General features: G+C 39.4%; 2 protein-coding genes and 1 long non-coding RNA gene across 8 annotated transcripts; 2 read left to right on the top strand and 1 right to left on the bottom strand.

Annotated features, from left to right (window-relative positions):
• The first annotated feature begins 49,568 nt into the window (after positions 1-49,568).
• Positions 49,569-268,073, top strand: CNKSR2 (connector enhancer of kinase suppressor of Ras 2). 6 transcript variants are annotated; one of them, XM_074814668.1, is made up of 22 exons: positions 49,569-49,822; positions 85,689-85,852; positions 97,504-97,706; positions 109,612-109,699; positions 124,449-124,490; positions 135,569-135,688; positions 142,315-142,374; positions 147,161-147,229; positions 163,769-163,915; positions 173,968-174,101; positions 177,890-178,101; positions 181,077-181,166; positions 182,792-183,006; positions 204,999-205,047; positions 205,894-206,066; positions 209,911-209,984; positions 212,315-212,386; positions 218,251-218,318; positions 223,567-223,667; positions 224,857-225,397; positions 262,235-262,431; positions 265,532-268,073. In XM_074814668.1, the coding sequence occupies exons 1-22, from the start codon at positions 49,759-49,761 to the stop codon at positions 265,745-265,747; spliced, it is 3,099 nt and encodes a 1,032-aa protein (XP_074670769.1). In that variant the 5' UTR covers positions 49,569-49,758; the 3' UTR covers positions 265,748-268,073. The 6 variants fall into 6 exon arrangements, with proteins under 6 accessions (XP_074670769.1, XP_074670770.1, XP_074670772.1 ...); XM_074814669.1 differs by lacking the exon at positions 181,077-181,166; XM_074814670.1 differs by lacking the exon at positions 163,769-163,915 and having other exon boundaries at positions 49,570-49,822.
• Positions 268,074-268,787: 714 nt separating this feature from the next.
• KLHL34 (kelch like family member 34) lies at positions 268,788-271,020 on the bottom strand. The gene has a single exon (XM_074814674.1). The coding sequence runs from the start codon at positions 271,018-271,020 to the stop codon at positions 269,233-269,235; it is 1,788 nt and encodes a 595-aa protein (XP_074670775.1). The 3' UTR covers positions 268,788-269,232.
• A 1,276-nt stretch (positions 271,021-272,296) lies between these two features.
• On the top strand, positions 272,297-283,090 carry LOC141920188 (uncharacterized). Its single transcript, XR_012622246.1, has 4 exons — positions 272,297-272,456; positions 276,938-277,120; positions 280,127-280,237; positions 282,945-283,090. It is a non-coding gene; the product is annotated as an uncharacterized LOC141920188 (long non-coding RNA).
• The last annotated feature ends 5,268 nt before the right edge of the window (positions 283,091-288,358 follow it).

Here is a 288,358-nt window from a genome sequence, read left to right as displayed (position 1 = left end):
CTTAGTCAGGAGTTTGGTTCTGAGCCATTATGAGAGATGCAAGCTCACAAGTCAGCCTTCTTTTCAATTTTTAGGAAAGTCCTTCTGTTCCCAGACATTAGATGCTCTTGTACTTGGCAATTAAGCACACTGCTGAGCTTTCACAGAAGTCACTTCCTGATTATTTCTTGGCTTTTGTTGAGAGAGTTGTTCATGCAGAAGAGTTCTTCGTAGGAGGCTACAACGAACTGTCCATTTAAGAGAGACAAATGGAAAATGTGCAGGTAAACAACATTAATAAGAGACAAGCCTGTTATGCAAATAAGTTTTAATTAAAAAGTTTACATTTCTTTCAAAATTGATTAAAACTTCAGAATTATTTTTAATATTTATTTTTTTAATTTTTGTCTCAGTGAAATAACTGGACTGTAAGTGGATTTTTTCCTTTTAATTTACTTTTATTCTCTCTTTCCCCACTGTGAGACAAAGTAAGAAAAATTTGGTGTAAGATAATTCAATCACAATTTAAAATTAAAACATGAAACATTTTTTCAAATTCTAATGCTGAAGATCTTCAATATAAAAAAACCCCAACCCATACTCTTCCAGCAAAACATGTTGTCAAAACCTAGTTTTTCAACAAATTCTTTATCTTGGCAAAATCAGTGAGCTCTAATCAATCTCCACAATCCAGAATATGAAGTGCCAGGCTCACCTGATGAACAGTGGTGTTGGGAAGACTTACACAACAGCCTATGTCAATAGATATAGTTAAAGAAGAATCAGACAAGGAGCTGCAGTGGCAAGGGCAGGACCTTGGGATGTTTGTAATCCACACCAGAGCTGGCTTCTAATATGAATTCCTGTGCTCACTTCTTGAGGCCTCTAACACAGAAAAATGTGTGGCGATCATAAAAACAATCAGCTGGAGTCCCAAAGTGCTCCCTTTGATCCCATACCCAATACAGATTAATTAGACTCAAGGTCTGACACCTCGATTTTCAGAGAACATTCAGGATAAAATCTTCAGCTAGTGGAAGTCATCACAGCTCCACTAATTTGTTTGATTCATGCCTGCAAAGGGTCTGGCTCTTAAGTTTTAGGAAAGGTAGTCTAAGAATCTAATACTCATAATTTTTATTGACAGGCTTTTAAATGACAATACTCAAAGCAAGAGCACATGTGGTTACCACAAAATAGTCGTTTTTGATGTCTCAGTGCTAACAGAGGAAACTGCGTTATTGCCAATGCACAGACCCTTCGTAATGCATCACACAATTCACGGGGGAACACCATTCCTGAGCTACTGCACCTCAAGCTGATATAATTTTCTCAGTCCACGGAAGATTGTTCTCTACATCCCAGGATTTTCATTGCTAGATGGATACCCTCTCTTTTTATCTGTGAAAATACTATCTATGATTTGTAAGCTGCTGTTCAGTTTCCAAGAAATCCATACTGTAATACATGTGCAGAGTTTCACAGTGGCAGTGGCATTATCCTGATGATCTCAGGCTCCAATAGGGAGCTCATATCTCTTGTGAGACGGACTGATATCTGGCAAGAGCTGTGACAAACTTTCCTACCTCTTGTCCTCATGAAAGGATCCTTGGCCCCAAAGCTTCCTTCCATCTTTCCACTGGTATTAGCTATATATTACATAGCTTCCTACAATCCCCACCACATTGCATATATTTTCAGGTCCAAGGCATGCCCTGGAAGGAAAAATTATGCTTTCCCTTCCTGCAAAACTCCCTCTCCATTCTTTTATTGAAGGCTTCTGACTGAGCTGGCTGAAACGGTATCAAACCAGCCATTCAAACACAGGGACTGAGAGCGCTGGTCATCATCCCGCCTTACTGAGTAGCATCCTGGGCTCTCCGGTTTCAGTCCTTTGTTCCCTCCATGCTGAAAAGGCTTCCCTGGAAAGAAGAGGGCATTGAGGGTTAATGTTTGAGGAATGCAGGACCTGGATTAATGCTTATGGCAATTAGTTACTCAGTGGAGCTGCCTGTGCACACCAATTTTCCTGAGGCTTGACACAACCAGTATTTAGGCATACTGGGAATTTTACTTACCTGAAAATTCTCCTTTTTACCTGAATAAGACTCAAAACTTCAATAAAGTCCATCACATATATAAGGACTTGATGTTTCTAACCCTAAAGAGGTAAAATCAACTGCATTTACAAAACCTTACTTTGAAATATAACCCTGAAATGTAACAGAAATAAACCAAGTAGAGAACAACCTCACTCTGAGCTCAAGAGAAGTCAAAACCCCTAAACCCTCACTATTGACCTAATTGTCATGCAGTGGTAGGTCCCTCATGACGTGTGTAATCTGCTACAAGTGATGATCTTGCAACACATACAAAGAGCATTTCTGGAATGTTAACATACATAGAACTCATAATATCCATTTTATGCCTTCTTCATGCAAAAGTAAACTGTATTTAAAGGCATTATACATGCTTGCTATGTAATTACATTAATCAGAGAGAGCTGCTTCTCTGCGTTCCCCTGCTGTTGCCATGGCAGCATCCCCATGTTTGCAAAGTGCAGGGCACCCATTCTTAATTATACTTACAAAGCAGCTACATTTCAAAGGAATACAATAAATAGAAAGTTAAAGTGAGGATGCTGCACAGGAGTGATACAAACAAACACGTTTTTATCACGTCTCCATCTCATGCACACCTTGCACCCGTTACTAGAGCATTCTGTCTAGTTCCCGGATTTCTTTTGTGGGTTTATGGAAAACTCCAGATTTTTGTCTGCCAGAATATGCAGTCTCTGTTGCTGGCCCTGGAGTTTTCTCTGCTTCTAACCTGAGAGCTGATCATTATAAAACCAAAGCAGTTTAGAAAGATCTTTTAGTTTGCCCTGATCAAAATATGGCAGCTGGGAATGTCTTCTTGTTCTTCACTAACCAATATAAATGCATTGCTGCTCTCCATTCCCACTGGTGCCCAAGTCACCCACCTAGCAGATGCCCAGTGACCTGCGTCCCTGCTGCAGTCACCTGTCTCAGTGCCACCAGTTTTTGGTGACAGTGAAAGCCTCACCACAATCAGTCTGAGATGCCAACATGACATTGATCAGAACATATTTCCTATAGCACACATGAACCACCAGCTTGGTGCAGCACACACCACCAGCACAGTCCTTGCTTCCTTGTGGATGAATAACGTGGAAATTGCAGTCGACATGGAAATTTACATTTTTTTACCCCTATAAAGAAATAAGGGATTCCCTCATTCTGAAATTAATGTTCTCCCTGAAGTTGAAAAGAGCTTATACAGATGCTGGATTGCAGATATGAATTATGTATTTTCTGGGGGTGGAATGTCATGCAATTTTAGTGTTATTCAAGCCACAAAGATCCATCGGGGGAGAAGTAATTAGAATATTTCAGAGCCCCAGATTTACATTTCTTAAGCTAGTGAGTGAAATGAAATTGGCTGCCTCCAATTTACATGTCTGCAATCACACCATGAAAAACCTGTCAGATCTCAGCTTTTGGATTTGAAACCTCTGGGGGAAAACCAGGTGTTCTGGCAAATGGTGGTGTTGCTTTGGTGTCACTTGCCCACAGCTAATTCTGAAATAAATCTGTGCTGAGGTGTAGGGGGCACTGTGTTACTGCACGTATATGAGCAGGGGTGGTAAAAGCCATTGGATCTGACTTAAAAGGCAGAAGCCCTATTTTCCAGCTTATTTATTTCTATTCTTAGTTTATTTTCTCGTGCATATTTATTTTTCACCTTGTGCATGGGAAATTGTAGTGTTTTCACCTGGGTGCATGCACTCAGCCATAGAAAAGGGAAGCAATACTGCCTTCTTAATGAACCATGTTCTGACTTAATTATCTGGGTAAGCAATGTGGCCTGGACATGCCTGGCACATAAGGACATGTGGGCAGTAATGTTTGTTTTACTTTAAAAGGGAAAATCATTCTACAATTTGGCCTGTGAGCTGTAGCCAGATACTGTATTCTTTCTGTCTCTCCCTATTTGTCCTGTACAGGTAGCTGCCATAGCGCCCTTAAAATTGCAGTGACTTCTAGATACACTTCCAGTCTCATTTAACTCTAGCCTGCCAAGACAGGTTGCAGAAGCCTTTGGGTTGCCCTGGCAGGAGCTGTGCATTGGACAGGAGGCCACAAGATCTTTGCTAGGCAGGAGTTAGTTGTTTCTTGCACCACATGCTGGTTCTCAGCACTGAGCTCTGCAGATGCATTTGCTTTGCTTACTCTGCCAGTAGAATAAGAATAATGCCATAGTGATTTGGACTACTAACACGAGCGATTTTCTTTTGCTCTACCTTGTGCAGGCTCACATTTCCAGAGCTTTTGGTCTGTGATAGTCTCCCCACAGATTTGAGAAAGTGGAAGAAGAAACTATGTGATTAAGACTGATTTAAATATATATAACTCTATAATATATATACACTCTATAAATTTTTGAGAATACACACACATACATATGTGTATATGTATAGATGTATATGTACGTGTATATGTGAAGCCTCTCCCTCCACCGCCCTTATGTAGAGCACAGATGTTACGTAATGCTTCCAAGCTGGGAACAGAGAAGCGGGGATATGACTAAGCAACAGAGCGTGACTTATGAATAACAAATTGAGCATATTCCCAAAGATATTTCTCTAGCTGATCTCCAAGGAAAGAAATCTTCAAAATGAATACATATGAGAAATCTCCCATCTCCTAGAGGACTATGAGGAGATACTGGAGGACAATGAGCAAACAGAAAAGTAGACAGAATTTATTCCATATATTTACATTGCTCCTCGTAGTTTACTCACTTGCCTCTGACAATGACTTCATGTGTTGATTCAGATGATTAATATGTGGGTCAAGAGTTTTCACCCACTGTGCAGCAACGAATGCAGTGCGATTGAACTCCATTTTGCAGCTTAAGGCAGAAAGCAAACCCCTCGCAGGCACTGGAGAGCAGTTTGAGGCAGATTAAAACTCAGCAGGGTGAGATCTAGGGAATTCACTCTCCTCCTTCCACATGACCAGAAACCTGCATACAGACACCTACAGTTTTGTCACTTTGTGGTGTTAAAAACCCTCTCACCTTGCCTCTTTAGGTTGTCAGTACCTCCTGTATGAATGAGCATCTGAAGAGGCCTCTAAAGATACCAATTTGCACAGCAAGGGCCCTGTAAAGTGGCAACATCAGCAAGGCAGGCACTTCTAAAATCTTTGAGACAGATCCTTGTCTGGAAGAAATCGGCAGAGCTCCAGTGCCACCAATAAAGCTGTGCCAACTGACTCCTGCTGGGGCTCTCGGCCTCAAATTTCTCAGAGAAAAAAAATCTAATTGATGATAAAATAAGAGAGGAGGAGGGAAAGCTTTTAAATGCCTGGAAGATGATTTGGAGACAGAAAAGGAAGGGCCAGGGGCGAAGAAATAAGAGCGCGTTTGAAATGATTCAATAAGCAAACGGGGGAAAAGATGAAAGAAATATCACAGATAATGAGAGGAGGGTGATTATTTTCTATCTCCTCTCTGAATCCACATTTTGTCAAAGCAATCATGGCTTTCCCAAGGAGACAATATGACCGTCTGATCCAAGGAACTGCGATTTAGATAACACATCTGCTTGCAATAGCATCCTCTCAGCACTGGGATCCTTGCTTGTTTTAGAGCTGATCTGGTGATTATACAACACTGTTATCTGCTAAATTTCTAAAATGCTCCCCTTGGAGCGGGTGTGCCTACACAAGCACTGCAGGACAAAAAGCAGAGCTGAGCTCCAGCTCTCCCTTGCTGGTCAGACAGAGCTGAGTCAGTACAAAGCACTCTGCAGTTTGTTGCTGGCCTCACTCAGAAAGGGGGAGCACCCAGGGAAGGATGACATGAAAGGCTGGCTCCAGAGCACAGCATCTCTTTGGACTGAGCTCTTAAAATCCTGTTCTTCTCAAAGACACAATGAGGTCAAGCCTTTCTGCTGACCCTTTTAGATGCTCACCAGTAGTGCTGCTCTTTATTTCCACTCAGATCAGTCCCCTCATCTGTACTGGCTCACTCTGCCATTCCTCTTGCTTGTTCCCCAGGATGACACCGTGTGATCTCATTTAGGTTTGTTAACAAGGTCTCACTCTTTATCTTTCCCCATTCCCTTTTGCTTTCTTCTTCTCTCTTCTTTTAATCACAAGGCTTGCTTCATTCTGCCCATTTCATAGCTTGACATGATCTTATTTCCCCATATGCAGGGGAGCACCCCTTGATGTGGATGGGCTCTTGCTTCCTGGGGGCAGGAATTTGGATCCCTGAGTGACAGAAAGCTCAGCACAGTTAAAGGCTCCGTCCAGTCCAGTATGATGCTGATCTAGACAGTGAGGGCAGGGTAACTGTTGCTGATGATTTTGTGGCTGATTGCAATCTACACTGGACAGGTTTTCACCAAACCAATTGGCTGTCTGTAACAGATGCTAGTAATTTTTATGATGTGGATACAACTATGATCTTCATGTTAAGCCTGAATGTAAAAAAAAGCTAATAAACTACCCCAAGGAAATTAAATGAACACCTGTAGTTTGCCCAGGAACAGTTCAAAGGTGTACCAAGGCTAAAGTATTTGAGGTCCACCATTGAGGGGGAAGGGATGCATGTTTGGGCACGCTACTGAAATCTTTAGTTCCAAAAGAGCTACTATCTAATTTGGAAGGACTTCAAATATCTGGAAGATGATCTCTGTGTGTATTTAGAGTCCAATTATCCAAAGAACTAAAATGAGTGCACACCATAAATCTTTCCTCAATGATATTTGTGTCAGAACTGATGATAAGGCAGCAGCATAGAGATGACAATTTGGACAACTCTCTTTTTTTATGCCTCATTTCATACCTTAGACCAACTCTCCGAGCTTCCCTGCAGCTGTCAGCTCTGGTGAGATTTATTCACTGGCAATAAAGATTCCAGGCATTCCCAGGAACTCGTCTAAACATTTACACCAACATGTTTCCCTCTTCCCATTAATCCTCATCCATGCCCATGTCCTCTCTTCCTAGCTTCATTTCTCTGCAATTTCTCCCTTCCTTAGGTGGGGTAGTGACTCCTCTTTCCTCTCATCAGACATTTCTGAACATGGCCACTCTGAAAGTCAGCAGTGCTGAAAATGTGCCATAGCAGGCAGCAGTGTTTTTTCCTTGGAATTGATTTATTTCTCTCAAGGCATATTTATACTGTGTAGCAGATAACACAGATAACATAGCTAAGACCAAGTATAGCTGATACCAACTGAACAAGCTCCAGAAGTAGCACAGCAGTGTTAGACTAGCTCTGCTCACAAGAAATAAACCTTAAGCACTGAGCTGGTTCCTCTGTGCTGCTCTGTGTCATATTTATTGACTTCAGGGGCTCTGAACACACTTCTCCTGCATGGCACAGGGAAGGGCTTCCCACCTCGAGAGGGATTTCAAGTACCTCATCATAATTTGAACTGAGAAATGGGAGGGAATTTTTATGCAGCCATACATGGGAGCTCTACTAAGGAAACACAGGCTGCAGCATGCCAGTTTCTTTCCTATATGGAATCTGCTTCCACTTGCTTCCTTCTAACATCTAAGCGTACATGAAGATATCCTCTCACAGCCTAGTGCTTCTTTGGTCACTGTTAATAAAAAAACATAAAGAGGTCATCATCAAACACTCCAATTAGCTGTTCACATAGCAAACAGTCCCATTTATTGCAATCTATGTCAATGAGTTTTAGCAAGGACAGTTGGCCTTTTGGCAACTAAAAAGAGTTGTAGCTTTTCTTCTACTGAATTTTTGCCTCTTTGGTGAAAAAAAAAGAACATTTTCCAGATCTTGTACATTCTACTGAATGCACTAATATTTTATGACCTTTCTGTGCATGAACATTCCTGTTTAGCCTATGTCTTATACTTTGAAAAGTCATTTTAATGAACTACACATGTGAATATTTTTCTTTAGTGTCATGACAGCAAGCACTGTAACACATTGCTAGTTTTAAGTCAGGTTGTACAACTTAAGATGTTTGCTTTCTTAGAGTAAACAGGCACTTCTGGTTCTGCTGTTTAGTTTGGTCCCAAAGTATTACCAGCCATCCCCAGCATGATATTTGCACAGAAGGAATGCAAACTCTCATCTAGCTCATGTGATTTTTATGGTCCAGTGAGTAACAAGATATTAGTCACCAGAAGGTCTTTTGACCTCATTAATTTTTACCTTCTTTTCTGCTAATAAATATATTCTTCTGGTTATGAAGAAATTTTTATGCAGAAAAAGTCACCTTCCTGGAAAAATCTGACAAATTCAAGTCTCTTTCAGATTGTTACCTTGGAAGTTAAGACAAATTAATTGTGTGTCAACTCAGACACAAGGTTTTCAAAACAACAAGCAACAACCACCCTAAAGCCATTCTTCTGACCTTTCAGCAGGTAGAGGAATACGGAAGCAATGGGCTCTGTACACACTGGCTACAGGAAACACTTGAACTCCTGCATTCCTAATCTCCTGATTTGGGATCTCCCAAAAGGCTCTTTATAGGAATCACCTCAGACCTTTTCCAGCTCAGCAACAGAGGGTCATCTGGCCCAGAGGAACGGCGCAAAGGTTTAGTCATATGAACAGAGCGTAAAGAGAGGTTGAAAATTCCTCAGAGCTGGCACAGGGGAAGACCTTTTCACTTGTGAGACAGTGTTAAATGGACTACTACTGGCATAACCCTAACTTCTCCCAGGACCACTGCTGGAGCAAGCATCGAATCTGGAAGCAGCATCCTGCCATGTTAGCAGAATGGCATGAGTCAGACAACCAAAAGACCAGAGAAAAATGGATGCTTATCAGGAAGACACAGAAAGGGAACTCATCACAACTGAAGGATGTAGACAGCTGTTAACAAGTTCGTAGACCGCACTGAATTATATACATAATTATAACATGACTGCACACAAACAGGGAACTGGGATTAAGACCTCAGCAACAGAAAAGCAGGTTTCTATAGTGTGAATCACCAACAGACATCTACTGTTGTTTGGGAAAGCAGGTTCATTACCCTCTGTGGACAACACCATCACAAGAAGAGGCTGGGATGAGATACCTTACTGCCCAAGCTGGTGTATTATCCTTGCTGAGACCATATGCAGTTCTGTTGCTGCTACTCAGCATGAACATAGCCATCAAAATCTTCCTCAAAACCAGCAGAAAAATGCCTGAAACTTCTCAGCTCCAAAAGCTCAGCTCTGCAGTCTCTGCAGTACAACAGAATACTGTTGAGGGCTTCTAACTACGAGCTGTAAGAAAAATGGGAGAATTAGTCTGTTTGCCGATGGGTAGCATCCAATCTGCCAATTTCACAGTCAGCTGCTATCTATGGAAAATATAAGCTGCTCTCCTGCTGCAGTAATAGTACATTCTAATAAAATTGTAACCTTTGCCACTGAAACACACCTTTGTGTATTTTTATGTGTTTATTAGGAACTGTGAGATTTAATTAGATATAGTGCAAGTATTTTATCTTGTCAGCTTTGCTGACAGAGATCTGAGAAGTGTAACTTCATTGGCACAGATGCTCTTCCTAGACAATCTCTGTTCTGCCCTAACTGTTAGTGCTGCCAATTTTCCTCTGTTTTTTGACATATGTATGTTTAGTTGCATATGGGGATTTTTACAACAGTGACCGTTAGGATAGTTTGTAGTGTAGGTCATGTCAATACCCAGTATATTCTGAAGCCCTCTTGTATATGTATGGCAAGAGAGCCCCTGCCAGAAGCAGCTAATGAAGGAGACAAAAACTTTTATTTGAGTGCAAGTTTAACAGTATTTCAGAGACCAATGCAGAAAGGTTACATGGAATTGTTATCTGCAGCTCTCTTCAAGGAGGGGATGTCGGGTACGACTTGAAGGACTCAGAACAGCCTGTACTGCTCCGTTGTTAGAGGGGGACGTACTGGAACTTGTAGGCTACAAACCTCTCAATTGCGGCAAGGGGATATGAAAATTTTCAGAAATGTCTGCAGATTAAAGATGCTCCATTTGAATGCCTGGAAAGAACTCAGTTTCTTAAGGGTTGTTGACTTTCAATTTGTGAGAATCCAGACTTATCAAGATGTTCAAAATGGGTCCCAACAAGCAAGAAGAATCCAAGCACTAACGTCTCCTTTGTCAGTTCAAGCTATATATGTTATCTTGCTATTACCCACTCTTTGAGCCTTTTCTGGCTCCTACTGCTAAGTAGACTACAACAAGCATTTCCCACTCTGATTTCATTAAACAGAATCCATCATTTTCAAAAAGAAAGAGATTTAATCTAACAAAGTGCTTAAGCTTGCGCATACCTGTGAACATATAAGCAATGCTGTTGAAGTCAAGTAGGAATGGCACAGACTTAAAGTCAATACAGAGTGAAATCTTTCGCTAGATCAGGCCTCACAAGGGCTGCTGATGAGATGGGTTTGCTGATGACTGGTATTGCTCAGAGACATCCTGAAACTGTCTGTGCATTAGGAAGGTGCAACTGGAGCTGCTGTTGCTGGGGCAGTTCTCTCTAAATGGAGTTTAAGCACGTAAAGTTAAGGCAACGAAGGGTTTGTGTCAATGTGCAGTCTGACTTGGAGGATGATATAACCTTAAAGATGCCTAGCTTTAATATACAGAAACTCATGCTTATTTATGCCTTAGACTGGCTCCATGGAAGCGATAAGACACATCAGGACTGATGCTGCAATATTGTCCTTAGCCTGAAAGCAGGGATCCCTCTGTGGCACCTTTGTTTGCTCCATGGTGCAGGACAAGGAAAGTGTGTCCAGAGGGCTTGCTGTGAAGGTGCTGAGGGTCTTGACACCTAAAATAGAGCTCAGAAGACACTAGAGACACCAGAGGTTCCAAAATTACATGCTTCAGTGCCTACACACTTTATGAATGAATCCAGCCCTAATGTAACTGCCTGTTGGCTTTTTGCTACAAATCCATGCGTGTGCTTCAGCCCTCACCTGGAATGACCACTGCCAAAACAAGGCAGTAATTCAGTCTCTGTGTTAAGTGCCTCACTGCTGAGCCCAAGAGGGTGGCAGCTGTGATTTTTGTAGTTTATGCTCTGCTAGAAACTGAGCTTGCCGGCTGACAGATAACAACTAACTTTGTTTGCGGTGAACCTGAGTTAAAGAGATGACTAATTCATAAAAGATTCTATTATCCACTACCTCATCCTCTTAGATACTCAGTTATCTCGTAACTATGTAGTTAGTTACTTTTCCCTTCCCAAAACAGCTCAGACCACACTTCTAAGCAGCAGTGTCACTTATTAAATGATGAAAAAACCCACCCTTAATGGGTGATAGCCTAGAAAAAAGCAACCTTACTGATAGCAGTACACTGAGATCTTTCTTTAGTTTTTGTTGTGAAAGCTGCTGTCTGGGGAGTCCGGCATGCCTCACTGAAGACCCAGAGGAGTTAGATCTTACTCACCAGGTCTGGGACTGCAGAGGAGCCCTGGGAATGTGCTGTTGATGTGTGGGTGGAGCAGTCCCCAGACTGGTGGTAAAGTAGTATGATTTTAGTCACTGGCAAAGGGGAGGGCAAACAAACAAGAAGAAATTCAAAGGAATACATCAAAACACTGTAAATAACCTGAATTATGCAGGAGTCATAGAGGGAAGACCAAGAGACCTGGATAGGAAAATTACTGAAAAATATATAGCAACATCTGTCTTGTGTCTGTATCAGACTTGAGGCAGAGCTGGGAAACCTGTTTTGATGACATGCCAGGCAAAACAAAACCTTTCCCTATCTCTCAAAGAAAATAAATACAGAAAAATGCCACTCTTTCTTCTGTTCTGCTGCAGTAACCCTTTCAGACTTGCCTATACATTTTTGCAGGTCTTACAAACTCAGAGGAGGCAGCCCCAGCCCCACCAGCAGTGCTGATTCAGCTGGACCGGGAGGTGAGACAGCCAGCACGTAGTTGCCAAGGACCAGGCAGTCTGGTGCCGAAAAGAGGGAAGCCATTCTCCGGTCACCATGAAATATTTCTGACCCAAGGCGAGCACCAAACCCCTGTGCTGAAACAGTAGCTGGTGAGCATGGGAACGGATGGAATATACTGTGAGGGCCGGAAACTGTGTGCCTGCAAGGATGCTGCCATCCCAGCTCCAGGGTCAGAAGAGCTTGGTTAGAAAATGTCCCAGTTTGGTCCACTTGTTGCAGCCCAGAGCAGAGAAATTGTTCTGGAAGAGCAGAGGGGTGGTGCCTGCTCTGCCTCTCCCATTTTTTCTTGTAAAATTCATGAAGGAAAGGCTGTATCAGTGCCTCCTCCTCAACTTGCTCTGCTTTTCTCTTTAGCAACAAACCCCTCTTAAGCTGAAGTGTGAGGTTTGGCCCCCTGAAGGGAGCTATGTCAGGCCCTCAAAGAACATGTGTGGGGCACACAGGCACCTCTGCACTGTGCTCAGTAGCATCTGTAAGGATGCCAGGAAGCAAAACACTGTCCGAATTACATTATTTGAGACAGAGATACAGAGAAAAATACAAAGCTAACAGTCTACTTGTCCAGGACAGTGTCATTGCCATTAATCAATTATGATTTTTAAAAGATACTTTATAAAGGGTTAGATTGAATATCTTTTGAGCATTTTGACAAAAAAAAAGAGAAGTTTTGGTGTCCTTCCTTATGTTTTTAACCTTCTGCATTTTTTAAAATAAATTTTATAAATCTCATTCCATTTTTCTGCCTGAAGTACATTAGTTTCTATGGAAACATTGTAGTCATTTATGTGCATGGTGTTTTCTGACATCCATATGTAGAGTATAAAGACAAGTTATGTCACTGCTGTGAAATGTAGGCATTTATGTGATGCTCATCATGCCTCTATGTGAAAGAGAGAGGATACCTTTAGACTGTTATATAATAGATGCCAAAGTCCAGATACAGGGAGGCAGCAATGAGCTGAGATGTGGAATTTAACATGATACATTGATAGCCCCACTGAACAAAAATGTGGGTTTCACTTAATATTTTGGGTTTGTATATTTGGTGTAACTACGCCTGTCCTTACTGTGTAGAGCAACACTGAAACCTCAGTGAATTAAATACCACAGAAAGTCTAATGATGTAACTCATCCTTCCTGTGACAACATCCAATGCCACTGAAGGAAAGATAAAGAAAACAATCATGCTGTTTCTTCCTTCATGAAAAAGAGAAAATTATATTGTGACACAATGTGTAAATAACAGAACCAAAGCCATTAACTCTCTAAGTATCTTATTCAGTAACATAAAACAAGCTTCCAGCGAGTGATATTTGTTTCTTATGTTTTAATCAGGCTTTTATGAATCGACATTTCATATCTTCTGAAGGGTTAGTGAAATCCTCCTTATTTGAAGTATGTGTCAAAAAGCAGTGCTATGGCAGTCTAGGATACTTACAGAATAAAATTATTACTGCACTTTGGGCATGCTATAGAGCTAGAGTGCACCCACACAAATCCTTTGGCTGCTATGTGTGAAATCTGCAGTTTAGGAGGTAGCACTCTGCTCATTGAAATTACCATAATGTTGCTTCTTACGCATCTTTTACTTTTGATTCTTAATATTCAGAACCATAATTTGACAATTTGTTACCGTTTCTACCATTAATTTCCTCTATCAAGACATGGAAATCAGCTTCTTTGAATATACCTCTGCAATTCAAATTAAACTGCACAGGAATATTAACCTTTGATGTACAAATCAGGTGGTGTTACCCATATTATCACAACACTAACAACCAGCAAAAAGCTATAACAATATGACAGGTAGGATGAAATAAACCTAGCAAGCAACTGAAATCAGTTATTTGCTAAGAAGATATAACAATATCAGTAATGTTATCATTTATTATGGACAACACAAAAGAAAAAATGCTTTCTCAGACTCCTCAAGTTGATGCATGGGATTCTGTGTACTCTCTCTTTTTGAAAAATATGTAGATTTTTCAATGTATTTGATGAATGCTGCCTCACAGGAAGAAGACGAGTTTTCTCTAAGAACACCATTAGGAGTGACATAAGTTTCTCTGTTATCCACATTTCCCTGTCAGACCACCTTCAAGTGCCCTTTTAGAAGATTTAGTAAGGGTTGCCAGCTCTGGCAGGAGCTTGAGATGAGGAGAGACAATTGTCCTGATGGTGCACGGCAGGACAGCTCAGTGGCTCCTGGAACATTCGTGCCCCCGCCCCGCCCCGCCCAGCAGAGCAGAGTGGAATGGAGCTGAGGTCCTGTTTAGCCACATTAGAGAATATGGGTAGGGCTGGGTTCCCAGATGATTTGACACCATTAGAACCACTTGAATTGAATGGATATTTTGCCATATAGTAACACCTTTCTGTAGTCTGCAGCTCCAGCTTACTTTTTGCCATGTCTGAATTGGGCATGCTTTAATCCTCAAATTCTCAGCATAAGACCAAGAAAGCCCACTGTACACACAGGCTCTTGTTATTTCAGGTCAAAGTTAATGTAAAATAAAAATCTATTGGCATGGTGGCAAATGAATCCAAATGGTTCGAAATGTGGGATCACAGCACTAACAGGAACAAGACTGTTATCTTTCCCAGCTCTTGACTTCATTAGGAAACCTAAGGTAGGCCATGCTGGTTTTTGTAAGTGGTGAAAGAGCATTTTTACCTGATGTGATCTGGCATTACCAGCTAGTCTTGGTTCTTATGCACATGAGAGCACCAACACTTGAGCTATGGTCCCCTTGCTGGCAGCCCAGAGGGTCCTGTTCCCTCCCTATTCAGAGTCTGAGAATAGCCCAATGTGGCTTGTGATGGAGATAAACACATGAGCCACTGGGAAGAACAGTACTGCAAATCCCTCCAAGGCATTGGTGAGTTTAGGTTGCCTTCGCTTTGCCCTGAATCTAACCATTAAGCCAGTCCTCAGTGACATGTCAGACTTAACATCACTCTTCTGTAAGCTGTTGCTGTTGCTGGGGGTCTGACTTGCCATGGCAGCAGGGAAGAATATGGTGAAGAAGCCTTTATATTGTATCTATATTGCCTAACAATGCATCTACAGTGGGGTGATCCCACTCTAAATTAACTTTAAGTTGAGAAGCTATTTTTGAAGGGAAATGCTAAAATACCTGTTCTGACACAGGGAAATCTGGCCTTGACGTATGGGACTGACAGTACTATTGCTGAGTGTAGGGTTTATTTTGGCAATGCTTGGTACACTAAGCCCTGTATCACAGCTTCGACCTCACCTTTGTTTTGTTTTCTTTCTCTTGTCTTTCCAAGGAGAGCTGTCTGTCTTTGGCAGGAATATCAGATGGGTCAACTGGGAAGCAAAGAGCCTGGTAAAAGAGGAACAAGAAAAGTGGAGCAAAGGGTAATACTGAACATTTATAGTGGTGTTGACTCTGGGAACAGTTCCAGACCTCAGCTACATGGTGCTGTGTCAGTGATGGAGACAGCAGACTCACTCTGAGCAGCTCCTCGCAGGGTTGCTTTCCATTTCCAGTCCAGCAGATCGATAGCTTTGAAATTTCCTAGGAAAGGGTGTGGGTTTCTCAACATATTTTCTGAATGAATTTCAAGAAATGCCACAGGTAACATTATCAGGTGTTTCTTAATATTCCCATGGGAATAAGGTGGAGTGGATCTGTGTGTGTAACATAGTGAGTTATCCCTCAAGATGCTTCTGTTAATACTCAATGCTTATGGCTATTGAAAATGAACCATGTCTCTGTCAGACTTGAGGAAAGTTGATCCTATTTAGCTTACATTTATTCAACTATCTGTAAATTGGTCCTTTTCACTTTATTATCCTTTAAAGATAGCTATTAATTTCTCCTCTCTTAGAGCTTTCTTCTGTCACTTACTGCTATAACATATGAAAGTGCTGCATGCAAAACCAATAGCAACAGCAAATTCCCTGGTGGACTTCAGGGAATTATAAAATCAGATCTCTGCCTGAGAAAGCTACTTTGACTGGTGATTTTGCTCTGTTTCATCCTGAGAGAAGTGAAAGGAGCTGAGGACTAAAAGGGGCATTTTACTTGTTAGCACCATAACTGGAGCAGGGGCTTTCCCTTGGAAGACAGCTTCCTAATGTCAGGCTCAGCTCCCAGCACTGAGACATTGCTCCAGCAGCAAATACCCTTCCACAAGACTCGGGCTTTTCCCATATTACCTCTCTGGCCCTCTCATCTCCACCATCCCCCAGGGTTGGAGCTGTCATCACAAATTTTGACATAGCTGGGGTTTGATACATTCATTAACATATTTGAAAACTGAAGCCAAGAACTCTTCCTGGTGCTGGATGCTGACCAAGACTGGAGCCAGGTTGGGGAGCTCACAGCCCCCACAGCACAAGGAGAGGGGCCAGCCAGGGTCTCAGCGGAAGGCAGCCTGTTACTCTCTGCGAGCATGGAGGAGACAAATGTCATGGCCAAGTGCTTGCTAAGATTACCAGCAAAGAGGATATTCTAGAAGGCATTTTTCCAAACTTGTTCAACCTCATTGCCCACTTTCTGTGGGGAACCAGAAAGGAACTGAGGGCCTTGCACCAGCTGGCCAAGTGAGGACCCAATGCCCTTGGCAGAAACTGGGAACAAAGTTTTGATCTTTAAAGACACATCTTTCTGACTAGCATCACCTGAATCTTGTCTAGGCTCAGCTTCAGCCAATTGCTCTTTTGCCATTTTAATAGCTTTAGTGGCATCAGATGATATCTCTATATTTCTATGTATCTATATAAACACCAGCTTTTTAAAAATATATATATACACACACACATATATATCATCACCATCATCCCTAAGTGCTACAGCATGTTGTCATTTCCTAAGGGGTTCCTGTAGCTTCTGATGAGAAGACAGGATACTATGAATATTTTTAGGACTTTAACTCTGAGTACAGCTCTTTTTCACTGGCTTTTTTGCCCCAAAGGATCTGTTCCAGAGGGTATAGCTCAAATGTTTTTCTCAGAGTTTTGCAGGTGTGCTAGAAGCAATCTCAAACAGAGCCAGCATAGTACAGGATAAAATTGGAGATCTTCCTTTCTCACTCCTTATATATTATGTTAATATTTAACAATAATTTATCAACAAGCTTGCACAGACTGACATTTTCTTGGATATGTGACTGTTTTACAATATCCTTTCAGAGTTGGGAATGATCATCATACGCCAACAACTGGGGAGCACCAGTAGCTCGAAGAAGGCAAGTGTCATTCCCATCACACCAGAAGAGGCCGCAGACAGCAGTGGTGGAAGGTTGTGCCCCAACCATCACAAACCGCTTTTTCTTCCAAATGCGTAAGGCTTGCAGGGTCACATTCTAAGAAATGCCCAAGCTGCTGTGCAAGCAGATGGGCATAAATGAGAAACTCTCTGCTCTAACTGTGCCTCTCACAACAGAGCTTCTCCAAGAACAGTCCTTAACAGCCTGTGCTGCAAAAGGGGGAAAGAAGGTAAGAGCAATGCAGCATCCAGGAGTCTCCAGCTGCAAATGACATTTAGTACTGATTCAGGCAAATAACATCAACAGGATTTCAGCTACGGGATGAGATACCTTACTAAAATGTAAGGTAGAATTTAGGTTATAGAAATAATATTTATGCAAGCAGTTATTTATTGCTTTCAAAAGGCAGGAATCCATGCTTTTTCTGTGTTGGACAACTCAATTTTAGTTTTAAAAAAATGCAAAATATTATGAAAGCATCAATTTCTAGTGCTTTGTGGTATATGGGAATTGTTGTCAATCTGTTAGCATGAACCTGAACACTTTTCTCAAGAAATTTGAAAAATCAGGGACTGGACTTTACCAGCACATGCTATAGGAATATGATGACTGATTTCTAGCAAGTGTATTCCTTCCGTTGACTTTATTTTCAACTTCTTTTATTTTCAATTATTTATTTTCCATCTTGTGTTAAGGCCAAAATATATGAGAATAAAAGTTTCAGGCTACATGTCTAGAATTTCTTCTAGTCATGTAAAAACCCAGATGTAAAAACCTAGCATCTCTAACAGAGAGTCGATAAAAAATACTCAAAGATGTCCAAAACCCAGAACCCACCTAAAGAGAAAATAGCAGCTAAATCAGTATTTTCATCAAAATAGCATTGACTTTTCTCCAGTTCTACTTGACTACACTTCAAACCAAAAATGCTAGCTGTTAAGATTACTCTATATGCCACAATCCTTGTGCAGGAATTGAACCCTTTTGCAGTCTCCAGCATGAACCTCTTTCAAGTGAGATGTCAATGTTTCCACTTTGTTTTGCATGGGCTGTCCACTAACACTTTCACATATCAGTGGCCGTTGTGATACAGAATGATCCAAACATCTGCTTATGGTTTGGTTGGTTAGAAATCAATTTACTACATTAAGCACATCTAGCCATGCAGTCTTGCCTATGCTTGTTATCCTTCTGAAGCCCCTCAGTGGCTGCAACTTCTCCCTTTCCCGCTTTGAGGAAACAAGTCAGGGCATGAGGGCTATGCACACTGGCTTTCCACCAGCCTGTGGCAGCCTGTAGCCTCTGGTAAATTCCTCCCTGTCCCACTTTCTGCAGGGCAAATATTTTGGCTCACTGCTGCCTTTTGATCTCCATCTTGGAAAAGGATTCTGCACAGTTCTAGCCTAAGCTACTAGGTCTGAGCATTTTTAGGGAAGCTCCTTACCAAGATGTGCTTCTTGCTTGCACAGTGACCTTACGTTCATCCTACTCTAAATGTGAGTAACACCAAATAAACATCCACACATCCACACTGCACTCATTATTGTCCTGTAGATTTATTTCAGATTATAAATTATGTGTGCTGTGCTAGGAGACGAATTCCAAATATGGAGCACGTACACAGTCACTAGCCCTATAAACTGATTTTTACCATGGCCTAGGAAGCATCTTAATAAGACAATAGAGCAGGGTAAAGAAAAAAGGGCAACATCATGAAAAGGATACCTTTATATGGGAAAACAAATGCTGTGCATCACAGTGCATATGAAATATTGAGGAAATACTCGAATAACTCCATTTAATATAGTGCTCTTTAGACAAACACAGTGGTCCAGGTACTGAAAACACAAAAATGCTCTCAAGACCCTGTTCTAATGCTATACATGTCAGACCTGAGCAAGACAGTCCGAGCAGGCAGCTGAGATCCAGGACTGAGGGGACTACAGGGCACGGTTGTGAAAGTGTATGAACATGTCGTTAAAACTTAACACCTTAATCCATGTAACGTTTCCTCTAAAAATCATCTCATTTTCCAATGCAGCTAGGCCAGTGCGATGGACAGTAGGATTAGGTGGGCATATTCCAACAAATGAGCAGAGCCTTATAAAAATGCATTACGGCAAAGAGACTTTAAATAGGGGAAATCCTCCCCTTGACTACACCAGACCTTGGCGTTCCATCCTTGCTCTGATCTCACCATAGCTGGTCTGCCAAGGCCTCTGGGAGCCTCCTGGACAGGCCCCCCCAGGCGTGGCTGTGCAGCCCTGTGGTCTGGGTGCCCATGACCTTGGGGGTCACACAGTCCCAGGAGCTACTTATTGCCATCACCCATCCCCTGCAATAATGTCAGGTAGGAAGCGGAAAGTATCTTGGGGAAAATTTGTTAGGTACAAGTAATTACTCACACTGAAATTAGGCCAGAAAACTTAGCCTAATTGCACTTGCCATGAATTGCATGTGAAGTGCATGGTATTTCAAATACCTGACTATTTAAAATGTCTTGAGATTTGTGCTGACCAGAGCTAGCTAGAAATTAAATTTTACATTTTTACTGATTCTTGCATTATTGTTCTTAATTACTTGCAGTTAAAAAACACTTGAAGATCAGCATTTTATTATTTAAATGTATATGGCTTGTTGTTCCAAGGGCCTGTGGCCACCAAATATCCAGCGTCCCTCTGTCTCTGGTGGCAGAGGACAGGGTATCAGGGGCAGTCACAAAGCTGTGGAGAGGATTTACTTGCTGATGCCTCAGCACCTTCTGGCCACAGAGCACCTTACCTTCACCTGTGGGGTGGAATCCATCTCATCCAACTCTGTCTGGCTGTGTCAGTTGGGCACCAAGCCCAAGCCTGTCTCTCTGTGGTCAGTGAAGAAAGAGGGACATTCAGAGGATAATTTACTTCATCTGTCTTAAATCCTATTTCCAGACAATAAGTCATTCCCCAAAGGACCATTTCTTTCCCTGCTGACCACAGGAGGAGGCTAAGGGGCCACCCATCCACCCTTTGTGCCTTTAGAAGTACTAAAAAACCTGCAGGCCATCAGAGAAAAAGAAAATAACTAGTTCTCTTACTTCAAATCAAGCTGAGATCTTACAAACTTGATTCACACATGAAGCCAGAGCCTGTATTCAGCCAATAGCTTTTGGATCCTTGATTAAAATACAGTAAGATTGCAAGAGAAGGGAACTGAAGGATAGCATTTTGTAATGTTAAAGGGACATATCAAACACTGTAGAAATGTTGGCATAGTCTGGTAATGTAATTTTCTATATGTTAAGTAACTACATAAGTGGATCTTTTTGTAACTTACACCTGCTGAGACATATAAATGTACCTGTGTGGAATTGGGGTTGTCTGTAATTTTTTTTCATGTCCTTTGGTTTCCTGGTACCTTGCAGACATTACACTGATAATATGCCTCATTAGACTCATATCATATTCTGCATTCTAAATCATACTCATTGTATTTACACAGAATAATCAGGTTATAATATTTTTGTCTGAATAAATAAATAACAAATGCATGCACAGCACACAGTTTTGATGAATAAGACCCTAAAGAGCTGTGTTACTGACTGTAACACTTCAGTTGTAGTTTCTTTATTTTCCATATTAAATGTTCCAAAAAGGACATCCTAATAAGAGGATATACCTCCTGCAGAGATTCCCTGAGTAAGCTGTGACACACACATTTGCACAATACTGTACATGTACATCTGAAGAATCAGAGATGCTCCCTGTGCCCAGATTAGCAAACAAACTACTGAAAAATGTGTCCTCTTAATCTTTCACAAATCACCACTAGTCTTCCTCCCACTGTTTTTGAATACTCTCTCCTTTGGATTCCTCCATACCTTGTTGTTAACTATTTGATCAAGCAAATGTAATTCATAGAATCATAGAATCATAGAATGGTTTGGGTTGGCAGACACCTTAAAGGCCACCTAGTTCCAACCCCCCTGCTGTGGGCAGGGACACCTTCCACCAGACCAGGTTGCTCAAAGCCCCATCCAACCTGGTCTAGAACACTTCTAATGATGGGGCATCCACAACCTCTCTGGGCAACCTGTTCCAGTGCCTCACCAACCTCACAGTGAAGAACTTCTTCTTTATATCTAATCTAAACATACCGTCTTTCAGTTTAAAACCATTACCCCTTGTCCTATCACTACACTCCCTGATAAAGAGTCCCTTCCTCATCTTTCCTGAAGGCCCCTTTCAGTACTGGAAGGCTGCTATAAGGTCTCCTTCTCTTCTCCAGGCTGAACAACCCCAACTCTCACAGCCTGTCCTCATAAGGGAGGATATAATAATAATAATAATAATTCTGTCTGGTTATCACAGATACCTCTTCGTACTTCAAAGAAATGCCTGTGTATTCTTCAGGAAAATTATTTTCCACTATTTCATAGAGTGCTTTATTTTTCTTTAATGAGTGGGTGAATAGAACATTCTGTACCAGCATGTAAAAGCCATAGACTGCAGAGGTTTGCTTGCTGTTTTATCAAAGAATAAAAATGTTTATTAAGTGGTTTGTTTTTCACATTTTCCTGAGATAAGATTGTCAAACTGTAGCTTTAGCATAGGTATATTAAAAGCTAGTCTTTATCTTTTTTTTCTTTCTAAGAGTGTACAAAAATAGTACATGGTCACATCTAAAATATTCCAGTACCTGAAACTTCCTTAAAAGTGCTATTTCTTGTTCCTTAAAGAAATCTGGTATTATTTTTGGTTATGAGACAGTATACTATGGATGTTTAAGAAATGGAAACTAGTCTGTGTGTGATGCTTGAGAGAATGCACTTCTTCTGCATAGCACTCAGTGACAGGGAAACAAATTGCAAACACGCCTATAGCTTCTGAATTACCTCTTGGGTTACACAAAGGAAAAATACTGTAAGATGAAGTATCACTGTCTTACAATATGAGTAAGTATCAGAACATAAAGTATGTCGTCTATTCTTAAAAACAGTGGCAGCAATCCAGCAGTACAGCTATGCATGTGCTCAAAGTTATATATGCGAATATTTCTCATGATTTACAATAAAAGTATGTTTAAGTGTTTTTCCAGATCGGGGCCATAACCTCAGCTCATTCCTATTGCAAGAGAGTTGCTACCACTCCCTGTCCTGTGCTTCCATGCAAGAATTTGTGCCAGGTGTTGCACATTCATGTCTTTCAAGTTCTGAAGACAAAAGGTTAACCAAAATTAAATTGTGCAAATTAAGTCAGATCGAAAGGAGAGAAAATTGTTATTTGAAGCTGACAGACAATGTGGCTGCACTTTGGGAATGAAATGCAAGTTTAAATAGGAAGCAGTGAGAGGAGATAAGAGAACACAGGTGTGCTGTATGTTACCTAGCAATGAAAGCCCTCCGTGATACGAGGATAGAGAATTCATTTGGAAAGGGTGAAAATATCTAGATAGGCATGTACTGAACAGTAGCAAAAAATTCATAACTTTTCATCACAAATAATCCTGAAGTTTCTTGTAATTTAACTGATGAAAATTGGACATCTCAGAATTGGAATCTGTCCATGACAGTTTAATACAAGTCTGTGCAAAATAACATTACATCTTTGGAAAGATAGAAGCTTGGGGTGACATCCAGCTTCTACTGAAAACGGGTCTTTCAGCATTGCCTTCCTCTGGGCCAAAACCTCTCCTTGGATTTGATGTTACATTTGAAGGCCTGTAGCCATAGGCAGGCAGCAGACCCTGAACCTGCAGGAGTGTGCTGAGCAGCAGGGATCCATGCAGTTGGGACTACACTGTCACCCCTTTCAAACAACATCCTCAGCAAAGGAGGGCCCATCCTGGGTGAGACTACCCTAAATGAGATTCTATCCCCTTGGTAGACAAATAGGTGGATGTACCCCTGGGCATGCTGTGCCTGCAGCAACAGTGTATGGTTTGTTTTGCAGGTTTCTGTTTCCTCTGGTAGTCTCCTCCCAGGAAAGATATTAAAGTGAACTACACGTGGAGACTCTGGGGAAGGAACAACATGAAGCTAACAAAATGGAAATGCTGATTGCATTATCCCCAAATTTACCAACATTAAATTCCCTTTGACTTCTTTGGGGCATCTGGGGAAGGACAGCTACAGACTGTCTTTGGAGATTTCATTACCATGAGCGGAATGGTTCATTAATCATACCGTGGAGTCTTTTTAGCAAATCTGAGACATGTAAAGTGGTACTGAAAAGGTCATGCTGTTTAATGTAGGATAAGTAAATATGACCTTATTTTCGTAAGAGTCAATCATATTTCAGTGTTGGCAAAGACTGTGTCAAATGCCAGCATCTTTAGTAAACAGGTTTGTTTATTGTTTTATATATCTCACAGAGAGTAGAGAATGACTTTTCTTGGAAGAAAAGTACCAATACTATGTCAAAATAATATCAACGTCTTTCTCACATTTACCAGGTTTTCCTATTCCAAGTGACTGAGTTTATAAAAACCAAAACAAAGAAATCAGTAAGAGGGAGCTTGATGATATGAAGTCTAAGACAGAAGAAAAGTACTTAAACAACAGAAGCAGCAATACAGCTTGGCAACAAGGTAAATATATATTTATTTACAGAGATCCATTATGATATATATTATGATATTATACAGTGAGTTGAAATGTGCATAATAGGTAACCAAAAAGGGAGAATTTGTTAATAAATTTATGAATCCATTCCTTATTCTCTTTCAAGAATCTAACTGTATGACTGAATATTTAAGGCAGAATATTCAAGGTGCATGTGGTACAAACCTTTTAATGAGGCATTAAAATACTTTATTCAGAATGTCCAGCCTAATTATCAGACCGGTCAGCTCAATATACCAGTTACAAATTGCTTTTGTTAGTAAGTTGCCAAACTAAACAACTCCAGAAGACCAGAACAGATGCTCCCTGGGATAAACAATCTGGGTCATTTTTGTGATTACGCATTTGCATGAGAACCAAATCACTCTGTAGAATAAAATATTTTTTGGACTGTGTTCTTTGTTAGTCATTAAGCCAAGTGACCTGAGTGGCTCTGATGATGGGCTTTTTGGCCTTCCTGTTCTACAATATTCACTTCAGTGAACTCCTTAATCATTCAGTTAGCCTGTAAAAGATAAAAAGGGCAAACAAAGCCTATGTGGTTAGCCTGTATGTAACATGAATAATGGGAATTATTTTTAAGAAACCAGGAAGCTTAATGCTCACCTTAACAGGTTAGAAAATGTCATCTAAAAATTTTATGAGCTAGTTTCTCTCAAAATCCACCAAAGGAAAGTAAATAATGTATGTGAAAAATTAAGCTGTCCAACAAACAAAAGCACATTAAAAAAAAGACTCTACTACTTTGACTATTTTTCCTTCCACAAGCATGCAAATAACACGGGTAACCACAAATTTCCGAGATCTGCTATGCATAAATCTGTCCATATTTTTGTCCATATGGGTAAACCCCACCATAATATAGATAAGTAAGGTATCAGTGGGCCTTGTACTAATCAGCAGTAACTTTACTTTCCCATAAAGTATCTCTGATATTCTGAAATCTAATGGGTAGGGGCAGGAGGGTGGTGGAGAGAGAATGAAAAGGAGACAGGTAAAGAGAAAATATACAGCTGTGGGAGATACCTAAACCTAGTGAGGCTTGATATTCACACAAATTTCTCCTTGTGATTACAATCTAAGAAAATATTTTCCAAATGTTAAAATTTAGGGCCATTCCTACAGTAACATATTATTTAATTGCTGAAAGGGTGTAATGTTCTGCTGCTTTCTAACAAAAACATGTTATGTGCTTTGCCCCCATGAGACACACTCAGACACTCATTTTCTTACTGAAATGCTTACTTTCATGTTTAGTCAATATGACATTAAAAAATATATTCAGTTGTTGTAGGTGTTTATTTTGAGATAGTTCTCAAATAGGGCAGTATTCAGAAAGTGTCAACAGTATGCACTGTTTCATCTGGAAATACTGGGAAATGTGGATACTCTAAAATTTGGCCATTTCCAGAAAAGTAAGTTTCCTGACAGGAAACTTAAATAGAAAAACTTCAAAGAGTTTGTTTTGTGGAAGTTATAACAACTTGAGAGTTCAAAGAAATAAAATATTTTAAATTCTATATATTATCTTTAAGCAAAATTTCAAAATTAACAGAAATGTACAGTCAATGTTTCATTATACAAAATGTCTCATTTTTTTCTTTGTCTCACACTGCTTTCTCTCCTTGTCACTGGAGTAAGTGAAAGAATCAAAAGTGAAAGAGGAGGAGGAAGACGACTTCTCTTCCTCACTGGAAAAAAGTTAACTGCTATTTTAGGTTTTTAGAGTATTCTTGTTAGTGATAGAAAAATAATATATTTCAAGATTTTAAATGTTGATTTTATTTATGCAAAGAGTTCTACTTTTCACTCACATTTCCAGCTGGGGAGGGGAGGTGGGGAGAGTGAGGGAACATAAGTGTTTGCCATTACTTCAACATAAAAATGTCAAACATTATAAAAATATTTTCCTGATAGTTTCTAGAAGCAATATTTTCCCACAGAATGCTGATATCACAATCTTTTTGAAATATTCTCATTTAAGATGCCAGATCTTTCAGCTAACACTTTTAACAAGTTTAAAGGCATTAGCTTTCATGCATAACATTCACTGAATTGCCACACTTCAGAATTATATCCACTGAAGACTTCAGGGACTTGAAATGAGATTAAAATTCAAGTTAAACACTTAAAAGCAGTAGTGGGTCCTGAAGCTCCCAGACAGCCACTGCCCAGCCCAGGGGACACCCACTGCTGGGACCTTTTCCCCAGCAGCTTTTTGGCAGAGCAGCTCCGCCGGCAGGTGTTGCGTGTTGGGGACCTTCCCAGGCTCAAACTGCTTCAGGTTGGTTTAGTTCATGGCTCCTGCCTGCAGAGAGGTCCATGCCACCCTGTATTTCTGGTCAAAAAAAAAGCCTGAAGTCAGATGTATCCCGGGGGCCTGGTTTTCAAGTGATTAATGGTGGAGTTTAAACTGGGCTCATGCTGAAGGGGAAGTGGGGTCTCTCCCCAGGTGAGCGCTGAAGCATTCATGCTGGAAAGCCCTTCCCTTTCTCCTGCCTGAGCTTCAGAGGAAGCAAAAAACCGCAAACCAAATATGTAATCAATTAATAAAATTCACCCCCACTAACCTGATGACCTCTGCATGCTCAAGGTGAGCATCCTCAGCAGTGAAAGAAATGGGCTCTATGTCCGCACAACCTGAAATGCAGGCTGTCACCGTGGGAGCCTGCAGTCTCTTGTTGGGCCCTCCTTGGCTAATTCAGCATCTCACATAGCAAGAAATCCCCCTGCATCCCCCTGTGCCCAGAGCATGGCCAGGCTGTGAACCCCATCCAGACCGACGTGTGGGGCCGTCCTGCAGACTGAGCTGGCCCTTCAGCAAGCAGCCCTTACAGCAGGACAGCCCTCCTGCTAATTCAATTTCTTTTAATAAAGCAACTCCAGTCATCTTTCCTCATTCTGTTTATTATTTAAGTAATTTGTCAGACTCAGTGGCAGAAGCAAGGCCTGATAGGAAACGAGTCTCTGTCAGCATGCTTCTGTTAGTTTAGTCCTAAAACAAATTCAAATAAGATTTTTAATGATGTAAAAGGCCTCTGTTAGACATACATTAAAAAGTATGAAGAACTGCTTTCACCACAAACACAAATCAGAATGTGAAGTATTTTATGAGCTCGGTCAGTTTTAGGTCTGTGTGAAAATACAGCTTTATTCTTGGTGAACTGAGCAGCGTAAATAACCAAACTAATTCTTCAGGGAGAAGTCTGAAGGTGCAAGTGAAAGAGCCTGAGAAAAGAAAAGCCACACAAATATGGGGTACATCTTTTTAACATAATCTGTATCTACAGTATCTAGAATACAGAAATAAATATAGATGTGGTACATCAGGCAAAAAGATTCTTTGAAGAAGCTTTCTGCATGAAAATATTGAAAGATTAGTGAACATATATTAGAGGGGATATTTCAGTATTAACCCTTACCCTTACAGAAATGAAATCTTTCCAACAACTATCCTCAACAGCTTTCCATAAATTTGATATAAACATCCCACCTCCATCTAGATTGGACATTGGAGAACTTGCTCCTTGTTTCTCTAGTGCTAAAAAATGTCATTTCCAAGATGTGCTGGAAATTAATTCCTGACACAGATTTCCTTTTCACATGATGCATTCAGTATACCGAGCTAGCAACCTGCTTCAACAGCAAGACTTGAACTGTGTGCCCGTACAGCCCTGCAACACAGCATCACTGTTGCCAGTACCTGGCCATGGGTTTTGTGCTGGGTTTGCCAAGCCTTGATGCTGAAGCCTGTCCCACTTGTGCTGTCTGACCTGCCCACAGCTTCACTTTAACTTGATTTAGCTGAAACTGCAGTTTTTCTTCTGACCAGGTGCCTGTGGTTATTTTGGTTTCTTTTGCTTATCGCTGTATGGTACCACTGTAGTTTTGTGGCCGCACAGTAGCGATGCAGCAGGAGAAACACATCCTCGGTGGGACAGCAGGGGCTCTGGGATGTGCAAATGTGGGGTGCAGCATCAGAGAGTCCCAGCACCAGATGACAGGTGATGGGGCACAGGTTTGGCACTGAAGACCCCACAGCTATAAACAACTCACCAGTGTCAGCTAAAGAAATGCAGACCTGGAGCCGGACAAAACTGGTTTTAGGGGCAACAAGAACAAAGAAACAGTATCTAGTATATGCAAAAGGCTCTATACTTAGCAAATTCATATCTGATGGGGAGCTCAGACCAATGAAGAAAGAGCAAAGAGCAAAGCATGTTAGCTAACATCTAAAACTGAACACAAATAGATCCTAGACTGAGGAAAAATAAAACCCCGTCAATCTGAACATCAAATCCCTCCTGGTGAAGGACTACAGATGCCAACATCTCCCCATAACCCTGCCAATGCCAACACCCGAGCAAAAGCAGCAGCCCTCAGACTCAGAGGAGCCAGCGAAGGGGGAGCATTACACCAGGAGAAGGGGTAGGAACTGAGGGGTGTGCATGTCACAGTTTTAGCTGTGATATTACTACTACTACTACTGAAACTTCTCTGCATAGACATATTCTTCATTTTTCTGAAATAATTATATCTGGAGTAAGAATTACTCTTGGATTAGACTGCTAAGGTTTCAATTATACTAACAATAAATTCCTGTCTTATATATAAGTTGTTTCCTCTTTGCTTGTAAAACAAGATATAGAGTTTAACAACTAGCTTCACCAACTTTACCTTAAGCGGTAAAAATGTTACTTGTTAGAAATACTGAAACAGTATCTCTTCCTTGTTAGTTCAATATGAAAGACTAAACACTCCTACAACTTTTAACCTAAAACTGGTATCAGCTGAAGTTTCACCTGCATTTCACAAAACTGAAAGGAAATTGAAAGGTCAAATTTTCAGGTGGTGTAAGCAGGCTTTGCTTTTTACTTGTGTGGAAAAAGTGGAGCCCTGATTTCAGGCTCTGGTTCTGGGACACGTGGCTTCCTTGAAAACCTGAGGTCTGACAGATAATAACACATACTCTAAGGGTAAAATCTTACTCCCTCTGAAGTTAGCAGGAATTTTGCTACTCACTCACCTAAGAAAATTTTACCCAAAACAAACCCTTCACCCAAAGAAGATCAGGAGGAGGTCAGAATGGGCCACATCCATCTGCTCAAGCTTGAGCCCCCTGTTGGGACTGGGCATTGCTACTGTCCCCTGTGCACTGCTGGAAGTGAAAGTATGGACACAGTCCATGGAAGTATTGTGGCAACACACAGTAAGCTAGAGCTGTGGTCTGTGGGATTTTCCAGCTGCAGTATGGAGACACATATGGATGCATTAGATCAGCTGATGCTATAAAGCACATTATAAATAGAAAAGCAAAAAAACCCCAAATAAACAAAATCCCCAGCCACCAACCAGGGAACCAGAAAAACTCCAAACCAAGAGAAACATATCACATGCAGCTGTGATTAAGGAAAATTAGTTTTGATGCTCCAAAATAACATTATTAGAGTTATGACTAAGTGGAATGCCTGGAAGAGAAAGTGTGGATAGCTGTACCACAGCAGAAAAAAATCCACTAGGCATGTATGTATGTGTACCTATACAACTCACTAATCTCCTTTATGTTTTGTGATATGCAGGAGTGACTTTGATTTAAGCTTCAGTTTATAACATGTATACATGAGTACATATACATGAGCACTTCATAACTGTTGACCATAAACATAATATTTCAGTTTCTATATAAAATATATAGGGAAGGGTTTTGGCCTATTTCAGTTGAGTTATATCATGTAAAGATGTAAGTCTATAAACCAAGAACAAAGGGAATAATGGATAACCTCCTCAAACTAGGTACACTTCATACACCCAGGAAAGTTCTCATGTTGTTCTGGGGATAACTGGTGATTTTGGATGCTCAAAGTACGCAGTTCCATACAATGTTCTCCTGACTTATGCTCAAGCACACATGTGCCTAACGTCACTTTTTGCTTTGTCACATTAGCCCCTGGGTTTGTGTGCTTATGCACATAGAATGTGGACTGCATCTACCCAACCTTAGCTTTTCTGAGAAATTAAACATCTGAGTCCGAATTATTCACTATTGGATCATTTTACAGTCTGTTGAAAGACACAGTTATTTCCGGAGGGCGATTGCTCTTCCTCTAAGATAGATCTTTAAGACAAATCATCTTCTACAAATGTCTGCTTCTCTTAACCGGGCTTTGAAGGTGACCAGCTCAAACTGAGACATCTAAAACTTTGCTTACTTAAGCCTAAGCAGGCTGAATCCCTCTCAGAGTCTGTACCTGGAGGCACACAATGTTTGCTTGTCAGTTCTTGCCTGTATCTAATCAGGAGGTCATAAAACACTATCATGTGCTGTGTACAACTGTAAAAATTGCTGTGAATTAGACTGTTTGGCATTAAGCTTTGAATTTTTTAGACTGATTGCTGAAATCAGATAATGATTTTGGAAACTGAATTATTTTTTTTCTCCACAGAAGGCTCATGTTCTGAATGGTTTTTCAGTACAAATCTTCCAATTTTCTGTGAAAATTTTCTAACTTATTCAAAAATATTTGTGTGATATTTACAAGAAAAACAATCCTAAATAAGGTATGTGATATGTTAGAGCTGGAATAATATTAACATTAAAAAACTCTCCAATATCTGGATCTTTCAGTGCAAAATAGCTCCCTGTGATCAATAGGGAAAATAGATCCCTATGATCAATCAGAATTTTTAATTATGATTTTAGTTTCCATTGATGTTTTTAATTGCCTTTTATTTTTTAAATTAACATATGAATGCTTCCATTATTAAAAAAACATCTAATTAGCTGTGCTATGAAAAGCATAGAAGAGACTCAAACCTTTGCAAATGGTCATTCTAATAATGTTTATTAGCATGTTTTTAACACCCATTTATATTTGACAAATTTACTATGAAGTCTGTGTTATACCATTGCATCAGCCACGAGATGATTCCCATCACTAAGCTAAATGCTATAAAACCATCTTTAAATGCAACAGTAAGCTTAACATAGTAGGCAAACATCATAATCTCTAATTGGGAAGCTCATTTTATGGAGTAATTTGGGACAGGAGAGCTGAGCTCAGGAATAACCTCAGGACTACTGCTTCCCTGCCACATGGAAAACGTCAGGAGCAACAAGTTTAGTCCCTGGGGAGGAAGGATGCCCTGGAGGAGATTACAGCTCCCGCCCTCCTGCCAGAGGAAAGGTTGTTGCAGCAGTAAATGGAGGAAGAAAAATCAGGGCCGTGTTTGTGCGCAACGAGAAGGCAATGAGCAACGTTAGGAGCTGCTGCAGGTGACAGCCTAACAGAGGCGAGGTTGCCACAGCTCCACGCAGCTCACAGGGCCAGCCAGCAGCCAGGCAGAGCGGGTGATCCCAGCAGGCACATGCATATGCATATATAACACATATATACATCCAAACACAGACAGACACACAGATCAGCATGGACTGAAGCGCTCTGCACTTGCACAAACACAAAGAGCACCAATGGCCTCATCCTGTTCCTCTCTTTGCCTAGTCAGGATGAAAGCCCATCAGGAGAATATTTATATATATAGGGATCCCTCCAGTACTCAGACCTACACAAACACACAGGCACGCAAAGATACAGATATGCACTATGGATCCCCCCAGTAACAGGCCTTAGACACCCAGTGCACCCAGCAGCTGCTCCCTGGTTGCTCTGTTGCCTCATGCCCAGATACACACACACACATGCAAACTGGTCTTTCTGGTAGCTGGTCCAGATTTAGCGCTTAGCAATGGTCAACTCCCAGACCCACTGTCTCTCCAGCAACCAACTTGGACCCCGTGGCTCCTCCAGTAGCCAACGCACAGACCCTCTGGTCTCTCCAGTATCCAACTCAGACCTATGGCTGCTCCTATACTTGACTCTCAAGTCTTTATCTGGCCCACTGGCTAGTCCATCTTGATGTTCACTAGCAATCACACAGTGAGATACTCAGCCTCATGTGCTCTACTTGTGGCAGCACAGACATGATCCCTCTGTCCCATGATCCTGCTCCATTTGCTGGGACACAGACCCCCCATACATGCACTTGCACACAGAATAGAGTATCCCTACCCAGGACAATAGTCAGAACTGGAGTTTAATAAGGAGAAAGGATAGACTGCACTGACCAGCCCCTGATGAACTCCAGTTGGCTCCATTTATTCCTTTTCCTTCTACTTTCCCATGTTTGTTCCTCCCTAAACCATGACCCTTCCCTTTCCTGCCTTTGGTTCCTCCCCTGAACATCCCATAATAAATCTTGCACAATCCCCACCATCCTACCACAGGCAGTGCCTACCTCAGGCTGTAAGAGGCTCTGGAGAGCCTCTGCCTGGCCCCATAGTGATGGATGTCCCCCAGGTCATCTCCTGTGACAGCCTGGGGAGGGATGGGGACTAGAGCACCTTTCTCTGGCGAGGCTACTGCCCCTACCCCCCACCTGCCCAAGTGCCTCTGTGCTCCTTCATGTTTGGGGAGATGAGCCTTTAATCAGATAAGCCAACAGACGCATACCACATTGATACAAGATAAATGAAACCATTGGGAACAACTCTTCAAAGAAGCAGGAAGCACTGACACTGTGACACGCTACCTGCTTAACTAAGCAGAGAGACATTGGGTTAATGCAGACACATACACTAGAGTAAGGACGGTGGAGAAGTTCCTTCCCCTCTTTTTCCTTGTTTATATCTTCTTATTATTTCCTCATTTTTAATTCTGCTTTTGCATGTCCAAAAGCTGCATTTTTTCCTTTCCTGTTACTGCTGCCCTTCCAAACCAGTGTAACCAAGGCTAGTTCTTGGACTTCAGTCCTTCCTGAACCTGTTAGCAGGGGTCAACGTGACCAAATGCAGACACTGCAAGTCCAAGTGTCACGTGTACCTTGGGGTCACACAGTTTCTTTTGCTATCCAGTCATGTCTACAAAATTACTTGACAGTAGTGGAAAGCTAAGTATTTAAAAAGATGCAATACCTGGTACCAAACATGAAGCTTAATTCTGGAAGTGGACATAGGAATTTGTGGGTTTCATTAGCTCAAAGTATCTCTGGTCTGGTCCCTGGGCTGCAAACTCACCTGCAGTTGGAGGGCATTAGTTGTGCCATGGAGCCTGTCTTCTGCTGTATTGTTGTCTAAAAGGAATCGAGCTTTTGTGCTGAAAGACCCGTCTCCAATAGGAGTCAAAGTAGGTAACAGTCAAAAAAGAGTCAAAGCCTCAGGACAATTGAGAAGCTCACTTCAACAGTGATAGAAACTTGACTGTAGCTGTACCTTCAATCAGATGAAATGAAACCAGAAGTTGGTCTCTGATTTTAAATAGGAAAAAAAAAAAAAGAAAAAAAAGAGATAGCATGGCATTTGGCACACAGGAGCACATTTAATGCTTTCCTAATGTTAGAGTTAGTCCAAAGAAAATATAAATTGTGTATAGTGTGTGAGACTTACCCCGTGGCTGCAAAGGGCTCCCTCTGTGGTGAACACACCAAGACTCTGCACTACCCGCTGACAGACCTGTCCTGTGTGAGGCAGAGGCAGCCAAACCTGGTCCAGACTCACCTGCACTGTCTTCCCGATGAGGGCCCCGGAGCCAAGCATCCTCTGAAGTATACACACACTTTGTTTTAGGGAGATCTTGTAGGTTCATGCCAAATGAGTCTGAGACTGGACTAATATGGATGACTAAAGGACAGAACCTGGAAATGAACAGGGGTGTTAATCTATTTGACAGCATAGGTGTACCTGATGGAGTTAGTACTCTCTGGGAAAAAAAATTACTTATTCACCTACATACAAAAGCTCATTTCTGTGGGAGAGCTAGTCCTAGTATAGTATGTCTTTTTTTTTTTCTCCCCACTTTGAAAGTAGAAGTATTTAATCTTATGTATTTATTAAGCAACTGTTACAGCAGTTTTAGTGCAATTACAGTTAGCAATGGATTCCATATTAGTTTATAAACAAGGAAGGGTATTTGTAAAAGTAGTGTACTTTACGCTCCCTGAACTAACTGAAAAGTTGTAGACCATGCCTACTATGAAGGCAGGCAGGAAAGTTAATCAAATAAAGGTGGAATGTGAGTATGCCTAAACTGCAGGTTGATAAACACCATATGGGTGCTCTTATGCAGGAATAAAATGGCTTTCATTTTCTGTAGCTTAATTCTGTTTAAATTGCTGCAAACTCCAGCCTCTTTATTCTGAGTGAAAACACATGTCTGAGGAGTTTAACATGCTTGAACTTATGCCTATTAACTTCACCACTTGATTATCCATAACTTTCCCAAGTCTCCCCACCCAAATTTGCCATTAAAACAAGTTATTTTTCCTACTTATATGCAAAGTATCTAAGCAAGCATAGCAGTGTGCTCCATGCCAGCTGCACGTCAGCCATGTGGAGCTCTTCTAATGGGCACTTTCCCCAATGTTTGCACATGTTTTAAGAAGTTAAACTCCCAAAGACAGAAAGGGAACTAAATGAAAATGTTCAAAGAAATCTGGCTCCTTTCTATGCACCTTTTCTGATTTTGTCCCAAGGGCACTGAACTCACTTCTTTCTCTGACATGAAAAAGATACAAGAATGGCAATGTACATCAAAAAACACCGTCACAGACTAAAACTGATGTCAGGCTTTAGTAAGAGTGATGCTTTCCACCCCTTTGGTAGAGGTTCACCTCTACCAAATTCCTCGTGAAGACAAGCTACAAGTTGTTCTGTTGAAACTTACCTACAAAATGCCCTTCAACATTCAGAGGAGAAATACTTCTTGATATACTGCTTCTGATTTAATTTTAATGTTTAGCATTGTGTCATATTTCTTACCATTTGAAAATATAGGAAGTAATAAAAAGAAAAAAGAAAAAAAAAAAAGGAATAGCAATAAACAGAAACTGATTCATAGCTGAGGTACCAACCTATTGCCCAAACTGTCTGGCATGCGTTTAATGTACGGGATGATGAGAAAAATCTCATAACAGCTATTTCATTTGTGCACTCCTAAATAAGGGAAGAATATTCAGAGGATGTGCATCACCACTAAATAATTCACTCATAGCAGGCAGGTCTTGTTCTACAGAGCATGAAGGTAATACTGCCTTGATCTATTTTGGTGCAGACTGACATTAGCTGTGGTTCCCCACCTGTGGCAGGAGTGCCACTGGCATCACATAAACCACTTCCAAGGCCATAGCTAGGTGGCCTCCCTCTTCCTATATGGATGCCAATTTGAATTGCCCAGGAACTGCCAGCTCAAAGGCTATTACTAGTGGCTGTTTATGCAGGCATCCACCCCGTGGATCAGGTTAGGCCATTACTGCTGCATGCCCTGACAAATCCCAGTCACCGCCACTGCTGATCCTATTTGCAGACCCCTGGGCTTTGAGAAATAGAGGTGGTGGGAGGGTGGGCTGTGAAGCTGATGCCCCAGTGTGAGAGTACGTGGTAGGAGAAGATGTGGAGCAGGGGTAGAGCCAATATTTGGTGTCACCTCCAGTGACGCCTGTCCAATCTGGATGTGAGCAGCCCTACCATACAGCAATGATTTCAGAGCGCCTTTCAGTGACTGCTTAGAAAATAATTTAGAGGTGAATGATAAAATCTATAGCTCTGTATGACTGGTTGCCTCACAGCTTCATATTTTCATTGTCTTTAAGGAAGTTTTACATTTGCTGTGTAACCTAGAGGGGAAAAAACCCAAACCTGTCTCCTTGGGATGGAAAAGTCTAAGCTCCATGGATACTGTTGCTATAATATATCTTCATAACTCTGTGGCTGGACTCTAAGTTTCCTATGCAAACTGACTTCTGATGAGAAAATCTGACTTTTTTGGAAGCTCTAAAATTATATCAAGAATTATAGAATATTAGAATTCTATCAAGAAAAGAGCAGAGTGGCTTCACTTTTGCTAAATAATACCCTAGGTTTCATTACTAAACTTTGCATCTCATTGTAAGTTTAGGTTATTTAATATGGACATACAAAGCATCTTAAACTGTGCCAAGGTGTTGTGGATGACCTCAAACTCAACTTCTAAGGAAAAGCAAATATGCAGTGAACTTATGCAAGAAAGCAAGTACCCACTTTCTGAATATTTTATAATCAAGAGCCTGGGAGAGAAGGCAAAAATGTGAAAAAGAGGGGGGAGATGGGACAGGGCATGAAGAGTTAAAAATATTTGCCATGATACCAGATATTTGGAAAAAGTAAAAACTTGTGAGAGCTCAGAAGTGTTGCATATCTTACTTCTTTATTTTTAGATTTCTTTACACTTCTGAGGATCTCAAAAACTTATAAAAGCTAAGACTACTTGAAAACATACTTGCTAGCTACTTAATGTATACTTGCTGCATACTCTAACTGATATACTACTTGAATGCATACACTTAATTTGTGAGGAAATCAAAATTTTAGGGGGGCCCTAAGTGACTACATCTGAATTTCACCCTGAGTAGAGGCAACTGCATGCACCTCCCTCCCAACTCCTGGTTCCCCTCGCAGCACAGAGACATTGATGGGGCAGCAGGCCTGTGAAAGCACGGAGCAGTCAGGCTGCAGAGAGCTTCCCAATAGCTGCAGAGACCAGACAGCCAATGATACAGCTGAATAATTTACAGTCGTGCTCTCCCCACCAGCCCCACGCGCAGGAGGGGTGGGTTGCAAAGACCTCCTTCACCAGAGCGGTGGGGGCTGGGTGCTCCTGCGTGGTATCCCCTGTTGATGCAAGCTGGCCGCCTGGGTGCCACACGGGGTCCAGCTTCAAAGATAGGGGCAGCAGTGGGCGGCTGCCCAGTGGGTGCTTGCTCCTGCATCCCATGCTGTGGGGGCTTTCTGCCCTGAGCATGCTGGGGGCGGCAGCCTCACCCCGCTGCTCGCCTTCTCTGTCCTCCAGTAAGTCAAGGCATCCTCTTGGGGGATACCAGTGTTTTGTTGGGTTTCTCATTGTACCAGATCCCACGAGATACAAATCTCGGGAGTGTTGTGGGACAGCCTTTTGGGAATGTCTCTGGGAGTTACAGGCTTTCTTTCTGAAATGTCCAAAAGGGAAAAGAGCTTTGTGGTTATGAGTCTGGGAGCCAGGACTTTGGGACTGCCAGCTGTGTGTGCCACACAGGTTGCTTAGCCTTTGTGTGCTGCCTTTTCCACCTCCACAAGAAGATTATAAATATTTCAGAGGAACATTATACATTTTCTTGTATTAATACTCGTACTGCCTGAGACCCCTGAATGAGAGATGCTATATAAATATGAAGGCAGTGACAGGTGGTTATGTCAAGCACCAGGACAAGTAGAGTGGAAAAGCTTTTAAAGGCTAATCCTAAACATGCACATGTGCATGCATGCAGGAAAAGAAAATCTCAACTTGCTCAAGACAACAATGTAATTCTCAAGAGTTAGTGGGAATTAATGGAGTTACCCGTATGAATACCATGAAGCAATAAAGACTGGAAACAGTTAAATGAGTCTGCCTGCTCCATTCTGTGGCAGAAACATAAACTACATGCTCTCTGCATTCAAATGTCACTTTAAAAGATTTGGTGCATAAATTTGGATACATAGTTAGGGAGAAATACTTCTGGAGTACAGGAATGTTAATCACTGGTCAATCCTTGCCCAACATAGCATTTTAAAAAAATTAACCTTTCCCCAGTACCAACTTCCTATTGAATATATGATTGACAGATGCTAATTTTATGGATTTTTTAACTCTTGTAAACTACTATGAGTGCCTTGAATTGGGTGCAAATATACACAATCCTTTTTTACAGTCTGACATAATTTTCTCTGATGTTTTGAGCTCCTCTAAGTAGCCACTTGACTACAAATTATAACACACTTGACTTTTCATATATAATAAATAGCTTGAGATATTTTGAAGCTTTATTCAAGGTGTGAGCAGTGCACACACTGGGGTAATATCAGTGGAAAACTAATCTTTGAAAAAATCCAGTGTTTTCTTAGCATAAATGTTCTTCCTCTTTTTACTCTCTGAAAACAAAATCAGATAATAATACAAAACACTATGGTTATACCACTGTATTTGGTATTTGCATGGTGTTTCGACATGTGTTTTTCTGTTGCAGTTGTTACTTTAGAAAGAGCTAATGTGACTGACAGAGACTTCTGACGCATTATGACGAAACAAACTAATTGACTTTTAGGAGAAAAAGAGCAGAACAATTTATCCTAGTAGTATATATCTTTTTCTGGACAGAAAGGTCATGGTGACAAAGTAGCAAAACTGAAAAATGATACAACTTTCAAAAACATGAAAAAAACCCATTGCTTTTCTCTTTGACAAGCTTGTGACAAAGATGAGACTAAAACAAACCTCGAGATACTCGATATTTATAGGCAGTGATGAATGATGAGGTTCCTGCTCTCTCCTCACGTGCAAGGGTGTTCTGGGGAAAGCAGTGCTACTGAAGTTGATACGCTAAATTCCATCTTCCGTACACTTAATACTCCCTTGCTTGGTGCTTTGAAGTTAATGGAGTTATTCTGGAGTTAATTGGGTTTAACTCAAAGGAAAATTGGACCCACTAGAATGAGCACTAACACAAAAGGCTTTGGAATCAGGCCTGAATTGCCGGTCAGAGAGATTAACAGTGCAGAGGAAAAGGACCTCTTAGAAAGAAAGGACAGAGGGTGATGCAGAGGTAACTTGCCCACTCTTTTTAATTGGCAGCTGTATCACACGGTATGATGAGGAGGCATTCAGCATCACTCTCCACTGGTTCCAATCAAATATCTCCTTGGTTCTTCATCACAAAAGTGATGTGTATGAGGTAGGATGAACAAAAGAGAACTGTCTAAGTGGTTAGCACAGGTCTGAGCAGATGTGGAATAATGGTTACAGAGATTAGAATTAGTTAGTTATATCTGATGCCTCAAATTTATACATGCAACTGTGCTAAAAAAAATAGAACCAGAAAATGCATTTTATTTCAGGTTTAAAAAATCTCTCTCCAAGTTAAAAGATGACATCAATTCTAGTTTCTCACAGTAACATTGGATCAGTTGGTCAAAATAATTTTTATGATCTCAAACCAAGAGTGATGGCACCAGCTATACCCTAAATTCCTCCATGGTTACCGTGTGTATTCAAATAGTAATTGCATTTACAGTACAGTATGCAAGCCCATAAAGTGCCCCAAATAAAATTCATCCCTAAGACTTATATACTTCAAATACATGCATATTAATCAGCAAGGTTTTGTCTTTCACATACTGACTCATTTCCTTCTTCAGTAAATGATCACTGTGCAACCCATTGAGTTTCTCCATGACTATTGGCAGCTATAAGAAAGATTTCTTGCACTAACAATAAGACAGGTGCCATGGAAATTGGGATACATTCATGTCGCTTTATACATTTGTGAAGAATTTAGCCTGTAATTACTGAAGATGGTGATGGAAATTTTCTGTAGAGTGCAGAAGGACGCATCAGATGTAAAACCTACTCAACATTTTCCCCTGTTGAGCTGTTACTTTTTATTTACTGGACTGAAAGGAAAATCAGGTGATAGGTAATATTTCAAATACCTCACACTGAGTTCATCTTAGATTCATTGCTAGCATTGCCAGCAGGGAGTACATTTCCTCTTGATATGAACTATGGACAAAGGCTATACTTTTGGTTGTCTAAGGTACATTGCATGCTCTTGCTCAGCAAATACTGCTGCCAAAGCTCTTTCATCAAAAGAAAGATGCACCATGGTCATTCAGGCCATGCTAAAATTATCTCTGAAGGCTGGAGAAGCACTTGCGCCTCATCCTCTACAGGCTTTGCCTATGAAATTACACAGGCAGCTTTCCTCTTCTGTTTGACACCCGAGTATAACTGCTAGTGTGCTACAGCCACAGGCTGGGTCTAAGTACCTGCAGTGTGAAGGTGACACATAGTGGATGGATATAAAACAAGGGGGTTTTAGTGGGCAGGCAAGGACTACAAAGGCTTTTGTCCCTCTCAGCATCACCAGCTGGCACAGCGTGTCACCCGTGTCAAATGATCAGATCTGGTCAGGTGGCCATAGAGCTTCTGTAGCTAGGCTGCACATGGTCCTGAAATGTTATCTTCAGATAAGGGTTTCAGGGAGGGGTTTTAGCCATGGAATTATCATGGACTTTTCATTGCTATTGGGTTTTCCAGTAGTCAAGATTGATAGAAAAATATTTTTCATGTGGGGATGGTAGGAGGCCCAGTCCATGGCTGCCATATGCTGACTGGGTTCTGAGCATTGCTGACTTCCAGACCGGACAGATGCAATCCAGTCAACTTAGAAATAACCTCAGCTCTGGAGAGGAATATGTAAAATTCAGGCTGGTTCAAGAGACAGCAGCTGATCAGCAAAGAAAGGGAAAGCGTACAAATAAATCACCATGGTGCCTCCAGACTCTGACCTGACCTTCAGCAGTCCCAACAGACTCATTCCAGACAATTTGCAAGATGATTTATTTCTAAAAAGCCATATGACCACATTCACGCAAGAGGAATTCACATCAGTGTAATGCATTATGCAAGCTCCGATACAAACCTGCACACAGATGCAAGCGAGTCTTAAATTTGACACAGTTCCATTTTGGGTACGCAACCATGCACACTGCAACAGTGCAAACGATATGCACTTATGCTACATACCTGCAGCTGAAAAGCTGTTTGAACAAATCTGGATATGCTAGTGAAAAGTTCTCCACTGTTGTTCAAAATCATGAGAGGAAAGTTCTCTCTGAGACTCCCTCCTTCGAGAGACTGGAAGAGCCACAAACATTGATGCCCTCTGGCTAAAATGCAGGACTCCTCTCTATCATTGCTTTCCCACTGTAATAACTTTAATAATAATAATTAAACTAGATGAATTATGTGCTTTCTCCTTGTGCCCATGTTGAACAAGAAGAGAACCAAAGATCAATATTAATTAGATTATGTAGTAGACTCATTTAATTCTCTAAAATGCTCAGAATACTACAGAGAAGAGCACAATGGAAATGCCTTGGAAGATTAGATTAGATAGATGTGATACCTGGCTGTCATTGGGATTAATAGAGTTTTTAAAATTGAGATGGTTAGAAGAATCTGAAATGAGTCTATGGCTTGCATTTTTGCTGAGCAATTATTCAAACAGCAATTGAGAGCTTTGCCAAAGTTTCTGATCTGTGACTTCTGTTTCCTGACTTCCCAATGCTCATCTTTGCCAACTACAGAAGCAAAAAAGCTTCAGGAGATTGCAGGGCTAGGGCAGCATTCCTGGTTAACATTAGACTGTCTGGGTAGGAGGGTGGCCAACTTTCAGGTGGGACTTTGATGCTGTGAAGGTAGAGGGAGCTCAAATAAGAGAAAACGGTTTTATCTGTAGTGTGGTATTGACTGTTTGTCCTCATACTCCTACTTTGTCAAGCACAGGTGTGTAGGGGTACCTTCAGAGAAAGTAAGCTGTTGCGATACTTCCAGCTGATTATAAACGATTTCCTGGAGACTGTACTTAGATCACTTCCTCAGGTCACTTCCAGGGCACCCCAAGGTTCTCCTTTGGGATTTATGACACCTCCAGGACATCCTTGATTGTTGGTTGCCAAAGTATAGGGATTGGACGACCAGCTAGAGACTGTCCAGGCCCTTGTCCAGCCCTGGCTTCGCTGCTGTGGGGAACGGGTGCTGCCTGCTCCAGTCTGATGTTGACACTCAAGTCCGAGTGCAGGAGAGCATGAACCTAGACCTGGAAAGCAATGCCAGAGCCTGTGGCATGAATGCAGGCTCTGTCCTTATGTCTCCAGCAGTAAATCTATTAAGATCGTGGCATACTTCCAGGCATGAGAATGTTTGGGCTATGCCAGCTAACACCTCCCAAACAAGTCCCAAGCACTGTTTGGGTGTTAGCATGGCCAGCAACCATTCAAAATATGCAGGCTGCATGCAGCCACTTGGTTTTGGAGGTAAATGCTATTTAATGCCATGGACATGAGCCATTCTGTAGTAGCTGAGACCAGTGCTAGAGAATAGGCCAGACACATTTAATTCAGAAGAGTTCAATTCATTAGTTCTAGTCCACTAAAGAACAAGAAAAATAACAACAAAAAAGCTTTTGTTTAGCACTTGATCTGGGTATGTTTTGTGAGAAGCTTTCTTGCTTCTCTGATTAATTAAAGTTATTTTGACTTCTTCTCCATGGCTTAATTCCTGCTGAGTCACTTTAGGTATTTCAAATCCACCCTGTTGAATCTACCTGCCGCCTTAAAATCCTTTTCTTCTAAAACTGTGTTTTGGATCTCCTGGCTTTCATATATTTCATAATATACATACATTTTTTCCTTTGTTTCCTCCAAATTTCAATACTCTCCCATGTCTTCCCCCTTCACTGCTTTCTCACTCTTTTTAACCCTTCCCATGCTTAATTTCAACTGTACCTACAGATTGACCCATACTTACATTTGCTTTTGTTTCCTCTTACACTCCTTGTTTTCCCCAGTTTTTTGTAATATTTTCTTCTGATTATTGTATTTCTTCCTGTAACATATTTCCTGTCATTCCACTTCATTCCTTTTATAATGTTACCTTTTCACCTTGATCCATCATTTCTTTCTATACTGATACTTTTCATTCATTATTACAATTCTTTGACACTGGAAAAGTTCCTTCCCTTGCAAAAATTCTCCTCATATTTCCCTTTCATAAAACAATATTCCTTTGCCTTGTCCTTGTTTCCTGTGCTTTAACCAGGTCCGCCTGTAAACAGCAGTACAAAAAGAACATTAATGACACGGTGGTACAGAAAAGTTCAAACCATGGCACTGCTGTGATATCTGAACACTTTGCATACTTAAGGAAGTCCAACATGTACTCTGGTTAACATTGATTTGCAGGCATCCTTTTGATTCGACCATCAGCCTCCCTAAATTCCCTTTGATTTCATGTGACACCATACGGAGGGACCTTTAGGTCTATTCACAGTCCCAACACAGCTCCAGGAAGAACGTGGGGACTGGGAAGGACAACTCATAGGATTAGGACCTTAAGACATAAATTTCTCAAGCTGTAAACATGAAGCTTCATGTAAATGTATGAAATCTCCAATAACTTACAATCATAGCAATATCAGGGCTCATCAGGGCATATTTAACTGTAACATAGATATGCTGCTGTACACCAGGAATATTTGAAAATATGTGTCTTTTTTTCCTTTTCCCATGCAATATGTTTGAAAGTAGAAAATGCTTCTTAAGGCTGGAAAATTCGGGACTATTTCCATAACAATAGCTTTTCAAGAAAGTTGTCAGGTCTAAGAAATATAGCAAATCTGTCAAATTTTCCTGGTCATTAGGAGTCAAATTGCTCCAGCCCACTTCATCCACAAAAGATGGCTGATACAAAGTCTTGTGCCACTGGAAGATTTATACTGTCTTTAATTTATTCAGAATAAATACTGTCCAAGCAGGATGGAGCCTGCACAGCGCAAACAAAGAACATGCTACATTTAAGAGGCCATGTCTGACTTTGAAGACATATGGCAATGCTTCCTGAAGTCAGAAATAAAATGTAATACTTGTAATATGGCATATAATACTTTTTGTACTACACCAAATTACCAGGGAAACAGATTGTGCTTTTCTGAGTATACTGACAAATGTCCCTTCTCATCATGGTTTTGCCCTTTTTATATTACCGTATCATTATTCTTTTTCTTTTGTACTCCAGTGTGCAATTTAGACGACTACATTCTTCGGCAATTCTAAATGTTGTTTTATTTTCAGGATTGCTTAGAAAATGATCAGATATTTATTATTCTTTTGCTAATATGAATTCATCAGTAAAAATACATACCTCGAGGGGAGCCACCCATTGCATTTAGCCAAGCCACCCGACCATTCCAAAGGTAATAAAATAGCATTTATAACCAGGAATAAAGGGTGACATTTCTTTCTAATGAGATTTCTGAGCTGACTCTTGTTGGCAGCCATTTTACATTTGTGATGCTAATAATGAGTGGGAACCTGATGTTAATAATTACTAGCTGTTTTCTTTTATAATCTTTTTCTAATAATTTTAGCACAGAAGCACACTTCCCTCAGGTTTCTTACTGTTTCAAGCAGGGCATTTGTGTCGCAGTAGCATAAATGCAGTCTTAGCCTAGCATGGTAGCTGAATAAACAAACAGCCTCCTCGAGCTTGTGCCTAAAAAAAGAAAATGAGAAGGCCCACATAATACCACCTATGTGTATTTATTTTCACGAAGGAACAGAAAACTGTTCTTTCGAGAAGGCAGCTCCCCCCACACCCCCAACTGGGTGGCTAACGCTCCTGAAAAGCCCTCCGCATCTGCAGGGGCACATCCACTGCCCCTCTGCTGCTGGCTTGCACCTTCCCTGTGGCAGCATTGCTCTTTCCCCATGGTGGCATCGCATCGCCGTGAAGCTGCACCGAGACCCTCAGCTGGGAGCAACCGTGGGATGTGGAAAGACAAGAGCCCATCACAGTGCCAGGGATTCCTTTTCTTTTCAGCGACAAAATGAACCAGCCACTTGACTCCATACTGAAGGAAATGAGAAATGGATACAATTTGGTGCAGAGAAGAGATATGATCAGAGGCAAGGTAATTCCCCTCACCGTGGGAAAGGCTGGGAGAAATTTTTTGGCAGGCATCAATGCAAGAGGACACATCAGATGGTCGGGGTGGTCCCTCCTGATCTTGAAAATCTATTAAGCCTTTGCACATCCCCCCAAATGTGAGGAAGGAGGAGGTCTCAGCAGGCAATTACTTGAGTCCACTGCTTAAGAGAGGCAGTGGGACCCAAATTGTGTATGGAGCGGTTTCTTTTTTTATTTTAAATGAAGAAACCTAATTAAAATGATAGGAATTTCCTGGGGAAATTCTCAGCCTGTTCATTTTTTAAGAGCCTTTGTATTACAAAAGGTGTTTGAAGTCCTTGAATTTTTACCCTTTAGCCACCTTTAATCTAATTTCTAATCTCCTAATAGCCTTAATTGAGTTCTGAATACTTTAAATTATTAAACATCTTTGGGGCATTATGATTTCTATTTCTGATTATACAAAAACAATATCAATTGCACCCCTGCCCCCCCCCCCCCCCCCCCATATTTATGTCAAATGAAAGCATCATGGATGTAAGGTATACACACATACACTTTAAGGGCAAGATACTTGCTTTTGAAATACTGTATTAGAAGACTTATGCTCTCAGGCAGGTTGAAGGAGGTAAGTGGTGAGAAATGAGGAAACAGCAAGATCTCAACGTAGGCTCCAAATTAATTGTCATTGTCTTTTTGGCCTCTTTGTCCTACGGGTAGAGGCTGCCCGTGGTCGTGGAGTAAGCAACAGGCATCTGCTGGTGGGGTGGGGGGGCCATGCAGACCCCTGAAGCACAGGCGGGAAAGCTGCTTGCTCTTCTCGGCCAGGATGGACCTCCTTCCCACCCCAGGGCCTTCACACCTCCCCACTGCTCCAGTGCCAGGGACAACTGCTCAGCATGGTGTGTCCCTCTGAATTAGCTTAGGTCTCCAACTCCACCCTTGACCCTTTGCTCCTCTAAACTTTCCTGATCTGCCCTGCCTCTACTCTCCTCAGAGGCTTATCACCTCACTGCACATCTGCTCTGCCATGCACCTTCCTCCTCCTTCTTTACTTGCCCATGGTCCCCTGGCATCAAGGCTATTCATTATTTCCCCTCTCACTCCCCATCATTCCCACTTCCCCTTGGAAGACGCCTGCCCTGGAAGGGACAGCAATCCTTGCATTGACGAGGCATCAGCTCAGACACCACTCTGAAGGCAAAAAGACTCCGGGGAGCAGAGGACAGATGGCAGCCCTACCAAGCAAGGAACGAACCCAGTGTCTTTACTCAAGAAGAGTAGCAATCTGCTTTACACATTGTCCCAAGCTGTGGAATAAAATACTCTCCAGTAATGTGGATACAGCATCCAAAGCAGATATTTGTAGCATGAGCTAATACCAATGGAAGAGCTTGATTCTTATCAAATAAAGCCTCCCTTGTAAAAATCAGGAATTTCTTACTTACCAAAACACAAGCAAGCTTTCTCAACTTGAAGAAAGTATTAGCTTTTTCACTTTGTTTGTTGGGGTTTTTTAATCCAGCTGGGTTTGTTAGACCTCAGTGTTAGTTACTGTAAGTTTACCTCAACTTGTTTTCATCTTCCTTCCTCTTGAAGAATCTGCTTTAATATCCAGCACCAGAAACGACATCTTTTGAGAACTTAATTCCTTTCCCTAACTTCAGGGCAAGATTTCAACTTGTCATTGCTGAGCATCTTGTATGTTTTCTAGAGACCCTAGCAGAAAGTCCATGAAGTTTCTGGGGAACTCACAGTTATGCTTGTACCCATCACTGGTACTGTAGAGTCTGGCTTCATACACATAAAACAAATGCCCACTCAATGTACTAGTGTTAGAACTTGGATCTAATCCTGCCCATTATCCAGGCTGAGCAGTGCTCTACTTCTACTGTCATCCTATTGATTAAACAGGCACAAAACCCATATTATTAGACATACTTGAACTATTTTCTGGTATCATTTACAATTTATATTGCTGTAGCAGCTACGATTGTCAGTCAAACTCTAGGGAGGCTTGTTTTTTGACAATGTACCATGACAGAGAGGCAACATCTTTTGTGAGCTTACAGGTTGAGGTGCTGATCCAGGAGGTGTGCGTGCCCAGACTTATCTGCTGGGGCTGTCCGTCTATGTCCATGGATGTTCAGAGAATGGATATTTAAACAGATATATAGTCTATACTGCTGGGTTCAGGCTTGTACTTCAGTTGTAAACGCATTCCCATTCTTTTTATTTTTCTTTCAATATTGAATTTTATTGTGTACTTACTTTTACATTTACTACCTAATAAATTGAGACTTACCTAACAAGGACATGTATAGATGTATTTTTTTAAACACAGTAATTTCTAGTGCACTATATGGACCAGAGTAATTATAAAAGATGAGTTAGGACATAATTCTGCAGTTCAGCATCTCTGCAGAAGCCTGTCCCACAAGCTTCACATAAAAGGCCTGACTCATGAAGGTGTGACGGCAAGATGATGGCCACTAAACTGAAAGACGAAAACAGTCAAAAGACTTTGGTAAAGGTATTTTGGCTGAGACACTTCAGTTTAAGAAGGTCAGCATGAAAAGTCATTCAGCTCTCCTTTTGCCTTCTTACCCTAGAAAGAGAGAACAATAATAAAATCAGGCAGCAATAAATTTAGAGCAAATTAAAAAAAAATACTTTTATGTAGCACATGTCCTGACTATAGAATTCAATGCTGTAATGGGTCATCAAGTTAAATACCATGGCTGGATAATTTTATCATCACTCATAATGAGCCAAATCCTCCCCACCATAGTCAAGTGAGTGCTCTTCAGTAAAACTGAAACAAGAATCGAGTAAAACAGCGTGATTTACCACAGTATTTATGAGATGGCTATGCTCTATGAGAAGAACAATAAAGGTAATTAGATCTCATGCTCAACACATCATCTGTTTACCGAAGCAGGGGAGTAAGCTCCCTTTTACCATTCCACAACTTGCTAAATCACTATAAAGGGGCTTTAAAAGTAATAGATACTGACCACTGGGACAGTACTGGGTCACAGATGCTTTACTGAAAAACTCGCTTTAGCTACAAATTAACCTGGTGAGCTATAGAGATCCCAGTGCATGCTATAATTATGAACTATAGGACTTCATACATATGTACTGAGAACTTACTTCCCCTCTCCTCACCCATGAAGAACTTTTCAGCACAATGAGAATTACACAATGGTGTTATAAATTATATGCCAGGTTTCAGTCTGATCTTGGGTATTTACTTCTAAACCTTTCAAACTACTGGTTTCTAATTAAAATTATGACACGCTCTTTCAACAACAATAACCCAGTATGTAAGGATCCTGCATACCTTTCAAACCTTTCACAAGGGAAAAAGTCAGCCTTAATTTGCAAGTGAGGTTTACTGTTTCAGTGGCTTTGGGTAACGCAACCTCTTTAGAAGCAGACTGCCTCATCAGTGTGCTGGCAGGAATGTGACACAGGAGACACATGTCTAGAGCCAAATTCGAGGAAAGTTAGAGTGTGTAAGCCCCAGTTTTCAGTGAAAAGAAATTTCTTCTCAAGAATTACAACCTTGAAAGTGAGGGTCAAGTTTAACGAATACTGCTAGGGAGACTCTTCCTCGGTCTCCAAGGAGAGGTGTTACCAACCCCTATGAGTGCTTTACTGGCCCTCATCGCTGGTACTTCAGCCCCATGTACCACACTGGGAAAGCTTCTGTCGCTGCCCATGCCATGCAAAGGGATTCCTTTGCTGTAGCCACTTCAGGGCTGAGGGAATCCTCTTTTTTCCTCGCGTAGATATTAAATGTCAGTGTCAGCAGCTGGCGTTCAGCAGCCGACACTGTCAGAGGGAACATCTCGATGGCCGTCGCCTCAGCCTTGGCAAGAGAAGCAAGGCGAATGCAAATGCAGGCAAAGCTGTGCACTGGCCAACTCACCAGCAGGAAAACACCCTTTAGCGGTATTTATCCTCCGCCTGCAGCTCCGGGGCGGGGGGTCAACACCTCCTCAGAGCAGAGGCTCCTACGAAGGGTGCCTGAAAAGCACCCACGGCCATCCTAGGAGGAATCGCTCTGCGCTTGGGAGGGACTCCTACAGACACTGTGGCACAGGAATTGCCCCCTCGGGGTAGCCTCCAGGACGATCCACCCTGGGGGGACGCAACGAGGGAAGCAGGAACAGCTCCAGCAACGCCGGCCCGCCGCAGGGACACTGGGTTTTCACACCTGCAGCTACCATACCTTGGCGGTGCACTCAAGGGACAGCGCGGGCAGAGGAGCCCCCTGCGGTGCCCTCTCCCTGCAGAGCTCGCCTGAATCCTACCTACCCCGATTCTGCTGATTGACCTCACTCCAGCTTGCCCCATTACTGCACCCTCGGGGTGAGGCAGGCGAAATAAGGAGATGCAGCTCCCCTCCTCTCCGGGCCGCCAGCAGACCCCGGCCAAAGGCGGCTGCCGCCTCCCCACCTCCGCTGCCCGCCAGCACGGCTCCCTCGAGGCGTTCGGCGACACCGTCCCTCGCAGCCGTTCTGCAGTCGGGCTTCACTAAAAATTAAAAAAAAAAAAAAAAAATTTAAAAAAACCCCAAACCTTTCCCGCCCACGCAGCGATGCTTTTTTCGAGGGAGAAAACCCCCAACAAACCCAAACCCCAAGCGCCAGCTCTGTGCCGCTGGCTGCGCTCCCCTGCAGCCCCCCCCCCACTGCCCCCCGGCTCGGCGGGAGCAGGTGCCCGCCGCTGCCGCCGCCGCCGCCGCCCCAGGCCCGGCCCGGCCCCCCCCGCCCGCCGGCGGCACCTTGCGAGTCATCCCGGCCCACCCCCCCCGCTCCTCCGCCCCGGGCGGCCCTCGGGTGCCGCTTCCCATTTCACTTGGAGATATTTTCGGGTGGCAGGAGCCGCCTCGTCATTTCCGCTAGGAGAAAAAGACACCGGCGCGGCGGCCGCCGCCGCGGAGAACCGCAGGAGCCGGCGGGCAGAGCCGGGCAGAGCCGGGCAGAGCCGAGCCAGCCCCCCCTCCCCGCTCGCCGCTCCCCCTCCGCCACCCGGGGACCGACCTCTCGGCGGGGCCGGCAGCCGCCGCTGCCCGCGAGTCCGCGGGGGCGGGAAACGTCGGAGCGTGCCGCCGCCTCCTCCCCCTTCCTCCCCCTCCTCCCCCTCCTCGCCGAGCCGGCAACATGAACTGAAATCCCCAGAGAGGCACAGAGGCGGCGAGCGAGCGAGCGGAGCAGAGGCTAAGCGGGGATTTAGCGGCTCTCTCCTCCTCCTCCTCCTCCTCCTCCTCCTCCCCCCGCCGCCGCCGATCGGGCTGCGGGCAGCGCGGTCCCGCCGCTCCTCACAGCCTCGCCCCTCGCCCGGAGAGCGGCGGCCGCCCGCGCCCCTGAGCCCCCCATGGCCCTCATCATGGAGCCCGTCAGTAAGTGGTCGCCGAGCCAAGTCGTCGACTGGATGAAAGGTGAGGAGCGGCGCCGGGGCTACGCGGTGACCCTCTTCCATCCCCCCCCCCACCCCCCCAAGTCCCCGCAGGTGCGGAGAGCTCCGCGGCTTCCCCCGCGCCGGCTCCCCCGGCCTTTCGGCTGGGGGGCGGGAAGGGAGGAGGGGGCCGTCGGGGCCGCGCCGCTGGGGCGAGGGAGCAGCGTGGGGGCCCCGGGCTGCCCCGGGGTGTGGGGCCGCGCACCCCCCTCCGCCCCCGGGCGCAGAGGGGGGACGGCTGGGGACCCCCGGCGGCCCATGAAGCCGGGGGGGGGGCTGTGCCCGGGGAAACCGGGATGCTCCCGGGTGGCGATCGCGGTGTGGCTGCCCACCCCCACCCCCCCGCGGCACCGGCCCCGGCCCCAGCAGCGCGGGGATGAGAGGAGCGCGGCCGGCTGCTCCCGGCAGATGCGGTGCAAAATGACTCGCGAAATAAAAGTTTAACCTAACGTGGGGCGCTCGCCCGCGCGGGGGGGCAGGGATGCAGCCGCGCCCCGCGGGGGGGGGGAACGGGGGGTCTCCGCAGGCGGCGGGGTCGGGGGGTCGGTACGCGCCCACGGGAGCTCCGGGGCTGTCCCCCCGCCCCTCCGGCTGGGCCGAGGGCACACACACATGGGGGGGGGTCGCGATCCCCGTCCCCAGGGGCGGCATTTAAACATCCGTGATTTACATCAGCCTGGAAGAGTCCGCCGGGCTGACGTGTGTTTGTACTGCTGCCCTCCTCCTCCTCCTCCCGCTCCTCACCTGTCCTCCCCAAAATAAAGTCTAATGAGAATAAAATTTGGACTTTCTGGAAATGCTTTTCTGTTATTCTGTGTGCACCGACATGGCTTTAACACTGCAATTTAAAAAGGTCTTTTTGTGGTGTGGGTTTTTTTCTGTTGTTACCTTTAAGTTAGGCTGCAGCTGTGTTTTGAATAAATCACCATCTAGTATTATATATCTTTTTATAAAGATGGAATGACCGGATGGGTACAACTTTTGAACAACTGCTACATTGTGGGAGTTCTTTATAACATGCTGCGTGCTACTAATGTGACAGTTTCATCATCCTTAAAATTTCAGGCATATAGCATATGTTTTCAGTTATTCAATCCTGGCATTTATAGCTGTCGAGTTATAATTATATTCAGTAACATACATAGTTTTGCTGTTTCTGAAGCGTTCTCAATCCATAGAAGAATAATAATAAAAAAAAATAATGTGATACTTCATATCCTAAGAAATTAGTAAATATTAATAAAAAACTTGAAGGAGCTACAGATGATCAGTATTAAAAGCAAACCCTTTTCAGCTTCAAAATGTTTTATTACAGCTATTTAGATTTTAACATTTTTACTTCTGAAAAAAAAAATTGTGTAGGAGTTTTTTTTTCAAATCAGTATCTGCGATAGCTCCCCCATATTTTGGGAATGCAGAAAAAAAAAATTGCAGACAGTGCATTTTTAAAACACTTCAAAAATGTAATACATCAAATGCTTTTCATAAATGACAGGTGAAGTACGTTGCATACTCTACTTTTGTATTGCATCAATATAAAGTCAGTTATTTAAAAACAACAGGCTGACTAAATGATAACATTAAAAATTGTGAGGCTGGATAAAGGTTAGAAACCTGTGACTAACGCACAGAGCTGTAGATCTGTTTTTAAAACTAATTATGTGAACTTTACAAAAAAAGCAGTTACTGCAATTGTGCCTACTTTTTGGATTATGAAGCTTGCTTTTTAGTGTGTAACCTGTTTATTTTGGTGCAACTGCTTGATTGTTTCTCTGGAGTACTTTAATTTTTACTGAGCAAACACATATATGTTGCTTCAAGCTTTTGTTTCTTCATTTTGTATTCTGAGTTGCAGATGAAGCTTCATTTAGAGTGAGGTGCAAAGAGATAAAAGCACCTGCCTTTGACTAGCAGTGTTTGAGGAAAACCACCTAGTTAGTCCCTGTGGTTTCAGAAGTTGAACCTGGAAATGAGTATGACCAGCAGACATGGGCAGGTCTGATCCTGTCTGATGGATCACACCTTGTCGAGTTCGGAGGAGGGACGGTAGTAGATAAGGGCAAGCGGTCTTGGCTGCAACAACTTCGTTTTCCTCACTTATCATTGTAGTGTTGCAAACATTGTCACTGAAATCTGGCTGAAAAAATGTTATTCTGCTGCTTTAAACATATTGTCTCCAACTAATTACATTTCTGAAATTCTCAAAAATAGCTTATTTGTGTTTTAAGAGATATCGAAGACAGTTCGATGAGTAAAACATGAACGTGTCTTTGTCAGGAGAACTTTGGGGCGAGTGCATTTGTCGTCTTTGCATTAGCAGCAAAGTCTGGTGTGCATAAATTACATTAAACTTCAAGATGCGACAATATTTTGCTGACTTACTGGGGTTATTTTACAGAATTATAAACATTGAACTCGGTTTTAACCTCCTCCTTGAAGTAAGTGCCCTGCTATGTAATATGCCTGCTCAGAGCAGCTCTGTAAAGAGCATTCTTCAAAATAGATTTCAATGTTCAAAGCAAAATCTTTCCTGAAAAAGGAAAATCCTACTGTTTAACATTGTTTACAGTTATCTGAAAGTAAGGGGAAATGAAACACTTCAGATTTTATTGCTCTCAGTGTTTTTGTGATGGTCTTGCTGGTATGACCTGAACATTTTCAATAAAAGGCCCCGGCTGGAATTCTTTATTTAGGCAAAAGAGCTATTACCTCAGTGGCATTTTGTTCAGGCCCGGTGCTTTATCACTGCCCTAGTATTAAAGGATGTGAAAAATGAAGACGGGGAGAGTATTCCTGCTCAAAAGTGTTAGATAAACGTGCTGAGCTCTGGTATGGATGGCTGGATAGGAAGCAGGCTCAAGACCGTCGGTCTTCACGGAATAAATACAGTCTCTCCAATGTCTTCTCATTTTTTAATTCCTTGATATACGTGGTTGGCTTATGGATCCTTTAATTGCCTATGGACTCTAATGCTGCTGAGATACAGAATTGTACCTGGAATCGGTTATGCAAATAAGCGACTACCTAAATTTCGACCTATGAAAATGTGTCCAATGAGAAGTTGTGGACCAAAGTACCAGTTAAAACTTTGCAAATGAAAAGGACAAAAGGAGCGGAGCCTGTGTCAGCATATGAGTTTTTGTATGGTTTCAAATGAACCCACTGACAGAAGATTAACTGTCATAGAACTAGAAAAAGAGCAGATCAATTAGCTCATCTCTCCCACAGGATGGCATATTGTATGTGGAGGATAAAATGAATATTTAAATTGATTCAAACTGTGTATTATTTTGCTTTTCATATATTTAGTACTCATTTTAAAGGCCCTGCATGGATCAGTGAGCTGAAACTGTGTCAATCACCTCCTCTGCCTCCCCTTTGGAAGACATGTGTGGATTCCACTGCTGCGTTACAAGACGTTGACATGTTGCATAGGCGAGTGCCGTCAAACGTCATGGCTTTCACTGACTCAGGAAGGGAACGTGTCAGATGTGTTTTTGATTTCTGAGGTGCTGAGAAAACTCACAGACATGCAATTACTTTCCAAACATCAGGATGTTTTTAACAGAGTCTTTTAATTTAACTTCTTTTGTCTGAGGTTATTTATAATGGCTGTACTTTGATAGGGACTTGCTGCTTTTAACAATATTCTAGTTTTAATTCAGTACCAGTGTCTCAATGGCAAAATCTGTTAAAAAAGACAACCCACCTGGAAAAAGCGGTATTAGTTTATCTAACAAAGCTTAAATATTTATTTTTTGCTTGCTGAATGACAGCTCATAGAGCTTATGCTAAGCTCATACAGCTTAAACTGTTGTAATGGTAGTCATATTCAAGAAGCTGATGTCTGAGGCATGGACTTGCTCTAAAGGATTCCAATGCTAAGGGATGGGGGCTTTTTGCCTCTATAAAGTCTACTCTACCAGCGTTTAGAAGGATGTAACTATTTCGAAGGACTGGGGGAAGAGAAGGAGAAACATGAACGTGCTAGCAAAGTGAAAGCAGAGTGCAGAAGTTCCCCATTTGGATGAATGAATATTATGTGGATTTAAGAACGAGTTTCTGTCTGCTCCTCACATACAGAAGTTCATGTCCATTTTCAGTAGAGTGTGTCTTTGCATGGAGTTGTCACGGGATGCTGACAAATGTGCTTCACTTTCTGTAACAGGAATTATGTGTCATTCTTCAAGAAAACTCAAGAGTTTGTGGGAATGGTCTGAAATGAAACACTCTAATGCTTAATAATGATTTTAAAAAAATGTTGCCATGGGGATTCTTTTGCTCCTTTTCCTGCATGTGCAGAACCCTAGGACTTCTGTGGCAACACCCAGGTCCTGCTGCAGTTCCTGAACCATTAGGTAGCAGCAGGGAAGTTCATCAGTGAAGGCACAAACCTTCTCCCAGCACTAGGATCTAGCAGATGGATTTAGGTCTTAGAAACAGTAAGGATGACTCCTGTATTCAAGGTCACTATCAGACCTACCTCATTTGTTGCATTAGCTTTCTCTGAAGAAGACTGTGTTATGGACAGGGTTTAGGAGAGAGCTTTTTCTGGAGTGTAGGCTGGACTGTAGTGCTGCAAAGGCCTGTGAGCATCTACTTCATGGTAGAGAGGAGGCGTGCTTGCACGTATGTGCCTCATTTCGGGCTTTCATTTTTGTCAGTCTTTTTGTTTTTTTTCAATGGTTTATTGAGTTAAAGTTGCTTTCTTACGCTACTTCCCTTCATATTGCTTTTGGTAGGGCCCTTAACAAATGTGACTATTAGAAATAATATGGAAAAGGCTGAGCTGTCTCAGGGAAACAAAAGCTGTATATTTAAGAGTGTGAAAAATGCTTGGATTCTGAAACTAGTTCCTTGTGAAGTTTGTGTAGATGACTGATGAGCTGCAGAATAGTCATCAACTCGAATAGTCATTGCTAAGTGCCATATGTGGAATAGATCAGGTGTTTTACAATTAGCATTAAAACTTCTTTTTTCTCACAAGAAAAGCAAACTGAAATTTTGCAGTATCAGAGGGTACATGTAGTACTCCATTAGCTTTGAAGTGATGCTATTAAAAGGAGTTATGACTTTTACTGTAAAGTCTATCAAGAAAAGCTGTGGCAAAGCTGTAGAAAAATATGAAATAGTGCCATAGTTGGAGCTTAATTTCAATGAACTCCCAAACTTTTAAATTAATAGATATTACATTCTTACAAATGAAGTAACTAAGAATTTCAGTAGGACAAGTTGGGGGTCTTTCTGGAGAGGGTAGTTTGCTCAAAGATGGATAGTCAAGAGTCAAACTGTGCTATTCCAAACTTTAGTTTTAAGACTCTGACTTTAAAACTGTAGTGAAAGCAGTTCTTGGAAGATCTCTCTCATTAGCTTGTTTATTTTTCCTGTGGATCTCTCACTTTTTGCTTGCCCTTCTGACATCAGGAGTTTTAGCAGTATCAATGGCCACCACATCAGTCACGGTGATGTGTTTTAGGGCATCTTGGTTTGGGATTAGCAAACCTCTCCTGCCATTGTTTATCAGCAGAAAATGAAACTGCAGTTGAAACGGGGATGTGACAAAGCCTAACAGCCCTGGTGTTGCCATAGCAAATGCAATGTTACATAAGCAGTCACTCTGCAAATAATTCACGCAGCCAAATTTTGAGCATTATATGAGAATTCATTTCTAAATTAGTGATCTTTTTGGGAGGGAGCTTTCCTAGATGAGCTGATCTCACTTGCTACCAAAATTAATGTGCTAGTTGTGAAGCTCTTTTAACACTGCCCGTTTACACCTTTATTTTGTTTGAACATATTGTTCTGTTTCTGAAACATCTGTTAGTTTAAATATGTCCTCACAATATGTTTTCTCAAGTGTTTTTTTGCAACAGTTCAGCGAAGCTCTATATTCTGATCTTATTCAGATTTATTTGCACACTGCAGTATGAAATCAAGAAATTTACAACTGTTTTCTGGTTAATGGGTGTCAAGAATTTTGCAAGACAGTGATATAAACCAGATCACTTTTCAGATGAGAGTTTTGAAATATATATACAGATGTATTTTTAGAATCTTTGCAAGTAGTTGTCTTTTAGCGCTTCGCCAATAATAAAACAGGCAGTTTTATCTTCTAAAACCCAAATTGGTAAATGGTCTAGCCTTTCTATCTGATCCTCAGAAGTGTAGGTAACCGTTTAATATCAGTAAAGTTACTGTAGCATTTGATCGTACTGTATTTCTCAGAGTCAGATAGTAATATTTCTTTCCAGTTTCCAGAGGAATAGGGAAAAGCTGAGAATATTCTTTGTGTGTAGGCTTGCATTCAAAGGTATGCAACCAGGAGAAAGAGAAGGCTCATTCCTCAGGCTTCCTTGTTATGTAGATGCTGGGTTTTGTTTTCTGTTTTTCAAGAAGTTACCAGTTCCTCACTAAATCATAGGATAACTGTATGAATGATCACCTGTAGCAAGCATTTACCTTTAGCATGATAACTTAGCTTTAGATTTCTAGATCCAAATAAAACAAAACTGTGCTATTGTCACGCTTACTGCTTAAATAATTTACTTAATGAAACATTTAAAGGTTCAGTTTACAAGCTGGATAGTTATCAAGACAATTGCTGTAGGATAAGGATTCCCAAATACCTTACTAAAAAAATCCAATCATGCAAGGGCCGCGTAGTGAAACTAGATATGCCCCATTTTCTGAAAAGGTGAAGTAGGAAGATGGAGATGAGTTGTATTTTTCAGGAAGACAAATTTCGGGGGCCCAATATTAGGCCCATGTTATAGTGAAAATGCAGAGGAAAGCAACTGCCACGTGAACCTACTTGCAGCATTGTGCAGGGAGTTTAATTTCTTCTTGTAGGACAGTTGGACCTGGCAGGACATCTGCTCTTAAATTTAAAATAGTTGACTGTCCAAGAGCAAGCATCTGCTGCTCCTCATAATACTCCTTTCCTGCAGTTGAAGGGTGAAGGGCTGGAAGACACAGGTCCATTGGTCTGGTGCACCCAAGATCTGGAATGCTACATGAGCATTCACTCGTACACATGTTTCGCCCTCACTGTATATGGGGGTGAGCAGATGTCTGGTAAATGAAACAATTTTTTTTCCTTGAGGTTTCCAGTGCAGGCATTTCTCTTATGCAAAGGGAATTCAGTATAACAAGTCATTTTAAAGCACCGGAGGCTTGAAAGTCTAGCCCTTTTCATTCTGCTTATCTGCCAAATAATGTTATCTTTGAGAAAATAGCTGTGAGTGTGATCTTGTAGGGTGCTTGGCATTTCCAGTTTATCCTTTAAGGTAGAAATTTAGGGCACTTGGTACCTCAGATGAAGTGCCTAGAACAGTAATTTCAAAGTGTTTGGCCTTACATGATTAACATCTGCTACAGTACCATATGGTGGGAATTTCCAAGTAAAGTGTTAATTAATGTATGAGTGTACCAGAGTAAGCGGTAATTAAACTATATTCAGCTGAAGTGTATTATTTTAATATAGTGGGATGCAAAGTGCTGTACTTTTGTATTATACCTTTTCTGTTGTGTGAAGAAGAGGGCAAAAAGTTGATGAGAATTAATTGAGCCTTTAATTTAAAGGTTCAAGTAGCTTTTTAAAATAAATGGTTTAAGACTCACATCAGCATCAAACATCCATTGATTTAAGTGTAACAGGGTCTTTGTTTGGTAATGCTGAATTTTTGATTGTGGATGCTGTGGATACTCCTCTGGTAGGATTTTACTGGTGTCCATTGTGGGTGACGAATGCATGTCCAGCTGAGCTGGGCAAGCATATAAGCCATTTTCACATAACTTCTGATACCGCTGATGGGACTATGCCTGTGTCACTTGGTCTAGTACCACTGATGGAATGAAATCTTCCTGTGCAAACTGGCCAGAATGGTCTGGAGGAATGTTGGGGTGGGAGATAGGGGTGTGCTTGAGTGTGGGTAATGCTAGGGCCTCCTCCTTGGCCCTCTTGTATTTGGAAGGATGAACATACCCATGGATACTGCTGAGCTGCTGGCTGGGTCACCTCTAAGGGCTCTTCTGTCCCACAGAGGATGATTGTCGGCCATACAGAAGGTTGTAATATTACTGTTTTTGTTAAAGTGTAGAATTTATTTTTAGTTTGGCCAGATCCACCAGTTGCCAATAGCTACAGCTGTAAATGACCTATTTTAAAATAGATTCTTCTTCCCTTGCCTCCCCTCCTTCTCTCTTTCCTTTCTCTCCTGATAATCTTCACATCAATAAGAAGGTGAAGAAAACCTTCCTCTGCATAATGAGGCCAGGTAGATATAGGTGGGACATGCCAGTGTTGTCTGAGTAATTCACTAGATGGCATTCTTCCCTCTGAGTCAACACTGAAACCCTTTATGGGAATGACAAGAGACCTTAGTGTTTTTAGTGAGATGTCAACCTGAAATCTTGACCAGGTGTAGTTGCTGAAGGCTCGCTGGCGCATTCTTCGTAATAGTGGAAGAGTTAACTAGCATCCTGATTAAATTCCATGTTAATAATTAAAATCTTTGTAACTGGATTCCCCTCATTGATATCCATTACTGACATGTGCCTGCCTTACTTTCTTTACTTGCTTTGTAGTTTTATTGGTTGCTTTCACACAGTTGATACTTCTATTTGCAAGGTACAGTGCCATTCTTGTCCTTGTTTTGCTTCAGATTTTCAAGAAATACTGGTGGAGGGACCTGTTGAATGCAAAGTAGAAGCTGCTCTCTGAAAAAACACCTTATGTTGTATACAGTCAACTATTGTGAATATACACTTGTCCTGCTTTGTGTACACCAAACAAATAACATTTTTCTTCTTGATTAGTCTGATTGAAGTGTGACTGAAGTATGGGGTGAAATATCCAAAAAGTGCTTTATTGAGTGTTCACCATTGGTTGACTACTGGCTGGCTTGTTTATTGTTACTTTGTTGTTATGGATAGAACCATGTGCCTTTGTTTCCATTTCTCTTAAGAGGTTAAGCACGGGTCTTTTTGGTAGACTTTGTTTTATTAGAGATAATACGAAAAAAATTACAAATTTGTTAGTGTGGTTTTGTAGTCTGCTTCTACTTGTTTTGAAAACTTTCTGTAAGTGAAAGGTGATGAAGTGGTCATTACTGCTTTTCGGAAAGGTGTTTATTGCTCTTTTCAAATATTGTGGTCTTCAGATACTTATAAATAAAACTAACTATATGTTATTTTAACCTAGCGTGTGGAGGCTTATTGTTTAAATTTCTCTATCTGTTTTTTAGCATAGTCTTGAGTGTTGTGCCCCACAAGTCCTCTTGAAAATACCTGTGATCAGTAATTTCACTGTTGGGTACTGGACTTCAAAATAAGATGTAGTTTTCATTACTTTAGCCGTTACTTCATTGTATGTTTTAAACCTTATGGATCTTAGCTGTTTAATGCAGTCTGTGGTCAAAATCCTATTTCTGGAGCCTTAACAATTGAATCCAAGGGCACAGTGTAGCGTGAATAATTTGTCATGCTCTGCATGTGGATTTGAGAGAGAGGTTCAGCCTGGAAGTGGAATCATCGCACATAAGAAATTTCCGTGTGAGTGTCAGTCTGAATGTTTGAAGGAAGGAGGACAGTTTATCATTAGAAAAATAAGAAAGTTAGGTATATGACAGGATCCCCTGAGAACAAATAAACTCATTTTTTAAAAGGCCTGGATATTTCATAGCCTTCAAAGGATTGTTTTAAATGTCTGCTTTAGCAAATTACATTACTGCCGTAGCATTTGAATGCCTGCATGAGTTACAATGAAGCTACCCTTAGCAACTATAGAAAGTAAAATGGTGTATATGCAATCATGAAACTTCTGTATTCCTAATATTAGCATGTTTCCTCGTGTGGTTTTTTTTTAACTTTTAAATAAAGAATTTGCTGTTCCTGGCAACTACCTTGGCTTGAATAAGACAGCTGAAGAGTCATGACAAAGTCATGACGAAGGAGCGCTAGCCATATCCCTGATGGAGATTTCAGTATTTGAAATGGTCTTACCAGCTGACCAACCCAAGGTCTTGGGAAAAGCAAAACACTTTGTGCAAGACCCAAAAAAATCACTTTTCTATGAAAACATACCTCATGTACTATGTAGCATTCTCTAGATGAATAAAAGATGAAATTTGTTGTGGAAGGCTAAAGGTAATTTCAGTTACTAAAAGTTTACAAAGTTAGCTTACAAGGACTCACTGATTTTCTGCTTGTGCTGTCTAGGTCAATAAAAACCTTTTCTGTTACTTGTTTGGACATCATGTAGTTTCTCTCTTCTATCCTAACCATTGTCCCTCAGCTCACTGTAAGCCATACTGACCTATTCAATTATGAATCGGAGGTAACTAACGCTAATGAGATATGAATGAGTAAACCTGAACAGACTGGACAATTAGTGACTGCCTCTGGTGGTGTTATTGGATCATAGGTGTTTATCCGTCTTCCTGAGACCATTGCTTTCTGAAGCAGGGTGCAGCGGTGTGCTGTAGGTGGCTGCCTGGGCATCTGAATGCTGAGGACTGTAGGACAGGGGCTTGAGTCTTCAGGATACCCTGTCCTGGATGTTTTTCACCTCTGCAGATCTGTGCAAATTCCTGTTCAGAGGAGTGAGTGCTCTGTGTAATAGAATAACTGAAAATACAACTTTGATATATGATGTGTTCCTTCAAAAAACCAAAAATTAACTGAAAATCTGTTTTCTAGTTGAAGATAAAGCTGAATAAAAACTTTGCTGCCCAGTCCCTTATAATAAAAATAATTACCCTTATTTCAGAAAACGTTTGTTTTTCAGTTGATAATGTATTGCAGGCTGTGGTGAGAATGGTGACATTTTAGATCCAAAGGAAAAATGAACATGCTCATAAGTCTTCAATTGCATATGTATGAAATTAATTCAACTAACAGGCAGAATTAAATAACATCTAGGAATTGTAATATTGTCTTATCATTTTTGTTAGATTTCCTCTCTTTGTCGATGTTCAGTAGTGTGGTCTACCTCTTACAAGGACTTGTATTTATCCTAAGAATTAAAACTGTAAATCTTAAGCCTGTACCCTCTTGTTTAGTGCTTTCAAATACTGTAAGGATTTTCTTGCAGAATACTGTTTAGATAAATCTTACTAAATCAAAATTCACCTCAAGAAAGAATTAAAATGAGGCCTCTGAAGGAAAAGATTGATGTGTGTCGGGATTTAGTTTCAATCAACAATAAAATTGTTTCTAAATTTACAAATATATCTAATTTACTTTTCTTATGATAGAATCTTTGAAAGTGTTATGGCAGTTCACAAAGTTGTAGCCCAAAGTTTTTGAATTCAAAGTATCTCAGTAGTCAAATGTTATAACTGTACTCCCTAGAAAGAAAATGGCTTCCAGATTACAGTATTTTAAAAATAAGCAAATAGTGAGAAAAAGCTTTTTAGTGCCATGATTAGGTATTTAAATCTCAAGAGGTCATTTGTTTTTGTTTACTGCTCACTATTTTAGGATTTTTCTGTCAACTGTGGAACAGCACAAAATGATAAACTGTAAATGGTTTAATGGTGAAAATCAGCCATCAGTGTTGAGAAAAATAAGTCTGTGTAGCTCCTCTAGAAGAAGGTAATGAAGCACCATAAGAACAATTGACTTGAATGAACTTTTGATGGGTTCTTAAATGTGTGCCCTTTAAAGTTATTATCATATGACAGATGGGGAGTAAACTAGCTAGGAGCTCAGAGAGGTGGGATAAGGCCAGCTATAAAGAGTTGTCTGTTTGGGGTTTTTTTTCCCCCCTTTTTTTTCTCCCTTCCCTTAGTGGCTTTTTGCTGTGGCATATGTGACTTTATTTAAGTTTGCTCTGTGTGCTCTAACACAATTGCTTTGTTTAGTCAAATGAATGGTTTTTTGTTTTGTTTTGAATTTTATCTTTTGTTTTTAGCATTAAACCTGCATATTTAATTAGGATATGTTATTAAAGATTAGATTCTCACAATGGGATGTGTGCCAGCTCTTGAAATGAAGTCATGCTTGTCAGGAGATAGTAAATAATAAGCTTAGTAAGGTTTAAAAGATGTGTCTTGCAAAACATTAGCCCCTGTAATGAGTGCAAAGTGGCAACAGCACATAAATATCAATTGTTTTTCTCCAGTGGATCCGTTCAAATATGAGTTTTCTTAATTTGAATTAAATTTTCTTTTGCCAGTTTAATGAAACAAGCAAGAAGGGATGTTTGTCTTTTGAGAAACCACAGTTTCCCATCCCAGAACAATGACTTGTTTTGAACTGAAGGGGAACAATTCGACATTCATACAATATCTTGTAATCTCTATTCCCAAAACCATGTTAAAAATAAGAAACTGCTGTCCAGCGAATCCCCATTTAGCTGTAAGGGGGAGTCTTGGATTCCCATCTTTGCTTTCGGGACTGTCTGTATTTTGTTCTTCATTTTATCCAGAATCTTTTAATCCTCCTGGGAGCAAGGGTTTAGAGCATAAAGTTCTCTGTGCTCTTAAATACCTTGAGCATCCTGGCTGGTGTGCCCAGGGTGGCATTGGCAAGAACAGGATTTGGAGACAAGGATGGGTCTGTCTCCATCCTAATTTGATTAGACAAAACTGTCTGCAATCATGCCCTGAAAGATTAAGAGCGTCTTTTGATGACTATGGTCTTAAATTCAGGCATCTGATTTCTGTCTTTAAGTGCATGAGTGTCTCTGCGGGCCTGGGCAGAGTAACTCCTCTGCTAATAACCTGTGCAGTGGGTTTTTCATTGAAGTTTCTGATGTGTCCCCTGGCCCCTGTGGGAGAAGGAGGCACTGGCATAGTCCTTCAGGGTGCACCTCTAGCCCAAAACAAGGGAGGAAGTGGGAACAGTATGTTGGGATACAAATGTATCATGCAGAGAGTAGAAAAAAGGCATACTATGCACACACACATATTCTGAGTCACTTTTGGTTTATGTTAAATTCTTTTTTCATTTTTTAAGTTGTATCTGTAACATTTTTGAAATTGCATGTATAAAATAAAGTTGACTCAGGAGCCATGTGGTATGAGATGTAACCCTGGGAAAGAGAAATTGCCTTTAATAATGAGCAAATATTTCACTTAAGTTATTAAAAGGAAAACAAACCCAACGAGTAATGAAGAAAACTCCTGTGTTTAGTAATGTGGGGATGCTTACCAAGTAACCAAAACCTCTAGTATCTGATGCTTAAACTAGGTAGGCATTATGCAAAGTAACAGCAAATTGCTGTGGGTACCATGCTGCTAAAGGCACCACTTTTGCCTGACACACAAAATTTATCTACTCAATACTGGAAGGCCTTAAGAATCCTACATTTCATTTTGTAAGGAGCTCTTCTCCCATGTGTCTGAACAAAATTACAGAAAATGGTTCTTTATACTGCTGATTTTTTTCCCATGTCCTTCTGGACGCTCTGTATTGTTTGCTTTACTGGGGAGTTACCAGTATTTCAGCAGCAGGTGAAGCGGCTGCTTGTCACCCACTGCACTGCAAGTCCTCCAGCTCCTCCTCATTACAGGGGAGGGAGAAGGTTAAATGCCTTGTGTCATCTCTACTTTTAAGTGCACCGAAGCATTTCTAACTGACTGGCTGCTTTTTTTAATGAAAGAAATTTGTCTCGTAACAGCTTTATATGCCCAGCTAATTAAAACCACTCCATTATATTACTCTCCATATATCCTGTTTGGTAGGCAGAAATTGTTTGCTCTTTGACAGATTCATTTCTTGTTGATGTTGGTTTTGTAGGAGCTGCTGCCTTGGACCTGTATAACTTAGAAATAATAAGGCATTAAGGCATTTTATATATTGGAAAATACAAGGATTTGTTAATCATTAACAGAGAAAACATTTTCAGTCTTGTTTAACATCATAAGCTGCAGTTTGTTTTGCATGTGTAAAAGCCTCAGCTTTATGGCAAGACTAAGTTGAGCAACATTTAGTTTGATACATGAAGCTTGGGAATGTATTTTAAATAAAGAAATCATTAAACACGCTATGTCTTTGTTAGCAACCTTTTTAAAAGCTGTCAGGAAGGAAAAATGCCTTTTTTTTAGTGAAGAGGTGGGATTGTTTGTACTTTCTTAGGCCCACACTGTTGGTTAATGCCCTTCAGATTATTTGAAGCCTTGTATGTTTTTCCAGTGGTCTCCTTGTTGCAGCACTTTGATTTTTTCCATATGGATCTAAGTGTGCACAAGTGGGACTTGAAGACTGCCATGCTGCCTGTCACTCCTCATTTGAGACCTGGAGGTCTGAGGAACTTTGCCCAGCTGGGATTCCAGATCGGCTGTTGAGATGGATCCACCTTCTAAGCAAATCATGCATATCTTGCTTTTCTTCCTATCTTTTTCTTGTGCCAAAAGCTGTGGGGTGGACTGAGGATTAACAGCCCCATTAACTTTTGTCCCAGCTGTCAAGCAATCCCTTGACAAATTCTTTGGTGGTCATGTTGGTGTAGATTCGGTAGCACATTGAAAAGGGAAAATGTCATTATTAGTGGCTTACAATTTCACAAATGAGGTTTCTATTCAGTATATTGTTGCTGAGTCTCTTGACCAAACAAGTTGGGTTCTTTCTGCAAATAAGAGTCTTAAAAATGAAGACCAACCACCCTCACCTCCCCAAAAGGAAGGGATGAAGAGGGGCTTGAGTAGGCACCTTTCTTCATTCCTAAGTAGAGAATCATTCACCAAGGATGTTACAGCCTGAATGGCACAACAGAAAAGATGAAGTATTGTGTAGGTTATTTGGAGGGAGAGATCTGGTAACCAATGATAATTGCACACGCTCCTGGCTGAGCAGTAGAAGCCGTCACAATTTGCCATCTGGTTCACCATTATTCTGACTGAATGTAGGAGGGGAGAGAGTGTTTGTAATTCATAACACGGTATAAGGGGAGAGGCTGGGTCCCGGAAGCCAACTGGACGGGTGTCTCTTGTCTTAGGCCCTGTAAAATGTAGGCCCTGTATGACCTAGTTTGTCATACATGGAAAGAGAGAGGCAATGTAGGAATAGAAGGAGAAGGAAGAGTACTGCAAGTTTTTGTTTTATTTAATAGGAAACCCTTCAGTGTAAAATTTCTGCCTGCTATAGACTCTAATAGATCTGCTTTGATCTCGCACAGTGCTTATCGCTGTTACAACGATAAGCAAGACACTACCAAACAAATCAGTGCTGATGAACAATAAACAAATACACCACCAAAACTTATTTCAGAAGCTCCTTGAAGCTGTATGAGAAATATCAGAGCTTTGACAAAATACCGATATATGGCATTGCTGTGGATATGGACTGGCTCTGCATGCCATTTGTTACAGGGGCAGGAGGGGCTTCAGTACATACTCAGTAAGTTGCCAATTATGAGTCAGGTCATAATAGGACTTTAAGGATTTTTAAAAGTGCTCTACAGATAAGATTAATAGATTATTTGGTGAGTCTGTATAGTATGTTCATGTGTTAAAACAAGCTCAAAATGTCAGCGGAGGTCCTGAAGTGTACTCATTATTAATAGTCATAGTAAATGCTGACATTCTTGTAAGCTCTTGCTTTTATTTGCACCGGTGTTTGTGATAGCTTTTAAAGGAACATTATCATGGATATTTATGGACTTTCTCAAGGAAAATTTGAAATTACATCATCTTACAGTTTGAGACTAAGGCATTTCTGCCTCTGAGTTTGCATAAAAGAACTGATGACATTAAAATATCAAGGCTGGTAGGAAAGGAAGCATAACACAGAAATTATAGAAAACTGAAGTAACTAATGTAATGTGTCTTGAATGAGCTATGAACCATTTTTCTTGGTTTATTTCATAGTGATAAAATATTATGAAAAATGCTGATGGCATTTACCATACATCAAGGCAGATCACAGGGGAGAGCAGGTAGAGATGCTTTTATACTTTTGGTAGAGGGACTAAAAGAAGATCTTCCCTGCCTCTCGCTTTGGCAGTTACTTATACAGTTACTGATGTGGGTGCTGAGCTCCTGATGCACAAGCCCAGTCAGCCGATGTGCCACAGCTGCCGGTGGTGGCTCTGTGGCTGTGCAGGGGCAGCGCTGGTGCGGAGCCGGCAGCGGGCTCGGGGAGGCATCTCTTGCCGTAACCCTGTGCATCCTTGCAGCATTCATGGATTATTAATGTGCTCACTGGGGGTGACATTATCTGGCACGTGAGACAGGCCTGTGTCCAAAGAAAGGGTGCGGTAAACTCTTACAGTCAACAAAGAAACCTTTTCCAGGTGGGCTACTCTGAGAAGGCAAGGCAGGGTTTAATACTGTGTTTTAATTAGTGTAAGGTTTCCAAAACTGGTGGCTGCCCTTGTACAAAAGTGCAGACTGTGTGGAGCAGAGGGAAATCAGAAAGCCTTCTTGGTAGGTAGGCATGAGCTGAGACACCTGGGAAGTCCCCTAAGTCTTGCAAAGAGTAACTCTGTAACTGGCACTTAAGCTACCGGGTCTGCGATGTTCTGATTCAGACTCAAGCGAAACAAAAAAGTCAAGTTTATTCATCGCTCTACAATGTAGCAAGAAGCTTTGTAACAACTGACATTTTTGTCATGTTTTGAATGCTTATTAGCACTTCAGATTAGCTATTAAAGGACATGAAACATTTAATCACCACGTCTTTTTTTGTTGGTAGTAGTCACTAGTGCAATGCTTTTTTAAAAACACTATAGTTAAGTGACAAAATTGTACTTTAACAATTTTACTTGGGATGCAGCAGTTTCATGAGTTGGGATTACTGGCCTAAGCAAACTACATTTTCTTCCTGAAATCTTAAAATAGTAATAAAATAATTCTAAATGTCATGCAGAAGCCTGGAAGATCTTTTACTGCCTCTAAATGCTTGGGCATCTTTAGTGTTTGGTGCAAAGGTGAATACTTTTACTCACGATTGAAACTAATATTTTCTCATATTCTGAAGGTCTGCTATTTAATGAATCATAGAATTGTTTAGGTTGGAAAAGACCTTTAAGATCATTGAGTCCAGTCGTTAACCTAGCACTGCCAAGTCCACCACTAAACCATGTCCCCAAGTGCCACATCTCCTTGTCTTTTAAATACCTCTGGGATGATGACTCAACCAGTTCCCTGGGCAGCCTATTCCAATGCTTGACAACCCTTTTGGTGAAGAAATTTTTCTTAATATTATAAGCATGATACAACATTAGTTCTGTAACAGTGACACATTCATTGAATTGCTTTTTCCTTCCCTAGTACTAGTTAGCTATTTAAAAAGCAATTTGGAATATACTTCTGACTAACTTTAAAATGGAGGTCTCTCAATTACAAATGAAAAGGAAAATTTATAAGCCTCAGAAATCCTCAAAATACTGAAGCGCGGTCTTTTATTATGTTTTCAGCCTGATATTCAAAAGGTTCCAAATAACAGTAAAATAAAACAGCTAATTCCTTCAGGGGTCCATAATTGTAGGACCTTTTTCTTAAATCAAGATCTATTCCTCTGTGCAAAAGTGGCATTTAATCAAAATAATTTCCACGTAACTATTTGTGTTCTAAAAATACAGAATGTGTGAAAGATTAAAAGCAAACACTCATTTTTAATAGCATATTCCAGGGAACTCTGAAGGGAATGTCATGGAAAATATCAGTGAAAGTTTGCTAATCAACCCCTATCCTTCCCTTTGCTGTTCTAAATGGCCAAGACCTGCCCCAAGCCATGGTGGGAGAAGTCTTCACAGTGAAATCATGCTGTGAGGATTTCTGCCAGCTTCGCTAATTACGAGCACGCAGGCAGCTCTCTACCCTCAGCAGTGCGTGGCGAGGCAGCACATGTCATCCCATTCCGCGAGGAGGGGAGGAAGCAAGCTGAAACACTGAGTGAAAGTGAGAAGATGGGGGGCAGTGGCTTCTTGCAGCTTCTCCCTTGGCCTTGTGGGTGCGGGTGGCTGGCCATCTGCCTGCATGGGGAAGCTCTGAGCAGGGGGAAGATGGGTTTTGGGTAGAGGTCAGGAGTGGTCACACCAAAATGTTCCCCAACTGGAATGGATGCAGTGAGAGACCCAAAGTACCGGTGCTGCAAGGCATTGGTGAGGGTGGAATAGCGGTGGGTTTGTATGTGGGAATTAGGGATGAGAGAGGTGACTTCTGTGCCTGTTGTCCCACTTACATTGATGAGTTGGGACTGGGCTGAGACACACTTCCTTCTCCTTGCCTCAGCCACTTGTGGAGGAAGACTGGACCACAGGTGATGACTGCTGCAGTCAGGGAAGAACTGAGATGCAGAAAATAGACTTTTGTTTCCTATAAATGCTGAATGGTAAAGTTTTCTTTCAGAAATAACTGAGAAAACCTGACCAAGAAAAACAATACCTTGTTATGTTTTTCCTGCATGCCAATGGGGTAAATTTTCCTACTGGCATTTAGAGGATGCTGAGTGATGAGGATTCGGTTTGCAGAAGAGAATCATCTTCTTCTCTCTGGAGCTTAGCTTCTTTCATAAAACGAGGGAAAAAACAACCTCTCTGCATGCCTGGCTGAAGTGTTACCTTGGTGGTAAGCTGCAGGGAAGGTGAAATTGAAGAGTGAGATGCAAACAAAAAAGGTCAGTTGTTGCTAGAACTAAATACATTTTTGTGGTCTTGACAATACAGAAAATATTTCTTTTAAAAAGGGAAGAAGGATTGTATATACTTCACAGCTTGTAGAATCCTATGTTTATCCTTGGCAAAGTGTCTTAAGGTCTCAGAAACTATAAGATTTTACAAGCATGTCACAAGAAGACATCTAGGACCCTGCCTCATGAGATTTCAGTGCAGGGTTTGAGCTGGAGAGCTTCTTTCTGTGGCAACGTGGTAGGTTTTGAGGTTCTGTGGCGAGATTAACTCCTCAAAATTTAATTATCAGCTATTGCATGTTCAAAATACTTGCCAATGTGGTGGGTTTTTCTTCTAATTCATATTGGAAGACATGGAAAAGTCTTGAAGACCAAATTCAGAAAAAATGGGAAATTAGTTATTTTACCAGTATTAAAGCATTTCTGGATAAAAACCAAAAATGAAAAAAAAGTCAGTAGGACTTATGGTTGTATAAAACTGTATTAGAATTAATTTTGGAACATATTCTATATATTAACACTGGCTGGCTAATAATACGTGTTTAATGGGAAAGCTTTTTAAAAATATCTCCAAATGCTGATGCTTTTGAGATTTTCACAATATTCTAGGGTAATGACATTAATTTCTGAGAGAGATTGTAAAGAGCATACTTAGGTCTGACATTTATACCTTCCATAATATCAATTAAAATATTTAGTCTCTGCCTGCTATCAGCTGAAAGGACATGAGTAACTCCACAGCTTTCTGCTAGAACAAGATGCGCAACCTTGCACTTACATAAAGCATTAGTGTGATGTGTTCTAGTTTTGGTAGGAGTATTCACATACTTGAAGTTAAAATTGTGGATGGTCTTAGAAATGAGGCCCATATTTGAGAACTACAGTGTAGCTGAAGAACGTATACCTTGAAAATCTTACTCTGGGGATTTTGTGATTTTTGACTTTTTTATTTTTGCAGCATGCTAACATCTAGCATTCAATTTGCATGTAGTTAGACCTCAGTTACTTTACTGAGGGGGGTATGTTCATAGCTGAGGGGGTTTGCTCATAGCTCTGAAAATAATGTAGTAGCGAATAGTTCTGCAAAAGTACTTGTGTACTGACACTGTTCCTCTGTTTTATCTGGGATGAAAGGTTTACTTTCTGGGAAGCTAAAAAAAGCAGTTGTTTTCTATGTGTGTACCCTCAGAAACTTCTTCTACTTGTTTTCATCCAAGGCATATTTAAGACATTACTTTCTCATTGCTTTTGTTTAATTGCTTTTAATTGTTTTAAATGTTTGGGCACTCACAGGGCATTTTTTTCTCTCAGGATGGGAATAGGCTTTCTTGGGATGATTTAGAAAGTACTGTTGCTACCATCTGTCTTTGACATAAATTTAAACTTTACAATTTACTTAGTAAAATTCTTTTAAAACTCAAAAATGTTAGGATCTAATGATTTAAGTCTGGCTGTGAAAGCCTCTAATCCTCTGCTTCCAAATTAGCCTTCCTCATCCTATGTGCAGAAAGGAGAGGAGAGACATTTTGGGATGGAGTTCAATAGCATCAGGCCAAACATTGAAAGATTGTTTGCACAGCTGTGTCTAAGCAGTGACCAAACTATTAAACAACCTAGTGGGGGGAAAATGAATAGAAACTCCTGTTGGCTAGAGGACTGAGTTTCCTGGACAGTGCTCAGGACGTTATGAAGTCATTGCACATGCTGGGTCGAGGCTTTTACCCATATTTTCCCCTTGTGCTTGGGAATAATTCATGCTTCGTTTTTCACAATAATATAATTGGCTTAAAGCATCTGAACAAAATTCTGCATCGACAGTGATGCACTGTAGTGTACTTACCTATAACTTCAATTAGGGAACCTTTCACTGCCAGTAAACTGATTCACTGATGTGAGAGGAGACAGTGCCTGTATATCTGTCTTGCTTCCTTGCAAATTGTGGATTATCAAACTGGACTACTGAGCAATAATTTAATCAGTGGCATCAGAAGAGCATTAAGCTCCATTAAACGTTGGGTCACCATCAATGTCAGATGAGTATTAAATTATGGCTTGCAACTTAGCAATAGTCATCCAAAAGGCAGTGTTTAGGTTCTTGGCAAGCATGTAACAGTTTATTATGGAACAGATGCTGCAGAGCTTAACATATGACTGAAGTGTCAAGTTGTGTCAGAGAAGATGTGCCCAACACTAATGCGGTGCTCAGGCTTTGTGAGACACATGTTAGTGAATTGCTCCCTACCTGAACGATGTGTGTTAAAAGTGTTTCATTAATAGGATCTCCTGTTGAATGCTTGGAAGTCAAAGCACTGCTCTGTCTGCCAAAGACTGGCTTAAAATGTGAATAGGTTATAATGAAATTCTCTCTTCAAATGGTGGAGATGCAGCTCTGATAAGGAGGGAGGACCTTACAGGCAGCTCAGAGTCTGAATTTTTATGTAGAAGAAACATAATTTTCTTTCTGGTTCTGGTGCACCATAATATTGCCAGCCTGATATTTGGAGGATTACTTTGATACCTTTATTGCTAGTCACAGATTTTCCAAGTAACAGCAGTAAGGTGAAACTAGTGACGTTCTTTCTGGGTTGCTTCGCTGATATTAGCAGCAGCAGCTCTTATGCAGCAGCTAAATCACTGAGGCTCTTGTCAGTCTGCTGTACAGCTCCTGCCACTTAGGAAAGCTGTGTGCTGCAGGAGATGCTGACCTTGGAGCTATGCAGGGAGAGAGAGGAGGATGAAAAATGGATGCTAGAGTAAAATGGTTTTCCCATTCTTGTTTAGGTGCAAAGAGAATAAAGATGAGGTAAAGGGAGTGTGTTGGGCTGGTAGCATAACAGTTGTGCTGAGGAAAAATTTTGCTTGGTGGTGGTGCTGGGAAAGGAATAAATGAGAGGGACGTTGATATAGGTGAAGCTTACCTGGTCTTTACACAGCTGCCAGCTTGGTGGTAAGATGGGTTCTCCAAGTGGGAATCCTGACAAGATTTCCCTGCCCACCTCCTGAAGATGGTTGTTAGGGTTCTTGCCAAAATCTTGTCTGTGGTTAAGATTTTCTTACCTGTTTGTAACCACAAGTTGGCCACATAGTCTTACAGGCACAATACCATGGCAGGATATTTTAAGCCATGTTACAGGTTTTCATTTATGAAGGATTGCATCACTGGTGCTCAGATGTTGCCAACTAAATTCTTGCTGCTATGCAGAAACCATTGTACTTCTGTTTTGTGGCAGTGGGCTGCAGATGGGATTGCTGCAGTTTCAGCTGAAGGAGCCTAAGGACAGCTGGGCAGAAGGCAGTGGTCTTCAGGGAGGAATCCTGTCGTCTGGCTGCAGGACAGGCTGACTGAGGTGATGGGGCAGTGTGTGGCAAAACCACTCCAGTCAAAAGTCTCCAGAATCTCCTCCTGCCCATAATTTTCACCTTAAAATTTGGTGTTCATTTGCTTGTTAAAAAGTGCTGCCCCAGAAATCTTCATGTCCTATATTGTTATGCTGTTATTTTTCTTTTCAAAAATATACTAACTTGTTGAAATTTCAATGCTAAGCTGTTAATATTAAAGCTTCAGAAATTTTTTCAATTTTCCTTTTTTTCTCCCTATTACAGTTTTGAAACTGGCTATTATGCAGAGACCCAGCTCCAAAAGGGACTTTAGCAGAGCAGAACCTGTTGTGAGAGGAGAATTGCACCTTATCTTTATAGGCCTTAGAAAGCCATTTCCTATCTACCAATGCTTAACTTCATGCATGCTTTATTATTAAAAGCCGTGTTATTTCTGAAATAGTTCAAGTTAGCGAAGAGATTCTACAAGAACTGAAGAGTGTTAAGGTATTACTGTTGCTTAACAGGAGGCTGAAATAATACATAAGCACTAGGATGCATGTGATCTGCAGTGCAAGATGAGAATACAGCTGATAGGTGTTTAACAGACTGGTTGGCATTTGGGAATGATGGTGGAAATTATGCATTTGATACCTTAGATCAGGTGCTTGGAAGTAAAGATGTGCTCTGTCTTTTTCAAAGAAAATCCAATCTTTAAATCTTTATTTTTAATGAGACCAAAGGAGTTTGTGGTAGGTAACAAGGATAGTGTTTTCCTTCAGTCTTTAGTGACAAGGAGGAAGGCATGCAAAGTCAGCAAGAATTACTATGATCAAAATAGTAATTATTATTAATTCATTCAGGTTTTAGAACTACTTGAAATGGTATATAACCTTATGTTTCAGATACACTTTTAAGAATGAATATGGAAAAGGAAGCTCTCATACAATAAAAAAATTAGTACATATAACAAGCCCTGTTTAAACTCTGCAGAGTGAATATTCAGATATTTTCTTGCACCTTTTGGTCTTTTTTTTTTTTTTCCAACTTTTGATTAGGTCTAGATGAAGTGCTAACCAAAATACTTGATATACACTGTCTCCATCACTTTTCAATATAAAGTAAGCAATGCCTACATGGCCAAGAGATAATTCAGCAAGATCAAGAAGTATACTACAGTAGCCTATATACAGCTAGCACAGAAAGTGTTAAACAGCATTTACCTCCTGGTGATGTCTTGTGGAAATGGGCAGGAATATCCATAATTGGGACTCTTTATTCCATGCAGACTGATACAAGTATTTAGTCTGCCAGCCAGGAATATTGCAGAATAAAGGATGAAGATGACACAAAGGAAACCCAAGCTCAAAATTAATTCAGTGGTAGAACTTTCTATGTTGTTTTGTTTTTTTTTTTTTCCTGTTATCTGATAAGCTATGGCAACAATATACTGAAGCTTGTGGAACCGCAGCCTCACTTAAATCTCAACCCTGGTTTAGTTTGCTGTGCCTTCCACATAGCTTGGGGCAAGGCTGTTTTTAAGTATGGCTAAGCAAAATGCATGAGAGCATCACTTTACCTTGTGCTGCCTTCTGGAGGGCTCAGTATGAGTAGAGCTCTCATGGACGGTGCAATTTCTGTGATGTTTCTGGCCTCTTGCTACATGAATTGCTTGGGAGGCCAAGCACTGTGCACATCTTCCACCTCCCCATAGATGGTTTTCAATGTTGCCTGCAACAGCAGCAAAGTGTGGGGATTTCAGGTTTTCCTTTGGCTTTCCCAGATTTAGGCCTCTGAATTGGTTAAGTAAATGTGTGTATATGTGTGCATTATAAAACGTTAGTAGCACTGAACTGCAGCATTTTGCACAAATTCATACAGTGTGTAATACTAATATTTAATGAAATACCTCATCCTTCTTTGTGAAGGAGCTTCAGGGACAGGTTTCATACCATTAATTTAGTGCTATGCAGTTAATAGTTAAAAACAAATTGTTATTAATTTTGTGTGACGCGCGCACACATTACTTTCCATGTGAATGTTCATTTCTCTTTCCTAGGGATACAACATTGATGAGACTTGAAAGAGACTAATATGTCGCTGTAGATTAATTCAGTCTTTGAAGGGTATAATTCCTAGTTACTGCTTTTTGCTCATATGGATAAATTGTATGAGCAAGTGATTATGTAAAATGAGAAACTAGCTAAAGTGTAACTTAGGTTGTCACTTCAACAGGTGGGGTTTTTTTTAAAATTTTTATGTATTTACAACTTATGCAGAGCCAGCGACATTATTTTGAAAAGTATATTTCCAAAGAAAATAAAAAACTAACAAATGTATTTTGCCATGATCCAGTTGTGTGGGTTGCACTCCTACTGCTTTACAGGCTTACAGTTCATATTGTAGATTTTACATTATGGAATGTGTTCTTTTAATGAGTGAGAGGGAGAGTGGGGAAGAGCAGGCATGTAAAGTTGTCCCTGCATATACTTTTATGTAAAGCTTTCTCTACTTTGAATGTAGTTTGAAGCAGATTGTCTTAGCCAAGAAGCTTAAAGCTGAAATGTATTCAACTTCTTAACATTCACTGGATCTGTGCATATCAGAATGTAATACAGCTGTACTTGTAGGACTGTTTGTTATTTGAACATATTCTGTCCAATTATGGGTGATGTCATTAAGGTTCTCTCTTAATTCTGAAATCCTTCCTGAGAGGAGACAGATAGAGCCGAATGCTGGATGATTTTACTGGTAGTAGAAGGAAAATCAAATGTAGAAGAAGGAAGAATAGTTTGGAGTATGGATGGAAGTCATTGTATAAGCACTCCCAACGAAGCCTAGCTTCTTGTCCACTGTTGCTCCAGGGAGAGGTTCAACGTAAGCATAGCAAAACTGAGGAACTGCGAATGTTGCAAAATGAATTGCATGGGTTTTAACCACGCTGCTGGGCTGCACGAAATCCACAGACCCCATGTGATAGCATCACCAAATAAATCTTGAAGCCTTATCTGAACCATTAGCAGATTTCTTCAGGGGTGGGAGACAGTGTAAAGTACTGAGGTAAAGGAAAGCTTTAACAACTGTTGTATTATTTCTTCAGGGACACAATGTTCCAGCTTGCTCCTAAAGGATCCCTTCTGACATAATAAATTCTTGGCAGCAAAGTTGGTTTTTGTGGTGAAGAACTATAATAAAGACTGGCAGAGCTTATTTGACTATTTTGTGTAATAGCATATATTAGCCCCTGTAAGGGAGGGAGAAGAAGAGGGCCCTTCTTGTGACAAGAACAGTGTGTTTAATGTGGCTGCTCCGGAGCATGCTGTAAAAATGCAAACATGGGAAGGCATTTGAAAGAACAACCAGTACTTATTTACTTACTTGGTTAACGTCAGGGGTGTGCTTGGTTTACATAGAATCATAGAATGGTTTGGGTTGGAAGGGACCTTAAAGACCACCTAGTTCCAACCCCCCTGCCATGGGCAGGGACACCTTCCACTAGACCGGGTTGCTCAAAGCCTCGTCCAACCTGGCCTTGAACACTTCCAATGATGAGGCATCCACAGCTTCTCTGGACAACCTGTTCCAGTGCCTCACAACCCTCACAGTGAAGAACTTCTTCCTTACATCTAATCTAAATCTACCCTCTTACAGTTTAAAGCCATTACCCCTTGTCCTATCACTACATGCCCTTGTAAAAAGGGCATAAACATCTCCTGGCTGTCTTGCATATTACACTTGTTTTTTCTTTTTAATATGTGATTCATTTATATTTTGTAGGGGGGTGGGATGGTTACTGAGACATTGTATGTGAAGCGATGGAAGTGGTGAAGTATAGCTTTCCCTTTCTCCTTCAAGTCACTCCTACGCATATCAAAGTATTTGACCAGTGATTTTAAGTTACAGATGTTTCTTTGTCATGTGGAGGAGGATGTACAGCTTCTTCTGCCCACAACTCTAAAACCATCCCAAATCTCACACTGTGCTGAATTGTGTGAACGTCTGCTAAAGAGAGCTACAAGCCTGGGAATTGCATGGGCGTTGCAAGAAGGAAGAATGAACGTGAGGGAGTTCACTCAGAGTTTGAAGAAACTTTCCCTCCTGCCTGCCTGCTGTAGGCTTTGACATTTGATGGCTTTGCACTTCCTATAGTCATATGTGCTAGTGTGAAGCACAGCTGCAAATAATCATGGGACGGTGAAAAGCTATGGAAAATTAAGACTTTTGTATCTTAAGTCCTGAGGGGGTGTTTCAGCCTTATAGCCCCTTCTAAACTGCTGAAGAAGCCAATACCACACCTATTTAGACAAAGCCTCCCATCCTTAGGGGATGTGGTGGTTGCATTTCAGTGCTTACAGTCATATTTGGGAATTTGGTAGTTTGTCATTGCTGTGTGGTGCAAGATTGTTCGGAGGGCAGGTGCTGCGCATTAGTGCAATTGCGGTTGGAGATACGCAGCCATAGCCCCAGGGCTGGGACAGATAGGTGGGCTGGTTTGCTTTGGGCGGACTGTGCCCTCGCTAGCCCTTTCCAGCTCTTGGCACCGTTACCTTGGTGGTGTGTTTGAACCTGGTGGTACTCACTTCAGCCTATTTTAATAACATTAGCACTCGCTGCTTGCTTGAGAGACGTGTTGGAGAATGAAGCCACACGCTGTTGGTAGACGGACAGTTGTTCTTCCTGTGTAAACCAGTGGTGTAGCCTTTTTGTTTGCAGGTGCCAGAATATTATGTTTGGCAATAAGCTGTGTTTTAATCTTGTGTGTTTGGTGATAAGCTGTGTTTTAATCTTGAGAAGTTGTTTTGTGCTAGTATAAAGATAAACCTCTAGAAACTCTAAAGTCAGAAGGAGACTGCTGAGGAAAAACTTTTTGTTGTGCTCATTCATAAATTGCTTTATATTTTAGGGGGAACCAATTACTAATAAAGTTACTCCTTATAGTCTGATGTATAGTAGCAAATTCTTAGGAAACATCAAAACCCTGCAGTGGTAGTGATGCAGACAGATGTTGTACAAGGAGTTTTAGAGGAGAAAAATGGTAGCATTTGAAATTTAAAATATCTGATGAAACATAAATCAAATAGATGTTAGTTAATGGTGTTTAGAACCCTATTTTTATAATGTTGATTGAAAAATGCCTGTGTGCTAAGATAGTTGCAATGTATTCTAGTTTACATGTGATAATTGGAGCAGAAATGTAGTACTTTGAGGAAGAAGTTAAACATTGATTGGACCCAGGAACACTTCACTTTCCTGAGGTACTCTGCAAAGTGGAGTACATGTGAAAAGTGTGAAGGAGAATGACTGTGAGAGTGTGAAAACTAAATGAAACAGAGTAGAAATAAAAGTAGCTGTTGAGGGGTCTGCCTTTATTAGCTAGCCAGCTTGAAGCCAACTTCAATTTCATGGAGAAAGAGCAGTTTATCAAGCATCTTGGGTCAGGTCCATGTCTCCTTGTATATTGCTTTTGTACAGACTCTAGCATCATGGGGTGCTGAATAAGACTAGACTGGCTTGATTCTTGTGTATTATAGAAATATATTTTTACATGTAAAGTGACAATTCCACTTTCTCCTCTTGCTTTTTGCAAAGTTTTGATGGTACATTCCATGTCCTCGAAAGCTGCTTCAAAAATCAGGAGGGCATAGACTTAAGTAGGAAAAAACTTGAGACAATAATGGCATTTCCTCTTTGCAGTTTTAGGGGGGTGTTTCATTGAGTGTTTATAGTCTTATAATCTTGGTAATGCTTGGAGAATTTATTGGCAAACTTCTGGTTTTGGTAGAATACAATATTTAAACAAACACCACCACCTCCACCCCCACTTAGGCTATCTGGTCTTTGTTCAGAATACAAGTAGAATTCCTTGGGGCAGGGGGTGGGACATGGGGATGGGGAGAAAAGAAAAATAAAAAAAAGACAAAAACCCATTACAGTTCAGATATTTCCAGTTTATCTCTAGATGCCTCCCAAATCGTGCTGAACTTCTAACCCTGAGCTTAAAATTTGTCGTTTTCTACGCTGAAGTATGAAAGTAAATGCACACTTTCTCATCACATCCCCATTGTGGCTGCCCTAGTCCCCTGCAGTTGGGTGTAGTAGTGTTTAACAGGACTAAATGGATGCATTCATTTGATTAGCTTCATTTGGGGGATTCCTGATATTTAATGATGCTGTGGGTTGTTTGGCTCCTCTCCCTTCCACTAGCAAAGAAATTTCCGCTGCCATTATCAGCCACACTAACTTTTTAGCACACTTCAGCATTTCTCGTGTGCAAAGGCCACAGCTGTAGTTGAACAATGTGGTTGTTGTAATCCAATAATGAGTCCTAAATATAACAATAATTACAACCTCTTACATTGAGAACAATATTGATAATCAGGGATACTAATCCTTGAATTTCATAGAAATGGAGCTCAACACTGGTTGTTGCAGTGTTATCCATGTTTAAGATTTCAAATACTTTGCAAAACTTGTATGTGCTTGTGTAAAGATTTGGCTTTGCTATACAGATGGGCATAATGGGAACAAAAAGCACCCAGAGAAATATGAATGATTACATTTATCAACAGCTAAACAGAACACTTTAGATATTATTCTTGTAATTAACAAGTCTAACTTGTCATAATAAGCCCTGATTATAAGTAGTCTAACAGCAAGGACTGATTTTATTGAAAATATGTCCTATTAGACACTGCACCCAGTTCAGTCTTGTGTGTCTTTAAATCATACTTGCAGTTAGTCTACATGCATACTTTCCGTCTCTCTGTCTCCTTTTTTAAATTTCATTTTCTTTTTTCAAGAAAACCCTTTTAAAATGTGGTCAGTGTGAAATTCTTTGTAAAGTAGAGCTGTTGATGAGCTGTGTATGATCCACTCAGTCTTGATGTTTCTGCAATTTTCTGAGGAACAAAATTGCCATTTATTGCCAACATGGATCTGGGTCTCGTATGAGTTTGTGATCATGAAAAGATAGGGTATCTGTAGGCACAGAAACAGCAGACACATCAGAGTTAGATTCCTCAAACAGGATAAGATTTTTAATTACAGAATTCATAGTTACTTGAGACAGTACTTCTTTCACATCAAACTTCTATTTCAACCCACTGCTGTCGCAAATACACTGATTCTGAACCTTGTCATAATGCCATCTCCTCGTCCACTGCTGGCTTTTCCTTTGACCTACCACAGGCCCTTCTTCTGGCAAGGACCTTAAAAAGAACAGAGCAACATGCAAGGTCTAAAATATACTTCTATTTCAATTCCTCATTTTGCAGATCTCTTCAGGAGCCCAGTGTGATACCTTCCTTATTTACCTCACTGCTGTACACAGTACCTCTGGTCTAGTAGCCAGGGTCTCAGCATTTATAATACCTTCAGGAGAGGCTGAATTTGGATTATGTTGCTGCTTCTCATGTTTGCATCTTGTCTTTTGAGTTCTTCATTCTACAAACTTAACATGCTTTTCTGTATGTAGTAGTATATATCCAGTGGATACCAGGTGGGGTTTTTAATGTATTGTGTTTCTCTTTCATTGTCTAAAAATAGAGGTTTTAGTTAGCAGTACCTCTCAGCTAATGTTTTGACTACAAACAGTTGAAGGTTCCTAGAGAAAAAAAAATACATCTACCCTAAACTGCACATGGAAAACACTTAATCTTATACTGTATTCTATGAATGTGCATGTTCTGCTTGAAGGAATCATTATTTGGATAGTCTCAGTAATTTTAATGTTTATTTTACTGTTTTTGAAATTTTCTTTGACTCAGATATGTGTGGAAAGGGAGAGGGAGTGAGAGATAGAATAATTCTATAGAGTGAATGACAAAAACATTTTACAGTAGAGGGCTTTTGCCTGAAATTGCAGATAACCAGTGAGCAAAGTGATTGTCCTGCTCTTTTGCAAATACTGCTATAATCCAGACAGTTGGCAATTCTTTTTTACATTAATCCTGTACCCATTCATAAATCTGGTCCTGCAATTAATTTTTTCTCCCCAGTTTTAAATACATTGTAATTTTTTCCCAGTCCATAATGAAAGCAGCTTCTGGTGTTTCTTTTGCCATCCTACCTGCACTGCTCCTCTGGGATGGGGCATTACTTTTTTGTGGCTGTTCTGTCCACAGTAGGCATTTGCCATATACTGCTCTTAAAACATTCTGTTCTTTGCTCCATCTTTTGGCACTGATTACTGTGACATCTGTTTGTCACATAGGAAGCCCAGGAGGTGCTGAAGACCCCGAAGCAGTGAGCATCCCTTACATGAGCACCCCTTATGTGGGCAGAGGAAAATTATCTTTGCCTCTCAGGTGGGGAAGCGGCTGGCTTGGCTTGCTCCCCATTTTTGTGGTGACATTCAGACTGAGGGACATGGAGAGTTTCCAAATGCCCATCTCCTGTGTACAGATTGTGGGGAAACCTGGCTTTTCCTAGTCTTCTCATGCTCTGGTTCTCTGAGGGAGGAAACATGAGTGTGTACCCCAAATAGGAGCTGCTGTGATGGGGAGAATTGCCCACCCTGGGCTACCTGCAGTGTCTGTGCCCAGGAGCACTCTCTGGTTGAGGTGGAAGAGAGGTAGAAGTTTTCTGGTTGGTTGTCTTGCTCTTTGACGTAAGCAAACCTTGTGTTTTTGTATAATTAAAGAGAATAGGCTAGTAGCCTACCAGGTCTGGATTAATAAAGCCTAGGTGCAAATGCGTAAGTCATAGCACAGTATTTTAACTTATCGGGAACTCAGTTGAACATTTAAGCTTGAAATACATGTAGACTCATGCAGTTTCAAGGGTGGTTAGTTCTTAAGAAAGTTGGATTAAATTTAATGCATATTTAATGGTGGGCTGGGAGAAAACAACTGTGATTTTTTTTTTTTCTGAGCATTTAATGTTTTAGTGGTCCCTTTCATTGTGCTAGTTTAAGTAAAAATGTTGGAAAAATAATAGTTTACAATCTGAAAAGGCATTGGATAATGCTATGTAAATGCTCAACTTATATTAAACTCTAGTTTAAGGGGTTTTTTTAATGACTTGTTAAATTCTGTACTACAGTCCATTGCTTGAATTTGTACTTGTTCAGGCGTAAAACTCATGGAATTCAGGTAGGGCATACTTTTTCTGTTCAGATTGAAAGATGAATTTGTTTGCCTTATATTTAAATAAAAAAAAAAGGCCCAAACCTGTCATTTATTTTTTAAGAAAGCTGTGTGTCTTTCCCTCCTGTGCAAAATTATTCCATGTGTTTTCTGTATGTTATTGCTTTTCAGTAAATGCTGGGTTTACAGAAAAAGGACTTGCCAAGGGAAGTTGTCAGTTTGCATCCTCATTCTGATTTACCAGGAGAACATAAAAATATACTCCCTTGTCAAAGTTTCAGGTATGATAGTTAAATCTGTAATGTTCATCATCTTTCCCTTAACACCTAACTGAAAAGAAGGCTGATAAGGACACAAGCTCTGTTATTTTCACTGTAGTTTTCCAATTTTAAGGAAAAATTCCTTTGCCACCAATTTGGGGAAGAATATTCTGCCACTGTTTTTAGAACTGTATCTTCTCATGTATATCTGAGCAGCTGATTACAAATTTTAGTTCAGATCTAGCCATAGAAAAAGTCTATTTTAATACTTTTTAGTCTCTTAGAGGTGGGAGGAAAGACTGAGCTGCTTTCAGAGGAGGAGCAGACAGTGAGATCAGAACCTCAGGATCTATTTCATGGAAGGGGTCATTTGACTGAATTACCACAGATCCGCATAACCTGTTCTGACACTGAATTACAGGGTGGTTTGTCGCTTTTCTTGTTTCAAAAGATAACCTGTTACACAATCAAAATAAGACAATACCTCAGAGAGATCATGAAGTTGTGTTATTAGTTAGGAGATTGCAAGCATGAAGATTTCCCTGGAGGGTAGCGCTGCATCTTGCAATCTTATTCCAGAAAATCATATGAGTTAAAAAATGAAATTAAACATTTCTTGATCAGTTTCTACTGTGCTGTTGTAATAAAAGGAATTCATTGCATAGAAATCTGCCCGATTGCACATCTGTCAGCCATTAAAGATGGTTAATGATTTGATGAACTCTGACTTGGCCCACACAAGGCAGAACTCAGTGATGGAGCAGGAGAAAAAACCCAGTTCCAGTATGTTTTACTTGCAAGATAAACTTTTTTAGAGAAGTTTTTTTAGATGTTAAAAGCACTGACTCATCTGAGCAGTTACTTTGGGAGAAGCTTTCTTTACTTTTTCTATTGTTTTTTATTTGTTTAGTCTCACAGACGAGGTAGAGCTTGCTTTAAACGTAATGGAAAAAGTTGCTCCTTTTCTGTTAATGCACAGAGTAGTCCGTATGTGTACATAACACCTCAGGGGTATGCAAGCTGACAAAGATGTGCGATGTATTAATTTAACATCTTAAATGCTCTTCTAGGCCCCAATCAAACTGGCCAGGTAATGAGTGTATAGCAGGATCTGGACAGCATTGCAAGACTCTTTGGTTGATTAAGCTCAGGTGGAAAGCATGTGGGGCAGGGGAGTGCTTCTTAAGTAGTTAGCGCCTTTGGAGGTCTGTGTTATTTCTGGAGCACAGGATGAGGAGTCATTCAAGAGAAGAGAAAAAAAAAGTTATATAGTGTTTCCTTAAAGAGTAGGTCTAAAAGAAAGAGGAGTACCATCACATGGTTTTATTTCAGACTCTCTTTATTATTGGAACATCTGTGCCTTTACAAATACCCCAAAAATCTTGGGGTTATTTTGGGTGAGCAGCAGAGTTGCTGAATATGAGACTGTTACTTGTGTATTGACATCACAAAACCTGTTTGATATGCTATGGGGCCTTACTCATCCAGAATATAACAACAAACCTGATTTTTGGGCAGAGGCCACTGTTCTCTAAATATCCAGGCCTGCTAGATGCTTGGCAACCTTAATCGCACCCATGGCCAGGAACAGGGAATAGTACATCAAACTGAGTTATGTGCTGGGATTCCTGTGGTATGTGGGTTGTGTGACATCCTGTGGTATGAGGGCATCTGGGGGTAGAAGTGGAGCAGACCTTGACAACTAGAAAAGTTTCTTACTACATTGAGGTTGAGTGGATTCTGGACTTGAAGGAATATCGTAAAAGACAGAGTGCTCATAAGAAACAGTGCTTTCCCTGTTAGCTTCCAGGGTGTCTCCATGGACCCCAGGCACCTGATGTTTTTTGGTACATCTTGTCCTGTCCCAAGTTAAATGGCATTATCAGCCAGGAACGCCTGTTCCCTGCAGTTCCCCTCCTGTTGATCTGAATGCAGCAGCAGCTGGCCAGCTGCTGGCAAACAGGGCTTTCTGCTGTGGCTCTGGGGACAAAAGGTGTGGGTGAGGAATGCTGACGGCCTTTTTGTAGTATTATTATTTCCTATCTGTGCACAGTTTTGTTTACAAAAAGCATAGCTGCTCTTTAATTAAGAAATAGAATGACAGAAATAAATTACTTTAAAAGGATGTTCTATTTAGGGAATGAGGGGAAGTAATTGTGGCAAGCTATACTGAAAATGTCATGCAATCTATGGTTAAATTATTTTGTTCTTTTCTGTCTGTAGTTTTTACGAAATCGGTGAGTCAAGCAATTGTCAGTAATATTTTTGTTGTCTTAAATTTTTTTTCTTACCCTATATGAACTACATGCATCCATCTAGATTACATCTGAATGACAAAAATACATAGATAGCAGGAGGAGGAAGAGTAATGGCTTTATTTAGAATTAACTGTCAGTAAGTGTTTATTAAGTGCATCTGTCATGTCTTATTCTGGATTTGTGTTGCTAGTCTCTTAGCTGGGAATTCATTTTTTTTTTGATACCTGATGACGTTGAATATTTTAATGTTATTCTCATTCAGCAGTCTGTGTAAGCAGTGTGGGACTTGAGTTCAGGAATATCAGAAGTACTTACTGCCTTCTTTTTTAGTAATTTTGAAAAGCACATCTATGGCCTATTTTTAATACATTTTTAGATGAAATGTTTTATGTGTTGTCAAGAATATTCAATTTCTTTCAAAAAATAAATGCCATTATACATGGGACTGTGCTTGTAAAACAGCTCATGCAATAAATATATCAGATGGAAAACCTGGGAGGGCTTTGGGAGAAAATACGTACAAATATGGGTAAATCAAGAAGGCTCACGTCAGATAACTCAAGATAATGGTATCTTTTGTGTGAACAAATAAAAGTGGAGTCAGGATGATTTGAGAAAAATTATTTCCTTTTGCAACCTAACTTGAAATGTTTAAATGAATTCTTATAGCACTTGGACTTGGTAAATGGCCTTACTCTCAGGTGTCAGGCAGAGAAGAATACCTGATTTGTATTACTCCTTGTCTGTTTGCTAATAATGAGCATTGCCTAGCATGTAAGAGAGAGACACCAGCATTTGGATGAACTGATGGCTCCCATTGAAATGCCTTGGGAATATGCAGGACTCATGCTCTTTGACATGTTCTGAAGCAATGGTATCTAAGAAAGAGAGAAATTAAGATCTTCCCCTTGTACATCACACTGACTGTGAATGTGTTGTGGTGTTTTACAATGGAACATTACTTTTGATTAACAAGCAGTTCTAAGGCCAAAGGCAGAGTATTCATTATTTAAGTACAAAGGCAAAAAATTTCAGAAATACAGTGGGGCACCCCACTGCAGCAAGTTGTGTTGCTTTGACCTTAGTGAGTGTTCCTGTCTTCTTTTGTGTGCGTATGTGTGCGCATTTTATGGATCAGTCTTGGTGGTTCTGATAATTCAGTTCCCCTTACTGTAGGGGAATGAAACTTAGGAGGATAAAAGCTTTAGTAGATCATTCCTTTTATGGAAAGTTTAACCATTTGTATTTTCTTTGTTGGAGAATTAGGGAACAATTTTTAGCCCCTCACAAGCCAGTCAAGCACATTTGAGAACCAGGATATGTGGCAAGATGCGATACCTGGTCAGTCCTGTATCACCATTTTTGTTCTCTGTTAATATGTTGTAATAGAGTACATGACTGATTTGAGCAACTATTTGATTTGAAAGGGAAATGAATGGAAGGCATAGCTCCAAATGCTTGATTAACCTAAACCATTAAGTGGCTTTGTTTTGGAGGCAGGAAATCAAGTAGCAGGCTCTGGAAGAACGTGGTCAGAGGCTGCTGGAATTGGAGACCTGCTCCTGTGTCTTGGGCCTGGAGTATTTGATTTACAGCATGTTTGCATGTGGTTTAATTTTGGTGTGTGAATTCTAGAAGTTAAAGGCACAACAGGGCTGTTTCTGCTCCCCAATGACTCTGTTCTGGGGAGCGCACCCAGGTCTTGATTTTAGTGGCTTTTCGTGCTCAGTAAGCTTTTGTGTGCCCTGAGTGACTTCATGCAGTTTCTGAACTGCGGTACGTTGAGCCGGATCTGCTGCTACAGTTGGGGCACTGACAGCTAGTCACTCCTGGATGTATGGTGTTAAGCATTGTCACACTCTCATTATTCTCTTATAATTTGGCTCTGGCACAAATGCTTTCCTTTGTTTCCAGTCTCTTACAGTGCTGTGATAATTAACAGCATCTGTTGATATGCTGCACCCAGAGAAGGATGCAAGTCTTCCTCCCTTCCACTGTTCCCTCTTCTTCTCTCCCCTCCCAGATGTAATGGAGGCATTGCTAACATACCTGTTATCAGGGGCTGCCAGACAGGCATTCATAGCGTAGTATACTACAAGAATTCAAGGCTCTGTTTGGGGTTCAGGAGCGCTTTGGTATCATCCACAGATGAAAAAGCTGTGGCTGCCATAGCTCTCCAAATCTTAAGATTTCTGGGTAGCATTAATTTTTTTGTAATGTTGAAATACCTCTTTTAAAGATAGGGCAAGTATCTCTGTGGGCTTGAGGAGGTTCAAGCCCATTTTTACTTCCTGTGGCAGTACAAAATGTTTCTAACTTTTGTCTTCCCTTCTTCTGTCCTGTTTCTGCAGGTCTTGATGATTGCCTGCAGCAATATATAAAGAACTTTGAGAGAGAGAAGATTAGTGGTGACCAGCTACTACGCATTACTCATCAAGAACTGGAAGATCTTGGAGTCACACGAATTGGCCATCAGGAGCTCATCTTGGAAGCAGTAGACTTGCTCTGTGCACTGGTAAACTTCTTGGGGCAGAATGGGGCGGGAGTGAACAGCGTTTGCATATTCACAGTTTGCGTGTTCAAATTTCTAGTCCTAAAGGCTAAGTAGTTCAAGAAACTCCTGGCATATAATGTATGAACAATTTAGTATTTTAAACCAGAGGCAATGTAAAGAGCAATATCCACTGATAGGATGGTGCTTGTTAAGTAAATTGGTATCAGAGATTTAAGGCTTGCACATCTGTCTTCATAGAAGAAAAGCTTATCTGAACTCACAAAAGAACTAGACTGGGTTTGGTTTGGAATGTAAAACAGTTATATATGTGAATGCAGTATTTGAGTGCCGGTTGCCCTTTACGAACAAAATATCCTGATATTAACTATGTCATTTTTCACTGATCCTTTCATGCAAATTACGTTTTAGATGATTATTCGAGCTTGCTGAAACATAGCTGCTTGTATTTCACAGTAGAAAGGATTAAGTACTGAAATTATGTGTAAATAATATGTACATCTTTGATGGAGCATACAGAGGGATTTTGGTAATGGCCTTTTCAGTTCAGGTCGTGTCATGCGTAACTGGGATTATCCCCTCAGTGAGGGATGTGGTACTGACTTCACCCTTCTTACAAACTTCTTGTGTGCTTGTAAAGATTACTGATAGATTGGGCACACTGTCTGCATTCCCCACTGTAGGAAGGATTGTGAACAGCTCTATTAAGATGTACTTGACTGCCTAAAGTGGTGTTTTGTGGATTTTTAATGCATACTACTTTTCCAAACCTCAAAAGCAGCTTTAAGAAAGCTGAATCCCAGTAGAGGCAATCAAAGATGGTAGGCTGGAAGGCCTTCAGAAGGGCTTGTGGATTCTCAGTATGCAGCAGCTTTTTCTGAATATCCTGTTGTTGCATTTTTGGGAGATAGATGTGAGGGATAATAAAAATAAGAGAGAAAAAAATATTAAAAATCACAAAAGAAAAAGTAGAAATGGGGAGAAAAGCTTTTCCATACAGGAAGACATTTGGTTTAAATACATCTTAGATTCTCTTAAGTACTTTTCTCATCAGACTGCAAAAGGAAGCAAGGAAGTAAATACTTTAATTAAACTGAGACAAAATCTAAGTTAGGGTGAACACTGATGACCATTCTTCCCAAGCACACAAGGAGACAGGTTGTGGCTCTTTCAAAAATAACCTGTTTTCACAGAAAAAACCTTGTTTATTAGCTGAAATTTCTTTTTTTCCTCAGTATGTAATTACAGATGTTATCTTTAGACGAATAAACACAACTTGTCTTTGTAGCTCCCTTACCTTACATAAAAGTGTGTGGAATTAAGTTGAATATAAAATAAGGAATTTGTAGCGAAGGCTAATGCTGCGTCCTTAATTCATGCAGCAAGTCTCTACCTTCCTGGTCCTTGTTGCACATATAGTGTTGTCTGCTTTTCTGAGTTCATCTTAGAAAAATCTTCATCACTGAAACACAATAGCATGCATTCAGATCACAGCTTCTAATTTAAGCTGAGGTTTTTGCAGTCTCACAATTGGCTCCTGATGGCTCCTCAGGGATACAAAATGTGATTGTTATATTGATTTTAGTGGACTTAATTTGAATTTATTGTTCACCAATCAGATAAACCTCTTAGGAAGTTTAATTCAGAGACAATCCTTTTGGCTATACTGTCCTATACTTACAGGCTTTCCTTTTTTTGTTGCATCAGTAAGTATCTGCCCTGGTTAGTACTTGCCCATTCTTCTGATTAGCCTCTAATATTGACTGTATTGCTTAGGAGGACTTTAGTTCTATGACTCTCCAACATAGGATAACTGCTAGTGCAGGTAGTCATTGTGCAAGGTTTTTCTAACGAAAATTATCTGATTATTTTTTATGTTTCATGGGAGTTTGATAGAGGTTTCATGGTAGAATTTGGCATGGGTTACAAGTGAATGATCCAACTGAGTTAACATCTGTTTGGATGCTGGAGATGAGTGGCATGATGAGGTACAGAACATGATGGGGGACAGAACCACTTCCCACTGTTCATTCCTGCTCCCACTCTACAGGAGAGAGTTTTCAAGGACAGAATTGCTGTCAATGAGGAGAGCTTCTACAGTGTTGATAGCTGATGTGTTTCAAGAGCTGCTTTCTTCCTGCCCCCCTTACAAACACTGTTTTGGGGTAAACTTGTACTTGCAGTTTCTGCCCTGTCAGCTGAGGATACGGCAAATGGCAAACCAGTTGCTTGTGTTGCATGTCTATAGTTCACGGGATAACGTTTTCTTCCTGGAGGAAAGTGGAGAGCCTGAACAAGCATATTTGGCTGGTATGGAGAGAGCATGTGACCTCCTTAACCCAGGTGGACGCTATTGAATGGCCCAAAATAGACAAACTGCTTGTCATAATAATAGTTGGGAACCAGTTATGATTGATAGCACTATTTAAAGGATGTTCTTTATTGATTTTTGACAGAAGGTGGGTGGGTGGCTATGGTCTCTCACAGTATTCCCCTCCTGTCATAGCAAGATATGGCTCCTCCCGTGTTTGTTAGCTATCAAAGAACAAATGGTGGCCTGTGCTACCCATCTTAGTAGAGTCTCTCTTGGCTGCCAACCTGCCATACTGTGCTCTTGACAGAAAAGCAAGCATCCTGGGGGTGAGATTCACAGGTTTTCTTTTCCTGTGGTGCTTCAGAGAAGGAGAGATAAAGATTTTGCCCAGCTGCTGCTGCTGTTACAGGTCACGCTCTCTGATAATGGTGGGGGCGTACATACCGCATGCCATCAATGAAGCTGAACGTGCTCCAGGAGAGAGCGGGCAATGTAACTAATGTGGTTTGTCTCTTCCCTCTTTCCTTCAGTCTGTGAAGGTTGGAGGGAGCATGTTCAATAGATTATCTTGCCTCAGTGCAGTTTTGTGTTTTATAAAATCTGTATGTCAGAAAGGGCAAGATAAATGAAATGTTCTCTGTGCTTAAAAGAAGGAAGTAGTGAGGTCTGTGATGGTATTCCGTTGCTGCTAAGAGTTTGTGGCGTGGTTTTCGATCGGTCCTTGAGAAACACCATGATGGATATATGCCTGTAGAGTTGTTCTATTTCCAGCAAGGCATGTATCTTTTCCTTCCCTTTCTGTTCAGACTGGGACATGAAACAGAGATCACACTGATGGCACCAACAGGTAGATTCCTGCTTGATGTGGACGTGCATGTTTATTCATTCATACTGACAAAATCTTGAAAAATAATTGACATCTCAAAACTGTTTGAAAAGTGGTAAACTAAGAAACTGCATGTCCAGCTCTAGAGATACAGGAGAAACTGTACGGAGTTAAGTACCACAATATTTTTTCTCCAGGCTACTCCCAGGTAATAAAACACATACTTTTTCATCGGTTATAAAAATTACCACCCAGATCTAGCCTGAGCATGATCCTTTTCAGTATGTGTGTAGCGGTGAATCTAGTCTGAGATTGCTTTACATTTTCATCAGGAAACAAAGGTGTAGCAGACCTTTATCCACACATAAGATGTGATGAGCCTTGTTTCTTTGATGGTTGCTTTAAGAACTGGATGTGAGTGAACAATGCCAACAGAAACCAAATTGAGGAAAGGTGGAGGTGATGCTTATGAAAAGAGAAATGCATACTGAAGAACAGATTACTTAGATAATGCCATCAGATCACTGTATCAGTCTTCAGGTTTGGAGTGCATCTGGAGGTCTTGTAGCTCCTGAAAATACCTAACTGTGCCGCAGAAAGCAAAGAAGTGCAGGTAATTATTTTTTCATCATCTATTTGTCAGGAGATGGAATTTCATTTATCAAAACTAGGTATGACCATATTTTGCTGAGTGTCCATGGACTCTAAATTTTATGTCTCCTTGATATCATATTTTTCCCAGAAAATGCTACCCTTTGCTTCACTGCCTGGAGAATACAAAGACTGAAGACTGCACAGCCAAAGATTTCTTCTTCCATCTTTAAGAAAATGATCTAGTCACCTGACATACCACCACAGGATTGCATGAGGATTTTTTTTTTTGCTTCACTCTAAAATAGCCTGTAAATTTTGTTTAGATTTATATTTTGCTTTTATATTTATATCAGATTTTGTTAATCTAATGAAGATTAAATTAGTTTCATTTGATTTTAAACATTTTCAAATATTTATTAAAAGGAGAATTTAAAGTGAGAAGCAATTTTTTCTGGGAAGATAAGAATATTTAGAAAACTAGACAAATAACATTTGGATGCTTTAAAGTTTTCCATAAAAGAAGAATTTAGTAAAGTCCCCATGAATTTGCAAAATACTTCTTCAGGGAATCTGAATTTGAGTAGAATAGAGTTTGGTTGAAAAACAAAACAAAACAGTTTTTGCTTTGTAGAGCATACTGGTTTCATGCTAGTTATTTAAATCTGCTATGGCTGCACAGGAATTTATTATACACTGTATATTTGAATCTCTAAAGCTAGAAGATTGCAGCAGATGAAATGGCATTATTATTTGGCAGAGAGAACATTGGTGTGCACCAGCAGTATGAAATTACTTATTTACCACTAACACAAAACATTTACTTGCAAATGAATGTAAAAAATAGACCTACTTTACCCATGAATGATTCGATTCCTCTTAAGAATTATGCCTTTTTCTTAATTTCATCTTCTTGCCAGTTCTTACACAGAAATCCTTTCCTTTGCCCTTATCACTAGTCAGATCTTAACGCTACTTTTGTCAGTAATAGTGAATATTATACTTAATTACTGTAGTGCTAAATGAGGAAGACTTCATTTCAGAATGGAGATTTGTATGTACTGGAGTTGGGATTTACTGTTAATATTCTGCATGCTCAAAGCAGAAAAATTACTTACCCTTTTTACTGTTGCCCTTTGCAAGTTCAAGTTAAAGTTCTGCTTATATATCATCTGCCTTCCTGTCTTCAGCCTGAGCTAACTTAACTGCAGAGAAGGAAATCCTGAAGTACATCACCAGATCAATAAAACTGAGAAGTTAAAGTGTTGATGATAGCTCATATAGATCACGTTCAAAATGTTTGTTGCTGTTGTTAGTAAATCTTTTAAACAGGACTGCAGTAAACCCTGTGGCATGCCAAAGGCAGTAAATATGTTTGTATGTAAAGGGTGAATGTCCTTCCTCCCACCTCAAGAATCAGTTATGGATCCGAGATACTTTTCTTAGTTGCTTTTGTCTTCGGACTATTTGGAGTTTTGAGCAGGTACAAAATACAAGCCCTGATTCATGGAGTCGTAGCAAGGTTTGGGTTGGAAGCAACCCTTATAGATCCAACCCCCTAGTTAAAAGCAGACTAGATAAAAACATAAATTGTTTTAAAGAGGTTGTGTGTTCATAACAATCTACTCTTTTTTTTTTTTTTTGAAACTGCTGATTAGCTGTTTAAGACTTAGTGAAATGCATGTAACTGAATATGTAAGTGGTAGTTTCAATTCTAGAGAAATAAGAGCACTTGGCTAACTAGGGACAAAATTACATGAGAAAGAAAAACAAAAAAATAATGAGCACTTGGTCTTGCAGTCTGCTGATTGAACAAGAGTTAAGAATAATAGTTTATATAATTGCTCTATTAGTGCTGCAAAGCATGACCAGGGCTTGGCTTTTTGATGTGTTGCTTGATTGTGCTGTAGAAAAAGAAGGGCATTTTTCAGGAAAGAGGATGATAATGATGATGATTATGAATATTTCCTGGGTTCTGTAAGGCAGTAAGTATCATGCACCTGAGTTTTTTCTGACTGTAAACATTTAGGACAAATATTTATACTCTTTGAAACCATTTGCTGTTTAATCAGTATATGTTTAATAATTGCAGTAAATGATAAGTGCCATTTGAGCTATCTGACTTTTTCTTCCTTATCTACTTATTCTGTTTATGAAACAAACGTGTAAGGATCATGTGTTGTGCACTTCTAAATTACCCCATATGTCAGTGCTATTTGAAGGAGAGATAACCTTAGTGTTGGCATTTCGTGACGCTGGAAGAAGGGTTGTTAGAAATATATGTTGTAGGCAGATCTGATGAGGTATAAAGTTACATAAGGCACCTTCCATATGACAAGCTGTGTTCTCAGTTGCTCGCAACTTTGGGCTGGTAAGCTATCTGCCTCATTCTTTGTGGGATGTGTTCAGCCAAATGTTTTGGAGAATAAGGTTCAGATGCATTTTGTTCATTTTTAAAAACAACTTTGGAGACAAAGGTTGGAATTTTTCTTGGCAAATTTTTGGCTGCCCCAAATTTTGAGGTGTGGTTTTAAAATAGCTGCCACATGCCTTGGTGTCCATGTGATGCAGTTTTGATTATTCATTTAAAAACTAAAACTGTTTACAGGTTGCTTGTCTAAAAGCAATAAATAATACATACAGAAATGATGCTCAAGAATTAAATATGGAAGATGAAAGCACTGAAAAATAGTGAGGAGCAGAATTAAGCTTGCCTGAGGTTATCTTAAGTCCATTTCTTAGCAGTCATATGCTATTCTTACCTAAAACTCCTGCATTCAGTCTGTGAATAAGTGGAAAAAGACTTTTTAAGAAGTTGCATTAGAGAGTCTTATGATTTCATCCTTGTGATTGTTATCCACATTACTGAGAGATATCAGGCATAACTGAGAAGTTATGTTTCTTTACACATTATTATACACTGCATATAATTTATTACACAGTACAGCTATCTAGACTATAATATTTGTCTTTTTAAAAGGTTGGCCTTTTTTTCCTTCTTTAAAAAATAATGTTTGTGTGTGTGATGGCAAACATTTGCCAAAGAAAAATAAACCTTTACCTTCTGTAGTTTATACAGTCATGGTTGCCTTCTCCAGAGGGGCAGAAGAAATTAATCCATGTAAGCACTGCTATGTGCTCTGCCTGCCTGGAGAAACTGTTTTTAATTTCCTTTTGCCTCCAAGCACCAGTGTTACAGTAGTATCTACAGTTCCCATCTTGTGTCTCTTCAGTAAGAGTTAGCAGTGGTCGCTGCAAGCCTTTTGCTCTACATGGTTTCCAGCAGCTTTCTGGGCTGAAGAGAAGAAACAGTTATTTAGGGAGGTAGGCAGAGGGACCATATGCTCATTTCCCTATCTTGGATTATTGTTTGTAGGAGTCAAACAATGTCATTGAACTTGATGTGGCCTTTGTGCTTAGAGATGTAGAGGCATTTGTGGTTGTATAAAAGTTGTGATCAAGACATCTGTTCTAAGGTATTTCTGGATTTGTTAATGGGACTGTGGCTATGTCTGTATTGCATATTGCGGTGTGTTTAGATCCAGACTTCTTTTGGTATCTGAGCTTGGCTTTTTTAGTTAGCTGCGATGTCTTTGCATTTGCAATGGACAGCATAAAAATACCCTGAACCAAAGGTCTCAGCAGCTTCTAGACACCCTGTCTGAGCCTGCAGACATAGTTAGCACTGTATGAGTTAGGAAGACTTTAGTTTTTAACCCGTGCTAGCAGTGTGAGATGCACTTCCCTGCCAGCAAAGGTTAAGTGAATTTAACACAGGAAAGGTATGAAATGAGCTCTGATTTTTTTTTTTCTTATTTTTTTTTTTTTAATTGCTGAAAGGGGAGGGGGGGACACGACTAATGAACATTAATGAAGGTAATCCAAGAAAATTGCGCTTTACTTCCGAAGTTTGGTTTCTGAACTCTCTTCTGACCCTGTGGTGCTGGTGCAAGGGTGGGCTGACAGAAGGACTAGGCTGTCTTGCCTCACCAAAAAAAAATCAAAACTCATCAGTGGTGATTAGAACTGCTACTTGTCAGCCTGTGAAGAAAAGAGCTACAATTTATCACTCACACTGTCATGTGAAGCCACAGAAAAGTAATTAGCAGGTAAAATGTCTATTAATAGCTTCCACCACCTTTAGTTTGAACACCCGCTGACAAGCTATTACTCTGTGTAGCTTAGCTTCATCAAGTTCTTGTTTTGTGATTGCCAGAATAGACTGCATTAGAGCAGTTTCTGTTGAGGTGGGGTGTCTCTGAAGACTCTTGCTCCATGGCCTCTTGTTGAGAAAGCGGATGCATAGACTTGCTTCACTTCTCATAATCTCTACAAGCATGCAGAGATTTCTTTGTGGTTCTTTCAGTGACTGTGAATTTATTTTGGCTAATGAAAGCATAACTTGTGTTAGTGCTGGCTAAATGTGGAGTAGGGGAAAACAAAAGAATTGTCTCCTTTGCCTGCAATTATCTTCTTACGGTGCTTGAAAATAAGCGCACTGCATTTCTAAGAAAACCATATTGTTAATAGTATATTATTGCATATAAAGTATGATTAAACTTAGCAGTTACTATTTGAGCAAGCTTTTTTCCAAGATTAGAACATGAAACGTTTTGTTCATTTTTAATGTAGGACAGAAATATTAGTGATAAACAAAGTGGAGATTTTGTTAGCTTGGCTGCTGTTTTAGGATCCTTCTACTTGAAGGCTTCAATAAACACAGCTGCCCAAAAATATATTCTGCCTGAAATGTATCTCTGCATTTTCCATCCCTGGCTTTATCTGTCTCATATTACAGGTGGAGGCTTTACTAAAATCAGTGCCATTCATCATGTAAGACTGAATTTTATATGTAGCTTAGGCGTTACATTTGTCCCTCATTTTTTTTATGTTAAAGAACACACACACATTTGATGAATATGTGTGAAAATAGACTTTATATCTGTTAACACTGTCTCTTCCTTTTCACATATCTGACAGTGAAAAAAGACATCTGAAAAAGTGTGTCTGTGGGTGGCCGTCACTTGAAATGTTAACAAGAGGCCACTAAGCTTTTATAGGAGGTGATTTTTCTAAAGAAGCATATACATAAGTGCAGCCTATTTTCCTGTTGTAGAATAAATTTTTGAGTATCATTTTGCTCGGTCCGCAGTGTTCAACATTGCAGGTATTCTTTTTGCTGGTGCTTTACCTTCTGGTGGGACTGGAGGCCTGTACATTGCCTGTCAGGGTTCCCGCTGTGGTGGGCACAGCACACAGTGCAGGCTGGTACCCAGCACCTGCCTCTCTGAGCGTGTGAGGTAAGAGACAAGATGACGAAGTGGTGTATGGGGAAAGAGAGGGAGGTGAAATCATTTGGCATTGTCGAGGAGGAGCATTGGAATCCAGCCTGGACCTCAGTGAGGTCTCCCCCAGCCATGGGCCCTGTGCACAGCCTGGCTGGGGAGGCGAGCAGGTTGCCTGGGCCTGGCCGGCCCCTTCCCCGTGCCCACCCCCACCTTAGTTTACCTCATGGGGTTTGAAGGCCAGCGTGGTATTTGGATAATTGCACTCAGCTTCTTAGGAACAGCCCCCTGACTTAAGAAGTTAAACATTTCAGTGTGTCAGAAAGAAGGAAACCCTGTGAGGAACCCTGTGGCCAGCCTGCGGTTTCCAGTTGTTCCACCCATGTTTGGGGGAGGTGAGCACCATGTTGTGTGGGTGTTGTGGGGTGGTGGGGCTTTGGTTTGGCTGATCTGTAACACATTTTGTGTAATATATATCTTTCATCGAGAATATCTATCAGTTGTTTCTTCCCCAGTTAATTTTGCCAAAATGGGCTAGATGCTCAAGAAGCAAGATGAAATAAGAACAAACCTGGTACTTTTTTCCAACTCACTCCTACCCAGTCCTTAATCACCATTGTGCTCTCTCAGCCACAGCAACCACAGAAAACTGCAGTAAAACCAAATTTATTTTTATCTGATGTTTATCTCTTTTAACTTGGACTGATTTAATAAGTTATTAGTTATAAGCAGTTTAGCTGCATAATAAAGTATGTTTTACTTTTCCACCGCAATTTGTTGTTTTCAGCTTGTAATTTTTTATTTATAGCCCAACTCTATCTGTTGTATAATTGCTATTGAAAATTTACATGGTGGAAAAGTCACTGCCCAAACATACAATTTGTCTAATTGGGAACTGAACAGGGGATGGCGCCTGTGCAGAAATTGTGCAGTTGAGAAACATGCCTGCAAAATCTTCCTTGCCCAAAATAGGGATGTTCACAGAAGTTACAGTAGTGGTTTTTAAAGCGCAACCTTAACGTATGGTCATTTACCCCTTAAGCCAAATCCCAGCGTGCATCCTCTGCTGAAGAAAGATGGCTGATGTTTTAGTGACTCCCTCGCAAAGCGTGTTCAGTTTACAAGCGTGAAGAGGGGCTGACTAGGAGGTGGCAGACAAGCAATGTGCTGAAGTCTCTCCTTTCCGTGATGATCTCCCATTTGCTTGGGAGTGGACATTGTGGGAGTGCTGGGGGCTCACCAGGGCTAGCTTCAGTGTGATGTTCCTGAAGTCCCTGTGTAATTAAAGAGGAATGAAGTTCATTTATTAGATGGTTTGGATTAGGAGCATGACAACGGCTGTAAGTAATCACACCATACACCCCACCATTTCCTATAGAAAAAAGACTTAAGGTAAATAAGCTTCAGTGGTCTTAGATTAACATTGGCAAGTATATCTCTTCTCCCATCTCTTGTGAACAGATTAGCATGGGGACCAAACTGGGGGCCTGGGAGGAGAGCTGGAAAGGACAGGGAGGGTCACTGGGTGGTAGATTTTTGTGTGCAGCTGAGGGGCTTTTTGCATGCTACTTTATCATCATTTGTGGTAGGAAATGGTCCACTTTTGATAGTAAGTAGCCCTTTCCATCATCAACTGAACAAGTTGTGATGATTATGACCCCATGTTATAACCCTGTGATGTGGTTAAGGTGAGGAGCATCTTCTGAAGTCCCATCTTTCTCTTACAGGAATAATAAGCTCAAGCCTATGCAATTGCTTGTTCCTTTACAAAGGCAAAAGAAGATCTCTTTCGAAATAACTCTATTATTGTTTGCATTTGTGAGGAAAACAAATCTAGAAATAAAAAATCACTGATGGTACTATATTATATTGTAATTGAACATTAAATTAGGGCATTCTCTAGTGCTGTTGCAGCAACATTTGTATATATGAAGGATTTTCAAGTACCATTTGTTAATATTTCTGCATAATTATTTCTGTCTGCTGCACAGCTGAGGAATGCAATTTAAGTTTAAGGGATTGACTCTTAAATGGAAGCAAAGTTTACAACCTGACTTTAAAAGGGCAACATAGACATTGAGCAACGTAACACTGTGTCCTGTGGTCTATGATTCTGGTGGTCCTTTACTGCTAACAAGAATAAAAATAAGGTAATGAACATGCTTCCTTCACTGAAACCAACAAAAGCAATCTGGTGTCACACTGTGTCCATACTGCATACTTCTGCTAGTTGCAAGCCCTCTTGCCTAACATGATCTTAGGAGTCGATGTGAGTACAGACATGAGGGACTGATCCCTAACCATCAGATCTACTGAGAGAACCATCTGATCTACTGAGAGTGATGCACTGCTTCAAAAATCAATCTTCCAGACTAGGTTTTTTCTTCATTTTGAAATGTTTTCCTCAGTGGGCTTAAAACCAGCTAAAAGATCACTCATAATTTTGCTCTTTTGTTCTATTTTTATGCACTTTAGAAACAGAACATGCCATACATTTAAAAACTAATGAGTGGGTGTATTCTACCTTAATTATGAGGAATGGTTAAGTTTTGAAGCAGAAGAGCAGTCTTGCTGTTCTCAGTACTTTGTGTTCAGCTGCAAACCTAACTTTCTTTTCTTTGTCCTTTTTTCAATGCAGAACTATGGTTTGGAAACAGAAAATCTGAAAACCCTTTCTCACAAACTGAATGCATCTGCCAAAAATCTGCAGAATTTCATCACTGGGAGGAGGAGGAGTGGTCACTATGATGGAAGGACCAGCCGCAAATTACCAAATGATTTTCTGACATCGGTAGTGGATCTGATTGGAGCAGCTAAAAGTCTGCTGGCTTGGTTGGACAGGTAAAATCTCCCAAATGTGTCACAGGTAACCAGATCATGCACACGCACAAACCCCAACTTCTTTACAAAATGTAATGTAGACATTGAAATGGAAGCAGAATTAATTTACAAACTCTGAGAGGATGTTTTTAGCAATTTTTTCTTGTTAAGTCAGTGTGCAATTCAGATAGCATTTCAGTACAATACTTCTAAATGCGCTTCAACCCTACACATATTTGGAAATACAATATAGCAACAGGATGACATCTTTAGGTTATATATGTATTTTACTATTAATATAGAACAACACTTTGACCTGCGTAACTCGGATTCATTGCTCTGATAATACCAAATTCACAAAACTGTGATTGTGCTTTTCATTATATAGGTGTCAATATACACTTCCAGTGTGTGCGTGCTTGTGTGTGTGTGTAAACATGCATGTTGCATTTTAGGTTTTTTAAATGGCAGTGAAATACCTCTGAAACTGTAGATGCAATTGGACCTGTCTTACACTTGTACCTCTATTACCTAGAAAGTATGTGGGACCAGGACTTAAGTGCTCGCCTTTACTATATCTGTAGTGGTATTTTTTTAATGGTAACAAGAGCAATATGCAGATATTTAAGATGATCATTTAAACTCCTGAAGTGGTTGAAATTAGTCTATCTGTATGTCTTTATAAAATGCATCACAGTGCATTTTTATCAGCAAAAATAAAATGCTTATCTTGATTTAAAGGTGTATTTTACTTTGTATCCAGAGGCTGAAGTTTTGTTCAGACTATCCCTGATCCCTGTGTAATTCTTAGAATACAACAGAATTATTTGGATTTACTGCTGTGGGTTTTGTTGTGTTTCATTTTCTTGAGGAAAACTGGCTCTGTCCCATAAATGATTTCTATATGAAAGGTTTAGGGGAGGCATGAATTTTTTTCCATTTCTTAAGCTGAACTGCAAACTCTTTCTTTTGTTCAATAGATTGCAGCTACCACTGCTTCTTCTTTTCTCCTCCCTTTCTAGCCTTTCCCCAAGTTTCAAAACCAGGTTACCTAAAGTTGGGCTCCTACATTTCTATTTAGTTGTTTAACATTAGATGTGCAGAGAGGCAATACAATCTCGTGGAAAGAATTTAGTACTGAGACTTGAAAAATTGGAAATATATTTTTAGCTCTGCCTCTAGCCTGTTGTTACTTGGAAGACCTGTAGGCTTCACTTTTTCTCCCTGCAAATAATTTTTGGCAGAGAACAGCATATCGTTCTGGGCTTTAAAACAGAAGGAAAAGTAGAAAGCCATGTTCTTTTACATAGGCAGATCAGTGTTTGCCACTTCTTTCTATTTAGAAATCACCTTGATTGTTAAAGACTGTTAGTTACAAAGTTGAGATTTTTTTTTCTTTTTTTGCATAAAATAGTCTAGTATTAAAAACTAAACTTTCACAGATATATACATTTAATACATTGAAAACCAGCATGTTTTTGGCATCTTAATATGAATTCAGTAGTTGAATTTCAGGAAAAAAGTAGTTGATGCTAGGAAAAATCTTCATCTGAACGCTAATGTGTCACTGTAGTACTGCGCACTGCAAATTATTCAATTTTAGTATTAAAAGACAAATCCAATCTGTAAAATTTGTTGGTAACTCAGAAGTATGTTAAGAATCACGTCTGAGTAAAAATATGTTTATAAAGGCAGCTATATTTCATTTGTCAGAGATAATTCTGTTAGCAGGTTTTAGTGTTGGTGGGGGAAGATCTCTAAAATAATTCCTAAAAACATGCATATCTACTCCCAATAAAGTCCAAATGACTTTTGTGTTTATCTGAAATAATTGCTGATCAGACCCAGAAGTTCCAAGAAGTTAAAAATGAGGGCAGCCATGGTGGTAGCCCACTTTTAGCAATGCCATCTTTAGTGTCCAAATAAGGCTTCCTAGAAGTGATATTTTAATTTCCTTCAGATTTCTGGGAAAGTCCTTTTGAAGATCTGTGTAACTTAAACACCTGATTCTGGCAAATGTTTTCTGTAACATTTTAGACTTTCCTGATTTATGAGCGTGTGGGTATTTTGGTTAGGTTTATTCTTCCTTCTTTGTGAAGCCCCCAAATTAGGATGAAGGCAGGCCAAGGACTTCATTTTTCTCAGGAAGTGGGAACATCTGGAGATCAATAGGATTCTGCTTATTATATTCCTTCTAAGAAGCTATTGGGGCCACTAGGGGGAGATAGAAAGATTTTAAAAATAAAGTATTTAAAGTCAGGAACATGGATTTAATTTTATTCTGCACAGCTGTTACTATTAAATCTGGGCCCCAAATCTTAGGTTTTTGGTTGGTTTCTAACACCAGTTCCATCTCTGGGGTGCGAGACAGGGGAGAGCAAACCATTAGGAGGAATAAAGTGGCTATCAGGGTTATCCACCCCATTGTAAGATCCATACTAGGCTGCCCCTATGCAGTGTTTTTCAGGCATTCTGGAAAAAGCAGCTAGCAGCAGCTCCAACTTGCATAGAAATGCAATGATGTGGTTTTTATGTGTAGGAGTGGTGATGACTCCATACAACTTGTGCTTCACTTGCTGCTCTAGCAAGCTCTCTTTTTACAATGTTTCTGTAGGACACTTACAGTCTGTAAGGACCTTGTTAGGCCAGGCACAGTTATCAGAGCAGTGTGAGAATCGTGATTTGCTGAGTTTCATTGTGGCTCTTGCAGTGCCACTGTGCAGGGCCAATCTAAGGATGCTCTTTGTTCCAGTCCTACTTCCAGATGTCTGTCAGAGATTGAATTTTACTGAAAATTAGGCTAACTCTTATTGCCAGGCTTTAAAAATCTTCTCGTTTAATTTCATTTAGGAACTGGAAAACTTAGTAAATTCTAGACATTTTCAAAAGAAGTTGGCTGATGATTTTGAGGAGCATGAAATAGATCTCCAATAATGCCCTATAAAGAAACTGTCATCACACAAACAGATTATGTTCTTAAACTTTTTAGGCTAATTTTAAGTTCCTGTTGCTTTCTCCACCCACAAGATCTATCCTTTCCTCCAGAAGACTTTAAAAAAATGTTTTAGCTTAATAATGTTTTATTTTATATTCTTTCCCTAAACTTCAAATTCTTCCAAGCCAATTTGCTGATGAGATTGGTGCTTTCTTGAAAAACTGAGAGTCTTTTGTGAAAGTATGGTGCATTTTCGCTTAACACTTTATGCTGCTCTTAGGCTGATGGAAAACCACACTTTAGGCTATAGCAACAAACTACTTACCTGATGTTCAAAGCAACTTGCCATCAAAATGTCTTCAGCAATACTTCTCAGGAATTAGAGAATAATATATACAGTCATCCAGGTATTCTAGACTTCCAGTTAGATTATTGGTGTTCTTTTCAGTCTTTATTCCTGTAATTCATGAAAGTTGTATTCTTTATAATAGTAATATATGCCATCTTTCTGAATACTCCTTCTCTGATGTGTCAGGTTCCTGGAAATTCTTCTGCCTTTTATATGGCTGATGCACTCCATCCTGGGGAGTAATTTTTAAAAACTGTATAATTAAAGTAGGATTACTGTTTTGACTTCACTACTGTGGATCCACAACATGAATGCATTGCAATTTTGTGGCATAAAGCTATCTCTAACCTCATAAAAGTATTTTTTTCTGTACAGTAGTATGTCTGGTAGTATCTGCATATTGAATTGAAAATTAAATTAGACATACTTATTTCTGTTCTCCCCACGTAAGGTTTTGTTCTTACAGCACACATTAACAGTCCACCTGAAAACCAGTTTTACAAAGTGTTGCTTTGTGTGTGGATGTGTCAGTGTTCACTGCCTCTCTGAGATTTCTGAATTAAACATACATCATCCATCCATGACTCTCTTGATCTAAAAGCACCATGAACACCTGGAGGATTTTAAGAATCAAACTATTTTTTCATCTTTAACAAAATTATGTTAGGGTTTTACCATGTTACTTGCATCTTATGTGACAACAGTAAAAAGTTCCGCCAGTTTTTGTCCAGAGGCAAATATGAACTGAAAAGCAATGACATCATAGGGATCACAGAAAATTCTTCTGAGCTCCAAGTTTAGAGCATTTAGCAACGCTCTTACTAACTTTATCTCTGGGTAAGACAGAGCCAGCTCTTGTACTGTAGATGTATCTCATTCCTTTTCTACTAATTTGCTACTACCTATTGGCGGTACTACTGAAATTGTGATAAGTACTGGGTGAAGAGTGCTCAGATTCATGCAACACTTTTTCTCCCAAAACTTACAAACCATCTGACAGACAGACAGAACATTGTAGTTTCATCAGAATTTGGCACATCGGTGAGTGTTGAGTTTGTCTCCTAATGAGTCAGAGGCTGCTGCAAAGTGAAGGCAACCTTGGGAACAAAAGCATCTTTTACAAATCCTTTAAGCACTCCATTTTCCCCCTTCAGGTCCCACTGCACATCATATGTTTTTCTTTCATGGGACAGCTAGATTTAACAGGTAGAGCTCATTAATATAGTCTTAGCTGGGAAGAACTGTAATGCTCTTTGTGGAAGAGGAAGGATCCTGAGGGAGCCTGACCTGGGGTGACATTTGGTGGCAGCTGCATGAGCTCTGTCTCTTCCCATCTTGTCTCCTTGCTCTGTCAGCACACAGCTTGTTTGCATCCCTTGCTTCTGCTGGTGCCATCTTCTATGTTGCTCTTGGTTTGATATGTTGTCTTCATTCACCTTCACCACACTTCTGTCTTCTTTGCCAACCAAACACCCTGGAAATCTGTATTTCCTGCTGACTGCACTAAGCAAGAAAAATTTCTTAGTTGTGCTTCTGGGCTTCCTGCTCGTGCCTATTCTGTAATGCTTGGGCTGTGTTATCTGAAGCAAGGACTCCTCATACCATATATTTTGTGCAACATCAAGAGGAATGTTTTGGATCTTAGCAAATAGTGACAATATCTGTATAAACTATAAATGCAGATTTAGAGAATAGGAGTGAGGAAAGGATGGATATTCTTAGGGCTTTAATTGAGTCTTCATTAAAGACACAACAAAATGTAGTAGTTTATTTTTCAATTAAGAATTTAAGAAAATATAATCAACTTCCCATGAGATAATTACTACAACATTTTGTGTCTGTTGTTGTGTCACAGATTTTAATGGTCATGAATTAGGATTTGTCAGGGAACACTGGATTTTCTTAGTGTACTCTTTGACTGAGCCATCTGTGTGGGCACTGATTCAATATGTCTTTCACAACTCTCCTGTATCTCTTGCTTTTCACCCTAGCACTATCCCCCTTTTGGAAATAAAAAACTTAATCTGCCGCTGCAGATTACACTGAAGTCTACATAGTAGGAACAAAGAGATCTTGTGGAGATAGATTTTTGCATTCAAGACTTTCAGTGCTGTGGCCAGAGAAAAGCTAGCAGATGGACAAATGCGCACCAGTCTGATTAATTTACCACTGCTGTCTGGATACATGATACGTGAACAAAATGGAACAAGGAGATGCACAAAAAGTGCAGTTGTAAATAAAAATTGTGGTCATATAAAAGACATGGGTCAAATTGCTGACAGTAGTAACAAAATGTAAAATTTCAGAGTAAAAGGCCTTTCTGGCAAGTGTAGGTCTGCTTGTAGGACCATTCACCGGGTGGTGGAGTGTAATCCTTTGACTTCTGACCCCAGGTGAGCGAGTCATTTTGGCATGGGCTTAAATGTGCTAATATTCTGCAAAGCACTTATATGTATACATAAATCCTATTAAGTAAGGCTAGAATCTGTGTCTAAAGTTAATGCTTCAGTGGTTAAGTATGAGCAGCAGAACAGGACCTCCAAGCCTTAGTTTGGGCAGTGTAAACTTTTGGTGGTGCTGTCTTGTCTACAGAGAAGTGCAGCCTGCAATGATGTAAACACTCTTTGTTTATGTATGAACAATTCTAGGTGTTCAGCTTCAGCACACCCTTTAAGCCTGCTTTGTATGAAAGCACTGTGGTAGCAGAACACAATCCCCATTCTAAAGTGGATCTCCCTCTTTTCACCATGGTGACATACACAATGCAGACATTTTCTTCCACTGTAGGTAAAATGTGTTCAGCTGGATTTCTTTGTCTCATTGTTTTTGGTGAATGAACCTTCTGATGTTTATGGTGTGACTATTTTGTAGTTTTAAGTAAAGAGGAGCATTCACTGGGAAAACAATGCTTGAATGTTTATAAGACCATAACTTCTTAGTTACAAAGCGTTACTGGTTTAGAGTCTCTTTATAAGAGACTTCATAGAGTCCTGTTAGCCGTGCTTGGTTATTGCTTGTCCTGAGAGGGTAAATCTGGTTTATGCACAAGATGGTGGGGGAAAACAAATGAAAACCCAAACAAAAAGAAACCAAAGAGTTTAGTGATTCTTTACTCACCACACAACTAATGGACTTCCTCAATTGCTTTTCAGTCTTAAACCTGTGAATCTTACATTTCCTTTATGCATTTCCCTTTATGCTTGTTTGTATGGTATGCCAAACCTGTCAGTAAGTGCTGCCTGAGAATGCTTATGGTACTTACAGTGTTGTGCTACTGCAACAGCTGTAAATGTTTAACAGAGCACTCATTTAAAGAATTCCTTTATCCAGTGTGATTTTTATTGCATTCCTCTGATTCTACATAAAGCAGTTTCAGTAGAAGTACAAATAAAATGTTTGTTTAATGAAAGCCTGAACCTATGAATCTTGAATGGGTTTGGCACAAACACATGTGCAACAATATTGTACATTCAGAATTTTATTTGAGCTTAATGTGTTACCTTTGAGAACTGAGTTATATTACTGATTTGGTTACTTCTCTCTTTAAAAGATTTTGGACTATTGTGTTTAATCAAACTGCACTGAGGATGTTTTCCCTTGTTAGGATGCTAAAATAAGTATGATAATCGTTTTAAACCCCTCACAATATCTATTGTTATAAAATAGCTCAGTACTACAACTAGTGGTGAAATATGATTAACTTCTATTTTGGGCAATGCTTTTACTAACAGCAGTCTGTATTTGTCCAATATTGCAACTTTTATAAGTAAAATAGTTTTTTCTCTGTATCATTTTCCCCTAACCAAATGTTATATGAAGAAGACAGATGAGGAGGCTAAAGCATATGAGACCGAAAATGTTGATAATGTAGAAATGCCGAGTGTATGCATCTTCTTCATAATACATATCTTTTTTTTAATTGTTTGGGAAGGATTTTCTTTCATGTGCAATCAGTAGTGAGTATTAATAGCTGTTGGATCGTATTATTTCTTAATTCTGTGAGGGAATTAGCTATGTTATATCGATGTAGCTGTTTTTTTCTACCAATCCTTCTGGGTGACATTAATTAATTAATGTTAGATAATACATTTTTTTTTCATTCTGAAAGATGCTGATACTGCTAAAGATTTTAATTAGGTCTCAATTCATAAAACACGTGTATGTTACAGCCTGCGTTACACATGTATAAACAAATCGTGTTTCAGAGGTGGTTATTATTTATCTCAAATACCGCTTTAAAAACTGTGTAAAGAACTAGTAGCTCTGTCATGCCTGGTGTTAGGAAAAGCTTATTTCCTATAGATTAGGGTCTGGAAGTTGACTTTAATGTTAAAAAAAAAGAAGTAAGCACCAATTGTAATGTTTTTTTCCCTGTCACTGAGGTATTTAGAAGCTCTTCATCTCACTGGAATCTGTGGTGTCTAATAAGGTGCCGGCTCCCAATGTGGGTTTGCACAGTGGAAAAATTAAGAGCCTCCCACTTTTCCAGCCGCATGCATGATCACAAAACATGTATGAACTTAATTATCCTTGAAACCTATTACCCACCCATTTGTGAAAGTGATTTGAAAGTGGCTAATGGCTTCAAATGTTGGAAAGGAGAACGCAGAAGAAAAGGTGAGAACAAGGGCAAAAACACCTTGCGCGTGTGTGCAGAAGCGTTGATGTGGTTGCATAAATCTCCTTTCCTTAAGATATCAGGTGTAGAAGGGGTAGTCAAAGAATGGAAGGGAGAAACCAGCAGAGGTCTGGAAGAGCATATGAATGGAAAGGACATATGGTCAGGCAGGTGCACTGTGGAGCTACTAAGCTGTTTTCCTGTGGGTGTTGCAAAGGAAGAGAATCACAGGGAGGTTTTGAAGAAAGAACAAGTAAATTACAAGAGAAACTGAGTAAAAAAGGTTCCACGAATAGGGAAATGTATGTTGGAAAAAGTCTGGGAAATGATCGAGAGGTGAGACAATGGGACACTGAGGCCAGTGTCACAGCAGGAAGTGGGGTAACATATGGTCCCAGTCCAAGGCAATTCTGTAGTTCTTGTTTGACTTAAAGAGCACTGGACTGGACAGCACACGTGTTGAAAATTGCAGTTCTCAGGGACTTCTCTTCACTGGAGCCGTAGGAGGTACCTGAGACTTGAAGGTCCAAGGGACTGAGAAAGATGTGGCTTTGAAAGAAAAGAGTAGAAATTGGAAGCTGATAGAAATGGCTCAGCCAAGCCCAGGAAATAATTTTTAAAAAGTAGAGACAAGTGGTCTAATTAAACAAGGAATTCCTTTTACTTGGTGTGTTTCTGATGCCTTGAGAAGGAAAGTGTTTTAGCAGCCGGTTGAAAAGTTACAGTGTGTGTAGGCTTTATTTGCATTTATACATATTGTTTCATCTGTTCACAGTCAATAATATTGTGCTGTATAAAAAATACAGTCAGTGGATATACTATCAATGAAGAGGTTTTTTGTCAGATTGGTGTTTCACACTGTGTATTTTATGAAATCCAGTGATCCTACAAGGAAGTTTCTGTTGACATTTTGGTTGAAAGGGTTGGCATGTTGTTGTACTAAGTCTTGCTGGATTTTCACTGTTGAAATTGAAGCTTGGGATCTAATACCAAAATACATTTCCTTTGGTAGTAAATATTTAAAGAGGCCCTTACCATTTCCCCAGCTGGTTATGCAGTAGTGGCTGTATAGTTGTGCATGCAGATTGCCTCCAGGGAAATGATCTGAACTGGAGAGGGGGAGAAAAGGGAATTACAGTTTTACTGGTCCAATTTGCAGCAATACCACAGAGAGGCATTGGCAGAAACTGATGTGAGGGGGTCCATTTATAAGCTACAGAGACCTATAGAGGAGGCAGCTTGAGGACCCTGTACATTTTCTGCAGGAGCAAAGTCTATGTAACATGGGCCTGTCTCCTTATCTTTCCAAGCTGTGAAGCACTTTTCAAAGTATCATCGATTTTTAGTAGTCTTCTCTCTCCTGCCTGCTTCATGTGCTGTTTTCAGTAAATCTTCACTATGTAAACTTCAGCGTAACAAAAATGAGTAATGTCTCAGTCCTTTTGCCTGTTCTTTAATGTCAACAAAGTTTATTTGGGGCATTTCTAATGATCTTCACTAAAAGCAGTGACGGTAAAAATGTCATTATTTTCCTCATGAACCATGAAACCAAACTAAATTGTGAAAGCATGAGGGAAGATGATGTGGTATTAGAAGCCAAAGCCTACCATGCGATTTTGTTCAGAGAAATGCTGGAGGCTTTGAAATGTCAAATACATTCCAGTTGTGTAATTTGAGGATCAAATTGTGTTAACATCCATACTTAAAGTAAAATAATACCATTTGCTGATTTGATTCCATTCATCTTCAATTAAAGTGAGTCCATAAATGAACATGACCTTTTCAAATCAAGGTTTCAGGTAGATTTTAGAATCTCAACAGTTACAATTTTGAAAGGAAAAATATTGGTGGTTTTGTACATCTTGGCTAATGTACTTTTTAAAACACAATTATGGTTCATAACCAAGCAGTTCAGTTACCTTTTATCCTTTAATATGCTCATGTCTCCTGAACTTCAGTATTAATCTGTACATGTGTCTGTGGGTAGGCCTGCTGTGGTGTGTACCTACTGTATAGTTGCCATATACTGCATAAAACTTGGACTTTGAATTGTGGTTATACGTCTGTGTCAAATAGCTTTTGTAAGGCATCTTTTGGAACTCACGCACATGCTGTCTACTAAGTCGTCACTTTCTCTTTGCTTTTATGTTTCTTAAACTCTGCCTAGCTTCCAATTTCTGTACTTTTATTTTAAAAAGAATGTACTGCTTTTCTCCCTAGAAAATACAGACAGAAAATATATGTTGCTGTATGATGTATTTCTTCAAATTAAAGCTGCTAGACTTGAGTATGCACCTCAAAGTTCATTCTATCTTATGAACTATCAGGGCTGAATTGGGAGCCCTGGAGAAGAAAGAGGCTATTAGAAGAAGCAAGCAGAAATAGGGGTGTTCACATGGCTTTATTAATGGACAGTTCCAAATCTGTCTGCACTAAAATTTCAGAATTTCTGCATATGGAAAAGAAATTTGGAAATGTATTAAGAACCAGTAGAACTATATTTGTAGTTATCATGTGGACATGCTTATAGCAGAGTTCTTTGTACTGAACACTTGTCTTTAGGCTTAAATGAGAAAGTTGTAATACCAACCAGTGCTGTAAAACTCTTAAAGGTATATATGAATATGTATGCTCTAAGAAGTGATGAAAGAACAGAATCACAGAATCATCTAGGTTGGAAAAGACCTTGAAGATCATCTAGTCCAACCATTAACCTAACACTGACAGTTCCCAACTACACCATATCCCTCAGCGCTATGTCAACCCTACTCTTAAACACCTCCAGGGATGGGGACTCCACCACCTCCCTGGGCAGCCCATTCCAACACCTAACAACCCGTTCTGTAAAGAAATGCTTCCTAATATCTAGTCTAAACCTTATTATTTAGACCTTCCAGTCTAAACGCAGTTGGGAAGGGACTAGTCACCCAGCTTAATTTAAGGGCAATCGCACTTGAAGTATTTAGAGATCTTGGCATATTGCGTGATTTGTTAGTTTATTCAGACATTACAATCCTTGTTGTTCTTTGCCACCTTTTTTTATTTTAAATGTTTGAAGCAGGCATATTAGGGAGAAATTCCATCTTTGCGATGCTAATAATGCCCATAAAAACCTCATTTGCAACACTGATGAAGTCAAAATCTTGACTCCTCTTGGAGAAAATACCAGTCCGGCCTAGTGTTGGCCACTTATTGAATTTAGAAAATAGGCCAAGTTGAGTTTATAGTTTAACACAGACTTGTAGTACAGAAATCAGATGACTGCCAGCCTCACTAACCAAATACATTTTAGCAGTGCCTCTAGAAGGCAAGCAAAGTTCTAGGTAGGCAAGCATTTTAAACATTCTAACGTGAAGTTTTAAGGTATAGGATACATGTAGGTGATGTCTCTAAATGCTGGATTATACTTTTCACTAAGCCCTTCTGGCTGTAGCACAGTTTGGGGGGATGTGAGGCTGTGCCTCCGGTTTAGCCTTTGCAGCTGCTTCTGAGCATTGATGCATCTCTGGCTCTAAATTCTACTCTCCCCTTTGGATAAAGATTTTGCTTCTTCTGAGTCTCTTCAGTATTTTTACCAGGTATTAAATCAGGTCCCAAGAATCCCAGTGAATTGGCCAAATGCTTTTCTGATCTGATTCACATCTGAACACCATTCATATCACAGGTGGAAACGGTGCCTCTGGTTGCCTTTATGAGGGTATTCCCAAACAAATGCAGGAGGCAAGGTGGGCTTTTTCTGGGGGACTAAAGGCAGTCCAGAAGTAAACTGGAAGGCTGTGAGAAATAATACTTTTATAAATGGAATTTCTTGAAGAGGAACTTAAAAACTGCAAAACCAAGGAGAGATGAACATTTTCCATGGATATGTATCCTGTATTTTACAATTTTAGTAGTGCATTTTGGGTATTCTCTGTGATTTTAGTATCTATAGAAACAATGTGTATTAAGCATATTGTATACCAGTGAAGCAAGTGGATATATGCTAGTGCTGTTCAACACTTTTTTTCTTCTTTTTTTTTTTTAGATCACCTTTTGCTGCTGTCACAGATTACTCAGTAACAAGAAATAATGTCATACAGCTCTGTCTGGAACTAACAACAATAGTACAACAGGTATGAGACGATCTGCTTAGCAATTTATATTTTCCTAAATTCTAAACTGCCATTACCTCCTTCACACAATTTTGCGTTGCTTTGTCTATATCATTGTCTAACAAATATAAGGGAATACTAGTACTTAGCAAATGCTTTATAAAAATTCTCCTTCCTGGTTTTATAATACTGGTTTGGGTTGTGTATACCTCTGCATATCTTAGTAGTAATATTCATCTTGGGTTCTCTAGTCTAATATCACTATAAATTTGCAAAACCTACTTGCTAATTTGCATATTTAATTTCTTATATTTTGTCTTTAATTTTTAATTAACTGTCTGGTTCAAAAAATCTGTATGTATTGGACTTCAGTCATCTGCTCTTTCACACAATTTGTATCATCTAGACACCTGTTAAGATGACATGTGTTCCCATGAGGCTAGAATATTTTGAATACGTTTTTGTACGTCCTACTTTCAAGAAATCCAGAATAGGTACTGAGAAGCATTTGCTTAACGGGCTTCCTTTGGGAGTGCAAACTAGAGAACCTTCCCCACCCTTCTGTTGCTTCTCTGTGTTGGTTTAGATCTGTCCCTATCTTTGTTGTTCAGCCGGAACTGCAAAGTCTCTTTTGCTGCAAGTTCAAAGTAATGTTGATACCAAATTTTGTAGAAATAACCTAGGAAATTAAAGTAGTTCTATTTTGTCATCATTTACCCTGATGCATGCATTTCTGAGACCAGTCTGCTACAGACGATGGTGAAGGGTCTTGGTACCATCTTATACCATCAGGTAACCATTCCCTCCCCACAGGCCAGACAGCGAGGGTGCATGTTTGCTTCCCAGGCCCGAGGGCCAAGGGGTGTCCTACCAGTCCTGTCCTTCAGCCACCCTGTGTTCCCCACCAGCCTTCTTGCTGTCACACTGCCTCAAGCTGGGACTGAGGTGCCAGTGGTGGTGGCTATGGAAGCAGAGCCCAAGCCTTAGTTTTCTTGGCTGTCTTTTGCACAACACATGTTTTTTATCTGTTGTCCTGTGGCTGCTTGTGCCCTTGTTGAGCTGTGAGAAGGAGTCAGTACTCTGGGAAAAGGAGGCACAGAGGGCATCCCTCCCCCTTAGCCAAACTGTTAATTTTCTGCAGAAGTAGCTGTGCATCATTGTCATGTGTCCACTAGTAGTGAGAAAGTGGGTGAAATATCAACTGCAGCAGTATTTCTCAGGAATTAGCTCAATATCAATTAATTCTCTTACAAATTCATCCCTATCCATGATACTGCTAATTCGCTATGGTGTAGCTAAATATTTCTCTATGTATATTTTTCAGTGTGAATGAGAGCAAATGTTACTATTTAATACCTTTGAAGAACAGTTTTATCTTTGCCAAAACTGACATGATTCCCCCAATCAGGAAGCGGTTCAGTACATGAATCCATACTTTGAAGTCAGAAGGAGCATTTATGTGCCTACATGTAAGCATGCTCTGAAATTGAATTGGGCTGTAGTCAGAAGAATTATAACGAAAATTCCGTTAGTAGTCCCAAACACATGTGGTTTGATCTCTATTTAAAACAAATGCATTCCAACGTAGCATTCTAAATGTCTTCCCTGAGCTTTTTTTAATATGATAACTGAACACACTGAAAATCCTTATTTTGCTTTCTTAAGCCTGTAAATTGAATGTTTCAGTATCACCTTATCAGGTGTTTTTTCTCAGATTCTGTTTTCTTTTGTATGCAAAGTATTTTACAGTACTTCACTAACAATAATTTATAATTTAATTTAAAATGTTTTTTGTTTGTGAAAGACCTACAGAACGCAATGTTACAGTTGTTCTTGTAACAGTAGCTAACAACAGATTTTTATAAAGCTTAATGGTTTATTAAAAGATATACAGTCTGTACATTTTCTTATGCCTTTGAATTTATTTTTTTTTTTTAAGACATTCATACAATTTAAAAATAGAACTCTGGTATTCACCTTAGTAACTGAGCACCGGCAGGATTGAAAACTGGTTTTTTTTGTGTTGTGTGAGTTACAGCCAACATTGAGATTTATTAACAAAAAATGATTCTTTAGTCAAGATGGAGGAAAAAAGGCTAAAATTAAGCTGGCTTGCTTGAATTCTTTTGCACGTTTTGAGGCTAATTGTAATGTCAGTGTTTCTTCATAGAATTAAGTGTTTTTGGGTTCCCCCCCTCTGTTATCAGTGCTAAATGGATAATGAAGAAAAAAAATGGCAGAATTACAGCTCTCTCTCTTATAAGAATCCTAAGAAAAATTTATTCAATGTCTGCTTTAACCTTTAAATAATTAGAAAAGTTGGAGTTATAATACCTACTTAGAGACAGACTTTGGAATAAAATGCAAAATGGCACATACTTTTTTTTAACCATTTCATTTTCTATGTGTGTTGCACATTGCCCAGGACCCAAGTAACAGGCCAACATGCAGTGGATGTTTGCCTGTGGAAGCAGATTCCTCAGAGCACTGCTAGTTATTACTGTAACCTGCTTTGCATTCACACTAATCATCTGCTTGTATGCAGCTGTTTTATTTTGGCCTAGGGATTCTTTTTCTCCCCCTTAGGACTTTAGGATATTGTTTCATAGGCACTTCCTGCAGGTTTTCACTCTTAATACCATCCTCCTTGCTGATGGCTTATTTAATTCAGGGCTTGCATTGTTGTATAATCAACTCTCCCTTGCAGCAGAACACTGGGGGAAAGAAAAAGGATTTAAATAACAAACAAGTCCGTGACACCATCATGAGTTTTGCTACCATTCCGTTGCACTCTCTGCCTTTGTTTCCTACACCTGTCTGCCTCCCCATAGGAATCGAATGCTGAGCATTACCTGTACTCTGTTTACCCTGCAATAAGTAAAAAAAGCCTGTTCTTTCTTGATGGTACAAGATAGGTGTTAAGGGGATATGGGTGTACAGGTTGAGGGGGGTGTGTGTGAGATTGTCTTGGGTTGTGCTTTTTTCCCTTTTGGTTCATTCATGAGTTTAGACTTCTGTTGGTAGAACTGTTCTGGTCACAAATGCATATAAGGAAAAACATGAGTGACTACTTGTCTTTATGGCATCATGAAAGTCTTACTGTTGACTTAGTTGGAGTGTTCAGCTTCAGAGGGTGCCAGAAACTGGTCCTTTTAAAAGTGCTTGTTTTGTTTTAGAAAGGTAGCAGTAGCTACAATGCTAACTGTAAGGAATAGAAGATTTATTGCTTTCTTAGGCAGTCTGTAGGTAGCTTTTATTATCATTCTCAATGCTCTTATTCCTCAGGAACCTATTAAGGTTTCACTAAAGAAGCTTTCTTCTTCAGAATTAAAACCCTGGAAATCATAGGAATATCTGAAAAGTCTAATTTTATATTGACTTTGTAAGTTATCAGACATTTAAAGAAAACTTCACTGCTGAGAACCATAGTTCTTATTATTGTTGTTTAGTAGTGATTATTAGTAGCACTGATCACATGTTTTTTACTTTCCTTAATCAGCTTTCACAATGATTTGCAGTGTTTATTTAGTTTTAAAACCACCAATGTTTATCTCGCAGCTTTAATGTCTTGCGGGATTTACTTAGCAAGATGCTCCAGCAGAAGCATAGCTGTAGGCCTGTAAATACTCCTTTATAAAAGCTTCACTGCAACTACTTCTCTGCCTAAACACATTTTTGAAGAGGGACTATGCAGTGGAAGCAATTCTGTGTAACAGGGGTGGAGATGGAGAATAGTCACTTCTCTGACGTGGATCTGGCTTGCACTGTTGTCACAGAACATACTTCTGACATCATCTGTCTCACAGCAACATTTGGAGGTAAACTCAGATTTTGGATGACCTGAGTGATGCAGTTTGGGAGGTGGTGTTGGGAAAATAGCTAAGACAACCATCCACAAATACTGTGTCTGGACATAGAGGCACCTGGGATTTTTATCTAAAAGCCCTAATTTAGAGCACATACAGAAGTGCTCTGTGCACTGCCTCAGCTGAATGATTTGGAGCTTATTCCCCATTTAAAGGTGTCTGAGATTCGAAAAAGTGTGTTCATATACTCCATGCCCTGATGGGCTTACTTCCCATGCTAGAGGGAGAGTCTTTGTTGGGCTGCTAACCATTGCTGTCTTTCAGATAAAAGATATTGAAAAGAATCACAAATTATTTCTTGAGTAATGCACTGGTTTTGTATGGCATTGCATTTTTTATAATATAATGGCTGTAACTTATGTGACGAACGTTTCAAATATTAAGTCTTACTGAGAAACTAAGTGCAGGCTTGTTTTCCAGTTTAAAGGATAAAAAGGGAACTAACTTTCTTAGCCCCCTGTCTCAACTCAGAATCCAAATGCAATAATATAAAACAGGTCTATTCATTTTGTTAGGACAATATCAAATGCATGAATAGAGAATAATTAATATCCTTAATACTACTGTTACAAAGTAGCTCTCATTTAATCTTTTCTATCACAATTTCTCACTTTTGTTTTAAGTCCTAGTTATTAAGGACTTTAAGGACTTCTAAATATAGCTTAAAAAATTTTGAGTTTTAGGTCATACCAAGTAGCTAATTACCTCAGGTATCTTTGGCTAATAAACTGACTTTAATAGTTTAGCGGTGTGCATGTTTGATTGGTTCCTCATTAAAGTTCCTTTGCACTTCCAGATTGTTGGGATTTTCAAAGCGATATGCGTTTGATGGAAACAGTTATGTATTAAATTTTAAGGTTTTTAATTTCAATTTTCAACATTATCCCTTCCACCCCAACTTTGTTATCAAATGCTTGCAGAAAAATCTTTGTTAGCCAACCTGGTAATAATCCCCCCCCCCCGTTTTAATAAAAATAATTCATGGTGAGGAGGCCATGTTCTTGGAATTTAAAATATATATATGCATGGTACACAGTTTATACAAAATGCCCCATTTCTGATAAGTGTACAAGTAGGAGGGTAAGTGTACAAGTGGGTAGCTAAACAGATGTAGTAAAAAGTTAAAAACAGAACAAAAAAGCCCTCCTTGAAAACAACGCCCAGGCAATATCTGCCTTTAGTACATAGAATCCAAATAGTATTAATACAAGAGTGTTACAACTCTTTGCAGGTAATGCTGACAGAAATTTAGACTCGCCTTGTATCCTTCAAGTGCTGCTCTTATGCAGGATTTTCTGTTGCATAAGTTTCAAAGCAGTGCTCAGAAATAGTGTTTCAGGATGGGTGTTAACCTCTTCAGTTGTTTTCTTCGCATTTAGAAGTCAATGTATAATGTATAAGGTAAAATAGAATTTAAAGGATTGTTGGAAATATGAAAATCTTTTTTGTTTACAAGAAGCTATATCAAAGCAGTTTCAATTTATGATCTTTAACAATGTTTTTCTCTTTTTCATAGTAGAGTAGCTTATTTCTCTATAGCACACTTACATGGAAAATTTCAGATGTAATTTAATGTAATGTAAAAAGTGCCTAAGGTGCTTAACATTGATGCCTTTTTCTGATTCTGGTAGTTTATTTCTTCTATTTTATTATACTTTTTTTTTTTTCCTTTGGAATGGCCTACTTGTCTTTTGATTTAAGTTTTGAAGTCCTTTTTGAAATGGGATTAGGCACAGAGTAGCTCAAAGGTTAAAACATCAATAATAGGCTATAGGGATATAAACCACTACTAGAAATAATTTGATGCCTCATTAGTTGTCATTGAAAATGTCACATCATAGACTACACAAGTTTAGGAAAAAAAAACTATTTACAGCATATATCTCAAAGTAGCTTATGAAGCCATTGCATGCTTTAATAAAAATCTACCCTGTAAAGTCCTGTGAATTTGTTAGCTGTGTTTTCTTTTCCATTCTTAGAGAAAGTAGTTTCTTTTCTCCTTAGATGGAAGAAGAAAAAAATAAACCCCAAAAAACCCCAAAAAGATTGCTGAGCACATAAGAAGCTTTAGTGACCAGAAAGCCAAAATGAGTTGGTGTTGGCTTGTTTGGGTTTTTTGTTTGGTTGTTTTTCTTCCAGATTAATGACCGGCAGCTTCTGAACATGGGAAAAAATGAAACACAAAGCAGAACGATTTGTGGAAAAAAAAGTAGTCTTTTTGATGGGGCATATGCTGATAAACCAATGCAGCTGTTAAATTTTTCCAAGAAAAGGAGCCTGAGTGAGTCAAGGTGACAGTGAAAGAGTCAGGGACTGTTGGATTAATTCATGCACTCATGGAAGCACTTGCAAAAAGTAGCAGAAAGTTGGTGGAAACTGAGATAAAGTGTAGACAGAGGGGAAAAATGTGGTTTAGGATCTTACATGTTTCCTTTTAAATAAAACCTTTTTTTCCTTAGACTGAGTGTTGTGGGCACTGTGTCAGTGTGTGTTAAGTGGCATCACAGTTGCTATTTGAATAGAGGCAGAAAGAGGATATGCCATGCTTCCTGTGTAATTCTTTATAAATGCTAAATTTAATCATTAATGGTGATGGATTAAGATTATGTTGGTTGTATCAGTAGAAGTGAAGACTGATACTCTGCATTTCTTTTACTTTGGAAACTGATTTCCCTTTACAGAGACTGTAGAGTCTCTATAACCAGGTGCAGTGAAGCAAGATTTCACTTCAGTATAGCGAATTACAGAAACTATGTGTTGCTAAGTAGCTAGTAGAAGACTTGAGCATGAGAAAGTGTAGGGTCAGTCTTTATTTCAGGAATATAATGTGAGGCATGTGTGGGTTTATTTGCTTAAATCCATTAAAAATACATCCAGAATTTCAGATGATCCAATATGAAACATTCAAGTCAATAGCTGAGCCTGAAATACCATCTACCTAAATATCATTACTTTTTCTCAAGTTTGATTAACTTTATTTCCTCTGTTGGCAGAATAACCACCTAGGCACTATATGAAACATGAAATATTTTGCTGCAAATGTGTTTTATAAACCAGAATTCTTTTTCATAACAGTATTAGAGGAAAAGCAGAAGTGAGAAGTTATTTATCTCTAAATGGTTTTGGAAGTGACATTGAAAACTTAAGAACTGCACAACATATCATGCTACAAACTATTTTGCATGTCAGTAAGAAAAGATTTAGTTTTGAATGTATGACGCTTATTTTTCTGAATTAGAGGTGTGGAAAAAAGGGTGTTTTGACTTTGGGCTTTTTCCTTTTGGATGCAACATCTTTGCCTCATTTCCAACCTCTCATCTGTTGATAGTTTCAGTGAATTTTATTTTTACCTGCCAAGAACATTGCTGTGTAGAGAAATCACCCTAAGAGCTGAAATTCAATTTAGACCACGTAAGCATTTAGATTCTAGGAGGATATATGATCAAGTATAAGTGTGATTTTAGTCGGTGCTAAATACTTGCTATGGTTTCTGACCTAATGGTATATATACCAGGTCATTTTAGAAACAGCATAGCAGGAAGAAGTGTTACTCTCTATATGCAAATTAAGAACTAATATGTGACCAGATCCCAAAGGAAAGCAAGATGATGCCTTTTACAGAAAGGAGGGTAGAAATAATTGGAAATGGAAAATTCCTTCAGAAAGATAGAAGACCTTAGTGTACACATTGCATCTCTCTTAATCCAGCAAGCAATTTTTCCCAGTAGTTGCTTGATCTTTGGGTTATTTATGTAAGTTGCGTTAAATTTTCACATGAAGTATTCTGTTACTATGGTGATAGGTGCCACTCCACACTGATTGTTTAAATAAAATTAAGGCGATTCTTTGTACTCAGTAAGCTGGGTAATTGCTATTAGTTTGTACACAAGGGTTATGAACTTAAAGAACTGCAGGTTCGTTAAATATTCAGGGAAAGGCTCTAGGCTTTTAGAAGCATTGTGTATGTTGCATAGGAAATGTCCTCTTATGTAGCATTTCTTTAATAGCTTGCGTTATATTTTTCACAATAGAGATTTTTTTTCCTCTTCCCTTAGTATCTTACGTGGCGTGTGCTCACCATTCTGTTTTCTCCCATCTCTGTCAGTTCTTGCGCATGTTTCCAATGGGAGAGGACAGAGTGCGTTGTTGCAGATACAGATGAGCTCTGGCTTCAGTGTGGAGGGGCAGGAATCAATGACAGAATGAGGATGCCATAGACCCAGTGGCCAGAAACTTCAGGGATTGAATAATTGTAGCATAAGCGGGAAAAAAAGCAAATATTTCTGAACGGCAGTGGGAAGAAAATCGACAGGATTTGTGTGGGAAGCGAAGAGGAGTTGAAAATGGCACCCAGGTTGTGAGCTTGTGGGACATAAGGTGGTGGAGTTGTTGACAGAGATAGGGAAAGAAGGGGGAGCAGAGGGGGTTTGGGAAGAAACGTGATTTCAGCTTTTCAGCATGCTGCGTTGGAGCTGGTGGCAAATATCCAGAAGGAGATTCTGAACTGTGAATGTGAACAGAAGGGACGAGAGATCTGTGACTCATCTGCACAGAGATGATAATTAAAGCAGCATGATTTTAGGAGGCTGCTGAGCAATAGGGAAGAGGTTGCAGAAAAGGGGAGAGTTGAGGATAGAGCTCCCTGGGACTGTAGCAGTCGGAAGGAGGAGGAACAGCCATGACAGGAGACTCTTTCAGAGCAGCTCTGTGGGAAGAAAGTCAGGGAAAGCACATATTTTGGGGTGACCTCTTAGAAATACAGTATAGGTTTTTAACAATGGCTGTGTAATTCTGAAAATTCATTTTGTATGGCAGCAGCCACAGATTACCTATGCAAGTGTTGGGTTGTTGCATAGCATAAGAGGAGCTTGTTACTGCATTTCAGGTAGTGAGACAGGAAGAAGGTATTTCCCCTTCCCCCTCTTTCTGTTCCAAAGATTTGTAATTGTCAATGCCCCCAGGGCACACACATTTGTATCCAAAGTCCTGCTAGACCTCTTAAAATTTGAGATGTGGTAAAGCACCTCAGGAAGCCTCTGCCTGTGTCATGCTCTTAATTCTTCACCTGTTGCCAGAGGAGAATGTTAACTGCTTGCAAGCTTCTGTAGTTTTGGGGGTATTGAAGAGTTTTTTGTTTCTTGTTTTTGTGAAAGGGGGTTGGAGGGGAACGGTTGAACAGAGCTGTGTATCTGTCAATTTGTATTTTATTGTTCCAGTAATTACCCAGACATACCTGTAAATCACAGTCTTAAGCAGAGTTTCCTAATATCCTTCAGTTTTCTAATCGTCATGCTCTATAGAACACAGCATTTCACCATAGCCTATATTATATTGATCAAGTTTATTGTTTCAAAGCTGTCATTGTTTAATCCTGCCATCAACTGTATTGGATATATTTTCCATGCATTTTCTAAGTAGTGAAAGGCTAAATTAACTCAACCTATCTTACCCTTGTGCCTTTTTGGAAATCATGTACCACTATCTTGGTCTGAGAAAAGTGATGAAGGGTAATAATAAATGAAGATAGTATGACAACTATAAAACTTTTACCTTCTTCATGTGTTGGCAAGGCTTTAGAATTTTGTCGTCATTGCTGTTGAGAACTTCTGTGAGAATGTTTGGTAATGACTCCAGCAAACTTCAGTCTTGCCATAGTTTTATTGTTGCTAAGTAGCAAGACTGACAGACCATCCATTTGACATATACTGGTATTAGTCAATTTGAGAAGCAAAAGGATTTAAAGGATGGCTTGGATTAATTCCAACCAGTGGCTACATTGCTCAGGAGAGATTTTATGCCAAAGGTTTGGCAATGCATGAGAGTCTGAACCCTCTTTTAGCAATCATGTAATTCATGATTTTTGTTACAAATAGAGAACTGGAGTTACATAGTTTAGAACATTTTGCATGACATGGTGACAGCAATTCTATCAGACATCTGTTTTTAAGCAGTACATAAAATCTAGCTGTTGCCCTCTTAAAACTAGACATGGAAGATGTGTGGGATTGCTCATGAAAGATGCATTTCCCAGGCAATTTCACTACCACTTTTAAAAATGTGTTCCTAACCTTGCCTACATTTTATCAGCAAAATACTGGTAAAAACAGTGCAATATACACAAACACACACATTGCTTTCGTGTTGCAGTTGGACTGCAGAGGAAAACAAATGAAAAGAACAGTGAAGAAGCTCCACCAGAAACAGCTTGAAAGCTGCCTGGAGAATGAATGCTCTCATGGCAAGCTCTTGTTCTTTGCAAGTTGCTCCAGTTGACTCCACCTCTGTAGCACCATGCAGCCTGCTTTTGAGCAATGCTACTATCGTATGAATTCACAAAGGATATTTTTGGGCTAACATGTTACCTGAGAAACAGGAGATCTGGTTTTTGTTCCTGACAGTCGTGTAACCTGCTTCTGTATCAGTTCCACCTAGGAAATTTCCTTGCCTTGGAGGAAAAAATAAATTAGGATGACTAATTATAAATGAGCAACTAAGGCATTCTGCTGAACAAGAAAATAGAGTGAAAGAAGTCCATGCCCTCTCTTGAGCACTCTGATCTAAGGATTACTAGAAATGCTAAAATGTTCCTGATTTGTTGCTGAAAGAGCTAATAAACATTTCTGCAATTCTCCCTTTTTGTATCTCTAGCTATCTGTATGTTTATACTTTATTTCCTGAGCTAGCATAATTTTATTCTGAAGTTAAGTCATGGAGTTGACAGGAACTGCCTGGAAGAGTGCAGTGCAGCAGCTGCCTAGAATATGTGGCAAAACCATGAAAAATAACAGCAGTAGTAGAAGTAGTAATGATGGTATGTTTCAAGAATTATAACCTGCAAGTACCCTGAGAGGAGAAGTGTTTAACAGGTAATTGCAACAGGTAATTTGACAGGTTGCTGACTTGGACTTGTAAACCAGATCATAGATACACAAAAATAGTTGTTTTCTGTTGGATATTATCCCATAGTTATCCCATAGTTATAGTACTGGAGAACTGCATAAACATTTTTTTCCCTGTGGGATATATAAGCAGTAGGGTGAATTGGCAGGTCTTCTAGATATCAGTACTTCACATTTTGAGTTGAGATTTAATCAGCTTGGGTGCAAAGAAAAGGACTAAAAAATAAGAAGAATGATGGTGTAATTAGCTGACCCCATTCCCCACTTCTGTGACATACTAAGACAAATGTTTAAAAAAGAAGGCAATAATAGTGAGGGGAGAAGAAAATAAAATGGAAAAATAAAACATCATAAACATTGCTTTTGAAAAATAAGATCAACAAATATTTTTATTTTATATATGTTGCCTCGTGTGAATTGTTCTAGCAATGTGTGGGGCAGTGTGAGGTGAGATGTGTATATTTTGCATCATTGTCACCAGTCAGTACTGTCTAATTCAGTGGGTTTAATTTAAATGTCTTTAGTAAGTATTACTTATGACATTGTGGTAGGACCTTTGCAGATAAAACTTGTAATCTTTGTAGAAATAATGCAGAACCGTGGTTATGAATGTCAGAAGTTCTGGAAGAAATATAAGTGATGCCTCTCAGTTGCAGTGTAGCATAGGTCTTGCTAGTCTTAAAAATAGGTTTAAAATTATCCTAGTGTTGAAAGTGCAGAAGAACCCTCTCCCTGATTGTTGTGGTTTGTTCGTGCTCTTCTTGCCTTCCTCCCTTACTGCATGTTTTTTTCTTTTTCTTCCAGTTTTGGACCTTATGTTTCCCATTTTTTTAGGATCTTAGCCTAGTTCCAGCTGCCTGCACAAAGATTACTTTTGCCATTTTTGTTGCATGAGGCAGAGCTGGAAAGAGTGACCATGAAAATCTGATACTTGTAATTAAGTTGTTCCATCATATTCCCCTTTTATTTCACTTTCTTTGCAGGTGATACTGTCTGAAACTGCTACTGGCCAATATTTCACTACATCTTCAGGAAGTATAAATTAACACAGAAATGCTTTTGTTGCTTTATTAGCAATATGCATTACTAATATTTTAGAAAATAATTTAGAAAAAAATTTAGAAGATAACCTTATTGCTGTTTCAGCTGAAGTTTTGTAGGTTGTTTAGATGATGATCATATAGCCTAGCTTTAATTATAGCTTGTCAGTGAATATACGTGTGAAGTTCAGAGAATAAACAGGTAAAACATCTCCTTGTGTATTTCAGTTCAGGGGTAATCACAGTATTGTTTCACTGAGTAGCAAATTGTTAGCTTGTGTAGGAGTAAAGCTTGGTTGCAGGTTTTTTGTGTGTTCCTGCTTTTCTAAAGTAGAAAAAAGTTGATGTTAAACTTGTGTGTGATCTGTTTCTTACCTTAATTGCAATGTTTTGATACTGTGGTTAAACAGATATTTAAGAAAATCTTTCAGGAGTAAGATATGGGCTTGTAGTCTAGGTGTGGAAGGAAGAGATGTTCTGCAGCTGTGGGTGGTATGCTATTAAGAATACAAATTTATTGCTAATTGTATGGTTAGTGACTCTTTTTATAGTTCTCAGGTGCTTTAAGCTCTTTTAGTTGAAATGAAATGGGTATGAAAAAGCAATAATTGTAAATGGTAAAGGCCCCCAGTAATAAGCATTCAGCATATCATTCTACCTAAGGGATGTTTGAAGAGGGTGGGCACAGTTATCCTAAGCACTTGCTTAAAGATAAAGCACAAAGCAGTGGAGTGACTTTAAAAATCAAAGGGGAAATAAACTGTTCACTGAAAGTGACATGTAGGTTTTGCTCTTGGGATCATTCAGAAGCAGTCTCAGCCCTGATCTCTAGGGATGGCTGCAGGAAGTTAAAATGAGCTTGCTACGATGCAGGGATCAGCTCGGTGACCTTTTCTAGGTTTCTTTGAATCCTAGACTTCAGGGCTGCTCTGGGCTATGCCAGCATTCATCTTTGCATTCCTGCATATTTCCCTGAGTTCATGGTTGAATTATGTTTAGTTGGATGTCATTCATATATGGAAAAAGTATATTCTGGAATTGTTTTTTTACGTAAGCATTGCATTTGCTCTCCTCCACTTTTTTCTGTCTTTTATGGTTTACTGAACTGTTAATTTTTCTCATACCTGAATATGAAGACATAGCATCAACAATCAGCTGTCTGCTATGCGATGAACTCATTTAGGAATTCCTCTTCCCAGACCCTGGATTTGAAGGGACCTATGTGTTGAGGAGAGAATTTAAGGGTGAAGCCACCTGCCCCTGTACATAGACTGAATGCCTGAGGAGTTTTCCACTTACTTTAGTGTCTTTTGTAGATTCAGAAACTTTTTTTTTTTTTTTATGGTTTGTCAGAAATAAGCGTATTTCTTTAGCTTCCTTCGTGACTGTGTGGAAGAGTTTCATTTCAAGGACGTAGCAATGTTTCTCTGTTATTCATTGTTTTCTTGGTTGTAATAAACCTCTACAGCATTTAAGAACCCAGGGTCCTTCCCTTAGTAGTGAGACTTCTCAAACAGTATCCTCTTTAAGCTGAATGTTTAACCTTACAGTAAATTCTTTCTATTACCAATTAAATAATTGTCTGCTTAAGAGCATGTCTCTTTTTTTTCAATGTAAATGTTGCAATCCCTTCCTGCTATTTTTGCAAAATGATTCATAAGAAACCATGCAGAACATAGATGTATCCAGATTGAAAAATGTTACATGCCCTCCCACATATAACAATGAAATGTGTGTTTTGCTACTAAGATTGCAAATACTTCATTGATGTCTGCATATAATTAAACGTGTTAGATTTTCTTTCCGGCTGTACTTACTGGCAAATGTTTCCTGAATGTCAACAGCTGCTATTAGGAAAATACTCCCTGATCAACCTGCTGCTTCTGCATAGGTTGCTTTGTATAAAGCTTAAGAATACATTGGCTTTTCTTGCCTGAGTAACACTAGAAGCATTTTATGGATTAAAAAATCACTTTTTTAAAGCAGTTGTGTAGAACAAAGTTATTTTTCTAACAGGATAAACTGATTTAAAAATAAGATGTAAAGCATGAAAACTTAGTCATGTTTTTCATGTGGGTTATTAGGTAGGATATAAAGCATCCGTTCTAATCAGAGCTTGCACTAATTACAGTAAAGCTACAGCGTATGATGAAATTAGTAAAGAGTGGTTCTTTCACCAATGTTCGTTGGATTTCATGTGTTCTCTGCCTTGCTAATTCCATTTCTCTACATCCACTGAGATTTTGGCCTGTCAGAAAAACTTTCACAGCCCCCAGCCTCCCATCTGTTAGTCTTGCTTATAGACACTGCCTCACATGCTACATAAGGTGACAACAATGTGCATGCAGTCCCCAGCAGGCTGTATGTAATAAGATGGTCCGACTCAAGTTTCCTGTGAGTTTTGTATTCCGCATTTGTCTTCCATCCCATTGCATGGAGTGTTATAAACAATCAGTGGTTCCCTTTTCTCTTCTTCCTCCTCCCAGGGTTTTCCTGCTCTTCTTTGGCAGGCTGTGCAAACATGTCAGTTCAGCTCAGCTCAGCAGGAATTGTTCAGCTTAGTTTTCTTTCTTAATAACTTATGACTATTGCTGGTACCTCTGTTTTTCAGTGTTACCACTAGAAATGGGTTATTTGGGTCTGTGGTCAGGGACTGGCCACCTGTCTGGCATACATGTGACCAGCTGGTATGTGCCAAAAAGATGTAAAGTGGAGGAAAATCATTACCTGTCTCAGGGAAGGAAGCAACAGGAACTAGTGAATAGATACTAACATTGACCAATATTTCCTTTGTGTGGTGGCTTCACACTTTGGTTATGTGAAACTTTCTGTTGTGATAGAGGCTTTGAAATCCTTTGTTTCATCCTAAAGACTTTTCAATTCAGTTAATTCTTTTTAAGGGTAAATCTAGGAAGGGTGAATGATTGGATCAATTTAACCTGCCTTTTCTGCTTTACTTTTTCAGGATTGCACAGTATATGAAACAGAGAATAAAATTCTTCATGTGGTGAGTAGTATTTGGATTTCTATTAACAATTATTATTTGTATAGACTACATAGAATTATAGAGCTGTGTGTTTTGTGCTTTTTCTATCCAGTGGCAATGACTGAGTGAATGTATGGAGCTACTTGTGAATAGGTAATGAGGTTATGGAAGCCAAACTTGGCATATGAGAAGCCAGGAACTTTGCAAGGGCTTGTGTTTGTCTGGCTCAGACCCATCTGTTATCTATAAACCATAGTCAGAAGAATGATTTTGAAAAATCGGGTTTTTTTGAGAGAGAGTTGTTTGCTACGCTTCTATGAAATCATGTGTATTTATGTTAGTGATATAGCTTCCTTTATACAGCTTTATTCCTCATAGGAGCACAGAGCTAGCCTAGTGATAGGAAAGTTAATGCATTTCTTTCCTTTTGAATTCTCAGCATAAATATAAGGGTCTATTCCCAGAATCTGTAATGCTGTTGATAATAACTAGAGCAGATGAAAGTCATCAGGGCATCAGAACACAAGAGTTTCAAAGGCTGGTACTTTGTTGGATGGAGAGTCCAAAGCTTGAGTAAACTTTGTCTGAAAGCTGCACCTAAGTTTTAGATATGAAATTGTGTTTCATGTTGTGGCTGTAGTTTAGTGAGTATTAAGTTAACCCAGAGCTTGTTTCTAAAAGTGAGATATGAAGGTGTTCTTCCTAAGAGTGCGTAATGAGTTGGTTTAATTTATTCACTGTATTTCACATTTAGGTAGGTTTTGATATGTTACTGTTCTTATTACCGGAGCTTAAGCTTTTCTTTATTTTAAAAGGTGAGCTTCCCAGTAAATTTTGCTATATTTTTTTTTTTCCAGTGCTTCCACATGAAATGGTTTTGATGCTTTGATTTCACAGTGATGTGGAATAAAACATCTCCTTGTATTTTCAAGTTTCACTGACATTTTTCCCCTGTGGGACACAAAGAATTAGCAATTTTAGTGAGGCTGACATCATCATCATCTTTACTAGGCTGATCTCTGCAAGTATTTAAGTAATGAAGTTTTTAATTGCATAATCTTGGCAAAAGTTGAAGTGCTGTAAGTTTGAAATCATTATATATAGCCTGGTTTTCAATACATGCTTGTTTTCTGCTGTGAGAGCCAAGAGTTCTGACATCTGCTATACACAGTATATATCTTTTACAAATTAGCACAAAGGATTGTAAAGGGAGCTGGCAGTGATTAGAGCTGATGAAGCATCAGTTAATATAGTCTTCAACAGAAAATTTTGAGGAAGTTGAGAGGGATTTATTTAAGGGTGCACAAACTTGAGACGGGTTTCAAAAGTTGTATTACCTGACCTCATTCAGACTCACATAGGCTTATTTTTTTAATGCACAGTAACTTCATTGTGGTGACAAGTGGACATATGTATTATTGTGGAGAGCTTAATTAGCTCCTACGATTAGTGCTCAGGCTTGTGAGGAAACATGAACAGTGTTGAATGTTTCACTGAAGCCTAAGAGTAAAAATTATTGTATGTATTACATGTAACTTGGATCATTTCTGACCATGTTGCATTTCAGCTGATGGATGGGATCTTATGGGGCAAAAGCTGACCAAAAGCAATTGAGAAAATACATAAATCTGTGATTGAGTAATTAAAAGATGGGATTTCAAATAATATTTTGAATTCGAAAGGGAGTATTTTACATGTGCAGCTGAAAAGGCTGATGATGGAATTGAAAGCAGTCATGATTCCCTCTAACCCTTCTCCTTGGAAGACAGAAAAAGGTGTTGTGGCTTTAGCCCATTAGACAATCTGGGGAGGAGCAATCTAACAGGTAAATTAAAAAAACAGGGGAAAAGCCTACTGATGTCAGGATCTTGAGAGTGTGCATGGTATTTTTATGCCAATGACAAAGAAGGCAGAACGTTAGATACCTTATGAGAGATAAATATTTGAATGCATGAGAACAAACTAAATTAAGATGTTCTAGAGGGGGATTAAGAATTTAAATCTCCTGTTACAGGCTGCATCCAGTAAATTTAGAGGTGAATGTTAAAAAGAAGGTTTTCTGATCTAAAAAGAATAGTAGTAAACTTTGGTAAAGGTGTAGAAAAAATCTTGTATGAGAAATGCTGGGACAACTAGGAAAGAATTGGAGGAGAGAACATGTACGCGGATATAGAGAAAGTAAATTCTGTCTTCTCAAATTCAAAGACCATTAAATGCAAGTCCATTTTCTGAGTACGTTTCCCATCTGCAATCTGTGCAAACTCCTGGAGGTAACAGAAATGGTGTCTGGCCAGCATCACATCCAGATGCCTTTGAATGATCGGATACCAACATATAACTGTGTTTGTTGGAATGACTTAGAGGGGAAATTGAATTCAAAGCCGTGGGCTCACCCTGTATGATTTCATGAGCCACATTCTCTTCATGATACAAGGAAACAAGGTTCCTCACAAAAGTGAAAGGCAATGACTTACATCTAATTAGCAATGCATTCAATTAGCCTAAGGAAATCCTTGTTGCAAAGTATTGTTCCCACTAAGGATTGAAGTCAATTTCAAGAGATCCTTCTTACATAAGTAAAAAAGGAGTACAACTACAGAAATGAAAAGAAATTAAATGACAGTTATGTACTGTTATTCTTCAGGACACCAATAAATTTACCACCTTAGGAGCAGATCATTGGATCAAAATAGTTGATTTTTTTGTCCACATTACCTATTGGTGGTCCACTGGCTTACTTCAGATTGAAACTCTGTTCTGGGTTGAACATCTCCATTGCTCACATGGCTGAAAGTGTTATCTTGGACTCATGTGCCATGGTTCAGGGCTGGATCTCTGTAAGCACACGTTTCCTATGGGGATGCTGCCCATTCCCCCTGGAGCAAGCCTACTTGGTGCCAAATCAGGGGGCAAGAGGGTGTGTGGGCACAGGCAGGGGATGTGAGACCATTCTGCTGCTATTCAAGTGTATACATGGGTAACTCCAAAGTTAACCCATCACTGAGTGTTCATGTTTTTCCTCTAAAGGATGGTACAGTAGGGAACATCCCTCACCAAGGGCAAGATCCTCAATTAAATGACAGATTGGTTTGCTTTAATTAGGTAGGGCAAAAAATAGTTAATGTGCTCATATTCTAATGGCAGTCATTTCTTTTGAAAAGCAAATGAATGCCCTCTTTTTCAGAGATGGCAGTGTGGGTGTTCATGTGGAGAGACTGCTGAATCACCTTGTCCATAGATAGCATGTTTTAACGTCGATAAACTTATTCAGATGTTAGTTTTTTAGACATCAATGATGTATTTAAGAAATTATATTCTGTGGAGACAGGACTGTATAGCTTCAGCATATGTTCAAGAAAGACATATTTTTGTTTACTCCAAGCAATTTGAGTTTCAAACGCTATATAAAAATGTTTTGATTGTCACTCACTATATTAGCTTAAATAGTAAACTAATTGGTGTTATTCAACTAAACACATAAAATGTATCTAAGGGAAAAAGGCCTTATGGAAACCTGATGAAGTTTTAAGAAGAAATTACCTACTTCAGCTCATTTATTTCTTCTAAATGGAGTTGCAAAGTGTGTCTGGGAAAAAATGTCTCTTTTTTAATTTTCTGCTCTAGAATTGCAGATGTTTTGAAACAATTATTTTAAAGACAACTCTATTCCTTAAAGTTGTTTTTTTTTTTTTCTTTCTGTGAATTCATTCACACAAGCACTTGGTTTCTGTGGAATAAGAAGCATAAAACCACACAGGAATAATGTGTTGGGTTTTGCTCATTAAAATGTTGATGCTTCTGAAATATTCATGAATACAGAGAAATGCTTCATATTTCTGCTACCTCATTTCTCAGTGTTTTTTCCAGGTTACCTTTTGCGCAGTAAGCAATGTAATAAGTAAATAAATAAATGTAATAATTTATTAATCGAAACAGAAAATGAATATCACCAGAAAATAATACCAACAGAAGTATATGGCAATAGAAAATATTAACGTAAGAAGAACAGGTTTTAAAATACAGTGGGCCTGAATATGAAAGGATAAGCCATAAGTGTGATGTTTGCTTCAAAATTGGAAATTAGTATGCTCTTACTAGTTTATATTTAGAGTTTTTATATTTATTTAACTTGAGATGATAAAATATATGGAAAACCACTCAACTTAAAAGGGTATCAGTTCTGTTTATTTGGGGAGTTATAAGTTAATCATTGTGAAAGTTTGAATGGAACTTTAAAATCTTTGAAGAATAATTCATTGATTCCATCCAGCTATACAAGGCTGTGTATGATGGAAATATCTAGTTCAGATTAATCCACATGAAGCAGTAGAGTATTAAAGTGAGAGCAAAGAACGAAGGGCTAATTATAGAAAGTAGAATCTGGGTTCCAGTCAGATTAATAATAATTTTTAACTGGATTTTCTTTTGACTTTAATTCTATAAAAAAAGAGGATGTTTTCCTAAGGAATTTCACTTTCTTAAAATTACACTGCTTTTCCTGAAAAAAATTACAGTTTTATTGAGTTGGAAAACTGTAGAAAGTAGAACCACAGAGTGAAGTTAATATTCAGAAGTTTTTGAGAAACAACGAGCTATTTAAATTAAAAGAGAGTTACTAAATTGAAAAAGAAAAGAACAAGTAATGGATCAGAATGCTTTCTTTTTGCGAAGAGCCTTGCAGAAACTACAGTGATGGATAATTCATTCCTGCCCACTACATTTGAATATTTGTTATAGAACTATAATCAACTAAAAATGCATCATCAAAGGTATCATTTTTATAGTCTTATTAAAAAAAAAATAAAAAGAAAAAGTAACACCTTCTTCCTTTCAAGAGTCTCTACCTTGCTAATTGGACCCAGCAAACTTCTTTCTAATAGAAGCCTCTCTTTTTGCATCCAAAATAAGATTTAGTTCACTGTTTAAAATTCATGTATATACAAATGCAAGTCCAGGCCCAGCTGGTTCTAAGATTGCTGGAGTTACTGATGTATTTCCTACAGTACAACTAATGTTTTGGATGAAAATTAATTGATTAATAATTATTTGCTTTGGCTTAAGCTAACTAGACTTCATCCTGAATGCTCGTGTAGCAAGTTGCTTCATCTCAGTCAGTTGTAACTAACTGAGCTTTTTTTTTCCAAACAGATTAAATTTAACTTTGTCAAGACCTTTTTTTTCTTAATTTTGAATGTCTGTGGGTATTATTGGCATCCTATTGCTCATTCAAATGACGTAGGTGAGAGAGTTGATGGGGAAGGCTGGTAATTTTCTTGCCCTCAGCCCTAGGAATGTGTTTTAGCCAGGATGCTTCAGTATTGCAAATACTTGGCAAGATAGACTTAAGTTTGGTCACTAGTCTGTGTAAAATTATGGACAGGAACAAACACAAGTCTCTTCGCTTGACCGGAAATGCTTGGTGACCCTAGAGCTGCCCGAATTGAACAGATAACAGCTGAAGAGGAATGGCCACAGCTTGTGGAGGCCTCTGAAGCTAGCCATGTCCCTAAGTACTTCCACTCTGCTGCAGAAGACAGACGTTTTCCCAGCACAAATTGAAGTAGTCACAGAGAATCAGAATGGATGCAAATCTGATTTAGTCATCTTTAGGTCCTCATCCCCCTGGCTGAAAGAAGGAGCAATTGTGGAAAATCTATTAGAAATTGGTACATGACAGTCCAAAAATACAGGTAGAAACTTAGTATTCTTTTTCATTCTTCATGCTCTGGAGTGAAAACTAGTTGCCTACTGCATTAAAGAAAATATTTCCCTTTGAATTTCTACCAAACATCTAGATGCTGTGTAGTGATATTTTGTATACCCCTTTGAATCATTTAGCTTTGCACATAAAGACTGTGGGGTAGCTTTAATCTGCAATTATAAGTTTGTCACTGAACAGAGAGGAGAATTTATTACTAAAGTGCGGTGATGAGTTACCGCAAAAGAGAACTGAAGTCATTGCTGTAAGGTTTGTAGTGAGAACAGGGACTGTATGACAAAAGGAGAAAATGTAATCATCTGTTGATTTTTCTTTTGTAAGTTGCTTTTTTTTTTTTTGGCCTGGCCAAATCCTTTTCCTTTTTTCAGATACCTTGCACACTGAAAGCTGAGTGCAGTTTGAGAAAGACTGGGCATTTTTAATGCCTGCTGATTTTTGTCAGAGCAATTGGATGCTCATCTTCCTGTGTGTCTTACTGTAGCTAGTACCGCATTGCGGGCGGGGAATCAACAGTTAACAAGAGATAAAGGATCCTGATCTTGTTAAAAGTGTTTACATAAACAGAAATGTAGCTTTACAAAGTAACAAAAGGTAACTACCATTTGAGAGAAAAGGTGAGTTGTACTGTTATCCGATTTTAGTGAAACTAAAATACACATCTATGATACACCATCTGCTGAATAGTTACACTGAAAAATAATGCATTTGTAAATTGTTAGGAACAAAATGAATAGCAAAAGTGTGCTGTTTGTGTGCTTTTCTTCCACTCAAATTACTTGAGTAGCTTACATGCAAAATATTATGTCAGACCATTACTTTTCATCAAATAAAATAAGAATTCAATAACTTTTTATTAATAAATAATAATAATAGAAATGTAATAATAAACACACCTGTTTTTCTCACACCTACATAATTTGTGAAATTGGCTTTGCATCTGCCAAGGTGAAAGCTCCAGTGAAGTCTTGCGAGCTTAGGGAAAATTTAGCCAAGGTAGAAGCGAACTAGCATTGAATATAACTTTAGATTTAGGCAGAGTTGTTGCTTGAATGAATATGGAATGAACCTGATGAGGCACAGTGTGCACTGTTTAGGAAGAGGAGCATAGAGGAGTCAAAGGCAGTTTACTTGAGAACTTTCTAAATACAATAGCATGTTGCCTCCATTAAATTAACGTTGTTCCTGTGCCATGTGGCAGCATCTTTGCCATGGAAGGTCCTGATCCGCTGAATAGGTCCAAGGTTTTTTTCCATAAAGAGGCCTAATGGGGAGGAGGCATGCTCCTGAAAAGGCTGTTTTGTCTGTGTGCTGATTTATGCTGATTGGCATATCAAAAAGCCTTGGACAATGAAGTCAATGACAGTAATCTGGGCAGGAACTGGTCGGTAACTACATTCAGAGCCACTGATTTAGCTGTGTTGTAAACTTACACAGCTGTACCCTTATGAATATGTCCCAGAGCCATTCAAGGTCCCATATGTTGCTGGGACTGAATTTCCCTCCTCCTTCATCTCCCATCCTCCACAGACACACACACAAAACCAACCCACAAACCGTGAATGAGATGTTTCTGAGAGTAAAGGCAAGGAAAAATGCATTAGTTTACTTGTGTCAGCCTCAGGGCCTGTTTCCAGTGAGAGCCTGTGTACCCTGTCTTTTCAGTGGGGAGAGGATGGATACCTGCTGTGTAAGAGTGGGCCCCTTGCCGTCCTGTCTCTGAGCAAGCTCAGAGATCATGACAATTTGCCTTTCACACAAGCCCAATAGAAACTTGATCCTACTTACAGTCCAACTCTTTACCCAAGAAATATTTAACCAAAATTATTTAAATGTGTAATAGTTAAGGGGAGCTTGTAAGATTCTGTAAGTATTCTAACACAAACAGGCTTCTTATACTTTCAGAAGAAATCTAGAGTTGTTAGATATTTTCTTGTAGCAGCTGAAAGTTTTGGATGGTTGGGCAGAACCAAGGCCTATCTTCTAAAAAAAATGGCTGTTTGTTCCCTAGGTCTTGAAATTATGCTGGAAGAAGAAAACTGAAATAAAATGCATAGTATTCTGAAATTAGATGAGTAGTTTCATTAAAAAAAAATTAGCTAGTCATTCCTTGGAAGTGCAGGCAACGTGAATAAGCCAGTTTGCTATGCAATAGCAGTGCGTCTTAAATTCAAAATCCTCCTACAGCAAACATCCTTTACCTTTCAAAGGAAAAGACATTTCTCACAAGCAATGAAATAAGTTTGCTGGACAAAACTACTTCATAATTACTAAGCAGATGATGTTGTGATTAGTTCTCACTATCTGGATTGACTGTTTCTTGAGAAACTCTCTTTATGGGTGCATTTAGTTCACGGTATGTTGTCTTACTGAATCGCTCGGGTCTGCTAGTGGAAAAAAAGCTGATTCTGTTGGTCAGAAACTGAGAGAAGTAATTTAAGAACTTCCGTTTTCACTTTTCTGCACCTTCTATTTTTTCTTCTGTTTCCAGTCACCTCTAACAGTAATATATGGTAAAAAACCCAATAACATTCAATGGAGCTTTAAAAGTTCTCGGTCTTCAACTTTTGTCTTCACTCTGGTGAGATCTGGGCACTCATGAAGTGGAGGAGATTTTTACAATAATAATGCAGCCAAGTTTTGCCTCTGTACCATTTTTCTAGGAAGACAGTTATGTATGCATCCCCACACGTTGAATGAGTGTTTACATTTTGGAAAGGTCATAGAATTTGAAGGCTTAATCTGAGAGAGCATCCTCTAATCGTAGCGTCTTCTCTAGGGACTTTGCTGCGGCTCATTTATTGTGCTTAGAATGGGCATGATACCGTGATTTTGGATGACGGTATAAATGTCTAAGATGGAAAGAAAGCTTCAAGACCCAAAAGACAATAATCTTTTAGAAATGCATAGAAGCATATGGCAGATTTTTTTATCGTAGTAACTTGGTGATTTTGGCATCCAGTATTCCCAGAGCTCCTCTTGGGGAATATTCACACCACCTTGTTTTAGGATTGCAACCAATGTAACCGTATTGGAATGCTGATCTCCATAGGCTTACTGTATAGATTGTCTGTACCCCTCTTACGGAGGGAGAGCAGCTGCTCCAGGGAGCTATTTAATGCATCTCAGCTTAGGCTTCTGTTCCATGCCACATCCTGGACTTGCCTCACTCCTCTCCTTTCCCCATCATCTGTCAAGGCAGCCAAGGATTTTTTTTTAACAAGGAGCCCCGTCTGTGAACTTGAAATGGCATACCTTGTGTTAGGTGGTAGGAACACTCCTTTTCTGTGCTTTTTGGCATCCGTCTGCAATGCAACAGTTGGGAATAGGAGAAAAAAAAATCATACATTAATTCACTGTAAATACAAGTTTCTTTGAAACTGCTAAGGACCCCATAAATTTAGTAGTTTTAGAAGAGAATAATAGGAAGAACAGGTGGATGAGTACAAGTCTAAATATATATGAAAAATCCAGTTTTCATCACCACAGAATGATTTATAATGTAGGTCTCTTCACTCTGCACGTGGAGAACTGAGTGTTCTGTAATTTTCTAAAAACAATTTTTCAATAATTGTCAGGTGCAAGAGAGATGAAAATACAAATAACATGCCAGCATTGTATTAAAAAACCCAAACAAACAGGAAATCTAAGCTTTCATTTTTATTATGGAATTTTAGATCATTTTTACCTTTTAAAAATGCTAGCTCAAAGCAATTTTCCTGTATCCAAAAAGCCATAAAAAACCAAATTTGCAATAAAGTTCACTTTTTCACTTCCTCCCTAGTTCACAGAAAGCACAAGGCATTCTTAACCCCATTTTATATATATATTAGCTTCCTTTTTTCAGTAATGATTCTGCATCATGAAATACAGATAAAGCAGAAGGGGTGGGAGGGTATGTCTATGCCTGAAGGTAAATCTATCTCTGGAAGAAGGTCATGTGGGTTATATAAATTTTGTTATGTTTTCCATTTGATTTCAATTTGTTTATTCATTCTGAAACATTACTGTTCAATAAAATAAGCCATCTATATACAAATCTGAACAACTGACTATTTGTAAATAATTCAAAGAGGAGAAATCCCAATGTAATGGTCTCTAACAGGATTAAGATTTCATTGTCCCTGGATTTTTTTTTTTTTTTTTTTTTTTGCTTTTATCACTTCAGGTTTTTTACTTTCCTTTTTACATATTTGTAGTTTGGCATTTGGAATTATAAAGGTGATTTGTCAAGAAGGTTATATGCAGTTTTATAGTATTCTTCCATAGCATTGTTGTAGATATTTTTTACTTTAAGAAGTATACTTTGCAATCTTGGAATAGTGGTTGGTGCAGCAGTTGTGTGCAGTTGTGTTTCAGTCATTTGAGGAGACTGGTTAGCTTTCATCTTTTGAGTTTGAGAGCAGCTAAGCTGGCTCTTAATTGGTTTTGGAGGTACCCTCAGTTTTGGGACCAGAAGAATGTCCTAATCCCTGAATTTGCTGACAAAACATGCATTTGGAAACCTGAACCAAGAAATCAGTTTTAGGTGCTGAAAGAGGACTTCACAGAAAACATTGAAACTCTCAAAAATCACTTGCTTCCAGAAATATGAGAGAATGATAGGAAAAAATCACAGCTTCTCTGCTTCTGAGAAGAGGGTGTTCAGGGAGTGAGAGATGTGGAGATACACAGTACCCGTTTGACAGTCCCAGCCTTTTTAGAAACTTTTTACTTCTATCTTGCTGCAAAGAGGCTGCCAAGGATAACAGGTTGAAGAATTATTCCATCCTGAAGTGGTTATTCGTTGTAATCTTCATGCCTGCAATAGTAAATCATGCTTGGCAGCGGTAGAACATGAGAAACTCAGTCCAAAGTCAATTAGCATGTTTTATTAGTATAGAATAAACTTCGGAGTTAATGGGAGTTACCCATCATCATTAAGAGCCTGGTTTTCATCTGTGCTGAACATCTGCATGTTCAACAGAAATTAGTGGGGTTTGGGGGCACTTAATGTCTTTGCAAAAGATGTGGGCAGAGAGCGGGGTTGGAGCTCACCCTGTGCTCCCTGCGTGCCTGTGTCCCTGCGTGCTCAGAGGCAGGGCACCTAACTCTGAGAGTGCATGGGAGCAGCTCACGCAGTCGCTTTTTCTCTCTATTCAGATGCAAAATTATTTGTCTCTTGTTCTTCCCTGCTCTGATGCTGTGTCAGTTCAGAGTCATCACAGAAAATGGATTTTGTATTGTGCTCCTGACTGAGGCCTTTGCCCTTCTGCCTTGTAGATTCAGCGATGTGATTTAATATGTATTTTTAAAATGCAATGGTTTAAACTGTAGGTGGATATGCAAATAGTTAGCAATGGTATGCTTATTGTGATATTTTATTTTCTTTTTTCTTTCCTAGTGTAAAACTCTCTCTGGTGTCTGTGATCACATTATCTCGCTGTCTTCTGATCCGCTAGTTTCCCAGTCTGCCCACCTTGAAGTGATCCAGCTTACAAACATCAAGCCAAGTGAAGGGCTGGTAAGAAGTACGCAGTTAATCAAACCCATCATCCAGGATGAGGAAGTGATTTTTTTTTTTTTTTTTAAATAAGTTGTATATATGAAAAAGAATAGGACATTTTAGCCTTTTCTATTCTAAAGTCTGAAAATAGTTTGATTTCTCATGCTAGTTTGGTTTCTCATGCAGCTGGGCCAACAGGAAAGTATTTTGTAAGGCTGACCAATGTATGCAAAGAGATTAGTTGAACAGAAAGAAATGAGCAAGAAGTTCTTGCCATTTATACCAGCTTCTGAAAAATGGTTCAGATTGTTCTAGGATCTTGAAGTCTGAAGGGATTTAAATTACTAAGATCAACTCAACCAAGAAGTTTGCGTGGGCTTATGCACAAAACCTGTCAAATTCTGGAATATGCTTCATAGTATCTCTGGGATATAAAGCTTTTTATAAGTTATTCAAGGGCTCTACAGCACTGTTGAGAAGTAGCTTATTGAATTTTATTGCAAGAACTCTGCATGCTTAATCAGGTGCTTGTAAAGGCTCACTGCGGCCATCCCGTGTTTGTTGTTTATGAGTTGACCATTGATCTTTTGTTTACTCAAGTATCCAACACCCACTGCATGGAAAAAAACAACACTTATAACAATTACAGCTGTATGACTTTACATCACTAATAGTATTTCTTCCACAATCCTTGGAGGTAGAAGGTGATCAGAATATAGTTAATCATTTTTGCCTAATGAAATAGCTTTTGCAACTTCTGCCCACGTTTATTCTTATTCCATTTTCTTGAGTAAGAAGGACTACTGCTCTACTCTTTGCAGCAGGTTTTTGAAGTTGTTTGGATGGTGTAATTTGGGAGAGTATTTTGGTTTGTGGGTTGGTTGTTGTTGCATTTTGGGGTTTGGGGTTTTTTGACAAATTTGGTATGCCAAGGTACTTAGAGCAATTGTACGCTAAACTAATTTTCCATTGTTTTGGAAAATCACAATTAAAATATGAGAAATAACCCAAACATTTGGATGAGTAAATAATGCCCCCTCCTTTGTTCTAGTCTACTATTTGTATTCCCTTCCTCCACTGGCTTTCTTTTTTATCTCTGAATCCATTTCAAACTAGTCATCCAGGATTTCAGCTTTTCATGGATTCTCTCCTCCCTTTCTTTCACCTGTAATTTTAACTCTTCCACCAGTTCACTGCAGTCGACCTTTTGAAATCCTATCTTCTACTGTAATGAAGAAATCTTCTTCCCCTTTCTCTCTATCACCTTTTTTGGAGTTCTGTTCATTCTTGTCTGAACTTTTATTTCTTCTTTCTGTGTTGTGACTTTCTCTTTTTTTTTTTTTTTTTTTTTTTTCCCCTCATTTTAGTCTTTGTGTAGGGTGGTGTTAACCCCCAGTGACTGAAAAATGTGGAGTGGTATTTTTGTAAATAAGAATGTGTTTCATGGGTCTGTTCCTGCTGGGTAGCTGATTAGATAGAGAATCTCTTCCCCCTCTGTGCCTCTGTTATACACCCTCTGCCTATCTTTTTTGGAAGGTCTTGAGGCAGGACTTCTTCTTTTAATATGTGTTTATGAACCAGCCTGAACAGGGTCTTGATACTGACTGAAGACCACCATGTCATTGTCATAAAAATAATTACATGTATTTTTTAAAAATAACCAACCATGCAGTATACAAGCCTTAGAAGGATATAATGCTATTTTGATACGGTTGTATTTTTTTCCCCTTCATCCTTGCCTGTATGCCACTATTCTGTTGCCTCTGTATTGTGCTGTCTCCTCTAGATTGTGAGCTCTCCAGAGCAGTTACCAAGGATGATATATTTGCGCCAAAAGGGTGAATATTATACCTTTCAGTTTGTTACAGTGTCAATCTTACTTACAGATCATCTTTGTCAGGTTGCTCTTAGTGCTTTATATGAAAGCTTTACTTTTGGGTTATTGGGCTTTTGTTTGTTTTTTAAACTACTATCTTTCAGTTGAGATACAGTGAATGTGTATCAGTACCACCCCGTTGAGTGCTAAGTGTGTCAGTTTAAAAATTGGTGGAGCTTGGAGTTGTGGATGTCCTCTGTACATCAGGAGCACTTGAATGAATGTGAAGCTCGATAACTTCTGGATCTTCTTCCAGGATATGTGCAACAATGGAGGTGGAAAAATGGATTAGTGTCAACTTTCTTCCACATTTTTGACCCACATGACAGTTCTGTGCTGGCTCTAACGATCACTAAATACAAACTTCTATAAAGATGGAAAGACTTCAAGCAGAAGGAAAAGGACAAGGATGGCTTCTAACTGGGAAGATTTTTTTTGTCACCTAGAATAAATGGAATATCTAACATGTCTCAAACTTAATATCTAAGAAGCTAAAGTAGATCAGGGAGAGAAAAAAGGAAAGGAGAAGAGAAGGAAATAAAAAGTTTGGAAAACAATGATATTTCCCTAAAGTCATATGGTAAATATATGACGGAATTGAGAAAATGGTTGGAGCTTTTACAACTTAAACCAGATTGGAGCACTATCAGGGTGTTTTAATCAGCACAAATAGTTCGTTCACAATATTTGATCTTTTCATGTGGAAACGTAAGTATCAGACAGAGGTAAATGTAAATTATCAGACTCATACCCTAATGTGGAAGAAACAGGTAAATGTGTTGTGGGTTTTACAATGTCTAATAGATATTAAAACTAGCTAACATGTATCAGAAAAGCAGGTTAAATAACCCAACAAGCAGAAAATGTTGTTACGGTGTAATGTGGGGAAACTCTTGTGTACTGGGTAAAGCAGTGTTATGGGTGGGTTTTGGTATTGCTTTTTTTTCTTGCCTTTTCTTTTTTTTCCCCTCTATCCCTGGTTTGTTGCCCAGGTGTGGCTACGTGACTGGCCGCATACACGTGTTTTTCAGTGAGCGTTACTGTGCAAAGAGATATGGCCTGCAGTGGCTATGAAGTAAGGGTGAAAAGGTAGTTGTCAGGGTAGAAAATTACTTAAAAAGCCCTAAAATGGATTAATGTGGTCAGCTTTGCAATCACCGGCATGGTCCCATGTGTGATCGCTTTTTTGTCTTTTTTGTCTTTTGAGGACTTGGAAGTTGTTTCGTCTGTATCAGGAAGCAGAATTTAATTTTGTGGTTTTACACTACTGATGTTCTAGAAAGAGACAAAACTGACTAGCTTAGGTAGTATCTTTTGCCATGAAACAGACTTAAAACTATTACTGCTTGACTGAAAACAGTGTGTGTATCTAGTAAAGAAGCAGTATACTGTACACATTTTGTTAGACAAAAAGCAGGTAACCAAGTTTTCCTTGGGAAGTTTTTCTTCAACAGTCTCCTTCTATTGTATCTTTAATATAGAACAAAATATTTCAGAACTGTGGCAAGCATTAATCTTGAATTTCAGTTTTTTTCCTGTTCATATTATCATTTTAATCCTAGTCAGTTCAGGTACTGTGATATGATTTCAAGTTGTAACTATTCACCTAGCTTGCTAGATTCAGAAATGCAAAGGTGGATTCACCAGAACATGAGACTGATTGTTCTGGATTCCTCTTTGCCTGCTGAAGCAAACACAAAATGAGCTTGTCATGTAAAGAAATCACTCATAAAATGCAAGTTGTAGATATAGCAGGATGTGGCAGCTGATTAAAGGTGTGCTGCTGACACCCTGGCTAGTGTACTATTGTTCCTAATACTTCACCTGAGTTATTTAGTTTGAAATACTGGAGGAGTTGGGAAAAAATTATGAAAGAATTCTGAGAACTATTTGGGATTAAAGAGGCATGTGCAACTTTGGAGGACTCCATTAAGATGGTGTCACAGTGAAAGAGTAAAAATTCAATTATGTGTGTGATAAAATGGAATCAGTATCTTCTTTTATTTTCCATCCAACATTGCATAAAATATGTTAAAATTATATTAGATTCAGTTTTCATTCTTTAAAAGGAAAAAAAAAAAAAAAACCCACGAAAAAAGACACAAGGTCTCTTTTCTAACCCTTAACTTGGTTCACACCAAGATAAAATGTAATGATTGAAATTAGACTTCTGCCCATAACTGATCAGGACAATCTCTGATATAATTAAGCATGAGTTACCCTATCTTTAATCTAGGCATACATTTGTTCTTGAATACTAGGGTGGTTACCTTATGGTTATTTTAGTCATATTAACTGAATTATCTTTCCTTTTATTTGACTTAACTGATTCTTGTACATTCATAGGCACCGTGGCATTATCTTTGGATACCCAAGATGTGTATCTGCCAATTTCTTTCAGTACAAATGAACAGCACACACACTAATCTCCCCTGTGTTCTTGATCACTAAAAATACTGTTGATATTGTGCAGCCACAAGGAGGCAGAGAGGAGAAAACTTGTAAATGTCTATGGTATTCTTATTTCCATTCCAGATCAAACAATATATGCCAGAAACATTCTCTTCTCTGTACCATTTCCCATATATTGTTCTCTTAAAACAAGGTGTGGAGGAATGTGGCTGAATGGGTAGCTCCTTTCTGTTGCAAACTGTTACCTCTCTCCATTTTAAAAGCTGCTTTGCAAACAGAATTACATTGGCTCATGCAAACTTAATGTGGCATAGTACTAGTTTAACATTTATTAGTTTTGCACATATGGAATAAATATAATCTGGGGTTTTTTTGCAGCTTCCCTCTTCCCTCTCTTTTCTGATTGTGTGCAGTGTCTTTAAAGAAAATTATGCAAAAGTTCTTTCTCCTCTTTTGCTATTTCAAAGTCTTTAAAATTTGTACAAAAGACTAGATTGGATGTGAATTGCACTCTGCCACAATAGTATACTTGGATGACCTTACTATCCTTCAGAATAATACTTGCACAAAACTAAACACTGTGTAACCATTAAGTGTGAGACTTTATCCTTGGCTTTCACCCTGATGTTTTAAGTTGAAAGCAGTAACTTTCTGTCAATAAAAACAAAAACGTGACTTTCTTCAGAAATTGCTCTGTGTGGGGACCCGACAGTTCCTGTCACCATGAAGTCATTGTGATTTCAGCTCTTGTCATGTCGCAGGGTGTATGGTCAGGTCACTTAGATTTGGATCCTGAGAGGGATTTAAGCCCTGATTTGTGATGGTTTGTGGGTAGGTATGAGTACCAAATAACAGATGTCAATATATCTCAGCCTCTTGTGTGGCTCATTACCCTGTCTGTAAAATGTGTGTATATTAGTATTTCCCTACCTCACAGGGGTGTTGTGAGGATAAATGTATAAGAAATTGCCATTTCTATTTGAGGTAACTGAGTTAAGCAGGAAACTATGTGCATGGAGCCAATCAATGGAAAAATTGCTGAAGGTACATAGAGGAGCTGGAAGTTGAATGATGATGCTAGGGACTTCTATCTGTGTAGTAACGAGCAGATTCTTGCTTTGTTCTCTTCTAGCTGTGGCAGCAAAACATGACAACTGGATTTGGTGCCATTACTGCTGTGTATTGTGCAGAGCAAAATAGGAGTTAAGTTTTGAGCCCACTCTCCTGAGAAACTCATCAAGTCCTTTTTTTTTTTTTGTTTGTTTTGTTTTTAACTGGGGATATCATTCACTTTGTTAAGGTGGTGGTACTTTGTTGTTTCCACTACCAAAACGTCCGTGAGTTCTGGTTCCAAATTAGATTAGTCCAACCTGATAGGTCGTCTTTGCCCTTTTACCATACTTAATCACCAGTGATGCACCCTGTTCCTCAGCTAGGAACAGACAGACTTCTTTGTGGCACTCTGATTAAAAGGAGAAAAAGTAGGTTATGGAAAGAATGTTTACTCAAGTGCTCAATATTTACCTGCTTTCTGTGATCCGGTTGGGGGAAATGAGATTCCTCAGAAGTTGTTGAACATTCAGCATATGCCAATTATCCCTTCTTTTTCCTTCCTTCATTGTCTTAGTGGATGCTGTTAAAATGTTTGAATTATGACTTGATGAAAAAACAGATTTGAGACACTGTCTCGGGCTACACATGCAAGAACTTCTGTCTGTTCATAAACTATCCCTCCTTTTCCGTATTTTTTTTTAAAGAAGTGGGATAGCTAATAAAGTTGACGTTTAAGTTTTCATCATTGAGTTTTATAGCTGCACTGTTCACTGAGATGAGTGAGGCTATCAGAAAGTCTTAGAGCCATTTTGCAGGAACATTTCAGAGCATTGGTTATCAGTTTGAAAGTTATGTTTGCAGCATTGCCTACGAGAGACTCCAGTTCTTTTAAAGCTTCCAAAGCAAAATGGAAGTATTGATTATCCTAAGGCAATTTGTAATTCTGGGTTTTTTTGTGATCAGGTGTTGTTATATTTGTAATTGAAGGAGTGTATTAAAAAAACTGGGGAGTATTTATGGAGATGACTGTGGTAAAAGTTTTAGTTTGCTATTGCTATTTAGGGCCAGAATCATTTGGGCTGTTGTTCTTGAAGTGTATCAAAAAGCACTTTCCTAATCCAGACTAATTCCTCCTAATGGCATGTATTAAAAGTCCACAAATCTTAAAAAAAAAGAGAAGAGAAAAGAAAAGAAAGGAGGGAAAAAAAAAAGGCTTTTCTTTTAAAGATATGCAAGTTATGTTTGGATGGTGATGGTTTGTGAAACACTTTAAAAATTCTTTCCCATAATGTCTTTTTCTTAGGGTATGTACATTAAATCAACATATGATGGTCTCCATGTAATTACTGGAACAACAGAAAATGTAAGTATTGTTAATACTGTATGTTCAGGCCTGGAAGCCTTTTTGACCTTACCTGTGGTTTACGCTTTCCCTTTGCTATAGACTACATTTTGCTTGCAAAAGTGTGCTAGTTGGCTGTTGAGGACCAGTAGCATGTTGGACAGCAGAAATGCTTGTGCTTGTTTACCTCAGAATTGAAAGAGTTGTTCCCAGTTGAGGACCAGGAGAATCAGTTTTGATTTGTTCTTTCAAGACCCCTAAAATGCTGTCGTTGATAGGAAGTAGCTGTCTTGGAGTTACTTTGCTCTGTGAATAAAAGATAAATGTCTTTATTATGTATAGGCTGATATGCTGGAGATTGCTGCAGTATTAGACAAACAGCTTTTATATTTTCCACCTATCAAGCTTTATTTTGTAATAAATAAATGCATGAAAATGAGGACATCCCTTCACATTGACAAATAACCATATATATTTCTGCATGAACTTCTGAGTAATGCCTATAGAAAGGAACACTTGTTACCAGTGTACTAATTCCCACTGAAGGTATTAAACAGCAAGCAAAACATAACAGATTACTTTTGAAATGCCTTTGAAATACAACCTCCTTTCCTTGTACACCATATTTAGAGAAGTGGCTGTCTGCTGAAAAGTGAGCAAAATTATCATTTTGGGGGTAAAGACTTCTATCCATAATCTTCTGTGAACATGGAACAAGCACTAAACCACACTGAACTGTTCCATAATGGTTTAGGCAATTCCTTTCAAAGATCTTGATGGCATTTTCTTAAAATGAAGCTGTCAGAAATGTTTGTTTTATCCTGCTACCGTGTCATGCTGTGGAAAGTGCAAACTGCCTACATGGTATTTACAGCTGCTGCATCAGATCTGCAGTGTGGTTCTGTTAACATCTCAATAAAATAGGAATATTGTTTTCATCCCTTCAGAGGAGCTGCAATCTGATAGCCTTTCTTCTTTCTGTTTTCTTCTGCTGAAGGCAGGAAATCCATGAGTTATACCTGGTAGATAATAACTGTTGTAGAACTTGTGTGAATGCCACTTTTCTCAGAATAAGGAAAACACAAGGAATTTCAACCCTGAAATCAAAATTCTAGGGAGTCAGACCTACAGCTACAGAAATAATTGGTGAAATTAGAAAAACCAGACAAAACCAACAGAACCGTAGTTGAGCTTAATCTAGAAAATATATGAAAGAAAGAGGATGTTTTTTACAGTTGAATTTCTCTAAGATTAAAAAGGGAACCATTTCTCTCCATGACTTACTAATATTGGATTTAATTTCCCAGGGGCAAAGATAAAAATAAAATCTTAATGCATTCCCTCAAAACTCTTATCTTTTGTGATTCATGAATATAATTTAAAGCCATGTCAGGAAGCTTCAGTCGTGATGACTTTTCTGCTGTCATTACTGACTTTCACTCCCTGTAACACCCTGGAGGTGCTCACAGCAGATCAAGAAACTGCAGTCTGCTATCTAGGGAAAAAGCTGTTGTGTGTTAAAACATTTGTGAGAACGAGTAACACTTTAGAGAAAGTAAGGTGTCTCCTGCTTTTAAGCACACAGTTGCTAGCTGCTTCCTTTAACCAAAAAAAAAAAAAAAAAAAAAAAAAAAAAGGTATGATTCTGATAGATGGGAGGAGAAACACCTCAGCACCATGACCAGAGCAAGGTCATGATGGTGCAGATCTGATCTTACCTGTTGATGTTGACATGTTTTCTATTTGTGATACAATTTAACTTCTAGGAAGCAGTAAGAATCCAAATTGTCTTCCCTTTGAACAAAGGGCTTTTTCTTTTTGATTCCTCTCCTTCAAGTAAGACATTGGCAGACTTTTTGACTGACACTTTCGTGAAAGATCACAGAGAAGCACTTGTCTTTTTAATAAACACAGTAGCATGGGATTGCTAGCCACATTAATATAACAGAGTAGTTTTTGTAACCACAGTTTGCTTTTTCTGTTTGCCATTTAAGGTGTTTGATGTCCAGCTACAAAGGCCATTAGAGTTTGGATCTCACTGAGCAGCATTAGGAGTCATCTCTCCCAACACATCAGCCCTGCAGTTCAAAGCAGCTGAGCTCTGAAACTTGAACTGTGAGAGATCAGGGTTCCTCACAGGTCACTGCCCTGTAAGAGCTTCTCTCTGGTGGTCCTGTAGCATTAGAGCAAGCTGAGCTTTCTGGTTCAGGTCTTCTCTCTTTTGTTTGGAAGTAACAAATCTAAAGGCTGTATTTGTCCAGCAAGAGATTACAGCTTTCTTGTTGAGTAGCCCTTTTAGACCATGTTTGAGAGATTTTTTTAATTCACAAAAAATAAGTGTTCTTCAAATAAGGCCATTTTGTAATTTGGTTTTCCAGTAGAAAAGAGTATTTTCTAAAGTAGTAGCATGCAGTGCATCTCCATCAGGAGTGTAACTTTGAAGGGGGTGCTCCCAGTGTCCCCACTTACTGTGCACTGGTTGAGTTTGCGGGATGCTCTTAGATCTCAGGGAAGAGAGGCCTTTCAGAAGAAATAACACCAGAATCTCCACTCTGGGCATGCAGCAAATGTGCTCCAGTGGGTCTGAACTGGTCTTTCACAGTGTGGGTATACTGACAGAATGGGACAAAGACGACATTTAGCCTAAAGGACAAAGCTAAATCTATTCTGAAGAATAAATCCTAAACAGATTATGAATAGCTTCTATGGTATTGATGTGTGAGCCTCAGCGACTGGTACTTCCATCTGTTGTTCAACTCCCTGTTGAACTGAAGTACCAGCTAATGAAGATATATTTGTGATGTGACACACTTTGTTCCTCCTAGCAGGACTTCATGAATGGATCTTTTGCTTAATGATCAGCACATACCACAAAAAAAAAGAAAGAGCTTAATTCTCCTCTGTTCTCCTCTGTTTTCCTTAAATAGTGATGATAAAAGATACTATTTCTTTACAGCAAGGTCTGTATTTTTTACTTGGGAGGAAAAAGCAATAAGGAACAAGAGTTGCCACCTCTTCATAAGACCACAGCCTTGAGCCTCCTTTCTAAATGATTTTTACTTCACCTCGCAGTGTATTTGAGGTACAATTGCAATGAATTTTCTTAAAGTAGACTTTTCCAATTTGAAGATTCTCAGACCATATTTTACTGGCTTGGGAAACTGCTACACAAAATACCTGTTTCGTCAAGATTTAGGCTGCAAGTCAATATAAGAGAAAGTTTGTATCATAGTAAAGTCCTATAGAGTTCAAGGGTAATGACACAAGATTCACTTAGATTTACATTTTGAAAATCTTAGGTGTAACTACATCTGAGCTAAAATAGCAGTATTACATAGGAGGATTATAAATATTGTTAGAGGTATGAATGAGTAAGTGTGAGTAGTGAAATGGCAGGTGGAAGACAGATTGTTAGAACATAATCACCAGTGTTAAAATTTTTCCCCAAGTCACTCAGCCAACACCTTTAATGCTGAAGTAGTGCCAAAAAGTCAAGGCTGCTGTTCTTTATGTAAATAAAATTACACCTTTACCAGCCTGATTTAATTTAGGATGTTCTGAGCAGTGTCTCCTAGGACTGAGTCGTGACTGACCCTTCTTTCAGCCTCATGTTTCTCTTGGATATCTTTCATTTAAACACTGTCCTTAACTTAGGCCATGAATTACGTGCAATTGTACTAGAAAATCATGGCATAGCTATGGGACTTATATTTTGAATGGGGATGGAGTACATAGATTATTACAAACAGTCCACATTTCAGGCCTATTCTCTAGATGACCTGGTATCTCACCTGAAAATGAATTAAGTTTCATTCCTTTCTGTAAAATTCATAGCAGCTTTTTGCAAACCTACCCCTGAGCAGCTTGGGCTTTTTCCAAACTGTCAGTCTCACCTTCTACCTTTAAGTTGATTTAAGTGCCTTCATAGGCTGGCAGCCACAGTATTGAGAGAAAAATCAAAGTGTTGTCATTATGAAAAGCTGAAGGAACTTATTTTCCTCTAAACATAAGGGTATTTCCCTCAGAAAAAAGTTGATCTACTGTAAATATAGAAGACAGAAGAAGGGAAAGTTTTTGGAGGATGTCACTTTTACGGGGGAGGGTTGGGGTGGTTTGTTGTGGGGTTTTTTGTTTGGATTTTTTTTTTTTACTGTTGTTGAGGTGTGGTTTTTTGAGGCAAAAGCAAAGAACAAAACTGCCTTTTGAAAGTGTGATCTTTGTAGGATTTTGATGCTGTTTGCATTTCTTTCACCCTAATAATGACCGAGAAACTAAGTTACCATGTAACTTATATGATCTTCCTATCTGGTACCTAACCTAATCCTCTTTCCTTGTGTACCCTTTGACAAACAGTAATTTACAAAAGTTCTCTGCAACATATTGAAACGTTGTAGAAAACAAAGGCAATGTTGTGAAATTTCTTTATGAGGAATTGCCAATTAGTTTTGATAGGTTCAAAATTCAGCCAAAGATTGACTTTCAAGGCTTAAGAGATGCCAGGCAGATTGAAGCACTCTTTTGGCAGAATGAAATTAAAAAGAAGTCGTTAGGACTCGGTTACCCTGCAATAAAAAAAAAAACCTCATACCGTTCTTAACATTTGATTGTATTGTGTACAATAGTACAGAATATTTTTCTCCAACAACAATGAATTGATTTATTAAATATTTCTTTAATTCTTTATTTCACAGTAGAATGTCATTATCAATCTAACCTGATTTACATAGCTTAGCAATCATACTGCTGAAAGAGAGATGATGACCAGTAAGAACTGTATTCTTTATCATCTCTTTTATTTTAAATTCAGTCACCTGCAGATCGGTGCAAGAAAATCCATGCTGGGGATGAAGTGATTCAAGTTAACCACCAAACTGTGGTATGTATAATTATGTTCTGTGTCAATTGGAGATAGAGGTGTCATGGCACATCAGTATGTGTAGAGAAGAAATGTGTAGAAAAATGTGTTTTTATAAATCATTACTTATTCTAACATCTAAATTTTCCTTTTCTCTTCTGAAACCACATAGTTCTTAAGCCTCATTCCTCTGAGTATTACTGCAGGTATCAAGTTAGACCAAATATCTGTGGCTTGGTAGATATGTTAGGGTGTTTTCTATTTACCCATGCTCTATTAATAAACAGTTTTAGTGTAATGGAAGGTTTGGGTCGAAGTGATGTAGGGAGTTGGAAATGTTTTGCCCTGTGGGTTTAAGATCAAGATTACTTCCTGGAAGCTGGAAAACTTACTGCTTTCCAAACCTACTGGGATGTGTAGAACATGGTTTTTGAGAACAAAAGCATGTAAAATTCCCATAGTGTGCCTAGGGTGTTTAGCTTAATTTAAATACAGAATTTTAAACCTGGAAAGTTAAGATGAAACAAATCTTTCAGGTATGATGGGCAAGAAAACTAATACAATGCAAATTGATCTTTGTGTGAATAGATGCATGTTAGTTCCTGGTGATTTTATTTAGGATTGGTGAACAGTTAAAATAAAATTACCTTTTCTAAGGTAAGGCTTGGTAACAGAAAAGAGCAGACTGTCAGTATAGAAAGCAACTGGTTTTTTTCCAGAGTATAAGATTTCTTAAAGGTAGTGAAAATCAATATATGGTACATGTGTCCTTGCAAACAATTTAACTGACAAAAAAATGTCCTCGATCGCCATTATCAATACAGCAGTCATTTGTTTAAAGTGTGTTTATGCATTCCCCATGGGGTTCCACTTGTAGCTTTAGGCCATTGTACATCATAGCAGCTCCCCTGCACAAATTAGTATAATATTTCAGTATACCCTCCAGCTAAGTTTGACATCCAATATACTGTACATACGTGGAACTTAACTGATGAGAAACTGTCTTTTGAGCTCTCAATGTAATTTGATAAATCCAAGCAGATCAGGGTGAATTTTAATACTTTTTTTGGCCATATAAAGTATTCGTAAGTATTGTATCCCATGATTACTTACATGTACAATTGATGACTTATTTTTCTGCACTAAGAAATCTTATGACATCAATTTAATATGAAAAACATTTTAGAACATTATTATTTTGACTATCAAAATGTATACACATCTGAAGAAGCACATCAACAAGCATTCAGTCCCTATGCTAGCTAGTTTTTCCAGCAAGTTCTGATGCTGCTATATAGCAAAGTTGCCTTGTCAACTTGAAAATTTCCAATCAATTTAGGTATTTATTCTAGTTTTCTTGGCACATCTACACTGCATTTATTTGATGGAAGATCAGATTCTTACTCCTAGCACTAATAATAAAAACATTTTGACAAGCCTTAAGATAAGCTTTCTTACCTAGTTGGGTGGAATTTTAAATGTAGGATTTGGGTGTTTTGGCTTTTTCATCAGTGAAGCTAGGCATTTTGAGGTGTACAGGAAAAAAGAGTTGATTTTCGTTCTAGGTTAAAGGACCATAGGGAGCTAAGACAATCAATCTAATTTTTCAGCAGTAACATTTGGTGTAAAGGTTGTATAGTAACAGACTAAATCACACATTTACGTATGCTCTTGCTTTGTTGCATCAACAGTATAATTAAAATAATTGGCATCGTTGATACTGTATACATGTAACTTCCTTGTATTTTAATGTCGCTTTTCCACAGTGAGTGTCAGCTAGCATTCTCTTAGAAATGTGATAGCACCTCGCATATTACCTTTACAAAGGTGCACTTCATTCACTTTACAATTCATACAGCTCAAATAGTTAATATTTTCTATAGATATTGAAGCATGTTTTTAATCTTTTTATTTCTTTTGGCAAGAGTCTAAGTCAGTCCTTTTGTACTCTGGCCCCTCTCATAAGGAATTTACGGTCCAGTTCTAGGAATCTGTTTTTCTGGGGGAAAGAGGTATTATTCCTTACAGTAATTCTTACTTCAGAGGTAAAGAATTCTGAATATATTACAATTTGTCTTTTCTGTTTATTGAATTTTTTCACACTTCATATACTGCTCACTAGTTGAAAACACAGGATCTATTTTTCATCTTGCTCCTTGTAACTTATCATTGACTATAAAAATAACTATGACTAAATTTTTTTAAATGTAACTGTTATTTAGGTGATGTCTTGTAATTGGAGAATCAAAATCTAAAAAAAAAAATCTAACTGTAAATTTAAATTTGTTTTAGAGTAAAAACTTTTTTTTATTATTTTCTTCAGTTATTTCAGTGTATTCTGTTTGTCAAAGTGAAGTTCATACCTGGCTTTCAGTACTATATAGTTCAAAGAATGAATATAAATATGGGGAAGAGAAGTTCCACACAATTATTTTAAAAATCCAACTTGTTAGCTAACACTTTTTACAAGAATCACATTTTGATAATTATGAAAAGGCTTTTCTTTCAGAAAGTCCACTGGCTTTCAAATAAGCAGCATGACAAAGTAGGGAAATAGTTAAGTGACTTATATTGGTTATACATGTCCTAGTACTGAGTGTCAAATAGTTTTAAATTCTCTGTTGACATCCTCTGTTTGCTTGTAATGATGCTTAATCTTCATAGTACTTTGTTTGACAGTGAAATCAGAGGATTGCAAATGATTACCCTGATCTTTTGCTGTGTTGATAGAAAACATGCGTAGCAGGATGTATTCCACTTGTTGCTGGCAGGATGTCTGGAATGTAAATATCTTCTGAATTTTTAAAATAAAAAAATAGTAAGATTAAGTCTAAAGTCAGTGAAAAGTTACTGTTCAGAAAATAGTCCTTTAAATTGTGGTTTGTTGGGGTTAAATAATTATGTGAATCTTCTGTGTCAGTTTTGCCTTACAGAATAGAATTTTTTTTAAGTAGCTCTGTAACTAAGAGGCATGACTCCCCCATTAAAATTCAAAGGATTTAGGCACTGTCTTCTCTTAAACTTACCTGTAAATTCCATCCTTAATCTCCTCTAAAAGCCTGTCTGTCTAAAATATTTTCAATGTAAACAAAGTCATTCATGCGATTCAGAATTTGCACTGTACTGCAGTACTCATGTTTCTGCCCATATATAATTCAAGAGTGTATTTTGCCTCAAGATAGTCCTCCTTTTAACCAACTGAAAGTGCAGGAAACAATATTATTGCTTACATGAATTATTACTGTTCACAGTACTCTTTCTGGTTGCATCAGTGGTAAAGCAGTAGAGAAAATACTCCAAGCAGAAAACAGGGAGGTATAGACTCAGAATGGTGTAGGATTCTTGAATAACAGGCTGTTCTTGTGTAATCTCCTGTGCATAGTTTCTTTATTTTGGAGACATTTTTGGCATGTTGCATATATTTCTAATACAAGTATGATATGACTTGTGGATTTAATACAAGTATGATATAACGTGATAGACATGCGGATTCCCAAAATTTGTGTTTGTTGACAAAAACTCATCAGAACATATGTAAATACAGATGACAGAAAAAATGTTTAATTTGGCAAAATAGGCAAATATGGTCAGTTATCAATCTGTTTCTTCTATAAGCTGGTATATTTAATGTCTTTAACACCTATAAGTTACCACTGAAATTGGATTTTTTGGTATCATGTGGTATGTAGATAACACCTAGCTTTTATATGGCATGGTCCTTACTGTGGAAACTCCTGTGGGCTCTTGTGTACCAAGCCAAGTCCACAGAATTGAGTTGCTGGAATTATTTTTGTATTTATAGTATGTAAACTTTGAGGAGATTTTGCTAAAATTCCTCTGAAACATGATGGATACATTTACAAGATCATACCTTGCTTTTCTGCAAGAGTAGACACTTAAGAAGGGTATGATACCTTTCTAGATCTTTATCCTAACTTAATTTTTGTTTAGAAAAAGTAAGGAACGGGTTTTTGAGATTCACTGTACAATTACTGAGAAGAATTCAACTTCCACAAAACCTCTTAGGGTTTGTGAGGAACTGGCAAATTCCAGCTAGTAGGAAATGCTGAACTTGGGGTGCATATGAATCTCTAGAGTGTCTGCATTCACAATGGAGTTTGCAGTGGATGTCATCTTATTTGGGGAAAAACAAAACAAAACACCTGTTAAGTAGAAAAATGCTGTTGCAAATATTTCTGTTTATTCAGTTTTTTTGCACTGTTTCACAGGATCTGTTTCAGATCCAAGCTAGGTTTATTTGAACACAGATATTTCATTTAAGGCCTTATTAACTTGGCTTTGAAGGAAGTGGTGTTTCTAGACACTCAGTGGGGAAGTGGGCTGGAAGAGTATAAGGGAGGGAACGGCAGTGTCAGTATGAGATTTTGACATTATGTTTGACACCTTATACAACAACTTCCACTAACAACATCTTTCATTTAAAATAATATTTTTATTCTCTTATGATGCTTGACTTGAAAAACAAAACAATGCAGTAAGATCATAAAAGTTTAAAAGAAACATGCCTTGTGCTCAGCTTCCTTCTGTTGCTGTCATGTGTGTGTTTTTGTGGAAGAGGAGATAAAGTAATAGCTTCCAAATCATTATTTTAATCCTTTCAAAATCCTTGGATTTTCTCTGTTTATAGTGGTTTGGTACATGTTAACATGAATACTTAATTTTGAAGGTAGGTGGGATTTACATCTAAAAGCTTTTTAGTCTATTCAGAGATGTTAATGGAAGTCTTTATGGAAATAACCTAGTTCTCTGCAGGTCTCTGTCCTGAACTCTCTGTAGTTTCTCAGGATATGAGGACCATACCTTGATTTTGGCAAATGTAGTCTGTTCTCCAAATACCCTCTAAAAATTTCAGTTTAATTCTTTATTCTTTCTTTACAGTCTCTGGAAGTATTGTGTAATACTGATAAAGGAACTAAATTGTCATGATCCTCTGGAAAGGAAAAATCTTCTTGTGAATTTGCAATTCCCTTTAACATGGAATTTGTATTGAGATTATATGGTGTTATTTATGATCTCTTATCTACACAGATGTGAAAATACACGCAGAAATATATTATTTCATATCCCTTACATCAGGGAAGTGTGATATTGCAGAAAAGAAATGTGTGAGGGAAGATTATCTTTTGTTTCCCCATGGTGAGTGCAAATGTTTTTACATGAGTATAAATGAAAAAGCGAAACAACTTGACAAATTTGACAAATGCAGTTGAATTATGTTGTGCTTTCCAAGGAATATTCTCCAAGGAGAAAGGATTCTGAGGTATACTCTGAAGAGGAGGTAGGAGTTAGTCTTTTAACGAGTTAAGAAAGTGCACGTGTGTGTACATAGATAGATTTCATTTTAATTTTCCACAAATATTTTTCAAATTGAGTAAGTATTTGGGAAAATAAAATTAATAGAGGTCACCGGCAGCAGCTCCATGGTTAAAGTATCTCTGCTTTGAGAACTGCTCCACTTGAATTTGGAGTTTGAATGGGCAAGGACTCTCCTGTCATTTCTGCAGCAAGAAGCTGGATGCTGTTGTCCGTGAAATCTGTTTTCCATTGATCTCTGGGTCTTGTTTAGAGTTGATGTGTGAAACACACCACTTTGATGAGCACAGGCTTATTTTTATGTAAATAGCATGCTGTCAGTGTGGCAGTGTGGGCAACCACTTGCACTTCCAACTGGCAGGACAAATCAACTAACGAATCATTGTTGCATCTGTGTTAGAGCAGCATAAGCTTGACCAGCCCATGCAGCTTCATGTTTCTGCTAAACTTTAAGCAATTCCCCTTTGTTCATACCACATGAAATTTTCACATTTAACTACACACCTGTGTCTCCAGCCAGTGGAATTATTTCAGTTGCAGCAGAAAGCCACACTATGCTGCCTTTCAGAAGCTGTCTCCTAGATGATAACAGAGCTTAACTGTGTGAGTGTTCTACTTTAATTTGAAGTCAACCTGCTTGGTTTAGCTGATGGCATTAAACCTGGTTGACATTGCCCCAAAGTGGAAATGGAACACTTGGGAGGGTCACTCATAAGTCACAAGTGGTTGTGGAAACTGCTCCTTACTGTCTCAGGCTTCGTGAGTGGCAGATTTGGTCCTGTGACCTGGGCACTGACATCCCACTTTCAGCACGCTCTTTGATCTGTGCTCCAGAGCACCTGATCCTGACCCTCTGCTGCAGTTACGGTGCACTACAGTACTTGAAGAATGCATGCTGGGCACGTTAAGCCTCATCTGTGGGACTGGTATGCTATGGATGGAGCTGTGTAACAGTCAAGCACTGAGAGGTTCAGATTAGTATAGGAGTCCTTTCAGGAAGTAATAGAAGAATCTGACACAACAGGAGATTTGCATCCTCTCATATGACTGGGACATGGGTTCAGTGGCCATACACTGTATTTCTAGAAGTATTCCCTGCCAGGTGATTGTGGTCTTGGTCACCTGTTGCCATTTGCTATGTCCTACAGCTCACTCAAACATAGATTTTTATTTATTTATTTATTTATTTATTTATTTTTTTTTTTTTTTTGGTCCTGGCTGTACCCCAAACAGAATGGTCAGCTCTATTATCATTGAGCCCTGGTAGTTTACTCATGTGATCAGATGAGCATATGTGAATAACCATTCAGCAGACTACTGAGTTCTTCCATTATTTTTATTTGGGGAAAAAAGAGTTCGTTTGTAATTGGTGACATAAACTGCTCTGTGAAGCACTGGCTACAGTGTGGGAACACACACCTGGCCTGACTTTGAAGGCACCAATGTCTCTTTTAGAAGCAGTAGTAAGAATTCTGCTGCAGTATCTGTTGACTTTTTCTGTGGATGTCATTGGTGGGCCTTCATAGTTTCATTGCTGGTGATAGCCAAGTTACTGAGTCTGTAGCCAAATCAAGTATTTTTATACAAGCTATACTTATGACCATACTCCTGAAGGTGTATCTGCTAAAAACTGCTGCAGTATTCTGTGAAGTATTCATGTGATCTAATTGTTAAATACATCTATCTGCACAGAACGTACTGGGAGATGATGCATTTTCATTTTATTTATTTTGTACAGTTGTTTTATATTTTGCTTTTTTTTCCCATGTGGTAGTGTTTTTCCTATAGAAAAAAAAAAAGTCCTTTAAGAGGTGCTGTAAATGGTGTTAATATTTCCAACAGAAATATTGAAAGACAGTGTGCTGCCAAAAACTTTTTGCACATATTCCTGATAGAAATTATTTTCGTACTTTCATAGTAGTTGCTACTGACTACTAATCTTGGTATAATTTGTATTTGGAGACAATTTAAATTGCAATTTAAAAATGTTAACAATATGTTCTTGATAATGAGAATACTATAAATTCTGCAGTTAAAATAATTCTTCTGAATTTCTTAGTCTCTGATGTGTGAAATATATGATTAGAGCATATGTTTTATGCCCCTGTAGCAGATAATAAATAGAATTGGAAGTCTATTTCTATTGTTAACTAGTTTGGTGCCTATAGAACAGAATACAGATTATATTACTCTTTTGTCTTTTAAGAACAGGTTAAAAGACTTACTGCTAGTGCAGGTTCAGGTATGTGTATTTGGAAAGGAAGACAAGTATTGTTCTGCTGCTAAAAATATTCCTTTTTATGGAAATTGCTGAAAATTGAAGTACACTGTAGAGAAGGAGATGAAAGGTAAGGAGATATGTCTTCAAAGTTGTGCAAAGTAATTGGCTGATACTACAGTTGTACACAGCCTGGACCACATACAAGTTAAGATTCAGTAGTTTTGAATACTTCTGTGCTTTGTGCAGGTAGCAGCTGTGTAAATTACACAGCTGATCTTCAGGTTCCAGCCTGATCTTCTGTTGCATAATGCATTGTCTTATGCTGATGAAGTTAGGAGGTAATTGTGAGGAAGTGTAAGGCGGTGATAGTTGTTGTAAAAGTAGATCAAAACAGTAAGGAAAGCAAGCTAATGCTGTGTCATGAGGGAGGAAAAATTAAAGTGGGGAAATTCTATGCCTGATTTGAGTAGATGTACTTTGAATATGTAAATTTTTATTAAAAAACCCCTCAGTAGTACTGGCTAAGAACACCTCAGTGGCTTGAACACTGTACATTGTCTATGGCTGATTATTTTAATAGCAGTAAAATGGAATGAACAAAATAAGAACTCTTATGGCTAAATAATTATTGCTTTATTATGACAATTTCATTTAACTCTCTATCCCTGTCCTTGCTTTGCTAAGTGATGCTATGTAAGTGTTCAACTCAGTTAAAGGCTTTTTGGTTTTGGCTTTTGTTTGGTTGGTTTTTTTTTCCCAGTTTGCTTGGTTATTAGTGACCTGTAAGGATTTTTTTTACAACTTATTTGTACACATATTAATTTATTTTCACTATATGAATTCAGTCTCAAGAAACATCTGTTTCAAGGATAGCAGCACTATTTAGCTGCAGTGTAGCTGGGGATCTCAGTTTATTTATACGTTGAAAAGAGAGGGGTGTCAAAGTGCTGAAATTACTGTTTCACTGGAATCATTCTAAAATATTAAGTTGTGATAATGTAAATTTAATCTGAAACAAAATCATTTACATATGTGTGTATGCCTATATGTTTTTATATATATTTATTATTTTAATTCCAGGACAACCATTTTTGGAATTTAAATATGACAATATGCAATGCACACACACACGCCTCAAATTCCCATTGTGAGATGAAACACACAGCACCACAAATGAATTACTGTAAGGCCAACGTGGCTGTAGTGGGTTAATACTGCAGGGTCACTCCCAAGGAGCACGTTCCTTATGCTGTGTGAAATAGGGAGAATTTGGCTATTCTCTTCCCACAAGGAAGGCTGAGGCCACCCACATCCATACTGCAGCTTAGTCTGTGAGAAACTGGGATGCGATCTAGTTGCCTAAATCCTGCCTGAGCCTTCAGCTTGTACCACCACCTCTCTGAGCCTGTTTAGACATTTATCAGCACTTAAGTTTCTTTAGCGCTCACCTGTGGCCACCCAGGGATGCTGAAATGTCTCTTCTCAGGCAGTGGAGGTCTGTCCCTTGCTGGGAGCTCCACTGAAATGCAGGTAGGCACCTGGGCTCTCCATACATTCCCTGGAAGCTCCTGAAAATGAGGACAAGTGAGGACTCTGGTGGCAGCACCTTTATTCTTAATAGTTTAAATGTCTGTGCCCTTGCTGAAGAGGAAGTAGGGCCTGCTCATCACAACGTGGCTTTCAGACTCTGTTCCCTGTAGTATGTGTGTAGTTTGTATTGCATTTGTATTACACAAAAAAGTGGTCACTGGGAATTGGGACCAGAACCCTTGTTCCCCTGCTCCAAACACAGGGACCTGATGGTTTCTTGGCCTGTTGTATGACTGGACTTTGTATTCATGTATTCCCATCAGCACAGTGCTTTGCCTTCAGAGAAATCATACACATCTTGGTGCTTGAGACACCCCTCTAGGGTTTGAAAGACTGAGTTTAGTCCAGCTGAGGCCAAATAATGCTGAGACCCACATTCCGCAAGTGGATGGAAGGCTGGATGCATACCCTCCAAATTGACAGTACCTGTCTCTTCTGGTTATCTGTACTCCTGGTTGAAGAGAGAGATGCCTTACAGTCATCGCACTGGAGGCAGACAGTCACTGTGGGGAAGAGCAGGTACCCAAGTGAGGGAGAATGCTTAAAATTTCAGAGGTACACCAAAACTGAGCAATCTGAAATCAACCCCATTTTTAGAGCCATACCCCAAAATAGGGGAATGAGACCCTTTTTCCTCAAAAATTGTACCTAGTCACTGAACTTAAATCTGTAAAACAGGATATAATCAAACCCATAAAGTTGGGGTCTTTGCTGTTCCCAACAAATATACTCATTTATTTGTTCTAGGATGTTGCTAGCAATGACTCAAAAGCAAAACAGTGAGATAGCTCTGAACTGAAAGTTGATTGTATCAGACAAAAGTGAAAGGTAAGCATTGTTATTAAACAGCGTCCAAGCTTCAACACAGAACTGATTCTGTGTCCCTGGATAATTCAAGTTTTGGTTGCCCCATGGATAAAACAGATGCTTGTCTCCATTACTGAGGTGCTCTGTAGTCACGTTACTAACATTTGTGAAGTTTGTTGAATTATGGTGGAACTGAGCTGTGCAAGTACCTAAAAGGAACAAGGTAATGAAATCAGTCAGAAGTTATGCTCTGGGTCAGATATGTTTTCTGACAGGGAAATGTGATTAGAGCAGCTTAATGAGAGCAGTAACTTCTGTATTCAACTCTCAATTCTTGGGAAAGTCTCTTAATTGAGAGCTTTAGTTTATGTAGCCAAAAATGAATATAAAAATTACTTATTTCATAGTTTGGTGGTAGTAAGCAGAAGTTTTAGTGAAGCATCAGGATTTTCTCAAGTAAAATATGTGATTTTCTTCAATGTACTTTCCATAAAGACTTGTTGTGACTTTGGACAACAATACAGGGTGGTGTGATAAATCATAGAATCATAGAATCATTCAGGTTGGAAAAGACCCTTTGGAGTGACAATCTAAGGATGCACAGAACTGACTTTAACATTGGATTAAAATTGCATTTATTTAAATAATATAGCCAGGATACTCTTTAATTAGAATTGTAGCATATGCAATCACAATATTATTAACCTCTCTTCTTTGGGAGAAAACTGTTATGTGAGCGTGGATGTTCATTACCATGCTAGCTAAAGAAGCTGGATAAATCCCTGAAAGGCATCTGCTACTCTCCTGACACTGCTTCTTCTACTGCATACAGATACAGCTTTCATCTCTGTGGCAGTCCATGTTGTAAACATCCTTCTGTGGTTCCTCACCCAGTAATGTTTTCTGGAGGCGGAAGACCTATGGCCTTTCATTATTTTTTAGCCTTTTCAGGCATCTGCAGCTGGGGAAAGGGAAGGAGATGCTTGCCATTAACATATTTGTTTCAGAGGGCTGCCAGCTGACCATCCTCATTTCTGGCCAGGGTTCATGGAAATCAATCTGTTAATTTCACAGCAGGACCCCAGATAGTTTCTTGTCGTATTCTGACTTGCTTAACAACACGCTAGGTTTCATAGAAAGTGATATGAAGTGCAGTGTTGGGTTTTTGTTCTTATGCACTAATTTTTATTTATAAAATACAAGATGGGTGATAGATATGGAAATTCTTAAAAAAATACCCATTTCTTAAGTTAAATACACTTTCCTCCTAGAAATTCTATTTTTTTAGCTGAAAAATGAGTAAAAGCTTGAAATGGTTGATAAGTCAAAGAGCTCTGGCTGCATGCCACTTATAACAGGCAACATTGAAAGAATTTTTATTATCTGCCCATTCCAGTAACTTTTTAAAATTAAACACAAGTGGATTTTGTGTATTTTCTTAGCTAGAAAATAACACATGTCTTTGCAGGTTATATTTAGCAGGAAGATACTACTTTTCCTTCAAAAGTGTAAAGATATTACTACTTTTCCCTTTTACAAATCTGCAAGTCAGGAAAGAATTACTGTAACTGGGGAAGAAAAACCACTTTTCACGGAAGCAGAAAGCTGTCATTAACTTTCATGGGACTCTGGTGACCCTTTGAACAGGAATACGCCTGTAAAAATATGGACTCTGTTCTATTTATCATTTGACTATAATTCTACCCTCTAGATGATGTAGTTTCAGTGTGTATTAGATTCACACACTGCTTTTAAATGATGCAGCTGTTCTATGGTTTCTTTGGGATACATGTGATAGATTTTTCAGACTGTAGGTTGTTTAGTCCTGGATCTTGTAGCATCCTAAAAATACTTGGTTTAAGTCCATCCAATTGTATTTGAGCTGCCTGCATGTTAATATTTTACAGAGCTCCTTTCTGGCTCATAGTACTCAGAAATCTTTTCTGGCTCAGCAGTACTCAGAAATCATGAATGAGCACAGGAGTTTGGGAATACTGTCATGGGTGTGGCCGTGTAAAAAAACCCAAAAACACAACAACAAAAAAAAGCCAACAAAAAACCCCCAAACACAACAGAAAAAAAAAAAAAGATTCAATGAATGGTCATGCTTGCTTTCAGAAAAAGGGAAGGTTAATACCAATTTTCCAAGCTTGTCATAAAGGAGGCAATAGACTCATCTGGGAAAAAAATGTCATTACTTTAAGAGCAACTTTTTAATACTTTAAAATGTTAAAGTTCTTGGCAATTTAGAATAGGAATTCAAAATAAAAGTTCTGTTTCAAACCATCGTAATATTGTCATCCAGATGTGCTTGCTGCAAGCCAAAGAAGCATTGGGGTCTTTTAAAATATGTCTCATCTTGCTCAGGGGTATCTTCTTTTCCCAGGTGGTGGTTAGGGGAGCAGACCTCTAACAGCATACCCTGCTAAAGCTTTCTTCTCTTTGGGATAATGGTTGCTGGGATATTCCAGGCAGAGGAGAAGCCAGTGGGAGGTGAGGGGGAGAGGCATGGCAGATGAAGAGGATGTGTCAGAGCTGGGTGCAGCTGCACAGGGCTCTCACATGCCCATCTTGCCCTGCCAAAGCAAGCTGGGTAGCCCCAAGTGTCTCTGGAGCACTCTGGTGAGGCTTCTCAGCCTGGCCACAACCTCTGGGCATGCAGTGGCGGGATGAGATGAGAAATTTGGAGGTGGCCTGATGCTGCTGTTGCAGGCACCCTGCCTGCAGGCTCACTTCTTCTGGCACAGAGCGTTGCCCTCCCCTTTGGGAGGGTAATGTCCCTTCTTGCATCACCCCCAGCAGCACTGTTCATCTGGCCTTGGTGTATCGGTCCTTAGGTGACATGGACGTTGACTACCCTTTCTATCTCTCCTTTACTTTGGCAGTAGTCTCCTCCAGCAAAGGTGCTGTAATCTTGGCTGAACCAGCTCAGCACAACCCCTCAGGGCACCCCTGCGGTGATCCCTGGCTCTCCTCTACTTCTTCCCCTAGTTCCCCTATCTTTTTGTGCCATGCTCACCTTCCCTTGCTGCTCTTTGAGTCCATAGTCCTCCTCCTCTCTCCTCACCAGAAAAACCCTGTGGTGGGTCCTGCTCCAAGCTCCACCTTTCCACAAGGTACCCTGTGCTCCCTCGGGCACCCAGACCTGCACCCGTGCAGCAGGCACGCTTCCTCCACTCCGGGGCTCCGAGCATTACCCAGGGACAGGCTGTGTTGTGCCTGTGCATGGCACCAGACCTGCAGGCTGCCCTCAGCTGCCCTCGGCCCTCCCTGCGCTCGACCATGGGCTGCACTGGCAGCTGGGAGTGATTAAGGCACTGCACAGCAAAACCCAACACTGGGCTTAGGGTGCCACTAAAGAGACCTCTCCTGACTACCGCTGGTTGATGGCACTTGGTTTAACAATGTAAATTTATTTTAAAGCAAGCAACAGTAACTTGTTTGGCCCTTAAAAACGGGTACCTGGTCAGCATAGTGCGTTGTTTTAAAAATTATTTGCTCAGGTTTTAATGTAAGTAAAGTTATCTGCTAATATAGTCCTCTTACCTATTGAATTTTCAAACCAGTAATGAAACTTTCTTATTACTGTCCATTTTTGCAGTACATGAACAGGATAAAGGATATGGTAGGGACTTTGAAAGCTCTGCCCAAAAACTTGATGATTAGAAGTTGAGAATTGATAACTGTGGTGGTGGTGGTAATGGGAAAGGACAAGATCCTGAGGAGAGATTAGAGAGAATAAGTTCAAATCGTACTTAAAAGAAAGTGTACATTACATATCACTAAAGTGACTTTATAGAAAACTGTTTTCGGTTCCAGATATATTCACTGCCTTTTCCTCTTTCCAACCTGACCTCCTCAAATAAGATTGCTTCTGTTTAGTTTGTGTCAATATGAATTTTGATGGGATCTAAACTATGTGACAACTGAAAAGCATGCCTCCTACATGGACATCAATTTCCTTCAATGTATTGTTGACAGCGTCTTATGTGGCTTGTTCCTCTTAGGCCAATTTAGTCATTTCTGTTCAAAACATGAGAAGCAACCAAGGACTGTCTGAACCAGCCAGAAAACTTCTGTCAGGGAACTAAGTAAAAGAGGATGATCTTAATTTAAATTTGTAGTAAACTCAGAATTTTCCTGTGAAAAAATAAGTTAAATTGTTTATATTCATGAGCTTCTAAATTGTTTATATTCATGAGCTTCTAAATGAAATACATCAGATTTAGTGCTTTGAAGTGATTTTTTTTTTCTAATCCCTCTAATTCTCATGAAGAGACTAGATAATCTCCCATTTATTGCAGTGTAAGGCATAGTTGAAATACACGTTTATCTCTACAAAGTATGAAAGTGCATTTAAAATAATTTTAAAACTGCTAGCATAACCAAAAACCCCAATTTTATTTATATTCCTCTGACTATTTCAGTGAGAAACAGATGGCTTTAAAGCACAGCTTTTGCATGCAGCATCCTACCAACTTAAATGGCAAGAATTTTATATCCTGACTCCGTAACTGGGGCTGCATCATGTTCTTCTCAAGGCTCCCTGTGCTGCTTTATTCAGCAGAAGGATTCCTCTCTGGAAATCTGTCTTCAGTTGTTACATTAGGGAATTAAAAGTGTACAGTAGCTTACGTACAGAGGGACCTTACATGAACTGTAGGCCTTTAATTCCTTCTTTTGGGTAGCAAATGAAACCTTGCATATACCCGCAGTGACATTATGGAACTATGGGGAATATATTGTTTCTAAGCAATGGTGGAAGTCTCTCAGAGTAGGAAAACAGTAATATAAATAGAGAGGTATTTTTTTATAAAATTATAATATTAAGACACAAAACTTGGACTTACAGAGACTTGGTTTAGATACTGTCGAAACTGAATAGAGACTTCACCAGGATGTGGGAATTGAACTGAAGTTTGTTACGTTCATGTTTCATTTTAGTCAAAGTATAATAGCTGTATGCCTAGTACATTGGACTGAAAATAAGAATTCCAGCATGCTTGGAAGTTTTCCTTTGAAGCTGGAAAGTATTCCAAAGTTGCATGTTGTCAGTACCCTGTTTCTTTGTTTATAATAATATTACTGTAGAAATGCATCCCGGATATAATGAACTTTGCTGTGGTGAAAACAGGACATGTAGGTTCACAGTAGCTGAGGAAGAGTGGTGAGGTTTGAACCATTTCTGTGATTCAGGGTTGTTGGTAGGCATTAGTGTTGGCTTAAGTGACATGCTCATACGGGAGTATCAGCTCTTAAAATAAGTGATATTAAGCAAACAAAGTGAGTTTTGGGGTAACAGGGAATAAGGTAAAAAAGGTAGCAATAACCTATGTGTGATTACCTTGCTTAAACACGGGTGTTATATATAGATATTTGTGTCATATTGCAGTATACCAATGATAAGGAACATCTGCGTTCTCTTTGTTCACATTGCCTTCTTGATTTTTGTCAAATGTATTGACATGATATAAAGTAACCCTTTTACGATGATATTACCTTATCACTTCAGAGTTCTAGATGCTTTTTCAGTAAGAATTTCACTTCTCAATTGGATAATTTTCTTCTTAACAATATTCTTGTACAAGTTCTACAGGAAAATGTACTTGATTGTTTAGGGAGAGAGATAGAGAAAAAGGTAGAAAAGCTGTAAAGTTTACAGAAATAGTCACTTGATAAGTTTACAGGCCAAGATTTTTAAGGGATGTATGATTCTGTGTGTTGCGACTCTAGGTGCCAGACTTGAAAATACAGGGATTGAATATCTGAAAGCGTTTCAGGATAGATACCTAAAATCAGGCATTATTTAGACTGAAAACTGTTATCATGAGTTGTACTGTTTTAATATTTTAAGTACTTTTTTTCAAAAATGTGAAGTGAATGATTCAGAAAATCTATCCTGTGTTTATAAAGACACATTGCTTTCCATGTTAGTCAAGTTCTTAATTTTAGAATATTTCAAGATGCTGTAATTCAATTAGGAAAATTTTACTTTGGGCTAATAGTCAAGTCATGGCTAGACTACATTTCTGTCATTAATTTACTGTATTTGTTTCTCAAATCATCACGAAGGAAGTACTATTTAAAAAAAACGCCTTGTGATTCTGATTTTATTTTTATAGCAGTGTGAAGAGTAGAAGATTTCCTGAACTGGTTTGTGGTTGCATAAGCTGCTAGGAGTAGAAGTAGTATGGCTACATGTGGTTAGTGGACTTTAAATAGTAACCATGGAGTACAAAATGCTCAGTTTTGAATTAAACTGTCAATGTGGAAGCCAGGGCTCTTTAACTTTTCGGTCTCTAAAGTCTATGTACCAGAGCTAATTTTGAAAACACTTTGAGATCTAATTGTGCTTTTACAGTGGAGTAACAGTAGTTTATTAATTCTAAAACCTGAAATGATGCATATCCATCTTAATGCATTATAATAATTATTTTAGTTTACGTGATTTTTATGCAGTAATTTATTTTTGACATTTCTAGAGTTAATATCCTTTAATATATATATACCCTCCTATTGTGTTATTTTACTGATCTTATTTAAAAAGGGAACATTACATATTGAATACTGTACCTCAATTTTATTGTAATGATTTTACTGGTTACCAGGTGGGGTGGCAGTTGAAAAATTTGGTGAATGCACTACGAGAGGATCCGAGTGGTGTTATCTTAACTTTGAAAAAGCGACCTCAGAGCATGCTTACCTCAGCACCAGCTTTACTGAAAAATATGAGATGGAAGCCCCTTGCTCTGCAGGTAATGAAGCTTAATCATAAGTCATACACCATCATTTTAACTATAGATTATCTCAATGATGCTTTATTGTGCTTCATCTCAGCAGCATATGGATTTACTCTTGTATACTTTGAAAAATTGTTTCTGAAATGATTTCTCTGCAGTTTGTTCTCATAGGCTCAATTGAAATTAAACCTGTTAGTAGAACTTTTCGAAGTTAAGAAGTAATCAATCATCCCAGTGTTTTGCAATGCAGAAAAGTAGCCCCAGATAACTTTTCTAGCTAAGGGGAAATAAACATACTTCAGAAACTGAGAAATTTTAATTTGACTTCTTGTTAAGCTCTCAGTGCAGTATAACCTCAAAGAAAGGAGGAAAAGATCTTGAGTTCTCGGTTTGATCAATCATGGAGTTACAGGAAAATTTATAAGGTGATTTTATTCAGTAAACTGCTTGACCATCAAAATTTCCTCATGTAAATAAAGTCATATTCATGTCAAAGTTGTCCTTGACATTGAACCCTTGCACATAAGGAGGTGTAGCACAAGATGTCTGGCTGGGCCTTTAATTTTAGTAAGCCTGCAATGTGCTGAAGACCATGGAGTGGTTTCATTAAAGCTTTCGTGTTTCACTCTAGGATAAAATGTCACTGTGATGGATTACTCTAGGAAATAAAAGTTATGTCCAGACTGATGAAAGCATGTAACCAACAGATGGAACTGACGAATAATCCCTGTTTTCGTTCAGTTCAGATAGAATAATGTTTAGAAATTTATTTTCTTTGCATAAAGAATGCATTCTTCGGGACATTTTTATTATCACAATAAAAAGCCTAATTTAAAATTAAGAACATTTGAGAGAGAAAAGACTTGTGCAGAGTTCAGGCATAAGGAAAATGAGATATGGAAATGCCACTGCCAGTAGCTGTGGTCATTGCAATTAAAATATTAAGAGATTCATAAAAAGAACTAATGCCATGAAGAACTTTTCAGATATGTATATATACAAAAAAATATTTTATAATGGTTAAATACATCATTGTCTTTGAAACCGAGTAAGTTTTTAAATGATTGAGATGTCTTGGTCTTTCATATATAAAGAACTGACTAGACATGGGACAAAAAACTTTCAACCAAAAATATCTTATCAGTGTCTGAACATAAAATTGCAAATCTGTATGCATGAGTGCATGAATGTCCATACTCGAAAGCTGCACTTTTATCATAGTTTTAGTAAGAATATAAATACAAATGAAAAATGCACATCATTGCTTTAAATGGGGTCAAATGCTTTCAGTCTAAATCTTCTTTGGGTGAGTTTGGTATTTCTTTGGGTGAACTGGGTCATTCTCCTAAATATTCCTTTTTGCTTCACTCTGTCATTTGCCACTAGAATAATTACAGTGAAGACCCCACAACAGAAGTTTCGGACATGGGCAATTGATACAGACAATAGTAAATAAGCAATTAAGTCAAAACAGGCTACTTCAGAAGGGTGGGAAGAAGTTGGACAGAAACCAATTTCTACCATTTAAACTTAAGTCCAGTAGGAAAGTGAGAATTCCTGTGGTCCTTTTACAGTGCAGTTATGAGCTAAAGTTGTGGGCCTGCTTGAAACTCCACACTCACTTCCAGAACCAAAAATCCAGTCATCTTTTAGTGTGTTTTATTTGACTCTGATTTGCATCACAGCATCCTTAGTTCAATAGAGGTACTAGGGTGTTACTCAACTGTTCTACCTTTAGATACCTGCTGTGTACATATCTACATATCATTCAGGTTTCTCATTTTTACTCCCTTTGGCCAGTGGACATACATAACAGCTACCGGTTCATTCATGTTGGCCTATTTTATTTAGATTGATCTATCTTGGGATGAGGTGAATTGGACCTTACGCATGCCTCTTTCTCTCCATTTGATGATAAAGGGAGTCTGGACAGCTAGCTCAGGTGTAGATTATCTACATTATTAAAAATAAGATGGACCCTAGATACAGGTTTTCTATAATCCTACAGGTTTGGGAGGACATAATAGGAGTATTGGTTTTGGTGTGGGTTTTTTTGCTGATAGCATAGAAAGTATGAATATTTTTAAGGCTAAGATAAGTACAGATAGGGATACTGTTATACACTAGAGATACAATTCGGGTATCATGATGATATTGTTCTGATTTTAACAAACATGACACCAGGAAAAGGCCAGAACCTCATTCAACACTTATATGTGCAGTGTGCGTATGTGTGTCTGTTGTAATTTTAGTGTGAGAAACAACAGTTTTCTTAAGTAACCTGAGTGTCGAAAAAGCTCCAGGGTGAAGTGATGACAAACTTCAGAAGCTGCATAATGTGGAGATTTCCGTTGTTAATTTATGCAGATCAGAGGTGAACAGATGTTAAAGTCAATAGATGTTAAAGTTTAAATGTAGCCTAAGTGTGAAATCAGTACTGTATGTTTGATTAATAACAAGCAGAAGAAGCAGTCAGAGTGCAGTGTAATTTCATAGCTATTAAAATATGAAGAAATTGTGTTTATTTAACAGAATTTACTTCAAAAATTTCTGAAAAAAATATCGTCAGAAAAACTAAATTTTGTAATTGCAATTTGCCCTATGGCTGTTCTGAAATTTCTTATGTTCCTGATTCATGTAAGGGGTGCTGTTCTTTAGTAGCAGCTTGGAAGATAGTGTGAGAGGAGTTGGGGAAAGTTATAGCAAATACCAAAAAAAGGAAAACCAGTACTTCCATCACCTTTGGAAGTAGAGGAAATTATGGTAACTTGTTTTCCTATATCAGGATGTCATGAAATAATTGCGAATGTTATATCTGTGCTGTTATTCCAGAGCTAAGTTAATGGAACCATATGTATTATTCAACAGACAAGCTATAAGGAAATTATGACTCAGTAATAATTCTGTTAAAGTACAAAATATGAGCAAAATACTCAAAAGACTTTAGAATAAGCTGTGGGGATGAAATTCTGATAAAATGGGAATTAGTATCTGCAAACTGGCTGCTGTGGGTTTTTTGGTTCTACAAATGGAGTGAACAGAGGAAAAATGTGTTGTCACATCCTAATCAAATTGCAGTGAGTCAGGTGGGAAGGTGGAAGTTTGCCCTAATGTGAGGAGGCTGACAGAAGAGCAGAGACTGAGTTTTTGTATGCACACCACTAATGAATATGTTTAACAGCTGTTGCAGCAAATGTAGAAGGTAAATGTTTCAGTGAATTAAATTAAGAGACTCATTTAGACTGAGATTTACATTGGAATGTTTTAATTGAGAGCCTTCAAAACTTAATTTTAGCTGAAAGGGAATAATGCTGAGGTATTATTGGTAAATTGCATTCTGCTTGTTTAGTCAATAATTGTATGTAAGAACATGATGTTTGCCGTTTCCAGCTACATGAAAACCTAGATTTAATGGAGAGATACTAAGTATGACTGTAAACTGGGAAAGTGCTAGATGAATCTTACAGTTCAGGCAGTATGCAGGTACTACCAGTGTATCAAGCAGTTTGGTGTGTGAGTGACAGGGCACCCTGGTAATGAAATTATGCATTCTGAAAATGAAATTTTTAAGAACTTACTGTCCACTGTTAGTGATCTAGATTAGCCATATGCCAGCCAAACGTTCATGGTGTCTGAGTGTGGAAAACGCTTTTAGATCATTCAGATATTATCGGGTTACTAATTGGCAGAAATACTTCTTAGAATGTTCAGTCTTGCCATGAATTAGGAGATAAATGCACTGTACATAATTATTGCTTAATTCTTTGGGTTTTTTTATTTTCCTTTTAGCAGAAATACAGTATATTCATTCTTTTCACAGATATTCTTAGAATAAATATGAAATGTTAGGGGAAAGAAAGAAAGAAGAATTATGCATCCTGTGTAGCAGTCCTGAAACTGATATTGAATGGCTTGATGTACAGTAAAATAATACAATTAGCCTATGGCTATACTATGCAGCATTACATAATGAGTTTGTATTTACAAGTGCATTAATTCCAGTCAATCAGTACAGAAAGAAAAACATCCTTTTTTTCCCCTTGTGTCCTGGTTAAAGGAAGTGCTGGGTTGTTTTGTTTTTTTTTTTTTTGTTTTCAGTCACTTGATGATTGTCTGTTTTAATATCCACCAGTATCCAACTTCTTGCAGATAATCAAAGTTCTCCCTTGACGCATTCTGGAATCATGTCTGAATTTGTGAAGTCAAGGGATTTTTCAGCCTGTGTTTTTCGTTATTGCTTTTATAACATTTGAATTAGGCAGCTGTGGCCTTGGGGAATTTTGTGGTTGCCTTTGCAATTGAAGGTATTCATTAATATGGTATTGTACCATAAATATTAAGATGTTATGCCTGCAAGACAAATCTTACTAAATTTGCCTTTCAGTTACTTTTTCTGATACTCTGATCCATTGTGTAAAAGCCTGGAATGATATTTCAGATTGCAATGTTTGTATTTCTGACTGAATGTGGTGAACAAACCAGTTAGGTTTAACCTTTAATTTTTCTTACTTGACATAGAGATGACTTATCTTTGAGCTCTCCAAATTTTTGTCTGGTTCAAAACCAAACTTAAATAAATATCCTCTACTCTAGATTGTCTGTTTTATTTCTCCTTTCCACTTTGTGTTATTTTGGGGAGGTTTCAAAGGAAGGCTTCCTGAAGTGCTGTCTGAACAAGGATGGAAGGTTTGATAGAGAAGATTCTCAGAGCATATGAGATCTTATGTAAGTCAATATCATCATGCTAGCAATAAGCTAGCTGCAAAGTCCTCCTTTGCCTTCTGGAAAATGTTTTGTTAATTAGTCAGCAGAAACTGGACTTTAACTACAGTGTGGAAGACTCTTCATCCAGTTTCTCTAGAATACAGAAAAGGAGTAGTAGAGCAACATGTTGCCGTGCTTCAGCTACACCCTGCCGATATCAGTGAAAAGGCTCTTACATGTCAGTGAGGTTGGGGGCAGGTCCAGCTGCCAGCCACATCTTCAGTGTTGACTTGGAAAAAAGCCTTCTGACCCCTCTTAAATACTCTGTCACACTCTTCACCAAGCTTATTTAAATGTCACCTTTTGTAAATATAAAATAGTTCACTGTACTGTTTTGTATGTGATTAAATTGTACTGTTATAAAATCACCAACAGCTCAATATCTGTAGTTTCTTAAACAGACTATTTTGGATTAGATACACATCATATCTCCACTGTGATATATTCAGCTTTTCAGCCTCCTAAGAAGCAACAGCAACAATAACAAGACTCCTTGGTTTTTATTATTTTTATTTAGTATTTTTCCTTACTTGATTATATTGCCTCATTCATCTAAAGACAACGCTATATTCTGTTTTCATCATTTATTATTAGAATTAATGACCATATACTTTTCAATCATTAAATTTGAATAAAATACTAACTTGTTTGTTCTTCAGTTGCTTAGTTGTCTTTTAAAAACATGGGAACTGGGCATTCTTTGCAGCACTGTTAAAATGGATTATGACTGGGTTTTCCTACAGAGTATGAATTAGCTATAGTATTTCATTACTTCATGTCATGGTTGGTCTTATGAAAATATTATTTTATTGGAAACATTCTGTTCAATAAATTGTGATAACTTTGATCCAATATGAAAAATATATAAGCAGTAAAATCTGTTTACTGATGCAAATACTGTATAAAGATACTACCACTTAAAATTTTGTATTGGTTTTGCTTATATTTTTAAAAATTGTCTATCTTTTTCTGGAGCAATATTTCTCAAACTATATATTGCAGCTTCCAAGGGAGTTAATAAAAGGTTCAAAGAGTTTTAAAAAAACATTAAAAAGAATTTTAGATAGTATATGTTAAATATTAATTGCATTCAGTGTTTAGAGAGAAAAAGCAAAAATAATATGCTGGCTCACTGGGGGCACTCTCTCAGTTCCTTCAGGATTGGGTATGGGAAAAGCAGCAATAGGTCCTGGTAGCAAGAGGAAGGTAGGGACAGCAGGGCAGAGCTAACCAGGGACAAAGCAGCTTCTGGAGGAGAGGGGCGTTAAGTGTCTGTGTGCTATCAGTCAGTACTACAGGGACTTCTTATTTCCCTGTGTTAGAGAAACAGTTGCTGTAAGTAAAGACAGTTGTTTATCTGTTCCCTGGCCAACTGACAATTTGGGAAAGGGTCCATAAAGACTAATGATCCTGAAGAAGGATGGTGCATCCAAAATGTTTGAGAAATAGTACTCCAAAATGTATTGAAACATGGATTTTGTCTGTCATTGTGGGTTAAGATTGATGCAAGGTCTTTTGTGGGACATTTTTGAGTCTATTCCAGCTTTAATATGTAACTTCTAAACTTTCTCTGTCAGTCTATTCCCATGGGTCAAGTATTTAACTGTTTGGACCTGAAAACTTTCTAGTTTTATTGCTGTTTCATCAATCCCACTTCCCTGGCCAGCCTATGATGAGGGACTGCAGCAGGAAAAAGCTGTAGTCCTTGGAAGAGAATTAAATCAATGATAACACAGATCTCCAAGGTGTCCAATTCGGCAATACTTGAATAGAGTTCCATGTGTTTTTCTGTTCAGTGTGCCTGCATATGGTCTGCTGAATGGCTGCCATTGAACTGGAGAGGTACATGAGCTGATTTACTTGCAGGTGTACAGATTAACTTGAACTGCACGATTGAGTTGTCTCTAAATTGCAATGCAAAATGCCATGTAGATGCACCATACCTGCAGGCCATGTTCTGAAGGCTTTCTTTTCAACCAGGAGGGCCTGAAGACTTTTAATTCTTTATAAAATGAAACCTGAAATCCTACAGCACAAGGTGCTCTCGTGTTGATCTACTACCAGGAGAGACCATTTGAATGCTTTTACCATGTAGTAGTTCTTATGGAGCTACTGATTTACTGATGAAGTGGTGATAATTTTTTTTTTTTTAAAAAAAAACAACAGTGACGTATTTTTAAATTTTGATTTCTCCTTTTTTTTTTTTTTTTTTTTTTTTCCCCTCTATTTACACAGTTTTTCTGGTTTTGTGGAAATAAGCTGGAGAGTTGACTTTGGCACTAGGACCCACATATGGAAAAGATATGAGACATCCTAGTATGTTTTGAGACAATTCTACAGGATGATGCTTCCACTTGTATTAGATTGTATTACAGTTTCTGTCTCCTTGGGAGCTCCGGGTGCCCTGGGAAAGTGTACCCGTATTGCCATCCTGTGAAATACCACAGTCGTTCAGACTCTCACCAGTTACACTATAATTTCACCTCTGAAAGTGTCTGACATGGGAACAGTTTGAGGGAAACCTTTTACCTTCAGGTAGCTGGATAATTTGTGTTTTTCTGTGTGGATTGAATACCATTTCTTCTGATTGCGCTCACTGTTTTAACCACCTGCCGAGCCAAAAGATGAACCAAAATATGCATTTTTCAAAGATGTACAATCCCCAGCTGATTCCCAGCATCTTCCAGCAAACTGTTCTGGAGGATAAACCGATCTGTATGTCTGGGCTGTGCACTAGCAAGGACTGGTGAAGTGTGAAGTTACCCAATAGAATCCTCAGACTTCAGCAAAATCATTTGTTCAGAAATTAAGCTCATATCATTAGTATTTAAATAGTTAAGCCCAGGTATTCCAGGCTGTAACACAAGGGAAATTCTTTACCTGTGTCCTGTAACCCTCCAGCAGCTGGTCAGGACCACCAGGCTCATCAACCCGTTATAAGTCCAGATCACTGTTACGCTTGAGCATGATTTTCCTTGTGTGACATAAAGCATAAACTGCCTATTGGTTGTCAGTCTAGTCCCTAGGGGGCCCCCTTTCTTCTTACCTGCCTATTCATGCAGGTAAAGTAAAGGGTTGTCTTCTTCCTCAAAGTGGAGAAGAGCAAATACATCTCCCCAGCTTGTCTTCCTCTCAGTGCTCCTGCCAGTATGAGCCATGAAGAACTACAGCCTGGGCTTAACAAGTGTAAACAGGGTCTAGGTCACAAAATTCTTTTGGCTACTCAGCAAGTCACAAAATGTACTTGTCATAGAAGTGCGAGGTATCAGAAAGGAGACAACCAGTGTTGTATTAGTAAGTGGTTCAAGAACATCTATGGCTACAGTGTCACAGATGAAAATTAAAAGGATAAGATTTTTGTTTCTCTGAAAGGGGGGGGGGGGTGGGGTGTTAGGTTTTTGGTTTTTTACCCAGTTTTGCCACCAACTTTATTCTTATTTTTGCAGACTTCTGTTGTCTTGTTTTTAGTGGTTGTAAAGTCTTTTACCTGTCTGGTTTTGTGTGTGTGTCTTTCTCCCTCTCTTTCTGTAAATCCTGGCAGTCTTTCATTGGCCTGGCTATAGGATACTCATGTTAACACTAATGAGCAAGGAAAGAATTTAGCAGTATCACTGTTTACAGGAGATGGTTTTCTAACATTCAAAAAAAGAAAACTTGGGTTAGTTTATAGCTGTTGCTCTAAAGGTTATTAAAACTTTTAAAGTTTTAATAAAATTTCAAGCATACATTTTATTATGTTTGAGATAAATAACATCTAACACAGCTCTATTCCTAAAACAAGGCAGCAAATGTCTAAAGGATGAGGTTTCCTAGGTGGCATGCATTATTCTTACATACAGATTGAAAAAAAGGAACACAATGATGGGGGCTTTGCTTGATAAGCATAAATTCAAATGGCTCATCACTAGCTTGTGAAAGGCCAACATTTTGAAAAAGTTCCTGCTGTTGAACTCCTAGGGTTTTCTGCAGTATAGGCATAATGCTACAGTGTCAAGGTTAATATCTAGAAAATGAGAACTGATTATTCTGCACAGGAATGCCCTGTTAGTCTGTCATAAACTATTCTTAATAGTGCTGGGAGAAGGATTTTTCTACTCACCCATTCAGTCAGTATTTAGGGCTTCTCTGCCATCAATACAATGTGAAATGTTTGTGTCCTCCAGCAGTTATTTAGGTCAGAAATTATAGGTATGGTGAACTCTCTTTAATCCCAACACTTCTTTCTTCAAGGAGTTCACTTCCAGAAAGATAGAGAAGAACTCTTTCAAAGTAAAACTCAGCATTTGTTTAATATTAGATTAATTTTAGGGTATATGAAGATACTGCTGTACTTGTTGTTTTGCCATTTTTCTTTTTCTGCTTAAGTTTAGCTATCATACAAGCCAAGTAACATAAGGCTTTTATTAGGCAGACATGTTATTAAGTAGACTAAAGCAATCTCATTTCATTTTTCTGCATCTGTATAGAGACTGTTAGAAAATCTTGCTGTAATTTCCAGCCCTACAGTGATTTAATAAAGTCTTCAAATGGTTGGTCATTATTTAGCTAGCCAAGATAGTTAAGTTGAGGAAGAAAAAGGGGTGCCTAATTCACGAGAGAGAGAGAGAGATGTGATTAAGAGGGAGGATTAGGAGGACGTCCTATTTGGACTGGAATGATAGCTAGAATGCATGATTATTCTGCGAGGAGTATACAATTTATTTACCTGTGAGTAAATGTTACTTTGTGAGGAGTGTGCCCAGGGGAATGAAGAATAATAATAATCTCCAGTTTATTCTGTCTCATAGCGTGTGTATTCTGAGGATGCAGTACCTGATTTTACAGCATCTGCAGACATAAACTGAAGCTTTTACAGTTAATTCTTAAGCTGTAGAGCAGATGGGAGGAGATGACATTCAATTTAATGCCTACTTATGCACCTTTTATTGTAAACACTAGACTTTTTCTTTACAATGTTAGTTTAATTAAGGAATTCACTGGATTCTGTATGTTACTGACTCATTAAGATTTCACCAGTGGCTCTACTGATTACTATTTTTATGGCCATTGGCAATAATCTTGCTGTGCAAAAGGGAAAAAGATGTAATCAGAGGAATCGATTTTATAAGCACAATACATGTCCATTTGTAGATCTGTATCCTTAACATGAGTGTTTTTTCAGTCAATTTAAAAGCACACAAAATATTAAAACTGGTAATTATTTCTTTAACTTTCTGATCTATAGAATGTTTATAGCTTTTTTGAATAAAAATGTGTAATATATAAGGATAATCTTGATTGCTTCTCTCTCTCTTTTGAACCAGCCTCTTATTCCTAGAAGTCCTACAAGCAGTGTTGCTACACCATCCAGCACTATCAGCACACCTACAAAGAGAGACAGCTCTGCTCTTCAGGATCTCTACATACCCCCTCCTCCAACAGAACCCTATGTTCCAAGGTAAAAAAGATCATTTCAGGTAGAATTCAATGTAAAAAATATTTATAAAGTAACTGACCATTCTGTTCCTACTCATTTATCAGCCTGCCCTGCAGGATTAGGCTGATAATACTTCATTTTGTAGGTGAACTGCTTATTAAGAGTAGATACGCTGAATCGGACCCACAATGATCTGAATCAGTGTCTTGTCTACAAAACAGATAGTAGCCTTTAGAAAAAAAGGCCCAATACCCTGTTTTCTCAAATATGGGGTAATCTATTGTCTGTAACAGTCTCATCCTATTTCAGAAGAGTGAAAATTATCTGAAACCCTGAATTTGTAACTAGGAAAAGAGTTTGTATCTGTCCCCTTGCCTAATAACCATGATGCAATAAGGTAGGCTGAGCTAAAAGCAAGAAACTTTCAACTTCAACAAGATCACTGTTTTGTTCTGCCACAGTGGGTTTTTTTTCAGATATATTTGATTTGATAGCGTTAGAGCAAATTTCAGGATTGCGTTTTAGTGTGGCCCCTCTGCTAGATTCTGCAGTGACCATGCTGTTTCCTGTAAATAAATCTCTGTACTTGCTGAGCCAGAAAAGCAGCATATCCTCCTTGCAGATTCATCACCCTAACCTCACTCGACTTCAAATGATCCAGTATAATTCCATAATGTACACAGAGGTTCCTTTCCTAAAATTCTTAAGAGAATTGTGGCCTATAAAGAATACAGAAGTAGCTAGCTAGAGGTCTACAAATGTATTTAAGAGGGATCTGTATTTTTAAAGCTTCCATATACTTACACGCAGGCTATCATATGTCCAGTCAATGTATTGTTTAATTACTTCTTACTTTTAGTTAACTTTCTTGGAAAGGTTGTAAGGGCAGATTGTCCTTTCTTGTACCTGAGTTTCTTGTAGCTGAGTTTTTCTTAGACTTTCTTATCAGTAACTTTTCTAGCCAATTAATATGATGTATGACCTGATCCTGACAAGACTTTCCTGGGGGCTATCCAAGAGTAAGGTATATGGCAAATCAAATTACCTAGTGGGGAGGAGAAGGTGGTTCTATGATAAATTCTTACTCTTCAGAGATATAAAAAACCTTCCAGGACAAAAGAGTGACTTTTCACTTAATGATTTAGAAGATGTCACAAGCCTTTGGTGAAGCCGTAAGCTGAGTCCCATGTTCCTTCCTCATCTGTCACCTGGCTTGGGTTTTATTTCTTGAAAAAAAAACCCTGCCATTTTATTTCAAATGTGGTGCATATAACACAGTTGAACTTGGTAACACAATTGCTCTGGTATCTGTCTAGTGACAGAGACAAACAGGATACATAGTCCAGTTCACTAATTATTTCTCTTCTAATTAAATAAAAACATAGTCATGACACTTGAATTGTTCATAGGGTTGAATGTGTTATCTCTCCGATAACAGTATTTTGTTATGTCTATGTAAATATTATAAAGACATAGTTTTTAGAAAATCCACAGAAAAAAAAATCAAGTATTTAATTCTAACCTATTAACATAAAAAAGCTGCAAAAAGAAATTCCAATCAAAACATAGTCTTAGGTTTGTCTTTGAATGCAGTAGATATATGGTAAAGACCTGTCACTCCAGAAGCTAAAACTGTACTATCTTAAAAGAAGTAGTGCCTTTGTGCTGCTACTGATCACATTTACCACCACAAAAATACTTTCATTTGATAAGAAATGCATCGTCTTTTTTGAGGTATTTTTAGTGAACATTTGCTGCTTAGCAGTTTTTGAATTCTGCTCCAGAAATCAAGATCTTCAAAATACATTTTGATTATTTATTGATAACATTTCTTAAATCATGATGATAATGCAGTAGTTTGGACCAATTCTGATTAAATCTTACAAGACATATTAGTACAAGCTGTAATCTTACAGAGAGATTAAGCTTTGTACATTTGAATTCTTTTTATCAGCTTAATCCTAATGGACTGTACTTCATTTCACAAACCTGTCACATAGTGTACAGTGTTTCTGAATAATTTGTTTTGGCATTTCATCAGGTTTTTTTCTCCATGATTAACTATATTTAAGCATGTTTTTATTTCGGGTATTATCAAACTGTTCAGCATCTATTTCTCAGTTTGTTGTTGTCAAGCCAAGGAAAAAAGCCCAAACAAACCAACCGTCCTTTTGTGACTGGAATAGAGTGCAAGATAAAACCCTGAGGCCATGCCACCTTGGTGATGAAACCCACAGACAGTACAGCTGCCAACATAACTACACAGAGATGACATGAGAGGGGGACTGACACTTTCCATGTACTGGTTACTTAGAAGTGCTGGTCATAAGTTAGTGCCTGCTCAAATTTGTGGAATACCTTTGGGGGTGAAAACTGAAGCCTTCATCTCAAGAGGGTGTTTGCCTGGTGGCTCTGCACTTCTCTCCATGCTCACAGTAAAGATTCCTCCAGCTCAGGCTGCCCTCCTTATCGTGGAGGCTTCCTTGTGCCAGCCCTTGGTGGTAGCTGGAGCACTTATTAGCATCTGGCTGTTTTATGTCAGTCTCCATCGTGTTACCTGCCAGGGTCCCCCAGCACTGTCACCACAGAAAGTCTTTCCATCACTGGACGTGAGCTGACAGGCCCAGTGGGGCTGCACCAGCCCCTGTTGCTAAGCCACCACCATCCCTGCTCTGGGAAAGCAGCCTGGCAAAGGGAGTGTAGTGGTCAGTGGGGGTTTGTGATGCTGCCTTGTTGCAGGCAAGGCAGGATGGCCCTTACTCATCCCCTGTGGCTGCCTGGATCCCACGAGGAGGCTCTGCTTTGTCCTCAGATGGAGTCTCGGGGTGCCAAGAGAAGTATGGGTCAGCATTCTGGCCAGCTTTGAACTCACATGGCAGTCCAGAGGGGCAGAAGCACTCCCAACAAGTTTATGAGGGCCCACCTTCTCCCTTGGCTGCCTCGCACACATTCTGCTGCCCAGAAATTACTGTCTGAATAGGTCTTTTGCAGCCATTTCCAGGCACAGTCCTACCAGCAGGCTTACTGAGCCCTGTTTCATCTAGTGCAAAGAGAGGGCTCCTACCCCAGGCATAGCTTGCTCTCTTGCTTGATGCCTTTGAGCAGTTTGCATTTTCAGAGAGTGGGGCAGGGTTGCAGGGAAGAAAGAAGCAATCATCTTGGTGATCTGTACACAAACTGCAAAGTGCATACCTTCTTGCAATGCATTTCTGTCCTGAGATAGCAGCTCATGATCAAGTGCTACACACCGTATTTGGTGCTGCATGGATGTACCTATACAACTTCTAGGCCTGAACTGATTGTGCAAGACTATGTCAAATGTCTGTACATCATCGATCTCTAGTTCTTCTTGCTCTGGGGTTAGTTTGTAATGAAGCAGATTGAATTTTTCAATGCTTGCCATATAGCTGTGTCTTAAAACTATCTGATGTATTTAAAAATACAAGTATAAAAAAGTAAGATCAACATTATTTCTCTGCCGTAAATCACAAAATGCTGGGCAGATTCCAAAAAACAAGAAAGAAGAGTAGCTGCACATCAGCTCTATTTCTGTGATTCTTTTCAAGAGAAACCAATAAGATGGATGCGGTCTGTAAAAGAATTGAATAAGCAGAAATGTGTGAGAGATCTGGCACATACATGCATACATATGCATATAAGATGTGTGATCCTGATGTTGATTGATGGTATATGTTTCTTGCATGTGTCAAATATTGACATATTCCTATATTTATTGAAATATTCACAGTAAAAAAAAATAAATCAATGTCTTATCCCAATATATTAAAAATCTCTCTTGTTTACTAAAGGGATGAAAAGGGAAATCTCCCATGCGATGATGTTGGCAGACATATAGTGGGCAAGCCAGTTCATACAGGATCCGAATCTCCAAACTCATTTCTTGACCAGGAATATCGGAAACGTTTTAATGTGGTTGAAGAAGATGCAGTTTTATACTGCTATGAGTATGAGAAGGGAAGAACAAGTGGTCCTGGAAGAAGAGAGAGCACACCAACATATGGTATGGCATTGATCTAATAAGGATAATCACCATTTGTTTATTTTAGGATTTTTGTGCATCTGCTTTTGTTTTTAAGCATGAAAATATTTTTGGTGGCCATTGATTTTGCTAAGAATTCCGTACTACTTTAGACCGATTTCAACCTAAGAGCTTATTCTGTGCAAAAAGAAATGAATTACTATGATAGGGAGGGCAAGTCTGGTTTTATATTGATGATTTTTCTGAATATAAGGTTCATAATTTTGTTATCAGCTTATTTTTCCAGATTATGCTTCAGTATCATTTTGTTAAAAAAAAAAAATGGTAGAAGCCCATATATTTTTGCTAAAAATACAGGATGGAATTTTTCTCCCAGTATAAGGGCAAGCCTTGCGTAGATTTAGGAATTCAGCATTAGAAAAATTTACCCAGGTATAATAGTTTTAAACCATGCCCATAGTGTACAACATAACTGCTAAGTTTTGAAAATGGATATATCAATTTTATTACTCCAGTATTTCAACTATTACAATTGGTGGATGCAGTCAGTTCTGTAACAGAGATATACTCTCTGTTCCAGATGTTAAATTTTAATACCCATAGTCTAGAGTGAGGAAGAATACATTTCTTCTTCAAGGACTGCTGAATCCATTATTTTGTTAAAGGATAGCTTTTTTAGCCTTTTTTTCTATTAGCCGGAAGGGTTATAAATACATGGATCAAAGACTGCACTGAAAATCAGTCATTATTTAACACATTTGTTATACAGCCTTTCACTTTTGATCTCACTTCTTTTTTAATGAATTCACACCATCGAGTCCATTTTCATTTAAGTGTATTTTCTAAAAGTATTACTATTTCAGCATTAAATTCTAAAGTTTCCCACATGGCATTTATTAGCATAAGATTTGTGGCTAGGCATGACCTTAGGATTTCACAAAAATGTGGAAAATGACGATAACACTATTCTGGTTTATGGTGTCCCATTAAAAAAGGTCAAACAGAGTTCGAAGGCCTAGAGAAATAATTGTTTTCAGCATCTACTCATCATTAACTATGTGGGGTGTTAATTTCATTTTTTATTATTTCTCAGTCCTCCTTTGTGAGAGGTTAATAGGGCCCTCCATAGTTTCTTCATAGGAATCTTGTGACATTTTTTGACAATATTAACAAAGAGATTTCTCTTTTGTGCTCTTACTGGCTTCCAGCTGTTGTATAATTGTTGCTTATTGGCCTTGGAAAGCTTCTGTTCACATACCAAGGAAGAAATTTTCCTGAGTGTAGTCACCAGGGACAACAGATGCAGGGAATCCATGGTGGTTAACAGGAAGGAGATTAGCAGAGGTAGAAGGCAAATGAAACTTGAGTTTAAGGAAAGAAACAAACTTGGTTATTGCAGTTTTACTGCCAGATACAAAAAACATGCACTTTGAACAGCTTGAAATTTTGTATATGGCTATGGCTTTTGATAACAATCAGACTTACATGATTTTGTAGCTTTTGTATCTTTTTAACTGTGCAGGTCCTTTCAATAAGATAATGTGAGTTCAGCCTCACAAAAAAGAGAAAGTTGTATTTCTAGAAAAAGTAACTGTTGAAAGTTACTTCTGATCAAGTAAACATGAGCTGAATACATCCCCACTCAGGAAATGGCTTCTTAACTGTGTGCTCTAAATCTCCCCAGCTTCAATCAGACTTAAATATGTGTCCATAAATAGTAAACTAAATTATAAACAAAAAGTTAAATATATGTGTTGTATTTCCTGAGCAATGATGTATTTGTGACCTGATCCTGTGGTCTGTACAGAACACACTCTTTTGTCAGTTTTTTAGAAAGACAATACAACCTTTTACCGTTATGCTGCCTGCATAGTATTACTGTCTTTCCCATGGACTGTGCTTCAATAGGTAGATAGACATGTTTGAATATTTGTTTTCATTATAAACATGTCTGTCTTTTTCAGTGTATCATGGATTTAACCTCAAAAATGTGGAATAAAACTGATCACCTTTATGTAGAGGTTTTCTACTAAAATAAATAACAAGACTTCTGAAGTTTTTACTTTAAGATCTGCTACTTTTAAAAACAGATTATTTTCCCACTTTTCAGTTTTGTGACCAGTAGATGGATTAGAAAAGAGCAAGAGCTGACCTTGTTGTGAAAACATTTTATTTTCAGTCTGCCAGATACTGTTATGTTATGCTGCTCTATGTTTTGTTTCAATATACTATTTAACTTGCTAAAAACTTCAGACCACTTTAAGTAACCCCACTAAGTTGCATAGCACACTTTCAATGAATTGCCAACTATATTTGTGGAATCCTTAAGCAGAAATCATAGTTTGCAGCATTTTTAAAATTAATTCAGCAGCTTCTGAATCAAAATTTAAAAGATACAATAGTCTTCAGCTTTTCTGTCTCTTGCTGTTTGAAATCAAAGTGAATTTACCAATAGTAATGTACTTTGCTTTCTGTGGATAAAATGCTACCAAAGAAATTACATATAGAGGTTTTCTGCTTCCTTTCTTACTCGGTCACTGATGGATCTTTTAAGCCCACGAGAAAAGATACTATTTGTGAAGGTACTTTAGTGATGTGGACACGTTTCTTTTACCAACAATTCACATATGCTTTAAAACAGTTCTCTCCATGTGTGTGCCAGGGACTTGCAGAATAATAAATAGATATCGTTCAGTGAAAACGGAAGTAATTTGAATGTGTTTGTCAGTCTCAAACGTCAGTCCGCTGCTGATTTTGTAGGGCACTGGATTTATTTTCTAAACTTAAAAAAATCCACTAAATACTTAGCTGCTTCTTGTCTGTTAAAGAAAACAGAACTCCCATCTAAACCTCTCGTTCAGAGGCAATGCTGGATCCTCTTTCATAAGCAACCCTGTAGAATAGCAGCTTAGCAGATAATTTGTTCGTTCTTCTAAAGAATGTTAGTTTAATGCTGCCTTATGGTGCATGATCTCAATTTTTTCCTCTGTTTCCAGGGAAACTAAGGCCTATTTCTATGCCAGTAGAATATAACTGGGTGGGGGATTATGAAGACCCCAATAAAATAAAAAGAGATAGTAGGAGAGGTAAGTGATCTGAACACACATCTTGTACAAGGCATTATGGGTTTTATCATGCTTTAAGCTATATATTTCAATCTCATCTTGCTGCTTGCTTTAATATATATTTTTGTGAACCTGTTTTGGGTTCTTTCATTATGTATACTTAACTTTTTGCAGAGCCTCTATTAGGATTGAGGAAATTGCTCAGCCAGGCAAAAGAAAATCATGACTGCAAAGCCCTGCAGTTTGGCTTAACTCTATATTGGCATTTCATTGATTCAGCTGTTTTATCCAGTCCGTTTTGAAGCTGGCCTTAATTTTATAATACTAGAGGACAAATGTATGGTTATTACTGATACATATTCTTATGCTCAAATGAGAATTATATATCACATTTCTCTGTCTTCATGAGTTCTTTTTGGATGGAAAACATTCTAGAGCAGCATGGGATTCACCCCAAAATCATTGAGGATAAGTTCTTCAAAATTCTGGTTTGTGAGGCTCAGATATGTAATTTCACATAAAAAATGATAACATCTGAGATGGCTATTATTGCCCAGGAACAAGATGTTACAGTAATGATAGATATTTCCATTAAAATATTAACTAAATATTCAGTAATGATCAAAAAAAGGAAACACTGTTAGGAATTATTAGAAAAAGAATACAAGACAAATTAAGAAGTATTCTTAAGCTGCTGTGTAAGTTCTTGCTCATGCTGGGTGTGTGTGCAGTTCCAGTCTCTTAATCTCTTAAGAAAAATACTGTAGAAATGAAGAAGGGTTAGGAGACAACAAAAAGTGATCAGATGTATGGAGTGACTTCTGAACTGGGCTCAATTCAGTAGGCTGGTCATCATCACTTTGGGAGAATTTAGGCAGGACGTAATAAAGGTTTGTAAAATCCTGTGTGGAATGAAGTAAGTAAATAGGTTTGTCACTGTTTTTTCAAAAAAAAGACCTGAGACATCAAATGTCTCCATTGAGTTCTGGTTAAAAAGAAAAAGAGCTGGCTCCTCATGCAGTTTGGGTTCAAGCTAAGGAATCTCTTGCCACAGGAGGTTATGGATACTAAAAGTTCACATTAATACAAGGAAAGACCAGACAAGTTCATGAAAGACAAATCTGCTGAGGTTTCCTAAATTCACAAACATTGCTTCTGGCTCAGGATGTCCCTCAGGTAGAAGCTGGTAGATACTGGCAGAGTATTTGGGGAAAGTATGGATGATACGATGAACGATCTCAAATGAATGTTCAAAGCAAATTACTTTAAATGTATGGCACCATAGTCATTTGTATCCATTAGGATCTTGTTTAAATAAAAGATTACAGATAGGATCATAAGTGTATCATTGCTCATTTTTTGAAAACTCCCAAGACAAAATTTATTGATGTGTGTTTTCTTTTATATTCTGTTACTTTTATTGTCAGAGATACCATAAAACTGCAAGAATCATGAATTTTCCCTACCAAAAGATTGCTTTCTTACTATATCCAGACCAAAAAAGCAAATAGGTTTTGTTAATGAAATAGTCTTGAAGAGTTGAAATTAACAGTAGATCTTAGCAAGAATATTACCTATTTTGGAAGCAGGATTAAGATACATACAACAATTCACAATGATATTTTGTATTACTTTTCTTTCAACAGAAAATTCATTGCTTCGCTATATGAGCAATGAGAAAATAGGTCAAGAAGACTACATGTTTCAAAGGAATAGCAAAAAGGATACTGGGAAAAAGTCCAAAAAGAAGGGAGACAAGAGTAGTAGTCCAAGTCATTACTCGCTGTTGCCTAGTTTACAAATGGACTCATTGAGACAAGAAGTCATGGGCACACCTGGACCAGAAACTGCTTTGTACCACGTGAGTAAAAATAACATTAACAAAAGTTGTTGCTCTGTGCTTGTGATGAGAGACTGTCTTGTTTTTATAGTGGTCTTGAAATCTTTTTTGGACTGCTGCTCTTGCACTGATTCCTATTCTTTGGATAATAACTAAATCTCAGAGGAATATTTTAGAATTTTTTTATTTTGCTGTTACAAGTGTGGGATCACAGAATTATAGAATGGTTTGGGTTTGAAGGGACCTTAAAGGTCATCTAGTTCCAACTCCCCTGCCATGGGCAGGGATACCTTCCACTAGACCAGGTTGCTCAAAGGCCCGTCCAACCTGGCCTTGAACACTTCCAGGGAGGGGACAGCCACAGCTTCTCTGGACAACCTGTTCCAGTGTCTCATCACTCTCACTGTAAAGAATTTCTTCCTTATATCTAATCTAAATCTACCATCTTTCCATTTAAAGCTGCTACCCCTCATCCTATCACTGCACTCCCTGAAAAAGAGTCCCCCCCATCTTTTCTGTAGGCTCCTTTTAAGTACTGGAAGGCCATTATAAGGTCTCCCCAGAGCCTTCTGTTCTCCAGGCTGACACCTGGATGGACATCAGTGTTTTATCTCCTTTAACTAGAAGATGTCATGTTTGAAATCGAGTGTGGTATCTCTGGCGTGACTTACTTACTGCTGATCGAAAGGGAAGAAGCAGCAATTTACAGATGGGCTAGAAACCTTTCCAGCATCTATGTCACTGCAACATGCTAAGTCTTACCACACAACCCCTTTACTACAGGTATTTGAAAGGCCTGATAATGTCAGGAAAACTTGTTGGACGCATTTGTTTTTCCTTTGAGGTAAGGGAAGCCCTAATGCATGTAACTTTTTAACATATAGCCCTCAATAACTCTGGTAAACATGAAGGAAGGGATTCTGCTGAATAGGATGTAAAAGGAAGATTGCAGTAATTTGCTAGTTTTTAAATGTGTCAAGAAAATGGAGTTAAAAGATCCCAACCTATTTTAGATATGATATCACGTTCATCCCATAAAAGTATTTACATTTTAGATCTCAGTAAGAGATGTCATTGTAGAGGAATATACACACAGTAACTGTACAGCAGAACAATAGAAATAATTGAAATTATCTTCATATACTAACAAAGATTGTGTAATTTAGATTGCCAGTGTCTAAGGGAGATAGCAGTGTGGGCTTGTCAGGAAGTCTGCTGCGAAAAACTGGCAGGTGGAGCTTCATTGAACCTTTAAGAGACAAGTAACTTGGTTTCCTGTTGTAAAACATCACTACATATTATCACATTATAATTGGTGTAGATTTAATGGAAACCAGTGAAGCCTTTACATCGTTTTACACCATCTGAGTTCTTGGTCCACTGGCTTCTAAAATTCCTTAGTGTGCTGCAGTCTGTAGGTGAGTCTGATAAATTTCAGAGATGTCATTTAGTATTAAAGTAAGCGCTCGTGGTGCACTTTAATTAAATCAGGTCCCGAGATTCAAGAATTGCTATTCCTTTCCTTTTTCATTTGTAGTATTTTAGGTATGATGATAAACGTTTTTTCTTAAATTATTATTTTCAACTTTCATTTTATGCTCTCTCTGTAAGTTGGAAATCTGACAGTGGGGAGTTTTCCATTTGCAAAAGCAGACTGATATGTAGTGTTTCCCTAATACATGAAGCTAAGGAGATTGCAAGTGTCCCCAAACTGTCCTCTTTGTAATGTCTGCAGTCTTTCCTAGAAGGAATCTAATCAGTGCAAGAGCCCTTGAAATTGAATATTTACAGAACAAAATAGAAAAGTTATTTGTGTAAGAGAGGTCTTTCCACTCTGTAAAGAATAGTGTCGTAAATTTGCAACACTTTCCATGTATTGAGAGAATACTCCTCTCTCAATTACATTTCTTTCTACTAGTTAAATTCCTGACAGTGCAGTGAGAAAAAAAAAATTTGAGGTACCATCTTTGTTCTTCCTTGGTTTTCTCTATTAGCCATTAAGTCTGGTTTCCAAATTGTGTACAAAAAAAAATGATGTACACAGGACCTGGAAGATTCTTAAAAATTCCAGTGTGGAAGTTAATGAGGAAAAGCAAACTTAAAATTGACAACTGGCATTTTTCCTGTACTTCGGCTACCTATCCACAAAACACCTGAACTGTTAACACCACAAATTCCACCAGTGTCTGCTAATCCTTTTTGTGCACTACCATTAAAGGATGTCTTTCTCTATAATGCCATTAAATCTACATCATGTTTTTGGAAGTTTAGTGGGAGCTTATTTATTTATAAAAATAAAAAGCTTGTTCATTCTTCAGAATACAAATCAGTATTGATCTGCTAACTGGCTTTGAAGCAAAATGCATGAAATAAACAGAAAGAGGAAGCATGGGCCATTGATTTTTCCCCGGGTAAATGGGAAGGAGCCCTTCACAAAGTATTTACCTCCCTCTGCAGCTGAATATTGCTGGTCCTATCACTGGAAGCCACCTCGCTGCCACTGTGCAGTAGAATTCAGTTCCCTTCCCAAGCATATGGGCTTATGAAACCCTAATTTAGTTTGCAGATGGGGATATATGTCTTTGTCACACATCAGAGCCAGAGGTTTTGTAATAAATTGGACATAACTTTTCTTAAAATCTTAAATAAACAGTGCAGTGAGCAGATAAAGAACAGGGGAATACAGATGAAACACAAGGAATTAATATCTGACTGCAGTACAATTTTATTAAATTATAGATAACAAGACAATGAAAACATACTTTATGCTCAAATTGCAAATTACATCTTAAATATCACTAAAAAGGGGCTGTCCTATTAGAAAAGATTTTTTTACAAACATCAGCTACCTGGTTTTCACAAAGACTTTGGATTATCTGTAAACAAGAGCTTCTGGATGAGCATGAGTTCAGTGCAGAGGAATGGTAGTAACTCCAAAAACTGCACTAACAGTAGTGAAAGAGACTGGGGTTTCCGAATTGGGTTTTTGTTTGGTTTTGGTTTGGCTTTTTTAAGTTTTCATCATACTAGAATATCAGATGAAGAGATAATACTGTGAATCTCTGTGCTGCATACCACGATCCAGTGGATTTTCCTGAAGTGCAGCTACTACCAGGTGGCTGTAGTTGAACTTGAATGTATAGTGCCTCCATTGTTTGTATTCGGTCCCAGTACTAGGCAATACTCCACCAGGCTTGTTAATTAGTTCCAATCTGGAACTGGTTGTTCTTGTTGTTAAAAGTTTTTGCCTGTTAGCCTGTGTTTACCTGGCTTCTATGTCCAATCTTAGTTATAAATGTACCTTTATCCTCTAGGTTTAAAGGTCTTACCAAATTGTATCTTTCAATATAGGAATTTACAGGTTATAATCAAATCACTTTGTAGCCTTCTCTTGCTTAAAAGAAATAGAACGAGCATCCTGGGTTTGTTGTCAGAGAGTGTGTTTTCATATCCTTTCATCATTTTCATAATTCTTTCAACTCCTCGTGTTTAATCCTAAGTATCCTAAGCATCCTTCCTAAAGTATGTATGCCAGACCAGGACATAAATTTCCAGGAGCTGGATAGAAAGGTAATATAACCTGTTCAGTACTTCTCTATTTAAATATTTAAAGGACTCTTTACCCATTTTAACCATAGACTTGGAGTCGGAGTATGCTTATTACTTGCATTTGGTTTTATTTTTTCTGTAATGTCAATTTTCTAAATTACTGATTTGCAAGACTGGTATTCCCAATCTAATAATTTGTATCTTGCATTCTTTGTTCTTAAGTATATAACATTGAGTATGGTTGGCCATCTTGAAACATATGCCTTTTTGGGTATGCTTGCTGAATAATCTTATGTCTCTGAAGCAACCCTAAGTATGAAATACCGGAGAGTAAGGGCTCTGAGCCTTCAAACTGGGCCCCTGTGATTCCCAAGTCTATAACATGGAGTACTGAAGCTCCAGGAATATGGGGTCTGCTATGGAATAGAACTACTGAATCACTTGTTTTGAAATTATCTTTTTTAATATGCATATTCTGTGAATAAAAAAAAAAACCACCACACACGCACATTTAATTTCTTTATTTTTTTCTCTGTTTTCTTTTCCCTTTTGCTGAATTCCCTGGAATAGAAACCATGCTTCTCACTCAGCATTCAGGTCTCGTATCATTCACTGGTCTTTGATTCTTTGTTACCTTTATTCAGTGATGTTTTCATTCTCTTTTGAGTCCATTGATACATGTTAAATAATTTTGGACTTAAGAATGCGTCCCACTAGTTAATGATTAATTCCCCGTACAATTCCAGACCTCTTTCCTTTTGAATTTTGCAGCCATTGACGTGTGCAGGTTGATTACTTTTTTAGTGTGAAGGTTTTCTGCAGAAAAGCAGCTTTAACAATTATGCTGACTTAAACTCCTTGCTTCTACTGCTTTTGTATGTGGTTCTATAGAAAAGAAAAATCTTTGATTGAAAAACTACACTGATGAATTAAATTACCACAACAAAAATGATATGTTTTTGTTCTGTAAACAAAGTGGATGGCGTTAAAAAATTACCGTGGTAATTCAGAAGTGCGTGGTTGTTTATTTGCTAAAAGTTGTCTTGAAAAATGCCAGCAGATTCAAATTGTTATATTCTGAAGTGATCACAAGAATGTGGCAGTCTAGCATTTTCCTGACTGTCAGTATACTAAATGTGCATAAAATCACTGGTTTTAACAATTTAGTTTATATTGTTGACCTGCCAGTACAATCAAAACCTGTGTGGTCAAGGGAGCATTTCAGTTATGGCCTTAAAAAGTGAACAGTGTTTACTTGTGTCCACTGAACATAACTGATGCAATAGCAAAAGAAAAACTAATTTGTGTTATGTCTGTGAAGTAATCATCTCTTGTATCCATTTATGGTATTTTTTTAATCCTCACATACAAAGTCTCTTCACCACTTTGCTTCGTTTCCCATTCCAGAAAGTGTTTCCAGTGTATGTTGATTTCTAGCCAAGTTGCTGGTTTTGCATTCTATTTTTCTTCCTCAGTATTGCAAATGAAATACCAACACAGTGTTAATGTTTTTATTAAGCCAAGGCAAACTGTTCGAGGTGTTGCTAATCTAGTGTGCAAGTAGGTGTTCAGTGTGATATATTACTGTAGATATAAAATGGTGCAGTTAAAATTGTCTTGAACCTTTGGGGCACAAGACATGAAAGCTCTGACACATGATTATAGCTTTTTAAGTTCATTATGTAATTCTGTATAGGAATTTCCTTGGTACGTTGTGCTTTGTTTTCGTTGCAGGAAAATAATGTGGTTATTTAGGAGGGAGATGGTGTCATGAGTAAGAAGAAGTTCCACATAACTTAATAATAATCTGCTCCTATCTGGATCGGTACAACTTTCCCTTAGTCTAGAAACACCATTGCTATGGGAAGAAAAGGTTGCAGCCTATTGTATATAGTAGGGAGTTATACAAGAAAAAGTAATTTTGCTTACAAACTGTCTCCAAACCTACACCAATAAACTTATATTATTGACCTTGTTCCTTCTCCCTTCCTGCCTCCTATCCCTTTGCCTTTTCCAGTGTATGCTTGCTTGTTCATCTGCATTTAGCAGTACCTAATGACTTGCTTGTCATAGAAAAAGTGACAAAAAAGTAACAGCTCCTCGCTTTGCTAACCGGCATATTTAAAATTGTTTAATTAATTACAGTAGTTTTCTTGTTCATTTTAATTGTATTTGAGAATAAAGTAAGTGCAGTAGCAAGATGTACCATTTAAAATTCATGCATCTGGAACAAGTGTCTCAGGAATGGATGCAGGAAAGAAATGAAGGATTTGTTCCGTAGGGATTTTGCTGAATCTACATGTGTAGATATGTACATATGCACTATCTTTAATTTTCCAGTTTTACTTTAAATAAGGGATGAATAAAATAAAAGCCATCAGATGAAAGTCTTTTGCTGCAAATTCAATGAAGTTGGTGCACCTTTGGTAAACTTAGTTCTTACCTCTTTAGCAATGTGTTGGAGTGCAGCTCAGTGACTCTTAACTCACATAATTAATTTCAGTACTTGCTGCATTGAGCACCTACAGAGAGTCAAGCACCCTTCTTTCTACTCTGTCAGTGAGAACACAGACAACAACAATGAGGGATTTGGCCAAGGTGACAATATCAGTTGTCTCTCTCTGCCAGTCCTCGTGAGGTTGCCATATCAGTTCAGCTCAGTGGCTTTGCTCAGCAGAGCTGATGGGTCTGCATCAGTCTGGGTGTGCAAAGTTCAGTTGGTTGCAACAGTGGTCTTGTTGAACATACTGTAAGTGAAGAAGATTTTCTTATGGACCTATTGCAAAAATCAGTTTTTAGCTGATAAGATAAATTTGAAAGGAGACAGTAACTTTTAAGAAAAATAACTTTTCTACTTAAATGATGCATGTTTCCAGATACTTCTTGCCTCCCACCCAACCCTCCAGAGAAAAATACAGGAAAATGCTTTTTGTAAGTTCAATTCAAAGTGTGTGTCTTTAGGTGTTCTCAATACAGAGAAGAATTTACCAAAAGCTCATGATTTTGAAAACTTTAAAGTCTAACTCTACTTAAGTTGTTGATTTTCTCTTAATCCTCCTATTCCTCTCTGCAGAAAGGCTGAAAGGCAGGAAAAAGAGAAGGTAGTTGAACATAAAGTACCTACATTTTTAATGCAAATTCTTGAATCGAGTACGCATGTATTTATGAAACCTTTTAGCTGTAGCATTTAAGAATGTGCAGAACATACGCATATTAGTTTCCTAATAAACTTGTGCACAAGCTACCCATCAATTTGTTGCAAAAATCTTCTGAATAGAAATGGCATCTAATAAACATGACATACTGGAAAACTATTTACCAAGAAAACCCCAAAACCACCCCACTGAAAAATGAGCAGTTTATTATAATTGTAAGCATCACAGGATTTAAAAAATTTCTGCTTGGGGAATCTTTGTTATGGATATTTGTAATTAAACAAAAATAAGTTTGTAGGAAAAAAAAATTGAAAATCAATTGCACAGATTTTAAGTAGGTGTCTGAAATCTACAATGTCATTGTACCATTACAACAGATGGAGTTGGTACATTTTCTACTTCAAAATGTTTCAAGTCCAACTATGGCAGTATTTTAATATCAAGTCTCCCTTTTCCTTTTTCTCCTCCCTGTTTTCACAGTTGTCTATAGTTAGACTTGTAATTACTATAGAATAAAAGTCTAGCAGTTGATATCAAAGTCCAGTTTAACCGAAGTACATAGTGAAAAATATTTTCCATAAGTATTTCCATAATTTTTATTAACATTTGAATTAGTAATGCTTCTTCTCTATTGTCTTTCATCTCCATTTAAATATTTGTATTAAAATAACCAGGGATCATAGGATGGTTTGGGTTGGGAGGGACCTTAAAGATCATCTAGTTCCAACCCCCCTGCCATGGGCAGGGACACCTTCCACTAGACCAGGTTGCTCAAAGCCCCGTCCAACCTGGCCTTGAACACTTCCAGGGAGGGGGCAGCCACAGCTTCTCTGGGCAACCTGTTCCAGTGTCTCACCACCCTCACCGTAAAGAATTTCTTCCTTTATCTACCCTCATTCCTAAATTCCTACCCTGAAAGAAGGTAGATTCCTAAATCTCCCCTATTTCAGTTTAAAACCGTTACCCCTTGTCCTACCACTATGCTCCCTGACAGAGTCCCTCTCCATCTTCCCTCTATGCCCCCTGTAAGTACTGGAAGGTCGCTATAAGGTCTCCCCAGAGCCTTCTCTTCTCCAGTCTGAACAACCCCAACTCTCTCAGCCTGTCCTCATAAGGAAGTTTATTATTCATAATACCGAAGCTTGCAGAATGATTACAGACTTACAGACATCAATCACCAGCAAAAGAAATTTTAAACTCCTTGAAAATGTGCTTGTAAGAAATACTTGATTTAAAAAATTATATTTGTGTTAAAGTTACAAAGCATTGCCATTTTTATATTCCCAGTTAAGAAACTGCACTGGCTTTCAAATAACTGTCCAGTAATTAAATTAACATCATGAAGAGTTTTTGAAATATTTCAGAATTGTATAAAATTTGAGTCTATTACCACAATAAGAAAGGATTAAAAAGTTCATTTCTCTTCTGCTTTGTTGCAAATTAGCCCTTTACAGTCTAAATAAAATAGTGCATGCACTAGCTTCCACTGTAAAGGTAGGGAAAAACAAATCTCAGCTGAAAGTAATGCATATGCTGTTGAAATTTCACAAGTGAAAAAATTGTCATTTTTCACAGTGTCTGGCCTTTTCAAAAATAGCTTTCTCAGATTGGACTCCAAGTAGGCTCCCAGGCACCTCAGTAGTACAAGTCCAATAGTCTGAACTGCTGTGATGCCCCAGTTTCTTTTCAAGTGCTTGCATGTTTATGAAGATCCAGCATAGCTTGGCTCTGATAAAAACTAAACACTGGGATATCCCTCTCTGGAGGTGATTGGAGCATTTATGACATTTACGTCCCTTTCTTCTGTAGGTTGCACTGGTCATATTTCACCTTAGTTTTTGTAGCCTTGTGGGGGTGTAGGAGAGCACTTTGGCCTGTGCTACAACTTCAACTCCTTTTTCATTTTCCCATCAATGAGCATGTAACAAGGAAATAAGGCTGTGATGGTGTCTAGGTCCACGTGTGTGGAAATGGAAGGAACTCACCATTCTGCAGTAGAGACAGAGCTGGATAGGCTTATGAAGATACAGAATAATCTGATTTGGAGTTCTTTTAAAAGACTCAAAGTCTATTCAGTGGCAAAAGTGCTGGTAAAATGTTTCATATAATGCAAAGCAGAGTAGAATACCCAATTTTGCTATGAAGGCGTCATGAGCACCTCGCTTGCATCCATTTCTCTTGCCAGCTTCCTCAAGTATAGTTAAGGTATAGAAAGCCTTTTACTCTGAGAGACAATGGGAAACAACAATTAAAAAAATTCAGTAAAATGAAGACGGGTTGGAGGAAGAAACATACTGGAAAATTCTTATGTTAGTGCATTCATGAGTCTGAAACACTGTCATGTCCCACAGCCCCAATCATCCCATTGGCCATAAGCAGTTTTGAATGCCTACACATTGGCACATGTTGGGTTTGTTTCAACTGGAGACTTGTGGTTTTATGTATCTGATTTAGACAGAAGAGCAGCATCTCTCTCATTCTCAAACTGGGATAGTGGTTCCAGCCCTTGGCCAGCTTCTTCACTCCAAAAAGAAGCCATCTAAATGATACTGTGTGTATTCCTTCCTTCGAATGCAGCACTCTATAAATGTAACAAGCACAAAATAAGCAATAAAAATAGTAGTTATGTTGTTAAAATCAGTGTAGGAACTTTATCTATGCCATAAGTGATCTGTGTGGCATATAAAAAAACCAAAATGTTGAAACAGTTAAACAATAAGCAAAACATGCCTTACTCCATAAGGTACTTGTGACAACTGGAAGTGATTGGGATAGCCATAAGATTGTTGTGCTAAAAGGTGAATCTACATATTCCATCTGGGTTCGGTAAAAATCTAGTCCGAAATAAATCCTCAACATTTCTGAGACAAGAGGCAGGAGAGAAACAGCATATAAATTCCTTGCTAATGGAAGATGTCATTGTATTATTTTTAGACTAGCACAATCAACATATGGGAATAGAGAGGCCTCATGGGTCTAGTCCTCTGCTATTGCAGTTAATCACCCTCATTTAATCCTATTCAGATATGTATTAAACTCCACATTCAAACTTGGTATGAATTGCTGTTGCTAATGATGGGACCAGTAAAAGGTGGTAAACTGGGTGAATGGAAGGCCAGTTGTCGTAATTCCAAGAAAAATATTGGACAAAGGGGAGGAAAGAGAACAAAATTATAATTAGCCTGCCAGCAAGAGAAAGGCATCACTCCTAATGGATTTGTTATAGAAGAAAATCTAAATCCCTCAGAAACCACCATAAAGTGCATAGGATAACAGGATAATTCAGGCTGGGAGGGACCTCCAGAGCTCCCTACACTGCTATTTGGCTCAAAGCAGGGGCAGCGCTGAGGTCAGACAGGGCTTCTCAGGGCTTTGCCCAGTTGGGTGTTGAAAATGTCCCAAGATGGAGACTGCACAAACTTGAGGCCAACCTGCTATACTGCTTGGCTGCTGTCCTCATGGCATAATGTTGGAGATGAGCGATAAAACAGAGATTTCAGCAGTAGCTGAGAGGATAGCAGCTTGCTCAGATTTAACGCATAGTTTCTGCTGTTTCATTGCTGTTTAGCTAAAATCATCTTGTGAAAGTGCCTCAGTAATCTCACATTTTGTTTTGCCAGTTCTAGACTCTCAGTACTTTCAACTCAAGACTGAAGAGAGTGGATGTGCACATGCAGTTTATACTTGAGTTCTGGTTAAGCATACATTTTGTGAAATAGTAATATTTTGTCTCTTCAGGAGGGAGCGCTAAGTTCTTTTAATTATGTAGAATAATATCTGCATTGTTCATGAGGAATATTATTCCTGTCATAGATGAGAGAAAATTTGCACATCTGCATTGCTTCTCTTTCAAAGAAGCAGTTAATACGATGAATTTTCTCTTATTGGGGAAGCAGTTGCCAAAATGAAATTTGAAAGTATTGAATGTGGGAGGTTTTACATCTATTTCTATATACTCTGTCATTTTTATTAAAATCCAGAGTTAACTATTGCAGAAAAGCCAAATGCTCCAGAGAGGAGGGAAGATTGGTTTATGGGCCATCACAAAGCACAATTGGAGTTTTTTGTGGAAAATTTTTATTTTAAAATTTTTTTTTATTACAACCTTTCACATCTGACCATGAGGGAAAAAATGGCCTGTTATGATTTCTTTCCATGACAAAGCTGGGGAATTCTTTAAAAATGAGAGAGTTACTGTAAAGGTCATCTAGTCCACCTCTGCCAGTCTAGATTTATTCCTTACTGCATATGATATAATGCTCTGAAAGTGTAATTTTACATTGTCAAGAGATGTAGATCTATAGACTAATAAATCCCAGCTCAGGACATTTCCTAATTTCCTTTCACATCCTCATTCTGTATTTTTTCTGTTATCTATTTCAATTAATCATTCCTGGTTGTATCCCAATTCTATTACCTGATAGAGGACTTCTGCCTTTGTAGGTATTAACATTGTTTGTACACCAATATATGTATTATATGTAGCTGGTACAATCACAATAGCACAGTTGAGAGATTTTTTTTAATGTAGAATAAGTGATTTAGTTCCTCAGTTATTCCCTTTTGATAAATAAGAGATTAAGCACCGCATATTGTAGCAGATAAGTGTATGTCAGGCATTGTACAGAGGGGACTCAGCGTAAGTTTTCACTGCAATACAGTGGGGACTGTCACATCTATGAAAACTCAGGTCTAGGTCCTGACCGGTCAACTGTACTTCTTTCTGCACAAGGGAAAGGGAGGTATCAGGACTATGAAAACAGTGAACCAAGGACACTGGCTGGCATGCGTCATGAAATTTGGCATTCTAAAAAACTTGTACTGAGTAGTGAAAATGTTTGAATTAAGGGAGCGCAGATGCCCGTTTCAGAGTACCATTTTATCAGAATGCTTTGACAAGCTGCACAATTGTTTTTGAACAAGTGATTTTTTCAAAGTAGTGGTTTTGACTGCAAGAGTCTCTGCACCATTCCTCTGCCCTCCTTACACGGCAGTAGCCCCTTGAGCCTATTGCTGACACATAATGTGGGAGATTGTATGGTTGCACCTGTGAGGAAAATGGCTTTTTGCAGCAGTGCGGCTCCTGAACAGAAGCTGTTTTATTAAGTGTTTCTATTTTACTGGAAAGAAATGGTTGTTGCTTAGCGCCTGATTTCTGAGTCAGCCAATCCATCTCTGCTGCTGTGCTGTGGAGGAAAAAAAACCTTCATATTTTTCATATAGAGGTAACTGCTTTTTGTCTATTTCTCAAGTATATGCCTTTACTTTCAGATTAACCCAAGTAGATAATATTTCTAACACTACATAACTCTGACTTCAGAATGAAGTGTAAAACTAATTTTGTAAGCTGGTTTGTACCCGTAAGGTCACCGCAGCCAACACAGAATTAGAAAGACTTAATGTTATATTTCCCCACCTTCTGAGAAGTGCTGTTTCATTTTATGCTTAGACGAAATTTTACTGAATTCCAGCAAGTAATGTGACTTTTATCCTGGAATGAACTGTTCTTTTGCTACTTTAGTTAATAGGTGCAATGGAAGTGTTTGGTATGAATTTGAACAGAATGTATAATGGCTGAGGTACAAACGCTCTTTCTCTCATTTCCCCGTGGAAACTTCCTCTCTGTTCAAGATCCTGTTACTTGCTATAGTCAAGAGCTGCCTGAATTCAGTCCTGATATATAACTATTACTACAGTTATTGCTGCAAGATATTCCTGGTAGCACGGTGCAATGATAAAGAGACACAAAGCACTATGTTCTGGAAGTGTCGTTTTAGTCCTGAAGGGTACAAATGGCAAGAAATCTCCAAGCATTGGAAATTATTATAAGGACATGTCCTTAACAGTAATGTAACAAGTAGATAAGGTTTTCTCCTGATGAATAGTACTACTTAAAAGGAGAAAATTTGGGTTTGTATGTTTGATCTTCTAGAGATGAGCAAGGACAGAATTTGGGTGGCTGTAATTTGTCTTGTGCATCTCCTTTGCTAAGACTGCTTCTTTCACACACAACTGTGCATTGATTTCCTGTTTCTCCAAAGCCTTTGCAAACTCCCTAACTCCGGAAAAGTACAATTTTCTGGTTTATTGATTTTCACCAAAAACTTAATATTTTTGAAAGTCAGAATTACTTTTCTGTTTCTTTCACTGAAAGAATATTATACAGAGTGCTAAGAGACGATATCTTCCTTAAAGCAAAAATCTGTTTTCTCAATTCTGCACTCAGTCATTAGAGCGCACCTACATCCCCTGCACTTTTCTCTGTCACACAGTCAGACTGAGCAATATGAAAGAGGTCATGCTGAGGGACACAATCAGAAGTGTTGGTAACTGCTCCTACAGAAGGAGCTGTGTATGTACTCTTTTCATCATAAGCAAGCAACTAAGTGTTGTAGGTGTACATGGGACCTTTAAGCTAATGTTTTTTCATCTAGAAAGATCATGGGCCTGATGCAAGATTTTGTTAATGCCCTGGGGTTGACTTCTGTGGTGTTTTACAGTAGTTTAAGTTTATTCTCCTGAAGGTCCAGGATCAGTTCCATGCTGTGCCACAAACCACCTCTCTAACATAGATTACTTGCAGAATAAGTTTCTTAAATCTGCTTGGATAGTCTCACTGTTTTAATGTTAACTAAACATAGAGAGGAAAATCTACAATTCCCGTGAATGAGACAGAAACTTTCTAAGCAAAACCAGATTTTTCCTGGAGGAAATTGCATCGTTTGAGAGATTTATTTGACTGACTGATATCTGCTGGAGAGGCAACACAGCAGGGCACAAGCAATCCACAAGGCTTCTGGAGTGCATATGGGGTGACTCATCTCAGTGGTACTTTGTGAAAGGACAAGAGGCAATGGACATAAATTGAAATACAGGAAATTCCATGTAAACATAAGAAAAAAACTACTTTTACTGTGAAAATTATTAACTGGAGCAGCTTGCCCGTGGAGTTTGTGGAGTCTCCATTTTTGGAGATACTAAAAACCCAGCTGGACATGGCCCTGAGCAACCTGCTCTAGTTGACCCTGCTTTGAGCAATAGGGTTGGGTAAAATGATCTCCAGAGGTGCCTTTCTGCCTCAGCTGTTTTGTGGTTCTCTGACTGGTCCGTTCTCTTCAGTAAGAGATGAAACTGAGAATTGCTCTGAGGTAGAAATCAAAATAAAGGGTTAAATACTATTCCGTAATGGTGATAATTAAGTTTCTTTTTCCTTCTTAAATGGATGCAGTTGAAACATACAGTGATGGAACAACTGATGCATCTTGGACTTTTGCTTTTAAAGAATACAGTTTTCAAACCCTCCCTTCTCTCTTAGATTACTTACTGTCAATAAAAGCAGTGTAGGAGGTACCAAAATTACATGTTTCAGAGTAGATGTAGAGCAGAAGCATGATCTCAGAATAAATTATTCTAATGAACAGCACTTGTCTAGTTTAACTTTTTATCCTCATTTGCTTCAGGCAGGCATGACAATGCTGCAGTCCTTGTTCCATCAGTTGAAAAGACAGTGGAGGAATATGAGAACTCTCATTTAAGTTTGATACTGTCCAGAAGTTTTACTGCTTCAGTATTTCAATTAAAGTCCTGTGGTTTAATGGCTAAGAGGAAAATCTTTGCCTGGTGGTGGAAAACAGGACCATTGTATATTATTTTCTCAACATGACCTGAAGATTTAAAAAACATTTTAATTTTTCTAAGTTTTGCATGCATTATGCTAAAAACTTTGCACAAACAATTTGTGCTAGCTTGTGCAACTGCAAATTTTGTGGCAAACTAATGCAACGTTTGCCACAGAGCCCCCCCAAATTACAGGAAAAAGTTCAGGCATGGGAGGATGAATAAGAATCCCTGAACAAAAAAGCTGTGCTTGCTATCACATTTCAGACAACCACAGTTCTGTGCCTAGCTAGCAGCTATAGGAACAGTTGTATGAAAAGATTAGAAATCTTTGATATTATCAGCCCTTGTAGACTATGTAATGACGGCATCCTGCATAGGTAATGTAGTCATTGCCCAGAACTGAGGTAGCTAGAAAGTTGGCAGCTTCACAGTCTCAGGCTACATTTTTTACAGAAAAAAGGTCTTGGCATATTCCTCTTAAGACACATACTGTTTCTTTATCCTTGTGGTCACTAACAAGATTAAGTCATTGGGAATTCAAGGTCAGAGTTCCAAATATACAGGAACCCAGTTAGACCTGTGATGATGCATGATAGATTGCATAGCCATGTACTGTAGATCTAGTACTTCCTAGAAGCCTTTCATAAAGCTTCTGTGGGGAAAGGAGAGAAGGAGTAGGAACAGGGCCATTGGTTGTCAGGTAAATGTAGAAAATTACCACATCTGAAATGGACTTTTTGGCTGCTGCCAAGAAAACTAATGCTTTGCCAAATTTTGCAGATACACATTCATTTGGCCTTAGTATTGAAACACCTTTTTGCAGCTCTGAAAAAGCAAGACTAAGGGAGGAGGAAAAATATAGTGTGTAGGGTAACATACCAAGCCATGAATTCTGGGATCCATTCTTCCAGTGACTGTTAATATGTCAGTGCCTCTTACAACCCATTTGACAGAATCAGTGATTCACACTTCTCTCTGAGGTACCTGCCATTTAAAAGAGAAATATCCACAGGATATTTAGTGTAATGATTCTGCCTTACTTGTTGACATTATTTTATTTGGACTACAAAAGCTCACTTTAAGAAGTCTGTTCATGTATAATGTTCATACTGTGTTTTACTATTAAATGGTTTACCTAGAACCTTAATGAACGCTGTCCTTTTAAACCCAGGTATGATATTTTTACTACAGAGTGTTTCTAAGAGCAGGGAGAGCTGTGCAGAGAGAGCAGAAATATCCGTTCACCAAAGCAGCAAAAGGTCAAGATTTAATTCAATAATTTTGCTTTTGGGAGGCAAGGCTGAAGGTTTCAGGGCACTGTTAAATCAACTGTGGCATCCTTTGTCTGTAAATCACTTCTAATTCCAGCTGACCATGGATTTATGAATTACTCACATATGATGACTGTTTTGTCATCAGCCTGTGACTTTAGTGTAGGAAATATTTCTGGATCTGCTTTCATAAATTCTCCGCTGTGCTTTTGTATTAGATTTTCTCTCACATGGACCACCCATTTACTGTATCCAGAGTGAAGCCCCACTTTTAGAAGGGTTGTGTAAGCTAGAGCTCTTGCAGCATATTAAAAGTACTTAATTCACAACTTGGTGCCACTTGGTACCGGTTTTGGGCAACTAAATAATTGTAGCCACAGATAAATCAGAATGTTGAATGTATGAGAAGTTCAAAATCCAGAAGTAAATAAAAAATGAACAATTATTCAGCAAAATGTAAGAAGAAAATAGAATAGAGTAGGATTTGAAATAATCTTAGAGTTCATTATTACAGGAACAGAAGTATTTCCTAAAACACCTTGCATGAACTGACAAATCAGATATGCCAAGCATGAGATTTTTCACAGATACTCATTCTGTTTGCAGTCTCTGAACCCCAGTCAACACACAAAACTATTCAAACAAGGCAGTGAAGTCTTTGCCTTCCTGAATATGATCATAACTTAGAGCATAGTCTTTCCTTATCCCACTTTTTAGTAGATTCCCCTTTGAGTGTAATTTCACCCACAGATGCTTCATTTGACCCATAACCCTGCTAACAGATTCCTTCAGAGCATCAAGTCATGCCTCGTCTCTTCTGTCCTATGCCAATAAAGTCCTGTGTGGCCCAGCTTCAGCTCTTGTTCCAAAAACTGCCTTGCTGATGCCCTGTGTGGACTCAGCTAGCTTCAAGACCTAGCTGACTATAAACAGTAATCTTTTTCCTTATTTTGAGGGCTAAGCATAAGAACAGGTCAATACCTGCTCCTGCTATAAACAAAAGAGTTACCTGTTGTGAAGGAAATTCTGCTGCTGATTGGCAGGAGGTTTCAAACTTTCTGAGCTGCCAGAGGTGGTCTCTCATCATACCTTTGTAACATAGTCATTGAAAACTATATTTTTCACAAATATCCATGAAAATAATTAATGCTATCTATCATTAACTCTTAATGGAGACTAAACAAGATGGTAAACAAAAAAGATATTGGCAAAATCGTCTATTGGAAGTACCCTTAAGCATGAGTTGTTAATAGAGCAGGATAGTGTGACAATGTAATATAAATAGCTTTGAATTTTTCCCCTTTTTCACTCTTTTAGCTCCAGAGTTTTGGATCTCAACAAACCAAAAGCAGAGAAACATGTATATGTGGTGTATCAAAACTGTGAAAGCAGAACATTGCCAGTTTTCTCCAAGTATTGAGTGTGAGAGATCAATCAAATAATTGGCAGCACCAGTTTTCATTTTTTTCCAGATATTGGCTTTTCCATCTGCAGCAGAAAGTTCCACTAATCAGAAATGTTACAAGCTACTTTGCTGAAACTAGAGAAAGTGATCTTACAGTGACAGAGGGGAACTATCTGACTGTAAATAGTTCCTTAGTGTCTAAACTTGTAGCTTGAGAAAAATTGGATTTGACTAGAGCTCTCAAAAAAACTGTAAAGATACCTGCCATTTTCCTTCACAATCAGACTGAGCTCAAATTCAGGTAAAAGAATTGGAGATTATTATTTCCATAACCTGGTTCTTTCTTCCAGCTTTCCAGAAATGAGCAAGTGGAAAATCTGTGAAGAAAAGTGAAGAAACAAATAAGCAGTTGAAAGAGGATTTTAGGAGCTGTCAAATTTAGTACTGATTGCTATGGCCAATCCAGATCTTCAGAGAAGCTTCGGTTATGGTCTTTTTCTGGTAGACCTACAAATTCTATAGCCATGAAAGGGTTCATGTAACTATTAGAATATATCTATTTTTTCGACATGTATGTAATGTTCTGTTGGTCACACACAGAATTTATATCAGATCTTAGAGAAACTCTTGTATAGGAATAGTTTGACCCCAAATCTTTAGAATTCCTCCTCCGACTCTTGAAGTCTGGCAAAATAACCAGTCCTCCCAAATCAATAGTTTTGATAACCAGTCTATTTGTCTTCTACTTTTATTTGAGGTATCAACTGGAATAGAAATTTTCTAACTTTTATCTTAACATGAGTTTTATCAAATATTCATCTGTCCTGATAGCAGTTTCACTCCAATTTAATATTGGTATTGGAAGATCAGTGTATTGTTTCGTATTTGGTATGAAACAAATAAATTAATTGAAACTTAAATTATTTCACATTTTTATTTAAAAATGTTTAAATATGTTTTTCAACATATGTAAATATGTATTTAAATATGTTTTTCAAATTACTATCAAATTAGTATAAATTACTACTAAGTGGTTCATAATAAATACATTTTCAGTCATTCTGAATGTTAATGACTAATGTTCAATCTTGCTTCCCTTCTGAGCAAATATACAGAAGGAGTGGTGCTAACGAAGGATGAATACTTTATCCCAAGAGCTCAAAGCAGGCAGAAACCTGGATAACTCTTGAGGATAAGAGAAAAACCTGATACTCTAATTTCTAGAAAATTTTATGTTGTACATACGAAGATGCTGGTGCATGATGTATGAATACAGTTATAGGTCATTGGTGACCTCTTTTGTTAGCGTGAGCCTCCTCTGCCTGGAAGTTTTACTCTGTAGCTGTATTACAGCGCTAAAATCCTAAAAGCATGGAAAGGCATACCCTAGGGCAGATTGCTATTTGCAGCTGTGCAGTCTTCTGATGGGCTTTCAGAACTCTGTCAATCATTTTGAAGAGTGTTAAAGTAAGTATAACCCACATAGCAGGTTTAGTAATGAACAGGAAAAGAGGAGCTGTTATGGCTCTTCTGTGCACAATGAAATTTCCATTGGCCGATGGGATGCACAGGTAAGCCCTCAGAAAGGTAAAGCTACAAGTAGGCTAGCACCCTTTGTTAAAAAAAAAAAAAAAAGCAGAAACATAGCAAAAATGCCTTTAATAAATGATGTTTTGTTCCTCTTGAATTGCATGTGCTTTGGAGGTTGCTGATGGCAAAGGTAGACATATAGACATTAGACAACCTAAAATGTTGCTCTGATATTCTGCTTAGACATGCATTTGTTAGGGGCCTTAGTTTAGGTATGTTATTAAATACGACAAGCTCAAACATCACGTTCCAGGAGAAAATTATTGCATTCAAAAAACTGAGGCTCAGGGTATTGAAGGGAGTTTTGATATATGTTAAACATCAAGTGACACCTTGCTTTTGGATAATGGAAAGTTTTGCTATTTATCTTTGTGTGACTGTAAAGCATATAAATCAGAATATGATTAAACAGTTTCAAATTTTCTTCAGGAGTGACAATTTCCATTTGTGTTAAGGTATTCATCTATTTAATCTTTTTAGTGGCAGTCTTGTTTTCATTTTATTTGTTATTTTGAGTTGCTAACAACTAATTTTTAATATAGAGTGCTGTTTTCTATTTCATTTCATGCTTGCTTTCAGAATTAGTAGGAGAGATGAATTCTTGGAGACTGGGACAAGATGTATGTGAAAGCAGTTGCTCAAAACTCAAGATGTATCAGAATCAAAATGCAGTGAACATATGCTGAAATCCGGCCATGTGGGCGGGTGATTAAACAGTATCTTGCAGCAAACTTGCTTTAGTACAATTAAATTTCTGGCTTTGGTGTGAAACCATATTTTTAGGGTTTGTGGCATTAAAAAGAAGTATTTATATTATTTCCATATTTGCCACATCACAGAATTAAGCTGTAAAAGGGGAAACATTATGGTGGCCAACATTAGGACAGGTCACTTAAAGAGGTTGTGGAATCTCCCTTTTTGGAGATTGTTGGATCTAGACTGGAGATGACCCTGAAGAACATGAACCAGTATTGGCTTCAAAGCAAGCCTTGCTCTGAGCAGGAAGAAGGGCATGACCTCCTCCATCATTCTGTGATTCTAAACAGCACTGAGAAAATGACATTAAGCATTATCTAATAACTGAGAAGAGGCTGCAGATTACATTCGATGATTTCCTAAAAAAAGCAACCGAAGAAGCATTTTTAGATGTCATCCTCACTTGCATTTTTTTGGATTACATATCATGTGAATTTGAAACTGAATGGCACTGACTAATGCATACTGTTTATATATCTTCTGGGTAAAAAAAAAAAAATAGCTGGTGCTGTTTTTGCAAAGGACGAACCAACTTGAAGCCTGAAGTCTATGTAAAATAATCTAAAGTGTTGGCTAAAATCACTGAAGTCAGTTGAATAGTTCCCAAGAACTTCTCTCGGTTGTAGATTTTGTCCTTAATTATAATTTAATTTAATGAGCTAATTTAGAATAATAACTGAATTTAATAAATCCTTTCTATTTTATAATATGACATACTGTATGAAAAAATGGCTAGACGTCTAAATTACATGCTGTCTTCCTATTAAAAACTGATACCCCTTTATTACCCTTTCTTCCTAAAAACTGACTCAGAAGTTGAGAGGTGCACGCTCACATTTGCAGGTTCAATTGACAGACAAAACATTTAAAGAGAAGGCTTTCATATTGTTCTCATCTGCTTTCAGAATCACTTAAAAGAAAACCAAGCAAAGGTTCTTCTTTTCTGTTTTGGCACTGTGAAAATATTAGTGCAGAAAAGTCAAGCAGCAGAATTAAATTGTGTGGGTTGTGAACTGAGAAGTGCTAAAGTTTTGGGTTTGTGTATATGTGTGTGTTTTTTTCAACCTCTGAATTAGGTAAGATTTTCAAAGCATCTAAGAGAGAGTTATTTACACACTTCTGCCCAGTCACTCTGTTATTCCTGGGCCATAAAGATCTGTCTTAGTCCTACACAGGTTGAAATATTTGACATGATGTAAGTTGGGATGGTGCTGATGTCTTGACTTGCTGAGGGCTAGTGCTGATTGAGTTGCTACTGGTAAGCAGAAGAAAAAGGACAGGAGCCAGGGAATGAAAACAAATGGGCTCCTTTTTTCTTCCCAGTGGAGGCCTATTTTGACCATCTGAGGTGGCAGTACAGTTGAGTAGCTTTCTTCAGATACAGTCTACAAGGGATCAGCACATCTACCGAGTCAGTTAATTTTTTATATTACACTTAATTATTGTTGCATTGCTGGTAATTTATCCCCACAGACATGTTAGTATTTGCTGCTTGAGAATGTCTTAGCTGTGAGGCAAGACATCCCTTGGAAGCTGAGTCTCAGCCTCATGCATGTGAGCTCAAGTGTACGGGAAGTGGGGAGGGGGAAATTAAAAGAAAAAGCAGCTCTTTGAATTGAAAAGGGAGCCTTGTAAGTTGGGGTGAGGGTTTGTCATATCTACTAGGAACAGGATTTGGGCTCACAGGGCTGTCAGTTCTTTTGCTTAGATTTATTTTTATCAAGTGTCACAAAAGCTTTGATTTTTTTACTGATTCATGGTAAGCTGAAGTAAGAGGTTTTAATACTCAGACACTGTACCGTGGCCTTTTCTTAGTTTCAGCACTGATAAATATGTCTATCTTCAACTGAAATTCAGAACAACTAAAATCATGTCTTTAAATGTTGGAGTGATTAGTTACAGAATTATTCTTTTAATTCAATAGAGTGATGGTGATTATGTGAGTCAAAGTTTTGTAACAGAAATGACCATAAAATGTGTTAATATGTATTGCTATTTTTAATACACTAGGGAAGGAATAATTTCCATCCTGTCTCATTGCCAAGGCAATGAGTTGGTTCATGGGAGTGGATCAACTGGAGGGAAATACTTCCAGTCAAACTCTGGTAAAAAATAAAGTGTTTTCTATTTCAGAATATTTATTTGGGAGACTTTTTCCCAGTTGTGATTTAGCAAAATTTTATTGGTGTCCTTAAAAATATTAGGTCAATTTCTGAGCAAATTGTCTGATGTTCTAAAGACCATCATATAAATGCTTTCACACCTGCATTAGGCAGTGTATTAATTTGCATATTTAGATCAGGAAGACCTTAATCAGACGATGTATTAGAAATACATAGCCTTGTAGCTTCACTATCATACTAACCAAAGGAGACGTTCCTTCCTTATTAACAGAATGAGAGAAAAGCGATCGTTTTAGAGAGAAACTTCAGTTGTTTTGGCAAACTAATTTGTGGTCTATTTTAAGACGTTTCACTGTGTGCTTTTGCTTTACAACCTTATGAACAGATGAACTAAAATTACCTTTTTTCTTAGGCCTAGTAGCCTGTTGGCTGGTGTTACCTAGTGATGACTTCAGTGTTTGCAATGTTACACTTCTTTAATGATATGGATGTGGTTGAATATAAACTCTGTATTTTCACTTCTTCCGTTTTGATTTTCTTGTAGACATTTCAGCAGTCTTCTCTACAGCAGAAAAGTAAAAAGAAGAACAAAGGTAAAAATTAAATTTGTTTTCATGTGTTGGTAGGAGGGGAATTGCCAACATTAACATTTATGGTATTGCAATATCTGAGGAACTAGAACTTGTAAGCTCCAATCCAATGTTTAGTTCAGTTGATCATGTTGAGAAGGTGTTAGTCAATTAGTCTTGTAGTTTCCTAATGATCCTCTACCTGCATATATCTGTTGTTGGGGTTTTTTTGAATACTTAGACTAGCCTCTTTGGGGCCAGAGCTGTTTTTTCCAGCTGTGTGCATGTAATGCCTTACTGCAGCCCTTGCTCATTACCTAAGCTGTCAGGTAATTTATATCATAGTAAATTGTCCTCCTTTGATTTAGAAGTACAAAGGCCTTATGAACTGTTTAGTTGCAAAAGGAGCTGTAAAGAGAGGTTTCTGATTACCTGTGATGTACTTACATAGTTGTATTTGGCAGCCAAGTGTGAAAGTACGTGAATTTATATGCTGTGTGCTTTAATCTGATGGGAAATATTAATTTGTTGAAAATTCCAAATAACCATTTATCTTATTTTTAAATATCTTGCCTTTTTTTCCTCTGTCTTCTCTTTCTCTGTTGCCTTTTTTTTTTTTTTTTTGTTCTTATCTGTAAAATATGAGCTCTGTGAGGTGCTGAACATGGTTTGGTTTGGTTTGGTTTTTAATTTATGGTGCCTTGCATAGACTTTGGTCAAAATAGAATGTTTATAATAATTTATTCATAGCAAATTGAGGTTGAAATTTTTATTTAATTTTCTTAAGCAAATATATAGTGCTGTCTGGCTAGCTGTCTTGTTGATTTAGTGGACAAGTCAAACGCTTTCACATCAACTTGTCATTTTCAGCTCCTATTCCTGGTAAAAGCAAAAGACGGATCTCATGTAAAGATCTTGGTCGAGGGGACTGTGAAGGCTGGCTTTGGAAAAAGAAAGATGCCAAGAGTTATTTCTCTCAGAAATGGAAAAAATACTGGTTTGTCCTGAAGGATACATCTCTATATTGGTATATCAATGAAGAGGTAAGCATCTGTGCTCATTGTCTTAACAAATACCCTGTGTAGTGCTGTTGTCATGATTTAGTGGGAAGCCAGTGCTTTGAGTGCTTATATATGTGAATAACTTTATTCACCCAAATAAACATACTGAAATTAATATTAACTGCCTGACTAAATTGCCATTAAGGTCTGGAGATATTTGATCCTTTGAATACACCTTTTACTACAAGGAGAAATAACGCAACTTTCTTGTGTCCTGTTCTCACCAGTTTAGAATAAATCTATACTCAAACTCTTTAAAGGGAAAAAGTAGTTATTTAATGCTGTCATTCAACTTTAGTCATGGGAATGTAAACTTTAATGATGTACTGCCTGATGTTCCTCGTTTATCTGTGCTAGTCAAATCACAAAACCTCTAGCAACTAAGAAAGATGCTTTTTTTTCCTCAGTTGTTTTTTCCTGTTGTTCCTTCTTTGTAGCTTTTGATATGATTTCAGTCCTCATATATGCTGAGCACTTGAGCAGCCCAACTGAATTGTGTACAGCTTTGATTGAGCAACATGTTCTGCTTTAGTACATGTTTATTTATATCAGCTTTAGCAAAAAAGTTTTTGCCAGTGAGTTAGGAAAACTTAATTTTAAACCCTATTCATCTCATTAGTAAACAGAATCATAGAATCATACGTCTGGGTTGGAAGGGACCTTAAAGATCATCTAGTTCCAACCCCCCTGCCATGGGCAGGGACACCTTCCATTAGACCAGGTTGCTCAAAGCTCCATCCAACCTGGCCTTGAACCCTTCCAGGGAGGGGGCAGCCACAGTTTCTCTGAGCAACCTGTTCCAGTGTCTCACCAACCTCACGGTAAAGAATGTCTTCCTTACATCTAATCTAAATCTGCCCTCTTTCAGTTTAAAGTCATTACCCTTACCCCTTGTCCTATCACTACATGTCCTTGTAAAAATCCTTCTCCAGATTTCCTGTAGGTCCCCTTTAGGTACTGGAAGGCCACTATAAAGTCTCCCCAGAGCCTTCTCTTCTCCAGACTAAACAACCCCAACATTCTCAGCCTGTGTTCAGAGAAGAGGTGCTCCAGTCCCCTTACAATCTTTGTGCCCCTCCTCTGGACCTGCTTGAGCAGGTCCATGTCTGTCTTATGTTGGGGGCCCCAGAGCTGGACACAGCACTCCAAGTGGGGTCTCAGGAGAGCGGAGTAGAGGGGGAGAATCACCATCCTTGACCTGCTGGCCACACTTCTCTTGATGCAGCCCAGGATACGGCTGGCTTTGTGGGCTGCAAGTGCACATAGGTGGGTCATGTTGAGCTTTTTGTCAACCAACACTCGCAAGTCCTTCTCTTTAGGGCTACTCTCAATCCATTCATCACCCAGCCTGTATTTGTTCTTGGGCTTGCCCTGACCCCTGTGCAGGACCTTGCACTTGGCCTTGTTGAATTTCATGAGGTTTGTATGGACCTGCCTCTTGAGCCTGCCAAGGTCCCTCTGGATGGCATCCCTTCCCTCCAGCGTGTCGACTGCACCACACAGCTTGGTGTCGTCAGCAAACTTGCTGAGGGTGCACTCAATCCCACTGTCCATGTTGCCAACAAAGACGTTAAACAGCACAGGTCCCAATACTGACCCCTGAGGAACGCCACTCATCACTGCTTTCCACTTGGACATTGAGCCGTTGACTCTTTGAGTGCGACCAGCCAGTGAATTCCTTATCCACTGAGTGGTCCATCCATCAAATCCATGTCTGTCCAATTTAGGGACAAGGTGCAGGACAGTGTTGAATGCCTTACACAAGTCCAGGTAGATGATGTCAGTTGCTCTTCTCTTATCCAACAACTGTGTAACTCAGTTGTAAAAGGGGGTTATCCAGTTTTTGTCAGGCACAATTTGCTCTTTGTGAAGCCATGTTGGCTGTCACCACTTACCTCCTTATTTTCCAGGTGCCCTAGCATAGTTTCCAGGAGGATCTGTTCTATGTCTTGCCAGGCAAGAGGTGAGACTGACTGGCCTGTAGTTCCCAAGGTCTTCCTTTTTTCTCTTTTTAAAAATGGGGGTTATGTTTCCCCTTTTCCAGTCAGTGGGAACTTCACCGGACTGCCACGACTTCTCAAATGTGATGGATAGTGGCTTAGCCACTTCACCTGCCAGTTCCCTCAGAAACGTGGATGCATCTCATCAGGTCCCATGGACTTGTGCACCTTCAGGTTCCATAGATGGTCTCAGATTTGATCTTTTCCTACAGTGGGCAGTTCTTTATTCTCCCAGTCCCTGCCTTTGCCTTCTGTGACTTGGGTGGTGTGGCTGGAGCACTTACCAGTGAAGACTGAGGCAAAAAAATATCCTGAGATAAAATCATTGCCAATATGTGGATGCACTCAGTCCTGGTCTTGGCCTTTTAATCACTGCAAGCATTTGTACATAACCTTTTTAAAATACCATGATCCTCAACTTTTCTGTGAGTAGTCAGAAAGCAAGTTGTTCCACAAACAGAGTTACTGAAGCCTGTTTTTCCACAGATTTATCCCATTTGTGCCTTGATCCCAGCTTCAGATCAGTAACCCTAACTCCCTCCACTCCATCCTCCCTCCTCAAGGTCTACTACAAGGTCTTCATCAGGGTGGTAATTCATATCTACAAGTATGATGCCTGGTCACCAGCCATGGCCAAATAGCATGTGAAACCAGTGAATTGTGCCTTATTTTCCTGTGGAGAGGGGAGTGGTCTGAGCTCCTCTGTTTCTCCCCTGTCCCAAGTTTCCCTGTGACTTGCTGAGACTTGTTAAGACCTCAGCTCCCTCACCAAAGTATCTGCAATCACCAGTAGATTCACACACTGGTGGGGGGAGCCTCAGTGGCAGATGAACAGACAAGAAAACAGTGCTCTTGCCAAAATTTGGTTTCCTTAGGCAACCATTCAAAAAAGAAATACCAAGATTATTCTAAACAGTGTCCTTTTGATTTTAAAATACCTGCTAATGCAGAACCTATTACAATCTTGTACCTTCCACAGAACAACTCTAGTTCCACTTTTATATGCTGATTTGTGTCTTGTCTTTATTTATTTTTAAGAAAGCATATAGTCATATGGACTGCATATGAATAACCATTTAAAAACCATGTATAACCATGGAGAGTCTGAGAAAAAGATGTAATTCTGTGGAATTCCTTAACATACATTTGTGTTTTCTGCAGCTTCACTTTCATGATCCTGTATTAATTTCTCATGCAAAGTTATGAGCAATTAAATAAGAGAGTCAGTGTTACTCATGTATTAATGACTTAAGATAATGCTTTCAACTTGTGAAAAGTCAGTCTCAAGGGAGATGGAATATCTGATAAAATAAACTATGCACAAGTCTTTAGAGGAGAGAGAAGGAAGTTCAGATGTCCTCTCCTGAGTGTTCGAGAGAGATGAAAGTAGCTGAAGATATGTCATGCCTCTTAGCTGTGATATCATATCAAGATAGTAAACAGCACACACTGAAATTGCTTTTTTCCCTATTTCTTACAGTAGGCTGCATTTCTCCTTATTAATTAGTTGATCTTCCCCCAAAATTAACTAATTACAATAACTAATTGTCTGAATACATTTGGACTTTTTATATATTTTCAAATGCTGCTTCAGCTGTGAAACTGTTTGAGAAAACTGGGTATTCAAAACTGTATTTTACACCAAGGGATCTGTCTTACTACTTTGGCAAAAGTCCCAGTGACTTCTGTGGGAGGTTTGTCAGAGCAGAGCATATATTAGTATTGCTTATATAAGGAGCAGGCAAGTGAAAATATCTAAGTTTTCAGTGTAGTGGGTTTATTTTCTGACACCTTAACAACGGTGATATCGAGAACTATCTTTGCAGGATGAAAAAGCGGAAGGATTCATCAGTCTACCTGAATTTAAAATTGACAGAGCCAGTGAATGCCGCAAGAAATAGTAAGTATGCTCAAAAATAATTCAGTGGTACAATAGAAAAAGTGGAACAAAGGACAATGTTTTCCCTTAAAACAGTGACATAATGGACTTCATTACAATGGCTTTACCATGAATCACAGGGCTGGACTAGAGCAAAATAAATTAAGAGCAAGAAGGCTGCTTGGCTGCTTCTGACACTTTATTTTCCTAGTTTTCCTTTCTTCTTTTGTTTCCTTTCTGTTTTGGAAGGTATTTTTGTTTGTTTGTTGGAAGTTGGAGTGTGTGTGTATGACACATTTAAGCTCAATAAAGAGCTTTAAGCATAGTAGAGACCATCCAAATAAAAAAGTCCCCTAGTTCATGGTCAGGCATCAATCTTTAATGTAACTCCAAATGAGTTAGCATCATCTCAAAGTTTGCGGACGCAGTGTATCAGTCCCGAGGCAGAGTGAAAAAAATGACACTGATTTGCTGTATTTTTGAGGTATGACCTAAAGGTCTCAAATAACTTTTCTTCTCACCTAGCTGTGTGCGCTGCTGTCCAGATTTGTGCCATTGCACAAATCTGTTTCTTATTTAGATGAAAATTCAAGCATATGTAGCAGTGTGACAGACGCTTGCTCCTGCAGAGGTATTTTTAGAGTCATTTTTGTTGAAAACTTTTTGCCTTACCTTCTAATGGTTTTTACTATTCTTTTAAGTTTATCAAGACTGTGGAATCACTGAAATGTGTACTGAAAAGCAAATGATACGATTTGTAGTACATACAGTTCTAAAGAACACACTGGCCTTGTATCATCAGTTGATCTACATGTCTCTTCAGGATGAACTTTACTCTTCATGATGGTCTCAAAGGGCAGAAAATGAAAACTGTATTTAAAAAAAAAGATACCTCAGCTTGGGCTTATTGTCCTGTGTCCTTGGGATACATTGCTGAAGTGCTTAATTTTTTTCTGTTTTTGTCGGGGCTAAAGTCAGTTGACATTTCTCAGAATTGCACCCTGCTGAAATTGGTTTTTTGGTTGATTTGGTATCTACTGGGTAGTAGAACATAAAATGTGGCTATTAGAATTCCTTGCTTGGGTGGCAGATAAAGAAAAGAAAATAATCCAGACAACAGATGCTGTAACAATTTTAAGAAGTCAAGTTTTGGGTCTCAGTAACTTGATGATGTCTTTCTAAACTGAGCAGAGTCACTGTACATCTGCTTTCACTTGCATAACATTGTGTCACACTCTAATGCATCAGAGGAATTCTTGTTGTCTCGATTTTACATTACCTTCACTAGCAGTAACTTTCCTGGATATCAATTTCATATCCCTGGTTTCTTAAAACCTATTTTCATATATTTACATATATGTACACACACAGACATATACATTGAAAATTGCAAGCATGATACACATGAAGAACATCATTAGCATTTTTCTGAGACACAATCAATTAGAGAGAGTGCGAATTATTTTATTTTAATATAGATTTTAAAAATTCATTGTGTGTCAGAAAAATGTTGATGATGTTCATGTATCATGTTTTTAGTTTTCTTTATTTTCTTTGGGACTGTTACACATTTTTGCCCTTATTTTAAGAGGGACCTTCAGGCTTTTCTCAAAAATGATTCTTCTGTACTGTGAATTATTAATTACTTTTAGATGCATTTCCTGGATCTTCAAGTACTTCACCATAAATCTTTATCCAACATAGTTAAAAAATTCTTTCTACTAATTTATTTCCTATTATGTATGAAATACAGTCATTCTCTCAGCCCAGTCATGTTGATTACTTTGATGGAAAGAAAAGATGAGATGTAATTACCCATTGCTTAGAATGACCTCAAGAATACCATGTTAATTTATAACAGCTTTTCGGAAGTCAATCAGAGCATCACTTTTTTCTGTTTGAAACACAGTCATTAGAGCTAAAGGTAATGTCAAGGTCACTGGGATGTAAGAATCACTAGGACTGAGAGTTTTTCTGTTGTATCAAAGAAATTGTCCAGTCAATTTTCTGTTCAGAAAAAATTGACACCTCTAGGTATATCAGCAAAATTACCTAATACATAAAATTATATTCTTAACTGGTTAACTTTATCCAAATACACTACACTGCAAGTGATTGTTGAACAATATTTATGCACATATGAATCAAGCATTATTTAGAAAGGGGTGGTTGAAGAGCACTTGTTGAAATCTGGCACAATCCTAAAAGTTGTATGTTTATATGCTTATTGGGGGCATCCAACAACTCAGGAAATCTGAACTCATCTCATTCCTTGGTGACCACACTATCTTATATTTTTTTTAAAAAGAGTTGTGCCATTATATTTTTATAATTATGTTTTTTCTCTACAGTGCATTCAAAGCCTGCCATCCTAAGATCAAAAGTTTTTATTTTGCTGCTGAACATCTAGATGATATGAACAGGTAAGAAAATCTAGGAGAGTTCAAGTAACTGTTCCGTAAATGTGACGCTTCTTGAAGCTAGTGATAACACAGTGATAGTAAATTACATGTTAATCTAAAAAGTTAAGTTTAATAGCTGAAAAAGTAAGTGCAGAGTAGCATTGTTTTCTGAGTGGCTGCATGTGAAGGGAATGAGAAGTTGGAGAAAGATTTAAAGCAGTCACTGATCTTTCTTCTGCCAGTCTTGAAAAAGGAGGTAGAGATTACTGAGAAAGAATTTTGCAGATTCTCTCTACTGCCATGAATTTAACATACGTGTTGAAGTGAAATTTTGGTTGTGTTGAATTTCGTGGGGAAAATTTCAGCAACTCAAAAGAACAAGTACTTAAGTCTTAGTTCTTTGGGTACTGAGTTTTACTGTATCTGTTTTAGGCCACATGTGTGAGTGTTTCAGAAAAATGGTTGAGACTTCAGCACAAAATAAACACAGTTCCTCTTAATTCATTTGAATGGTAAATTAAAAACATGGATCTTATGTCTATTCAAATATCTGCTGTTTTATTTCATTTATTTTCACAGCATAAACTGAAATTAATTCAGTTCAAAATAACATGCCATTTTCATCATATGACAGAGGACACACACACAAAAATCTATTATTGCAACCTGAGAATTGTTCTATCTTAGATAATGTCTGTGGACATCCTCGCTGAGCAAAATTGCTTTTAAAACAAAAAAAAAAAAAGATGAAACTCATCCATAGAACTGTTAGTAAGTGCTATAATCATGGTTTAATCTCTTCCGTGTGTACTAGATTCAGCTACCTGGCAGAGCCACCTTCAGGGTACTGCCAGTTCTTTACTGATAATATTTGCCTGGAGAAGTATGCCGGTACTTTACTATGCTTGCTTTCATTTAGAAACAGCTGTCTGTTAACATTTTTTCAAAAGTTCATGCATGACTAAGGCTCACTTCAAAAGTCTTACTTAAAACCTTTTTATTTGTTTCTAAAATTTTAGGCTTGCCTTTCATTGATAAATCTGTCAAACCAGTCACTCAAAATGCAATTTACAAACAGAATAATGGCATGGTCTATTTGGCATATCCTGAACTACAGCAATAGATAAATCATTTCTGTCAACAGGTCCTCAGTCAGTATGACAAGGCACCTTGTTTCTAAGGATAACATTTTTTATAACTGTTAGTAATCAGAAAGCAGCAGCAAATATGCATCAATTCTTTAAAAATATATTGCACAGTCTAAAAACCAAGAACTGAAAGATTTTTAACTTCCCAGCACAAGTAGTCTTTTTATGATATTTGTAAATAAGTGCTTATTAATTCATTTAGAATGAGCTTGACCAATTTTTGATCTGAGTTATACACATGTAAATTTAAAGGAACTCTGTCAAGCTCTGTGGAATTACTTGAAATTCGTACATCTGAGTTGCCATCAGAGTCTCCCCAAATAGTTTTATTTTTTCTCTTTGTTTAATGTATTAGAACAAGTAGTTCACTTTCACAGACATTGAATTAACTCTATATATCGCAAAAAAAAAAAGTGGGCTACTGAAAAATAATCTTTCAAATGCAGAGATAATAAAATACTTACTGTCTAAAATAATTTTGTAGCCTAGTGAAGTCAAACACAGAATCAAATTATTAAGTTAAATTAAGACTGGTTTGATCAATTCCTGGGGTTTTTTTGTTAGGTTTCTGACACACATTTTAATTATGTTTCATGCAGTCATTTCAGTTCTGTCTATACTTGAAGCAGAAGAAACGAAAGTAGAAAACTGCTAAGGCACAGTATAACTAAAAGTTCAAAATGGTTCAATTTCTTCATCCCTTGTATAAAATGATTCAGTTGTTTTTTTTAAAAAAAAAAGTGTATGCAGGATATGAAGTCTTTGTGTGTATTTACTCACATAAAATGGGTGTTTTAATCTTGGGTAACTGCCACTATTCAAATCTTCTTACGACTTTCATGGCTGTGCCACACCAATATGCTGGTAAGGAGTCTGAAGAACTGAATTTCATTGTTGTGGGATCTGAAGTGCCTTTCATCTGCATGGCTGCACCATCAAGTGTTCTTTATACCCATATAACAGCTTAGTCTGGGTGAGAAGGACAAAATATCCTTTATTGATGCAAAGTACTGTTTTGCTAGTGTAAGTGTATAGTCATAGAAACATCTTGCTTGGAAATTCATTGTTATACCCATTCCAAGAATATTGAGATGTAGAAGGCAGTCAATATATTTCTACTTGGTGATACTATACATAACTTTATTTTGATTTTCGATGGTAACTGTGCCTGCTGCTTTATGGACTGTTTGTTCTTTACTCAAAAATTGTGATCGTCAGCTCAGACACAAATGCTTCATCTTCAGGATTGGCCAGCTTAAATACTTAAAATACTCTTATTCTTCCTTTTTATTCCAAACTGTCCATTTTTAAAGTGATGACATATACGGCTGCCAAAATTATACCTTCTAGGCAGGGAAATACAGTCAATAACTTCATGTGAAATATTTGTTTGAGAACTTCTTTGACCTGCTGTAACTGAGCTGTCTTCTTTCTCTTTTATTGACATAAGAGTTTTCTTCCTTAGTGCAGTTCTATGATCAAGAGGAAAGACAACAAGTCAGCTTGTAGTATTAGTGCATGAGAATATCTCTGGAAGGTTTCAGTGAACAAGGCCTCTAAAAATTCTCCTGTATCATCCACAGGCCTCTTCATTCCAGTTAAATTGCAGTTGGGTACTTATAGACACTGTAAGGTATCCATATTCCCATAGAGCAAGTTCATCCTATATCCTCGAGCTTTATGATTAAGGGCAATTTAACACCCTGCTTTGACTAAAAGCATTGCATCTACCTGGGGCATGAGATAAGATAGAAAAATGTTTCCTACTCTTCTATAAGAGTGTCAGTACTGTGCATTCTTCTTTACAGAAGTTATAGGTCTACAGAAAGATAGGGTTTTTTGAATCCTGATCTATGTGTTATAAAATTGTTTTAACTAAATACTGACAAGAAATGTATGTGCTATTCTTGGGGGGAAAAAAAAAAAAAAGAAAACGTAGATGATTGCTGCAACTACTAGTGCTACTGTATTTCTTGTAATACCTAATGAATAGATTTTATAATTCTCACAAGAAAATTAAAGCTGCATTTGCAGTAAGGAAGGAATATTTTCTTGGCGTCTTGTCCTCTAAAAGTTACAGTGGCTGCCAGGACACAGCACACCACAGGGAAGAAAGATTTAAATCTTCCCATGTCCTAGGGCTTTTAATATTCATAGTAAGGAATATTGTATAACTGTACACTTGGAACTTTTATCCCCAGTGCATTGTAAAGTGGGCATGTTTTACTCCTCTTCCATTTTGTTGGAGATCTTAACATTTCCCTGTGATACAAGCCCAGTCCATTGGATTTCTTACACTATTCTAACTTCAATGAACCATAACTCTAGCCATGCTTTATTAAAATAATACTAATTCTCTAACCATTCCCATTCTAACTATATCTGAAGAAGCTTTAGCAGCCACATATCAGAAGATATGCCGAAGTTGTCAATACCATTCTTATAGTTTCTGAACTAGCAAACTGCTCAAAAGCCGTGGGTTGTTAATGGTTTACAACCACATCAGTACCTTCTCATTCACCCTACAGGCATTGCAGGTGATATTCCAAACCATGACACAGATCATGATCTGCAGAAAATCATTAAATGTGAAGTCAGTCTACTGTCTCTTTCTGACTGGTACACATTTCCTGGGTTCCCATTAGATTATACTTTTCAGGAAATAACATTTTTCTGGAAAGAATCATCTCCCATAGCTGTAAGCAGTATAAATTGACTGTCAATTAAGTGTTTGTTAATTTAATTGGTTACCTCAGTCTCATGCACACTTAACACAAAATGCTATCTCATGTTTAGGACAGAATGAAGTTTTCAAACAGGAGAACCTTTATAGGGGTATCATCTAATACTTTGTGGTCAGCAGCCCTATCCAAAGGGGTTTAGTTCCTTGCTGGCTGCTCTAGGGGGTGGTAAGCCATGAGCTAAATTGGGAACGTGAAATCCAAAATAGGCAAGAGACAAGCAAAGGGACACCTCCACTGTCTGCCATGCCATTTGACAGAGCAGGCACTTGTCTTTTTGTGCTCCTTTTACCCTCTGGATACAGACAAGTCTGTGGCCTTTGCTGGTCTCTTGGCAGCACAGGACTGGAGTGCTTTGGGTGAGGTTCCTGCCTCAGTGATTCTGATTTGGGCAGGCAGAGCTGTCGAGACAACTGAGCTTTATTCCCCAAAGAAAGCCTTCACATATCAGAAATACAGGCCTAAAAGATAGTTTTGCAGTGGGTCACCTTTCTGCTGTGAAGATGTAAAATCATTGTCTGAGACATGATTTGTTGGATTTCTATTCCTATGGGCCAGTTATTTTTATAAGTTTATGGCACTTTCTAACAATTACAACTGAAATTTTAAGTCTCTTCTTCAGCTTCCTTATTCTTCTGGCAGAAATTTTGATTGTATGCTAACATGAAGTATTCTGTAATCACTTCAGGAGTAAATCTCTAGCTTTCTTCCCAATGTACAGTGATTTATGGACCATTAACATGATTCACAGATCATACATGCGATCACCATTTGTGGAAGAACAGTGATGGGAGTTAATTTTGAGGAGAGCAACTGTATTGCCTGCTTACCCTGGACTGAAATGTCTTGAAGACTGGCATGCAGGAGTAATTACAAAGGTGTATTCCTTGCTGAGACAATACTACATCCAGTTTCCATGCATACAGTATGCAAATGAAACCCACCAGGCACAGTCTTCTCAAACAGAGGTTTCACATTCCTGAAGAAAATGCAAACTTGACTTCAGTTGTCCTTCTGTATACCCTAGCAGTAAAATTGCAAGCCAGTAGGTTGGCAAACCAGGCCTGTCTATGGGATGTCAATCCTGACTATGGGATGACTAGAGCAAGTAATTCCAGGTTTACCATGGAATGGACAGCCACAGGAGATTGTCATGGTGGTTTAAAGCATCATTGACGGAGGACTTGATTTAGTGTAAGCATTTGGATAATGAATATATTGAGAGGCCCATGGGGGAAGAGGGCAGGTTGAAGCACTGCTACAGGCAGTTGAGTACGCTTGGCAATGACAGCCCTGCTAGAAGAGAATAGCAAGTTTGGGTGGTTTTTTTTTAGTTTGTGCATCTTATGGAAGCATTTTTTCAAGTCTAAGTTGAGGTTAAAGCTTTAGATGTGAATTGCATTGAGGCAACTGTCTTTTCTCCCCCTGCTTCTCTGACATGAACACAAAAGTGAATTCTGATATGCCTCCTTCTCTTTGTACTTGGCACTGTAGGTAAGCTCTAAAACACATAATGGCATAGTTAAACCTCACTGTCTGTTTGGGAGTGAACCTTTCTTTTTATTGCTGGTTTCTGCTCTGTTCCTCTACTAAATTGCCAATTCGACCTTAAAATATTGCTTAAATCTCTGAAAAGTGGTGTTTATTCTTAAGAAATCAGTACAGCAGGAGTATTGGTGTGATGGCATATCTGTGAGCAGCAGACTTTATAGCTCTTTGATTACCTCCAAATACTTTATTTTACAAATGTTTGACATCATACATGGTTTTCCATTTGAAATAAAACCTTGGCTGTGAAAACAATTTGTTCAACAGCAAAATCATAGATCTTTGGAGACTCCCTGAGTAAAAGTATCAAAGAAAACAGCTGTCTAATATGAAAAATAACATTGTCCTTAATCTCCTTCAGATGCTCATAACTTTGTTTTTTATAGAAATGCACCCAAAAATTAAGAGGCTAGATCAGTATCACTGCTTTTTTTTAATATTATTTCAGATGGCTAAACAGAATTAACATGCTTGCTGCTGGCTATGCAGAAAGAGAGAGGATCAAACAAGAGCAAGGTAATGTGTTGTTATTTTAGTTTCTTCTGTCCGTTCTTATCACAAGTTCATCTGTTTTTTTTTTCCCTGCTGTGTATCAGGCCTCATTCTTGTCATCTGAAAACAATTTATATATGGGTGTTACTGTTGTTGCTTTAGAGAATTCCTCTTCTCTTGGGGGTTTTGATTAGCTCCTTCAGATTCCGGTCCACAGACACCGGATTATTTCTGAGAAGGCCGCAGAAGGTAGCTAAAAGCAGCAAATGTACTGCCACTAAGCTCCGGTACATGGTATGAAGGAGTCTGTGTCCCCTGTCAGAAGAAATCTAAGAATTGGCAAACTAAAAAAATTTTCTAAACATTGCATTTGGTGTTTGAATTCACAAGGGGCAGGAATGCATGAAATTGGTCTCAGGAACAAAACCATTCTTCTAAAGCCTGTTGGATTTCCCCTAAAGACTTTATTTGTAAGGCCATTTAATTTTTGTGATTTCTGCTGGTTTTGCTATATTGAGGTGTGTGCTAAAGCCCTGTTGGCATTTCATTTGGAGTTGCAAGTTTACAGTATTTTATATCTGTTTATTTTTAATGTTTATTTTTAATGTCTAATATTTCATGGATTTGAAAAAGAGGCATATATAAAATAATGAGTTGCTTTCTTTAGTTTGCTGCAGTAGAAATCTTGTTTGCAGACAGGAAAAAGAAAGGGTCAGTCCTCAATTGTGTTGGGGAGGTTGTTTCCTAGAATTGCCAGTGACATGGATCCACAGATGTGTTCCTATGCAACCAGCTGTTTTGGCAAACAGCTGGCTATTGAATCCATGCTCTTCTTTACACATGTACCTGGCAGCAGGCACCAAAAACTCTGGTGGTCATGATGATCCAGAGCTTATCCAGATACCTGTCTGCCTGCTGCCCACTGAGTCAAAACCTGACTTTTTAATTCTGTGGTTCTGCAGTTTTCATCAGTATGGTTCTGTCTTTTGGCCCAAAAAGCTTATAGCTTGGGACTTCAGCAGCAACATATTTAATTTAGTCTATACTTTACAAAGACTGTATTTCTAACCATTTTTCAGGGAGAGATTGTGTTCAGAAGGCTATCACTAGGCTTCAGAATTTGCCACATGGTGTCCTCCTTGCCCTCCAAAGTCATGGTTCTGTACCAACCTTTGTGACAACAGCCTTAGCCCTGACCTTCTGGTCTGATACCCTGAGGAGGAAGATGTGCATGGTCTGTCTCTCTGCAATATGTTGCTGCGGTGCTGTTTTCCTAGGAGACACTGTGCAAAAAACCTCCTTTCCCCAGTGAGAAGCAAGGGTGATTTCATCAGCCAGGTAGAAACATCAAGAGAGTAGGATATTCTGTAGTGGTAGAAGATTAAAAGACAATATCAGAAAGTTATGTCTGCTTTGATTCATACCCTGATTGTCTCATCACAGAGCATCCCTAGCCTGGGATTGAAGAGCAGTGGCTTACAGCATACTGCTGTAATTTAGTGGTAGTAGCGTGCGTGGGAAGGTTTTTGGGTGATCTGTCATTCTTGCACATAACTAGGTTGTACCTGCTGTTGCCTCATATCTAATCATGTCTTCCAGTAAGTGCAGCTGCTTATCCTGAGAGTGTTGCCTACACCCTGTTTTAGTCTGGTATGGTCCATGGCACGTCATGTCATTCGTAACACCAGGTGCTCCGCATTCACACAGCCCAGGATAGCAGCACCATGCTCACGGTTCCTCCAGTCATGTTCTCAGTGCCTCACCAGATTTCAAAATCAGTTTGGAAATCTGTACTCCCCAGGCAGCACTACAGTAACCAGTTTGGAGGGACCGGTATATCATCTGTCACTGCTTAAAGAGGCTGTGAACAAACTCTGAATCTTGGAGTCCTCTAGGAAATCCTCTGTTTTAGTATTCAAAGCCAAATTCAAACTTGTATTGACAGCAGGTTGGCACTGGAATTACAATAACATGTGGGACAGTAAGGAAGAAGGTGTATGAACAATTATGCTAACACTGTCCAAGTGCACAATTCTAGACTTGATACACCTTTCAAAATACAGGTGGATGTGGAGAAATATTTTTGTTACCAAGTAATCACTGAGTAATAAAATAGCAGATGATCCAGGTCCTAGACATGAGATCATGTGCATTCAGGCCTCATGATATCTATTATTAAAATGTCTCCCTATTGAAGATAATCAGTGAGACCCCACTTACTATGGAAGTTATATGCCAGGCATTATATGCCAGGCACAGATGGAGCTCTTTACTACCACTGTGTAACACCATTCACTTAAATTGATTTATCATATACAGGTAGGTAAAACTATATCCTCTTTGTGTTGCTTTGTTGTGTTCAATGTGGGAATCAGTATCACATTCCCTCCTCGATGCTGTACAGTGTTTTTATGCCTCTGGTGATTATCCTTGGCTCCCAGCACAAGGGCTATTAAACAGCTCAGTAGTGTCCCTAATTAGCAGAGACATCAAGTTAGCAAAGTAGAACCTCTCTATCACTTCAAGCATTTTTGCAATTATAAAAATTGTGAAGCTGGAATTTTCTATATTCAGTAACTGTACCAATTGTTATCTACATATTTGATTTTACAAAAGGTCTTTTACTTCTGTTCAGTTCAGCCCTTTGCAGCAAAACTTTATAATACCTGTGAAACAATTCAACAGTAGTTGTCAAACCTGTTTCAATTAAGAGTTGAATGGTTCTGAATCTAAAGTGCATAAATATATTTCAAGTGCTTCAGATATGCACGAATCACCAAACTGTGGGTGTACTGCTGAATAAAATGTCACATTCTGTACAGAACAGTTTTATAAAAATACCATCAACTTTCCATATTAAATACAGTGAATGGTAACAATATGGCAAGGGACTTCCTTGGATGGAGAAGTTATGTACTTTCCAGTCGTATAAAATCAGAGAAAAAAAATACTAGCTTATATAAATAGAAAATATTTAATTGGCAAATGGCAGGTCAGCGTTAGTTTATAATTAATATATGCAGTCTATTGCTCATTCAGAAGGCTTTCAAGATATGTCTGATGCATTGAGCTTGTCTGTCACTGAATTGGACAGAATCTGCAGGCAGAAATACAGCAACTGTTTGATAGCATTATACACATTTTAGATAAACTCTAATGAGTCAGTTGCCAAAAGCAAAACATTTTTAAAAATTGGTTGGAGGGTGTTTTCACACACTTCATGTGGAAGTTGACCTCTGTGACTGCAGAATTTTTCTAGACAAGATGTAGGTTGCCAACAGAATTCCCTGTCTGAAGTAAGGTGTGCAAAAGCCTGAACATAAAGTGTTTTATTGTGTGTGGATCTGACAGCAAGAACGTCTTTGTATTTTTAGCCAAAATTGGAACTTGCACTGAGGCTGCTAAATTTTACTTTGGGAATAAACAGTTGAGCTTCAAGTCTACAGAAATGTGACCGAGTGATGCAGTTCTGACAGGCCTCTCACCACACGTCGTGCCATTAGGCTTTGCTGTAATAGGAACAAACATGCTTATATGCCAATATTTTCAGGTGTTTTGAGTTGCTGGAAACAAGTTTTCTTAAAACTAGGAGTGATTTTTAAAAAGAGTTTTCACTGATTTAGTCTTTCATTCACCAAAAGAGACAAAACTGTTTGGAATTTTTTTATTTCATAGTCATGAAAACTTTATTTATGCTATTTAATTATTACACCATTAAAAAAAAAATCTCACCTATAAGCTTGCAGAAGGCAAATCAAGAGACTCAGAGTTCAGACAGAGTTGTTACTGCTTGGAAAAATTAAATAGATAGATAAGGCTGTCCCCACCATTACTACAATCTAAAAATATACAAACTTTAAGGGACAGTTGTTTCAAGATGGTGTCATTTAAAGGTAAGGTTTTGTTTTAAGTCTTGAGTAAGATTAGGTACAGTACATCATTAATCATACAATGCAATAATCATCACAGTAACAAAAAATCATTAAAGCCAAAATTGTATGTTGTGCAAGCTTGGATTTTTGGTTTAGATCATTTATGAAGCAACAATCAATCCTCTTCTCCTAAGTCATGCAGTTCATTGAACCCTTACTAGGTGAAGTGAAAATTGCCTGTGATTAGTCTGTGAATAGTCTGAACTAAAGTGTCCTGTTGTGCAATCATTTACCCAAATACTAGAAGGTAATACAGTCGAGACAAAGTGACAGCAGAAATGTTTACCTAAGTATTACAATGTGTAGAAATGTTAAAGTTACCCTTCTTGAGCTGAGTTGGCAGTTAAGTAGTTTTCTTTTGTAAGGAATATTAAAGTCCAGTGTCCATTTACTTAGATGCTGTTCTGCTTCAGAAACATTTGCAACAGAATAAGTATAAATTTCCATGTGGTACTTTCTTCCATGTGTTTTCCCCTTTGACCAAGCTACCAAACATATGAAATAGGCTTGGCCAAGACTTGATTTCCTGACAAAATGAAACCTCATATCCCATTAAACTTAGCCCATAAGATCTGCATCCTTTGTACTTTCTCGTCCATCTTTTGAAACTCTGCACTTGAATGTCATTGTCATATTTTTCCTTACCATATCACCTTTATGTTCTTGCATGGATAACAGGGCAGCAGCTGTTTTATGAAGCAGATATATGATATGAAGTTTTTCTGTCTTAAGTGCAGCTGTTTGTTATTAGAAATTGAATTGAAAAGCTTGGGTAACTGGTAGTATACAATGGAGAAAATGGGTAGAAGAATGTCATGGATTATTCATGTGTGCAATAACCCCTACTTGTTTGATTTGTTGGTATTAATTACATTTGTTAATGTTATTTGCAGTCAGCAACACTTTAGCAAGTTACATTTCTCATCTTTTCTGTTTGAAAACTACTTTCAGTATTTTCCAGCCAATATATATCCAATCACAATTATTTTTATAACTGTATAAATATCAGATTGATACTTGCATCAGGAGTATTCTGTACACTCTATTTATAAGGAGTGTACAAGAATTAAATTTGTGGCTCATTTGCAGGTTGGTGTTTAATATCTCTGCAGTGGGGCATTAGACTTAGTATACCCTGTAATGTTTTGAATTTTCACTCTTCAGATTAAAACAATTCCAAATTACAGCAGCTAACGTTTACAGAGTCAGGATTCACTAGTATTTAACTCAGTAATACCAAAGATGGAGTTTCCAGGTGCTTTTGTGAACGCAAGTCTCTGATACACAAACGTATCAAAATGTGTTGGTAGTTTTTGATCTGATCTGTATATAACTTGTAGATTATTGGAGTGAGAGTGATAAGGAGGAAGCTGACACTCCATCAACACCCAAACAAGACAGCCCACCACCCCCGTACGACACATACCCACGGCCTCCTTCGGTAAGTCACCTGCAGCTGTCTAGAATGACTACATAAATTGTCACTTTTACCTGCTCTCCTGTTCAAAAGCATGTGCATGTGCACATTAGGGCACTCTCCAGTGTATTTTTTGAGTCAGTACTTGACTTAAGGCAGTTGTTAAGTAACATGCATCACTAATGTCAACACCCGTCATTGCTGTTTTCACTGGTTTGTGGAGAACATGGATTTATAATCCCACTTGCTGTACAAAATAGATTAAGTTACAGAATTCTTTCTTCCTGTTCTTCATTCATGATGGACCCCTACTCATCCATGCGATTCCTCACCGCCCCCTTATCAACTTCTTTGACAAAATGTTGTTACCTCAGTAACAACACAGACTCTTCTCCAAGGCTCCAACAGTTGTGCTGTGAAGCTTTGCAGTAACAAATTACACTTGAATTTCCAGAGAAATGCCAACATAAAAATGTTCTGTCTTGTATCACAAACAGTGATACCAGTTGTTCTGTTGTTGTGAAAAAGTAGGTTTCTCTATAAATTAGAACAAAAGGGGATCTGGTTTTTATTGTCTTCTTGAAGCAGTTGTTGGTATAAAACCAGAGTATGGCCTTCTAACTTATCCTGCACTGGCAATTTTAATTTTCATGTTTGTATACTCACACGGTGTTAACTAATGCATCTTACTTGAATATAGTTTTCTAAATGCAAAAATTTGGAATGAGAGTTTGGAAAAGTCTGGGGAAAGAGAGTGTTCATGATGTTTAATTTGAATGCAATACTTTATCCTCCAGAACCATAGATCTGAAGCACTGCAAACATGATTCCAAAGAAATTTTTAGCAAGATAGAATGACAACAGGTATTTGGATGGCATTTTTAAGAGTTTTATTGGACCAGGCACATCTCCTATATGTCTTCCATAGTGCCATATTCTGCAAAATTTTCTGCAAATAATTGTGTTGGCTTATTTTATAGACTAAGAGACATAAGGATACTTATTATGAATAAGTATCACTGTTTGACCTATAGGTGTGACAGGTAGATATGGGCATGCCTTAAAGTTAGGATCAGATCAGGTTAATCAGGTAAATTCATGCCTTCGTTACTGAACTGGGTGCCATCAGTAACAACGAAAAGTACGTGATTATTACTAGAAGTAGTTCTCACTCTACAGTGATCTGAAGATTGCTCTGTTGCTGGCGTTGTAGATGAGCTGCGCAAGCCCTTACGTGGAGCCAAAACACAGCCGACTCTCATCCACGGAGACCTCCCAGTCGCAGTCGTCGCACGAGGAGTTTCGCCCAGAGGTGGCAGGGAGCGCCACCGACTCGCCAGTGCGCAAGACGGCAAGCCAGCGGCGCTCCTGGCAGGACCTCATAGAGACGCCGCTGACAAGCTCGGGACTCCACTACCTGCAGACGCTGCCGCTGGAGGACTCTGTGTTCTCTGAGGCAGCCGTGGTCTCCCCCGAGCACCGGCGGCAGTCGACCTTGCCCACCCAGAAGTGCCACCTGCAAGACCACTACGGCCCCTTCCCCCTCGTGGAGGGTGAGCGGATGCAAGTGCTGAATGGGAATGGGGGAAAGCCCCGAAGTTTCACTCTGCCTCGGGATAGCGGCTTCAACCACTGCTGCCAGAGCCTTTCAGTCGGTGCCACCGATCACCAGGAAGAAGTGCAGCAGAAGGAGGTGGAGGAGGAGGAGGAGGAGGAGGAAGGCAAAGCAGCAGAAGAAAACCAGGAAGATAAAAGTAAGTATGGGATATTTCTGTGGCTTTTCCATAGTCCTGTTTGTGTAACATAGAGGTTGTTTTTCCTTTTTCCTATCAAAAAACCCCAGCAGTCCTTAAACATCCCCCATGTTTTACCAAGTCTCCCTTGTCACTCCCTTGATCTGCCTTATGTATAAGGCTTAATAATCAGAGTGCTGCATGACCTCTCATGATCACCAGACACTTCCCTGTAGACTGGTCACCAATCACCTCCTACTAGTAATTCTTAGTTATAAATGGATTTTGCTTCCATGATTTCTTCACACTTGCACAGTGTCCTCCCCCACTGACACGTGTATGTCTCAGGACATATTTAGTAAGATTTCCAGACAACCCCATCTGGGTTGTAAAAAAAACCTAGGTAAATCCTGGAGTGCAGGGTCAGGCTGTGATTGTGTAGTACCCAGGCGGGCAGGTCACAAGACAGCCCAGAAGCTGTAAGAAGTTGAAAAAGAGGGTGTATTTTCCCCAGTTCCTCACCTTGTGATTTATAGAAAGAGAAGTTCAAAAAACATTTCAAGCAAACAAAAAAATTAATAGAGAACAACTATGTGACCAGCAGGGCTTAAAAAAAGATCATAATGCTGAGTAACTGTCTCTTACATGACACGTTAACTCCATAGATATTAGTGCTACTTGTAAAAATAATCCAAATAAACAGGGATTGGGGAAGGTCCCTGCTCCTCCTGAACGTGTAAACACATTTCTGTGTCTGTGTCATGCTCTGTCCTTCACTGTCATTTATGGAGCTTCTCTGCATATGTTGCTAGCAAGGTTGAGTTCACACCCAGGTTTAGGGTCAGTCAACAAAGCCTGCATCCATGAATTGTGGGGTTATGCTGCGATTAAGTTGCCTGAAGTGGCAAGAAAGGCAGGATGATCCCTGAAGCTCTCAAAGGGTCTGTGCTCTCTGGTTCCTTCAAATTCAATTTTTTCACTGCGGTAAAAGATTATAAAAAAGGTGAAGAGGTAGGAAAGTGTAATGAAAGCTTTGGATAATTAACTACCTACCTAAGTTAATTCATTAAGGTTAGCACCTTTGTTGAGTGATAAAATTCCTGTGGACGTTATTTAGTCTACTTGGGAGAGATCAACAGTTTTCCATTGCCCTTACACTTTATTCAATAGGTTCTAAACATCTCAAATTCTTGACTTTGAGAAAACAGTGATTTCTTTTGCAGATATTAAATTTGATGCCATTAAAAGTTAAAAAAGGCATGATTTCAGTTGCACTTATGCATGACATTTTCCAAAAACCCCATACATTTATTAGGGTAATATTAGACTCTTACTGAGTGTGAAATGAAGCTGTCTAATTAACAGGGTTAAATTTCATCAACCATGCAGAATGTTTTATCCTATTTTTAGCCTTCAATTTTGGTTTTCAAATGGGCTTTTACTGATGGCAATATAAAAATATTCTTTTAAAAATTCCTCACTGTCAATGAGAAGGGTCAAGGAGACTTCCCACAGGAATTCCTGTGCTGTTTGGGCATTACTCAGAGATACTGTTGCAGAGCATAAGTTGTTAGGTGTTTTAAATCTCAATTTTAATGCTTTTGGGTTCCTGGTTGTAACCTTTTATAGCGTACAATACTAATAAAGGGCTAGTGCTTGATTTAATGGGCCAGAACTTGGGGTCTTCTCCATCTTTGTATACCAGTTTCCAAAAAGGGTGAAAAAAGTTTAATTTTGAAGTGGTCTCCCTGTATACACATACTTTTATTTTTCTTTCAGTGAGGAGGTTTTCTTGGATGAAGCTTTAACGGGAGATTGGTTTTGAGACATTAATGACCAGCTAGACAAGTAAAGTGCTCATAGTGAATTACTGACCATGAAATTATAAAACCAGAAAGAAAATACTGTTTAGTCTGTTGAAAAGTTTAAGTGTTGAATTGCTTGTTGCTATGGCTGCAATTTTCTGTTTGCAGTGCTGGCTTTTTCCAGTGCCCTTACCAGTAAAAGGCAGGAGGGATTTCATGCAAGTGGTGTTCTTAAGTGCAAAATCCAGTTTCTGAGCTGAGAGATGTGCTTATAACTGCAAAGTCCACTAACAGGATGGGTGCCCTTGTGCATACTACATCATTGCCCCTCTCATCTCCATTGCTCTGGGAAAACGAAACATTGCAACTGGCTGGAGAAGAGGAATCCTCTCCCTCTTAGAAATGTTTTAACCTCACCTTGAACTTTCCCTGACGTAGTATCAGATGAACCTTTTAAATGTATTTATTTGCACATTTGTGATCCTGACATAGTTCTGAGCTCTTGGATGATTATATGTGTTCTTGTGTGTACATGTATGTGTTTTAAAGCTTAATCGTTGCTATTGCTTATTGTGCGGGACAAGGAATAGAGTTGTTGCTGTACAAGTCAAATGTCACTGCCAAAAGTTTGTTTTCTCAGCTTTTTGTTTTTACGTTCCCACTTTTAAAACCTCCTGAGTTTAAATCAAATAGTAAAATGCAGTCCTGTTTCTTCCAACTTCATTTGCAGAATTGTTTTCAAATAACCATACCACAAATTAGGAGCTCCATATTTTTTTCAGATGCAGTCCCCAGCTGCTGTAATTTAACATAGTTCTGTTGACTTTCTACACTGATTTGCAACAACTAAGCATCTGCTCTCTGTTAATCAATACTTTATGTCTTAAATAGATATTGCAAGACTTTACTGACACTGCAAATAGTTCCGTGTAACAGCTCTGCTCTAATGCTTAGATATATCATGGTAAACTGAAAATATGGGTTGTCCTTTCCTATGTTTATCTTTGTTGTGTGTTCAGTTGCTTCTTTTTGTCTCATGATAACACATTAACATTGCACTGCTAATCTTTAATGGATTATTTTATTTCCCTAATTAAAATTACTCGTGTAAATCATTTAGATGTTCCATATTGACACCGTCCTGTAATGGTCTCTTGCTCTGTAATCAAAGAGGATTCTCTTGTGAGATATTTGTCTTTGTCTATGTGTTTGCTCCTGAGGCTATGAAAATGGCAAACAACATTCAGACTGTGGCACCAAGCATCCCCCTTGCTGTGTTGTTCAGAGGCAGCCTGCACACAGAGAACAGGTCAATGGCTGTAGCACAGTGTGTTGCATTTCTGTGATTCAGTTGTGAAGGACAAGTCAGGCCTTCTCAGGTTTGCCTTCTGCTAGTGGGAGGTAATAGAAGGAGACAGCTGTGCATCATGGCGCTGTCACCCCCTTCCCCTCTGTCCCCACTGCTGTCTGTGCTCTCTGTGTTTCGACAGATTTTACCACTTAATGCCAAAGAACAGTTCTGGGATCTTCCTGGGACACTATTTCTGGGTTTTTGTCTCAGGAAAGCTTGCTTCATTTTTTGCTCTATTATTTGAAAGTATTTTTTGATGGTGGTTTCTTCAATTTCAAAGACTTATTTGGTTTGTGGAACAGTAACAGGAGTTACTAAGGGTTCAGCATTTAAGAGAAGCAGGTACTAGCTCTCTGCAGAGTGTAACTGGCTGTAGATCCAGCTGACTCAGCCACAGAAAAACCTGCACCTTTTTCCATACTCCCCGAAAAAGTCTTTAGAGAGCGGGAGTCCCAGATGCTGCCACCGGCCCAGACAGTGCTGGGGCAGGAGCTCTGCTGCTGGCACCACGTGCTGCGGGGCTGGCCAGAAACACACCTCTCAGGGGACTCACACCTGGGACCTGCAACAGTCTGCAAGGGAGCTTTCCACTGCTCGGGCTTCATAAGATTTCTTCAGGAATATGGATAGAAAAGCACTGATGTCTGTGTTTGAATTTGAAAAGGTATTTGGAGCAGGAAGAAATCACTTAGACTGTCTTCCCACTGTTCAACCCCATTTCCTTTGGTATCATTCCTCACCTCTTTGTTCTCTTGCTTCTGCAAGTTTTTTGTTGCTACCCCATCATCATAATTTTGGACTATCTTCTGTATAGGGTGAACACCTATAACAAAGTCTTAAATAGATTTCAATAAATCAATGGCTGTCCTTTTGGGGTAACTGAAGGGTGGGGGCCATTTGTTTGCTGCATTGATTTTCCCCCCTCGGAGTGTTTACGAGATGCAACAATCTTTGATGTGTGACTTGTGTCACCTTGAAAAGATTTCACAATGTTTCTAAGCTTGGGCACACTCACGTGTATTCCCTGGCATTTTGCTCCATCACCATAAGCCCTTGTTCAGGTTTGCAACATCTCCCAGCATCCCATCCTTAGTCCCATACAGTCTAGTGAGCACTATCCCAGAGGAAAACAATAGCCTCATGCTCCAGTGTCTGAAACATGGCTTTTAACCTTAAACCACTGAAGACACTTGCCAAAGGCTGGAATAGGAGCTGGCGCTGGCATTTGGCAGCTTAGGGAGATGTTCAGTCCCTGCAAAGGATTTCAGGAAAGCTCCCCTTTATGTCAGGGAGGGATAGCCACTGAAATTCAGAGATACTAAATGTTTGCTTGTGCTAAGGTACCAAGCCTGAGACTTTTTTCTTTTTTTCCAGTAAAAAATTAGGAAATAACAAGAGAATAATAAGAGAAAGCGAGAGCAGTTTCTCCCACCCCACCTACCAGTCACGGAAATTAAATTGAAGGTGGCAGTGCTTTCACAAAATAGGACAGATGGGTTTCAGGAGTCCCATGACTAGCAATGAGTTTCACGCACTGTGCCCAAGAAGGTATATCCATGGGAATCCTAGGTGGCATTTGCCTTCAAGAAGAAGTTTGCGCTAGTAAAAAGTGTACTCTGAATAAGGTCAGGTATTTCAAATTCTGAAATACAGGTACAGGGACCCTTGCCTCTTTTTAATGAGAGGGCTGCAAGGCACAGTGCAAATGGTATATCTCAGAAATATCAATGTTTGCTAATTAAGTACTATGTTATGGAGTGGTACACTGTGTACCACTTCTAGGTTTTGCTTCTCTGCCTTTTGGTAGGGTGTCTTTTCACTTTCACAAGGTTTAGGCAACAGTGAAATGTGGGAGTCAGGATGAATAATGCGTAAAGCCTGGATTGCAAGCACTAGAGTTGATGGGGATGCGTGTCTGAAATTAATAGGGCGATTTGGTTTTCTGACAGACTCTTTGCATTTTAGAGAGGATATCATTATGGTGTCTTGTCATCTGGCCACCTAGTTAGTTTTATCCGCACCAAGGGGCAAGGGAGAGACCATTAAGATGCTGTATCTTCCCCCCTGGAATTATTCAGGTTAGTAGAGGTGTGCGTGCCTGGTAGTGTCTTAAATAAGCAGAGCTATGAGAAATGACAGGTAATGTTTCACATTAGAAATACTCCTTATGAGTCTGGCAAATAGCACAAAGTGTAGCACCCTCTGGGGCACTGAGGAGGATGTTATTTTAATTTACCACATCCACTATCAGTCCTGTACAAACCAGAACATTTGCCAGGGTTGGGGTTTTTTTGCTCGACATCTTTCTGGGCAGCACAACCCATGCATGCTCAGACACTGAAGTAGACTAATAAAATAGCTGGTTTTTTGAGCTTTGTTTTCATGATCTGATTTTTCATTCCTAATTCCCATTTGAGCTTTCCTGTGGCACCTGACTGGGCGTTTGCACTCCTGCAGGCTGAGGACCATCAGTGGTTCGTGCCTTGTCTGCTAGGAGGAGGCCTCCCTCCCACCACCCCCAAGGCACTAGCTTTGCTGTTAACTCAGAATGAGCTTGCCTAAAAATACTGCCTAGATATGTTCAAAAATATGATCTTAACCCTGTTGGTTTATAGTGTAAATGGCTAGTCTGTACTGCTTTGGTATGGATAGTTTATATATTTACAAGGAAATTTTCATCAGTGGCTCACAGTTTCAGGGAAGAAGGAACCATGGAAAAGCAGAGCAAGACAGTGGCTGCTGTATCACCTGGTGTGCTTTTCAAAGCAAATGCTTTACGTACAAAATGTCAGGTGGAATGTTTTCACATACTCTTTTTTTTTTTTTTTTTTTTTTAACTAAACCATTTAGTACTTCATTTGTCATAAGATCCAGTGAGATCCTATGAGAGCTGTTGTATTTGAAAATGAATGGGGGGGGGGGGACGACAGCATTGTTGATAATCTAAGTTATATGTCAGGCTAAACTTTTTCATCCTTGTTAAATTTTAAGATACATGTTTACCTGAATATAAGCTTCCAGAAGCAACTGCATATTTGGGAAAATTGTCATCCCGCATAAGAGTTGCTTAATTATCTTCTGGCTGCCATTTATGTGTGTATGTTCAGCTGCATTTATGAAAATGTGGCTTGGGCTATTTATTATATTTTAAAAATGCTGATATGAAGACTAACGTGGATAGACAAGTACTGGGAGTAGGTATGTTCCTTTCTGAGCATATTCTTTAATTAAAAAATTGAAATTTATAAAATAAACCTTTTCCAATTCTCATCTGCAAAAGAAGCTCTGTTATAGAAGTGGGTTTTTATTCCAAATAAAAATGATGGGATACAAAGCCTTTGTATGCTGATTTCAAATTTCAGTTTGAGGGGAAAAAATTGCCTGCAGTGTTTGAAAGCCAAATATTGAATCATTTACTAAGTAGAAACTCAGAAAGCAATATGGGCTGTCAACAAAAATAAAAGTAGTTGAATTTTATGCCTGTTAGTGTTTTTACACATTAATGCATTTTACCCACAAATATGTTGTTGCCACATTTTAAATTTTAATTGATTTCCATTGCCCATGCTGCTAAAAAAGCAAAGGAGAGGTGAATTCCTATTCTTATTTTAGTTTTAAATAGCTTTAGGTGTCATTGCCAACAAAGGTCATCTGCTTTTGCCTGAAATATATGGATTAAATGGTCTTTTTACAAGCAAAAGAAATGCAGAAGAGAATTTCTTATATGACCATTCTTAGAAATTACTTTTCTTGCAAAGTTTCCACAATTCTGTTACTAAGTTGGTGGCTGTCAATGGAGGCGTGCTACCAGAGACACCTTTGGGTTAGGTGGTGGAGCAAGAAATCTATGGATGTGAGAATACATTTCTGGGTTTTTTTATGTTCTGCATTAATTTTCTTGCTAGGTGCTTTGTAACCAATCTGGTTAGCCTTTAATTTTATCATTTCTTGGTGTAAGCAAGCTCTGTCCCTGCCACTACCCTGTCTGAGTCTGGCTGCAGACATGCTGTCCTTGGGAAAAGACAACTTGTAAGTGGCAGACCACTTCACAAGCAATATAGGGAAGACAGTCCAAGCCCTCTAGGGCTCTCGGTTTACCGTACTGAAGGACGTGCGATTGCTTCCAAGTTTGTTGGCCTGATGTGTCTCAATTGCAATATAAAAAAGCCTTTTTTGTGCTTGCAGATTCCACCCCCACAATTCAAAATGTGCTTTCATTCTGAAGCGTAATATAGTCACATTTCTTAAATGAGGATATGTAGCTTTCTTTGAAATTACTTTGTGTACAAAAAGGAAAATCAGACTGTTTTTTTTTTTTTAAATTAACATGTAGCTTCCCATTAAAAAGAGGGTTTTCCTGTCTCAAAATTTATCCTTATATTCATTTTGATTTCAAACATGAAAAACAATGTATGTTGTTAATCATTTACATAAATCTTCTCACTGAAAATTATTTTAAAGACACTCTTAGATTTGATCACTGCACAACATATGAGAAAGCCATTTTTCACTGGGATTTTTGCAGAACTGGGGTATTTCCTCTTTGAGATGCAGCAGGGATTTAGCCTAATCTGAAAGTTTCTAAATGCAAAGGAAACACCTACAATGAAAAAAATTTAACCAGCTATTGTGTGCATGAGAATGTTCTTTAGAAATGTATAATTTTAAAATTTTTAGCTTTGAAAAAAGCTAAAAAAACCCACCCTTTCTATAATCAATTATAATTAAATCAGATGAATATGACACGGTACCTGTAGGACTGAGCGAATCTTTTCAGATTATATTTATTTTTATTACGTCTCAAGGTGTTACCATCTCCTGTCTGTGGGTCTCCAGTTCTTTTAAGGCAACTGTTAAAACATACTCAGGGATGAATGTGAGCCAGTAGTGATTGGAAAGACATAGGAGGGATGTAGTTTTATTAAACTACTACCATGCTGAACTTCTGAGGTGTCACTGTGTAAACATGCATTCTTGTTTAATTACTGTTCATCATGGGAAGCAGGATGAGATATTAAAGCCCTCAGTGTGAACAGTCAGCATCCTGCTAGAATTTTTTTTGTTGGACAGGAGACTCTGGAAAAGGCAAATTTGGTACAAAGCAGTTTTCTTTGGTTTAATTTATTTTTAAAATAAGTCCTTGGAGTTCTTGGATTTAAGATGAAGATTGTCATAGAGGCCTATGAAATAAATGTTACAGGGCAATTTTTTGCGAATTTTTGTAATGTTCAAGCCTGGCCTTTTGGCTGACTTTTCTTTCCTTTTAGCCACTAGTTGCTGCTCCAGAGGGTCACAGATCTCGTGTAGGTCGTGTGTCCAACCTGCCAGCCCTATGCAACTTCCTTGGGTACTCTTTGACAGCTAAAATGTCACTAGATGTTTATGTTTTGACATCTCAATCTTCTTACTTGTTTCCTAAACCTTTCCACTGCAGGAAGGCAACATATATAGGCTAAAGTCTTGGCCACTGAGAAGGCTCTGGTGAAGCCATAAATGTGCTGCACATGTCTTGGAGCCAGTGAACTGGAAATGAATTCAAAGGTTATTCAATATAGCTCTGCTCTCTAAATCTGGATCCACTATACCTACCAAATCTGTCCTTAAACACCCTCAGCAGTGGGCGTTCCTTATTTGCTCCAGACAGTGTTTTTCCTCTTTGCTGTATTGAAAAGGAATTTTTTCTCCTGATGGATATTGACTTGTTCCCTCCACAATTTAAGCCTAGCATTTCCTTTCCATTATGACACAGAAAACAAAACTGCTCCATTACAGCAGCTGTTTTTTCAAGCTGAAAGGTTGTTATGAAGGTTGATTTAGTTTTTCTCATGAATAGTGTTTTCTAGGCTTCTGACCCCTCGTGCTGAGCTTCCCTGGGTTTTTCAGCTGCCTCCCACCTTCTGGGATGGTAGCATCCAAGCTGGGTGCAGTGCACCTGGCTGAGACCAGGAACGTTGCTTTGCCCTGGGTGGTTTATGCACTGTACTGTGATAAGTATCTGTTTTGCAACCATATTGTACTTCATATTTCAGTTCGTGCTGTACAGTATCCCAGATGCTTTTCTGCTTAGTGGTTATTTTTCTAATCGTAGTTGAGCTGATAATTCTTGCACTTCTCACATATCCACGTTAAGTAGCTCATCTTAATAAAAGCCTCAGGTGATTTAAAATGTCTAATTAATTGGGCTAAAACCAACCAACCAACAAACAAATATGACATTTTGTAAAACAAACAGCCTGACTAGACAAAAAAAAACCATTGCCAAGCTCTGTGTCTGTTAGCATTTACCATATTGTTATATGAAACTTGGCAAGGGATTTCATCCCTCCAAAACATTCCAACTTCTGAGACTATCCTCCAGCAGTCTAGATGTTCCCTCTTACTTTTGTGCTTGTGGATTTTAATTGGTTCATTCTCTTCCACCGTCCAGGTCATTAGTGCAGTCTGGGACTCTTTCTGGACACAGGGCAGCCTCAGGAGAACTCCACCTAGTACAACCTTCCCTGTTAACAGCAAGCCTCTGGTGTCTACTCCATCTGGGCTTGGCTTTTGCTATCAGAGGACACCTTGGGTATCAGAGGTGACTAATGTCTCTCTCTTCTGGGAGCTGAACTTCTAGAAGGAAAAGGTTGTGCCCTGTCTCACATCCATTCTGCGTCTACATAGCCAAGGAAGATGTTGCCTGAAGACAGGTGGGGAATGGAAGGCAGGCTTATCCATTTGTCAGTTGGGATTTCATCAGTCCCTCAAGCATCCCTTAATGCTCAGAGTTTATACTAAACATGTGAGTTTTATTTCTACGATCTTCTGGGTTTTTTTAAATATCAAGCATTGCCAGTTCTTATGAAACAAATGTGATAATACAGTACTTCATTTGGAAAAAAAAAAAAAAAAAAGAGCCCCGTAATCAGGCAATTTCGAAAGGATCTCAGTTCTCATTAATAATAAAAAAATAGGTTTCTATCTTTGTTTTTAAAAATTGTGGTTCAAAAGCTAGAAGATAAACATTGTTTGTCTCCTTTTGTGGCCCCAATTTGCGAGTTTTGGATCTTGTTGATGATAGTTAACACTCCCACAACACTGTACCTAGTGTGGTACTATTAAATAGCATGATTTCATGGACAAAGTGTGAAACAAGTTCTCTGCAGGATCTTACTGTATTTACATGAAGAAAATGACTGCATTTTAAGTAAGATGGTCGCTTTCTGGCTCCATGTTTTGAGTACTGCTGGCACAAAATAATAGCAGCTAATTATTTCTTCTCTTCTGGATTCCAGAGGGATGAACTTTGGCCTTTGGAATATAAAATATCACCATTGATTTGTTTAAAAGCTTTTGAGTTGTTATCGCCATTAGAGAGTGAGCAGAGAGGTTGCCAAAAAACTTCGATTTAAAACCACTTTTCAGCCAGTTTTTGAAATGTTGATTTAATCATGTGAAGATTTACAGGCACCAAGGAGGAGGTGAAATTAAGGAAACCTCACTTAGTAGATTTCTTCTGGTTGTAAATTCAGGGATAGACAGATCAGGCAGCAGCACTGCAAGGTCTAGCCACAGGGTACAAACAGGGAGAAAGTTTACCCTGATCGCTTTACCCAGCAAGGCTAATGAGAGTAAGTAATAAAACTTAACTGGGGATCATTGTGCATTTAGTTCCGGGTTAAATGAAGCTCAGATTTCGAGTGAGGTGAGATGACTTGGGGGAGGCTCCAGGTACAGCACCCAGCTGGGCTTGGCAATGCCAGAGGCCTGTGTCAGTGGGCTCCTTGCAGCTAATACGGCCTTTCCTATTCGTGCAAAGCAGTCATTATAGAATACTTGAGAACTGGTGAATATGAGACCTAGAGTATTAGAGAATATCTTCCTGTAATAAAAATAGCAAAATCTGTTTTAGAATTCACGCAACAGTATTTTAATAGCCTCCTCATTTGGCATTAAACTGATATTTTTACTGTACTAAAGTGAACACTTGAAATCCAATATGAAAATCATACTTAATCTATAAAAAGCTTGAAGCTGATTATTCTGAGAATTCTTCTGTTTCTTTCTTCCCTGCTAGAATATACCCTGCCATTTGTTTTCAACTTTTAATTAAGAAAATATATTTTATTTTCAAGACATTTTCTTGGGTTTTTTTAATCAAGTTAAGTACATGAACACACTTTTACAGTACAACATTCATATTTTTAAATTTATTGTAATGGCTTTAGGGACAACTAGAGTAGCTGGTTTCTGTCTTTTCAGAAAATGGAAGGGTATTTTTATTTATGTATTTCTGGTTGTGTATAGAGCCTAGGAAAAATCTTATTTAAATTTTACACTCCCACTAAAGCTCTCCAAGACTAAATTTTCTTTTTACCTTTTTTTGACACTGAGAACTATGCTTATTTTCTCCAGTGTTACTGTATGATCTTGGTATTTGTCATATTTCCTGATATAGCCCCAAAAGTTTCATGTGATTCTTACAGGGGGTAGGAATACTTATTAATAAATGAGGATAATTTAACTGTGCAATAAATTTTTTATACCAACATATTGAAAATTTAAATCTCAGAATTTTGTCAGTGATTTATGGAATAGTGAGGCTGAGAAATAGAAATAAAATAAAAACCAGAAAGTCTACTTTAGACATTAGTGCATTATGCATTAATAAATCGATAGTTTCCAAGTTCTCTGCTCACTTTGCATTTTAACGTTCTGCAGTTCAATTCACAAGTTCTGCCTGCAGATATGACTAGTGGCCATCATGAATCTTATAGCATAAAACAGGCTATCCTTGCATCTGTGCAAACTCTAAGTTGAGAAATTTGATTCTATGAACATCTTGCACAGTCTATAAAATGTGTAAAATCTCTCCATAGTAGAAGAAGAGGAAAAGAGGATATGTGCTAGTTTTTCTGGGAATACTTATTTAAAGGATGGCTGAAATTTTTGGTTCAATTAATTTGGAACTATTGGTAGAAGGTGGAAGTAAGTTTCAGGGTTTTCATAAAGTGCAAAAATGGTTGCCTTGGAGACTCACAATTTGGAAACGGCTTTTATAGTTAATGAAACTCAAAAATAGCCACCTTCTTCTTGCTCTCCTCCATCCCAAAAGGCCAATTTCCTAAGCTTGTACATGTTGTGGCTAAACAAGATTATGGGATTTATAGTGAGAGTACAAAACTCACTTCAAGTAAAAATCAGGCTCTTCAGTCAGTTTTGAAAATGGCACTTCGTAGGGGAGGTTGAACATGGGAGGACGAGGGCATGGTCATATGGCCCTGAGCAGCCAGCACTGTCCCTTGGAGGCCTGCGACACCTGTAGTCTTTGGGTTTCTACTCAGAGGAAAACAGGAGTGAAGGGGTGAGATTTTATATTCTGCTTAGATTTGGCTTTTCTGCCACGGCTGCCAGAAGACTGTCTGCGTTTCTGAGCATCACTGCTCCCCCTCAGGATGGTGGGGAGTAGGAGGTTGCTGAGAGTAAGCCAATGAACAAAGAAAGGAAAGGAGACCCCAGCAAGGTGGTGGAGGCTTAATTTACCTGCGTAAAAAGAAAGGAAACACTTTCTATAGGCCATGATCTGTGGTGCTTGTTGGAAACAGGAAGCATCAGAGTAGCTGGGGAAGAGATGGCAAAATCTAGTGGGGTGAGATGGAAGCAAAAGGCATAAGACTAGAAATAGGACATAAATCTGTAATGGTGAGGATAAGCTATGGAGCAACTTTTCTTAAGTTGTGATTGGTTTTTCAAATGACAATCCCATCAGCGTTAATGCTCTGTGCCACAATTGAGGATGACGGTGTTACAAATATTTCCCTCAGAAAAACTGTTTTAAAAGCCTTTTGTTTTGAAAGTGACACATTTCTCTTACAGGGTGACCTACTGTAAATTCACCCCTGCTGCCTTTGCCTTTGTTTCACAGATTTATGCAATTTTAGCATGCTGCACAGGTGAGCCAAGTGGACGTATTTTCTGATGGGACCACATTCTGGCAGACTGTGCCCATGCACAGAAATGTTTCCTCTGCTCAAGTTGTCCTCCAAGGAGGAGAATCTAGCATAACCTCATGATTATGTTGGAAACCCTGTAATATCTCTGTCCATAATTAGCTGAGGTGACAGTTATATTTGACAAATAGAACCTTCTCATAGTGTCCCCTTAGCTCACGTCTTCCAAAAGTATTAGGAGAGGCCTCTGGTGAGGCTTTTTCTTCAGATGACTTACTCAGTTGTACCATATTGAAACGGAGTAGGTATTTTAAAAGACAAAGTCATGAGCCTGTTTATTTTATCCTTGTATATTTTGCATTTCTTCAGTCTGCCATTGCTCATCTTTAGTGGTTGCCATAGCTAGTACTGTTATTAATGACAAAAAGTATATAGCCAGATCTTCATCTCTGTTCCTCCTGGGTTTTATTAACATCTGTCTCCTCCTTCCAAGGCAAATATAATGGTTGTAGTAGTTCCAGGCTGAGCAGGGGAGGTTGTTGTCTGCACTTAGGCATGCGACTGTGGATTTCCAGTTCTGAAATCCCCCCAGGGTTTCTGCACACTCCTGCTAAGGGGTTGTTTGAAAAACCTTCAGCTTAAACTAGCCATGCGCTTTCTGTATTTCACAGCGCACAGAGAAATGTGTAAATCATGGTCACCAACATGTTTATTCATCACCAGCAGTTGTGTTGATATGGTGCCTATCGCACCATAATGTAACCACAACAGATAAATTCTTGCCCGTTCCTACCTTCTCTTGTACTTTCTCATAGAAAACTTAAATTGAGAAAGTCCTTATTTTTCCACAGAGTTGTTGAATAGATGTATCATATAATATACACTGAACTTTGTGGTTACTTCGTAACTACAGTAGAATCTTTAACGTATCAGATAAAAGCAAGGAGACTATAAAAGGTAGTGTGATCTCCATGTATTTTGAAATTATTTTCCTTGGATCTCTTTTCCAGAAACAATCTTAATTTCTGTGCTTCTTTTACCCTAGTTATGAAAGATACAACTTAAATCAAAGATAAATTTATGGCCTAATTCCATGTCGTTGCACCAGGATAATTTCTCCAGAACATCTACTCCTATATTTCTGGAATAAAAAACATTGAGGAAGATGAACATAATTTCAAGTTACTGCAAATTATGAAAGCATCAGTGACAAGTCTAGTGTTGTAAAGCCTCTTTGGAATATCCAGCTGTACTGATAGCAAGTTCTGGTGTTATACAGGAAAAATAGTGAGCTTACTGCCATCAGATATGCAGCTTCTTTAAGAGGGATGTCTACTGTCTTCTGAAAAAACAAATTCTTGCAAAATTAAAAACTCACTAAGCTTGTTGTTTTTCTATTTCATCTTGCAAGCTAATGTTTCCATTCTTCACAGCAGCTGTAGGCTTAGTAAAAATTGTCCAAAATGTTGATTTGTGTAGTTCTATATCAGATCTCAGACTCTGAGCTATTAGCATTAAAAAAAAAAAAAAAAAAAACCAAAAACAAACCAACCTGCAAGCACAAGTGATTGCACTGAAGAGCACTAAAGGACATTGATCCCCACATTCCAGCTAACCCAGTTAGCTTGCCTTGAACAGTGCCTAAAAACATATTTCTAGGGGAGTTAAAGGTGTCTTACGTGTAGCCCTTGATGGATCATTCTTCCACAAAATAGTTTTATCGATTTTGAACTCAGGTGTACTTTTAGCTGTATCATATGGCAACAAGGAGTTAGGCACTTTATCTCCAGGCTGAAGAGAAAATCTCTTTTGGCTACTTTTGAACCTGCTACCAAACTTTCAGATCTTTCTGTTAATGGAAGAGGCAATGGTCAACCTTTTCTCTCTTTACTTAGTGCATGTATGTGCTCAAAACCTCTGTTATATCCCTCTTGTTTATAGGGGTGACCAAGTCTTGAATGGTCCTAGACCATGCAGTCACACCTTGCAGGAAAAACTTTTCATACCACCAATAATCCTAGCTGCCCATCTCCACCTTTCACAGTACTGCTTTTTGAGGTGAGAAGGCCAGAGCAGTATACAACCTTCAGTATGTGACCCATCAGGGATTTACAGTATTTCATTTTAATTTTTTTCTGCTTTATCTCCACTACTTTCTGTATTTATTTGGAAGTAGAAGCCAAACTTCCCAAGTTCTCGGTTTTGGGGGAAGCTTATTTGATATTTTTAACAAATACTCTGCATTTGTGGCTTTGCAATCCAAGAAGAGAACTAAAGGGAACTGTTTGGTATCAGACGGTTCTGCCTGATAGGAAGAAAAATAGAAGTGTAGTTTTGATGTTGGTGATGCATGAAAAGAAAAGTGTAATGCTTGTTGACGTACAAGACTGCAGAGGAGAAGGAAACTAAAAAGAACAATGTAGTAACTAAAGAAATTAGCAGAGAACATAGCTAACTGAGCAGCTTGAGGAATCACTCAATAGGAGAGAGGTTGCTATTGTGGGATGAGAATAGAGCTCAGTTGCGTGATATTCAGTGTTTTTCAGGCTGTAGAGATGTAATATTTTCTTTGTTTAGTGTTGATATTTTAATGAAAAGCACTTAAGCAAACCAAAGGGGGAGTAAGTAGCAAATTTTTGGGAATATATCCACTGCAGAGCAGCTCTGGGTCATGCTAGAGCCTGCCCAGGGGAGGAATGACCATGAATGTGACTGGTCTGGACAGCAGAAACCCCTCAGGACGAGCCTCCTTTGGCTTACCATCCTCTGAGGGAAGGGCACTCTTATCTGGCAGTTTCCAAAGGTGGCTGTTTTTATAGGTAGCCCTTCCCCCGGGTTTGGAGGGTGTTTTGGACCGTTCCCCCCAGCCCCTTTGCAGAGCAGGATTCCGTTGCACGCAACAGCCACCAGTTGCGGTGACAATAAGGAATTTTCTCTTCGAGCCTCTCAATACCCTTTCTGCTACCCTTGGCAGGACCGAGGGCCAAGCGCCTGGTGGCTCAGAGGACCGGCACCGCTTGCTCGCCTGGAGGCTGCCAGGGCAGCAGGCTGAGCCCTCCTGAGCACTTAATACCATTCCCAGATCAAGGGGTTTTTTTAATATTAATTATTTCTGAAATGCATCCCTCACTTCGCAGCAGATTGCTACTGCAACACCGGGTCAGGTGTCAGTGTTGGAGCTGTCATGGGTGCTTCCTCCCACCCGGCGCCAGACTTCCTTCCACTTCTCTTCCTTGCCAAAGAGTTGGGCTCAGCCGCCATCTCACGCCAGCAGTACCCCTGCTACCTGGCCACTCCCGGAGCTGGGGCAGTCCTTTCATGGGAGGGCTCCCCTCGCTTTCATGAGTCTTCTCTTTTCCTGGATATGGTTAACTTTGAAGAAGCTAAAGATATTTTTCCTCACTTGTGATCTAAAACCCTGGATGAGGTAGCAAGAGCTATCAAGTAGTCATGCACATCCTAAGATGGTGCTCTCATTTCCAGTTGAAAGCCACAGAGATCCTATTTTCATTCTCCTGAAAAAGAACACTTTTGACATCTCAAAAGGTTTTGGGAAGTGCCCATCTCCAATATAACCCTGGTGGTTTGTGCCAGTAGAGAAGCTGGAGCTGCTGTAGGAAAAGAGAAATTAGTACCTGGGTGCCAATGTGGCCATGCTGGTGGGCCCTGTGCACTGCTCTATCACCCCAGTAGGACAGTGGGTCTCCCCCAGCCTCGGAAGTTTTGCCCTCGGCCCCTCAGGATGGGGTGCTGAGTCAGGAGCAGGGCTTTGCCCTCCCACACTGGAAAGGGGTCAGACGTGCAGAAGAGAACCAGTGCCCAAATCAGCTATTGGTGCTGTCATCTGTTCAGCACAGGATTATTTCCTCTGTGAAACAATACTGTCATATGGAAGTATGGAAGCTGCACTTTATCAAACACAACGTGTGACAGAAGCGTTTTTGTGTTTCAGAGATGCTTGGGGATGAATTAGGGAGGAGGACAGTAATGAGAAGCAATGAATTTTCACACTGATGTATGACTGAGGGTGAAAACCTGCTGAATTGGTGGAAGGAATTAGTGGAAGAGTAGGAATTGATGAAAGTGTAGGAGTAACTCCTTCCTGATTAACCCCAGTGCACCAAGAACTTAATCCAGATCTTCCCTTAAAAACCACTGGGCGCACCATGTCCTCTCTCTCCAAGAGGCCCTTTGATGGGTGCCTGGATTTCAGAGGAAGGCTGAGCAGCAAGGGTAAGGGCTCCTCCATGGCTGGGCATTCCATGGCCGTAAAACCCTGGCACGTCATCCTTAAGCGTTTGGGCTTCCTGACCAGTCTGACAAATGCCTTTTACCATCCATTTCCATGAATGGCTGCCTGGTGGTTTTCTGTATGAGTATTTAACCAGGAGCTTGAACACATAATATGACAAAAGACTCCTTGGATTAGTTTGCTGGTTTTTCCTCCTCCTAAATTGTGTATAGACATACTTTCTTAGCAGACTTGAAGAGATACTATCCAATTAAAGAGATCATACTCACTCTAGCATGTTCAGGGATTTCAAATAATTTAAAATGTGTTGTTTGTTGCTATCTTTAAAGTTGAAATACACTGGGGAACTTCTGACATTTTCAGCATTTGACTCCTGTAACAGGAGCCTTTAGCCTAATGAAATCCTGTGCAACTGATTTTCTCTTATTAGAGTGGTGAGGGCATTGTTTGGCATATGATAGGCTTAGGATATATGTTTTACGATAAAATTGGAGCACATCTGAAAACAGCTCACATATTAAAAATATCCAAGCAATTATAAGCAAAAAACATAGCAATGTTTGGCTTGCCAGAAGCGTACCTTACATAAAACCTTTCAGTGCAAGATTTTTATGTAGAGATAATTATTCTCATAAAAAATAAAAGTTAAATTCACCAGATGAAAATATATGCTTTCAGTATCCACCAGGTGTGAAACATTTTATCATTAATTCTTCATTTTATATTCCCAAGTAGGCAGTGAATTCACTGCAGCAAATCAAGGAGCTCATTGTTGTGTTGGTCTGGTGAGCTTTCAGGACACTGTAGACACCTGAGAAAGCAGCTGAATCATTGTCTTAAAACAGGAAAGGCAATTTCTGCCTTACTTTTATGGAAACCAAATTAATTAGAAGCAAGGTTTCTAAAAGCAGTTCCTTTATATGCTAATTTTGTGCAGTGTATTTCAGTTTGATGATCTGAGGAAGGGGTTTCAGGTCTGCTAGCATTTGTGTTGCTAAATATGGTCCTCCTCGAGCCTGATAGAGACCTGACTAAATCAAAAATAGAGCTGGAGCAGAACGCTATGACTTGCCTGGGAACAGTCAAGGCAAGTTGGAGTGACAGATCAAACACGTGCTAGTACATGAGGAGAGAGAAGGGGATACCTTTGTTATATGTAGCACAGCCAGCCAGGGGGTGTTGTCAACATTTTGCTTAGTGGCCTTGCCAGATGAGCAGAAACATAGTCCATGTTAGGTGCGTGTGCTTCTCCAGTGAGCTCCAAATTTGATTAAAATATCTCGATGTGAGTATAATTAATAATAATAATTTGCCCTCCCAGCTTTCCCTAACTGAGTGGGTTTTCACACCATTCATGTTGGACATTTTAGCAAAAGCTGCTGAAGAGCCTCAGCAAAACAGGACACAAAGAAGATGACACTTTTTGCTCAGTCTGTTCATTTTACCTTAACCACGTGACCCGATATCAATAACATTAAATGTTTATGTGATCTGTCTCTTTTATTAGCCCACTCAGAGAAGAGATCCTAGGCCAAGGTGGCAGGTTGCAGTTGTTGTGGCAGCATCAGCGTCTCAGTTCTCTGCCCGTGGATGTAGGCAAGCAGTGGGAAGACAGTCTGCCCATGCGTTATTTAGTCATGCGAGTGATTTTGTCACTGTATTGGTATTTTTGTTTCAGTATGGGTGGCACCATTAGAAAGAGCAATTATGTTACTTGATGATAGGCTATTAAAGGGTTCTTTATCTAAAGTGGTTTCTATTAGTTGAAGTTAAAAATTTGTTTGTGTAAATTTGAATTTGACATACTATAATTAATTTCATACATTTGTTTAGTTTTAAAACCCCAAGCAAGTTAATGTACAAGAATTCCCAGAAATATACTGCTGATAAAAGTGATATAGAGAATAGTCTGTTATGATAATAGGACCAATTCTCCTTAAATATTCCTTATTAAAAGATTCAGTGATACAAATACAAAAAATTAGTACATTACTTTTTTTTCAGGAATAAAGTCCAAAGTATTAGTCACGAAACACAACTCCCATTTTTGCGCTGTATAGTAACTCTTCCATGTAGCAACAAACTGCAACTACAGTTCCTCCTTCATGGTCAGGAAACAAGAGACATGTCTTTTCAAGCAGTTCTCAGTATAAACCATGCAGGAGGTTTGGTAGATTCAATTGAACTTTATATGCCATTACAATCATAGCCTGGCTAATTTTAGCTTATGACAGTACTAAGAATTGGATTGAAAGGAACTTCACTGTTAGATGTATGCCTCATGTGCTTATCCTTTGAAGGTAACAGACTTTTCCTGGGTGAGGCTTGTCCCATAGGCATATGTAACTTAGTTTCAGTGTAATCCAGCAATTAGAGTACCAATATACAGAAATTTTAATAACATTTTCAGAATTCATAAATTGCCCGGTGGGATGCTAAAGTCCTGATTACATCTTGCACCCTCTGAACATATATAAAACTATAAGAAATTCAGCCAGACAGTCTTTTTTTTTTTTTTTTTTTAACTGTGGTTATTCAACTGCTTCTCACTGTTTATGTCCCAAATTAGAGGTCCTCCTCTGTCTGGAGGAGACATTATATTAGTTTACAATGGTTACAAAACAAACTACTCTGGAAAAATGACTGTGGATTGCTGACAGAGCCACAACTCAAACTGCTCCGTCTTGGGAGTTGTGAATCATCACTGCACTAAGACCCCAGTAATGAGCTAAAGAAGAGAGTTTTACAGGTACTTGAGAGAGACCTGTACAGCACAAGAGTAACCATGAGATATATCTAATACGGAGGGACATAATATGGCAGAATTAGTAAGACTTAGGAAGAATATAATATAGTAAGAATTAGTAATTTGACAATCTACATTTTTAAAAAATCCACATACCAGAGAGGAGCCAAAAATCAGGTCCTTATGAGTGGGTGACACTCCGTCATTACATGTTTAGCTACTGATACTGGTATCATCTTTATTTGTTGAGCAGGCTGGAAGTGCATCACTTAATACAACCTCCATAAACAAACAGCGAATAATATAGGAGCTCTAGCAGCATTGTCAAAAAGCTTCTTGTCATTTAGAGAAACAGTATTGGTAAAGTGAATGCACATTGTTTATGTACATCTTTTCCTTGACATCCCCGTGTGAGGTATTACTTTAGCAGAAGGTAATGCAGAAATAAGGATTAGAAATGCTTGAGATGCCTGTCTCCACAACCTTCCAAGTCCATGGCAGTTTTTATCAGAGGTGGCTTTCACAGAGCAGTAAGTGTGCTTTGAATGAAGGCTGTTGCAGCACGCACCACCAGTGTGATGGCTGCATTTGTGCCTAGGGACAGAGCAGTGTCAGGCACTGCAGCTGCAAGGCTAAGCAAGAGTCTGGAGAAAAGCATAATGAGTTTACAGGCCTTATAGGTCTTCCCTGTGCATGAGGTGAGCTAGATACAGTTCAGCATACATGTGCACAGCTTAAGACAAGATGATACAGAGAATAATGTTATTCTGTGTACTAAGTACATTAGTGGTGTGGTGCTGGAGTGTGTAAGACAATGTTAACTATGAACTTTAAGTTTTCAAGTGCTTTTTATTGTATCTCTACTGGGACTTTTGCTTACTTGTTTGGGAGGATTTCTTTAGTTCTTTAGTACTGAGTAGATAGAGGGTTATTTAGAAATAACTGTAGTATATGAAGTGCATATTGGGAGAACTGGGATACGTTTGCATGTTTAGAAATACTGTGGTAAATGGGAGGAAAAATGCCTGCTGATCGGAGCCCTGTAATTTCCCTGTACCTTGTTCTCATGGGGCCGAGTGCAGCACTTGTAGAGAAGCAGATACTGGAGGTTATACGTGGTCTGACACCACCATCTGACCTCTCTGTGCCCCTTCCTCATTGTGGTGCTTTCTCATATAACATTTGTGCTCTTGGTGTTCCTTTGTTTAGCTCAGTGAGGACATGAGGGACGCTAAAGCATATGTGATGTTGGAAAATCTGGAACTTGCTATTTGTAGATAGCATATTCCTGTATTATCGTTGTTTGATTTAGTGCCCTTTACTGCAGTAACTCAGTCTCCAGAGGAGTACTGAGTGACTCCTGCTACTGCTTCCACATCTAACTGGCTTCTTACAGGATAATTTGCAGAGATGCTGCTTTGGAGCATAGTGTCAGGGGACTGCACTGGATGTGTCATCGAAACCCTCTTTCCTTAGGCACTCTCATTGCCAGGCTTTATATCAGCTCCTTTTCATCTCTGCATGGCATCTCTCTGACACCTGAGCAGTCCTGAAGCTGGTAGGAGCTTCCCACCATTGAGCAATGGACAGTTTGTAGATCTGCCAGCATTCCTACCAAGGACTCTGTCAAATAGTGTTGAGCCATTTCCCAGCTAAGGAGGAAGATCTATCTGCCACTGGACTTACAACAGAAGCAGCCAAGTAGCAGTCTGTGGTACATGGGGAGGGATTTCTTTTCCCCAGTGCTTGCATTCATTCTTGTTCAGAGCCTCATTACTCATGCATAATATTTACCTTTAGGGGAATATACATAACTAGATATGCTTCATTACTGGACTAGTTAATAGATAAGAGCTTCTAGTCAAAGTTCTTCTGTATCTCCCATGAATATATGGACAGGTGTAGAAATATGTACACACAATAGAATACAAATGAACAGAAGTATAGAGATTCAAAAGGCGGTTACAGTTTTACTGATTGTCACTATAGATGGGAAGTCTGAAATTTCCTTTTCTAATACTTCAGTACTGATTTCAAAACTAAGTTTGTTAACCTGCTATTATTCAACCTAACCCTTCTCAGAAAAGCAAATTTACCATAAAGATACCATTTAATAATCAGGCAACTTGTAGTCTGTTTAGGTAAAATATATAATGTGAACATTCATAAGAAAGTGTACTCTCAAATGACGGTGGTAAAATGTTATGCATTTTATTAAAAAACACATCAAAGTGAAAACCCTAACTTAAACTACCTCATTAGTGACTGCTGGTGTGCCTTCATTATTAATAAGCAGGTCTTAAAGAGCAAAAGATATAGTTGATTCACCTTCCGTGCCCCTTTTCTAGGACTTGTTGTGTGAAACCCTTTTTAAGACCTTATTGATTGTGACTCTCAAAACATTTTTCTCAGGTGAGAACTTTCTCCTCCCCTTTACTTACATTTTTATTGGTTTTTGAGACATGGTGGCATGCCTGGAAAGGCCTGCAGAGGCCTTTGCTCTTGCTTGGCAGGTTGGTCCCAGCCCTGATGCATTCTGTCTCTGCCACTTTCAATGCATAAAGTACCTCACACTGCTACAGATGTGCTTGGACATAAGATTCATCACATCTTACGTGACCTCATTAGCTGAAGAAATAAGCAGAGATTTACAGCAGGCAGTTTTGTTTCTGTCACCTCTCTGAGGAGGTCATTTTCTGTAAAGCTCTTCTCATAATACAAACCTAATTTGGTTGATAAATCCAGTAAGTTCACTTCATTATTTCCATAGGGTTGCATTCATTTTTGTATGTGAATTGCAGTTGGTTTCTTTTTCAAACTGTTTACAAGTCTCATGAGTTTCATAAGTTGTAGTATCGATAAGTATCCATCCAAAACCATGTTACTTGTTCTTTGTTATTTGTATTTGTTCTCCTTTAAAACAAATAAAAAACCCCTTATCTAGAAAGGGAACCATATGCTGGAGATTTTTTACATAAATCATTTTGCTAATGCTAGTGATACAGAAAGAAAAATGTGGGCTTTATAACAATAAGGAAAAATAATTTAACTACCAAAAAGCAGAATGTCTAAACTCTTAATGAGCATCTACACTAATAGGAAATATTATACAGTTAGTTACTGTGAATAAGAGTGATACAGTAAAATAATGAGAAAATGTATTTAGAAAAGCCCCCCAAGTGCCTGTTAACTGTATTCACCTTCAGATAAATAGGACAGTGTATGCACCACTTATCTTAAGAGGTCCTAATGAAAGGCTGTTCATGCACATTGTGACTAATCCGAAGTGGGACAGCGAAGAATTACCAGTGTTTGATGATAGGCCTATAATGGCCTTAGCAATATTACTGAATAGCCTTTTCAAAAGCGTGTCTTATTAGCAGGTTTTTCTTCAGAAATAGTCATCTTCTAATGCAAAATTTAGTTGGATTTTAGATACATGAAAAAAGTCCTGTCCCACCATCTGTTGAAGGTATCACAGTTCTTCCATAGACATAGAGGATGGTGTCCCAGCCAGCCTCAGCAGGGCGTGTGGAAGAGCTGGGTACAGATATCCGCCAGATAATGCCCTTGCCTTAGCTTCAGTAACCCTCCTTTATTTCATAGCCACCTTGTTTCACTAAAAGGGGAGTTTCTTTCGCCAAAGCCTGACCTTTGAAACCAAACTTCCTGGATTTTTAGAGATAAAGTTACATGGACAACATCCATGAGACAACAGGATGTCCTGAAGCTGCAGGAGTGATACAGATGAGGCAGCAGTATCCTCTTCCACTTAGTGCCTTTTTCCAAACAAATCCAAGAGTCTTATTTTAAATGCTGTGACTGTTTGTAGTATAAAACAGGATGAAATTTGAAAAACATTTCCTTTTGCTGAAGTCTCCCTTCCCTCAACCCCATGAGTCCTGAAATGTGCTGGTTTGGCCTTTTGTTTGTCAGGGGTTTGGGTTTTGGTTTTGGGGGTTGGGTAGGGGTTTTTTTCATTTTGGTTGTAGAATCAAATGTTCTTTATTTTAAACAATAAATTATGTAAAAGTTTCTCTTGACTGCTATACTTAGGATTTAGTTATATAAACTGTTTTCCTCTCCCTTCTTCTTCTTCTTCTCCCTGTTGACGCACAGAGTCCCCAGGAAATCTCAGCAGTGGAGGAGAGGCTGAACTCGGTTTGAGTTCTATATAGCATTGCTCACCCTCTGCCTCTCTGGAAACTCATTTTCCAATTGCTGCCGTGGGTGGAGTAAATGGCACCGATGTTTCCATCTGGGATTCTTTCCACCTTGTGCCTTCTGTCACTGAGACATTTCTTTTCTGCTTTCCAGACCTTTTGTGATATGCTCAAGAGTAAAAATGGCAATGCTTGATATTTTCCTTCCTTTTACATCCCATCTTTTGGAAAAAAAAAAAAAAAATCTCTTTAACAAGGGTTAAACAAGTCTCACCAGTTAAATTGGACTGAGTTTGTACATCTTTATATTCTGCACAGATAAACTCTTTCCTAAAGTGTTTTTTTAAACAACAAAACATCTCCCAGCTTTTCATATCTGGGATCTATAAAGCCACAATGGATTTCAAGATCCATAAAGTTTCATTTTTTATTACAAGTAAGTGTAGTAGACAATAGCACAGGGTATGTACTGAGAGCAGCCGGGCTTTTAAAACTGCCCTGTGTGCAGAGACTTCACACAGAAACTCTAAGTAAACAACTTAGCTGTATGCTGTTTATTCCACCTCTCTCTTTCTCTTTTCTTTGCTAACACAGGTCCACAAAGATTCTCGAGTTCTCAAGCCCTAGCTTTTGGATGTATGTAATGTCAGTGTGGTTTCAAAATCACATGATTTCCTAGCTCTGTATCTTATCCTTCACCCAACGTTCCACAATGCTGGATTGTCTGCTAGGATAACAAAAGGAGACAGATTGTGTTGTGCCACCTCTTTTTCTAGCTCATGCATAAATTGCTGACAGGATATTTTTCTGTGTTTGTAGCACGTTTGGTGGATTTGGGGCACATTCTTTGCTTCCTTTTCTCCTCATTCATGTGACCCTTTTCCAGTGCTTCCAAATGAGCTAATGTCTCTTCAACATGGAGGAAACCAACCCAAGTTGGTTAGGATGTGTATTGTTCTTTTGTTTTATTTGTGGTTTGTTCTTTTGTTTTTTTTTTTTTTTTAAATTGGTCTTTGTTCTGTTTTTTTCTTTTTTAAACCACAAAGAGAGAATATATAACTTTCTGCCCTAAATACCTCTTTTGCGTTAGGGATGGATATTTTAATGGAGGAAGGTGTAATAGCAGAACAGTGCCATGTCTCTGTCCTCATGAGCATAGCTGCATGCAGATTAAAAAAGCTCTGTAGTGCTGCTACTGTATGCCAAATTTGCTATTTGCTCTTGTTTGCATGACAGTATTTCTAATATACTAATATGATATGGAAATAATGGCACATCACAGTTCTTTCAACATATTGTATCACTGCTTTATCATATTAGGCTAATACACTGCGAGAGTTGATAGCACCTCTCCATGTCAAATGGGATCCACTTCTCTTGGCACTGAACCGATTGGACTCAAAGGTTGATAAACTTATCATTAGAGAATTGGCACGACGGAGACTCAACTTCAGCCTCTTGCAAGCAACCTAATGGCCTCCGTTCAGAAAGTCAGTTCTTCTTGAATAACTTTGATGTTTATAACAGACCTGTTAAAGCATAGACAACCACATGCCTGGATATGAGGCCTTCAGGAAGGTGTCAAAGGGCATTGCCAGTCTTTTGAAGAATGCACCCTTTCCACAATGGGACTAGGCACAAAGTCAGATCCAGTCTACACGGAGCACATTTGCAGAAAATACTGCCCCCCGCATGGGAGAACGGAAGGGGAAGAGGGTCTTGGCAGGGGAAGGGCTTTGATGTCACTCAGTTTTGTTCTGCAGACCTCGAGGAATTAAAGAGGGATTCAGCCATGGTAACTGTAAAACCCTGTTGCTTGTACTGAACTCCAGTGAACCCGTTCAGGCCAACCAGACAGAGTCGTGTCATTTAAGCGTACTTCACATTAGTGAAGGAAGTCACCTTACTGTGTCATGCTAAACTAAGTGTATTCTGTCAATTGGAGGTATGTACAGACCTTCCGGAGACTTCCATTTATCTAATGATTTGTAATGAATTACCAGAGGGTACACTGGCACTCGTTTGGATGATGACGGAGAAGATACCTCACGCTGAGATTTATTAGACTCTGCAGATAAATTCTTCAGTTCCTCTTTATCTTCTAGGACTTAAACATGTGAGTGATGCTGCCTGGCCAAGCAGGCACAAAGTATTCTCTGTATAACACGCAGACTCCAGAGGGCTGTTTTGGGGCCAGTATTTGTCTGGATGTCACTCAAAGTAGATTCAGATATTGTATTTATCATTATGTTCCGGGTCCCCTATGGGTTGATGTTTGCCTCTATCTCTGTGGTTAGAATGTGGATTTTCCTTAATATATTTGGCTAAGGGTGTATTGTAATAATGTTAATGCTAATTACTTGATATTTCATACTATCTTATGGGGAGATACTTTTAAAAAATGTATTTTGAAATGTTTTCTTTCTGTTTGCTCAATGTATGGTATTGCATTATGTTAATACCAATAAAATTATATATATATAGTTATATATATTTCCCTTTTATAAAGAAGTAAATTATGCTTTTTTGCCTCACAAACAGGAAATGTGCAGTGAATAAAATTACATCATTCTGCCTTACAGCAGGTGACAAAGCTTATAATAGTTTTAATATTCTTTTTTGAAAAATAAAAAGTATAGTATGACATAAACTAGTTGGAAATTCATCAAAATGCATGTTTTGTGTTTCTGCTCAATGGGACTGTCACAAATCAGCCTAAATATTTAGCAATGTTGTTTTGGCATCTTTAATTTCTTCCAATCAAAAACATACACTGTATTGCTATTATTGATTACGAAACTGTACTGTCATAAATTTTTGCCTGTTGGCCAAATAGACAAACCCACTGAGTTTTTATGACTCTCTTGTCTGTAGGAATTGATTTTTAAATTTAATTTAGTGCTCTTTCCAACGCTTGGCAAAGGCGGAATTTATTTTTTATATAAGGTTGCCTTTGAAGTACCTGCCTCTGCCAGGGCTGATAAATCACTGCTAAGTACATAAAGATTCTGCAACGTGACGGATATGTCATTAAAGCCTTGTTGGAATGGCCTGCAACCCCAGCCAGTCCTTTACATTCTGTCATTAAATTCCATAATTAGTTAGAGGTGAAATGTTTTGGAAATGAATTAGAGAAGCAGAAGCAAAGATGTGACTCTAAAATGTCCTTTGGCTGCCATTTGGGGTTACGCTGGTGGCTTATTTGCTGCTTGCAGCCAAAGGCCAGCATATATCTGCGCTAATATGAATTAGATCGTCTTCAGCTTCCTCTCTTTCTTTTCCCCACCCTTTCTAACATATTGTATTGCGTATCTTTGTTTTGCAGAGGCATTCAGAAGGGCTGTAATTAGCAGTCCCCAGCATTTAATTGCATACACATTTGTTAAATATTTTTCTGTATGCCTTAAAATAAAGTATAGAAAATGGCAGTAAATGTTTCTTTAATGAAGGCACTTGATTTATTCATGAAGTCAGGATTTTTTAAAGGTGTTATTTTGGGCTTAATAAAGGAAATAAGCCAGCACATTTTCAGTTTTGCCTTTGCGTAACCATTGTCTGTCAGGGCTGATGTTCATTTCCTTTCTCTTGTTTCTTTTGTGCGCAAACACATTCTGCCCAGTGGATGGGGAACGGACCTTCTGTGACGACTCTCGTGCCAGTTTAGAGAGAGAGCTTTATGTTAAGGTGCATACGCGTTCACAAGTTCATTATGACATCTGATGACATGAATAATGTCTAGAAAAGCCGCATGGTATTGCATTTCTCTCATCACAGTAATAGCTTTTGTTCTCAAAGGTACTTTGAACTCTGTGCAGTGCTTACAGACCATGCTGGTGTGATGGGCATTCAGCAGCTTACAGGGGGTACTTAATATTTGGCAGTGTCATGCCCTACACAAATAACATGTAAATCAGCGTGCAGATTAATTAGTCTGGAATCTAATCAGTGCATCTATCATAACGTGCAATTACAAATCCAGTAATAAACCTGAATATCTGAATAAATATGACATCTTCTGGGATAACATTTTCAGAAGTATTTCAGGCCCCTTTCATAAATGCCTCGGGAGGTGCTTCCCCAACAGACCCCAGTGCATTACAGAGGTAACTGAGATGGCTATTAAATTAATCTGGCCCCCGCCCACATCAATTTGCCATGTTTCTTTCATGTTGAAAGTAGGATTGCAATTCCTAAGTGATGCAAGAGCTTTCAAAAACATTACTCTCATGATACGTTTTCATATAAATAAACAAACTTGAAGTAGAGTTGATTTTCTTGGTGGGTGTTGCTCACCAGGAATACATACCCCTTCCGTTCAGGCTGGCTTTCAGGTATCAAGCCCTTAAACCTTGACAGGCATTGCTGTTGTGCAAGCATGACTGTGGCTTGATTCTGACTGGTGAGTAACGTCGCTGGGTTCATATCGTTTGTCACTTAACCTTTCACAACTTCATGTGCTGTAACAGCTTAGGTTTGTGAAAAAATATTTTCCTGAAGGAGTAATTGCTTCCATAGATTGCTTGTGAGATGCATCCATAGGGACTTCCTCATCCTGTTTAAAAGTCACAGCATCCCCAGACTTATAACAATTTACCCAGTTTGCTTCAGCTCCTGGCTTACCTCATAAATACGAGAAGTTTTTCATTGTTTCTGAACTGCGGGGACTGAGGGGAAGCATACCATCAAAATCTAATTGCTCTGTTTATTTCACTTCAGCATTGGTAGCTTGTGGTAAAATTAAACAGCACTTATATCAATGTGTGGCACAGAAAAATGTCAGGATATCCTATTTCATCATGTTAAAATTCTCCCAAAGAGTCACTAAAATCTGTTCAGCAGATGAAGGTTAAACCGATGCCTTCATAGGCAACTTAATGAGTAGAGTACCGTGTCCAAATACCAAAGGATGCAATTATAACACTGCTGCCAAAAAGTTCTGCCACTGATCAGAGTTCCCTATTACTTTGGGATGCTTTGGAGTTATTTCATCTTCATTCTTATGCCCTCACTGAAATCACAGCCCACCAATATAACCTCATGAAACAGCAGGGCTGGGAGCAAATGAGGAGCTTCTCCTGATGCTCATTCAAGGTGTGTAAGAGCTGTCAAGAGGCAGCACGAACAGAGCAAGCTAATTATTCCCTCTGCCTGTGTTTTCCCTTCTCACTAACATATTAACCCATTTGCTGGCACCTGTGCTTCATTGCTAAGTGGATGCTGAAAATGCCTAAATGTTACTGTCAGCACAACAATGCAGGTCTGCAGGGAGAAACCGAGGATCGATTTTTTTTCTAATGCTGAGTTTAGTGTCAGCTGGTTTTAATAAGCAATTCCAGTTGCGTGGAAAGCTGAAGAGAGGTGGCTGATGTGGGTGTGAGACTTCTAGTAGGACAGCTCAAGTGTCCCATGAAGCCTGGAGGTTGAAGAGGCTTCGGCCTGTCAGCTCACAAACTGGTCTGCAGGGCAGTGGTGGCTCACAAGGCCGTGACAAGCTGTAGGCAGCTTGTCATTCAAATATCACCAGAAAGGTGACCTCAGAGGAAAAGAAATTCGCAGGGATCTTACTGATCCAAAAAGAACGCCAGTAGTGCCATAAATAGTTCACAAAAAAATTAGACCTTTGGTGCCACAGCGAAGGTTTAGCGTCTCTCAGGCCTCACAAAGGGTAGGGTTTGATCTTTTAAAACTGGTTATTGTACCTAACTGATTCTGACTGAACTTGGTGGTAGTGGAAAAGGCCTGAAATACCTTTGGAAATCTGTCCTATGGGAGATGAGTTTTCCACTTGCCTGCACAGTTCACTTTATTTCAAGAAACCAATTTATTACACTCATGCATGTGAGAAGAGAGGGAGTCTCATACCATTGGGTGGAAAACTCCAGCGCATTGCAGAGCTCTGTTGTGTTGGTGCTTTCAGTGAACAGCCTCTTTAGGGAATATCTTTTTTGCCTGCAGGTTTGCATAATAGGAGAGAATAGAAACCGTGTACAACTATCATAGTAACCCAAAAATACTTCCCCTTTAGAGGAAAGCATGGTATAAAATGCAACTTTAATACTTGTTCTCTGATCCAGTCCCTAATGTTTCACCAAACACAAGGATCAAAGGTTTTTTTTAAACACTGCTTCTCCCTTCCTTGACTCAAGACTTTGGGAAAAATCCTGCATTTTCAGGTACACGGGGCCAGAAGGGATGGAGGATTACATGAATCAGAAAAGGGCAGGCAAAGGGAAGGAATAACAGAGAGAAAGGTTGCAAAGGCCAGGTACTGCACAAGAAGTCCCCAGCTTTACTTCAGCTTGCTTAAACTTTTCTTCACTCATGGAAAGCATTAATAAATACATGTGTATATTTATATTCATACATATATATATATATATATATGCACAGGCATACTCACATGCCCAGTCAGGCCTTGATTTTAACGTGCTGTAGCAGATGACACAGGTTTTTATTTGTGCTTTAACAGGGAAATCTGCTCTATATTACCTGGAGCAGATGATTAGCAGCTGGCTTCCATGTAAACCGAAGCTGCATCTTATTGCACACCCTGCCTGCTGTACTGTGCCAGACTTAAACACTGTGTTGCTTCTTCCTTTTCTCAGTAATCAGGGATGTGACCTGTAGCATTTTCCTATCAGGAGCTGACTTTCTATGTCACTGTGGCTTCCCCCATACCTGTGCAGGGGTGACCTCGTATGCAGCACACATCTGTGCAGACACCATTTCCTTGTAAACCTTTCATTGATTTCACCATTTCATTCCTTTTAGCTTGTAGTCTGGGGGGAAAGGAAATACCTAGCTTAGTCTGCCTGCCTTCCATCCAAATAGTGTAAAAAATTACTAATTCCTGGTTCTTTGCATCATAAGCATTTGGATACGTCTCCTTCTTGTGCAGTTTAGACTCTGATTAACCTCAACAGCAGCAAAGATGGGTTTAAGCCTTGCACTGAGAAACCAACAACTACTTCTTTGAAGGATTTCTTCTCTCCCTTCCCCTCCAACACAGCTAAAACCTACATCCACTCTCCTTCCATCCTTCTGTTTTTATCACCTTAAATATTGGGAGATCCCTTCTGTCTTTATTCTAACTGTTCTCCAGGATTTACATGCCCAGCCAGGCTGTAGGACCCTGTGGCTGGGTTACGTCCCCTGCCCCTACTTGCCTGTTAGCACGCTTGGGCCGGCGGATAGCCTGAGCTGGGGTCTGAGAGCTTGCCACAGGAGGCCTCTCCTCCCTGAGGGATCAGCAGGCATCTGTCTGCTGCACTACCTACCAGTGAAACCATTGCAGGACGAGGTGGGTTTTGGTGGACCTGTTAGTTAGACATGGCACAGCCAACATGCTGTGGCATAGGAAGATTACAAAACCCTTTGTTGGTCCTGGGATTTGCTTGTGGCAGACAAGCTTCTCTGTTCCCAATGTAGACGCATAAGGGTCAAGATGGCAAAGAAAAAAAAAAAACAAACAACCCAGAGATTTGTGCATCAGGGCCTGTTTTGTCTAGCTTGGGACTATTTTCCAGAGGCCAGGGATGCTCTGTTTTGGTGGAGCATTTACTGACACTCTCAGAAAGTCTCTGGGAGGCTTGAGGTAGATGCCTCCCCTGTGCAAAAGGTGGAGCAGAAAGGTGTAACTGTCAAATTGGAAGCAAATCTTTGGGATCTGAAATGACATATGGCAACTGTTTAATAACGTAATTAGTGATGTATTCTAACAAAATTGACTCCTTAAGATCTTGAGAAAGCTGAGCTGAGCTGGTTCCTCTGCCAGAGGGAGTGAGCTCACCAAAAGGAATGAAAATGGGAGTTTAAATTTCAGTGGAGCCAGGGGATTTCAGTCTGACTGTACCTTGTTTGCTCTCTGTCACTGTCTTTGCGGCAGCTTGGCTTTCTCAGGAGTTGCAGAAGGTGGTAATTTTGTTCAAATGCAGGGCTAATTGCAAGTAGGGGAGTGGGCATACATAAGAGGGGTTGCACGAGGAAGGAAAGCACGCCACTAAGCTGTAACGGTAGCAAACAGCAAAGAGGATAGAGGAAAACCAGAGAAAGCCATCAGGGAGGCAGCGGTGTCCATCAGTCAGGATGAGGAGTCTGAAGATGATGGGATGAGCTTGGGTAGCGTTAGGAGGCACTGGCAGAGCACAAAGGGGCCTCAAGGGAGAGCTTCAACCCTTGAAAAATCTGACCTTGTCAGTACAGTGGGTGACAAAATTTATGATTAACTGTGTTGTACTGTCCTTACGTGGGCAGTTATGTGCACTTATAGTTCTTGGTGCAATCACTGGTTCCTCTGGTACCTCACTGAAAGAAGAAAACCATGCCAACTTCCAGTGGCTTGAGCTTTTACAGGGAAAGTGAGTCACAGAAGCACAGGAACCTCCACTGAAAATGATTAGAGATCATTCCATATATGTAGAGCAGATTTATGACAAATGTGTGCTTAGAGATTCTCTGTGTCCAGAGAGCAATGTGTTAGCCAGCTGGGTGACCTTCTGCATGGCCCTAATTCAGTACCATCCTCCTGAATCATCAGTTTACAGAGACCAATCATCTTTTGATCCATGAAAATGCCAATGTTAACTGTTTCTCTCTGGTCACTTTTCACTCGAGTGCCTGATATTCTTATTTATTGCTCTTAGGATCTTGGTTTATAAGAGGGAAATAATGGAAAGATGAATAGCCCAATGGCGCCAGGAGGTGGTTACACTTAGTGCATTGTGGAGCTCAGGGCATGCTCTTTCCAACAAATGACAGCACAGTGTAAGAAATCCCACCAGTTTTTCCTGAATGCCAACAACCCAAACCATTCCTGACCTCTTAGAGTTTCACCCACCTCGCCACAATCTCCAGCTCCCTCTCCTGAGAAAATGTAAAAGTAGATACAAATCTTTATGGCATTGTAAGAAGTGAGGGCAGAGTACAAAAAGTTCAGAAACTCTTCCTTGTAGAAAGCAGAATAATGAAAAATAACAACACGCCATTTACTAGACTGCTTCTTTATCTCCTGAATTTAATGCAAATGACTTTGCATTCACTTGAAGACACAGCAGAAGCTTCATTGTTACAAAATTTAGTACCTGTGTAGTCTTGTATTTGGAAGATACAGTTCTGAATTTAGATCCTGTGTGCTGCAGAGTTTATGCAGCTTTATTTCTGCTTCAGAGTTACAGCGTTGTTCAGGCTTGGGTGGGGCAGGGGACACAATTACTGCTTCAGAGAAGAGACCCTCCTTTTTAGCAGGATGTGGAAACAACTACCTGACAGTGTAGAGAAACAGGTGAGATGCGACCTGTGACTCAGCTGTGCTGGCTGCCGTTCTGAGGTCATGTGCAAAACCCATTAGGCCACGTTTTCTACCTAAATAAGGCATTACCTGAGGCCTTATTCTTTCTAAAGAAGAGCCCTGCTGTAATAGCATGACTCACATACAAATCCACCAATTTAAAAAAGGAAAATATGTGTTAAGTTCATCTGTATATCTAATCAAGTATCTCAGATACTTTATGGTGCCAAGGGTTTCACCAACACCTACAGGAAATCAATCAAAGCTTTTAGAATAAGGGTGAGGGAGAGAAGATTCGTGTATAATCTCATTCCTTCCTACTGAGAGCCATTGAGAGCAGCAGAATCACCACATTCAGTGCTTCTCTGGAAAATATTAAGGGCTTGGGATGTGTTAGCGTGACTCCTGTTGCCCTTTCCCCCACCGTGGGTGGAACAAGGCAGAGTCTTGCCCTGATTGAGCTTCCCCAGCCTCAGCAGCAGCAAGACATTTAAGGGAAAGGACCTGATGTTTTTCTTCCCTGATCTTTCCTTTACAGCAAATCCCATCCCCTTTTCTACATGCCACTCATAGCTACAGGACCGAGGCAGTGACAGAGCCAGGGGAAGCAGCCCAGCCGGGTGGAGGCGATGTGCCGATGCATTTCAAAGACCTGCCATCAGTGCTCTGCTGCCTAACCCTGCCTGCATTGTGCCCCTGTAGTCCTGTGTGTCTTCCCGTGCAGCCTCAGAGCTGTTCCCATTTGGGGCAAGGGTAGAAATCTGCTGCTCATGGTGCTTCTGTGGCCCATGGTCCTTCTGAGGCCCATGCTGAGCAGTGGCTGCCTACATAAGAAGGTGAGCACAAGCCCCGCCCCTCCCCCAGACCAGCGTCTGAATCCCCATGGGCCACACTGCCTTCCAGGCTCATTAAAGGCACTTGTCATTCAGGATTGAACCCAAATGTCTTTCTCCATGGTGGGGACCTTTCCTGTTTCAGGAAGCGGTGGATTTTCAGTGGCAAGCCTGGAGCTGGTCCAGGCTCTAGGTCACCCTAGGAAAGTAAATTCAGATGACATGGAGTCAAAGCACTGGCTTTCTTCTTCAACAGACTGTCCATGTACTAATCCTCTGAGGGTACAACGTGGCAATGCTGCTGGGGAAAAGAGACACGACGAAAGATCTTTTTTGCCTTGCATAACAAGGGATAAGAGAAAGAGAAAAACAGATGTAAAATACTCCCTTGTCAGATCGAGGTGGTTTTTTCCCTTTGCCCTTTAGCAAATCACTCCCATTCCCCAGCTGTCAGACTGGTTGAATTCAGTGTTGAGAGATGTGAACTGATAGAGAGATCCCCAACATCCGATCTTGTTGCTGCATTGACTTTTTAAGAAAGCATAAAAATCAAGACTGCAGGGGATTTAACCAATCTTTAAGTATTCAGCTACTGAATGTTTTGGCCTTTAACACTTTAGATGTTTTAATGAGAAAGAAATCAACATTTCATTTCTACTTTTCTTTTAGTCCTGGCTGCTTCTTACAGTGATGAACCCAGCCCTCCAAGCAGGGTATCACATGATGGGAGGATTTAAGGAGCTCTGTACAGACTCACAACACCTCCATCAGTAAAAAGCCTTTAACCCTTCTTCACTTCCATATCTCTTAAAAAAAATGAGTACTTTAAAAACAACTCCCCCCTAAAAAAGGCAAAGGAATAAACTGATGAGAGATATAGCTACATTAGTTGCTGACTGCAGAATTCTTTGATTGTGTAAAGGTCTATAAAAATGCAAACACTTTGTGTGATGGGATGTGGAGACTTGGGTCTCTGGAGTTCTTGCTTGAGCCTGAGGTGAGTAGTTGCTGTACTGCATGGTGTGGGCTTGAATGGAAGGTTGCCTTGGGAAGCTCGTACTGGGCTAGAAATGTCACTTCTAAACACTGGCTGTCCTCCCTGTTGGTGCTCGATAAAAAACCCTCTAAACACCTGAGAAGACTGAGGTTCACTACTTATGGGTACTTTAGCATGTGCCAAACTTTCAGCCAGTGGAGATGGCTATACTTGGTGCAGGGTCAGGCACAGGATAAAAGTAATGTTTGAAACCAAACAGCTGTAGCCTTCCTACAAAAGCTTTCATGAAAACATCCTGAGGACATGGACACCTTGGGCCAGGAAAACATACACCACTATGAAAGCCAAGACTGGAGGGGAGGGCCCCAAGAGCTCTGGGGACAATGGGAAGGCTGTGCACAGGCGGCGTCCGGCTGTTGTTGCGTGTAGAGGTGTGTTGGTGTGTGAGGGTCAGCAGGGACAGAGCTGCCTGCCCCGCTGGCTGGCTGCTCACCCAGGGCTGCCCTGGCTTTTCCTGGTCACTGCTCCGCAAATCCTGGCACTTCACTGCCACTTCCCAAGTTTGTATGGAGTCATCAGACAGTTTCTTCTGGGGGAAATGGTGTGTGAGAAGTTGAAATGTTTTGATGCCTTCTAAATGAAATGTTCAAAAGCTCATATCAGAGTAACATTTCATCCCCAGCCTTTTCTTGATTTTGTTTTTAGAGAAGCAAAATATTTCTTCTTTATTTTTTCCCTTAAAATGCTCCCAGTACTAGTTAGAACAAAAATTTTAAAACTTATAATAAATAAATAAATCTATAATGCAGACAGCTCTGGTTTGGTTTGCTGCGCTGCTGGGTAGACTGTCATGAATGTGCTCTTACGTCCAGTCGATAGTCTGCTGATGAACCTTCAGGTAATAAGAGTAATGAAACACCACAAGTGACAGCAGCACTGACTGCTGAACAACACTCTTGAGTATCAGAAATAAGAGACAAAGAGAAGTGGACTTTTCTCAGAAGGAAAATGACATGTCATTCCAAGGCCACCATCATAAACATAATCTTGAATGCCGTTATCAGCATCTGGGGCCGAGATCCAATCCCTGATCACCTTTCTCAGCAGGATGTTTCCAGGCCTTCCTTTCCCTATAATAACAAAGTCACCAGCATATTTCACTGCAATACTAGAGATGTGATTTCTGACAGTATGTCACTGTAATATTACTGCATCTTGCACTTTTTGTCTTTTTTTTCTTCTTTCTGTGCGGGTCAAGACTTCACATGCTTGAAAGTTTTTCTCCCTTTGTCCTGAAGACAATAGGGAGAAAGAGCACTTACAATCACAGCCCTTTTTTCTGGAACTTAGCAGGTGTGAAATGTACTCCTTATGGTCTAGTTAAACTTGTTAAATATTTTGTGAAGGCTTCTTCCTATATCACATTAATGATACATTGTTCCTTTCTCTATTTTTTTCCTCTTCTTTTTTTTTTTTTTTTCTTTTTGTCATTACAGTTGAAACTATAGAGGAAAAAACAGCAGACTCCTTGCAAGATTTGTACAGAGCCTTGGAGCAGGCCAGCCTGTCTCCTTTAGGAGAACACCGGATTTCCACTAAGCTGGAGTATAAGAAATCTTTTATAAAGAGATGTAGCGATCCAGTAGTCAATGAAAAACTGCACCAGCTGCGAATTCTGAAAAGCACTTTAAAGGTGAGATAAAAGAGGGAGGAAAAATCCTGCCCCAGGGTTGGATCGGACTGTAGTGTCTTCGGAGATTAATTGTGCACAGCTGGAGTCCAGGCTGAGCCTAGTGTACGAAACAGGCAAGGGAGACATGGGGAAATGCTGTTCGCAAAGCAGAGAAAAATGTACCTTGGGAGAGAAATCGAAGTGAGGGGATCAGTTTTTATTTTTGCGCAGATAAAATCTCAGTCAGCTGCTCCTCCTCTAGCTAGTTTAACAGAATTTGACACCACATTATCAGAGGAGACCTTAATCCCTTTTTTGTCCCTGAACATTTTAGTTCACCAAAACTCATTCACTCTGTAACTGCCAAAGTCTGAAGTTAAGCGAAGCCAGCCTTTCAGAAGGGAGCAGTACCTTTTACAGCACTTGATTATTTTCTGATTGCTGAACTTGTCCAGGAGGAAACTGTGCTTGCTTTCTGCATAAACTGATAGGATCATTGTATGTAATTAGTAGGACTGATTAAATAAATAGATAGTGGTAATGACAGATTTGAAGATTTTTATGATTCTGAATGTGCCACAGCTCATTTAGCCTCCCTGTCAGCTTCTTTGTTACAGCAGTTTCAATTCTGTTCTGATAGAGATTTCAGCAAACAATATGCTGGATTTCCCCAGGGACCCTGTTAGCTATATTAAATTACCACATTTTAAGTCACTAGATAATTGTACAGTGGATTTTGTAACAGCTTTCATCAGAGGGCTTTGTCAACATTAATTAATTTAGTTTCCCATCACCTAGAGAAGCATTAATGCAACATTATTTTCATGCTGTGGCACTCCCATCCTGAAAAAATCTTACACGTGCTTAACTTTCTGCACTGTATCATCTCATTGAAGGCAACTAGTACTTGTAGTATTTGGGTATGTGAGTCTTTACAGGATTGGAGGCTGGCAGAAAAGGTCAAGATACACAGGCTTTCCATGGGACTCCTACAAGCATAAGAAACTGAAACAAAATCACAGTACTCTCAGACATGTCAGGGTGGCAGGAGGTTCACACCGTATCTGTGCTTTGGCAGGATCACTCATGCCAAAACTGTGGTTCAGTATCAGCAGCTTGCTGCCATGTTTAATTGTCTTTCTTGTTAGCATTTATTGATACCTGAACTACATTATGCCAGTGGCTTCCTACAAATGGAATTGCTTTCCTCCAGGGAATTCCAAAACCAGTGCAACCTCTTGACCCGGCAGATGCCTGTTTTCGTGCTTCTCTGGGACTTTTTTCTTTTGGACCAAGCAAATACAATTTGTTCATTCTCCGTCCATGAGACCTGTTTCTAAACCTGTTGCCATTCTTGTTTGGACCTTGGTTAGTATAAATCATTCTTAAAGTACATGACACCAGTAATGGAAAACGCAATGGCAGCAAGTACCAAAGACGGATAATTGCTGTTTCTTGTGTAGAGTGACAGGTGCCCATTTTGCAATGGCATCATGATAACTCATGACGAGTTTCTAGCTCCTAAATTAAAGCCCAGGTCTCCACCTCTGCCATACTACTGGTAGTCATACCTACCGGTAGCTACTGCTGTTACCTAATCAGTTATTCTTTCTTTTTGTCAGTGCCTGTGATTTCTCCTTCCTGAATGCAGCCAATTGCACTGACCTGTTGGAGTTGGTGTTTAAGTCTCCTTGAATTTATCCAAATTAATAGCAATCTGAGAGAGCCCTCCAAATCACTTGTGGCTCTTGTTGTCCGCAAGTTCTCTGTTCCATCATCTAAGTCCTTAATAAAAGACCCCTCTGCTGTCTTTCCTGTGACACAACACAAAACCATTCTCCTGACAGCAAGTATGAGCTACCCAGCTGGTAGTACAGCGGTGTAGGTACCAGCCACAATCTGTGAGAAGCAGGTTATGGTAGTTCAAGCAGAGATATGGTAATCGGGAGTTCCCATGGTTTAATTTCCACTGATCATTCTCTGCTTGCACCTCCTTTTCCGAAAATGAGTATTCTAGCACACAGCGTTAATTAGCTGCTGTTTGCAAAGCATGAAAGATACCTTTCAACCTACTGCTTATGAGTGACGTCTGTGACCCTTCTGATCCTCTGCCATCAATGTGGGCTGGCACAGCTTAATATTTCCTTTTAATATGTTCCCCAGAAAGATTTAACATACTCGTAGCATGGACATGGAAAATATGAGTTAGCAACAAGGAGTGTGAAACCTGTTTGGCAGGGAGGATAGAGGGGAGGTTGCTGGTGGCTGTACCATTCCTACGCAGAGGAGTAGTGCTGGAAATCTGCATGTTAGCTGTGTTTCCAAGGCTTATGTCTGTTGCACTCAGCTTCCACCACTTGCAACAACCGCAAGTGGCTACGGGTTTATCAGAGTCTTACCCTGATCCATACTGGCTGCCTGTCATCTCCGGCCAGTGATTATGATACAGCCACATCCCCTGCCTTGATGATGGGTAAGGAGGTACCAGCAGCTATGTTAGATTTTCCCCGTTTCCGCCTTCTCTTTACCATTGCAGTGGTAGGAGGAGGTTGCAGCCAGCCAGCCCATCGCATACGCTGGATCTTTAATGAAGACAAGTTATCATTAACACGGGAGTCCTTGCACAAGCCTTTGCAATGTAGCGCTCAGATGTCCCCATGACAAGCCTGGTAAAAAAGGCTTAGCTCAGCTGGCGGGCGAGAGGCCATCTGTCTGCATCCCACGCACCCACGCAGTGTTTCTTATGCTGCTCAAGAAGAGCAAACAGATGGCACTTCATCGTGTGAAACCCATCTTGAGAAATGCAAGCAGCTAATAGTAAACACTACAGGGCTTGCTTTTTCATGAGCTGAACAAGGGGCGAGGAGGGGGAATAGGGACTGTTTCCGAGGATGCTGGACAAGGCAAGGGAAGCCCTCGCCCTGCAGGGTGACATGTGACACCCTGTAGGAAGGGCTCCTGTTTGCGAACGGTTGTATAGCAGTCAGATAGTCCCCCTGCTTTTAGGGACTCCATGGCTTGATCTTGGTCCCCCCCATTCTCTCCTTTCACTCACGTAATTGATTTTGCCAGTGACTCATCACTGGCATTGACTCTTTGTTTGTTTCTTTTTTTCTCACAGGCCAGGGAAGGAGAAGTAGCCATTATAGATAAAGTTCTGGATAATCCAGCTTTGACGTCTAGAGACTTTCAAGAATGGAAACAAATGTACCTTGATCTCTTCATGGACATCTATCAAAGCAGCACCCCGAGGGACTCTGTTAATGGCTCATCCGAGGTTGATGCACTTATAGCCTCTTTAGCGCACACTCACTCTTACATTGAAACGCATGTATAAAGGTCTCCCTTTTTGTCCATTTGCTACACTTCCAGCCCTTTACTTAAGTGCATAAAGTAGTTTTTATATCAATATGTGAGAGCTTTAGTAAATTATATTTTAATGTTACTCAGCTGTGTGAAGTAAACCTTCAATGATCAACTATACCACGTCTTTAATGAGGATTTGTATATTTTATATGCTACCAATGCTCTGCTTGTGTTTACCTTCTGTGAAATAACAAACATGATCTTTAGCTATGAAAGAAAAGTATTTAAAAGCATTTTTGGAAGACTGTGGCCTTCATGCAGGAAGTTCCACAAGCTAAAGGTTTTGTTATCGAAGGTCACTTTTACAATGATATTTTATATTATATAATTCCAAGATTGCATTACATTTTTGGAGTGCAGGTACTATTTTGGTGGTGGGGGAAAACCAATTTTTATATTTAATGAGAAACTCTAGGAGTTTTCTTAAATAACAGGGAAAAAGTGTAATGTGGTGATTGTTTCAGTTTTGTCAAACACACAAAAGGGTGAAAATCAGCAGACAGAAATGACTAATGTGAATTTAAGTATCAAAAGGTTAGGTCTTATTTCCTTGTGCTTTATTAAAGCCTATTGGTAAGGTTTACCATCAGTTCAAAGGGATGCTGGTTTGTATTCTAATTAAGACGAAATTATGTGTTATTTGTCTCTCAATCACATTTGGTTGATTTTTTTAAAAACTAGTCATGGTACTGTCATTTATGCTGCTTTTGTACTCAACGTATCAGTATAATGTGCAGATTTTGCAAAAGGGAAAATGTAGACTTTGAACATCCGTGACAGCGGCGTTTCTCCTGCTCAGAAAAGCACCAGTGGAAAAGGTTCCCAATGAAATGCTCCGAATCTGAGAAGCTTTGAAAATTCCCACAATAGAAAAGGAATTAATAGGATTTTTCAAGTAGTCTCCTATGTGTTTTCTGAGCTGTGAAATTTGGCCGTATTGTACGCAGGGAAAATTTGTGATAGGAGCAGAGCTGAGCACAGAACCTGAAAAATAGCTGAGCAGTAAAAAAGCCTCTGGTTTGCTTTTGAAGGAGAAGGGATGTCTCTGGGTTCTGCTGAGTTCACAAGCCAATTAAAATGTTTTAAACTTCCATGAGATATGAGATGTGCTGGAGACAACCCAGTGAATATGAGTAGAAATAGCTCCTTAGAGTTAGGCACATACCTGTAATAGGAAAGTGGGAGGGAAATCTTAAATCACATATTTACTTTTTATGGGCTTGTTTTCAAAAAGTGATCAGAGCATGACAAAATATTTCTGCTGCTTTTCAGTATTTTGCTGCATAAGTTAGGACTCATGACATGATTTAATAATGCTCATGTGAAAGGGAAAAACCTCCTTTGTACTTTTTACAGCGAGTTGTACTCTTTGCCAACTTTAGACTATTGCCTGTACAGCTCAGTGAATGTACTTTAAACTTTATGAGCTCTGATATTTCCTGGCAGTTATATCCATGAAGGGATGAAGGAAAGAATGGACAGATTTATTTTCTCTCTCCTTTCTTTCTTTTTATTCCTCTCTCTTTCTCTCCCTCTTTTTCTCTCTCCCCTTTCTCCCTTTCTTTCTTTTTCTTTTCCTCTTTCTCTCTTTCTTTCCTGTTGTTTTATTGCATTTGGATTGCAAATGTTTTGCAGATTTTGCACAATTGTACAGAAGAGTGGCCTTTCTGTAGCCCATTTTCAGTAATCCTATATTCAAGTCGATATGGATGACAAATCATGTATTAACGTTTGTATAGAATTCTGGATCCAGTGTAATATTTGTACCATTAGAAGAATATTGTTTGTATAAACTGGACATTTATTTACTGCATGGGTACTGACTTGTATATTAAATTTGTGAGGTTTTTGTATATTTCTCTTTAAAAATGCTTGACTTGAAATGGATTGTGCTATTGTTCCAAGCATTTAGATTCTCTTGCTATCGTTTTACTGGACCAAAATTAAATATATTCATATAAAAACCTCTTTATATCTGATGGATGTATATGCACATTGTGTAGTTGATTCCTTGTCAAAACCAAGGCAGTTCAGGAGACTTAGATCTGTTGCTATGCAACAGCTATTCTGCCTGCACTTTACATTAGTAAAGTCAGCTTGATTGCTTTAAAGGTGAAAATTAAACATTACAGTTTTTTTAAGCTAGTCTAGTGACAAAGAACATGTGTCCTATCCATTGTGCTGCCTTCTTTTAAGACTATTAAATGTTCTTCTATATATATTTTTATTGTATTAACTCTCAGCCTAGAAAGGGAACACTGTAAAATGAAATACAATAAATTTAGCTTTTAAATGAACATTTGTGACTCGAGATTCAATTTACTCCATAGCAAAGTGATTCTGCGGCATCTGACCATTTTGCCTGCATTTTACAGATCCACGTTGTCTTAAAATACCCCCATAATTTGTGCCTTCGAACTCTGCCAATATGACCAGAAAGAAATAAGACTATTGCTATGTAGGCAGACACTGAATAAAGACTTCTGAAAACCTTCAGTTACCTCCCTCCCCATCGTACTCTTTGATGAAAGTTAAACCCTTTTTCACTGCAGGATTCTCTCACGTACTAGCTATGAACAATTTTACCATTATGAGCAGGTCTGATAAAGCAGCGCATGCTACTGAGGTAAGTATCAAGGCATTAGTTACAGTAACTCCTGTAACAAGTTTCTGAGATTCTAATAATAAGTATACCCATTCAGCTCTGGCCATCCAAGCTAACACAAGGTTTGGATACAAAAGAAATGTACTGTACTGGTAGTGTGCATCTTTAAAATAAGGCAAAATAAGCATCTGAAAGGCAGGCTACAACAAAGGCCACTCAGAGAGAAATGGCTTCTATCAAACAATCACTGTTTTAACTTACGGCCATAACTGAGTCTACATATCAAAAAATCTGTGCTTTCTGTCCAGTAATTTCATGCTAGTTAGCTCAGACATTCTTGCCTAGTATGTAGCATATCAAATAATACCTTTTCCTTGGCAGTACTTATTATTAGTTCTCATAGGCATCAATTTTCTAGTCTTTATACAGCTCACTTTCATTTTGCTTAGCCATAGCATAAAAATTCAATAGCACTTACCAGCTGGGAAAATTACCTCTGATTAAGAACAGAAAAGATGGATTATATTTTTTAACCTTTGAAAATCTGACTTGCAACACATATTAATTGCTATCTAGGTATTATTCATCAAAAGTCAAGGATTACGATTCTTGCTCATCGCCTCTAAACATGCTACTTGCTACATCCTCAGTGAGATCAGCTTCCAGCTCTATAAATCCCAGCACCTTTTCCTGTGCTGGAGCCAGACTTTCTTGCCTCTTTCCACCAAGCGTTTGGCTTATCAAAGCAAAACCTCCACTCTGTCACGTTCAGTGCCATTGCCATTTTCTTCTTCTTCTCCGACCGCCCTGCTGGCTCATCGGCCAGGATGGTTATTCCTCAGCGTGTGAGCTCAGCAGTTCGGTGGCCTCTTCTGCTGGCTGTCACTGTCCTGCTCATCGGCCAGTTCAGAGAGTTGCAGTACTGCACACTGCAGCCCACACCAAGGCAAGGGGGCTTTGCAGATCTCTTCCCAGCCATCGTTGTCGATGTCGTAGCCAACCACGTCTTGCGTGGGGACTTCCTGTGAGTTTTGCCATTTCTTACCCCCGATGAGAAGAGCCGTTTCCTCTACCACTGCCAGGCCATAGCAAAATCGATCATAGATCAGGGGTCTTAACCGAGTCCATTGGTTTTGATCGGGGTCGTATCTTTCTATTTCAGAGAATGGTTCATATAATCCTAAAAAGGTGAATATGGCTTCTCTGATTGTTGCCATCTGATGCCCAAACCGAGCAATGCTCATGGGGGCTTGTTTCATCCACTGCCCTTCAAGTGAGCTCAGAGAATATACGTCCTTGCTTGCATTGGCTGGGTCTGAGTACTTGCCACCGGAGATGTATATAGTATTCTTGCAAATGGCATTGGCATGGCCATGTAACTTGCATGGCAATTCCTTGGCCTTTGTCCATCTGTCCCTGACGATGTTGTAGACTTCCACAGACGAATGCAGTGACCCAGCCTCACCCCTTCCACCAATGGCAAAGATATCCTTGCCTAGGACGCAACAAGAAAACTGGCATCTCTTTTCCAGCATGTCCGTGATTTGGGTCCACGTGTTAAATCTCGGATCATAACGATGGACCTTGTTCGTAACTGATAAGATCTTTTCAGTTTTAGCGTCACCCAGGACACCGCTTTCTATTTCCCCGCCCAAGACGTAGAGGAAGTTCCCCACCACGCACACACTGTGGTTCTGCACCCTGTCTTGCACCTGCGTGAGAGGTCGCCATTTGTGATTGTAAACATCGAAGGCCACCACATCGGTGACAAGCCCCTCACTTGCTGTCCGTCCCCCCAGCAAAATGATCCGAGTTTTCTGGTTCCTCAGCGTGGTGGACTTATCCTGCAGGACAGGCTGTTTGAAAACAGATGTATGGTAATTTATTGCTTTAATAATCAAGCACTTAATACCTGCAGAGAGGGGCACTTCTGACTGTGTGTAGGTTTTTCTCAGCTCTTCTACCGGGATGAGGCCGTATCTTATGTGCTCTAAAAGGCTGCTTGCGTGAGCCAGCCTGGACTTATCCTGTATCAGCCACAGCAGCACAAGATTCAGCAGGCGGGTTTCTTTCACCATGGGGAGATCTGGTGATTCAACCACTGCTAGCAAAGACCTGAAGTTCAGCTCCAGCAGTCCTGACAAATCCAAGTCCAGCAGCTTCCACAGATTATTGACAATATATTTTTCTGTTGCTGCTAAGGCATCTGGCAGGTAGAACTTCCTGGCCACATTGGCAGAGTAGCAGCAGTTCTCCAAGGCAAGATTGTTTACTAAATACTGATTGCACAAGCCAATAGCATCAGTCACTTGCAGGTAGCTTGCAGCTTCCAAGGTATCTTCCAGGCTTTCAAAGGAAAGGGGCAGCAAAGAAGTGTAAATAAAATCCAGGACGTGCTGGAGACCGGTCGGTGAGACAACTTGCAGGTGAATTACACTGGCTTTAGACTCTTGGGTATAACTTTTGAACATGGCTCGGAAATAGTCGCTGGAGCATGCCAACAAGGACTTGTGTGCAGGAAACTCATTTTCCTTCACTTTTAGCAAAATATCGCACAGAAAGCCCTCTGATCTCAGGGTCTGGTACTGGGCAAGCACGGCAGTGCAGTGAGCTTTGCAGTAGGACAGAAAGTAGCTCATGGTAGTCAATGCAATGCTTTCCCCTTGAGTTATTAAAGCTAAAACGCAATTAGATATTGAAACAGCTGCCCTACTCAAAAGCCATTGCTTGAATGCCCAGCAGACCTCCAGCTGTTAGAGTAAAGCCCAACCAAAAAAAAAAAAGAAATAGTCTCTTGCCTGGCATAGGGGGACAGTTAGTAGATTTGTAGTGAATTCAATGCATTCCTTTATAGAAAAAACAGCTGAGTGTCATAACAGCTGTAGGATGCTTACTTTTCTCGCCTCCGTCGCTTGAGCAAGGATGAATGGTCCACGGTTGTGCTGAGCACTTGCTTGGCTGGCCATCAGGTGACAGATGAGGGAGCTAGATGACAATCCCAACAAATGACATTTTGTGTCTGCTCAGCCGTCGCCCTTGACACTTCTTGCTCCGCAGGCAGATCAAATAGATCCTCTCTGGCTGCCAGCGCATGACTCTGAGCAGATACAGATAAGAAGGAAGACCTGGCTTTTCTCCTCTCTCGTTTGTATTTCAAACTCAAATATCTTTAGACCTTGCCGCCCCTGGGACAGCAGCCCCCTTTTCGTCCTCTTTTCACACTCTCTTAGGGAGCCTCAGCTGAAGATCAAATCAGCGTCCAGGGATTATTACGTGAGGATTTTCTGAGCCCATAAATCTTTGCCCGGCAGGCACTAAGACAACCAAAATATCATGATTAGTCACTGGTTTGATTTGACATGCATTTCTGGGCTCTTTGCTTCACATGACACTGCCATAACTCACAGCCACCAGAATAGCCTCAAGCACATCCCCTTGTCCCCCCTGCCCCAGGCCAACTCCAGGCAGGACAGCAAAGGGGCCAGGGACCGGGCAGACAGAGGAGCTTCCACTGACAGACACAGCCAAAGCAGCTGACTTGGAATGACCTGGCTGGAAATCACAAGGGTAACACATTTGCACAAAGCAGTGACAAAAATAGATTCCCCCAGTTTGGCCATAATAAACCGAAATCTGTTTATAGAGGATAATTGTGCTCTCGGTTACCAGCCTGAAACAAACCCAGAGCCCCCAGGCATGGGCCAGAGCTGACTCACTCGGCTTTCTCACTTTCATTTTGTCCTAATTAGAAGCACGTATACAGGGATTATCCCCGATTTTCACCCGTGCCCTTCAGGGTCTAATTTCTACCAGGAATAGTAGCTCTGGGTGTGCTACACATTCTGACCTCTTAAAGCTTGCTTTTATTTTTCTTTTTTTTTCACTACGTAACTCTGTGTGGAGGTGTTCAGGAATCTCCTGCCACCTTTCTTTCCAAGTCAAACACACTCAGGACTTGCAAACCTTGACAGGGTTGATAGGTGCCAGACCATTTTGCTGCATCATGAGCCAGCAGACCTGGGGCAGAGGAGGATCCCACAGGACTGGAAAATTTCACCTTTTGCTCAAGCCCAAGGTAAAGCCTTTTTACTGTATTTGCTTATATTTATTTATGTGATGTCCTGAAATTCTGGCTCATCCCCATAACTGAGGGGTGTTGAGAAGCTGACTGGACCCTAATGTGGATCATGCATGCTGTGTGACTGCTCTAGTGAACTTAAACTGTCTTGTTAAGCAGACTGATACCTACACATGTTCTGCTCTGTGGGGAAGGACTCCAATAATATCATTCTTCATTGCTATATAGCTCTGAAATTTTTTTTCCTGCTTGAATCCACTTTCCATAAATCAGGATCTTGCTAAAAAATCTTCACCCTTGCTAGCAAAATGACATATATGGGCAGTGGGGATGAAGGAGGAAAGGAATTCCTTGTTTCTCTTTCCCGGTGGCTTTGCCTATGTTCAAGTTGGGACAACTCTAAAGTATTTCAGATGTTGTTAGCAAAGCTGTGCAGTTGAGTCCAAGCTTCTGGTTTGATGCTTTTCCTGTTTTGGACGAACCAGAGATCAGGTACCTCTGTCACCTCTCGACAGCCATACGTGCTGGTGATGAGGTACCAGGCCTTAAATGCTCACACTCCTAAAGATACGGCTTTCCACATAAGGTACCAGATTTCAGTAACACGAGGTGCAGACAAACCTCCACTGTTTCAAAACAACAAGCCGGGGCTGTGCCATCGCACTTTCCCCAGGAGAGTGAGCAGTGAGCGCAGGGGAGCATGGGGGTATGAGACATGACTTGTAACTTCCTGAAACAGGGCCTGAAAGAAACAGGCCTGCAAGAAACAAAGACAGAAAACAGCCTGAGAGAGATAAGGGATGGGGGGGAGCGGAGGCCCTCCAAGCCAAGGAATGTCTCAAACACTCGTAAGTAATGAAACTATAGTCATGGGGTGGATAGTGTGGAGGTTGGAGCTGATAAGGCTGCCTGGAGAGCAAAGGATGCAGCTGGAAGGGGGAGCCCTGTGGAGACCGGACAGTTCTGCTCTGGTGCACCTGGTCACATTTCAAGGGCCATCTGTCTGATGAATGACTTTTGCTTCATTATCCATGAAATGCATATTAAAGTTGACACCCCCAAATATGCTAATGAAGATTAACAAGATCATGCTTATTACAACATCCCATGAAGAACCTTACCCCTCCCCATACATGGGATATGTAGGTATGTGGGTCAACCTAGGGGATGGACCCAAGGAAAGTGTGTATAAACTGAGGTGGGGAGGAGTGAAAGATGGAAAAAGAAAGAAGAAGGAGTGAAGTGAAGCGAAGATGATGGATGCACCCTTGAACCCTTGTTGGTGGGACTGATGCAGGAACCTGGACCGGTGATGTCTATTTCTACATCTCTCTTTATCTCTCTTCTTTTCTTTTTCCCTATTACCATTAAGTAACTCAAGGTATACTATATCGTTTGCCATAACTTGTTATATACTTAGCCAATTATCGTGTATCCAGCTAGTACATTGTGGGAAGTTAATAAATGTCTGTGTCTGGACTTCGAGACTTGTCTCACCATTGTCCACTCTGTTGGGGATTTACAAATCTAAGTCACTTGTCTCCCTCGTCTGAGCAGGATGTGGCACGGCTTCAGTGCAGGATTGAGTTTGAGGAGCAATTCTGCAGTAGTTTTTTGCATAAGCAAGTCCTGACACTACCTCCTCTTCGCCAACAGTCCTTGTCCTCCACCAGCCCTTCGCCTGTGCTGCCATGATTGCTCTCAGGTGGGGGGCAGGGAGGTGGCACATCCAGGAACTGATGCTCGGAGATGAGTGGAGGGAAACTCAAAAATACAGCAGCAGAGAGGTCTCTCTTGCTTGGGTCAGGTCCTCAGCCTCCCTCACTGTGTGGCCTCCCAAGCAGATGTAGTGCCCCAACACAGAGCGCAGCAGAGGTGAGCCACTGGCCTGGCAGGCAGCTGGGAACCCATCACTGGGAGAAACTCTTGGCACATGACGCCCACCCAGTGCACAGAAACTGAACTGGTCTTTTGTTGTTGAGCCATGGCCAACAGCCTCCTAGCCCTGGTAACGTGCCTTGTGTATGCTGGTAAGCCATAGAACCTGGAACTGAGGACATATAATTAAATCCTACTTCCCCCATATCCAAATGTACCCGAAAGTGGTCAGTGTTTGGTCAGCTGTGAGTATTGCCAGCAGCAGCCAAAATACTCTCCCCCCCGCCATCAAGCAATGCACTCCCAGGCAAAGGCAACATGCCTTTTCCTCTCCCTCAGCAAGGCCAGGCCAGGCACTGCCAAGGCTTGCACCAGCTTTGCTGGCATGAGCGAAGTACCAGCACAGCCCAGAGCACAAGCACTGGGACTTCAAAGAGGCCGAAGGAGGCTCCAGCTGAACATCCGTGCCTGTGCTCAGAGTGATGCCGTGTTAACCAAACTGGTTGTGCATCACTTGCTCTCCAAATGAATTCTGTATGTGGGTTGCAGTTTATACAAGTCAGTTGCCAGCTGATTACAGTGCATTGCCACAGGAGCCAGCGCTGGTTTAAGTGAACTGATTTAACACCAGTGCTGGATAAGCAGGTCCTATAATTGTATGCATATTTTCTGTGTGATTACTTCTCAGACCTACTTCATGTTCATGGCAAGCCAGCTAATAGAAATAGTAAGAATCATGATCCTTATAAAGTCGTTTATTTGCCCAGAGATTTTTTTTCTTTCATTTATAATTGAAATAAAGCCACATCCTTTCCTGTTCCTTGCTCTGGAGTGACAAAGAAAAAATTACCATTATTGAAATGAGGTTTCTTCCTGCTCCACTTTTAAGCAGTTAGCTTTGTCCTACTCAGTCAGCACCCTCCTTTGTCAACAGACAAATTATCTCCAGGCGGTAGCTCAAGTCTTTGGTACCTTTGGAGGAATATTTAATGTCCATTAGCAAGAGAGCAGTGACTAAACAGCTAATTTATGAATCTCAGGAAGAGACCTAGCACTAGGTGGGATGCAGTCAAGCCATCTTATTTTTCTCAGTCGTAATTTGGAAGATCAAATCTAATGTTTGACTCACTAGATGGTGCCTAAAATTAGGGAAACATTAGTGTTTCAATGATATTGATTTGCTGGGAATAGATAATACATTTTTAATCATGTGCATTGTTTAGAATTTAAATTAGATTTAGATTTCAGGCTTTTAGTATATTTTCTGTTGAAAACATTGCTACACTACAGTAGACAATCTACAAGAAAAAAGAATATTCAGAGGTGTGCTGTGAAAAATGTTGGCTTCCACACTTGCAGGGGTTTTTCTTCCTATACAAAGCTGAAAAATGGCCTAAATTGCAATGTCGTGTTTCAGTTTAAACTTGCAAGTAGGCCATCAGTTAATAAACACTTCAATTACCGTTATAAATTTTCCCAATTATTTTGTAAGAGTAAAGGTTATTAAAAGAGTTGTACAAGTAAAATTAGGCTCATTAATAACAAGTGGCTTACTGTAAAATATTTATTACAAAAATCCACAGTGGAGGATTTCTAAGCTATACTTTGTTCCAGAAGAAATCAGTGCAGGCCAGAGGACAACAGAGCAAATGCTTCAGATGCTTGATAATGTACCGCATGAACAAATAAAGCAAAAGCCAGCCAAATGCTGAATGTAACAGGGATGATGTAGCATATAGGTTTTCTAGAAACTACTAATCAGAATGATCGTATTGATTTAACTTGTCTTGTAAAAATCATTGGACTAGAGTCTGTACTTCATTCTTGAATAATCATTCACAATAGTATTTGGGTCACCCCATCTATTTAAAGCAAAGGATGTTTAGCCCAGGAAAACAGTCTTTAAGAACAAAACAGTAAGAGGGAGAAATTTTCTTGCAGCTAAAAGCAATGTCTGGTGAGATCATGTCTGTGTATAAAAGCAAAGAAGAAAGTTACCAGGTTGGATGAGGTGGGCTTAGGCCATGAGGTTTCCATTTTGGCAGGGGGAGGCTGGGGAAACATGTGGCTTTAAGCACTGTCTGTGTGTGAAGGAGACGGAGGTGCCCACAGGACACTTGGCCTCCCGTGAGCTGGAGTAGAAGGAAATCAGTGCAGGGCAGTGCATTTCCAGGCCTGTCAGAGGAGTCTGCAAACCCTCAGCACACTGTATCCATCCACATGCCACCTAGGAGGGGTCTGCATCTGGGGACGATGCTGGCGAGAAAAACTTTGGCTGAGTGCAAGCCTCCATCTGCCACTGGGGAGAAGAGGTTTAGTGCAATCAGGACTCAGAGCAGGGATCCCAGGCAAAGCCTGATGCAAGGCCATGTCTGCAAAGCCATGGCTGCATGGCAGTTTTCTGTGGTTTTGTGGAAAAGAAGAGGAAAGAACTAAATGCCATTGGCACACCTGGGTTGGGGGTGCCATGCCCCAGTTGGGTTATGCTAGCACTAACTAACTGATGTGAGAAAGCATCCTGTGTCAAACTGTGAAAGGCAACATGAAGTAACAGTCTCAATCAGCCAGTGCCTCATTTGTTTCCTCTCCCTTTTTTTCAGGTTCCCTTTTGTATGCCTTCTGTGAAGACAGATGTTGTTATGGCTCCCATCACTCTCTCAGTGGGTTAGACGTGAGCTTCCCCAGGACATAAAAAACAAGTTGGGAAAGTTTTTAACTTGGGTTCCCATTTCAGAGCAACTGCAGTGGGATGAGTCAGGCAATGCAGCTGCAGAATAACAAAGGTGAATGTGTATTTTAAGGAGCCCATTCCAGAGCAGATGTACTAATGGCCTTCCAAAACTTCACAGAGGAGAGAATGTCTAGTGGCACCAGAGGTGCTTTGCATTAAGCCCTCACTTTCCCCCAGCCGGTGGCCAGTGCTGCCCGTGCTGCAGCCAGGGCAGAGAGGGACCTGCAGCCCAGGAACACCTTCACTCTGCATCCAGTTCAGGGCTGCTCGGAGACCATGGTGGGTGCTGGCTTTGCACAGTGAGGACACGTACAACCCTAGCTGAAGCTACTCTGTTCACGGGTCACTTCTGCATGTGTGGGGGCCCCCTTGCTATCAAAGGAATATTTCTGACTCCCATGAAACACTCCTGCCTCCCCAAGACCTTGTGGCTGGTTGAACTGTGTTCCTAAAATTTATTCACTTGGGTACATCTAGTGGCAAAAGCTGCATCTTTGGGCTGTGTGACCATTAATGGCAGGAGAGCTGGGTCTTTCCCTTCTGTCTGTGGCTGGAAACACGCAACAGCTCCCAGCTCTGCCCCTTCTGTAGATAGCCCAGTCTACCCTGACATGGTTTCTGTGGTCCTAGTGATACAGGTATCCAGTACAAAAGCAGTATAACTGGGATCCACACCTCAGGTCTAAGAAAATGATAAGGAAATGGGGACTGGCTCCCCATGTTGCAATGGTTTCTTAATGTATTTAAGTTGTAATTAGAACTAGGAATTATTTTTATAGGGATAGAAATGTAAGGAACAACCAGTGCTCTGAGACCACAGAGGAGAAAACACAAATGATGTTTTCCTCTATTAGGACACCATATAGATAAAGTAAAGCTGCAGGCTTCAGAGGTCTCTCTGAAATCAAGGTGTTTTTCACATAAGCTGGTTAGGATTCAGTTCTTCCATCCTCTTCCATTCCCTAATTCACATTCAAGCAAATGCTCTCTAAGATATAGACTGTTGCTTAGCAAAGTAAAGGTTACAGTGTAATCGGCTGCTGTTAGCGCTGTTACTCTATGAGATACTGAGAGCCTGATGTTCACACTCAATTGATCACTAAAAGTGTTCCTAGAATCTGTACACTGTGTCATCACTGGTGTCATCATTACCAGCAGCAGCAGCATGTTACCTAGTGACTTGGGCTCAGTCCCTCCATGATCTGCAACTCTCAGGTTTACCCTCAGGACCAAAAAGGTTGCATCTGCACCTGCTAATCCTATTTCATTTGCTCACAAGCACTGAGGTCTGAGAGTGGAAAAGACAGCTAAGTGAGAGCACCCAAGCCCTCTCACCAGGTGAATTGCACCTGGAATGACTTGCACGTGCTGAAGGATAGAGGATGGATAGCAAGCCACCAAGTTTGTAGAGGGATTTTTATCTTAATGACTTCTGACTGAATAAAGCCATGCTGGAGTGTGGCAAACGCATTGATGGAATGTTTTATGCACCCTCCTAATCTTCATGAGTTACTGAATGGTGTGTGATTAGCAAGCTCACCAATCATTTGTCAGGCTGAGCTCAGAGCCAGTCCATAGTGGTATAAGGTACTGATGGCCTGCTCACAAAACAGTGAGAGGGACATCTTCCTCCACACTAGACACAGTCTCTAAATTCCACTCCTGGAAGAAATTTCTAGGGTAGTTAAAGGAACTGGACTACATATGTCAAGTTTTCTTCCACAAACCAGAGTCCCAGCAGATCATGGCTTCAGTCATCTCCCCTCTTCCCCCTGGTATGAGCTGGATGCATACTGGGTGTGCATATAAGCTGTGGATAGCAGTGAGACAAACCCCTCATCCCCGAGGCACTGTCCAAGAACTAATGTACTATGAGCTCATTTTTATTAATTTTTACTTTAGAGTTCTTGTGACAACAACAATGCAAATATTGACTTCCTTATGGAACTGCAAGGGTTTGCCTGCCCAGAAAAAAACACATAGTCTACTTAAACCAGCTCGAAAGGCTGTAGAGATACTGACTTCTGTTTCAGAAAGTTTATTTTGGTCACATCTGCCTAAGTTAAGGATTGACATAAGTTACTCTTGAAGGTAGTGAACATAGATAGCCCATGCTCTGAGTCGCAGCATGTATGCACCTGGCATGACAGTGCAGCATCATTTCCTTAGTACAATGGCAGAGTTTTCAGGGGACCTGTGGATTTTGCCTGAATTGGAAAAATCATCACTGTATGTTAACTCATCTGTCACACCAAATAAATGAAACTGTAGACAGGTAAAGAGAAAAGCACAGGGCAGATGGACGTGAAACCCTTTGGGGGGAAATGCCTAAGAGCAAACCACCTTCCCAATACTGCAAAGACTTACCTGTCCATTGATCTCCCAGATGGCCCAACTCTCAAGGGCACTAGGTGTCTCTCAGCAGAACCATGGGATATGTCTGACATTAGAAGTCAGCAGCCCTTGGATGGGCCACCCCAGCCTTGCTGAGGTACCAAGCAGTGCACCTGGGGTAAGCACACGCCCTCCTGAGGAACACAGGTCAGCCACAGATGCCCTCTCAGGTGGACTGGCAAAACTCCTCCTGCACTAAAGAGACAGTGCTCTTTTGGGGTGAAGATGGGGAATATGCTTCAGCAGGATGCCATGCTCCTGGATGCCGTGCTCCTTCCAGAAAACCTATAATCCTCACACACAGAAAACTAGTCGAGTGGCATCCTCCTCCCCCATTCAAGGAGGCAGCACTGATGTCAAGGAACCCCCTTTGAGCCTGACTGTGGTCATGTCAAAGGGGAGGATGCCAACAAGAGCTGGAATTAAATGAGAAATGTGGTTAAATGGAGCTACCATACAGTGATGAAAATTTGATATCCTACTGTTGAAAGGGAGAGGAGATTAAAAATAAATATACATGCTTCAAATTCTTTAAAATTACAAGTAATGACATTACTAGTACTTTCTGGAGGTCATGCAATGACAGCAATACAGTAGTTTAGGCCAAAGTTTACCACCTTGACAGGGTACAACCATGGCTTCCCTACCTTTTGGCCTCTTCCAGTCTTTCTCTTTGCTGAAATATGGTCCAACAAGCAAGTTACTACAAAGAAAATTTCCTTAATTTGCACTATGGAAATGACAAATCTGGTCAGAGGAAATCTAATTTTAAAAGGTAAGTAGTTTTATATATGTAGAGGAGTAGATAATCTCTCTGCTTACACCTTCATTTAGCTCACAGTAACGTACGAATGTGCCTATGGCCCTGGTAAGAAAAAAAGTCAAAGTTAATATATTAGATTCAATTATTAGTTCACAAACTAGGCCTGAGGCAGACTTCTAGACCATCACTATGCAGGGAGCTACTGTGCGCTGCTAACACAGCACTTCCATTACACTAGCTAAGCCAAAGCTTTTAAAAAGATAGATTGTATTAAGTATATTCTCCCATACTTCCCAGCATAAGCACCCTAACATCATTGCCAGGACTGGATGATTACACTCCTTTGAAAAGAAAACACTCAAGTTCAGGAGATGTCTTGAAATAGCCATATCCACTCACTTCTGACACCCACCAGTTGTACATGTAAAATAACAAGCAATCTATGAAAACAAACTGCACACCCTGATATTTCTACTTCTCCTGACTACGGTTAAGAGACTGTAAGTAGAAATAATAAAAAGGAAATTAAAGCAATTACCATACAAACCGCCCGTCCATTTTCCCCCAAGCAGGTTTATTTGCCTTTGACAAAACAAAACAGCTGTTAAAAGTCTGACAGATCTTCTACAGGGGGTTATATTTTGCAATTTTTTTCAAATGAGCTTTGTGATCTGTATTTTCTAGTTCAAAGTTTACAGAGTTGTATGGAAATAGGACTGGTTTTGATTCCTTTGAAGGCAATAAGAATTTTGCCATCAACTCTGGTACAAGCAGTAGTGCAACGTTCTTAGCATAGAGATGTTTTGGGGGCCAAACTATCTGTCTTAGCTTAAGTTTTCAGCCTTATATACCAGCTTTCTCACCTGATATGCAGAGTATATTCAGATGGTTCTGTTGGAATAAAGGTTGTATTAAAGATCAGACCCTTTACAACTGAACCCCTTCTCTGCTATAGAAGAGACCCTGATGAGTTTCTATGTACAGAACATTATTTTTAATGTGTTAACTCTTGATATGCAGACATTACATCATTGGTCTGTATGGGCTGAGCAGGCCCTAGTGAGCAAGGCCAGGGAAGGGCAGCAATGGTCTCTGCTCAGACACTGCCATGCTGCAGCCTTCACTGGCACTTTAGGGAGCAGAGTCTTCAGCCACCAGTGGTTCATGGCTGCCCTTGCTGTCACTACTGCGGATTTCACTTGGATTACTTCAGAAACAGATAGGCTTGCAGGATTGTTTCCTCTTGACTCACCCTCTGGAAATGTTTTCATTAAATGATAAAAAGGTTGATTTTTTTTTTAAATTTTTTTTTTTTTTTTTTTGGCAGCTAGACGGGTAGGGCCTTCTCCTGATCTTCCTCATATTTTCAGAAGTGAGTTACTGGAGAAAATACCACATTGCCACAGCCTTCAGAATTACAATACATTACCACAACCTCCAGAAAAGTGGTACTGCAAAGAACTTAAGTTCCTATAGGCCATTTGTGGTTTCCCATACATTGAAATTCTCAACTACAAAAATGAACAGAGAGAATAAATAGGCATTGCTAAGACATCAGGAACAAAAGTGTTCAGGGAATTTTCAAAGGCAGAAAGAGCAGTTAGAGGCCAGGGTCCCTTCAGGCAGCTACACCATCCTAATGGCCATTGCCTCATGATAATATCCTTTCTACTTACTAAAATGCAGTGATTCTGTGATCAAGGTGACACAAAACTGTCTGATTTGGTTCCGGACAGTGTTGTGTGCAATGGGCACTTTAGAAACACTCAGAAAGTGCTGCCAACTGCCCTCTCATAAGGCCACCGCTGTAAGTCACTTATGTCAATAAATCTTGTTGCTCTTAAATGCTTGGGTTTCTCTTTGAAACAAATATTTACCAGCTTCTGGTTTGCAGAGTCTTCTAAAGGTCACAGATGCTAGCTCCAAGGGGAGCCAAGCTATTCAACCTTAAACTATTTAACGTTGGCTTCCTGTGCAAGCCTGTATTGCCATAAAAGCAGGCATCACTATGGGACTGATGTGTAAGGATGGAGGAGTAAAGTTCTTCTCCTCTTGGCCCGTTTCAGCATGTTATTTTTAAAAGCTTATGCATTCAGTGATGGAAATGGACGACTTCATTCTGCTTATCCTTTTGGATGGGGTTGATGTGTCGGATCCTAATGGTCTACTGGGAAGTTAGAATTACTTTCTCATATAATAAATCTGGATGGAAGGGAGAGAAAAGGATTTTCTTGGATTGTTATTAGTGGTGAAAGTTTGTATTAAGAAAAAAAAATGTCCAGGTTTTCCAAAACTATTATAGCCCTTCTATGTCCATTACACAACTACATGTAGTAACCTGTCGCTCCAGAAAAGTTTCAACTCATCTTAGCTACTAAGCTCATCTCAAATTCCTAAGACTATTCAGACAAGAAATGCTCTCTGGCAGCTATTTCTTATACCCACCTTTCATTTCATTGTGACCAAAAATCCCAACCAGGAGAATTGCTGGGGAATCTATCATCAAATTTTGTGCCCTGACTCTTTTCATGATGACTCTTTTCATTTGAATTCCATAATTTCTAATGACACCAATTGCCTGCATACTCACCTGAGCTACTTGCCTGTGAAGGCAATAAGCTACACCCTCTGCCTGGTGCAGTGGTTTGGGGTTTGACTTTTAAACTTTTAGTAATTTCTCCTCCTTCTCTCCTTCTTTTCTTCCTTGTTTTGGTTGAAGGTGAAGCTTCAAATGACTGGGAGCTACTAGTTTGTCTCCTGACCAGGATCTTTTATCTCTTGCTTGGGTTCAGCAAGAACCAGATCACTTTCTTTTAAGATTCATTATTTTTGTCATCTGACCTTGAAGAATCACAAGAGACGAAGGCCCCCACTTAAGAGCTTCTTGCATGCCAGTTAACGATGCCTTGGGAAATACAAGGTTTGCTTTCTCACCCCTAAGATGGAAATTGATAGGACTGACTGCCCTGGTTTCAGCTGGGTTAGAGTTAATTTTTCTTGAGCTGGGAGAGGGCACAGCTGGAGCACCGGGTCCGGATTGGCCACTGGAGTATTCCATATCATATGATGTTATGCTCAGTATATAAAGGAGGCGGGTTCTCTCTCGCTTCTGGTTTTACGGTGGCAGGATCTTTGTTCTTTCGGGATCGCTGGCTGGGAGTGGGCTGGGAATCAGTTTGTGGGTGGTGAGCAATCGCCTTAGGCATTACCTGTTTGTACTTTCTGTTATTGTTTTGTTTTATTACAATCACTGAACTGGTTTTTTATCTCAACCTACAAGTTTCCTTTTGTCCTTCCAGTTTTCTCCCCCATTCACCAGGTGTGGGGAGGGTGAGAGACTAGCTGCATGGTGTTTGGCTGCCGGCTGAGTTCAAACCATGACACTGACATAATTTGCTTATTTGATTGCTCTATTCACTGATGTATGTTTCCTGCATAGGCATCACATGTAATATCACACATATATGTTACACTTATGCAGGCCAAAAATATCAGCTTTAAATTAGGAAACACTTTCTAACAGTAAAGATTACAAAATTCTCAGATAGGTTGCCTAGGGAGATTGTAGAGTTGCCATCATAGATGGATCTTTAAAATATGTTGTAAAGAATATATTCCCTACAAATCTGCCTGGAATTAGGTAAGTATAGCTGTTTGGGCTTGGAGGCAAGGAGGTGGATTAGATGGTCTTTTGAATCTCTCTGAGGGCTGTACTCCAGGATCTTTTGCTCATAAAAAGCCTTCAATCACAAAGTCCTGTGAACTATACAGCCTGTGTCTTACCAGGCCTTGCTGATTCACACAAGTAATTTTCTAAATAGAGATGCTTTGCTGAAAAACAAGCCTTAAACAGCAAAAAGCCTGGGATGCATGCTGGTATGTGATGCTTTGGAGACACCATAATTGCTCTGTTTGGAAAATTTACTCAGCATGTCAGTCAGCTGAAAATGTACTGGGCAAAGGGCATGCAAAGCGTCTGCCTGAAAGCACTGCCTCTCTTCTCAGGAAGAGCCATTGGAAGGTCACTGCCCAACATCACTGCTGTTTAAAAAGCTGTTCCCCAGGGATGTCGTGACTTGAGCACTTCTGCTGAGATCAAACCATAAAGAATGCATTTTTGACAGCTGACTAGAGTAGCATGGAAATGAACTCCACCACCACTGATGTCAGAGTTATTATTTTCTTTCTTTTTTTTCCCCTGTATCATGTAAAGATAAATAAAGAAAGTAGCTTTCTATTTTAGATGAAATTGGTAGAGTAGAAATAGATCTTGTTCTGGATATTAGGAATTTGTATTTCTGTGTGTCACTTTCCTTTGGTTGTTTTTCCTTGAAGAGAAGGAGCAAGGTGTTTAAAATATTAGTAAGCCAAAAAAATCAATAAGCAAGAATCTAACAACAGCCATGTTCTTCTATCTTATCCATCCTGTCCCATACCAAGTTGATACAGGTGCAGGAAAGAGACCCCCCCCTCCTTGAAGAGTTGAAAGCTGCTCTTCGTAAAGACTTGCTGGGCAATGTAACACCAGTATGAATGCTGGAACACAATGAGACTAATTCTGGAGGAATAATGCCTCCACATTGACATACACGTGCATTTCCTGAAATAAACATACCATCCTGCAATGCAAAAATCATTTCCCCAACATGCTGGTTCACTTGCTGCTCAAGCAGAACAGAATGACTTTGCAGTGGAAAACACAGCCAAACTAAAGAAGCTCTCAGAAGGCTGAGATAGTCCCTGCTTTGTGGGGAAGGGCTAGAAATTGTAGGCACCCAGGCTGCTCCACCATGGAAGTGAGGAACTCCCTGCAGGACAGCAGGGCAGGAAGCCCCTGTCATGTGGACTGGATGGGGGTAACATGGGAGAGACCAGGCTGGCAGAGGACAGCTCCTGTTGGAGGGAAGGAGAGGGAAGGAGAGGCCCCTAATCCTTCTTCCCTGCCGCCCTGGCCTGCCGCCACCCCAGCGGGATGGAGTTTGGGAGGCTGTGGTACCACCTGATGCCTTTCTGAATCACATTCTTCCCCAGGCTCCTCCAGACCCCATGATCTGCTGAGGCCCTTTTCCAGGTGGGTGCTGATGAGCCATGGGCTTTATCCATGAACTACCAATGCAGTAAATGAAGTTCACCCTCCCACAGGGTAAAGGATGCAGTTCAGCTTTTTTCCTCCCTTGCAGTCTATGTTCTTCCGAGTCTCTCTCTCTCCCCCTCCCAGTTTAACAAGGCTGCAGACAAAAGCGACTGCTGGTGCAAACCAGCATAGCTTCAGCAACGTGGATGGTGTGGTGCCACGCTACACCAGCAGATGACCTGGCCCTTGGTCCTAGGTCAGCAACATGACTGTAGCACATACGGCTTTCACTTGCCTTGCTGGGCACGCAGCATAGGCAGAGCATGTTCCTCTCCTCTCAGGGGCTACGAAAGAGCCCAGATGTCCCATTTGTGTCACAACAACTATATATGTATTTGACGCTGACTGAATATTCTCAACCGTGCGATGCCATCCAGTGTCATTTTCCCAATCTCCGCAAAGCTTTCCCCCCTCACACTGCCCTGCTTGATAGCTCTCAGTGCAAGGATGGTCAGCAATATTTTATTGAAGAAACAGGCAAAGCAAGGAATTAAGACATGGCCTCATTCAGAGGCATTAGTGCCTGAGTCACTGGGATGTCATTCAGGCGTGAGGACAGACTGTGAAGGCTTTCAGATCACATGCGTGCATGACATTTAGAAGAGGTAGGTGACCTCATGGGAGATTATCTGAGAGATCTGAACTAGCTATAGAAAGTGGCATTGAAAGCTTTCATTTATCCTCCCTAACCTTCAGCAATAAAAACAGAGGATGAGTGCATGGATGTGCATGCAAGAAGTGTGCGAGAAGCGCCAAGAACATTGTGAAAGCCAGAGGAGTGATAAACCATACCCCGGCTCTGGTGACACATGGCTGTCACAGAAAGAGGGAGGAGGAGGAAACTATGTGTTTCATGGGGGAGAATTCTTTATTTGATTTTTTTGTTTGTGCATTTGCTACTTCACTGTACAATAAGACAGTTAAGAATTTGTGTTCCTTTCCTAGTAGGAAAGCACAAACTTGGGTATTCTCCTGACCCTTCTAATTCTAGATATGGCCAATAGGCCAGGGCCAGCCTTGGCAATAACTTTGATGGCAACCAGCAACACTGAGAAGTAGAGCCCTAATTATTCAACCCCTCCCAACATCACTCAACCTCCTTCTCCAAATCAGCACCTCAGCACGTACCAGGACTTTTGGTGGGGAGCAAGAAGCAAGGTGGTTTTCCTGAGTTCAGTAACAGTAAGGATCCAAAGGCCCTTGAGATGTCTCCTTGAGCCTTTGACCTTCCTATAAGCATTCATTTGTCATGTGTCAGCTCAGCACATATACCTTTCCCCAGCCTGCCAGACCTGCTCTGGTGTTCCTGATTGAGCTACTTGTTAGAAAACTTGAGCAGGAGGAAAGAATTGGCATGGCAGCAGGGATCTTGGTAGCCCTGAAATTTCTTGCACTGCCTGACTTGTTTCTCAAAGCAGAAACCTACACTTATGCCCTCTTTGGCCTCTCACCCCCACCTTCCCCATCTCAGCCTCCATGAGTCCACGCCTCTTGCATTGTCCCCCTGCACTTGATCAGTCCATCTGCTCATATAGATCCTCCTTGTGTCCAAGAAGGCATGTGAATCCTGCCCCTCGTGCCCAAATGTGCCTCGCATGGTCAATACACATGTGCTAAAAAGGACAGAAAGTACTCTGTGCTGCATCATTACAAAGTCCAGTTCAGCTGCATGCAGACTTCTGTATTTCTGTTCAGGTCAGGGCTTGTGTTACCTGTTTCCTGATAGAAGAGAGATCTGTTAAGACCCATTCTGGCCCTGCAAATGATCATCTAGGAAAGTCATAAGTATTAGATGAAGAGCCACTGCATTAGATGAAGAATACTCTCAATAAAAACAATTGGAGTACCTGTAAAAAACATTTACAAAGAACGCAGCATCTGTGAGAAAGACAAATCTAATTCCAGTTTCACTAAAAATACAGCAAAGGATTAGGTCACTTTTCGCCGTATGACATCCAGACAAAATCAAATTTAATTAGGTACCAGACATGATTTACCAACCACCAGTGTGTATGAAACCCACAGTTGGTATCAGGGCCAGAACACTGTCACTTTGCTATTGCACATTGTTGTTGCACTTCGCTATTGCACTTGCAGTTAGTCACCAGTGTTCTGTGGAATATCTTTGACAATATCCACTTCATAGTTACTGCAAAGTAATGTAGTGGGAAGTGAGTAGAACATATGAACAGATGTGTTTATTTTATAAATTACTTTAGACTGCTTCCAAAGACACAGGAAAACTGGATTTTACCAAGTTTGACTGATCTTATATCCAACCCTTAGTTTTTTGTCTCTAGAGAACTGTTTTATCTTGGGCCATAAAGTAAGGAACAAAGCTGCAGTACTTTTTGAGGTCTGAAAAAACAGCTTTAGGAGGAGTTTCCTTTGTAATTATTCATCCACCAGTAGTACTAGGCAGCTTGTATACCAAAATTAGGATTTTTTTGCCAAGCACATTACTTAATCTGCTTCGTTTACAAAGAAAAACCCATTCAAATTAAATGTGCACACATTAGAGAAACCAGGACTTAGTCACAAGGGCAAAAGAAAATTGTTTCAACATTTTGGCCCTAAAGCTATTACCAAGAAAAATACAACTATTTTCCTTGGACAGCCTTCTCTGATTCTCTTCTCTCAGCATCAATTTTTTATAATACAAAATGGCCAAAGTGCTGTATTTTTATTGCATCTTTCAATAAATAATTTACAGACTGCATGGAACAAGAGATAAATAAAAGGGTCATCTTTATCAGCCTTGTGATTGCACTGAGCACAGTCCTGGTAAGATGTCACTGAACTCAATGAACTGTGTCTCAGGACTTTGATTTTGGGAATTCACATCCATAAACACAGTTGCATGTAACTACAGATGTTTTGCTGGTATGGTAAGTAAAGTAGTACAGTGGGGCTTTGTTTTTACTACTAAAGATAATAGTTTGCACCATCAGAGAAAATGCAAAACTGCCCGTTTAGTTCTGTAACTCAAGTTAAGCATA

The sequence above is a fragment of the Strix aluco genome, chromosome 2 (assembly GCF_031877795.1).
Source record: "Strix aluco isolate bStrAlu1 chromosome 2, bStrAlu1.hap1, whole genome shotgun sequence".
Lineage (NCBI taxonomy): Eukaryota > Metazoa > Chordata > Aves > Strigiformes > Strigidae > Strix > Strix aluco.
This window is presented reverse-complemented; position numbering and strand designations above follow the sequence as displayed.

What these genes read in the sequence shown, in the direction of transcription:
- KLHL34 (XM_074814674.1), bottom strand. Translation starts at nt 271,020, where the DNA reads ATGAGCTACTTTCTGTCCTACTGCAAAGCTCACTGCACTGCCGTGCTT.
- CNKSR2 (XM_074814668.1), top strand. Translation starts at nt 49,759, where the DNA reads ATGGCCCTCATCATGGAGCCCGTCAGTAAGTGGTCGCCGAGCCAAGTC. An exon ending in AGAATAAAATTCTTCATGTG is followed by an intron (nt 124,491 to 135,568) that starts GTGAGTAGTATT and finishes TTTCTTTCCTAG; the next exon opens with TGTAAAACTCTCTCTGGTGT. An exon ending in AGTGAATGCCGCAAGAAATA is followed by an intron (nt 209,985 to 212,314) that starts GTAAGTATGCTC and finishes TTTTCTCTACAG; the next exon opens with TGCATTCAAAGCCTGCCATC.